This window comes from Podarcis liolepis, assembly GCF_965112155.1.
Source record: "Podarcis liolepis genome assembly, chromosome: 9".
In the NCBI taxonomy this organism is placed as follows: domain Eukaryota; kingdom Metazoa; phylum Chordata; class Lepidosauria; order Squamata; family Lacertidae; genus Podarcis; species Podarcis liolepis.
In genome coordinates this window covers 29,375,067-29,663,424 of record NC_139564.1, presented here as the reverse complement: position 1 = coordinate 29,663,424, position 288,358 = coordinate 29,375,067, and the positions used below count along the sequence as shown (strand labels likewise).

At 41.5% G+C, this 288,358-nt stretch overlaps 4 protein-coding genes and 3 long non-coding RNA genes across 14 annotated transcripts in view; 2 read left to right on the top strand and 5 right to left on the bottom strand.

The window, feature by feature from the left end:
* Positions 1-65,179, bottom strand: part of LOC310686565 — a 148,376-nt gene extending 83,197 nt beyond the window's left edge. Inside the window, exons 1-2 of the long non-coding RNA XR_014515991.1 lie at positions 64,906-65,179; positions 15,610-15,687 (exon numbers count right to left, since the gene is read on the bottom strand). This is a non-coding gene — a long non-coding RNA (uncharacterized lncRNA). The remainder of the gene's footprint in view (positions 1-15,609; positions 15,688-64,905) is intronic.
* On the top strand, positions 49,382-57,144 carry LOC310686561. Of its 2 annotated transcripts, none has more exons than XR_014515986.1 (5): positions 49,382-49,526; positions 49,609-49,699; positions 52,265-52,401; positions 54,772-54,902; positions 56,659-57,144. It is a non-coding gene; the product is annotated as an uncharacterized lncRNA (long non-coding RNA). The 2 variants fall into 2 exon arrangements; XR_014515987.1 differs by lacking the exon at positions 56,659-57,144 and adding an exon at positions 56,212-56,374.
* Positions 65,180-72,815: 7,636 nt separating the features above from the next.
* Positions 72,816-80,787, bottom strand: SPRY1 (sprouty RTK signaling antagonist 1). Of its 6 annotated transcripts, XM_083460351.1 has the most exons (3): positions 80,579-80,787; positions 79,224-80,022; positions 72,816-75,117 (listed from the first exon to the last, which is right to left on the bottom strand). In XM_083460351.1, the coding sequence occupies exon 3, from the start codon at positions 75,060-75,062 to the stop codon at positions 74,100-74,102; it is 963 nt and encodes a 320-aa protein (XP_083316477.1). In that variant the 5' UTR covers positions 75,063-75,117; positions 79,224-80,022; positions 80,579-80,787; the 3' UTR covers positions 72,816-74,099. The 6 variants fall into 6 exon arrangements, with proteins under 6 accessions (XP_083316477.1, XP_083316478.1, XP_083316481.1 ...); XM_083460352.1 differs by lacking the exon at positions 79,224-80,022 and having other exon boundaries at positions 80,579-80,753; XM_083460355.1 differs by lacking the exons at positions 79,224-80,022; positions 80,579-80,787 and adding an exon at positions 77,815-77,833.
* Positions 80,788-87,602: 6,815 nt separating this feature from the next.
* Positions 87,603-237,171, bottom strand: AFG2A (AFG2 AAA ATPase homolog A). 2 transcript variants are annotated; one of them, XM_083460333.1, is made up of 16 exons: positions 236,630-237,171; positions 235,446-235,570; positions 233,868-234,025; positions 232,608-232,666; positions 231,097-231,738; positions 229,405-229,534; positions 229,046-229,102; positions 226,998-227,121; positions 226,352-226,607; positions 214,788-214,942; positions 212,827-213,036; positions 209,630-209,683; positions 208,567-208,646; positions 196,025-196,151; positions 118,331-118,495; positions 87,603-90,278 (listed from the first exon to the last, which is right to left on the bottom strand). In XM_083460333.1, the coding sequence occupies exons 1-16, from the start codon at positions 236,985-236,987 to the stop codon at positions 90,102-90,104; spliced, it is 2,877 nt and encodes a 958-aa protein (XP_083316459.1). In that variant the 5' UTR covers positions 236,988-237,171; the 3' UTR covers positions 87,603-90,101. The 2 variants fall into 2 exon arrangements, with proteins under 2 accessions (XP_083316459.1, XP_083316460.1); XM_083460334.1 differs by having other exon boundaries at positions 235,446-235,567.
* On the bottom strand, positions 137,916-139,572 carry LOC310686571. The gene is made up of 2 exons (XR_014515998.1): positions 139,277-139,572; positions 137,916-138,307 (listed from the first exon to the last, which is right to left on the bottom strand). It is a non-coding gene; the product is annotated as an uncharacterized lncRNA (long non-coding RNA).
* A 1,043-nt stretch (positions 237,172-238,214) lies between the features above and the next one.
* NUDT6 (nudix hydrolase 6) lies at positions 238,215-250,040 on the top strand (the record flags this gene model as incomplete). Its single annotated transcript, XM_083460357.1, has 5 exons — positions 238,215-238,467; positions 239,119-239,322; positions 241,363-241,418; positions 246,959-247,013; positions 249,644-250,040. The coding sequence occupies 5 exons, from the start codon at positions 238,215-238,217 to the stop codon at positions 250,033-250,035; spliced, it is 960 nt and encodes a 319-aa protein (XP_083316483.1). The 3' UTR covers positions 250,036-250,040.
* A 452-nt stretch (positions 250,041-250,492) lies between these two features.
* On the bottom strand, positions 250,493-271,012 carry FGF2 (fibroblast growth factor 2; the record flags this gene model as incomplete). The annotated part of the gene is made up of 3 exons (XM_083460404.1): positions 270,796-271,012; positions 253,654-253,757; positions 250,493-250,678 (listed from the first exon to the last, which is right to left on the bottom strand). Exons 1-3 carry the CDS (start codon positions 270,980-270,982, stop codon positions 250,493-250,495), a joined length of 477 nt encoding a protein of 158 aa, XP_083316530.1. The 5' UTR covers positions 270,983-271,012.
* Between the last annotated feature and the right edge of the window lie 17,346 nt (positions 271,013-288,358).

The window sequence follows — 288,358 nt, the reverse complement described above, 5'->3', positions numbered from 1 at the left end:
GAAGAGGGTGACTAATGAATAACCTGAACATAGGCAGTTGGCCAAGCCATACAGGCTAGGTATCAATAGTCTATAAAACAGGTGGTTTAGGGGCATAGCTCAGAAGCTCGTGTACAAACTCATGGCCAGAAGCTCATGCAACCTGTAACTACCTAGGGGTCACTTCACCACTTCTTGAAGGCTTCCTATTGGCAGATCGAAGTGCTTGCTTGGTAATGTATATAATGCTTGCCGTTTAGAATAAAATCTTTAATCTTCTCACTCACTTGTGTTTGTATTGCTTCTGAATCTCATTAAAAGAACCACCTTGCGTTTGGCAAGACAAACACCGCCATGAACAGGAACAGGGTGAATAAGACAAGATGGTTGCTTACAAACAGTGGTTCATCTCTAGGACTTGAAACCAAACCTCAAACCACTTGAAACAAACCCAAGTCTCTATCACCCATCATGTCTGGGATAGAGATGAAGGGAGTGACTGGTGGCAGCAGTATGGGTTGGCAAAATCAGGCTGCCCAGTCATGGGCCCTTCTGAGCCCCAGAGCCCTCAGGAAGTACCCAAGCACCCTGATCCCTGGTACCAGGCAGGCTCAATCATCAACAATGTGGAGCAGAAAAACCTGTATTGTTATATTTTTCCACAGAACCTTTCCATTTTCAAATAAAAAAAGTTTCATAATAGTAATTGGTAACACAATATCAGCAAAGCTCAACAGTTTCAAAGTTGCAGTTTCACTTTTTTTCCAGATAACTATGCTTAGAAACTTTCTATCCATATATTTTAGTTTTTAGACTTAAGGTTTTTGTTTGCGGTATTTTGTGATGTTTTTATCCTTCTGTACTGCTTTTATGCTGTGTTGTTTTCATGGTTTTAATTTTTGAACTAAACTAAACTGATTTATTTAGTTTTCTAAGTGGTTAGGCCACTCAGAAAACTTTTGTAATTCGGTGGCATGTAGATGTCAAAAATAAATAAATTCTGTGGAGGTTAAAATAAATAAATGAGAACATAATAGACATGTAATTTAGGGGGAAATGAAGAAATCTTTCTGACTTTAAGCACTGGACAGAAATAATGGTATTTTAATTATTTTCTGTGTTAGCTGAAAGAGGATCATATACAGTGGGTAAAGAAATTTTCATGTTCTAGTTTAAACCTACAATTAAAAGCCAATCATTGATCACCTCCCATAAGTTTTTCTTAAAATATAACAAAGACAAAGTAAATTTATTTTCATGAGTTGCCCCCTAATGCTACTATCCAATTCCATCCGCACTGCAACATTGGAATTTTTCAGCTAATCTGTACTGCAAAGCTAATCATATTCAATTTCCTTGCCGTGAAAACTGAAAAATAATATTTCAGGATGGAAAAAACATTTGGAGTTGGCAGTGAGGAGTCAAGCAGCTTTGGAATTACTTTCTCTCTAAAACCCGATCTTAAGTACTACACCATATACTGTAGTTGCATAGCTCCAGCAGGTGGAGGGATGATGGTTCCCAGAGAGACAGAGCTCAGGAATGTGGAAAACAAGCCCAGAGCAACAAAATAAAGAAGGGGGGGAGACCTTGAATAGATGAGTAATTGATGAACATATAAGTCATGCTCAATTAACAAAGTGCGTTGGATACAGACCGTGTAGCCTCATCTTACTGCTTGTGATTACAAAGCTCAACATCTGGCTGTCGATTTTGCAGCAGATGTTTAGAAGACAACCAAGTATGTACACTTGTGAGTGTTCAGAACTGGCTGGAGAGAAATTGTTAGCCACTCTTCCACACTTTGGGTCCATCCATTAAGCACTGCCATTGAACCACGGAAGCTCTTGCACGAACCACACGAAAAAGAAAAAAACGTGCTCAGCAACCATGGCTGACAGGCAGGCTGTGAGCTTTGCCAACGATCCATTTATATATATTAAACTCATATGGTTTTACCATGGCCTGAAGAAATCAGTGGATTTTAATACATTCACCCACGATGAAGCTTGGTGAAAAGCTAGCCTCTAGACTTTTTTTAAAAAGGGGGGGGGAGGGGAAAAGGAAAGGTGGGACAAGCTAGGTTTAAATGTGACACTGGTCACAGCAAAGCATCTATTCTTTTGAGAAGTTCACATGACCACTCTCTTGCTTAATGTGTGCTTACTGCTAATGTTAGCGAGCAGAGCTATCTGTCACCCATGCGCTCTCATTCCTGGTTAATACTGTGTATATTAGCCAAGCAATGCATTGCATATACTGTATCCAAATGAGATGGCGGCTGCATGGACTGCTTTACACGTGTTTACTTTTTGCCCAGTGCTTTTTTTTTCCTGGGGGTACTCTAGAAGAAAAGTGCTGGTTTTGCCTATTTTGAACATCACTTCTAAACTGAGCCTGTAAGCCTGGATTTCAAGTGAGATGGCAATCTGCTTTGGTATCAGAACAAGGGTCATGGTTTGGCCGAACACTTTGGTTTGCCTGCTTGAAAACGAAAGCTCTGTTTTATTCACTATCCATATCTTGCTGTCAGTTGCTTGTGACAGCTTTTTTTCCCCCAATGAAGTATAGACTTGTACACTAAGAATTGGACTGAGACCACAAAGGTTGTTAAATCCAGATGATCATGGCTTCCAGCCATTACAAATACGAGATGCATTTCAATCTGTGGCCTGCAGGCAAAAGGGATCTGTATCACATTATCAACCCCCTCGAGCCATCCAGTCCCCTCGCTTGGCTCCATCTTGTTGAAACTCCCTACCCTGTGGCATTCATGCAGCTGCTGCTGCGTTCTTGTTTTCAAGCCGAAATGAATTTTTGCTTCTTTTCTAATTACTCGTAAAGCTTTGTTGTCAGCTGATATTCCTTTACATTTTATTGGTGAGACATGATGATACAATATTAATGCCAAGTGACAGAATGATAGACTCTCGCAAAGGCCTAGTGGAAACTGACAGATGAACTGGGCATTTCCCGCCCGCCCCTTCTGTTTAGTTTAGAAATACGTTGAGCTAAAAAACAAGGATTATAAATGAACTTGGGGACATTTACATCTGCTTCTAAACTGTGTGTGCAGATTTTTTTAAAAAAGTTCAGACCAAAACCTCAGATTTATTTTTTTCTAAAGTCATAGTCTTATAGGGATCTTTGGATCCATATCTAAATGTTGTGGCTTGGGCAACCTGGCTTGGTTTCAATGGGAAACTAAAGAAACCTGAGAAATCTGTGCAAATCGTTTATTAAATTCCTGGTGGTGCTGTTGAAAGGACAAGGCTATAAATACTAACTCAGGGCAGCATTAAAGACCATCTATCATTTGGGGGTTAAACTATTAAACCACCTTCAAATATGCTGTAGGAGAAAATTAGCAGGCAGAGGCTTGCCTTTCTTGTGTTCCCTAAAACTTTTGTTCTTTCCACCCTCCCTAATCTTTTCCTGCCAGAAGACAGCTTGATTTTGAAGCAAGCCACTTACTATATCTCAGCCCTAAGTGCACCCTGTTATATAGACTTTTGCCTAGCACTGTCTTATTATTAAACCAGGTGCACACAGGCCTGCCAAATGAAAGACAATTGCAAACATCCTAATGGGGGGATGTAAGTAGAACCATTTGTGTAACCTTGACATGGATCCCTTTGCCGCAGCTTTGAAAGCTTGTGCATTGCAGGTATGCAATATGTAGGTATGCAGGCAACCGCAACACATTTGTACAATTTTCTGCTGCTTTCCACCATTCTCTGGACTTTGGAATGTTGCTCTGCCTTTTATTCCAGGCTAAGTTGGTTTTATCCCAGCTATATCTCAGCATCCCCCATATTATTTTAAGCATAGCTGGACACACAGAAAGCGACACAAATAAATGGGCATGTACAAATATACATACAGTGGTACCTCGTTTTATGAACTTAATCCGTTCCGGAAGTCCGTTCTTAAACCAAAACCGTTCTTAAACCGAGGCATGTTTTCCCTAATGAGGCCTCCCGCCACCGGTGCCCTTCCACCATTTGGCTTCCATTCGTAAATGGAGTTAAAGTTCACAAACCAGAACACTACTTTCGGTTCTGCGGAGTTCGTAAACCGAATAGTTCGTAAACAGGACTGTTCATACACCAAGATACCACTGTATAGATTTCTATGTTCTATCTAGATGTTATTATTTAATGTTGTCTCTTTCAGTCCACCTAGCTATCTTTAACATAAAGGGAAAATGAACTCAATGAGAGGAAGGGTGGGATAAAAAGTTTGTGTGGGGTTTTTTTAAAGAGTAATTTTCACTAACCATGAAATAAACTGTTGATATGGCATCCAACAGGTAAAATGTAATGTGTTCAGAAATGGTATTCAGGGACCTTTTTTGCTACCCCACTGTGTGTGTGCTATATATTCCCTTCCACATATTTTTGGATCTAACATGTATATCCATACGTCTTCCCTTGCATCTTTCTATGCAAGTTGATGGGAATTGTACTCCAAAACTTCTGGTGGGCACCACACTGATGTAGACTGCTGAAAAGTGTATAATTTTGACTGTGCTGTAGGTTTATGATTGTGATGGTGCTCCCAAGCCTTTCACCACCAACAGCCCAAGAAATCCCACCACACCTTTTACTGGCTGCAAGTCTCAGCCCTCGCTCACAGTGTCAAATGCCCAGCTGATATGACCTTATTATACCCATGTCCATGGGTATATAGAACTTTACTGTGTATCAGCAAATTACACATATATCTTGATGGATGGAAATCCGTTTAAGATATATGTGTACAGATGGAAATTAGAATACCAAGTTTCCCTTGTGCCACAGGATCTCAAGGTGGCATAAACATGTTTCTTCTACCCATTTCTTCCTCACAACAACCATGAAAGGTAGGCTATACTGAGAGATAGCAATTGACTGAAGTGAAAACTTCATAGCTGAAGACTGACCTCCCAGGTCCTGGTCTAACCGTTACACCACAACACTGGCTCTCATTTTACATTTTACTTGTTAGATGTTGCAACAAATATCTAAAACACTAGTTGAAGCACACACAAAACGACCCAGCATTTTGGTTTACGCTACCCAGGCCTTAAAAATAGTACTTGCATTTTCTTCACCTATCACTTAATGAGTAACTAAAATGTTAAGTTTTCCTTGACTTCACCTCATTCATCTAAATCTTCCAGCCGGTCATTTACAGTCTGCCAAAGGGCTGGCACCTCATATGTTGTCACTTAATGATGGCATACTACACTGGACTTTCTAGAAAGTACTAATTCAGCACCAAAACACCTATAAACGAAACCAAGCAGACAGCTTGCTGGAGCTGACATCAAAATGCTCATGACAGGAGAAACAGGAAAAAAATGACAACTGAAACATCTTGCAGAACCCAGAAAGAAAATCGAATGAAGCACAGAGGAAAGAAAGTGGGCCAGGATGTTTGGAACATCAGATAAACAGTAACTGACAGGTCATTTTAAATCAAGAGAAAGGGGGAGGAGGACTGGGGCACTAAAGTGGAAATAGGCAATTATCTTTCTGGGTGAACTAGACGGTTCAAAGTGAGTCACTGCAAGTTGAAGGGAATGCAAACAACAGCATGGCGAGAAGGTGAAGAAACCTGAGGCTGCTCTTGAAGAGCTAGGAGTGAATCCATATTACTGAAGCAGAAATAAAAATGTGTTTAAAATATATGGACGGGTAGGGAAACAACAGCATTGGGGGTGCACAGAACAGCCAAGTGCATCCTGGAAGTTTTGCTTCACATTAGGTTTCATGGTGTATTTCGCATTCTGAACATAGACTACTTTCACACCACGCACATTCAAAGCACTATGATACCACTTTAAATAGTCATGGCTTCCCCCAGAGAATCCTGGGAGCAGTTTCTTAAGTATGCTAAGACCCTTGTTCCCCTCACAGAACCCTCACACCCTTGTAACAACTTTTCTAGTTTTCTGAAAGACTAATATGAAATTCCTGAATGAGGCCCCTCTAAAATTACTAAGAGGAAAGCCATACACACAATTAAAGTATTTATTTGTGGCACTCTTCTCTTTTCCCAAATAATTCAAGGTGGTGTATATGGTTCTCTCTCTCGTGTAAACACCATTTTATCCTTGCAATAACACTGTGAGATAGGTTAGCCTACTAAATAGTAACTGGCCTGTGGACACTCAATAAGTTCTATAGCGAAGTTGATGTTTTGTGAACCTAGTCCTTGTCTGATACTCTTAAGCACTAACCCAAACAAATACATGTTAATATGCAAATACATGCAAACTCTGGTTTTTGTCTAACACCCTAACATGCACCATTATCCCTAGTTTAGCCAAAATGTTATTGTTATTATTTTGCAGTGGTTGATTCTTGTACTTCACTCAAGCCTAGCACCGATCTGTTTCATATGTTCTCAGTCAATGCCACGAATAGATACTGGTGACAAAGATTTAGCTTTGTTTGGACAGCTTTTGTGCAAGTGCAAACATTCAGAGCATGAAATCTAATGAGATTGGCAGGCCTTGCAAAATTAAAGGCAGATGGCAGGGCTTCAAACAATCACAGTGCAAATCCTTCGCCATGTACCATGATACATAAGACATGTCTCCACCTTCCGCTGCTGTCACTTCAATTGCAGGAAGTGGGAGGAGGGGACATGAGGTCATTTGTGCCTTGTAACACAGGGATTTTCTGCAAAACAGGAATTAAGCAGGAAGACCCCGTGCCAATTTTGTTGTGGGGGGTGGGGGTTCAAGTAGCTCTTGACTGTAGCTCAAGATTTTCCGTTGATGTGTTCCTGCTACAGGGCCTAAAGTATGTTGAAACTGGGTCCTTCCGGACAGATGGCAACAATATGATTGCACCAGCCAGCTATCACATTTGGTTGCCATCTGGTTCCACCAGCTCGTGTATTCCCTCAAGCAGAAATAGATCAACCCAAAGCCATAGCCAATCCATCATGAGAAACACCTGTACATAAGTATGCTTCCACCGCTTAAATAAAGTTAAAATCTGAAAGCATTTTAGGCTTAATTCAGGATTAGGCCCCAACAGACTTCCTAATGGGCCAGGCAGGGACTGCTGTGTTATCATATTAGCTGTATATTATGAACCTAAGTTGATGATGATGATGATGATGATGATTACACATATGGGAAGGAGAAATTCCCTTCCTACTTATTTCAAAGACAGGGATTTTTTTCCCAGTGGAACTCATTGGAACTCAGTTCCAGCACCTCTCAGGTAGGCACCACTTCCATTTTAAGAAAACAAGGGAGTCATTCATGGTGAGTTCTGGCACCTCTTTTTCTAGCAAAATAGTCCTTAGTAGGAGTGCAAACTTTTCATGGGTGCTGACATAAATTTTCACAAGCACTATTGCACCATTTCACAGATACCACATAGTGAGCAGGTCTAGGGACTGAGGGTCACAATTTGCATTTAAAGATGGCCCTGGATTTCTGTGTGATCATACTTCCATTGTATTTTCTTCCCTATGTCCTCTTGAAAAAGGCCAGGTAATTACTACCAGCGGATTGTCATAGTTCTCAGAAAGATCAGATATAATGGTATCCAAGGCTACCTAATATTTACACACAGCCATGTCTGTTGAGAAACATGATTTAGCAAGAGTGCATCTGCTTCAGCACCCATGATCTAGATAACATACATTCAGCGAAGGTCTCTTGTATAATAGGACTGATTATGTACACCCAGTGGACTTGCATTAAATGTGCTTTACAGCTCAGGAAATGCCATACCTTAGTCCATTATGAGCCTCTCAAAAATTAAATAAGGATTTTCCACCTTTCAAGGCATTTGAGACAATCTGATTATAAATCAAGCAACCTACTGTCATAAATAGGCCTTTGATAGAAATATTTCAGTATGTACAGTGCATACTTTGTTATAACAAGCAATTTACACACTCAGAAAGACTATTATACAAGGGATTAGGATGATAATTAAGTACCTGAGACTATTAAACCTTTCCTTAACACAGTCTAAAGAGCAGGGCACTTTATGTGAAATGTATACCTAGAATATAATGGGGCTCATTGTTGGTAAGTGCCAAGAGATAGCAGTTTTAATTCACCGATATAATCTTACAGCAGCAAACTCTGTTATGAGAGAAGATGTGTACATGAAATTAGAGGGATTTGAAGAACAAAAAGTATTAGTTTAATGAAAGACACTAATTAAAACAAACCATCCTAACAAGCTGAAGGCACTTTTATACCCTCAGCCTTAAAAGCAGAGAGTGTACTTTGCTTTAGGTAGAAAGAACTGAGGGGGCAAGTCAGCACTCATTAGTGCATACCTTCCAACATTTCTCTGATGAAAATAGGGACGTCCCATTCCATAATGATAATTTTACATAATATCCCACCCATCTTACTGGGTTGCCCCAGCCACTCTGGGCATCTTCCAACATACTGTACAGTGGTACCTCGGGTTAAGAACTTAATTCATTCCGGAGGTCCATTCTTAACCTGAAACTGTTCTTAACCTGAAGCACCACTTTAACTAATGGGGCCTCCCGCTGCTGCCGCTGCACCACCACCGTGCGATTTCTGTTCTCATCCTGAAGCAAAGTTCTTAAGCCGAGGTAATATTTCTGGGTTAGCGGAGTCTGTAACCTGAAGCATATGTAACCCGAGGTACCACTGTATATAAAAATGTAATTAAACATTTAAGAAAACCTTCCCTATACAGGATTGCCTTCAGATTGCCCTCCTCCAACATTTCTCTAATGAAAACAGGGATGGTCCTAAGGAAAAGTGGGACATTCTGGGATCAAATCAGAAACCAGGATGGCTTCTCTAAATCAGGGACATCCCTGGGAAATAGGGACACTTGGAGAGTCTGTCAGTGACTTTCTGAACAATATGTAGGCCTATTAAATTCAGAACTAAAGCTGCAGAAGCTTTCCACCAGGTTGGTGAAGAAATAACTGTAGCAGAGGCAACATTGCAAAGGTTTGTAGCAAACAAGTATTTGGTTTAACAGAAAAACAAAGACATATACTGTCTAGAAGCAATGGCTCCTGGCAAGTCTGCAAGTTAGTGACACAAATGGTGATACCATCAGGCCGGGACTTTGGGATCGATGTCCAATACAATGAGCAGGAAGGCCCCCAACGCAGCAAAGCAGACTTAACACATCGAGGTACAATCTAAAGACAGGGATATCCCATAAGACCATTAAGTCCCAAGTCAAAGGGTGTTTTTGAATTACTTAGCTGCAGCCACTGACCTCAAGTAAGAGTCTAGACTACAGGCAGGAGTCAAATGGAGAAATAGCTTCAACCTCATCAGCCATGTGGATAGTTCTAGACATGGTTAACATTGTTATCCAAACATTCATCCAGTCAATTCAGTAGATGAGTATTGCAATGAAGACAGAGATCTGTACATCGGTGTAGACAAAGTACACCGAAAGCTACTTTCATTCATCAATCTCTCTTGTGGGATCAGGGCAACAGAGTTGGAGGAAGGAAGGAAGCCTTGATGTTTGACTAATCTTTTTTAATAGGGTTCACTTCCTTACCATATTTAAATTTAAATATAGGGGGCAGTTCATGTCTCTCTTTGTCACCATGTCAAAGCAAAACTGCATTCTTTTATGATCTGGTGTATGTCTCTACTCTGTTCCCTTTTATCCTGAATATCGTGTGACATTAGGGTTGCCACCACTTAGTCATCATTCTTCTGGGCTGTTCTTTTTCAGGAGCTTTGTGAATAACTCATTTTAAACTTGCTTTGTATATTTGTTGGCTTCTTTTACCAAAATTCATGTACCGTTTCATAGCAGTAAAACTTATAAGCAGTTTACAATAAATACGAAAATTGTCAATAAGAAACAGTTAACAATTTAAAACGTAAAAAAACCATTAAAATTAACAGTAAAACATACCAAAACCCATCAAGATATACATGTAGTTCATGTAGACGTTGATGTTCTTTGATGAGGTCATGGTCTTTGGCTAGTACATCAAAAGTTTATGATGATGTTTTTCATTCTTTTTATTAAGGCAGAATTTTGCACAAACAGACCTCAGTCTACCTTCAGTTTTAGAAATATGTGCTTAACAAGGGAGAGGAAGGATTTGAGAGGAAGAATAAAGCCCCAGTAAGTATGCTTTCAAACATGGGAACATTAATAGTGCATTGTTTTGAACAAATATAATGTGCAGTGTTGATACTTTATATGTCTGAACTGAAAACAGATATTGTGGTTTAGGATAGTAAGGGTCTGGAGCAGCTACGTAATCTGTTTTCCAATTCTACAATAATTAACTGAAATAATTGAAATAATGATACTATATATGCATAGTGACATCATGGCCACAATAAGCCACTTGGCATCCTCAATGTTTTTATCCGTTCATATGGGGAGCAGCTGGACTGTCCATAAGTTGTCCAATGACAAAGTAGCATGCAATCCTGGGTCACCTGAGAGCACCAGTTCCCCTTGGTTTCGCTCACATACCTTCGACTTGTCTCTCAGGTATACATCTTGTCTGTAACAACTAACTGTCAGGAGTTGGCAAGCCAGAACAAGGTCTGTTTGCAGGACCAGTCACCACCCTCTATTGATAGTGAAAGGTAAGTATCCTGGCCTTCAGCTAAGGTGCTGTTGGATGTGGGGAAAAGTTAAGTCCTCTGTATCCCAATGTATCAGGACAACCCCTTTCACTTAGTGGCAGCCTTCAGTTTTTTCAAGACCTTCCAATTAACACTGAAAATCCAGAGTCAGATGTCTTTCTATTTATAAAATCACAAATAATTGCCTTCCCCTTTTGTTCACTTAGAAATCTCCCTTCAAGCACCACCCCGGTTTTTATTTTCCTCTATAGGTGTGCAGTTCCACTTCCTTCAAATTGTTAAGAGGGTTCCTGCTGGTCTCTACTCTGCCCAGAATACTCTCTTCCTCCTCTCATGTTGAGAATGAGAGAAGAGAACCCTGGACTGAGGAAAATAGCATTTTTTTCACTGCAAGCAAGTTAGTGTGTACACATTCTGAATCCCTCCCTTGTCAGCTTCTAATGCTCCCCCATCCCACTCCCCAAAATACTGAAGCTGATTGTGGTATCATAGCTCCCTTTCCTCTGAGGTAAATTCAGCAACTCATTCTGCAGTTTGCTTTATCAATAAAAACCCAAATTTCTGGGTGAGCTCTGGCCTTATGGTCATGGAGTCAGAAGTGACTTCAAGGATCATCTAGTCCAACCCCCCACAATGCAAGAATCCTTTGGCCCAATGTGGGAGTCAAACTCACAACCCTGAGAGTCTCATGCTGTACCAACTGAGCTCCCCCAGTCGTGATGGACTAAGCATTTTAAAGGTAAGGTTTGGTGATTTCTTCTTCTGTTTTGAATCCATTCTTTTTTCAGGGCTGGTTCTAATTTCTCTTTCAGGGCTTGGGGTCCCTTCCAACTCTACAATTCTGTGATTGGGTGAAAGGGTGTCAATCTATCAGCTCCACCCAGAACATAAGCCAGGAAGTACATGGTGGAGTTTGTACCCAAGCTAGGAAAATCCACTTCTAACTAGTGGATCCACAGAAGTGAGATTATCACAAGTGTGTGGAGATGTGTGGTTAGTGACGATGGAAAAGCAGGAGGTACACCCTTGTGCAAATTAATTGAAACAAAGCATGTTTTCTGTCTTACTTGTAATCCTGTACTCAAAACAAACACGAAAAGCCAATTGATCATTATGGTGTCGGAAGCCTTCAGCCAATAGAAGGAATTATGCGCTCGCCACAATATATTGAGGTTCTACGAAAGAGAATTATTCCAGAGCTGGAAAAGAGCTATCCTGACAGTACTGTGATATTGCAGCAGGACCTAGCCACCTGTCACACCTCAAAAGTGGTGAAGAAATTCATGACAAAGGAGCAAAGACAGGTACTTGATTGGCCAGGGAATTCCCCGGATGTAAATCCCATTGAGAATTTGTGGGCCACAGTGGTACCTCAGATTTCATACGCTTCAGGTTACATACGCTTCAGGTTACAGAATCCGCTAACCCAGAAATAGTGCTTCAGTTTAAGAACTTTGCTTCAGGATAAGAACAGAAATCATGCTCTGGTGGCGCGGCAGCAGCAGGAGGCCCCATTAGCTAAAGTGGTGCTTCAGGTTAAGAACAGTTTCAGCTTAAGAACGGACCTCCGGAACGAATTAAGTACTTAACCCGAGGTACCACTGTATACGCAAAAGTCACCTCCTTGCTATGGAAAAGCTCATTCAGGCGCTGATTCATGTGTGGTACAGGGATCCAAAATCAACAGTGACTGTTAGAAACTAGTAGACTCTACGCCAAACTGCGTCCAGTGCTGCTTAAAAATAGCGGAGGTCATATCTGTTACTAATGTACGTATATGTGAGTTTTGAACAATAAACTACATTGTTTGTTTCAATTAATTTGCACAAGGGTGCACAATGGCAGAGACTTCCACTACAATACCATGAATGGCAAAGACAGCTCCTGCTCGCATATGATTCCTGCAGCTTGCTGCTGAGGAGGAAGGCAGAATCCCTGGGTGTATTGCATTAGGATTTTAACATAATACAAAAATGTGCTCTGGACCATTCATTTGCCTGAGGAAATAAGCATAGGGAAACAGAAAACTACCACAAGTCTTGTAGAGTTTTCACAGAGCTCAAATCATATCACATACCAGTTTCTGCTAAATGTTCACATCAAGGCCTCAGCCACATGTACAATCTATGGTTTTTTGTTCCACCCTCAAAAATACCAGATACCCACACCTGACATATGAACATAATTCTAGTTTTTGAGATCCAAGATATACTGGGGGATGGAAGGGGAAGAAGTCTATGCCAAAGAAGTGTGGGTTTGATGCGACTCCAAAGGGTTTGCACCAAATATTGAGAAGGAAAGCAAGCTAATTTTACAGAGATTTTCAGCTCTGTGGAAGCAAGAGGAAGCCTGTTGTTGAAGAAAGCCCAGAATACAGCTGCAGGAGGATCACTTTTATGGGATGATAAACAGAGGAAAGTTTTTTGCCTCTTGTCCTTGGGGACTTCTGCTTTCAGTATGCATTTCAAGAGCAATACTGTTACTGTTCCAAACTGAATTGCAAGACAGCATTTCTAGTCATGTGGAAGATTTGAAGATGTTTTGAAAGCATTGGCCTCTCTTTTTTAAAAAAAAAAACAAACAACTGCTTTTATGAGGAAGACCACAATTTTGCATTTTGTGCACATGTGTGCATGTGAGTGCATGTGCTGTAATTTAAAGGAAGTCTCACTTTCAGAGAAAAACCACGAGTGGTGTGAATAATATGGTTATGGCTTCCTCCCGTTTGGCAGGGCAACAGGAGTTCAGCAGAAGCCAGCCGCTGTGGTTTGACTCTCTCCCTGATAATGACAGACCTTCCCTCCACCTCAGGAAAACGCAACACTCTAAAAACAAGGAGGAAGAAAAGGAGAGCCATTTCCTTGCCAACACCGGTAGCCGGGAGGCCTGGAATGATGCCATAAGATACCCTGCTATTTATTGCCCATTTCCACACCATAGGAAGCAAGGGAAATGCTTGCCAAAAATAAGAAAAGAAACCCTCCCTGATTCCTGTTTGACTTAACATTTGACAGGACAAAGTCAAGGATAATTCTAGCTCTCTCTGTTTGGAAGTTTCATGCTTTCCTTTCCATTGCTCCTTAGAAGCAAATGGGATTTTAGGGTATCAGTGCTTTCAAATGAGAAGGTGATCAGTTTGTATTTGGATTTTACTCGCATTCCTTTTGTATTTTGCTCACATCTTTCTCTTGCAAAAATATGTAAAGCACTACATCCGTATTAACTATTAACTATGATCTCAATTACTTCTGCATGCAACTCCATGCAGTTGCACAGCTTCTGTGACTATATAGAGTCTCCCAGGTTCCTACAAGAAACCACTTGCACTGTTCATTGTACATGGCTGATGGCCAACTACAACAAATTTGGGTGGAATCTCTGCCACAATAAAAGGTCTATTTAATGAACACAATTTTATCCCCTCTCTCTACAGTTCCACCCTGGATAAGTTAGAGCAGGGGTCCCCAAACTTTTTGACTCTGGAAGCGCACTGGGAAATCTAAGAAACAGTTATGAGCACCACAAAACACCCATTTCACAAAAGAAAAAACTGGTGATGCTCACAAGCCCCCACCAAACAACAGGCAGAATAACTACAATAAAAAAACCCAAATAAAGCACACACAAAATATCAGGCAACCCCAACACTACCACCAAGCACTATCATGAGGTTGATTGTAGTCTCACTAACAGCCATATTCTGATTGCATCCTGACACATTACATTCTGACACTATCACTTAGTAGTAGCTTCATTTGGCTTTTAGGTAAGGTCAAAGATAAAGGACCCCTGGATGGTTAAGTCCAGTCAAAGGCAACTATGCGGTTGTGGCGTACATCTTGCTTTCAGGCAGACGGAGCAGATGTTTGTCCACAGACAGCTTTCCGGGTCATGTGGCCAGCATGACTAAACCGCTTCTGGCACAATGAAACACCGTGATGGAAACCAGAGCACACGGAAAAGCTGTTTACCTTCCTGCTGCGGTGGTACCTATTTATCTACTTGCACTGGCATGCTTTTGAACCGCTAGGTTGGCAGGAGCTGGGACCGAACAACAGGAGCTCACCCCGTCGCTGGGATTTGAATTGTTGACCTTCTGATTGGCAAGCCCAAGAGGCTCAGTGGCATAGTGTGGGTTGCCAGTGCCCGAGGCCACGTAAAAGGAGAAGGGAGGAAAATGGACGAAGTATGCATGAGTACTCAATGCTTAACAGCACCCATGTCACCTAGGAGATCACAGCTGCAGAGATAAGAAAAGAAAAGTTTTTCCATTGTCTGAAGAGGTCACTTCCAGAGCTCAGTGACGGAAATGCACAGCTGTATTGAGGCAGCACTGGGTGCTGAAATTTTGCATCCCTAATAATTTTGTGCCTGGGGCAACCGCTCCTGTGGCCCCCTCCCATGCTACGGCACTGCCAAATGCTGAGAATGTAGATTGAGTGGCTATATTAAGCATACACAGAAGAGGTTATTTCTTCATAAATCCACCTACTCACCACCACTGTCTCATGCACACTGCAGTATTCAACTCCTTTGTGGCACTCCCAGTCAATCCGCTTTGTGTAAGCTGATGATGTGGAACTCATGGGAAAGGAATTGTGACCTGGCTAGATGCTTGGGCACATAACCACTGTACCATACGCCATCAGAAGTATCTTTGTTCTGAACAGGCCCTTAGTTGCAATGGAGCTACGTTCTTTTTATTTAGAAGCTTGAGTGGAACCAATGCAGAGGAGCTATCTAGCTCGCTTACTTGCCTTCCGCAAAGTCTAATTTCCTCTATAAACTAGCTAGATTATTCCCAGTCATGTGTGTTTGTGTGTGTGTGTGTGTGTGTGTGTGTGTGTGTTACGATAAGCAATGACACTAATCAATCAAGCTGATGATTATTCCTTGCCTGACTATGCAGAAGCAAATGCCATTTATTCACCATAATTCAAGAAGGTAAAAGACTGGACTGATATGCTTATTTGAAAGGCATGTATGGGATCTTGGGCTCCTTGGGAGGGAAGGTGGGATATAAATCAAATAAATAAGCATACCTTGAAAGCAGCTTCTCGTCCTTTTTTCTGTCTTTCTCTGGTGCATGGCTGGCACTGTGCAAGAAGATGTACAGCTGCCTAGAAAATACCAAAAGAGATGGAGATTGCTGTGGGGCTGGGGAAAGCCATGGTTATAGGATCATTTATTTATTTTTGTCCTTGAGCTGTAAGAAGTGCTTTATATTCCCATGGAGTGCTGTTAGAAAATTCCCTGGACCCGGGAAAACAGAAAACCATTGTGAACACATGTACCTTCTCTTTGAAATTGCTAGGGTTGCAAGCTGCTCTGGTTCTCCAGATGGATATAGCACTGTGCATTTTTACAGTGTTTGAACTTGCCCCGCTTAGAATTCAATTTCCTCTTCTGATAGGCACGCAGGTAAATATTGCCAATGGCTCTAATGTATATTTGTCCATCTTGAACACCATACAGAAATATTGTTGCTGTGTGCAATTGACACAAAGAACTGTGTATATAATATATAATAATCACCTGGCATCCTCTATCAAACTTTTTAGGAGCCATCAAATTTAATTTCCCCTTCGCACAATAAAACAGCAAGAGGAAACTTTAATAGAATGCATTATGTAACAGGTTCTATAAAAACAGCAGACCCGGCCCAGCAATGGAGCACTTCCTTCCGGAGACCCAATAACTTGTGCTGAAAGGATACTTGCTGGCTACCATGGCAACTGCAAGAGATGACACTAAGGGGAAAACAGCAACAAAGGGATCTCTTTTTTGTCCTCAGGAAAACAAGGTCTGGCTTCAGACTTGTGATACAGTGTGAATGCAGAGAAAGAGAGAGAAAATCAGTTAGCAATTCCACTCAGGTTCCAGTGACATTGCAAAGCTTCAGTGTTTGCTGTGCAGTCTTGCTCTTTAGCTTTGTGCACAGGATGGGGGGGGGGCATTTAGCAAATGTGTTTTTGAAATTGATGTGAATTTCAGTGCCTGTCTGCATGCAAAATCTCCTTCCAATCCCGCTTTCCCACAAAACATTTTTACTTCCTTTGTCACATTTAACTGTAAAAGGCTCCTTTGTCTTTCTGAGTCTGTCATGCTCTGCATTTCATTGCCCAGGAGACAGCTGTTTTCAAGGCCTTTCTAAAGTGGGGGAGGGGGTTGTAAACAACTCCAAGGCCTAGACAGGGGCACACAAACATTACCAGGCTCATCATCCTCATCCGCCACAGAGGGAAACAGCCAGAGCCTTCTCAATACACTTTAGGGAAACCAAAGATTTAAAAGAATCACAGAACTCGAAGCAGAGAAGAGTCAAAGGACAACAGAACTCTCTCATTGATTTTAGAAGCAGAGTTGGCCATATATTGACATTCTCTCTTCCTTTTTTTTTTTTTTTTTTTTTTTTTTGTAGAGTCATTAATACACTTTGGCTCGTTATTGTCCAATAATGGCTGCTTCTTATGATCAAGGATAACAAAATTAGATACACAGCTTTCAAAACAACAACAAGAACAACTAGCTTTCTAAAATTGCAATCTGTCAGGATCAGACAGCTCCCCAAATTTTCTTCTTTTTCTGGGCACAAGAGAAATAGACAAGATGTTTTTGAATCATGGAATAGTAGAGTTGGAAAGGACCACGAGGGTCAACTAGTCCAACGCCTTGCAATGAAGGAATCTTTTGCCCAACGTGGGGCTCAAACAACCCTGAGATTAAGAGGCACATTCTCATTGTCATGAATGGCTCCGTGCCAAAATATTCCACCTGGAAAACAATCCGCTTCCTTTATTATATCATTTGCATTACTACAGGTTATCAGTGCTGACATGGAAATTTTCATATTGGAGAAAATGAAGTATTGGCATTTCTTATGGCTCCATGCTTTACATCAATGGCCTTTGCAAACAAAACATATTGTTTTTATGAAATTTGCTGATGATACAAAGCTGAGATGCTGTATCATCAATATGGACGAAGATCTGGAAGGTTTTTTAACTGGATGGCATTATGGACTAATGGAACTGGAGCGAAATGTAGTACTGATGTCAATTTAAGAACTAGCAATGAGAACTGTTGATATGGAAAGGCTCAACAACTGAACCACAGAAGATGAAAGAGTCCTGGAAGTCTCTGGAATACTTTATAGATATTCAAAAGATGGAATAAGAGGAGAATCACATGTGACTTCCACTTCCCAGATATCCAGTTTTATCTTAGGAAAAAGTGCATTTTACCCATTGAGATACATATGTTCTCTTCTTGCATTGAAATAATGCATATGGCTCTAATGCAACTATGGATGGGGGTGGTGATGATGACTATGTTCTGCCTTCATAGTTGGAGGCAAGGATGCTTCTGAATACCAGTTCCTAGAGGCTTCAGGAGGAGAGAATGGTCTTGTGCTCAGGCTCTGCCTGCAAGTTTCCCACAAGGATCTGTTTAGCTACTGTGTGAACAGGATGCTGGGTTATAGAAGGGCTGCCGGCCTGATCCAGCAGGCTCTTCTTATGTTCTTAGCATTCTAGTAAGAAGAAATGTCCAATCACTAGGGAAGTCATCAGCTTCAACATCCTCCCCCAAAACATTTGGGAGGACAGACAACTTTATTCAGAGAACCTCCACATATCTGTTTTATGAAGGGGCCAAAACAGACACGATGGCAAATGTTCAATTCATAATTGCTTGGGTTTGTTTGGTTTTTAAAAATAAAATAAAAAAGCTGGTTTGGGACCAAGACAGGAAGAACTTAATGTTTCCCCACCACCACAGTCCTAATCCACATCAAAGGGCCCCCACAGCTGCTATTTGCATCCTGAGAAAAGCTCCCATTGGCACACTTGCTTCTTTTCCATTGACATGCTCATTTTAAAGTTTTTTTATGAAGAGGATTCTTGGAAGGATATCTTTTAATGGTTTTATGTGTTTCCCCGTTGATGTATGTTGAGTGAATCTCTGGCTGCATTCAGATAGCACTTGATTCCGTTTCCCCAACATTTCCTTACTTGATGCTTTCTGTGTTTTATGTGCTCTTTTATCGGGCATAAAAGTTACTTCTGGCCATGGCCTGTGGTCCAGTCCTTTTGGAGGAACCTTCAAATTTCTGAACATCTCAGAAATTGGCACCATCGTCAGAGCTGTGATTCAACCCAGTTCTGCCCCATGCCTTTTAACTGGTTTAAAGGGAATAATCCATCTATTTTTCTGAAACCTCTTGTAACGCTCTTGCTGCCTGATTGGTGGCTGATCAAGGACTATCACCCCTGGCAGTTTAGAAAGCTCTTCACAAAGCCCTTCTGAAAAACTCAGTCAGTACCTCAAAGTTCTTTGGGGAGATGCAGAGCTGGAAGACGTTCACGCTGTTTGGTGGACTTTTATCATTTATTTGAATAAACAGCTTGAAAGGAACTTTATCTTTCCTAGATATGATTTTTTTTCTGGAAATATTTGTGACCCTGAACCCCTTCTTTCTGTTTCAAAGTCTTGGTATAATGACCCACCCTTCAATCTTTCTTTAAGGGACCCTTTATTCTGTTGTAACGGCCTTATGTTGTAACTTTTACCTGTACCAGTGAATTAATTCATGGTTGGTTGGTTTTGTTGTTGTTATACTATAAACATTAATAATATATCATTTTAAGACCACAGCTGCTCAGCTGGGGAAATAGTATTTTCCAAGGAATTGTTAATTTCATTTCATTCTTCTAAAACATTTCTCTTTCTAAGTCAGGAAATTGCAAAACCAAACATTCCCTCCATTCTGGAAGATGCCTCCTGATGCGTCCTTCCCCTTCACCCACAATCAAAAGAGCTGCAACTCTGGAACAGTATTGTAAAATTGCACTTTAATTAAAAGGAAAGGTAAAATCTCTTAAAAGTTCATAGTTTATTTTGGGATTAGATGCTCACTATCAAGTTGTGGCACATACTAAACTCTGCTAACACAGAGCTGGGGAAAGTATATAAAACAAAGGATTTGAGAACTCTCTCTTCCTTTGAAAGAAAAAACCTTCCAAGCTTCAAAACTCTTCCTGAGGCCTCTGCATTTGACATGTAGCAATAGATCGCTGCTCTGAATCCTGTATGTCTGAGCCAATGTCATAAATACAGTATATGCTTCCTCCTTGCAAGTGAAAGAATGAAATCTAATCCATTGCAAATGACTTCACAGGGATATGAGGAGAAGTGTCATTTCAAACAAAAAGTCAGGCCTGTTGCATATTACATTGGTTCTGAGCACACTGCAGTTTGTCTTTTACCTGCTCATAGCTTTTTCATGGACAGCATTGGTGCAGGGCCAAATGCTTTAGCCAGTTGTCTGGTATCTATCCAGAATAGCTTCACTGAAAGCTAATCAATTCACAGTGGTTTAAGAGGCAGCACAATCTTGCCCATAGACTGCTGATCATTTCAACTCCCAGAACAAATTTGTAAAGGATAGGAAACACATTAGCAGTGCAAAGTAAATAACTAGGGTACAATTCCAGCACAAATAATTACGTTGCCTTCTTACAGCATGTGCACAGCTTGAAGTGAATGCAGTATTTTCTTTATATGTCCATTAAGAGCAAAAAGTTGCTGTGATTGCATTTCAGTTGGCGATGAAGTCATTCCTGTGCAAGGTCTACCTGTTGTGAGGGCAGCTTGGGAAGCCAAGAGTTCCTATGCTGAGGAGAGGAAATCCTTTGGCCATTCAAAGAAGAGGCTTACCAACATCTCTTGAGTAACATCTACTTTTGCTGCAATTTAGGGTCCTCGCTTTCGCATGAGGGAAACAATTTGCAAGTACAGTATATTACACTCTCTTTCATTCTTATAGTGGCATTATGAAATTAGCCATTACTCATATCAAAGTTGGGATGCGGGTGGCACTGTGGGTTAAACCACAGAGCCTAGGGCTTGCCAATCAGAAGGTCGGCGGTTCGAATCCCTGCAACGGGGTGAGCTCCCATTGCTCGGTCCCTGCTCCTGCCAACCTAGCAGTTCGAAAGCACGTACAAGTGCAAGTAGATAAATAGGTACCACTCTGGTGGGAAGGTAAACGGTGTTTCCGTGCACTGCTCTGGTTTGCCAGAAGCGGCTTAGTCATTCTGGTCACATGACCCGGAAGCTGTACGCCGGCTCCCTCGGCTTTGTTACATGCTGAGTTACAGTATGTCATGAGAACTAGGGTTTGTGCCAAAGGATGAATGAAAAAGTAGGTTTTCCGGGGATTTTTCTGGTTTGAATCCACTGGAACACACCAGCTGCCTATGATTTATTACTATATGGAAACTCACTTAACAACTTGCTAAAATACAAAAACAGAATAAAACTATTAAGGATAGCTGGGCAGGGTTGACCTAACATCCTCCTCCATCACAGCCCACTGCAATATATTTTACATATATCCAGCATGACTTTTGGTCAGGCCCAGTAGCTCTCCTTTTAAAAACTGACCACTACTCCTTCATAGTCTCACTTTGTATTTTTATCAACCCCATAGACAGAACACAATTTCTGTTAACCACACAACATCTTAGGGCCCCATGGGAACATACTGTTCCAAAGTATACTTAACTGAAATCAATGGACGTAAACCAGCATAGAAGTCACTTGATATTGAAATCAGCCTCCGCTCATTCAGTATTTTAAAATAAAAAGATGTGAGATGAGCTGCATTTTGATGAGTCAGCCATATAATTAAGAGATTTTGAGGCGGACTTAATAGATCCTGCTACTAATTGCAATAACTCAGCTCAATACCATTGGGTAGTTGAGTTTTACAAAATACTGCTAGTCCAGCAAACTGTTTTGCTGACTGCGCTGCAGGCTTCATTAACTGAACTGCAAAGCCTTTGATAAGAAACATGTACTCTGCTAATCACGCAGTACAGCCTTGTTCCCTGACCTCTAAAAGGAAATTGTTGCTTTTGTGAATATGTGGCACACGCACACACACACACAATTCACACTGTCAAGATACTGTACAAAATAAGCCTTCATAAATTTAAAAGTCAATGCATAAGACCTACGGTGCAATCATTTAGTTCCCTTCATTACTTGCCATGCAAACTTCTATTTTCTAGATGCAAAAACTGAAGGGAACTAAAATCAGTGCAAAAGAAGAAGAATGCACAGCAATTTTAAGCAAGTTTACTCAGACATAAATTCCACTGAGCTCAGATGGTTACAGCTATAATCCTATACCCACCCACTTATCCTTACTTCAGAGAAGTTATGTATAAGATTGCACTGTAATTTTTTTCAGACTTTGGTTGCAAGGTACTGTGTATACTACCATACAGGCAACCTCATTTGGCCCCCAATCCTGAAGTTCGCCTACTCCTGACACAGGACATGGGGCTGGGAAGAAAGAAATGGAAGCCTAAACCCATAGATCCTCAGTCAGTGGTTCTTTAGTAAAGGTAAGGATACCCCTGACCATTAGGTCCAGTCACGGATGACTCTGGGGTTGTGCGCTCATCTCACTCTATAGGCTGAGGGAGCGAGTGTTTGTCCGCAGGCAGCTTCTGGGTCATGTGGCCAGCATGACTAAGTCACTTCTGGCGAACCAGAGCAGCACACGGAAACGCCGTTTACCTTCCCGCCGGAGCGGTACCTATTTATCTGCTTGCTCGAACTGCTAGGTGGGCAGGAGCTGGGATCGAAAAACGGGAGCTCACCCTGTTGTGGGGATTCGAACCGCCGACCTTCCGATCGGCAAGCCCTAGGCTATGTGGTTTAGAAAACAGCACTACCCGCATCCCAGTTCTTTAGTAGCACCCAGTTATTTTTATCTATTTATTTCATTTGTATCCCAACCTTTATCACTAAAAAAATGATCCCAGAGTGGTTACATACATAAAATATAACAAAGTGATAGCAAACAAACTTATTTATATCCTGCCTTTCCTCCACAGAACTTAAGGTGGCATACATGGTTTTCCCTCTCATTTTCTCCCTGTTTTATTCTCTCAGCAACCCTGTGAGGTAAATTAGGCAAAGAGACAGTGACTGGCCCATAGTCACTCAATGAGCTTCATAGCTGAGTGGGAATTTGTACCCTGGTCTCCTAGGTACTAGTCCAGCACACTAACCACTACACCATACGGTCTCTCAAACAAGTAGAATATTAGGCAGTCTAAAATTCATAAATATCACAGCCTCACTATCTGCATACAAATATGAGTGGTCTATCTGATTTTATCACAATTGTAAGTTTCTCAGGAAATAATATGCATATGCATCTGACAGCCCCTCCAAACTACCAGCAATAAAAACGTTGCCAATTTACTCTAATTAAAGCTATGCTGTGTCATATGTGCTTAAATGGTCGATCTGTCTTGAGGTAATTATACCTCTGTGTAGCCTTCTGTCAGAATTAAACTCAGATGGAAGACTCAGGGAACAGTCCACATTTGTTAACAATTAGACACAATCACATCTTTCCCCCCCATATTCAGATAGAGCAAAAGATGTTTGGGTAGAGATGCTGATGAATTTGTAGAAGAGGAAACCAGATGGCACAACCACAACCACTCATCAATATGACTTTTTTTCTATTTAGTGGTGCAGCGGCGTAATTTTAGACTCTAGACTTAATGGGCCTAGGACGGCCCCCATTTAGACAGCCATGTGTATTGCTTCAGTTGCGAAGCCCACAACATTTCTCTTCTCCATCCCCCACTGACAATCCATGTTTTACAACTGCTTCTACATTCCTGAGACGTCAAGCTTACAGGTCAAGCTTCTTCGTCTTTTTTACTTTTTACTACAACTCCAAGACTTACCGACTGGAAACAGGTACAAAAGCCATACACTTAAATAAAAGAATCCTGTGTTTTCCAGAAACTAGTTTTCTGAACCCAGGAATTTGTCCTGACTATTTTCAGGACTGAGAGGTTTATTGGGTTTTCTGCTTCAGGAACTCAAGCGGTAACAAACTTGATGGACCAATTCCATTCAAAAGACCCACCTGATTAAATTAATTACCTGAGTAGTCAGAACTGTCAAGGGTCCCTGAAGCCTTAGCCAGCATGGCCAATGGTCAAGGCTGATGGGAGTTGTTCCCAACTTAATAAGCTCCAGATCCATGTTCCTTAACAGGTGACCTTTTCAGTTTCTATGGCCAGCCCATTTTGCCCATTCTAATGTCATAGCCTTGTGTGAGCCTTACTAAATCTGGCAGGTGGCTGTTCGTGCTTTAGTCACAGCAGCCGTAAATAATTATTCCTTCCAGCACTGAATGCACACACATAGCATAGAAAGGCAAGATTATAGCTGACACTGGCTTATGTTAAAATTGATGGCTTCTGTCGTAAAGGAGCTGCCCAACCATTTCATTCTTTTTGTACTAATTTAGGAGGTCATTGCTGAGAAGATATTACCTGCAACTTTGTCATTGGAAGGCATAGAAGGCAATGCATATCATCTGGTTTAAAGACTCTTGCAGATGACCCTTGAGGCTCTGCAAGTCTGTTTATTCAGAGCCAGATCTCATCCTTGCCCTGATCCATTTTGGAGTTATCATATAAACTGAACAACATTTCACTTTCCCACACCGCTGATACTCCACAATTCTATTGCATTATATGGCTGTTGGATTGGCCTTTTGGAACATTATAGTCCAGCAAAGTACTTAAATTCAGAGTTTGGTACACAGAGCTTGCTAGAGCTGTTGTTGGCATCCGTATGTCTCAAGAGATGATGGAGTGCACCTGTGGGGTTGAAGTCAAACCGCTATGTTAGCAGCACCAAAGTGACCTTCCCAAGGTGCAAGCCTGGGCAGTGTGTATGGAGGCCCTGGGATGCCTGGAATGCAAATCCCTCTCAGCGCCTTGCTGATGTGGTCCAAAGGAAAGCAGAGCAATACATTTGGCACCAGCTTGGCTCCAGGAGTTGCCAAAAGGAGGCTTTCAAGGCACCACCCAACTATCTTAGGGTAAATCTAGCATGTAGGAGATGATCGTGGTGGTTTTATTTTCTTTTTGACAAAGTGAACTCATTGTTTGAAGGCAGCTCTTTAAGGCAAATCTGCATTCATGGCAACCAACTGATGTATTGCTTTAGTTTGATTCATTCATTTCATTAAATTATCCTGAGTTACCTGCAATAACTACGAGCAGGAGAGAGAAGTATATTTCAGCAGAAAAAATCTACAAGTCTGGTAAATGTTATCAGGCCTTTTGTTTTGTCTCTCAAAGCATTCTCAACTTTGCTTTTCACGCCACATGAATGTTTTCAGTCTGCTCAACAACTATATTACTGGTCGTTCCAGTCAGTTGTTTTCCTACAAAACTGTGCTTCAGTCTTGGTTAATGTTTGCCCAGAAATATGTAATTGCGGACTTCCTCCTCATAAACCGTTCCAGAGTGCAGGCTGCCATCCTCCCATGCTATTATTATCTTTGTGCCTCCCGGCTAATGTAGGGTGTGCTTTCGCACCTAGATGAAAGATAACCCTTTCATTCCCACATCCCCGAGCCTGTAGGATTACTTCCTACCTACTGCAGCTGCATCTAAACCTGCTGAATTGCAAAGATTAGAAGTGCATTTATCATACCCTAGAATGAACATGATTCAGTGCTAGCATTACCCACATAAACAGGTGGCTAAATAGCTCAGTTGTGTGGTTCTGTTCTCCCTCTTTGAATTATTTATGACTGGACTTGAGCCCTTCTGCAAGAAGTTGTTGCAACATTTGGCATCGTTCTGGAGGCCAGACTTACCACCACCATTTCCACCTTCCAGTACTGGTGCTAATATTGCCATTGGTGCTGCTTTGCCTCTTCTATTGACCCAGTGTTTACATTAGCAGCCATGCCGCACAAGGCATTTGCATTACGCTGTAGCAGTCTTCACTAACCTGGTACTCTCCAGTTCTTATGGACTTGAATTCTCATCAGTTCAAGCCAGCATGCCAAAGGGCACCAGGTTGGCAAAAGAAGCTATAGAGCAGTGTTTTCCAAAGACTCTCCTCCCTGAAAGAGAAGGGAGTGGTTGTGGGCGGGAGCCCGAACACCGCTCCTAGCAGGGGGCGTTGCCCCCTGCCTCCAGCTCACCTGGCTGGCACTCACGCCCCCCCCCCCCCGTGGCCGCCCAACCAGGTGCCATGGGGGGGGCGTGTCCAGCAGCCTTTATGCTGCAGTGCCAGCCTCTCCCCGGCCTCATTTCTATTTGTCGTCCTGAGCGAGTCACACACAAGGCATTTGCATTACGCTGTAGCAGTCTTCACTAACCTGGTACTCTCCAGTTCTTATGGACTTGAATTCTCATCAGTTCAATCCAGCATGCCAAAGGGCACCAGGTTGGCAAAAGAAGCTATAGAGCAGTGTTTTCCAACCTTGGGTTCCCAGAGGTTGTTGGGCTATAACTCTGATCACCCTTAACCATGGAGAGACTTCAAAGTTGAAGAACGCTACTATAGAAGACCAAGGTCCTTTCCTGCCTTTTATCTCACAGAGATTATGAGTGTTATGAATCCATATTACAGCAAAAACTTGAAATTGTTTCTGACAGGAAGATTTTCTTGTGGAACAGGGCAAAGTCAATGCTGCTGTAACACAAGCTGATAAATAGGTTCAATTGGCTTTGGGAAGGAACCCAAATATTTTATCTGTAGTAAGGGATCTACTAAGTTTTTAAGTGCATCAAGAACAAGAATTACATAAAAGGTCCAACAAAAGAGTTTAGTAATTATAATATGAAAAGATTGCAGTGACGCCTTCCACCTTTAAACATACCTCCAATGTTTTGACCAGCAAGCTGTTTCATCCCTTTAAAAAATGTCAGTTTAAAGACGTTGAAATGGGTGTAGAAAAATCATATTAAAGGATTAAGCATCAAATGCTGGTGTGTTGATGTGCAGAAGAAATTCTTCACAGAGGAAATCATTGACTTTGCATTCCTAAGAGGATATTTTCCCATATAATAAAGTGTTCAGTTGTCAACAGCAGTTCTAAGTTTCATACGACTCTTGACCAAAGTCACAATTCAAAGAGAATGTCTCCTGAGCAAGGATTTGTGCAAGGGACGCTCCCTACCCCTTCGCAATGAAGTGGGAAGACTTTGCAGGAAACACTTTCTCATTGGCTATGCTCTCACACAGATCATGAGGCAAAAGTAAGCTCACTTAATAATACACTAGACGAACATAGATACCCGTTCTTGTAACACATGGGCTGTGTCCATATAATTATACAGGAAATTGTTTTTGAATAGCAAATGAGATCATGTCATCAATGGTGATGCAGGTAGTCATCAGTCTACTGCCTTTCTTTAATGTGCATAGTTATTAGAATTTGAAAAACATTGACTTTGAAGTTTTTTCCACACCTTAGAACAAGATGGCTTATCTGCTCAGTAGCAAAAAATTTCACATCAAGCGCTGTCAATAAGGCACTAAGGTCTGACTGAGGTGATACAATACACCCGTGTTGGGGCATACAATTTATAATACAGTGGAACCTCAGTTCCCGAACGCCTCTGTTGTCGTATGTTTTGGCTTCTGAACACACAAAAATGGGAAGTAACTTTGATTTTCAGAAACAGAACGTGCTACGGGGCTTCTGTTTTGAGTTTCCCTATTAAGGCTTCCGCTTTCAGTTTTCAGACCTTTCAGAAGTCAAACAGTCTTCGGGAATGGATTACGTTCGAAAACCAAGGTTCCACTGTATAAGCGTTTCATAATATTTTTAAAACATATGAGCGAACTATGCTGAACAGGCAAACCTGAGCAGTGAAGGCTCCCAAAGTTCAGAAAACGGAAACATGACCCTTATTGGCAGGTTTAAATGCCAAGATCCCATCTCATAATCAATGCCTGGGTGGCAGTTGGTTGAAAAGGAGGCAGTTGGCGAGATGGGCCAAGAAGTTGCAACAACAGCAAAACAACAGTTCTGTGAGAATCCTTGTAAATAACCGTAAATAAATTTCCATTGTTAATGTTTTAGTAGCCTCCCTTTGCTATGTGGATAGGTAGAGGAATCCAGGAGCAATCTTCTTGTTGTGCGAGACAATTCCTATTTAAGCTGGAGGCAGCACTCTCAAGCCATATGAGGTAATTTTCCTTTCCTAACTAGTCCAGTCTTGCTCAGGTTCTACCAACCTGTGTTTATGGGCTTTTCTGAAGCAAAACCATCAAAGACTCCGTCATGTGGGTCCTCGGGCTGGACTGGCACCATGAGAGAGGTGAGATAAGTGCTAACAATCTACCCCTTAATTCAAACCACAGCTTTCTTCTCTTATTAATTCCACTTCATGTCCTCCCCAACCTTCCCTCACTGGACTGGTTACTTGCTAGAGGGACCATATCTTATTGGCTGAGCATATGCTCTGTGTGCAGAAGGTCCCTGATTCATTCCTTGACATCTCCAGTTAAAGGGATCCGGTGTGAAAGATTTCTGACTGGAAAAGCACTGCCAGTCAGAGTCAATACTGGGTTAAGTGAACAAAGTGTCTGACCTGATAAAAGACAACTTCCTTTGTCCCAGTATGATCCACTCGTAAATCCACAGCAGAGCATTACACATTACAGTTTTGGCCTCAGTGTTCCACCTGCAAAATGGGAACAGCAGTGGCATTGTGAGGGGAAATGAGATACAGGTTCTAAAACCCTTGGAAGTTTTTGGGGTTTTTTAAAGCACTTTAGGAGAGGTGGAGAACCCATAACCCTATATGCGGTACATGGTTAGCTCTGGGTTTTTCTGCTCCCCTGCTACCAGCACACATCAGCTGTTTAGCAGCGAGAAGCTAAGAGGGGGAAAGGTTTTGATATTGTGAAAAGGGTGCAGCTGTAGCTCCTTTCTCTGCAAGAATATCAAAGCAGAGGAGAAAACACTTAAGCAGAGATGTATTAGATTTGTATTTCTTCAAAAAGTGTTGATGTTTTCCCATTGCATGCATGCAGCACTTTGGCGTTGCAATTGCATTTTGAAGTTTGAAGCTCTGAAGAACTGCAAGGTGGGGCTTGAGCACAGCTCTGCATTCATGGTATTTGTGTTCTTCTACAGGGATTACCAAATTCTTTTGCACAGTCAGGACTTCACAGTCTATGAAGAAAATGTGTTAAACTTGAGTGGGGTCACGAACGATTGAATATATGCCTTTGTTTCCATGAGAAACAGCTTTCTTTGCATGTAGATGTGATTGTGTTTGTGTGTCTGGTGTGTCCCACCCACTTTTGGATCTGATCCCACCCACTACAGGAATTTGTCCTCAATACTTTTGCACTTGAGTAATGCATCCCTTGTCCTGAAAAGTTCCTCAACCCTGCACTATAGGAATGATTACTACTGTTGCCACTTATTATCAACAAACTTATTATCAATCAATGCCAACATCTGCCTAAAAGTACTCTACACAATTGCAAGTGCTTTCATCACTCTGTAGCATTTCTGTTTAATTATCATGAAAATCCAGGCAAAATTAAGAAACTCCAATTAAGTTTTAAAAGCTGAATTCTCACACTGAGGTCAGCAGATTTCCTTTGACTAGAAGATTATGACATTTCCCCCCCTTTTGTTTATGTCCTGTTAGATCTCATGGAACAAAACAAGCTCAGCCTTCTTGATTGGAGTGGAGTTGGTTCATTACAGCATGGCATAATAACAACAACAACAACAACAACAACAACAACAACAGCCCGCCCATCTGGCTGGGTTTTCCCAGACACTCTGGGCGGCTCCCAGCAGAGGACTAAAAACAGAATAAAACTTCAAACATTAAAAACTTCCCTAAACAGGGCTGCCTTCATATGTCTTCTAAAAGTCAGATAGTGGTTTTGATACCACAGGAGGTTGTGGTTTAGACAGCTTGTACAGTCAGCCTCTGCAGGATGATTCACTCACTAGATGAAATACAGTGGTACCTCAGGTTACATACGCTTCAGGTTACAGACTCCACTAACCCAGAAATAGTGCTTCAGGTTAAGAACTTTGCTTCAGGATGAGAACAGAAATTGTGCTCTGGCGGCGCGGCAGCAGCAGGAGGCCCCATTAACTAAAGTGGTGCTTCAGGTTAAGAACAGTTTCAGGTTAAGAACGGACCTCCGAAACGAATTAAGTACTTAACCTGAGGTACCACTGTATTCAACAGGTTGTGGGCTTCTTTCTCAAATTCTTCAGACCCTATTGGCCAGTTCCTAAATTGGTGGTCTCACAACAGATGCAGTGTTTTAATGTCCAGTCTGAGCAATAAACCTCTTCTTTCAACACCAGCATGAAAAATATTGGCAAATGCATTTCAAAAAGAGAGTCTGATGCTTCTTGATTAAGTTACGTAGCTGAATGTGAGGTAGCATGGCTGTGTCTTTGACACTTTTTGTTCCCAACTTGGTCTCCATCAATGTGATTTTGGTGCACATGAAATTGGCATGGTACATACACAACAATGATGGCACAATGAACTATTAATATGCCAAAGGTGGGGGAGACAGATGGTGGTGGCTGGTAGCAGTAGGGGTAGTTGAGAGGTGAAGACAACACCACAAGGATGAAAGTGGGGTGCAGACAGTGCCAGCATGATATCCAGAGGAAATTGGGGCGCAGGAGATGCAGGTGCATTTACATGGAAGTTTATTCTGTTTCCCCAATATTTCCCAAGCTATTAATTTCTGTATTATATTTGAGCATTCTAACAACGTAACAATCACTTCTGGAAAGTCAGCAGAACATAGTGGAAGTTTAGCAGTCATTTCTGTGTTAATTGGTTCCCAAAATAATACGTTTGCAATGTCATTAACCCAGAAAATCGCAAGAGTAAAATGACAAAATTCGGGGCCGTATACCAGCAAGCTGTTCCTTCCTGCAGTTCTTATGACTGATTCATGGGTGAACAGAACCACACATGCGCAGAAAGAGTGAGGGAGTAGTGACATTGTCCAATGACATTCATTGTTGGGCCATACCACACTCACTGGTATAAATGAAATTTAGCGTGGCATGCCAGTATATTGCTCAAAAAGCAACAGTTCCATGACATAATGAAGTCTGCAGTGTGAAAGGAACAGAACTGCTAGCATTATAATCTGGAAAGCTAATGCAATACCCCACACCTGAATGCAGCAACAGACGCACCCAAACACAGCCCCTTAAAATCCCCCACTTTTATTTTGGTATCTATCACAATGCTCATCCTAGTTCACAGCCAAGCCCTACAATAATTTGCATAAAGAACCCAAACCCAAACCTCATTAATGAGGTAATAGTACCATAAGAAAAAACATGTTCAGGATAAATTATTGTTATGAGTTTGGCAGGGAGGACATAGGCTGTATGTGAGATCCTTCTAACCCCTGGATCTGGAAAGTGTTAAAATATAAGCCAGAGTAGTTTCCTATGTAGAGGTGATAGCCTGGGTGATGGGCCATTACGGGAAACAAAGGTAAGGGGCTCTGTGTGAGAAGAAAAGCCGCATGCTGGAGACAGAGTCAGAGAAACAGTTGAGAACAATGTTTGATTGCTGTTCGAATCCAAGGCTGCAGCTATGGGAGAAATAAGACCTAGGGCAGAAGTCTTGTTAGAATAAAAGTATAAACTCATACCAAAAAGCAGCCACCTCCACCTAAGGATCATGTTGTATATTGTGTAAATAAATCATATATCATAAAGACACCACCCTGAGTAAGAGCCTAGAACCCCTGGAACCTCTCACTCCTCAGAGATTGGGGTGACACGCAACATTATAAATACAGCATTGCTAGTGAAGTATTGCAGCATCTATAGAACGTTATACACCTAATGTCCCAACCAGTAAATCAATAAAATTGTTTGCTGGTTGCATAAGAACAGTCACACATTGTTTGCACAGGGAAATAATCAACATGAATTGCATCCAAGTATGAGACTTACAAAGGCACAAGACAGGATGTGAAGGGAGAGCCTGGGGCAGGGCAGAAGGGAAAAAAGAAAACATCAATGGCTCTGAGGTAACACCAGTTTTCCAACTCGCAAAGTCCCTCAGCAGCCTTCATTCACATCTTGAGAAATGACAGAAATCAGGAAACATGACTTTGGGTCGAATGCTTTTGTCCTGGTCTATCAAAAACAAAAACAAAAAACCAGAATAATACCAGAAAATTACTGGAAACTGCACATTGAACTTTGCCACTGGCAAGGATCCCAGTCAAACAGAAATGTTAAAGTTCTTTTCCTACATGGGGCCTCCTGTATTGGGGTGTCCCTACAGACCTATAGGTGGTTGCAACAGGTTGGAGTAGGGGCCTTTTGCCAGAAAAACAAGCCCTGACCAGTATTATTTCCTATTGCCTATCTTGTTTATTAAAGACCTATTTTAATTTATTTTTTGTCATGGCATGCCTGGCTTTGTTGAAATATGCTGAAGTCCCGTGGAAGGTGGGGGTGGGACCCTCCATAATTACCATGTTTACCCTTGTTTACTTCCAAGAATTTTGTTAAGTATTTAACTACTTTGAAAGAGGAGTACGTCTCCCTGGCATACACATGCCTAAATAAATAAATAAAGATTAACTCTCCATCTGCAGAACAGCATAAAGCGTGTAAACAAGAATTAGAAGTGGCCAGTTCCATTGCTAAGTGAAAGGTCTGGTTTCAAAGAATAGCTTGTGAATTCTGACACTGTTTCTACCATAGACAAGAGAAAAAGTTTGTCACCCAAACTTTAAAATGTGTTTTCTTAAAAAATAGCAATCAGAAACAAAGCATGCAGGAGAAGTAACGTAATATTATTAGTCTGTTCTAGAGTGTTCAATGACTGAGTGCAGAATGGCAGTGGAGATTTTGCACTTCCAGGTGAGAAATGATCAAAAGGCTGGCCCCTTTACAAGTCTGTTGTGTTTCTGTCTAAGAAAACACAATTTGCACACAAGCAAATAAACCGTTTCATTATAAAACTAAAGGATCGATGTGAACCAGATAAACTCCAAGTTAGACTGCTGAGGAAACAAACTTGCAGCTAAGTCTCAACACAGGTTAACCTCCTAGACCAAATCAGTAAATCACTCTGGATCCACATCTTCCATGGTGGGAGTGGGAGAGGAAAGATTTACTTGATACAATTTTAAGGACAAGTAGCTCATGCCATACAGTCTGCCACCTTTCACTGTTAGGACAATTAGGAAAATACAGTACAGTACTCAAAACTATAATCTGAAAACAAGCAAAGCAATACACTATTACCAGTTTTTATTACTCTTTTAAAATGCAAGCAATTCAGGGAAAATATACACTGCATGATCTTCCGATATACTTTTTGGCAACGTTAGTTCTGCAGCAATGCTACTCTATGTCTATTTAAAAGCAGATCCCATTGAGTTCAGTGGGGTTTCCTTCCAGTAAAGTGGAAAGGATTGCAGTCTAAGAGAGAGCTGAATTTCCCAAGTAGGAAAGCGGGGGACCTGGAGAGAGAAAATAAAACAAAGACCTAAAAGAACATAGGACTATATGTGTGAATGTTTTCACACTATTTATCTACCCTCAAAGCATGGCTGTAACCTTATCCATTTTGCTCCTGCTACATTCCAGCATCTACCATGATCAATACCACATTTTATTGGAATATAAGTTTTTTCCCCACTCACAATTTCCACATTTGTAAGCAATATCATTTGTCAAGCTTATGGCTGCTTCAAAGACAGTTTCAGCAAAAGTTCTAAAGATGGATCGCATTTGTAGTATACTAGCATTGCAAGAGGCAGGTAAAAGCAACATAATTACTAACAGCAATTATTTTAAAGATTTTTCTACAAAAACTGTGCTTGAACAATCTTTGTGTTTTTGTAGGGAAGCAATAAATACAATTTTGGCAAACATCAGGAAGAGTTTTGGGTTGCCAATATACTTTTAAATGCATTCTGGGGATCTATCCTTCCTTCCATTTGTGATGGACTATTTTCAGTTTGTTAGATGGAGAGATAGTTCAAAGGCATCGACCCTGTGCCTGTTTTTGAAATATCTTTCTGCTTTTGAAATATTGGGGATCACTTATCCAACGACAAGTGAGATTTAAAGCAATGTATTCCATTCTAAATTGAGACAGTCCTATCACAAGGCTATTCTCTCTCTTTCTCCCCTCCCACCCCCCTCACAACCCAATAACAGGAAATCAGTGCTGTTACCCTATGGGAGGAAATTCAGCTGAGACCTAACAGAAGCAACATTCAGGGTTGGCTTTTATCCACTTTGCACGCTACTGGCAAGCCTAAGATTAGATAATGAAAGTGCCAAAAGATTAGCTTCATAAGGAAAGGAGAAGCATTTGCAGTTCTTCTTCCTAATGGGCATGCACTCTACAACTTCACATGTGGTGCCTGGCACAATTGCCCATGCAGGGGGGCAGCTGGGTACACATGCCCTGGGCCTCAGAGGCCTAAGCTGGCCTGGAGGTTTTAACAGGAAGTGGCTGCTTTTTGGAATGAGGTTCATACCTGTATTGTAACAAGACTTCTGCCCGGGGCCTCAGACAAGCTCTGCATGAGCTTGATTGCTGTTCCTCTCTCTGAGCAGTTGGATTACGGCTAGCACCTTTTACAAATTCGTGTAATAAAACTTAAAGGGGAATGGGAAATGGTTTAGCTTCCAAAGGTCGGAGAGTAAAAATGCAAACCACTATTAGTAGCAGTATTCTTGTTATTATTTTTATGCGTGTAATGGGTGTTCGCTAAACATAAGAAATCAAACTGGACTGGACTAGACTGGTATCATTGGTAAGCAGTTTTCACAGACAGGGACCCACCTTCAAGCAGGCAGCCTTACAGAAGGGCCATAGCTCAGTGGTAGAATATTTACTTTGCATGCAGAAGGTTCCAGGTACAATCTCCAGAATCTCCAGGTAGGACTGGGAAAAATTCCGTCCTGAAACCCTGGACAGCTGCTGCCTGTCAGTGTAGACAGTGTTGAGCTAGATGGCCATAGGTCTGACTTTATATAAGGCAGCTTCCTATACTCTTAGGCAAGGGTGGCGCTGTGGGTTAAACCACAGAGCCTAGGACTTTCTGATCAGAAGGTTGGTGGTTCGAATCCCCGCCACGGGGTGAGCTCCCGTTGCTCGGTCCCTGCTCCTGCCAGCCTAGTAGTTCGAAAGCATGTCCAGCGGGAAGGTAAACGGCGTTTCCGTGCGCTGCTCTGGTTCACCAGAAGCGGCTTAGTCATGCTGGCCACATGACTCGGAAGCTGTCTGTGGACAAAAGCCGGTTCCCATGGCCAATAAAGCGAGATGAGCGCCGCAACCCCAGCGTCGGTCACGACTGGACCTAATGGTCAGGGGTCCCTTTACCTTTACCTATACTCATAGTCACAGTAAGCAATATCCTCACTGTTCTTCCACCATATTTTATGTGCAATTGCTTCTAATGCATTTATTCATCGAGAACTGCAAAATTGATATGAAATACAGCGGTACCTTGGGTTAAGTACTTAATTCGTTCCGGAGGTCCGTACTTAACCTGAAACTGTTCTTGACCTGAAGCACCACTTTAGCTGATGGGGCCTCCTGCTGCTGCCGCGCTGCCGGAGCACGATTTCTGTTCTCATCCTGAAGCAAAGTTCTTAACCCGAGGTAATATTTCTGGGTTAGCGGAGTCTGTAACCTGAAGCGTATGTAACCCAAGGTACCACTGTATACTATCTCCTCCATTATGCGCATATAAGGGGATTTTTTGAAAGACCTTTCCCTTTACGGCATTGGTTATTCTGCCTTCTGCCAATATAATTTAGAAGATTTGGCAGATTGAGATTCTGTAGCCCATCTTAACTTTCCATTCCCGATTATCAAAGTGACCCCAAACACATGCAAAATGAGCATTTGGTCAGCATACCTTTTATTTTTTGCCAAAAAGCAATGGAAAATATAAGCATCTCTCTCACTTATCTTCCTAATTTCCTGAGTATGATATATATTTCCCCACATTGAGTCACATGACCGGGCAACCAGGGAATCTCAGTTTCAGGGGCCTGCTCTAGCCTGTCAAAAGAATCAAATTACAAGGAATGTTGATGTACTTCTACACTAAGGAGAAATGGAGGGAAGAATGAATAGGTTTTGTAAGACTTTCGTAGAGAGCACTTGCCCCAAACGTTGAAAAGAAGCCTTGCTGGCTCTTGTACCACCAGAAACAGAACTAAAATGTTTGATCCATTTTATATGCATGGATCCAAATATATTTTACTTAGGAAGTGCATATCTCATATTTTATTTAGATTGAAAAAACCTACAGCACATGTAGCTAATTTTCTGCATTAACAGGCTGATATCCTGAAAGACTAATCCAGTATTTAAAGCAATGTCAGAACAGGAAAGGGTAGAAATAAAAAAAGAATTAATCATAAAGACATAATACATGTTAAGAAATGTCTCTTGCTGGGAAATACAAAAAAATTCAAGGAATGAAAGGCTGCTAGCCAAATGAGGCATGTTGGAGCATCCTGTCATTAACCCATCTTACATATAACAGCTTCAATATACACGTTTTCCTGAATTGCAGAATACTATTTATTTAGCTGCTATCATCTCAGTTTAATATATACTGGTAAGTATGGAACATCAATCTTTCAAATAGGTCAAACAATATTATAATGAACTAGGCACAGTTAATAGGCAAGTTCTAGTGAAAGTAGGGACGCGGGTGGCACTGTGGTCTAAACAACTGAGCCTCTTGGGCTTGCTGATCGGAAGGTTGGCGGTTTGAATCCCTGCGACAGGGTGAGCTCCCATTGCTCTGTCCCAGCTCCTGCCAACCTAGCAGTTTGAAAGCACACCAGTGCAAGTAGATAAACAGGTACCACTGCAGCAGGAAGGTAAATGGCATTTCCATGTGCTCTGGTTTCCATTACAGTGTTCCATTGTGCCAAAAGCAGTTTAGTCATGCTGGCCACATGACCCGGAAAGCTGTGTGTGGACAAACGGTGGCTCCCTTGGCCTGAAAGCAAGATGAGTGCCGTAAACCCAGTCACCTTTGACTAGACTTAACAGTCCAGGGGTCCTGTACCTTTACCTCTAGTGAAAGTACAATTTCAGAGAGTACCAGCGATCTGTACTAAGGCAATTGCAGGTTATTGTGTCCTGTCTTAATATATACTGTATTTTTCACTCCATAGGGCACACTGGACCATAGGGTGCACCTAGTTTTTTTTTGGGGGGGAAGAGGGGGAATTCCCCTCCCCCCCCAGCCCCAAAGAAGCCAAGACAGCCAGCAGGATCCATCCCGCTGGCTGTCTTGGCTTCCTCTTTAGCCACGCACAACCTCTCCAGCCGGTAGAGGCTGCACGCGGCTTTGGCAGAAGCCAAGACAGCGAGGGGGATGGATCCCGCTCGCTGTCTTGGCTTTGTTTTTAGCCACGGAGCTGGGGCGGAATGCCCACCTGGATGATGTGGTGCCCACCACACATAAAGAAACAGTGGTACATCAGCTCCTTAAAAAGCCCACCATGGATCCAATGGTGTGTATTAACTACTGACTAATACCCATTTTAGTGGGGGAGATGGGGGTGGCAGAGTCTGTGGTCCATGAGCTTCATTTAGATGATCCGCAACATGTGTATAAAGAACATTTAGATATTGAATTCTATGGAATTCAAACTGTAATACAATAATAAATAAATAAAGCAATAAAATACAATTAAAAGTCATACAGCATCTACCACAGTGCATTGCAATGGCTGCAACAAGCTGAAAAATCGTAAAAAGGTCCATCAAGACAATCAGCAATTTTCAAGTGGTCTATAGGAGCAGGAGGTTTTGGAAACACTGGCACGGGTCTTTCTGGTGCCATCTTAACAGAAGAGAAGGCAAACAGCAGCAATCTACCCTGCAGCCAGGCAACAGGTGATTGGGTTTGATTTTGCTTTGCTTTTCAGATTTTCCCAGCACTGGCAAAACAGGAAGCCACTCTAAAAAATGGGAGGGGTGGATTCTGGTTGAGGGAAACATCATGTGAATGATGCCCAGAAATTCTTGACTCGAAATTCATAGTAAAGCCCAGTGTGAACAAGCCCCTATTTTATATTCTGCTGATCCATGACCTACGGTAGTAAGGGGAAGGCTGGAGGGAGATTTGAATTAGGAATGTGCCAGGTTGCACCACACACTCTTAGCAACTATGCCAAACCATGCAGATAGCAATAGTCAGTATAGCTTTAAAATCAAATACAGCATGAAAAAGTCCCATATCAATATCATAGATGGAGGGGGAGGCGGGAGCCTTGCTACTTCATAAATAGGGTCTTTTGTCTTTAGGATGGAAATGTTAGAGACCCATTTCTAAAGCACAGTTCTATGCACACTTGTTAGCAATTGACGTGTTCCCAACTAGCAATTTGCAATCAATTGTTGCTTAATGGTGATGGAACAAAAAGAGAGGGGGGGGAGAATTTGAAAAGTGTGTATATATTTTCTTGCTCTCCTATACCCAAATACCTTGAGTTTTTCCATGCCAATGGCATTTGGCAATTATAATCACACAGTAAAATACCTAAGGTTAATGAGTAACCTCAAAAGGAAGTTACTTCACATAATGACAGCAATTTCTCTGAACTAAATGTTAATAATAAGGCCTGTAATACGGTAAGAAGGAAATGGTGGCAACTGGTAAATGGAACCCCGTTGCCTAGTAACAAGTCCTTAAGGTATGAGCTTTTCCCCTTCTTTCTTTATCTCTCTCTCTCTCTCTCTCTTTCTTTAAAAGCAGCAAGCAAAACATTTCCAGCCTGAGCTGATTGTGGAAGGTACACATTTTATAACTCCGGCAAAGTTCTCCTAAGCAGGAAAACAGTAGGAATGGCCTTCGTTTTATTAACAACCAGCCCCAGACACTAAAAAATAAATTTAGTCAACAGTACAGTTTAAAGGCCCGCCTCAGCGTGTGATAATCAGTTTTAAAAAGACATGGTAGGAGACAAAGAAAAATAATAATTAGATAGCAAAAGTCATTTGAAGCCACTCTTTATGCAGCACTTTTGTGTTAAAAGCATTAAATAACCAAGCAAAGATGCAAAGGGCTGGATCGCACCCTTTTCAGAGAGACAACCAAAGGGTTGTGCAACCACCTGCACGTCAGTAAAATTTCAGGAGGCTGTCTCACTCGAGTCAGACAAACAATGCCCTCCAGCCACAAGAAGCATGCACTAAACAAGAAGCCACACTGTCCCCAAAATGAGTGCTTTTTAACCCTGCCAGCTGCTTAGTAGTGGCAAAGTGTTTGGGGTTTCAGGTGATACTGGGTGCTTCCAGATGTGTGGGATCTGTGCTCCTGAATCATTCCATTATTTTGCAGCGTCTCCATGATGTCATTGGCATCAAGACACCAGCCCATTCCACCACTTCCCTCTGCCCATTTCTGGGGGAAGTGGGGGAGGGGTGAATCTGAGAAATAAAAAATCAAAAACAAAAACCACCTGCTGGCAATAACCCATTCACAGTATGTTACCAATCAATTCACAGGTTTAGCTCTGTCTGGAAGCGACCTAGTCTGAAACCTCATACTAAGGCTTCACATTTTAGGGTTTGTTTTTTCCTTCTATCACGTCCTTCTACATTGCCCTAAGTTAGAAGATCTGGCATTCATGGAAAGACAATGGGTTGCCCGTGCAGAAGTCCAGCTCTTGGGAAATGGGCCAATGTGTTTCAGTGCCTGGTATCAGGGTGATGGGAGAAAGGTTAGACTAATTGTTGTTGTGGTTTAGTCGTTTAGTCGTGTCCGACTCTTCGTGACCCCATGGACCAGAGCATGCCAGGCACTCCTGTCTTCCACTGCCTCCCGCAGTTTGGTCAGACTCATGTTTGTGGCTTCGAGAACACTGTCCAACCATCTTGTCCTCTGCCATCCCCTTCTCCTAGTGCCCTCCATCTTTCCCAATATCAGGGTCTTTTCCAGGGAGTCTTCTCTTCTCATGAGGTGTCCAAAGTATTGGAGTCTCAGCTTCAGGATCTGTCCTTCCAGTGAGCACTCTGGGCTGATTTCCTTAAGAATGGATAGGTTTGATCTTCTTGAATGCATATATTGCTTGTTTATACCCTAAAAATACAAGCCAGTCAATTCATACTGCAGAAAGGGCTACAAGGGTGTCACATGACAGCAACTGTCCATTCATGCCTCTTTCTCCAACTGACCCTTAGAAAGGGGCAAGCAAGACAGAATGCAGATAGCCATCTACTGTACCAAACATCTGCTACTCAGAGCTATACTGCCTCTGAGCATATGGCTACTGATTGACCTAACTGGCATAAGCATAGGCCAAGCACTGAGCTACATTTTGAAAAGTCACATTATGGTATCCTTCCTAGGCAGTATCAGTTAAAACCAAAAGTGGGGGAGGGAAAACTTTTTTTTAACACCTCCCCTGTAAAAACAAAAATTCCCTGCATGTAGAAAACCAGCACACCAGGAAGAGGACTGTATGAAGTAAGCCTTAGTGAGAGGTGGCGGTAAGCCCAATGAAGACAGTAGGTAGGACTTACTTCTGAGTAGATGTACATAGGTTTGCAGTGTTAGCATATGTGGAGTCTGTGCAGAATCTACTGTCAGTCATTTAATTGGATGACCCTGGGTTCTATTTCTTAGAGTGAGCAATTATTCCCATTCACTGTCTCTACACTGTTGTTGTTTTGTTTTGTTTAGTTTTATTTATCATTTGCTTCCCATGAGGCATTCCGACTTACAAAATAAGAAGAAAACTGCTAGATATGTTTTTAAAAAGTTAAAATAACTGCTTATATAAAACATTTTTTAAAATTATATACACACAAACATATATATACACACACAGTTTAAAACAAGAATAGCACATATACATTCAAATCCAATACAGTGATACCTCAGGTTAAGTACTTAATTCATTCCGGAGGTCTGTTCTTAACCTGAAACTGTTCTTAACCTGAAGCACCACTTTAGCTAATGGGGCCTCCTGCTGCTGCCGTGCCGCCAGAGCACGATTTCTGTTCTCATCCTGAAGCAAAGTTCTTATCCCAAGGTACTATTTCTGGGTTAGCGGAGTCTGTAACCTGAGGCGTATGTAACCCGAGGTACCACTGTACAGATAGATATCTCCAATTAGAAGGCTTCTTGAAGGAGGAACCTCTTTAGCAGGCATCCCCTCCCCAAATAAAAACAATAGAGAAGGTGCCTGTCTGATTTATTACTGCAGAGGGTTTCAAAGGTAGGGGTTGTCACACTAAAGACTCAATTCTGACATCTTGTGGAACGGACCTCTTGATGGGATGGTACCTGCTCCGGCCGAACACAGCGATTGGTTGGCATGGTATGTACAGTGATGTTACTTTTTTAAGTGTCTGTTTATATCTTTCGAACATCATTCCCTTTAATTAACCTGTTTCTAAATTCCATTGACTCCACATCTTCGGCATTCTTTTTCTTCTTACTAAAACAAGATGTTCAAATCCCTTTATCATTTTAGTTTTCCAGCTCTTTGATAATCTCTGGAAAACAAGCTAGTACAGTATGCACTACAAAACGCAATTTTCTAAAAGTTGGTGGTGTCTTTTTATCTAATGGCATTATGATACTTGCCCCCCCCTCCATTTTAACCTTCAATCCCTTCCTAATTATTTCTGACAGTGAATTTGATTCTTGTTTCCCCCCACCCCAACTGCTGAAGTGCCCCAAGCTGTGATTTTCAGTAAGCTGCCACTATCATAAGCTGTGCAGTGTTATGTCTACAGGAAGAATGTGTAGTTCTCACATGTCTGTGTTTACAGGAAGTGGTTCAGTGTATAAGGGTTAAAAATATCACAAGAATACAACATTCTCATTGCTCTGGAATGAAAAGCAATAGATAACTTCCTGGATAAAAGTACATGAGAGTCAAGAAAAGCAGTGCAGATTTCACTCGATCAACTTCCAATTTGGGGATTATTTTCCACCTTGAGGGAACCCAATGGTTTGGGCAGGGGTTCCTAAAATGTGGTCCATGGACCACCAGCAATCCACAAGCTACATACTGGTGTTCCAAGTAATGCGTCTGTGGATTTGTGGTTGAAGACAAGAGATGGCACATCCATTGCATTAAGTATCCATATTGATATTTAATAGTCTTGCTAGAAGAAGAAGAAGAAGAAGAAGAAGAAGAAGAAGAAGAAGAAGAAGAAGAAGAGTAGTAGTAGTAGTAGTAGTAGTAGTAGTTTGGATTTGATATCCCGCTTTTCACTCCCTTTAAGGAGTCTCAAAGCAGCTAACATTCTCCTTTCCCTTCCTCCCCCACAACAAACACTCTGTGAGGTGAGTGGGGCTGAGAGACTTCAAAGAAGTGTGACTAGCCCAAGGTCACCCAGCAGCTGCATGTGGAGGAGCGGAGACGCAAACCCGGTTCCCCAGATTATGAGACTACCGCTCTTAAGCACTACACCACACTGGCTATTGTTTCTTTTATTTCTTATATTGCCTCATGTTGTATTGCAATCTAAATAATATGGAATTCATCTTGTAATACAAGAAAATACAATGTATGAAAAAATAAAAGGAGAACTAAAAAGGCAATGTAGCACAGGACAGCGCATTTGCTACAACGGGCTGAAAAATCATTAAGTGGTCTGCCAACACCCTCAGCAATTTTCAGGTGGTCTGTGTTCTGGATAAAGTTTGGGAACAACTGGTCTGGGGAATCAGAGTTTTGGGATAATCCACTCTCAGCATTAAGGCTCATTGGGTGACCATGGACCAGTGACTCCCTCCCAGCCCAAGTCATCTTATATGGCTCTTGAGAGGATAATGCGGTAGGAAGAGAAAAATCCCAACCCAGCCCTGAGTAACTGGAGGTGGTTGAGGAATAAATGAAACCAAGTGTTCTTAACTTTCTGCTCAGCCTGTGATGTGCAAGAGGCTGCATCATGTCATAATAGCACACCAAGGTAGCTTCACTGAGGGCCTCAGTTCCCATTCCTGTGAGTGACATCATGTTAGCTGCAGAACTTGGGAGCCGCAGAATCTAGAGAAGGTATGAACGTAAATACAGCTTACATGAAAAACTTCCAATTTAAACGTCTTAAGTAAGTACAGGTGTTTTGTGGTTGCTACTTGCTGATCTGGCAGCAGTTGTTAGTCATTTGATCAGAAGGCCCATCTGCAAAGATCTAAAAGATAAAAGCTTTGATTGTCTGGCCTTTATATTTGTCTGGCTCCTCTTCACTCATTCTTGCGAACTGACAAAGCTTCCAAGAGGCAAGAGAAACCTACCCAAGCCGTGCTGCTTAACAGATGTGCAAAAACTGAGCTGCCGCAATATGTAGCTGATAGTTTGATTAACTGTTCCTGGTGGAAATCACAGACTTCATACTCCTTACAGTTACAGGGTATAATTTCAAGAGGGGTTGTGTTTTTTTAAAGTTTGTCACAAGCTTTTCTCTGCGTGATACTTGAGTTAGCTTACAAACAAACTAACACACTCCCCCTAGACATCTTCCTGGCTGGGTGGAATATTCTTCTCCATATCTGGGGTGTGTTAAGGATCTGGATGTGCGCAATGCCAGCTGTTGTCAGAGAAGGTGTGGGTGGTCCTAGGACATCCAGGATCTGTACTGATCTCATCCCAACAGAAGGAGGAAAGTGTCTGAGGGGATTTGAACAGGTTTGCACTGCACATACTGTAGGATTCATTTTCTGAAAAAGTTAGGGACTCAAGAATCATGAGTCTAGATTAGAAGAAGCATACAGCCAATGGTGGAGAAAGGAACACATGGTAGTTCTAAGAATCCATATGTCGGCACAGGTTCAAAAACCATGACCATCCTTGGAGTCCAGAAGGAAACCAAGTTAATAAGCTGCATACAATATGGTGCTATCTAGAACAGGTATGTCTAACATTGCACCACAAAACAATGAATGACAAGTTGCTTTTGCAAACAGAGGAAGATGTGGCATTCACTCCTATTTCCCAGACAGCTGAGTGGATCAAGAAGTTAGTTCTCCCAATGGAAAGGTGTATAAATTTATATCCCCAAGGGTGTTGGGACCTGCGGTTTCATGAACATGTTAAAAAGTCAAATATGTGGGTGATACAAATGTGGTTAAAAGAAAAAGGAGCTGCAGCAGAACTCCAAAAGGATCTTTCTGAACTGAGTGAATGGGGGATAAAATGGGAAACTGCAAGTCAAAGTATGCAAGTGTAAAGTGATGTGCATTGTAGCAATCAATCAATCAATCAATCAATCAAGTATATACGCTCATGAGATTTGAACAGACAGTGACTGACCAAGCAGACACCTCAGGGTCCTATTGGAGAGACAAATGAAGATGTCAACCCATTGTGTAGCAGCTATGAAGATGGCAAATGCCATAGGAGGGATCGCTAGGAAAGGGGGTTGACAATTAAATTCCCAATATCATAATGCTCTTATGCAAATCTGTTGTGCGACTTCACTTCAGAGACTGTGTACAGTTCTGGGTGCCTCAGCTCAGAAAGGATTTTGTAGAGTTGGAAAAGGTTCAGAAAAGGGCAACCGGAATGATCAAGGGGTTGGACAACACCCCTATGAGGAAAGGTTACAACCACTTTGACTCTTGGAGATTTGGAAAATATTATGCAGCTTAGTAATGTAAATAAACAAACCAACTAATGTTTGGGGATTTTCAGATGGGGGGGAGAGATGAAAAAGGGGAGACATACATGATAGAGGATGTGTAAAATTATGTTGTGGAGAAAGAAGGTAAAGGAAAGTCCCACTTCCTCTCTCATAATACCAGAACCCAGAACCATCAATGGAAGTTGAATGTTGGGAGTTTCAGGGTAGACAAAGGGTAGACTCAGCACATAGTCAAGTTATGGAATTAACTCCTACTAGATGTAGTGATAGCCTTATATTCTACGAATTTGACTAGTCTTCTTTTAAGGCCATCCAAATAGATGGTTGTCAATGGCCACTAGACACAACAACTTTGCTCTTGGAGGGAACATGACTCTGGATACCAGTTCCTGGGAACTGCCAAGTAAGGAAATCACTAGAGGGCTTGCCATGGGCATCTGGTTGGCGACCGTGAGAAAAGGATGCTGCACTTAGGTTCAGTCCATGGGCAGTGAAGTTGCCTGCCTTCATGTGGATTGCAGAAAGAAGATACTGACCATCCTTGGTGGCACTGTCCAATAATAAAGTACTTTTATATAAAAACAGATATTCGGACCACCTCTAATGTTCTCAAAATGTACAATTTGATCCTATGACAACTCTACTGGGATACTTACAGTGGTGGCTGGTCCCATTGGGAGCGGTGGAGTGCCAGGCATGGAGGCCAACAGTAGGTGGCGCCGGAGGCAGAACTGACTAATTCTACTTTTGCCCCCATCCTCATCTCTGTCAAGTTCCACAGTGGCAGCAATGTGAGAAATGCCACCCCTCCCTTGGACTGAAAGTAAGAAGGTAGGCCAGTGGTGGAGTGAGTTTGGTGGGGCAGTGCCCCATTTGCCCTAGTGGACCATTCTTCACAGGATACTTCTCGGAATCAAATGAACCCTAATAGCAAAGAGCTAACGGGGAACTTGTAAACAGCAGCATGGGTGCTGATAGCACAAAAAGGTGGGATTGTGCTCCCTCAACGTTGAAAGAGTGGTTGGTAAAGTTTTGGATTTTTTAAAGAAATGGCCAAACTCATGAAATTTGTGTGGAGAATTTCAGGAATAACTGGCTCTCATTTCCTAATTCATAAAAACTAGATACAATCTGGTTATTGACAAATGCATAGGGTATTTCTCTGTGGTAAATAAAAACCACCAGGATAACGGCAGGCTTTTTATTTAACTTTATTTAAGTGGTTTTCTTGTTATAAAAAATGAGTATCTATGTTTATATAAACACTGTATACTATATACATTGTATTTATTCATTATTCAAAGTTTTATTACTCTGCTACTGCCCAATATTTATGGAATTTGTTTTCAAATACTTTTTTTATTAAAAAAAATACACTATTCTTCAGATTATTTTGCCTTTTAAATAGTATACTCTTTTAATCACCACCTCTCTTTTGAGTATTGGTGGAAAGTTAATGTTTGACTAGACTAGGCTTGGGCTCTATTTTCTCTCTGCATTGCTAACAATTCTTTTGAGTGACATCGAGTCTAAGCATAGTCATGGTTAAATGCATTCAACAACAGCTGGGAAAATGGGTCACTTGTTGACAGCTGACTAACCCCATTTCAGAGTGAAAGCACAGGATGTGTTCCAATGGCTCGACATCCGAAGGGATTTTTTCCCCTTTCTTTCTTAAATAACTTACAATGCTTTCTCTAGGGAATGACAAATTTCTCATTTCCAGCCGAAAGAGCCACTTCTAGGAAATTCTCATCGGGCTTCAAGAACCAGCGGCCCTGTCTATTTTCACACACACAAATGCACAAATACTCTTTTTTTAAAAAGAGCCCACAATCATTTTGATAAAGTATACTTGAATAAGAGTCCCTTGTAAGCTGAATCGACACCATTTCTAAATCAGCCCTCAAAAAGACTCAGCAGAAAGCATTGGGAAGCTATCCCTTCCCCTCCACCCTACGTTAAGCATGCAACATCCTTAGTCAGTGACAGAAACAAAAGTGTTTATTGCACACCAATAAAACATACCCAGGCATAGAAACATGCATAGAAAGTGGGTGGAGAGGACCATTTCCTTCTTAGTCTTTGCCCAATAATTGGGGGTCTAGGTACCCATTTCCTTCCTGGGGGCCTCCTGTGGTCACAGGCAGAAATTTAGCAGGTAACACTATTCTGAAAACCGCAACTTAATGCCAGGCAAAGCTCCACCAACTTGTTGTGTGTGCAGGTTTGCCAGGTTAAAGCACACACTGCAGATTTATGCCCAGCGGGTAGGGGGTGAGGAGCGGGGGCAGAATGTGGTCCAGTCCAGAAATAAAACTTCTCGCATATCAAGTTGGCCAGTGAATTGTCTTCCCATCTCTCAGACAAAGACATGGGTAAGGAAAGAATTCAAGGAGAAGGCTACCTTAAATGGTTGAAAGAAGACAAAATACCCCCCTTCCTCATTTAAGACAAAAACAAAGGGTTTTTTGCACCATCTGTCCATGTCTGTGCTCCCTCTTGCTCCACACTGAGAGGATTTGTGAGGGATTGAAGTGCACCTTATAGACTAAAAAAATCATTGGCGGCTGCTTAAGCCCTGTTGCCCAGACAATGGCAAGGCCCGAGAATCCCCTTCCTCCTTCGTCCCTGCCTTCCTTCCTGTTGAGTGTTCTGCCTGACTAAACAAACTAAATGTGCCTAACTCCCCTCTTGCAGCAAGTGGACTTGACCGGAGCTAAAACCAACAAAGACGGATTCTGATGGGAGCTGCCCAAGCGCTGGGCACAGAGTCAACAAGCAGGTCTCATTGAAATGCTAATGAGGCCATGTACTCCACAGCACCTCCAGTGTCCTTAACTTTTCAACCCCCCCACCCCAGCCAACAGCAAGCGATTTACAAGCTGCTCTAATGACTCACTAGACTAAGCCCAGTGGCCTAGACTCAACAGCTGAAAGGGTTTGCAGGGTTATCGCATTCAGCAGGATTTCACAGCAAATCCTCCTCATCTGCCGTTATTTTGTTGTTGTTGTTTATTGATATACTGCTATATAATAAAAAAAATATACCAAAGCAGGTTACAAAAGGCTCTATTTGCAATCGCTTACTGCTCTCGCAAAGTGCCTAGATTTACTGAAAGGGTAAAAAAGTTAAAGGTAAAGGACCCCTGACAGTTAAGTCCAGTCACGGACAACTCTGGGGTTGCGGTGCTCATCTCGCTTTACTGGCTGAGGGAGCCGATGTTTGTCCGCAGACAGTTTTTCCGGGTCATGTGGCCAGTATGACTAAACCGCTTCTGGCGAAACCAGAGCAGCACAAGGAAACGCCGTTTACCTTCCCGCCAGAGTGGTACCTATTTCTCTACTTGCACTTTGACATGTTTTTGAACTGCTAGGTATCTTTTTGCAAACTGCTTCATGGGTGGGTCTTTTTTTAAAAAAGCAATCAAGGGGTGTATACATTTTATGAAATAAATAAATATGTTTAAAATTGTGCTTCGGAAAAAGAAGGCATTCAGGGACATTATAGAGGGATTCAGCATATGCATGCAGCCAAATGCCCAGAAGTACGGATGTGTTGATTTCTTCTTTAAGGCAGTGGTGATACACTGGGCTACGGACTTTGGATATAATATCCAACTTTCATCCTGGGAAAAGTTATGGAAAGAGGAAATAAAATTTACTGCATGCTGTTCGTTGGAAGAAAATTATATGAAAATGATGCATTGCTGGTATCTAACACCGAGTAAAATTGCTAAAATGTACTAAACAAGTTCTAAACCATGTTGGAAATGTAAAGAGAAAGAGGGTACTTTTTACCATATGTGGTAAACATGTAAATTGGTAAAGGCTTTCTGGGAAATGATATATAATGAGTTAAAAAAAAATGTTTAAGAATACATTTGTTAAAAAAACAGAAGCCTTTTTACTAGGCTACTAGCCCAGAGATGGCAGGAAGGAGAAATACCAACAAAAGAATGGCAGATGAAACTGATGGACTATGTGGAAATGGCGAAACTGACAAGGAAGTTCGGAAACCAGGAAGATCAAGTATTTTCTAAAGACAGGAATACATACGTAATTTACTTAAAAGACCACTATAAATAGTTAAAATCTTTGGCAGGGATGTAAAGACACTTGTAATGTGGAATTGATTTAATCATAATTATGGTTATATAATAGCTAGATAAGGGTAACAGATGCAGTAAATTTAATCTTAAAGATGGAACCCTTGGAGGGATGGAAGGAGGTGTAAGAGTTTGAAAGCACTCTGTATTTTAATGTTTGAAATCACTATGTTTTATATGTATAAAAATTTTTCAAAAACTTAATAAAAAAATTATAAAAAAGAAGAAGTGTGGATGTGGTTCAGTTGTGGATGCCCAATCATTGTATCTTAAGAAAGTTTTGAACCAAGAAGGTGCTGAATTCAAGGCAGTTCAGTCCAGAAGGTACACACTTTGACTTAAAACAGCTATTCAAAAGTTGGTTTCTCATCCTGTCATGATGGGTTTGTTTTATTTTTTGCGCTTAGACATGTGACTGCACTCTGTAGCATCAAAGACCTCATGCATCATTCTGTTTCTACCTCTTCCCCTCCTAAAGCTTGATCTTACTAGCTTTGGCATAGTTAGGTTTTTGCTACTGCTCTCAGGGAGGCTGCAAAAGACTTGGTTTGTTTTCAGGCAATAAATGGAAGCAGAATTTTTGCCCCACTCCTGCTATAGGACAACTGTGTTTGTTTTTAGCTATTGTAAATAAAGGTTTTTTAAAAATATTGTTTGTATGTGTGTGCTTTTAATAAAGGGAGAGAGGGAAGGAAAGATTTCTTATCTGTCTGGGTAAAAAGCATGGGGCTCATAGTAAGAATAGAGGTGGTAAAAAAAAAGTACAAAACTGGATCCTATCCAACAGGACATAAACCCAGAAGAATTGCTTGGTCTTGTGATATAAATAGATGTTATATAACAATTGTTATCTTCTCCAAAGGTTTACAGTCATACTCAGCAGCACTGCTCCAAAGTCTGAATGTAATGAGTTGTTGCTCTCACTTTCAGTGCAGGCTCAGTTGGGCGGCAATTCAATGCTCAAAGAGCCCCATGCTTCATGGAGTACCAATCTTTGTAAAATTGTACCTTGGAAGCCGAACAGAAGCCATTCCAAAAGTCTGTTCGACTCCCAAAACATTCAGAAACCAGAGCAGCGTCTGATTGGCTGCAGCTTCCTGCAGCCAATCAGAAACCGCAGAAGCCCCATTGGACATTTGGGTTCTAAAGAACGTTCACAAACAGGATCAATCGCTTCCGAGTTTGCGGTGTTCGGGAGCCAAAATGTCCAAGTACCAAGGCGTTCAGGATCCAAGGTACAACTGTATTCCTCAAGGAAAGATGTCAAATGGCTTTACCATTTGAACTTGGAGGTTGTTGCCGTTTCACAGCTATACAAGATTTAAGATAGCTATCATATGACTTTGCAGCACAATGGTATACTTTTATTTATCATGCATTTGATGACTCGTAAGTATAACATGTTGGATACAACCCTTTGTTGTCATTTTCTTCTAAGAGACTCTCAGGACTACTCCTCTCAAAACAGTTACCCTTCCGAAAAGAGAGAGAGAAATTCCAGCGTACTCACAATAAGGAACAGATCGCAGGTATCAGAATAAAGACTGGAAGCTTCATGAAACATTTTAAACAAAGGGGAGATGAGAAAGAGAGAGAAAGTCACACTTTCCCATGTAAATTACTTCACAACACTTTTAAACTACTGCCCTCCCCACATCCAAAACTAAACCCCCAGGCATTTGAAGGAAATGCCAGGGTCTCATTTGAAGGAAGGAGATGCAACAAATCCCCTGTGGGGGAAAACATGTGTTCTTTCATCACAGGGGGATAAAATCACATCTCCCGGAGATGTCCATCTTTCACTTCCTGTGAAACCCAGAAGCAAGGGTCACTTGCATTTCAACTCTTCCCTCTTTGTTTGAGCATCCAAAGAGGCCCTAAGCTTCTTCCAGAAGTGGAATTTACCCATAAATGTTACTGTACAATAGCTTTTACCTGACCCAAAACCCTTTAGATAGGTCAGGCTGTAAATCTCGTTAGCATAAGCAAAAGCAGGAAACGAAGCTTCTAGCTGGAGCAATCCAGGAGGAAAAACAGCTCTGCCTCCGGATGTTTTATGGTGTGGCCTCTTATACCTTAACACTCCACTATTAGCATATTGCTGCAATCACCAATGGCACTTTCCCCTTTAACTTCCCCTTGAATTGCCATCGAAGCTCATCAAATGCTTCCAATAAAAGGAAGCTAGCCTTTGCTTTTACTACAGTGCTCGGCAATGCAGATAAATTCTGGGGCTCAGACACATTGTCTCTGCTGGCCCCACTATCAAGAAGGGAAGAAAAGTCAGCTGAGCAACCCAGTGTGATTTTTATAGAAAGTGTACTCTATTGGTGGAAATACAATAAGGTTATCTGTTTGGGGGATTTGTTTTAAATGAATATAATATGAAATCTAGTAATATGTTGGGGGGAATTGGGGGAAAAGATCATATTTGCCAAGCAAACCAACTTATATCAAATATCTTGCGCTGAAGGGAATTCTACCAAGTCCATCCTAACAAGAATCCCAGCATGGGAAGATCAGCCATGCTTCAACTGGAGATAGATATATAGATGATATAGATAAAGATATGTACCAATTAGCAACTGCGCCTTTTGTTCTGGCATGATGAAACTGATCTCCCTGATATTCTTGCCTTGTGTGTCTTGTCTTTTAGACTGCAGGGACATCTTATATTTATTTATGAACAGGGCCTAGTTAATGCAGGCATCCTAGAAATAATTAACAACTATCACCATGGTGTTTTGCTTTTGTTTCTGTCAATCATATACAAGCAGAAGTGTTGAAAAGGGCCCCACCACTGCCACCTGAAACTCAGTGTATCTTTGGGCCAGATGAAGAAGGGGGTCAGAGCTACTGGTATAGTCCCCATGTTTAGGGAGGATGTGCATCCTGTTTTACGAAGGATACTGCTCTGTTTGAAGGGCTGGCAGAGGGCCATCCTCTTTCTCAACCTCTTTTTCAGGTGTGGGAAACCTTCTCCAGATGTTATTGAACTACAACTCCCATCATCTCTGACCATTACCCATGTAGCTGATGTAGCTGATGGGAATTATAGTTCAGCAACTTCTGGGGGGCCAATGTTTCCCTGTTCCTGTTTTATTTGAAGGATGGTTTAGTAGAACTCCAGTTTAAATATTTTTTAAAAGAAGGGGGCCTTGAAGTTGCCCATACCTGGACCTGGACAGCAGGCTGAGAAAGTACCCATGGTCACTTTCCCACTGCGATGAGATGTATTTAGAAAGAAATCATGCAGCCCACACTTCCTCCCAAAGAGCCCATGGTGGAAAATATGTCAATGCTAAAACAATGTAATTAAAACTTCTAAAACCAGTTAAAACCAACCTCCTAAAAGGAATCACTTATTCTCAAAACTAAAGATTTCACGGTTACCAAGGATAGACCTTTCGGCCATCAAATCCCTGGGTAAACAGGAAAGTTTTTTTCTTAATTTCCCTAAATATTAAGAATGAAGCAGAATGATGGGAGGGCATTCCACAAATGGGGAACCACCACTGATAAGGCCCTGTTACGGGTCAGTCACTACCAACTGGGCAACCCCCAATGGCAGCACCAGGAGGCTGGAGAGAGGCAATTGGCTGGGAGAGGAAGAGTGGGGAGAGGTACTGGCTAGCACTCAACCCCCTGCCCTCTTGAAGAAGCTACCATCTCTAAGCTCATGTTTCTGGGAAGCATTTACCTCAGGATTAGGTTCCGCTGAGGTTGTAAGCCAAGCATAGGCAAACTCGGGCCTCCAGATGTTTTGGGACTACAACTCCCATCATCCCTAGCTAACAAGACCAGTGGTCAGGGATGATGGGAGTTGTAGTCCCAAAACATCTGGAGGGCCAAGTTTGCCTGTGCCTATTGTAGGTCATCTGCCTGAGTGGCTGCAGCTGTTCAGGATACTCCCCGAGCCAGTGCACCTTCCACTGGTGCTGGGGAAAGGAGAGTATAAGGCCAGCCTGATGGGGATAGTGGGGGGTGAGGTATGAGGGCTAGGATTAAGATTATTAAAATGCCTTTTACTGGAAATGGTTTCGTGCGTGGCATGGTGTCCTTTCTCGGGGGGGGGCTGCTGTGTTTTCCTTTAGGCCGTTTCCAGGGTGAGAGACTGAATGTGGTCCAAGTGAAAAGTGGTTTCATGTACCTTGAGTGAGAGTCCACCCCACCATGGAAAAATGCCCTTCTTGGGTGAGAGGCAGGAAGGAGTGTTTAGTCTGTGTCCCAGGTGAGAGCATTTGTTCTGGCTCAGTATTGTCTAGTGTAACTCTTCAGCATTTCACTGAAAGGATGCCTACACTTTGCCAGTGTGCTACATGCAACCCCACAGAGAGGGATTTCCCACAGGGCCAAGCTGACACCCTGCTATGGAAGCGAGGGAGGGCGAGGTGTTTTCTTAAAGGCTGCGTAATCCCCGCAATAATACAAAACACACTGCCCTGCTCTCAAGCAGCTCCCATACATTCCAGTCAGATTGCACCCGCAGTTAATTATAAACATGCAAGATGAGGGAAGCCCTGCTCTTTAACTCAGCTTTCTCATAAACACACCACTGTTTCTTAAAGGCTTTTTAATAAAATGAAAATTTAAAAATCAAATGCACTCAATGATTATTATTATTATGATTATTCTTGAGTACTTGGACATGGGTGTTTTTCTTGAATCTCCTGCGGAGGAAGATGAGGCACAGCAGTGGCAGCAGGTGCAGTTTGATTCACAACCGAGCTGACCTTCTGTAGGAGCATGGCAGGAATTTCAAATAGGATTAGCCACCCCAGACAAGAAAAAGGTCACAGGACATTTCCACTGGAAATTCTCATGCAAATAGGCCTTTTGATACGCATGACGTTTTTTTTCCACACACATCTAATAGCTATGCATACAGAAAAAAGGAAATACTGAAACATGATGGCTAATGTATGTTAATCTTGTGAAGGTGTTGACTTCCCAGAAAAAAAGTCAGGCTGCCAAAGGATAAGGGCATCACAGACCCTGCCTAGAAGAGAGTCCTAGCAATATTAGGACCTTGCAGAGCTGTGCAAAGGAGCAGGGCTTGTGTATTTTGATTTTGATTTGTGTTAAGGTTTAAATTATGGGGAGAGGGGGAATCCTTTTGCCTTAGTTTGAGCACTGTTGGAGGTCATGTACTTGCTTTAAGACCTCAAACATTGCAGCAGTTACTCGGTGGTAAGGGAAAGCACTCAAAACATGCTCAGAGGCAGTATCCTCTTTACTATTGTGTTGAAAGTAGAATCCTGGGCGATCCTTCTATCTTCATCTCCAATAAGAACATGAGCCTTATTGGATAAGGCAAATCAAGTCCAGCATCCTGTTCTCACAGTGGCCAGTGAGATCCATATGGAAAGACCACAAGCAGGATCTGAGTATAATAGCACCCTCTCTGCCTGTGATTCACAGCAACTGTTATTCAGAGGCTTCCAAAGGTGGAGACAAAGCAGAGCCATCATGGCTACTGGCCGTGTTTTCTAATGGGCAATGTTTCTGAGGAGAGCAACTGTGGCATTCTGAAGGCAAGGCAGTTGAGCTTCTTCTCTATCCAGTGACTGAATGGTGCCAAACCAAGCTAGAAGCAGGCCACTCCCAACAAAATGTCACTGGAATCTATTCTTTTAGATTAAGTTATGAGGTTGTATTGGAGTTGTGTTTGAGCGAGAGCACAATTACAGACACTTAATGTAAGTTTGAGGTAACTTGCCACAGCACGTACATGAGGGCTTGGTAAACTGAAGGCCTCAACTCCTCTTTGGGGGAATGGGGTGAAACTGGTAGTAGTCCATTCTTTATAAACGTTCATCCTTTGCACCCCATTTGCTGTCTAGAACCCAAGCTATGCTGCCATCATTTCAACTGTGTCTCCTTGGGATGAAGTAGATTGAGTTTACCATGTTCTTGGGTTTAGGAGAGGACACCTACCAGAGGACACATTTCCTCTGAGAAATGCTGTGGGTTGGATCCCAGCTCCTCCCACTATCTATCCAAGGAAGGTCAGTAGCAAGTATGGAATTGGGCATGAGAAAAATGGTAGATACACCAAACATGTTTAGATAAACTACGTTTCTGAATCCCATCCACCCAGAAAAGTTCATGGCTGAACCTGGAGCTCCCTGAAGAGAGTGCCATATTCTTAGAAGGGTGAACCAATGAGTTTCAGTCTTTCAGATAAAGGCCTCACTCTCCCTCATCACAGATGGATGTGTGCCTGAATGAATTAGTAATAGTGTGAAAGGAAGGTCTTTTTGCCACTTTGCCCTGGTACAAATTAAGCCACGACAGGGATGGTGTTCTATTAAACAAAGACTTTTAAAAAGAAGTTAGGACTACTGTTAAAATTATGTCAGTTTGGAGTATGTTAGAAATTATTTTAAAAGCTATCATTGAAAATTACTGTTTTTCAATTCAAATGCCAGTTAAAAGTAGCTCACATGATATAGTTTGGGAGAAGATCTCGGGTATGGAAAGATGAAATAGCATTGACTTAAACGGCATTGGCTTCTTTGCTCTGGCTACATCAAGGGAGATATTGGGGAGGGGGGAGACGCCAGTTGTCCAGTGTTAATTTGAGGACTTTATTTTTTAGGATGGAAGGAAGCCCTTCTCAACATGAATGAAAACATTAGCACAGGAAAATTTCAGCAGGGCAACTCCCTCTGAGAAAAGTCAGCCTTGGAAAGAAATGTGTACCATTTGAATTCACAAAACACTTGAAAGGTAATGATTCTTAAATTAAAATGGCAAATTATGTAGCGGGACAAAAAGCTTTTTCCACCCTGATGGGTCTTAACAAGAGCAATAAACCATGTCTAACTGCACCAATATATAGCTACCATCAGCATATTGCTAAGCTACTGCACTTCTGGCTAAATCGGTTTCCTCTTAATTTGCCCTCATTGCTGAAACAGAGGGGGGAAATGCAACACAGTTTTTACAAAGCCTACAAATATCAAAGGGTGAAAAGAGCTGAGGGATGCAAAAGGGCGGGAGCTTATCCCTTATGTACACATTTACTTATTTCACTGGGACATTCCCTATATTTCAAAATAAGGAAAAGAGCAAGCATTGCAGTAAAAGTTTGCTGCTTAGAGTACTATGTATCTCAGCCGCTCTGCTTACTTTGTTTCCATACAAGGGTGTTTTTGGCAAAATAGAAACTTGCAAGAGATTTCCAAAATCCACAGTTGGGCAATATACTGTATTAGGATTAACCAGAATGCAACAATATCATGGCAAGCTTTTGTGTTTTCCAGAATTTATCATCAGGTAAGATATGGCACAGGGCAATGCAGTGGGGTTCATTTTCTTAATTTGACAAGGAACAATACATTTGTTTACAGAGTTTAGTCTTATGTGACAGCTGAATTTCCCAACTTGGTGCTATTTAATGACACCTCCTGAGTTCACCAAATTACCAAGGATAATGGTTCAGTCTGGACCAGTCATTATTTTTTTATTTAAGTAAGCAGATTGCCTCTTTAAAGCCAGCTAATGCTATTTAAGCAGATGGTAATCTGCTTCCAGTTTGTAGAACATTTATTGAAGTGCAGTGGCACCCCTTTTGGGGGCTTGTTTGTTTGGCATAAACTAGACACGATCATTTGATTTAAAATCTGTTTTATAATGAGGCATCTGCTTTCACTTTATAAACATTAAGTCTTTGCTACAGGGACCGCAATAGACCAGGATGAGCCTTCCCCATCCTAGTAGCCTTCCAGATGTTTTGCACTACAACTCCCATAAGTCTTAGCCAGCATGGCCTGTGACGGAAGCTGAAGTCCAAATATCTACAGGGCACTAGGTTGGGGAATGCTGAACTATACTTATCACTTAAGGCTTGAGAGGACAGTAAAAAGCCTGTAGGCCAGACCTGTGACCCTCCAGATAACGTTGGACTACAACTTCCATCAGTACTAGCTACCATGGCCAGTAGTTAGAGGTGATGGGATTTGTAGTCCAGCAATGGAGGGACACAGATTCTCCATCCATGCTGCAGATGTCGCAGTTTGTATTGATCTGGATGCAGGTATTACTGGTGAGGGGGTTAATGGAAGATAATCCAAAATTGGATGAAGATGAGAAATTAATCAATTGTTATGGAAGGACTGGGGAAATAGAAGAACAGAAGGAGAGAAGCAGATTTCAGAATGAAATAGTCACATTGATATTTATGTGCTTGAAGTACTTGTATTCCTGTTCCTGCATTCTGCCTGGCCCTACCAGTCCCATGGCAGACCAGCCACCAACTTTACCATTAGTCCATGAAGACACCTCTGCACTCTCTTTTTACTTTACGAATTTGTCTTTTTCAAGCAAACCCAAAAGGGAGAGGAGAAGAGAAAAAGGGTTCAACTAAGCCAGATCTTTCCAAAGCACACTTACTTGGAATTTAGATCCACTGAAATTAATGAGACTTGCTTACGAGTAAATATGCAAACTGATTCTAAGTACGTTCTCTTCATTTTCCTTGCAGATTTTTTTTTATTAGAACTCCTAACTCTTCAGAAAGGTGGAAAAGGCAATCTACTAGGAGGTCGTCGTATATCTCCAAGCATGTGATTTTACTTTGCGATGTACCATTCTTTAACTCGCACGCATGATTTATCGTGGCCCACAAAAGCTGCTCTGCAATATTCCAGCATCTCTCTCCACCCCTTCCCATCCCACATGGAGCCTTAGCTGAACTAAAATTTTGCAAACCTTTACATTGTTCTTCCTGACACCGGATCAGCAAAGACAAAAAGCAACTGCCAGCTCAAAAGCAACCCGGTGATAGAGCCTGGTGCTATCTAATCAAGGGCAAAAGGTCACTTCCGAACAACTGGGCAATAAAAGATTATTTCCAGCCACAAAACAGAAAGACTCCATGGTGGATGCTTGAAAGAGGAGGGGTGGAAGGAGGGCAAAAGGGCTCCCGTCTGTGGGAGGAAGTGCATTGAATAAAGCCAGCAGACAGGAACCATCTGGCTCTGAGCGTGGTCTGTTCTTAAGAAGACAGAGAAAGCCCCCTCAGAGGGGCCAGTGACTCCATGCAATGATTCAAACTTTTGTTGTAATTTAAAAGCTGCTTTCCCAGGCACCAAGAAATTGAAAAAGACAACTTTCCCAACACAGGGTCTGAGGGACACGTCTTATCGCATGCTGACTGCAAGGCACATCCCTCATTTTATATGCAGCTCTTATTAAAAAGGTTGGATCCTGAGAAGTCAGTAAATTGGAATTCCTGACTGTTAAGAATCGGATAAGCATGAACACACATTATATTTTAAATTCAGGAATGGTCTCTTTGCCTTTCTCGCTAAAATACCCTTCCTGGTTGGGTGGCCTCACCAGATGAAAGCAAGGAAACAAAAGGAAAGATTAGCTAACTAGTTGCCTACAAAACAGCAGAATGGCAAGTATTTCCACACAAATAGCACTGAAAGTTCAGTAGAGACATACATAGTCACTTTACCTTGCTAAACAGTCTGGAAGTTCTAATCAGTTCAGACAGACAAATATTCATTCTTGAGGGCCCAAATATTCACAAGACCAAAAATCAAAACCTTCACACCATGATGGATGACTGTTCCCCCTACCTATTCCTACATGCACAGTTTTGGAAAGGGGATGGAAAGTCACTTAACCATTCTTTACATTAACAGTCACCATTGGATAGCAACAGAGGAAAGTTCAACTCAGAAGCTCAGTTGATACACATTCATTTCAACATAGGAACAGCTTCAATGCAAGTCATGGCAAGCCTGGAGATTGGTTGTGGCCTAAACAAGAGTTACCTGCTGTCAGCAGGTGGATATTTTCTATATCTTTCTGTTGTGAAGTGGTACATCACATGGCAAGATGAGAGGGCTCCAACCTTAAGCACACACTAAATGAGGCCTGAGGGGAACTGGTGACTCTCCTGATTTGTTAGACTCCAGACACCATCATCCCAGACCATTGGTCATTCTGGCTGGTGTGGATTTATTAAACAATATCTGGAGGGACACAGGTTCCCCAACCAGGGCTCCCTCTCTCCGTGTGAACCTACCTCTCATCATCTTCTGAGACCCTTCTTCAGGTGCCTCCTCCACAAGACGTCCAGAGAGTGGCAACATGCAAATGTACCTTTTTTTGCAGTGGCTCAACATTTGTGGAATGCTCTCCCCAGGGAGGGTCATCTGGCACCTTCATTATACACTTTTGGGTGCCAGGCAAAATGGTCCTCTTCAGCTGATTGACATCTGATGCCCTTATAAATGTGTGGTGGTGGAAGGGTTGTTTTTGTTCTTATTTTTATTGTGCACTTTGTGTTTTTATATTGTCATTTTGTGTTGTGAACTGCTCTGAGATCTATGGATGAAGGGCACTATACAAGTTTAAAAATAAATAAATAATAATAATAAACCAAGTCCTACTTCTGAGCAAACACATTTACAAAAAAGCTACAGTAAAAAATAAAATAAAACCTAGTTCCCTATGCACCAAAGGACATAAGCCAGTCACAGGATATCAAAGGGACATGGAAGACTTTCCAAATGTGAAAAGGGGATGCTTTATTCTCTACCAACTTTTGGAAGAGGTGAATCAAAGGAAGGAGTTTTGGTCTCAGTTAGTACCTGTGGACAATGCCAGAAAGGGTATTCTGTCTTCAACTATACTATAATTGTATTGCAATACTTCCCAAAAAGTCCCCTTACACATGGCTACCGATCTATTGATTCCACTGAAAATCATTCTTTTTGAGGTGTTGTGAGGTCCTATGAAAGTTCTGCCTGTGGCAATGGCACATTCACACATCTGATGCTGCAGTCACCAGGCCATGGACCATAGGCGCCGACTCCATGGGGCCTGAGGGGGCCCAAGCCCCCTCAAAAATTTGTTTGGGGGGGCTCTGCCCCCCCAATAATCTTGGGCGCCCCTCCAGCAGAGCGCCACCGCCGCCCCTCCCCCAGCCCAAAATGCACAGGGTCGGGCTGCATGCCTCCTGCCCTCCCTCCCTCCCGAGCAAAAGCTCCACCCAATTTCCTTCGGAGCTGATTAATAGGCGCAGCACGCTCTCCCCTATTCGCTCACGAGGAGGCGGCGCCACTTTATCTGCATATTCATGAGCTTATTTATTATTCATGAGCTTTCCCGGGCCCCCCCCCCCCAATATTTTTTATAAGTCCGCGCCCCTGCCATGGACACAAGGATGCCACAATGCCACATAAATTGTGACCAACCACACTGCCAGAATAAAGTATGAAGCAGCCTAGACTCATCTCACCAGAAGACGTCACCTTTATTCTTGAGAGCGCAGTTTCCATGGAAGAAGAACTTTGGGGCCTAAAACTCTGACAACATCCTTTCCAATTTTCTTTTCCCCCAGCCAAGCCAAAAACAATTTTGTTGTCATCTTATTTTTGACCAGGTTTTTACTGGGTGCTGTTTAAAAATTATAGATTCCCTAGCTTCTAACTCATTTGCTACTTCTTTTCGCCTTTCGGTCCTTGTAAATGGCAACTATTTTCTTATAAAGGGATGTGAGCCCTTGTAAGCTGTGGGACCCAGGCAATTGGCTCAGTGCAGCAGAGCTAAGTTATGAAACAGGAAACTGTGATGTCATGTCTAGTAAAGCATCAAAAAGCACCTTGTTTAAAATAGAAATATCAGATGAGATCATTACTTTTTTTCTTAACATATTCTATTTTTTGGCATAACACCCACCTATCTGAGAGTCATTGTAAAAAGAACACTGTAAAGACTACCCAGAATCCAACCACGGTGTCAAATATTCCTATGAGCATCACTTGTTTTGGCAAATGAGGTTTCATTGGAAAACATGAAAGGAACATCAGTTTTACGTATAAGAAGCATATGCAACTCTCAGGAAGAACAAATGGTCTGAATTAGGATGGGCATTTGAGAGAAATCGAAAATCCTACCATACATTTAGAATTTTATTCAACTCGTATGTGGCCAATTTTATCATTGCCATATTTGAGGGTGGCGTGGGAAGAGAGACTAGCAGGCTTGACACTGATGGACCATGATTCTGATCTAGTCAAAGTGAAGCAGAATTGATTTCAACAGGAAAGAGTCTAGCAAGTGCTTGACTTTCCCAATGCAATCAGCAGACCTTAAATATTGATTTCATTGGAAAAGTAAAACATTCTGGTTTACACCATGCATTGGATAACTGAAAGTTCTGTCCCTGGCAACCCTGAAATTGTTAGCTTGAGAGTAGATTGCTTTTAGGAGTTTTAAACTGCTAAAAGGTTGTTTTAGTCAGTTATCTTTGGAAATGTATTTTGAATGTGCAGGTTAAAAATTGAATACATAAATAAAATATGGAAAGCTATGGGGTGGATCATGGTCCATCTGTATTGGTCATGTGATAATCCCTCTCCCTTCAACTCTAACAAAGTGTGTCAGCTGGTTGATGAACTGATGTCAGGAAGAACTCAACAGAGCACTGGATACCCAAATTATCCTGATTGGGGCCACAACTCTGCCTCACAAATTCTTCCAACATAGTCCTCAGTGAAAATGTATTCCCTAGTCAAGTGGTCTAAGGGAAACATTACAAGGCAGGCTTTTTAAAAAGAGACTTGAAGTTTAGCTCCAACACCAACAGTCTTTGGAAGTTTGGTCTACACAGTTTGAATCTTGGAATCAAGTAGCTATGTGTGGGCACGTCACTTGCTAAAATATTGGTTTACTCTTTAATGCTATGGCTGAATTCAGCACACAGTTCTCCATTATCCTATGGCTCAGACTATGATAATCATCAATACTTTGTTTACTAAAGAATGATTAAGATAATTTGGAGAAGAAACCTATTTCATAAATTTGAGAATATTATTCTCTCTCTCTAATGGATTCCATGTAACATTTTTAAGATGTAAAATATTATCTCCCGCTTTTCTGCTAAAGCAACATTTGAAGTTTTATTTGGTTAGAGTATTTTAGGAACTTTGGTTTGGATGCCCAAGTAAAAGAAGAAGTAAGGACTTCTATAGATTTGTTGGGTAGTATCACTTTAGGTTGCTTGCCTACTGACAGGTTATATGAAGAAAAAAGATCACCATAGACCAGATAAAATGTAGGCAACTAGGTTTTCACTTACCAGCACTGCACCATAGATTGCCTAATGGGAAATCAGGTACACATGCCAAACAACACCACCTGGAAACTCTCTCTCTCTCTCATAGAAGGCTCAGGGGAGAAGTTTGCTTTCCCTGCTGAAACTGGAGGATTTATTGCTGTCACGCAGGTGCAGAAGGTCACAGTTGTGTCCTAAGAAGGAATAGGCTTCTGGGTGAAAGGACATTTACAGCTGCATATTTGGCACCAACCGGGTCCCATTTTCCCCACACCAGAAAGCAGCTCGTTTCCAAGAAATGCAGATGGTTTTTGAAGAACCAGTGCAGTCCAGTTCACAAAGTTATGGCTGATTCATACATGCATGTACATTACTGTGTTTTTTTTGGGGGGGGGTCACTTTTACTCCTGCAGAAATGACAGCTGGCATGTGCTGATGCAATCAGAAAGTACTGTGTTTGAGGTGATGTGCAAGTGCTGAGCGGGCCCATACACAGGTCAGAACTTGATGCTGCAGTCATTCAATGATGAAGATACATGCTAGTGGATCCCAAGACCTGGATCTGGTTGACATGGTGCCACTTTTGCTGTGGACTCAATATGTAGCTTTGAACAACTCACCACCTGTTGTGACATGGGGTGTTGACATGGGGTGCTAATAGTAATTTATGATGTTTCTTTGAGGAACACAGTGAAGATTCGAAAACACTTTCTAAATACCTGTCTACAAGAAATGAGTGAAAAGCTATTTCCATAGTACATAATTTCAACACCAGTTCACAGTGCTGTAAAAGTTCATCTACTAAACATAAAAAATATTCTCATAAGTGATAGGATTGTAAAGCATGTAACATGGTTCGTCTTCAGTAGACACAATAGCCAAAGGAACATAATGCTTAGTATCAGTCAACAGATTCTAAAAAACCACATAAATCCTATCCACATTTTGTTTGAAATAAACAATACCCCACATCTCTTCCATCCCACTGTCATTATACGAATGCTAGACACCATCATCGTGTCTAGAAGTCAACTTCCTTCATTTCAGAATACAAAGGTTTCCCAACCCCTAACAAAAAATACAACAAACCAAAACGTCATTTAAAACACTAATTGAACAAAACCCTACCCTTACACGCATGATTTTCTCCCTGAGAAGGTAAAGCAAGAGAAGAAATAAATCACATCTGACAGAAGTTAGTTATGCCACTTAGCACATGATAGGAAGGCACTCATAACCTGGTGATGTGAGCGTGGAAAAGATAGAGAATAGATGGACAGCAAAACCTACAGACCAGGGCCAGTGTTACAACCCAGAGCTTTTTGCCTTGATTTGGGTTCCCTTCCTTCAAGTTAATTTAAGAGAAAAGCTACTAAGGCTGCAAGCCGAACTCCACTTACGCTGGGAGTGAGCCTCATTGAATTCAACTTTGAGTAGACATGGTTCGGATTGTGCAATTAGGAGTATTCACTTCATTCTTTGCTACCTCTTTAAACTGAATAGCGTGCTCAAGTTTAAAACTAAGATTTACATCGACCTTTGTTGTGAAGCTGACACCACAGCTCTTGTCTCGTGAAGGTGCAATAAAATTGCACGGAAAAGATAGGAGGATATTGAAAGAAAACATGATGGTGAGGAAAACATAGCAAAAGGAAAAAGGTGTTTAGCTTCAGGTTGCTGAGGTTGTTGATGCTGCAATGCAGGCCAAATTTTGTTTGTACTGCGCATGTCACAAATGGACAAACTTCTTCAAGCAGCACGTAGTTAAACCATGGAACTCACTCCCACGGGAGGAAGTGATGGCCAAGGGGATTGGACAAATTCTTGGGGGACAGGGCTACTAGCCATGATGGCTATACTCTGCCTCCACAGCTGCTCTTGTGCTCTAATCCTGCTTCCTGGTTTACCACCAGCATCTGTCTTGGCCACTGTGGGAACAGGCTGGTGGAATAGATGAGGCATTAGCCTGCTCCAGCAGATTCTTCGTATGTTCTTATGACACTATAAAGGTAAAGGGACCCCTGACCGTTAGGTCCGTCGCAGACGACTCTGGGGTTGCAGCACTCATCTCGCTTTACTGGCCAAGGGAGCGAGCGTTTGTCCACAGACAGCTTCCGGGTCATGTGGCCAGCATGACTAAGCAGCTTCTGGCGAACCAGAGCAGTGCATGGAAACGCCGTTTACCTTCCCGCCGGAGCAGTACCTATTTATCTACTTGAACTTTGATGTGCTTTCAAACTGCTAGGTTGGCAGGAGATGGGACCAAGTAACAGGAGCTCACACCATAGCGGGGATTCAAACCGCGACCATCTGATCGGCAAGCCCTAGGCTCTGTGGTTTAGACCACAGTGCCACCCGCATCCCTTGTCTATAAATTTTGGGTTTTATTCATCTAAGTGACTCATTGCGTAACCTTGGGTCAGCCACCATGCCTAGCTCACCTCACAGGGCAGTTGTGTGGATAGAATTGTGAGAGGGAGAGGAGAACCATGCCATTTTATATCTTTCAGCTCCATGGAAGAACAACAGGATGCAGAAAATAAACCACTTAAATACCCAGGACCAGAGGCTTTACCATTCAGTTCAACTTCAACAGAGGCAGCTGTGCAGGAACTCTTACACTCCAGTAGCATAGATGGAAGCCTGGTGTGCTGCAAATCTGTAGAGCCACAGAGGGCTAGAGATTGCTATCAACTCTTTAAAGCAGGGTCAGTGCTCAAGGGAGCAGGATTCTGGCAACCCTACCATTTGACAATCTCTTTGCTCCTTTTTTCAGAGGGTTACGAAGGACCACAACTGGTGGATTTCAGAGTGTGAGGCTTCCCCACCCTAACCATTTGACCACTGATCAGAAATACATTTTTTCATTAAGTTTTCAGTATAATACCCAGTTATCTATGCAATGCTTAACAGTATCCAGCAACTATAAATAAAGTATATGTAAAAACCCCTATTAATGAATATACAGAATAGTAAATACTTTCTTCCCATACCTGATCAGCAAACAATTAAAAATGGGGAGTGGAATAGCAGAGCACCCCCCAAAAAAGATATCAGATCAATGAACAAAGTTGCACTGCGTATCACTTTCTCTAATAGTGAATGCAGGTGATGAAAGCTGACTGAAATGCAGACCATACAGGGCTAAGGAGAAACAAAAGACAGATATTCACATGCTTGGAGAACCTCCCCTCCTCCAATGGGGATTCAGCATACCAATGAGAAACAGAAAATTAGAATTTAGCATTTTGGAGGAGTGTATGACTGGCAGACATTCTGAATAGGAACACTTCTGTTGAGTAAACACATACTGCAACACCTTGTTGCAGGCCCCAATTGTTTAAGTATAAATTAGCATGTTTCAAGAGGATGAACTTTTAAAAAGCAAACAAAAAAGCCTGATCGATCTCTTGCAGTTGTGTTGCGTTTTCCAACAAACTGCTTCACTCTCGCTTTTGCATTTGGGGTGTGTAAAATTCTATCCAACCTATGCTCCAGCCAGATCCGAGAGCGACATTTACTAATGCAAAGACAGTGACAGCAGGAACTTGCTGCAGCTTTTGAACTGGCATATAGAAGAGTCTTTCAAGCTTTTATCAGCTCTAAAAAAAAGGAGGGGGAGAAGGGAAGCAAACATTATCTATTGTTAATTACCTGTAAAGTAGGGCTTTAGCCACTTCCCCTGTTCCTAAGAGCTCTGAAGTGAAACCTGAAAGAAGCCACCCATTGTTTTCTATTGTGCAAGCGCCAGAAGCAAATAGGGCTCAGATTGCAGCTCTGAAAAGCAACAGGAAATTGGCGCACAGCTAATCTGCCCTGAACTATTCATAGTAACAAAAGGCTACATTCCTGCTAAAACATTCCCCATTAGAAATCCAAGGCAGATCTTGGAAGAACGACCGCAGAATAAATTTGTGGAAATAAAAGGTTTTTAATTAAAAGACTGGGATCCGGGCATAAGTTGCTGACCATGAAAGTAACATGTATTATGTATTCCTCCCCTCCCCTCCAGCAGGGCTAGTCTGTTGCAGCAAAAATAACAAAGGAGTCCCGTGGCAACTTAAAGACTAACACATTTATTTATATGGCATAAGCTTTTGTGGACTAAAGCCCAGGTTGTCAGACACTGGTCGTTAACAATTGTCAAAGTCTTCTAAGATGCCAAAGAAGGCTTTGATGCATTATGCATGCCTCATCCTCTTACAACCCCCTCCCTAAAAGCCAAATGTTCAGGAGCATTGTTATCTTGCAGGAGATTCTGAAGGCCAGACGAGCTGTGGCTCTCATAACTCCACCTTTTGGAGCCATCTAATAGGGCCAAGTACAACCAATACAGAGAACAATTAGCGTATTGTTCAGTTATTCAATAATGAAACATATAGGTACAGTCTAGGTAGAGTCTTCCTTTCAGAAGCACCTAAGACGAGCCTGCCGCATTAGGCCTACGCCTCATATAGTCTAGCATCCTGTTCTCACAGTGGCCAACTCCATTTCCCACATGACGATCTGGCTGTTTTGCTCTCTCTCTGCAAAAGGGACGGGGAGCTTGTGGGTATCTGGATGTTGCTGAACTACAACTCCCATCATCTCTGACCACTGGCCATGCAGCCTGAGGGGGGCTGGGATTCCAGCAACACCTGAAGGAAGGGTCCATAGGATCCCCATCTCTTCTCTACAAGTGGAGGACGTAAGGTGAAGCCCAGTCTTCTATTTGCACAAAGGGAAACATTGGTCATAAAACACTCCGCTCTATGGGGATGATCAGGAACTTACCTCTCAAAAACTTTCAATGACAAGATGTATTTGCAATTGCAGGGCCAGTACATTGCTTAATTATCTAACTTGGACTGCAATCATAAGCACATTTACTTGGGACATTTCCCATTTAACACAATGGAATTTTTGAGTTAGGCATGAATAGGATCAAGCTGCTAGCACTTCTAGCAATGCTTAATTGCAGCTGGCTAAACTATGTAGCCCAGGTAACTTTGAATCAATGCAGAATGTTTTATTACTTTCTGCAGCACTCCAGCACCTTAACTTTCATCAGGTTCTACTTCTACACGTGAATGAGCAAAGCTTCGTGTGTCTCCATTTAATGTTCCTCTAATTTAGTGTGTCTTTGTTTTAGAAGGCTGGGTGTGTGTGTGGGTGGGTGGGTGTGTGGGTGTGTGTGTATTTTCAGTGTTTTGCTAACTATACTTCTTGTTGGATTCATAACTTCATTACCAGACTCTTAAGGTTAAAGCAAAATGCATATATTTTACTATTTTAATGTGAATAAATGTGGCTCTAGAAGTCAAATGAACTGGCATTTATAAATCCTTTAGTTCATGTGAGCAAGCAATGTTCTGTTCATGGATAGCCATTTTTACCATTAACTTAGAACGCAGCATCTCATCCCAAGACGTGTCCTCTCAGAGAGTAGATTTATAAGAGAAAAGTATTCATTTGTGGAAATACATAATGTGGATCATTCTGTCACTATGACAAGATGTGGAAAATTAACTGGCAAAAATGAAGTATCTGATGGGAGAGCCTCTGTAAGCTTCACCTCTTCTCTTTGGGAGATAACTGGTGTCCCCATCTTCAGAACTGTAGCATTTTGGCTCGTTAATAATTGTTCAAATGTTCACCACAGATACTTTAGCTGGGCAATCTTGAATAAGAACTCATCACATCTTGTCAGAGATCTCTAAAGGGATTTTCAAGCCATTTCTGTCAGGCCTCTATACACATTTCTTCAATTCCGCATTAATACCATTGTTATTTAAAAAAAAAACCCCACAGCAATTAGCCATACAATTTAAACCAATGCACTGTTGCATGAAATATATTAAGAAATCAAAAGAAAATACTTTTTATAAAAGGAAAAGGAAGAACCTAACAGCTCGGTTGCCTTTCATTCAGTGATCTCCACAGCTGGAAGGCAGCACCTATAAATCACAGCCAATAAGTTGATTCCTTGCATTATCTTCACTCACTGAGCCTCAGGATGAATTCACACATCAGTTCTGAGAAAGTGATTTAGATGGATCTATGCAGAGTCAAGTACCTCCTGCAGCCTTCCTGTTATTGCTTCACCAGATACCCAGAGCGCAGCTCACCTCAAACCAATTATGCCACTGTGTTGCAAACTCTGTTAATACGCTCAGACCACATTCTCAACATGCTAACTTGGGTGTGTGAAAAAGCCTACAGTAAAAAGGAAATATATCTGTTCCATGTGGCTATTTCAAATGCCAGTTAATTAAAAAGTTGGCTAGGGCAGTTGTTCATTTCAGGAGAACTATTTTGCAAATCAGAACATTAATCTGTCAACCATATAAAGAGATTTCATTCCCATATCCGGCACCTGTCCTAGCAAGCTCATCTTCCAGCTCTGTCTTTTCTTCAGACAGACAAATTTAAAGCATTTAAAGCAGCAATGTGGAGAACCTGTAATCAGGGACGATGGGTCCAGCAACTTTTGGAGAGCCTCAAGTTACCAACCTCTGATTGGTACAGCTAGTAAAACCATCAACTGACAATAAATAAATAAAATCCTAAATTATTTGCCTTTTGATAGACCTGAAAACCAGTTTGCAACCACCTTTTTAAAAAAACCAACATTATAATAATACCAGTTTTGGTTCAAACTAAAAAGATCCAATCCACTAATTTAAATAGATGAAAGAATTCCCAATATTGTCAAAATATGAAAACTCACTAGCTTGGTTATTATCCACATTACCGGCATTTCATTTAACTTAGACCCATTGCAAAGTGTTGAAACAAGCTTGGCAAAAATATCTCTTGCATGGGCTTTCTAAATAACATGCAAGTGATCAACAGTTATCAAGTTTTGATACTTACTGTTAACATGTGTTCAAGCCAAAGTGGGTTTCAGCAACCCACCACCTCTGTATGGTTGCTGGAAAACCCAAGGAAGTAGCAGGTGCTCATGCTAGCCTTGTTATCACTTGCTTGGAGGCTACAGACACCCTTTTCCTACAGGTGCCATGAATCAGCCTCTCAAAATTGGCTTCTCTCACCCACCTGAATCTATTTACTGATTTTACTTGCAAAGAATGTCTGTAACCACCAACACTAAGGGAAAAAAATATTGTGGCAGTGAAAGGCATAAATCAACAAATACATTCAAAATTTAATCTAACCACTGTGTTGTAGGGCTAGAAATCAGGTTTAAGTCCAATTCACATGACAGAAGAATTTCTTTCATAGCCATCTTTTAATTTAGCTGAAAAATGCATAGAAGGCTGTATACATAACATTCCCATTCATGGGAACCTACACCATCTAACCAGATATTGTGCTGTTGGCACTGGGAAAGGACTTTGAATACCTCGATCACGTAACACCTTGTTTGTACTCTTCTTTCTTCTCACAAAATGTACTCATGGAGTCTGGTTCAAATTTACATTTACACACAGGAATCTTGACTTCTACAAAATCAGACCATTTATCCATCCAATTCAGTATTTTCTGCACTACAAGTACCATTCTTGTAGCATCAGAATCTCTGTCATTCAAAAACAAAACTCGATCCAAGACGTAGTTACACAGTGTCTCATTACCTACACTGTCAGAATACTTCAGTCTCAATTTTGTACCTAGTGGCAACATCCTTTGAATTATTTCCTTAATGAGACTTTGAGGCGAAGCCATATGATTAGTCCAACTGCCTGACATTTTAGTATTGACCAGCAGTGCTGTAAATAAACCCAATGGGCAACAGGAACGAGCTTGCTATCGTTCCTCAAATGTTCATATCGTTATCTTGGGAAGTACTGAAAAAGGTTTCAAGTGAGTCTGAGGCTGGGGTAGCCAGGGTGACTGCCAGATGCTGTTGAATCACACACTGCTACATTTGATCTCAGGTATTAGCATTCTCGGTAGCCATCTTAACTATACCACACAGAGCTAAGACACCTGCAGAACTCCCCAATAAATTCCCCAAGTAACCAACAGGGTATTTCATTATCCTCATGAAAATATGTGGGAGCATGCAAGATCTAAACGAATACAGAATCATTAGACAGAAGAGCAGTGTAACTGATCCCCCAGCAGTGTGGCTTAGACTAAACATACTGCAATGTTCAAAGTATTATATTGTGCATACGAAGAGCTGGTTGAAAATTATATATAGCAACTACAGTGTTTGCACGTTATGTATAACACATAACAGTATCCCATTTGGGAGAAGTGCTAGTTCCCTGCCTGTGACAAAACAGTCATGTGCAACTTCAGCCATGTGCTGATTTCACCATTCAGCATGCATTAACATGTGCCAGCTTCTAAAGGTAAAGGTACCCCTGCCCGTCAGGGCCAGTCGTGTCCGACTCTAGGGTTGCGCGCTCATCTCGCTCAAGAGGCCGGGAGCCAGCGCTGTCCGAAGACACTTCCGGGTCACGTGGCCAGCGTGACAAAGCTGCATCTGGCGAGCCAGCACCAGCGCCGCACATGGAAACGCCGTTTACCTTCCCGCTAGAAAGCGGTCCCTATTTATCTACTTGCACTTGGGGGTGCTTTCGAACTGCTAGGTGGGCAGGAGCTGGGACCGGACGACGGGAGCGCACCCCGCCGCGGGGATTCGAACCGCCGACCTTTCGATCAGCAAGTCCTAGGCTCTGTGGTTTACCCACAGCGCCACCCGCGTCCCTCTGCCAGCTTCTGGTGCTCCTTAAAAGCAGAGGCTGAAATAAGTGTCTGATTGTAGGCAAAGATCCATGCTACTTAGGCTTCTCTAGTTGCTTTTCCTGCTGCTTCCCATGTTCAATTGTTGTGAATAGCTCTAAGAATAGATCTAGTAAAACAGCTACAAACAAACATGCCACTTTTTGAAAAAACCAAAACCAAACCAGGATCGATCACTGAATGCTAGGAATAAATTACCGATTTTTTCTTGGGTTGGTGGTTTGCTTGTTTTCAATAGTCTCTACAGTATTAGTTGTGCAGGAAATAAAAGGCAAACAGTCCATTGACCAAGTTACATAATCTGTAAATAATTGTGGCTCCAGTGTTCACATATGAATGAAGGTTCTGTTTTAGACTAGCCTGTGCCTTTAAAAAGAAATAGAAGAAAGCCTGAAAACTAGCAGGTCCAATCCAAATTATAATCAAATGAATAAAAAAGCAATGCTCTTAAAAACTGGTATATCACATAATTGGCATTGCTCAAAGTTCAATTCACAACTGCAGTCATACCTTGGGTTACAGATGCTTTAGTTTGTGCATTTTTGGGTTGCGCACCATGCCAAACCTAGAAGTACCGGAACGTGTTACTTCCGGGGTTTTGGCGCTTGTGCATGCTCAGAACCGCTCAATCGCGCTTTGCACATGCGCAGAAGCGCCGAATTGCGACCCATGCATGGGTTGCGAATGTGCCTCCCACACGGATCACGTTCACAACCCGAGTGTCCACTGTACTATCCTAAATGCAACTTTTCACATCTATCATAGCACTCTCAAACTACATTTTACAATATTCATCATATGCCCAAAGCACGGCATCTTGTGCATTTTGAACAGATACAAAGACAGGAGCAATAGCAACACAAAAGCAATCTGTATGAAATACTGTACTCCATTTCACAGACGAAACATACTGCGAGTATTGTGAAAACATATTCCCAAATGAGAAGTACTATCACAAGGGGGCACTGAGTGCAACAGTGAAAAATAGATGTGCAAAAAATGGATCATATCAAAAGATACTAAGAAAAAATATTACATCCTCCTCCTTTTCCTTGTGAAAGAGAGATGATTTTATTAAAAGCAATTGGAGAATTGGGAAATGAGATCCTGTTTATTAGCCAAGTACCTTGATAAATTATGAGGATTATGGAGATTGTATTATGTTGCTGTTTTCAGAGATCTCTCCTCTTTCTATTCACCACCAAACAGATGATCAGTGCTAAAAGGAAGAGTAGATTTGGTCTCCCATACAAAAAACAAATGTGCTGTGGTAGCTGACTGTGCTTATGTGGTTTTCAATGTTGGGGGTTTTCTCATCACCACAATCTCTTGTACATGCAGGGTCATATCTGTTTCTGAAACAGAAAACCACACACAAAATCCTGTATCTGCACTTACACCTGCTAAATTAGGATGCTTGTACAAAATGACAAGATGACATCAACCCAAAACTTTTAAGAAAATATCCATACTTTTACTAGATAAACTGCTCTTTTTCCCTTGCAAAAGGTGCAACTTTTAAGGTCAAGTACTGACATTACAGTGAGCCTTCTTACACAAACATTTTTAATAATCCAACAAAGAAAGAACACACTGAATGTGTCACTGTTGCTTCAGTCGCAAGAGCCGGACTCACTTGAATCTTCTACAAGACCAAAGATGGCAATGATCAAGATTTTGGAAACCACTGCTTAGCAACATATGCTTCCTTGAGAAACTTAAAATGAGGAGGGTTGTTTGTATCGATGGGCACTGCAGTTCCCACTAAACCTCAAAAGGTACAATACTACGTCTCAACTCCAGCTGTGGACAACAGATTAGAACAGTGCCAACAGATAGACCAGCAGAGCAAATTCTGTATTAAAATTTATGTGGAACCATCTGGCAGCTAATAATAGCGGTGAACGAACAGGCCCCATTGGGCCACAAGAATTAGGGAAGCCCAGAAGCTCCTTCAACTACTGGACTTTATTAACACAAAGTACTTTTGTTATTCTGATTCTTAATTTTTTATTCAGATGCAAACTTAAAAATAGATGCATTTTCTTCAGCTGATATGCAATTCAATCAACTAACACGTTGCTGCTAAAATGGCATGATTGGCATTTCAGGAAAAGAAAGCACTTAAGCTGCTGATGGTAAATGGAAGTTTCCATAATGCCTTCTGAGGAAGTGAAACAGAAGACTCCAGTTGCCATACCAAAAAATAGTAGAAAAGAGATTCAGCTCCATAGGTCATTTTGAAAGCAAGGGTGGGGAACCTGTGACTCCCCTCCTCCTATCAGTCCCAGCCAATGGTCAAGGATGATGGGAGTTGTAGTCCAACATCATCTGAGGGGCCACTGGTTGCCCACCTGTCTTGTAAATGAGTGGGATGGATACAAATCATTTGCACATTTCATGAAATTAGCAGATGCCAAATTGTGATTGGTTCAGAAGCTGTTCTTATTTTGTAGCACACTTATGGCCTGTAGGTTAAGTCAAACTTTTTTGTGGGGGGTGGGGGGCTGAATCACGATGGTCTTTCACAGACATAGGGCAATTTTTGCGATCCCATTTTCACACTTGGAGCCATGAGGACTACAAACTTTTAAAGACAATGCAAGAATTTGTAAGGAGTCCACAGAAACATCAAATGGGGTCCACATGTTCTCCACCCCAAACAAAATATATGAATGCTGTGAAATATCTCAAGAGTTAAAAACTTTTCTGAATATTTTTTTTTAAGTGATTAAATAAAACTAGAATACTAGCAGTGGTTTCACAGTCATGGAAAAAATGGAAAATAAAAGCAGCAGTACTCTTACTTACTAATACTGCTATTAACAACTTATTGTTATATTAAAAAATAAAGAACCCAAGAGACGTTTTCATTAATTATTATATTTTCTGCATTATAGTTTAACATATGTACTTTCTTCGTGTCATCCTTATTTTCGTTAAGTATTGGTATTTTGTTATATTCAGACAGGAGTACATTTTTGGAACAGTCCTTTGTAATAAATATCATAAAATAATAGAAATTCACATAATAAATATTCTTTACAATAAAAAAGTTTTAACAGACCTTTGTCTTAAAAATAGTCAGAATTCAACTTTGTGTTTTTACATAAAATATACAAAAAGCACCACAATTTGTGGCTAAGGCAATAAAAACAGAGGATTAAAGTTATCGAGCACAGAGTAGAGTTAAATGTCATTAAACCACAGAAATAATAGAAGTGTTAAGAGATCCAAGGATGTTTACACAACTTAAAACTGTATGATACCTGAAGAGTATTACTCAGATGTGCAGAAATCAACAACTTTAGCATCAAAAGAAGAGAAAAAGGGGGGGGGGGAGTGAAAACTTAGGACCTTGTACAAATCTGAAAGCTATAGAAACCAATGAAGAAAGCTGTAGTCATAGAATCATAGAATTGTAGAGTTGGAAGGGACCCCAAGGGTTATCTAGTCCAACCCCTGCAATTCAAGGAATCTAAGCCAGAGCATCACAATATTCTCATAGCATTTCTAGTGAAGATGGTGTGTGTGTTTTTGTGTGTTGGAAATCCAAGCTAGATAAGGCTTTGCAATACGGATCACGAAATTCTAAAAGAACTGTCGAGATGGGAGCAAAAGCCAGGATGGTTGCAATCTATAAAGACAGCAGGACTAGGTTTGCTAAGTTTTAACCCAACTATTTAAAAAATGCTTTCTTTTCTTTAAAGCTTCATAATTCAGTTCTTTCACACACACACAAATACTTTGAAATAATCACTCGGAAGCCACTAAAAATCAGTTAAAAATTGTTATGGAGGACAAACAAAAACAGCATCTTTGGAAAGTTGCTTGCAGAGCAGGCGGCTTCAGAAAAACCCAATTCCCTCATTACTTCTTTCAGGAATGGATTACTCACAAACCTAAAGACGACTTGCCATATTGGGAGATTAGATGCAAGTACATGGGCTACACTTACCCAAAGACCAAGGGGAGAAGGGAAAAATCCCAATTTACCTTTTGCTGAGAGAAGCTATGGTGTGAGAGGAGGATCATTTGTGCATGTAAGTAAGGGGGAAAAGATAAGGGGGAGGGGGGGGCAAAGACAGAAAAGCCAGCCACAACCTGAACGACAGTCTGAGGAACTCAACCTTTCCCCGCGCCCCCATAAATCAGGAGGGCTTGCCTTGACCCCTGGAGGGGCAACTTTCCAGCTTACAATAAACTGTGTTGGAGTTCTTGCACCTGCAACCTGGGCGATTGATCCGGTCGTAACACCCTCTGCACAGTTTCAGGCATCCTTTTGCCGGAGGATAGCAGAGCAGGCAAGGCAAAACCAAGGCCATGGCTCCCATGCACAAGTACCTAGTCCAGCAATGCGACTGGGAACAAGAGCAAGGGTTATCTGCGTAGGAGTCCCCTTCATCATCGTTGGAACAGTGGTAGAAGATCCCTTTGACCAGGCACATGCAGGTGCTGTATTCCACCATGCTCTCCGCAGAGCACAAGCACTGCCGGTTGCAGGCCAGGCAAGAAGGCAAGGCCCTGGGTGCAGTGCACTCCCCACACTTGCACTTCCCGCACTGTTCACAGATAAACTTGTGCTGGGCCAGGTCCTCTTTCAAAGGACTCTTCAGGTCCTCCACGACCAGAGACGATGGCTTGGGCTGCGTCCAGATGGGCCTTTCCAATCTGTGGCCCGGCCCTGGCCTGCACGGGGGCGACCTCAGGAGCAGGCCCTGCTCCGAGGAAGCGCTGCTGTTACTTCCAGAACTGGCTGCGCTGCCGGTGCTGGTTGACCTGCTGAGCACAGGAGCCCTGGCGTTGTGTTGGTGCAGCGCGTGCCCCGGGTGGCTGGGCCGGTGCTCGTAATTATTATTCACATTAATCGGTATGTTTTCATGAGTCCTTTCGTGCTTCTCTTGCCTGGGAGCTGTCCGTGGGGCAGACTTCTTCACCACAGATGGGCCCTCCGTGTATTCGTTGCTGCCCCTGATAGTCTTGATCTGGTCTAGAGACAAGATCGTGGGGGGCTGGAGCTCTCTCTCATAGTCCACCCTTTGCCGGCTGTCCAAAGAAGGCTGCTGAAGGACCACTAATGAACTGCCACTTCCATGCTGACCTTGGGACTCCATCTGTCGTGATCTCTACTTCTGGCATTCACCAGGAACCTGGCATGCATCGGAAATCCTAAAAGAGAGGCAGAGAGAAAAACAAGAGTTGAAAAGGGAGAAGTAAGCTGCTTCTCCTAAAACGAAAACACACACACACAGCAGCAAAAAATAAAATACACCACCCAAACAAATAAAAACATTTTACAGCAAGCCACAAATTGGCCTAACTACCTATTAACAATATCCCAGGGATGGAATTACACTGGCCTCGAGTAAAAGGGCACATAGCAGTTTAAAACAAATACGTATGTGTTATATGAGAGTAGATATTGTAAATAAAGTACACCAAAGATTAACTTACAGTTTAACGAAAGAAACAAAAATCTTTCATGTTTGCATAGCTTTTCTTTCCAAGCATGAAGTTATGAGCGTTATGCATGCACATTTTATTCTTATAGTTATTTCATGCTACATCAAACATAGCTGAAGCTACTTCAGGTACATTCCCCCTTACGTCTAACCACTGACTGCAACATAAAATGTGCTTCAAAGCCACATTACAGAATCACATTCATGCCCCCAAACGGCAGGACCTGTAAGAAGTTCTTGCCCGTTTTCGCTGTCAAAGCCACATTCCAATACGAAGCCCGATTCTAAACTCAAATTCAGCATAGCTGCCTTTTTAACTGCTATTCCATGACGCCTGAAGCATATTAGCAATGGGGAAAGCATGTGAAGAATTTTTTTCTTTTCTGGGAGTAAATATCTCTTTCCCAAAAAAATTTTTAAAAATCAAAACAATCTAGCACGCTCATTAAAGCAAAACACCAGATGTAAACATCCTGTTACACAATAGGCTTCCAAGTATTCTTGGACCATAAGGCAGGGTGTGAAAGGAGGTGGTGGAGGCAGGAAAGGGTTGCAGCAGAAAAGATAAGACAAATAAAGTATGGCATTTAATCAGTTGTTTGGGAAGATTATGTACACCTTCACTTGTAAGTGAAAAGTATGTTATCTGCTGCACAAAATAAGAGGGAGGGGAGGAATAGTTAGGCAGGATTCAAAATGGCGTATATGAGACCAGATAAGACATAAATGTGTTTTTTTGTTTGAACCCTCTTGGATCTCTTGGGACCACTATTGCAAGATGCTACTGAAGTGGTCATCTGTTAATTTCTGGGGAAGCCTCTTTTTTTAAGTGACAATTTGCTGTTCAAAATATTGTTTCAAAAAGAGTGAAACACTTGATTTGAAAAATTTCCCGCACATTCCTCCCCTGAACAAAACAAAGGGTTAATGTAATGTTACATGTAGTTCTATGTAACACACTGGGTATTTTAGCAGCCGTTTTACAGCTCATACCAGCATGAGAGGTCAGCAGGACAAGTCCATTTTAGGCATAATGCAGCAAAGACTGGGTCTCCTGAAGGAGTTCATAACTGCGGAAAATTTGAGCCAGATAGCAGCTCACATGCTTAAGCGCTCCACATAGCAGATGCCTTAGTTTTAAGATACTGCTTCCATTCCTTTATGGAGGTTGATTAAGGTGGGCCTCCAATACAGAACCTTAAATGCCATCAGTTCCAACCCCCTGATCAAAATAATAGTGGTGTTTATAAATAAATGTGGATCTGCCATTCAGTAATTAGACAAAAGGAAGTAAGGAAGCAACCAACATTTGGTTTCCAACAGCAAATGTCATGAAAACTGTACAGCCTCACAGCTGAAGGACCACAACATCTCCCCACCTGTGTTCTTTTCTAAGACATTTTAAAAACACCCCAAAAGAAACCATGCAGTAATTTAAAAGAGGGAAGAAAAAGTTTCTTTAATCAGAACATGTGGGGAGGGGGAAGCAAGGGACTGCTCAGGTTCACCCCACCCCACCTATCACCTGTTCAAGGTGTAGAGAGTGCAAGACAAAGAGCTCTGCTCAACTCAATCACACCTTATCTGCCTCACACAAGTTCTCCTTTTCATAGGCTTTTATAAAGAGCACAAGAGAATTCTTTCTATTGTTGTCCTTTTTTAAGAGTCAGTAGCTTTGAGCCATTCTTTGAACCAGACTGGGGTTCTTGGGATGTTAAAATGTAGGGTGGGAACTGCTACAGAGCTTCTTAGGAGGAGGGTGGGCTAAAATTGTTTGCAAAAGTCACACACAAAAAACCAGCCAGGTATCCTATCAGTATTTCTTCCTAAGCAAATCCCAAAGTGTTCATGGAGCCTTAGTCCAGAACAATCGAGTTTAGGATTGCAGCCTTAATTATTCCAACAAAATAAAAAGGCAGGATGCAGACAGCACAAGCAGCAGTTCAGTACAATCCTATGGCTACAAAGAAATAAATGTTACTGTGTTCCACAGGGCTTACACCCAGGTAAAGTATACACAGGACTGCAGTCTGTGACAGCTATCTATCTATCTATCATCTATCTATCTAATATTCTTAACTCCCCACCCAAAAAAGGCTTCCTTGTAAGACATCAGCCCTGCGTTTCTATCAGCAGCCTTCTAACAGCAGACTTCCCATTTGAAAGGGGGGGGCAGGGAGGAGAGAGAAATGCTGTAAAAACTCAGCACTGAATGGACTCTCAAAGAGAAAACGAGAAAGCACCAGGGCAGCACTGCCCACTCTGCAACCCGATCTCAACGGAGGCGATGAATGCAGAGCTGACAGAGAGGAAGAGGAAAAAGTTATGAATGAAAACAAGGGATTATTCCCCCCCCCACCCACCCATTTGCAGGAGGAGGGGAAATGGCTGAGGTTACCATTACCTCAGGGGGACGGACTTTCCAGTACTTAAAGCTGCACTGCACACTCCTTTCTCTACCTTTCAAGACCAATACGAAAGTTGTGTGTGCTAGTTTGAGCATGCAGGGATTTTTCCCCCTCTCCCCCCTGGTGCTTTCTGAGGAGGCGGAGTGGAAGGACGGGGGAAGCCTTTTTATCTTTGTCTTACCCACCATTTCCTCCTTGCAGCCTCCACGCCTTTCTACTGACCTGCTAAAATCTCACTCAGACTCAAAAGGGGAAATCCCTGCCTTGCCGACTACGTTCAATGAAGCGCACATTCACACCACGAAGCAACAGCGGTAGGGAATCATCTCACGACGCTCCAACCACCAGTTGCAGCTACCACAGACAAACAATATTTTTGAACGCTTGCTGAAAAAACTACAGATAATAATACTAAGGATAGCCGGAATTTCCACCTGCCTCTAGCGCATTAAGAGAGACCATCTCTGCCTTGCAAGTGCGCTAGACCTCAGACCTTTTATATATATATATATATATATATAAAATAAAAATAACTATTTCACACAGGTCCCTGAAAACTCCCACGAACCTGCACTGGCTAAGATACAGCAGAGCTCCTCCAGATACAGGATGTTAAGAGGCACCTAATCCACATTAAACAATTTGAGAACGGGCAAGCAACCCCAGGTGGAATCTAAGCCCTTTGCGCACTAAGCGAAGGTGCAAATGAGTGTTGATCACGTGGGATTCAAAACCAAGCATAAATTCCAACCCATGCCTACACAATCCTCGAGTTAGACAATGCAGCCATAATTCAAGTCAGCCAAGCCACACACTGATCACTTCTTTCGGTGTAAACAAGCCCGCAGATAATGTCAAATAGGTTTCATGTCATTGCAACGAACACCCATGGAAATCAATGGATGTGTCAGCTGCCTCAGTGGGAGAATGCATGTAAAAAACAACAACACGCACACACAGGGTTTCGCACCTTAAGCCAGAGGTTTTGAGGAAGTGCGTTAGCTAGTTCTCCCGCCATAAGCACCTGGCAGCAGAGGTCGGTCCTCCCCCCTCTCCCCTGCTTTGATCCACCCGTGTCCTCGTCCCCTCCGGGCTTTCCGCAGAGTCCGAGCCTATTCCTTGCCCGCAGCAACAAGTTCAGAAATCTCGCCTGCGCGCGTTGCCGTTCAGCAGAAAGCCAGCCGAGCGGCGCCCCCCCCCCCCACAAGCGCCTGGGGAAAGAGGACGTGCGTCGTGTGGGAAACAGCCTTGGCCGCCGCCGCCAACCCCCCACCCCACCCCACCGCGAAGGGAAGAGGAGCCAGCAGGGCACCTGCTAACCCCTCGGGCTCCCCCGGCGCGAAACCAGGCGGCGGCAAGATCCATATTGCGAAGTGGAGGCAGAAGAGGACGGGCGCAAACTTACGTCTTCCAAGGGCCGATCCGCGCGAAAGCACTGCCCTGCTAGGTTAGATCCATAGGGCAGCGGGGCTCCGGCAAGTCTCCACGCGCCCAGGCGCCGCAATCCTCGCTGGTGGCCCCCGAGACCCGCTTCTTCGGCGCCCGCCTTTCCTGCTGCCGAGGCTACGGAGCGGCCGCGACGCCCTCGCGCGCAAGGAAATCCGCCTCGCCGGCCCGCCAAACACCTCTCCAGCCGAAGCACGCACATTCAAGGGGGTGCCCTACACGCGCCCCTCCTCGAGCTGGTCGTCCATGAGCCGAGCAGGCTTTTCTCCCAGGAGCAGCGACAGGCGATCCGGTGCGGGAGGGGGGTGGAGGCTGGAGGGGGGAGAAGAGGCGTCTCCGGCTGCCAGGTAAAAAAGGAGACCGAGCTGCTTTTGCAACGGCTGTCGCTCGCTCTGCAGCAATGCAAAGGCGCGCAGCTTGGAGAGGGTCGCCTGGAAGCAGCGGAGGAGGTGGGAGCGAAGAGTGTTTGCAAAGCGAGCTTGCTGCTGCGGCGGCGGCTGCCCTCCTGCTTTCCTCCAAGTTGGAGCTTTCTTCCCCCTTTTTTTCCTCTCTCTCTCTTTCTTTCTCCCCCTCCCTCTCTCCTTTGGAGGCGCACGATTTCCCCTCCCAAGTAAAGCGCGCGTGCAGGCGAGCGAGTCCAACTGCTTCCTCGACTCCGAGCTCTTTTTCACCACATGGTCCTTCGCCCGCAGCAGCTCCCCTCTCCTCTTAGGCTAGCCGGGGAGAGGGAGAGAGAAGAGAACGTGCAACGGGAACGCCTGGGAGAATAACAATAAAAAATAATTTATTTATTTTTAAACACGATCTGAGCAAGGAGTTAAGAAAAGAAAGCACTGCAGGCACGAGAAGAGTGAATTCCATATGTAAGGGAAAGGGGGAGGGAGGCAATGGATTCTGCAAAAGCTGCCATGTGCTTGCTGGTGCAGACTGGTTGACAGTCTTGCTACACCACCAGCATGGCGGGGCAGGACGGGGGACAGACCCCGCGGATATAATGCAAATCGGGGGTACGCACGCACACACACGATCTTTGCACGAGGAGCAAACGATCCCCTTGCATGGGGCGGGGTGGGGAACTGCGGATTGCCGCGTCTTCTTCGCTCGAGGCTACTCGGAAGGTTCGCGGTGCACAACGCATTTAAGTCGCTGCATCGGACACCAGATCGCAGTGAAATGATACGAGGACGTGTTTTTGAAAGCGCTTTTTAAGCGAGCGGTGGGCTGCCTAGCTCAGCCGATATGCCCAGCAGCACCTGAGCTACTTCCGAAATGCCTCGCGCAAAAAAGGGGGGGAGCCCTCCAGATCACGCTTACCGAACGAACAGGTTCAGAGTCCTTTTGCAAAGCCCAATCGCGGCAGCTGGAGGTAAATCCAAGGACGCAGCCCGTCGCCTGCCGTTGTTGCCGCCGCCTGCTGCTGCTGCTATCCCTTCGCCAACAGCTCTGCGCTTTCGCGTTGCTGTTTCAGAATGAGCCGAACTGCACGGCAGCCTTGCAGCGCCGAGCCCCCACCTCAGCCTCGCGTCACGCCTCCAATGATGTCAATCTGTCACTCAGGAAGCGGACGGGAAAACCTGGGCTGGATTTCTCTCTCTCCCCCCCCCCCCCCGACGTTTATACGTCTTGCTTATTCTTTCCCATTCATTCATGCGTTTACCAGTGTTTGTTTACCAGCCTTCTGCCTTTCTTTTGCATACCGCGAAAAAAGCGACGCAGACGGTCTTCCCCTATGGCGTTAGTCATTCACAGACTGTGGAAGGTTTATGGGTACAAAACGCAAACCCAAGTCCTAAAGTACCTATTAAGATGACTTCACCCCAAACAGGGTTTTTTTGCTCATTCCAATAACCTCTGTGTACTCACGAGTGGGGGGGGGGGCTGTTCACCTTTTCCGTCAACAGAGCATACACGCGTATATTAAGAAATGTACCCCATTGAGTTGAGGCACATTTAAATCCAGGTTACTGGGTATAGGATTGCAGCCTTAATTATTGTGATTATAGAACCAGAACCTGGTCATTCTTTTAAATTAATTTACCTAGAAAGAGCATGCAATTTATTTATTTTATTCATTTAAACACTTTATCTATTCCTTAACTACAACAGTCTCCAAGTGGTTTACAGAGATTGTGCTCTTATAGAACAACCATGTGCATGTTTACTCAGAAGTAAGCTGCACTATATTCCCTAGTAAATGTGCATGCAGACTTATTGACATTTAATCCTAACCTTAAGGTAAAGGATCAAAATTGATACTGCTAATTTAAACAATAAATGTAAGTCCAATTAAATTATGCAAATATAATTTTGACTCATGAATGGTTTGCACGACAGTGCTTATTTTATTTATTAACTGTATTTCATGCCCTGGAATTGTACAGTTGTGTAAAATAGAATTAGATTTAGTCAAATAAAATTTGCTGCTCACAAATGCAGTAAAAAAAAAAAGCTGAGGTAAAAGTAAATTACCTGTCCAGCTTCTGGGTGTATAATGGGAATAAGCACCATCTTGTTCTTCTACCCAGATAGCAAAATGTCTTGGGCCTGTCATAAACAACTAGCAATCCCTCTCAACTTCAATAAGAATCAAGCCCAGCCCTATTAGCTTCCTGTCAAATTTGATTGATATCAACGCAGTTTCAAAAGATATAATTTTGAATCAAGATGGTGCATTCAGTCTTAAGAGGGGTCTAAATGCTTGCAGTTTGGAACAGTTCAGTGAACCATCTTCATTCAAAATGGCATCTGCCGGTATCCAAACACAGATCCAAAGTCGCTGCTCAGTCTTCAGAACTGGCATGCCAAATTGGGTGACAATATCTTCAAAGGTGTCCAAATCAGTTCAGTTTGGAATGGTTCAGTCTGCCAACTTGATTCAAAATGGTGCCCAACAGTATACAGTCATAGACAAAAACCTGCTCCTCCGCATTAGCATAGTTTGGAATGTTTCGGTCCACTATCTTGATTCAATATGGGGTTCAATGGTATCCAAACATAGACAAAATCTGGCTCCTCGATCTTGAGAAATGTCATTCCCAATTGGGTGGTGATATTACAAGAGATATTTGAGTGCATAGAGGACAGACGGACAAGCAACTTTCCAAAATACAGTAATTGTGCTGCTGCTACTACTACTACCAAAGTCAGGGGTCACACTTTCTAGGGCTATAGAAATTTGTGACACGTTTAAGGACTGTAGATTTGACTGTACTTGTATTCGCTGGGAGAATGATGAAAGGTGGCTGCTCTAATTATAGTTGATAAAGGCACCAGAGGAAATCTATCATGACTGATAAATAGCACATCACTTCAAAAACAACCGAGGTAGAAATCTTGCCCATTTTTCCTCAAGCAGAAGCCACTCCCTGGGTGTGGAGTAAATTATCAAAGGAAGTGGGAGAGCTTTGCACTAATTTAAATAGATTGCTTTGTGTATGTTTATATTGTCCATTCGCTAGTGAAGACCTGGGATCTTTCTAATGAGGCTGTCTGGAACAAATCAGTTTACGAACTCTTATAACATGCCCTGCATCTCTTAGAACTGGAATGTCCATTATCCTTTAGCTGGTGTAATATGTCACTGTCAGTTGAGCAAAATCTCAAGGGTACCTCAGTGCTGTGCATCTGTCTGTAGAGAGAATCAGGTTTGCTATTTTGGCACACCCCAAATTTGCCAATCCTTCTGCTACTCTTTACTAATCCAAACAGCCAACAGAAGGTTAGCCCGTTCATTGTAGGTGCCACAATCCACAGAAGTCTCCTTCGTGTGCTTCTGAACTTGGAACAAGTCCTCGTCTGATGGTGATATAATAAATTTATTAATCAGGGATAGAAAACCAAGGCTGTTTTCTGTGGGCAAGTCCAGACAGGTGCTTTTTCTTGCAAACTGGTCACTCAGATCACATTTTTCTGTGTGCATGATTGACACACGGCCCTCCACACACTTTTTCATAGGTATCATTCTGCTGTTTCCCATCCACAACAGTGGGCGGTCCATGACAAAATATTTCCATGCTCTTTTCTAACCCCTCTCTTCAGTTACTCCTCCTCCACCTTCTGCTATATTTTACCATTCGGAGCATGCACACACATGCCCCCCACAGGAAGAGCACTATAGCACACTTTAACAGCCCCTCATTACGTTCATTTCCATTAGAGTTTTTAAAAATTTAAGTATTACTATAGAGGTATTGTGCAAGACTGATATTTTGCTATGCCACAATTCTGATAGCTATCGGTTCCGATAAGGAGATATTTGGGCAGTTATTATCACCATTCTGATTTATGCACTGTGATTAGTCTCCAAGGCAGGCTTCCTCAAACTCGGCCCTCCAGATGTTTTTGAGACTACAGTTCCCATAAGCCCTGACCACTGGTGCTGGTAGCTATGGATCATGGGAGTTGTAGGCCAAAAACATCTGGAGGGCCAAGTTTGAGGAAGCCTGCTCCAAGGTAATTCCCCACACGTGTTGAAACCTTCACAGAACAGCACTGCCGAACTACGTTGATGAAATCCCAACATGTGCTCAATGTGCATCATGTGGAAATGGGCATGCTGCTAGGTTATGCTCAGGTAAAAAGCAAGTGGAAGTTGGGGTGCAGCAATAGGAACCACCCAATGAAACACCACCACACATGTGACAGCCCCCTCCCCTCCAAAACCCCAAAATTGTGCTAATGAGTTTTCACAGCAGCAGTGGATGTGTGGATAGATAATGGATCATTTTTGCTTAGCGGTTTTCCCCAGTAAAAGGAAATCTGGAATAAAAAGCATTTTGATGATGACAACATTCTATGACAGTACAAAACACCTGCACGCATGAAGTCCACAATAAACCTGCATCTGGAAGCACCTGTTGCCACAGCTTCAAGCTTGAAGAATGGTTTGTTTATTTAAATTATTTCTAAACTGCACTTTGTCCAATGGATGGTGTAAAATAAACATAATCCATGATTCATACAAATACAATAAAAACAGTACCCATGGGTGAGCAAATGCTACTTCCCTTTCTATGCTGCTTGTCCCAATCTGCTTAGTTCCTTCTTTCCAGACGACAGTCTCTAGCCCTGACTAATTATGCTTCTACTTCCTGTCCCCTCACCATTCTTGACAGCAAAGCAGTGACATCAGAACTGTCCTAACAGCAGCGCTGACAAAGTCCTCAGCCTCAGCATATGTGTATGATGCTTCAATTGTGCATAAACATGTAGTATAGATTAAAGATTCTGCCCTTTTGATGCCACAGAAAGTGGGACATGATGATGGTTTATTGTTTGTTTTTTTAATAATAATTTTTATTGGTTTTTTAACACATATTTAACACAAACAAAACACAATACAATAACAAACAAACAAACACATAAACATGTAAAATTTCAAAACCTTCTTTTCTTAAACCCTGTTTCTCCGACTTCCCCATACCTTCCCTTTCTGCATCCCTGTTTTCAAACTTCTTCCAGCAAATCCTCACTTCAGAATTTAACTAATTAACCTTTTACTCCTCTTGTCTTTACCAAATCAATACAGCTGTAACCTCTTTATTTCCTAACCTTGGCGTTTTAGCATTCATTTATTTTATAATAGTTCTTAAGATAGACTTTAAATTTCTTCCAGTCTTCCTCCACCGTCTCTTTTCCTTGGTCTCGGATTCTGCCGGTCATCTCAGCCAGTCCCATGTAGTCAATCACCTTCGTCTGCCATTCTTCCAGTGTGGGTAGTTCTTGTGTCGATGATTGTTTATTGTTTGAACACTTGTGGCCAAATCAATGTAGCACCGAATAGGCAATTGCATTTCCTGCTTTTAGGCATAGCCCTCAGGGAACAAGGCCTCAGCATTTTTCATGGGATCTGAAAAAGACAGTTGCCACATACCATATTAACCATATGGCAGGCACAAAGGATTGGTTTAACGCTCATTAATGCTACACACACACACACACTCTGAAGGAGAAAACTTTACTGGATTGCCTAATTCATGTTAGTCAACGCAAATACTTACCAATATTATCCATGGACTGGGATTCACAAATAGCAAATACGGGAATCCAGAACAGTTGACTTGTTCTATGAATGGCATTCTTATCACTAATGAAATTTGAATTTGCAGTTGACTCTTGGAAGGCAGAAAATCTTAGAAGGATTTGGAAGCAAGGGGGAGAACGTTCAAGCTGAGGGCAGAGTCTCATGACTGGTTTTTTCCATTCCTTCCATGTGTATGATGTGCAGGGTGAATGAGTTGCTAATTGCTGTAAATAGGGATTCATTGCCATAAGCACATCTGTCAGTTGATCAACACAAGGGCAATGTGGGAACATGCACATCTGGCGGAAACTACCACTGGTAGTATTTTAGTACCTTATTAACACTCCTTCGTTGAAGCAGTTCCTAGAATGAATATACAGACCTTGACTCATGAAAAGGAGAACTCTTAAATATGAGAAGCAGGTTCGCCCAAAAATACATTATATGATCACGTAGTTATGCACCTAGAAAAAGTTTACAATGCATTTGCATGCACGCACAAAGAAACAGAGTCTCTTTATACACAGAGGCAAGGAACATGCAGAGACGTACAGTTCCTCTCACACTCATACAGAAAGCTCTCCCTCCATCTGACTTTGCTGCAGCTGCCACAGCTATGGATATTGCTGGGCTTCTAATTTTGCATTGCACATGGACGCACAGAGGGGAAGCAATGGAAAACTAGGTGGGTGTAAGAAATCTGACTTTTGTCTCCCTTGCACAGCAAAAGCACCCAAACCAGCCAGGGAAGTCTGTATGCTTTTATCTAACCAAAGAAGAATGCTGATTATGTACTTCATTCACCAGTTTATATTCCTATAACTTCCATCAAAACCTAAATGTTCATGCCATTTATTTACAAAACGTTCAGCTGTAACCTGAAGCTTCAAGTGAGACCACCATGGAAAAACAGACATCTGAAACTGCCTCTTTCCTTTTGCTGAAAAAAGTAACTACCTAGAGGTAAACCTTCCTTGGTTTTTTTAATAGTTGGGAAATAATTTACTGCACCAAGAATTTAGCCTCACAATGGTAATATTGTGGTCAAAGAAGTCAAAAGATCCCAAAGCGTTTTGTAGATTCGAATGCTGAAGGTGGGCTATATAGGATTTTTCTCCTGATGACAATATACCCATAAACACCCTCCATCCCTTCCTTAATCTATCCCTCTCTTCCTTGCTAATTTCTTTCCACTCATGATAATAAGGGGAGGGGGGAATCCTCCTGTTTTAGAGATTTATGCTCATCATAATCAGTGTCTTGCAAAATTGGTGCAAAAATAAAAATCACCCCAGCACTTGTGTTGTCTTCCAATTCTTTCTGGGAAATGAGAAGGCTTAACAAAGCTTTCTGTGGTCAATTGTGTTATCGAGGCACTTGGCACTACCAGCTGATTCTGACCTACTATTAATCTCTCAGGAAAATAAAACACTCCTTTGTAGTTAAAAGTCTAACCAGTTACTACTGTGCATTTTCTCTCAGTAAAAGCAGCTTTCACAAAAAAGATGCACATAGTGAAAGCCTTGAATAGAATCAGACGGTGATAACTAGTTGTTTGAGTGTTGCTCAAAGCAAATCAATCAGTTTAAGCAATATTTCTCTTAAGTGACATAAATGCAACACATATTATCAGATTTGTGCTTCTAAGCTCAGTGATGTCCAGAAAAAGGACATGCTACATGCTTGTGACAGTATCTCCAATACCGAGAATATGTAAAAGTGCATCACTGTTTTGACTGTGGTTTCAAAACTACAATAAGCAAACATCAAAACAAAATGCCATTTTGAAATATTACCTTGGGATTGTGGTTCTTTTATACCAAAGGAACACACAGAAAGATAGTGTAAGAACACAATTGACCAGTCTGGCAAATTCAATTGGGCAAATGCATCAAGACTATTTCAGTCTTTTTAGGGGGTGAAACTAAATTTTTGCAAATTTCTCCAGCGAGCGATCTTAAAAATATGTGTTTGGGAGTGAGGAATTCAAAACTGCTATTATTTTTGAGGACAACATTTAGGCTTATGATCTACCTTTGATTATAAAGCATATAAACTGCTTTCGGAAAATCAAATAATTTTATCTTCTGAAAATTCCAGGTAATGCTAAATAAATAAATACAACAGTGAGTACTTGGCAATAATTTTTAACTATATCTATGCCATTTTACACACATTTTTCTTATGAAGCAAAACTAAATTATATGAATTTGAATTCCCAAGTCATGTTATAAAATTTTAGCACCCCTCATCTTTGGAATTAGAAAGTTGAAAAATCCAACCTACCTACAGGCATTGAAAAGAAAAGAAGAACAGTTTAGCAGTTTCTAAATTAGTATTTAGAAATACTGCCTTTGGGTTTTTCCTTTTACTTCTTTAAAATAAATCCAGCGTTCGATGCTCCATCGTCATATTTGGAACAGTAGCTCAATGTCTTTTAATGGGAGGAAATGCAATTTAGGATGAGGGTGAAGACAGATGAAATGTTTTCAGCATGGTGGAAGTGGTTTGAACACATAATTGCTCCATTTGTTTTCAGGGTAGTGAAATGGGCATTCAAACTACATCCATTTCTGTCTTCACCCTTACGAAGCTCCTAAGGACACCTACATCAGTGCTGGTCTGTCATCTTTGGTCTGATAGGGTCATCTTTGTTTTGCTTAAAGGAAGTATTTTGAGTACTGTCTAAGGTTATATGGTCAAATGTATCCATGCAATCCCCCCCCCCCAGCCACTATTCCAAACTTGGAGAGAATATTGAACTTTCCAAGGTATGTGGTGGAAGTGGCGCTGAAACATTTCAGATGAATAAATTACCTGTTGTGTGGTGGGGGTGGAATTAGATGAACAATTTTGCAACTAAATGTTGTATATACATTGGGAAGATGTCCCTGGGAATGACTTATCAATCCTATGCATGTTTAGTTGGAAGTATATTTCACTGTTTCCAACAGGCTTAACTTCCAGGGTGTGGGTAAGATTATGGCCTCAGCATATGGTGAAAGTGCTGGAAAGGAGACAAAAGGCTGTATTTGTCCTGCGTTTTGTAGGAGCAATGGGATGACTGCCCCCTCTTCTCTCCACCCCTGCCTAAACCCCAAATCCTCCAACTGTCCGGAACTGGTTTTAAGGATGTGCAGAGCACTGTTCAGCCTTCCTTTGATGGAAGTTGCTGATATGGCCCACATAACTCTTAAATAGTTTTGTAGAAAATGGAATTTCAGGGAACTCTTTTTTGCTTTTATTGCACTTTGGTGGGAGGGAAATGATATACAAGTTTTAAGATGGAATGAATGAAGGTAAACTGCAAGATAAAATGTAAAGAACAGCACGCGCGCACACACACAACTCTGATATGAATTCCCATAGATGGAAATGTTATAAAATTATGATTAAAATTTTGGCAGCAGCAACTCAGGTATGATTGTTTTTTTACTTAAGGGCAGGCATGATGCCTCCTGCACTTTCCACCACTGCTCCAACTCAAGCCAGGTACATTTCAGGTTATCAAGTTTCACAACAGGAATTTGGAAGAAAAAGACCTAGCAATCTTTGCCAAATGCAATGTCTCTATTGAGTGACTCACTCTGTTGCCCAGATTTTTCCTAATTTGGGTACAACAGTTGGTACCTGAAATAGACCTGATTAGAATGTAGATACTTAAGGCCCAGGATGAGTAAGAAATCCAAAATAGCCATCGGAGCAGGACCAGCATGTGGGAGAGAATGAAAAAAGAAGAGGAGGGAAGTGTGCCAGCAAACCTGACAAATTAGCGAGTTCTTCTTCGTGTAAAGCCTGCTGGGCCATCTTAAGGAGTGGCAGCAACAAACTAGGAAGTCTCTCTAAGCACGCACGTGCTCTGGCAAGTATGAGTGCATAAACATCTTTCCTGAGCTTCGTGTTCAGGAAGCGCATTGGGCTTCGTGACAAGTTACACCCAGAAACAGTGTTGGCTTATTTGAACACCTCTCATGGAACTAGGGTCCTGGAAAAATCTGACTTCCTCTTCCCTTTTGTTAAGGGTGGGCTGTGGGTAGTGGTCTTGAGAGAGTCAGGAGTAGGAACTGGGAGCCAGGAGAAAAGGGCAGTCAGGTTCTATGGTTAAACCAGAAGGCAGGACCAAAGATCATATCAAGCACCAGGATAATTCCACGTCCCTGGCTTATGCAGCACTATTGCCAAAAAACACTTGTTGTGGTTGGGCCAGGTGGACAAAAGACGAGGAGTCAGTGTGGCATGTCTTGTATCGGGAAGTTTTTAATGTTTGATGTTTAAGTATGCTCTGATGTGTGCTGTGAGCTGCCCAGAGTGGCTGGGGGTATAAATAATAAAATAATAATTATTATAACACCAGGCCACTCTGCAGTGGGACTAAACTAAAGTTCATGCTGCTTCTGAAGCAGGAAGGTGTGGGAATTAAAGGGGGTTTAAAGAGATATGATGAGCACCCTCAGTCTTTGGAGGCCAGCTATGAAGAGTTTAGGGTCCTTAGCCTGGCTACGGAGCATGCTTTTGGATAACCTGCCCAAACGTGTGGGTTCCTGAGCAAGGTTGGGTCAGGTAGGTCTCTTTATTTACTTATCTGTGGGGAGCGGACAGGGAAATTTCTGGGACACAGAAGAAAGGCATGGAGTGCCACATATGGCACCTGAATTCAAGTTCCCCCAAACTCTGCTTTAAATTATTTGTGTTAGTTCTAAAGCAGAGAAGGGGAACCTGTGGCCTCCATACATTATTGGATTACAGCTATTCAGCTTATAAAAGAGCCCATGGAGTCACATTATACAATGTACAATTGTTAAATAAATCAGTTTCTCAAAGTGAATGTAGCCCACTCTGTTGATGATAGCCGTCATAGAACTTCTGCAGAGAATCTGGAATTCGAGGAGTCACAATAGCTAAGGCTTGTTGGAAATGCCGTCCCATAATGCATTTTGCTTGTATATCTTCCTGAAGGGCAAGAAGCGCAGCTTCCCTACAAACCGCAGTTATCTGAAAAAGAAATATATGTATTTAAATAACAAGATTTATTGCTGGAACATTTTATCTGCTGAGGACTGGTGGCAGAGGACAGACGCAGAATGAAACAGAAGGCCACATTCATAATTTTCTTGAGTATCCATGGAAGCCTCTGCAAAAAATTGTTCCAAGCCTGGCAAAATCCACCAACAACACATTTACGTTCTGATGTTTGTTATTGCAGCATACACTGCCCTCTTATATAAATAAAATATGCATATGGCAGATGCTCAATTAAAAATACACCAACTGATGGCAAACAATTCATTAAGCATTCCAGAAACGAGAGAAAGACTATCAAATCATTTGTGGCTGCTTTCTTGTCTCAAACTGTAACTTTAAAAAAAAGGTGGAGGGAAGGGGGAAGGAAAAGCATACAATTCAAAAAGAGAAGCAGGAAGGAAGAAAAAGTGTGGAAAAGAAGACTACTAATATCTTAAAGCCTGAGATGGGTTTTTAAGCTCTCTGGACTTCAGACAGCGGAAACAGCCTCATGTTAATGTCATTCTAAAGACACATTACTGTGGTGAAAAGCGCTTGAGGAATGAACAGGGGGACCACGATTTTCAGTGTAAGAGGGAAAACAGTGATTGATATTGACTGCACCCTTGTGTGTCTAAATGAAAGAGCCAGCTGAAATGCATTTGTCAGCCATTCAGTATATTTTCCTTGTTTGTTCACTTGCTGAAAAGACTTCCACCGCCCATGCAGGACTAATGGCTGCCAAAGTCTTTTAGTAGCTTTTTAGGGGATTTAGCATGTGTTTAGCATGCCTTCAGAGAAGAAGAAGAAAAAGCATGGATTTGGACATCTTTGTCAAGTTACTACAATATTGCTGTTAGTTCTGATCAGTGCTCTGCTGTTCTGCATTTTAATGCTTTAGAGCACAGTGAAGACGTTAAAGCAAAAAAGAAAAAAGGAATCACACACATTGCCATCTCGCAGGTTAAAGTCTATGTATGCAAGTTAACGGAGGGAGCACAGCCACAGGAACCCATGTTTATTAGTTCCTAAACTCAGAAAACACCCCACAAAGCCTGATAATTTCTCAAGTAACACATACAGTACCTTGATATGCTTTCCTTGTTTGCGCACTTGTTTTTTTGACACCAAAAGGCAAACCTTTCACAGAAAGTCTTATTCATGCCATTGCATTTACAACTCAAAATGAACATGAACATCAAAAATCAGAATTGTGTGTGAGCAATATATTCTTCCATTGGTCACATGAACTCAAAGGTCACATGAAGAACACTCACAACCAGCTTTTCTGCTAGTACTTCATGTTTCCAGTGATTACGTCAGGGGTTGTCAACCTGGCCCCTACCGCCCACTAGTGGGCGTTTCAGCATTCTAGGTGGGAGGTAGGGGGTTCTATGGCACCAGCGAAATCCTCCTTCCATTGAGCACTGGTGGGCGGTAAGGAAATTCTACCATCAAGAAAGATGCACTAGTGGGCGGTAGGTATAAAAAGGTTGACTATCCCTGGATTACGTAAACAGTGGTGTAAGAAAAACCAGTAATCAAAACTTGGGAACTCCCAGAAACTGAGAACAAGAGGTACACAGTGTTGCGACACTACATCCAGTCTCAGAGCATCTGTAACAGGATGATGGAGGTCTGCCCAGCAATCTAAGCAGGGGCATTTGAGTAACAATGACCCATACATATCGAGCATCAAAGTATTTGGATTATTTTTGAGAGACTGATCCAGTGTGGCCTGTGATGTACGGCCTTCACTGGAGAAGATGCTAATGAGGATAGGTAATAGATGACTCTTACATGTGAGCAAGATGTTCAAGAGGGATGAAGCCTCAAAATACAGAATGGGAACAAACTATGCCCTTGGAATAGAATGGAATGGAATGGAATGGAAAGGAAATGCAGACAGCAGTGAAGAGCAGAGACATCTGTACTCCTATGCACTCTATCATGCACACTAACCCAAAGTACTGTGGATGACATGCAGCAGCTCATGGCTTAACACATGCAGCTGCCAGTGAGTGGTGGAGGCTCAGCACTGCAGGATGCAGGCAGAACATGCAGGCTCAAGCAAGACTCTTAACCTCTAAAATTCCCAGCCAGGTCATTCATGCAGTTCAGCAAGCCTACTTCCCACAGCTTGTAGCCCTGAGAAAGAGGCAGTTGCGGCCAGCTAGCAGCAGCCATCTCATGTCAGGGTCAGCAGTGAGTGGTGTGTATACATGTGGGTGAGACACAATGTTTGCCTGTCTGTCTCAAGACAGTCACATCCCACATGCCAGCATGCAGGCAGAGAGCAAAGGCGCTGCTTCCTGCATGTTCAATTTCTGAAATGCTTACTATTTGCTCATCTACAGACTGTAGCTTGGATCACTAGTGATCCCTCAGCATGCATTTTCAGCTCTCGATGTTGTGTATTACCTGACTATCTTCGACACAAGCTAAGCCTCATCTGTAAAATGGGCAATTTTTTTCCTGGAATGTCTTCAAAATGCTTACGTCTCCAGTAATATTAAGTGTATGTATACAATGGTTGGTGACAGGAACTTTACACACAGTCATTAAATGTGCTTCTTAGATGAGCATCTTCTGTGAATTTTGCCCATTAAAAATGGGATGCCAACCCTAAGCAGCATATTGAGCCCTGCTGTTGGGCTCTATTCAGGTGCCAGAATGGTTTATTTCAAGAATCAGCAACCCTGTCTATTAGGATTCAGCCATTTTGCAGAAGGGAAAACGCAACAGTGGTGATACTTGCTTTAAATGACAAGATCTAATAATAAGAATATGTTATTAGTGCCTATCATATTCCTGGGCATGTTTTGCAATACCAATCTTTGTGCACGAGTGTATTTTGCAGAAGGGAAAACACAACAGTGGTGATACTTGCTTTAAATGACAAGATCTAATACAGTAATAAGAATATGTTATTAGTGCCTATCATATTCCTGGGCATGTTTTGCAATACCAATCTTTGTGCACACGCACGCACACACACACACACACACACACACACACACACACACACACACACAGAACTAGAATATTTGACACTTGACATTTCAACAGGACTAACATGTCCCAGCAAAAATGCCACATGCACAGGGTGCATCACACAACCATGCAATAGCAGTATAGCCCTAGTTTATATATGTATCAGTGGGAAATTTGTCATTTATTTTAGTGAGGCTTAGAAGACACCCGAGATGTTTTGATCTCAAATTATTTTCTAAAGTTACTAATGAGTAAAAAAGAACACACAGAATAGAGACCAATAGTAATATTTAGAGAGGGGGTTCTAATTGTGTCGATCATTTTCAGCTTCCTAGGTGAAAAATACTCTCAGGTATCAATTATTATACTCCTGAAGCCATGGACTGATAACCTAACAATTCATCTGTCAGGATGAATCAGATGAGATGAATAGCTGATTCAGCTTGCTTGAGTCAGGTCCATTGTGGTTTTAAGCACTAACTTTTTTCCAAAGGGCTGAAAGTCCTTTTCAGCTTCTTTGTATTTGAAGTGCTCCAAAAAAAAACTTTAAAGAATATCGAGAGACGGGGCGGGCAGGGTGGTAGTGGGGAGAAATGAGCTTCTGTGTTTAAAGTCTTAGGTATTTTTTAAGAGTGGCTTGGTTAATGCATCCTCTGCCGGGAACACCTGTGAACTATTGAATTTAATTGGGCTGCAGCTGGTGCAGATTGTATGTGCAGCGACTGGCAGCCCGATAAGCCCGTCTCTTACATTGTGTTGCATTTTCCTTTCCCTTTCATTCAAGCTTGTCATCCCCCCCACCCCCCACCCACCCCCAGATGGTTACAACAGACCGTGTGAGAAAGGGATTAGGGACCTGGAGCAGATTGGCATCCTGTGGTGGTTTGTGAATAGTGCAAATTGTGGAGCTTTCCCGGATGACGACTACCTGCAAGAGTGCGGGCTGGCTTGCCGCACACACACTCCTAAGCACGTCTAAAAGTAGGATTAGAGAGTGGGAACATCAGCTTTCCCACTCAGCATGAAGGACCGTGAAAAGGCTTCAGAATTAGACCTTTCAAACAATGATGAAACCCCAAGGGTCCAATCTGAAAAGGTACCCCCCAACTCAAGTCTTTTCTGTGACTGACTCTTACTAAATCAGTCGTATGCACCTGCTTACATCACAAATAAGCCCTCATCGCAAATAAACCCCAAATCCAACCCTGAATAAAAAAAGTCAACATAAAGGAGAGGAAGTTTAAGGCTGCCATGGTTTCTCTGGACAAGGAATTAGGAGGTCAAAAATCATAATTTGTTACTTAAGATATCTCTCCTACATCCTGCTAAGAAACTCCATATAACTATTGTTTTAAAAAGCCAGCTCTAGCTTCTTCTTTCATCCCCCCCCCCATTCCTGAGTCTTGGAGTCCATTGTCAGCAATATGCCGATGACACACAACTCTGCTTCTCTTTTACATCTGCAGGTGTGGCAAGAGATGCACTGGACCATTGTCTTGCCTCAGCAACTGACCAGATGAGAGTCAATAATACTGAAACTCAAGCCAGATAAGACTGAAGCATTGCTAATCGGTGGTTCCCTAGACTGGATGGATATAAGGTGGTCTGCTCTTGATGGGGTAACACTCCCTCTGAAGGAACAGGTATGAGACATGGGGATTCTTCTGGATTCACTGCTATTGCTTGAGGCTCAGGTGGCCTCAGTGGCACGGAGTGCCTTCCATCCACTTCAGCTGGTGGCCCAGCTGTGGCCCTATATGGACAGCAAACTCTAACTTCTGTTGTCTGTGCTCTGGTAACCTCTAGGTTAGATTACTGCAACACGTTTTGCATGGGGCTGCCTCTGAATATGGTTTGGAAATTTCAGCTGGTGCAGAATTCAGTGGCTAGGTTGCTCAACTGGGCAAGATGCTTTGAGCATGTAACACCAATTCTTCCTCGACTACACTGGCTGCCAATGAATTTGCAGGCCCAATTCAAAGTGCTGGTTATGACCTATAAGGTCTTAAACAGCTGAGCACAGCAACACTCAAGGACCTTCTTGCTCCATATGAACCAACCCAGACCCTGCAATCATAATCCGAGGCCCTTCCTTATGTGTCTCCTCCGTGAGAGGTCAGGAGCGAAAGGGGAGGCCAATGAATAGCCGTATGTCAAAACTGAGTCCTTCTATTTGATCTTACTGAACGTATTAAATTATTAAGCCTAGAGGAAAACACACATATAGGATCTCAGAATTCCATACCAGCTTTGAAGAAATACTGAAATTCTCAACAAAATAGTAGTAATTTATGCCCTAGAGCCACAACTGAAGGCTAAGTGACTTTGGGAAAATATTGTCATATGAACTTAAGTTTACAGCTTTCGCAAATATCACATGTACTTTATAAAAATAAGATCCGTTTTGTGTCTATATGTATGCTTATCAAATATCCACATGATACTTGTTTATCTCTACTGATGCTTATCTAGTTGTCATGTGTTTGCACAGACCCAGTAAATGAGAGACAGATGAACTGTGTTCCCAGAATTAACACATGGACCATGCAATAAACAGAGAAGATTATTTGTGTTAGGCTTTTTATGGGGTTATGCCAAATCCTTGTACACTGCATAAAGGGTCTTTTAGAAAGATCATGCTCATTCTCAACCATTCTGATAAGAATTAACACCCACAGGGTATGTTCTGAATGTAGCTACAAGCCTAGTTTCCTTTTCTTCTGTTTGTGATTTTTCAACTATACATGAAACCTTTCCAAGCAATATATTAAATGTAAATTCCAATTTAACATTTGTAACTACAAGCTCTAAATGCAGCTGCTTTCCAAAACATACTGATTTGATACAGATCCCATCATTCTGGCAAAGGCATGGCAGGACTGCACCTTTAACAAAAGAATTCTGTAACAAAAACAAGTTTGCACATGCTGGGATGGAATATTTTTAAACAACATGCCCTGCCAAGTGCTAGTTTCAGCTGTATTTGTGGAACATAACTGCATACATGCACTTCAGAATGAAACTCAGTTTCATTTCTGGAACCCATCTCCAGAATAATTATTTTTTTGAGAAAACCTCTACAAATTAATCCACACATTCACTTTAATACCCTTGTGTTATCTCTAGTACAGGCACATTTATATACCTGGACATATAAGCTATTGTGTGTACTGTATGTAGGGGGGTATCACTTTCAAGACTTGGCAAATCATAGGGTCATATATCTCAGCACTCAAAGGACCTCATTGGGAAATACTTGTCAGCTGTGGTCAGCACAGTTCAAAAAGATGATGACTGATAGAGTCAAAGGCAAGCTGAAAAGATGACAGACCAGAAGGCAAACCATATTTTGAAACACTGCAGGAACCAAGTATGCTTAAGCCTATGGTCAAGAAGATTACGTGGTGACACTTTAAATAAAAAAGAAAGCAGAAGTTAAAGAATTGAAGTGTCCAGACAACAGAAGAATAGATTTATGTTCTCATAAATTCTTATTCTTAAAATAAGGTCATCAATGCAATAAGTTGCTTAAGGAAGCTATACACTTTCTCAGCCCAAACTTAGAAGTCCTATCACAGATCTCCCACATCTTCTAATTTGGCCATAACTCTTATTTCCATTGATACAATGTGTCAGAAATTAGAGCTAATTTTTAGAGATAACAGTTCCCTAAATACCAGGTTGTACACATACTATATTGATGGTATTCAGATTTTGGTGAAAGTTTGTGGCCAGAATAGGGACAGAGAAGTGTCTCCAATTTCCAACTTGCTGGAGATTTTGGGTGGTTATAGTGCATGTGTCTTTTTCCAAGGAATTCATAAAAGAGTTGCCAGCTGCAGGCAACCATCCAAAACACTTTCTGGAAAGCTGAAGAGCAGGAAGATTTCCATGCTCTAAAATCATCACTGCCAGAATAGATAATGTTCCCTCTAAGAGATGAAAGTGGCTGATTTTCTTCATTGGGTTATGAGCAGAAAAATGTGTTTTGGCCACAAGTTTGTATGCCATGATGAGAAGCACACCCCCCCCCCAAAATGTGGAATAACGAATACAACTCCAACCCCCTACACCATCACTCTAAAGGCAGGAAAGAGATAGCTAAAAGATGGATGGCAACGTCAGTTTTTCTTCAGGGTGTAAATCAGTGGAAATAAATGTTTTCTGCTATTAGGGGACTTAACAATTGTGTGTGTGTTTTCTTTGCACAGATCTTAGCAATTAAAGAATTCTTATAATATAGCTATTAAAAGAATGAAGACGTATGGAGGGAGGGGGCTGAACTACTAGATTGGCATGTGGATTCTGAAAAACTGATGCATCCATGCATGGCTTTGTCAAGAACAAACTCTGTTTATCTTTGTTTTTAAGTCCCCTACCTTGTCCAACATACACAAGTCAGACAGGCATAATACCAGTACATTTCCAAGACCGTATGACGTTTGTGTTATTTTTGTGCTAAAGAGATTTGACAACATCTTTGAAAGGATCAAGGGGATCAAGCTTCAGAGTTTCTGTTGGCTTCCTTCACACAACAGTTCTATATTTACTCAGATAGGAATGTTAAAGATAGGTACATAAAACCAATGGCTTATCCGTATTGTGGATTTTATGAGAAAGGCAGTGCTATGATTCTCCAAATATGAAGTGTAGCCCAGACCATTAGGACTGCCATGATTTTGAGTTCACATGGCCTTCCCTATGAAGCATGAGCTCCATCCTTCTCTTTAAGCTAGATTCTGTACTTGGAAAATGTGTAGTCATCAGACAATTCTTTGCACAGCTGCATTTCTTGTACTGTGGTTGCCTTGTAGCATCCATCTCCCAAGCTAGAACTTGGAAGAAGTAAGGGAGGAATAGGAGGATTGGAGAGAAAGTGAGGGTTCCAGTTCTTTGTGCCTACCCTAATAGCTTAGGTAGGATTAACAGGGAAGGGTTCTGGGTGTTTGCTCTTTTCCCACAACCATTTCCACAACCCTACCTAAAACCATACAGGGAAATGTACAGCTACCCAGGGAGGTAACATAGAGGTAACTCCTTGGAGGTGTAAGGAGATTAATTATTGGATTCCTTCCCCTTAGCTTTACTCACCACGGAAGAAATGTAGAGGAGTTGTCGATGATTATAATAATACTATTATTGCATGGTTATGAATGTGGAGTTTATTGTATTGTCTTTACCTTGATTTTTTTTATTGTGATTTGTAAACCACTTAGATTTCTGATGAAATATGAAGCGGTTAAGTAAGTTAACTAACTTAAGAATAAAAAGAAGAAGTGACAGCAACAGCTATCCGGTTTCATGAAGATGCACTTAAAAATGTCTGGCTTGTAACTAGTATAGGGCTCTTGTGAAAATATCAAAGAAGATAAGCAAATGACACCGAGAAAGACAGAGCAGACAGGGGAGAGAACATGACCAACTGAAGGAAAGTTCAATAGCATTAGCATTTAGAAGCTTTTAAGTGTAAACATAAAGATAACTCAGATTTGCAGTCACCAGATTCAAAGACAGGAATAATTAGAACTTCAAAATGCTAAAATGCTCTGCTAACAAACACGATGCATTGGTATCCATTGCTGGTTTCCTCCAAAGATTTAATGTACTATATAACATTCTGGATTATTTAAAAAAAACCTCCTGAAACTGACATTTTCCCGTTCAGACCATTATAGAGGAAGAAAGCAGGGGGATCTTTCACCCCAAAACATATACAATATTAAAATTTCATTGCCAAACATATATGTGATGTGCTTTCCACAGTTAATTTTTAATTTCCTGACTATACCGCATGTGAAATTTTCAAATACTTTTGGCACTCATTTCATGACATATGTGCACCTTATTGCAGGAAAGCAGAGTCAGCCCAATATGGAAGCCTCCAGACTAACTGAGCAATCCCTGTGACTGTAAATGTTTCAAACTGAGTTTCAGGAAATGGCAAAACGTTACAATCCAAAAAGGATTACAAATGGAGTATAATGGTTGCCACACTCTTCCCAAAATCGGCTCCACAATAAGAGAAGGCAGGTGTTTTAGCCAGCTTACATACAAAACTGATGATTTTCTGTTCGTGTTTATAAAAGCCACAATTCATAACTGACAGAAGGCTGTAAAACTTGGCACCTTCCCTCCTACAAAAGATTTTCCCCATGTATTCAATTTATTTTGCTTTACTTTAAGTCACCCTAATTATGCCAGCATCTTCAGCTGATGATTGTATTAGTCCTGAAACAGTCCCTAAACAAATGAGAGCTTTGACTTCCATTGTTAAAAGTCCTGCTTCCAATTTTTGGAGTAGCAAATTAAATAACTTACAAATGAAATACTGGGCTTAGGACCAAACATTTGAACATTGCCCTGTCCTCTTCAGAGCAAGGAGGAAGTGGCTGCTGAAGAAGGGACAAGCCAAGAGAAATAATGTTTAACCTCAGCCCCATGTGAAAGTGATTTGAGATAATCGAAGGAGTCTGCAAATATGCTAAAAATGGGACCACATACTAACAGAAGAGCTTTACCAGGAAGTGAGAAATGCACTGGACCCTTATCTTCATGAGAGCTATGTGGGGAAAGTGCTATGGCAGGAGTAGCAGTAAAGAAATCTCTTTTTAATTTAAAACTACAAGATCGTGATAACCTGTCAAGTCCTTTTCCTGTGTCAAGGCTTGGTATACAAAGCAACATGGATTTCAATTACAGGAATGAAGGCTGCATTCCTAAGCACACATAAAAGCATAAGAAGAACCTGCTGGATCAGGCCAGTGTACCAGACAGTACAGCATCCTGTTCTCACAGGAGCCAACCAGATGCCTGTGAGAAATTCTCAAGACAGACCCAAGCACAAAAGCACTCTCCCCTCCCATGGTTTCCAGCAACTGGTATTCAGAAGCATTATCCTACTGACTGTGAAGGCAGAGCACAGCCATTGTGGCTAGTAGCCACTGAGAACCTTACCCTGCATGAATCTCTCTAAGCCTCTTTAAAGCCATCCAAGTTGGTGGCCATTGCTGCCTCCTGCGAGAGTCAGTTCCATAGTGGAACTAAGCACATAGCTGTCAACTTACAGATTTGAAAATAAGGGACCAGCAGCCTCGAAAATAAGGGATCAGCAGCCGAAATAAGGGATTTTCAGAGTACAGGTATGTTCAACTTCTGAGCCCCTCCGAGCCAAAGACAGAAAGCCCAGCCAGCAGCCAAACGAAGCCTCAAGCGGTAGTTTCCACAGTGCAGCAACCCGGCAAAGGGGATGCTGCAAGGAAAACCACCGTCACCTCTCCGCTGGGAAGCGCTGAGCAAAGGCGAGTCCCCAGGCAACGCGGCCAACTTGATCGGCACAAGGCATGCAAGCTGCACCCCCCAGTCGTTCTTAACAACGCAGCCAAGCAACACAGTTGGAGACTCCCTCCTCCCTGGCCAGCAGGGAGGGAGGAAGAGGAGCTGCTTCCTTTGAAACCCGGGAAATTTACGGGCTATCATCAATCCGAGACAGCAGTGCGACACGGTGCTGGAATAAGGGAGTTTCCCGCCAAATAAGGGATGGTTGACAGCTATGACTAAGCATTGTATGAAGAAGTGCTTTCTCTTATCTGTCTGGTATCTTTCAACATTCAGCTTCATTGGATTTCCATAAGTCCTACCGCTCTCTATCAATTTTATCCATGCCATTGCAAACTTCTATCATGTCACCTCTTACTCACCTTTTCTCTAAACTAAAACATTCCATATACTGAGAAATACAACCCATTAAGTTGCATAGAACTTGTTTCTGAGGAAACACACACAAGGTTACACGGCAAGCTTATTTTTTTAAAAGTTAGACTAATTTCCATTGTTGAAGAAGTTTTCAAGTTACACAGGATGTTTTTAACATTCACGTTTTAGATGTGAAAGCCACAGAGCCTGATATTCAAATAACACAAGTTCAGCCACCATATATGCCAGAGGGGCCACCCAACTGCCTGCAATGCATGAACCTAAACACGCGGTCCAAGCTGAAACTATACTGGACCCTGCTTAGTTGCAAATGTGCTAGCCGTTTTATTGCTGCACCACCACTTAGTCATCAAAAGCTCAGTTTGGAAATTAAAATTACTGATAAAATCAGATGCTAGAAACAAGTTAGTCTAAGTTTTTTTAAAAAAAAATGTGAATAAATTCAGCAGTTTTAAAAATATGAATTATAAAGCACATGCCAAATTTTCATGACTAGGTAAGACTTGCTTAAACAAAAAAGTTCTCAGCAGGTGCCAAAAGCAGTACAGCAAAGGTGGCTGAATAGTATCAATGGACAGAAAGTTCCACAGAGTAGGTACTGCCACACTGAAGGATCAGTTCCTTGAAAGTGTATAACAAACGTAATATTGTCACTTATAAATACTTGCTATTGTAACCTAATTGGGAATCAGATTCCCTTGTTGATCTATCGCACCAGAGATCTATATACTACCAGTAGTAAAGGACAAAGTGGTGGGGCAGAGGCTTCCCACAATGACCAAACAGATGGTTCTAGGAACACCATAAGTAGCTTTCTGTCTTGCTTTAGCTCTCAGAGCTTGATACAAAGCAGCCCACTGGATCCAAACTTGTAGGTGCCAAATAACACAACAGATGTGGGGATCCTATTCTAGTTCTATGTTTTTGCCACCTTCAATCAAAGAAAAAGACTATCCTTTTGTAATTTAATATTCAAATAATTTAATAGTTAATATTTTTCCATATAGTACAGAGGACAACTTAAAAACCAAACATATATAGTAGCCAAGAAAGAAACCATCTGGGCAGATAACAGACCTGAATTTTAATGTATTTTGGTCTATGATGGTATCAAGCATCCAGGTCTTACGGGGTGATAAACTATCCCCACCCCCGAATGTTTCCACCATAAATTCATTTACACTTATGCCTGTAGATAAGCTGGCCCACTGCTGTTTTAGTATTCAGTTAAGCAGCAAATAATTCAATTTTGCTTGTGGGAAACTATTTCCTAAGTACCTCCTGCTACACACTGTGCTAGCAGTGGTTGTGTAAGAAATTAATTAAAGTGTTCCTGTTGCAAAACGTTCTGGAGGATGAACAAAAGCACAGTGAAATGCAAGTAAACAAAGGAGGGTAAAATATGCTTACCAAATGTTCAATTTTTTGGCTGGGCTATATACTAATTTTTGCATTAAAGGCTTCCATAATTAAAAACAAAACAGCAGCAGCAGGAAGAGGAGGCAGTGCAACCAGCAGGGATAGGCTATCCTCAATTCAAGACCTGGGTCAGGATCCTAAGAGCTACTAGCCTGGGTCCTATCCGCTCAACAGCCAGGGCATCCAGGCTGGGGGTTTTGATTTTTTAATATAAGCATCTAACCATAAGGATGTATCATAAACTAGTTTTAATAATTCCCTCTATTTGGTATGGGCTGCTGCTGTTCCAAGTGGGCAGGATAATCTAGTTTATGGAACAACTTGCACAGTTCTCTGGATGTGTACCCCAGGGAACTTAGCTCCACCAAACAGGCTTCCCATGTGGAACCTAGACTGTGTAGTAATGGAGACATCAAGCTGTTCACGCTTTTAATTAAATTGAACACATTGTTACATTTTCTCAGAATATTTATTTACTCAGAAAAATAATGTACACACACACGGTTCATCTGGAAGCTGTATCATTTTTCTGGTTTCATAAACATAGGATGACAAGTTTGTACTCATTAGTCAAAGTACTGGAGGACTACTGCTTTTGCATCTGGGCATTATGAAATTCTTTGTTTACATGCTGTTGCTTTGTTTATAAGGTGTAGAAAGAGTACTGACTTATATCAGGGCATTGTAACATTTCCTCCATTTCCTCCATTACATTCTGTTAAACATTCTGTTTAACCATCTGGCGTGGCAATGTAAAAGAACAAGGATTCCAGCATCCATTTCTTTACTACAGAATGTATGATCCACTGGCACAGGGGATTCATTTCCAGATAAAGGATTACAGGAAGATTGCTTTCTTACAAACTTATCTAAACACAACATCAACACAATATTTGATGAGTAAAGCTGTTGGCAACACCAGTGCAACATCACAAACCATTGTGATATGGTAGGGCTGCAGGCAGTGCCAATTTTGAAATCCATAGTAAAGTTGGGATTAGTACAGATTTCCAAACCAAAGGTGACATTCATATGCCATTTCATTTGCTACACTCCCTGCATGATGAAATTCTTACGTAACTTCAATCTACTTTAAAGCTCTTTGGGATCAGACAAAAGATCCATCTAGTCTAGCCTCCTGTTCCCCACAGTGGTCCACCAGAAGCTTCTAGGGACATGAAGGCAATCTCACTTTCCCACTGTTGACAACAGCAAGTGGTACTCAGAGAGGCCTTTGATTCTAGAGGTACTAATATTATTTATTTGATTTCTTACTTCCGTTTACCACAAGGTCCCAGGGTGGGTTGCAGCAATTTAAAATACAGTATTAAGATCAGTTTAAAACAAATAGAGTCGAAGCAATAAAATGGGCCCTGAAAATATATGGTAGCATATAGCGATCATGACTTGTAGTCACTGAAAGGCTTATCCTCCATGAATTTGTCTAGTCCTGTTTTAAAGCCATTTAAGCTAGTGGCCGTTACTACTTTTTATGGCATCAGTGTTTGTAAATTTTACACTTTAGTTTTGTATTAAATTTGCATTAATTTTGTATTATACATACATGGACTAGACAAAGCTAAGGACTCAATGGGTAAATTAGAATATGTTGATAAATCTCTCCCACTGCAATCAATGGTATGTATGCCCAGTTTGGGTTGCCTCTTCTCCATAGTCTCTACTGTGCATAGGATAGCAACATAAAGCAAGCTTTGTTGAAAAGCTCCCTACAACCACACCTAGGGAGGAACTACATATCTTGACAAAGTATGTTCCCAAACTTGTTTCCTGAGATAATGCAAATGGAGAAACATTTGTACAGAATAAGTGGTAGATGGGGAGCTTAACTTTATCCAAACACGCCAATTTCCCCCTACAAATGCCATCCAGAAGCCATTATCTCTGGTCTTGAAAACCAGGTGGGGAAATGGGCTTTTTTGAGGGAGTGGGAAGCTGAATGCTAAATTGGTGGGTACAGGAGACTTAAGAGCACACACATGCTGTCAATTTTCCCATTACAAGACAAACAAACCCAGAGTTAGCAACCCCAATCCTTGTCTTGAAATGTGCTGTTCTACCTCTGCTTTATTTACCTACTTTGTGTATGGTAGTCATACCATATGCCATAACATAGCTTTATGCAAACAGTGTATGCAAACTCCACTTTAAGTTGTTTGAACTTCATTGTTTATTTCCTTTTGCCCACTCTAACCCACCAAAACCAGACCATTAAAAAATTGTACATGGTTAATAATATTTCATAACCTTCATATTTTTATCAAACTAATGAAGAAATATATGACTGTGTGAGCCTATGTTGAAGTGGTACTGGTGCCCTCTGATTTTTAAGTGTTAAAGCTTTTAGATGGATATACTATCTTAATACTTAACAGTGATGTGTATTAAGGGTTCACTTGGAATGGGAGGATGTTCTTTCCACTCACTTTATTCCATCATACAGATCTATGAGATCTATGGGAATTTCCCTTCCACTTTCCTGTCTAGGATGTATGCTCCTTTACTTCTTCCGTAAGAGGAATAATGTTTGGAGCAGCCCATTTTGCAACCAACCACTTTTGTTCCAAAACATAGCCACCTGCAGTTCCTTGTTACTGGGTGTTTCATGACCCATGATTAAATTGGGATGATCTGCACAGGAATCTTGGGTGTATTCAGGGAGTGTGTTCCATTTTCACTTCTCATACATTTACATGACCCACCATGTCTGTGTTGCACTTTCCCTGATTTGCCCAATCAATACTATGTGCAAAACAGGATTCAACAAATATACCATTGTGAATACTAGGAATGCTTGCAGTAAGTACAAATCAACACCTGCCATTCTGGTTCAGAGATAAATGTATTTTTAAATGGCATTAGTAGTGCAAAGCATATTTTTGAAAGATTCCTATCAATTGCAATTTGCAAGTCAATTCATCAGATCAAGCATACAACTAGTTTCTCTAAAACATTCCCTTTGCTATTTTGGAATGGCCCTTCTTGAAATCAATGGCACATGTAAGCACTATACCAAGCAGAAGTAGGGTGGAGAAATATAAATTGCAAGAACCAAATGTAAGTTGCATGAACCAAAAATATTTCTTATTCTTTCTTATGCTGTTGCAGCAACATAAACAAAATAGTTCCAGTACATTAGCCTGTCAGAAAACAACATGCTTCTTAAACCATATGGCTATTATGATGATGTTTGTAACATGTAGCCAAATCACACTATTTAACTTGAGCAATTGTCTACATTATACAGACTTCTGGCAACTAAAAATATTGCTCAGGTGTTTTTGAGTCAGTTTACACTGTACTTTAAATAATTGATTACATAGGTATGGTTTATTTTAAAGCATTATTCCTCATCATTTCAGAATCGCATCATCAGGTAAGCACACAAAAAGCTGCCATATAATATACTCTTGGCAAAATAATGCTGCCATTCATACATTTCCGGCTCTTCTACAATCTCACATCTGAAGGTGTACATGGCCAGAATAAATATAAATGCTTCAGTTTTACTCATTCTACTGAAGTATTAAGAATTGAATTTAATGCACCTTAAACCAGGTTATAGCTATGACCATGCAGTTAAACAGATTGAATGAAATATTGAAGAGTTAACAGCCACTTATTAAATACCCAAAATGGGGTTTATTTTTACTGACTTTCATTGATTTTACTGTTGTAGTTGCACTATATATGTGTAAGCCTCTCCTTAAAAAGGTTGCATAAAAGTATTTTAAATAAATAATAGGCATATGTTTTTCTCTGTGTCCACACTTCTTTGGGTTCAAATTGTGAACCTGGGTACTTTTCTCTCACATTTAATGTCGTTATTCATACAGACAATGGGTGAGAAAAGCTCTAACATGATGAGAACAGCTGCCTGCTTTTGCAACAGGAGAGCCTTTTTCTCTCCTCCTCCTGGCACCCCCAAAATCTATCCTGGAAGCTTAGGGTCCCTTCTGTGCAAATTTTTGGGGCATGCAGGGGGCTGGAAGCAGGAGAAGAGAAACCGGAAATCTCATTGTGCATGCAGATTTCCGTTGTGCAAGCAGTCACAATTGGATGTCGCCCAATGTTATTAAATTCTTTTCTGGTTTGTTTTCTTAACAAACAGTGAAGTTATATGGGCAGTCACCTGCTTTAGGAAGTGTGCTTTGTGAGCCCAATGTATGAACTCATTCTGTACTGTACCGCAGAACAGGAGGAGCAGCAGCAGCAAAACAAAGATGAATGACTGCTACCAAACATCAAACTCAGAATGCAAGCCTGTCTGTTATCACAGCTCTAATATTAGTGTGTATATTTGCTTCTGCTGCCAAATGTTATCAGTGTTGTCCTGACATGCAGGGAACAACCTGTTCTACACGGATAATAACTGGGTAGGAAATGGCTCCAGTTTATCTTTGTGACACTCGTAAGGTAATTTTATCCACCGTGGATATCATAATGTAAATGATGATCATTTGAAAACACTTGGGATACTTGGGTTTCTGACAAAACTAAAGCCCTATCTTCAATCAGAAATGAGCAGGAGGATGTGGTGGTAGATCTCAAAATGCCTTGGGTTATCAAAATATTTGAGGTATGAGACATGCACACCTGTTCTGTTTTGTATATAAGTCTCTCAGAGCTGAGGGCTCAGGAATAATATTGAAAAAGACAAAGTGGAGAAGATCTATGGCTTTCAAATTAACTCAGAATTGTCAGTCAATAGTCTGAACTTGATTTTTTAAAAACCAATGCCCAAAACCACGTAAGTAATTGAGTTAAAACTGGGAAATCAATAAAAAATAATTAGCAAAAAAGAAAGGAAGAAAAGGGGGCAGGACATAATGGGCTGTAAAAGGTGGAGCGAGTATATACATGCTCCGCCGATGTGTGTGGAGGTCAGGAATGTAACCTGGTGCAAAATGGCCATTGTCTGTACCACTACTACTTCTTTTAATTACTGGTATTTATTTTATGGGATAAAATGAGTAAAGAAATTAAGGCAATTTTTTCAAGTGCATTACAATTAAGCATATCCTTTCAGACAAGAGGGAAAGCAGTACTGGCTCGAGAAAGGCTTCCGTGTGGAAGCCCTATTGAAATGAATGAAATCTGGCAGAGCTGCTCTTGGTGGATGTTGGCCAATATGCACAACCAGAATGCCTTCACAGTGAATGAATCAGCGATAAAAGCTGTGGTTCCACACACCTCCACCATTTCCTAACACTAAATATCTTCATATCATGACTTTAAAAGCTCTGCAGACATGTTACATTTGGCTACAGCCTCTGTACATGCAGGAACAGCCAAGTCCAGTCAGGAAGTTTCTTAACTTGAAACGCTCAATTAATTACTGCAATATATACAGCAGAGATTTATGGCTTATCAGGGAAGAAGTTCAAAACATAACATCTTTTGTGACAACCAGATCTTCATTTTTTTCAGAAAATAATTATATTCTAGAAAGAGTTTATCTGAATAAGGCAGATGACTGATTTAAAAGGCAGGCCTTAGAGGATGAACAGATTATAAAAGGCAGTATAAAAAATGAAAGCCCACCCCTCTCTCAACCAACCATCCAAACTACCTGGCGTAGTTTATCACATATCAGAGGACCTCAGGGTAGTTTGCATAATTTTCCACATACGCATTTAATCCCCACAACAACCCTGTGAGATAGGTTAGGCTGAGAGGCAGTGACTAGCCCAAGGCCACCCTGTGAGCTTAATGGCTAAGTGAGGATCTGAGACTTGGTCTCTCAAGTCCTAGTTCAGCACTCTATTACACTGCAATGGCTCTTATAATCTCATCCTTTAGAAGAGAGGTTAGTGCACTGCTGTTTCAATGTGTGTATTTGACTGCACTTTACAGCTTGCCTGTCAACAAATAGTGCCAAAGCAAATTACAAAAAACGTCACAATTAAAACAGGTACAATTAACATTATAATAATAAAATAAAACCACAAAACAGCCCATAACTGTATGGCTTGATCACATGGCTTATTGTTTGATCTTGTTGAACTTTTTTGCTTGAACAACATGAAATGATCTGTTTATTTTAATGAAGAGCCATAAATAAATACCTATGTGGCTTTCAGCTGACAGTGTCAACACATCCGTGAAAGGTAGAAGTATGAGAGCCCAGAATATGTAGAAGTTACTATCTTATACAAATATACATGTTTCTTTATATGCAGCACTTGGCCCTTGTGACTGGGAATTTCATTCAAACTAATAATCCATGTTTTATTAAGCAAGCCAATACATATTTTTAGCTTTGACTATACAATGAGGCTGAGACCCCCAAAGTCCCACTGATTTTATTATCCTTGTTTATTATTTGTACATTAGACTACCTCTAATGAGGAAGCCCAAGAGAACCGTTTGGTAATTTGGATGCAAAACAAAGCAACCTGAATTCTGATAAAGGGTGTGTGTGTGTTTGGGGGGGGGGAGTAATGTAAATTGCTTAGAGCACATTACTAGAGCTTCCTTATAAGAATTTTTAAAATTAAGAATATGTATTTTAGCCTATCACTAAAAAGCTTGGGATACCTTCTTTACAACTCCCAACAGAAGGTGCTTGACCAAGTGAATAACATACAAATAATGGTGCCTGTAGTCTATAACACGGAATAGTCCAAGACCAAGCAGTTTCCCAGAAACAATACTAAGTCTTCATTTTTGTGTGGGCTTTTGGTTATTGGTTTTAAAGTCAATATAGCACGTATGTATGCTCTTGCTTGCTATCAAGCATATACTCTGCAAAGCTTGTACTTCCAGCACTATAAAGAGCGGCACGTTTTTCTGATTATTTGGGTTACCTAATCTAGCATAGCCATGACTTATAATCAGGTCCTTGTACCTAAAAAATCCCTGACAGAGACCAACTATTTAAGAATTTATAGCAGACCCTCTTCAAACTACAATACACACCCAGCACTTTGGGAGAGGGGATGGACAGACTGCTTAACTAGGCCAAACTGGTACCCAGGAACAATCTATTGTAGGACCAAATTAGAAGGCAAAATGAGAGACTACTGTTGTCACTTACAATTTCTAGCTGAAGCCACTCAAACATATAATCAATGATCTATCTATAGCACATCCTGAAAAATGATACTTCCCTTTCACAGGCCTTGAGTGGTAGCACCGTACTTGCTTACTGACAGCCCTCAATCTAAAACTGCTGCTCATCACCACCACCACCAACAGGTCACATAACAGAGATATGGACCCAGGGACTATAGGAAAGAGATGTCATATTTGTCTCCCTACTCTGGCATCAGGACCTTAGAATATGCTCCACAGCATCAGGCATTCATTCACCTATCATCTTCAGTGTAATATATGGATGATATTATTATTATTACAGATAGGTAGCCGTGTTGGTCTGCCATAGTCAAAAGAAAAAAATTCCTTCCAGTAGCACCTTAAAGACCAACTAAGTTAGTTCTTGGTATGAGCTTTCATGTGCATGCACACTTCTTCAGATCTGAAGAAGATCAGGTGGCCAAAGTATTGGAGCCTCAGCTTCAGGATCTGTCCTTCCAGTGAGCACTCAGGGCTGATTTCCTTCAGAATAGATAGGTTTGATCTTCTTGCAATCCGTGGGACTCTCAAGAGTCTCCTCCAGCACCATAATTCAAAAGCATCAATATTCTATTACCTTCCACATAAAAATAAATTTGGTTACAGCAAAACCATCTCAATTAGCACACTGCCTTCAAAAGAAAAAATGGATTTCTATTTAACATGTTTGTGTTCTGATTTGAATTGTTTTTACACATCAAATATAGCATGATTAGACACCGAAGCAGATCATTTTAAATCAAGTATCTATAATGATAAGCTGTAAAGACAGATTGTGGGAAAGACCCCTGGTGCTATCAAGCTGGGCTTGATGGAAGCAGCTAGATGGCTGACTAGGGTGTTAGTTCAGCATAAACATCCTATCTAAATTAGCCTTCAGATAGTTACATAACCTTCAGGTAGTTATATAACCTAATGCCAACAAGAGTAAGAATGCAAAGCTCAGGAGTAACAGGATGTCAAGGAAGTGGTAGAGTCCACATAAAATTGCTCCTTTTAAAAAAGGGGAGGATCTTTTTCTAAAAACCTTGAATTTAATAATGAATAATGCATGATTAAAAACTTAATTTAAAACAGTGTAAAATAACTGATGGGAAAGACTTCTCAAAATGAAGTCCCAAGAACGACCATTCCCACCAGACCCATTTTTACACCTTGGCCATGCCCACTTTGACATGAGGACCCTGCAGAGTTGATCATGGGTTAATGTGGCTCTCAGTATGAAAAAGTAGTAGATAGGTAGCCGTGTTGGTCTGCCATAGTCAAAATAAAAAAATTCCTTCCAATAGCACCTTAAAGACCAACTAAGTTAGTTCTTGGTATGAGCTTTCGTGTGCATGCACACTTCTTCAGATACACTGAAACATGAAAGGTCTTCCTCCCAGAGCTTGAGAAAGAGAACTGTCATTGTCCAGGAGAGGTTGTAGATCTCTGATGATGCGTTGTACTGTTTTAACTTGGGAGCTGTATGTGATGACTAGAGGTGTTCTGTTATTTTCTTTTTTGGGTCTGTCTTGCAGCAAGTTCTCTCTGGGTATCAGTCTGGCTCTGTTGATCTGTTGTCTAACTTCATCTGCTGGGTATTTTAGTTCTGAGAAGGTTTGCTGTAGATCTCTTAGGTGAGAGTCTCTGTCTGTAGGGTTGGAACAGATGCGGCTGTAACGTAGTGCCTGGCTGTATACAATGGACTGTTTGGTATGTTTGGGATGGTAGCTGGAGGCCTTTCATTGCCTACAGACAGCCACCCAATCTTAAACAACTCCTAACCCACAATAATACCACAACCAGACTTAACACAGACACTGGCACCAGAGCCTGCAATAAACCCAGATGCCAACTTTGCGGCCACATACACCCGGACAACACCATTACTGGCCCCAACAACATCACACATACCATCTCGGGACTATTTAATTGCTCATCGTCTAACATTGTGTATGCCATCAAATGCCAACAGTGTCCTTCAGCTCTCTATATTGGACAAACAGGCCAAACCTTACGCCAAAGAATAAACGGACATAAATCTGACATCAAGAATCACAAAACAGAGAAACCAGTAGGAGAACACTTCAATCTCCCAGGACATTCTATACAAGATCTCAAAGTAGCTGTTTTACTACAAAGGAATTTCAGAAACAGACTGGAAAGAGAAGCTGCTGAATTACAACTCATTACCAAACTCAAAACAATGGAAAAACCTGGGTTGAACAAAGACATTGGATTCTTATCTCACTATACATGACTATACCATTTCTCACCTTCTCACCCCTTGCCTTTTCCTGTAAGACCTATTACAGTCGTTAAGAGTCGTCAACAGGCTCTCCCAGCTATCTGCCTATCTCCCATTCCCACCACCCTTCTGAGTAACACCCCTCCCCACCTTCTCACTATATAGAAGGATCTGGCAACTTCTGTTTCAGTGTATCCGAAGAAGTGTGCATGCACACGAAAGCTCATACCAAGAACTAACTTAGTTGGTCTTTAAGGTGCTATTGGAAGGAATTTTTTTATTTTGAGTATGAAAAAGGTTAGGCACCCCACCTACCCCACAACATAAAAGTGCTGCATGCAGAATGCACCAGGCATTTCACTATTTGCTACAAGAACTAAGATTATGCTAGTAACTATATCTTGAAGAGAGTAAAACTGCTCCCAAGGAGCATGCAAAATTCTCAAGGCTGACCAGTGTAATTTGATTTGTATTTTTTAAAAAATGAACTTGATAAAATAAATATTAAATCTGCAACTAAAATAACTGATGGGAAAGACTTCTCAAAATGAAGTCCCAAGAACGACCATTCCCACCAGACCCATTTTTACACCTTGGCCATGCCCACTTTGACATGAGTACCCTGCAGAGTTGATCATGGGTTAATGTGGCTCTCAGTATGAAAAAGGTTAGGCACCCCACCTACCCTACAACATAAAAGTGCTGCATGCAGAATGCACCAGGCATTTCACTATTTGCTACAAGAACTAAGATTATGCTAGTAACTATATCTTGAAGAGAGTAAAACTGCTCCCAAGGAGCATGCAAAATTCTCAAGGCTGACCAGTGTAATTTGATTTGTATTTTTTTAAAAATGAACTTGATAAAATAAATATTAAATCTGCAACTTACTTAAAAACAATTAAAAAACCAGCCTGAAAAAACAAACAATAGCAACTTCCGAAAGAGACCATTTCCTTCTAGAATTAAATTCCCAACTGCTTATAAACAGCAACATGTTTTTCCTTTACTGGGAACCACTGCTAAGTCAGAGGACAATAAAGAAGCATGGCCCCAGGGAAGACTGGGACAGGAGGGAGGGGGAAGGGGAAGCACAGCTGGATGATAGATTGCTACTTTCCGACTTTCTTTTGTAGCCTCTACTAAGTGACAGCAGCCCCCGTGGTGCTGGCGACACACTTCCTTCTCCTACATTCTACACAGAAGAGTTTTTGACAACTTTATGTGAACAAATGGAGGATGGTGGGTAAGATGGAGGAGATATAAAATTAGTAAACATTAAGTGAAGACCTGTGAAAATCCACTAATGTGTATTTCCTCCTTTTCAGTATAGTATTCATACCGATTCCATATTCTTAAGCACATGCATATATGTGCACATGCATATATGCACCTGGTGGCTAAGCATATTCTACAATAAGTTTCTTGACCAGGAGGGTAGGGCATCCAGTTTTTTTTAATAGTACGGAGTTCAATCAAACAATCTTGTAGGGAAATCCCTCACCTTCTGGCCTGATTCTGCTAACTCAGAATCTGGACCAGGATACAAGGATGTGGTCTCATTTTGCCAGTTGTGGGCCATTCCCCCTCCAGGGCAAAGAACTCAATTCAGTGTTTCTCTTGTCTTCAGGACTGGGGGCTATCCTCCTTCCTGGATAGCTGACTGCTGCCTCCTTCACCAATGTGCATATATCTGGAAGAGGCTCACAAAATTCCATTATTACTTGACACTAGTGGTGAGGCGGTCAGGGGGCAGGAAAGAAAAGTGGCGAGGCAGTCTCAGTTCTCTGCTGGCATCACACATGCATTCTACAGATACACATCAAGCAAGTTTATCAGCTTCCTATCCATTTCTTTATAGTACAATGACATGTCAGAAATTTGAGCTGTTGAATGAAAGATACATTCAAAAGTGCACCAAGGCCCACAAATTTCTTAATGCTTCATGTGTGAGAGAGGCTGACATAATGGATTATAATAAGTATTGTTATACTACATTTTTCATGTGCTAACTGTGTATGAACAGTCAAGGCTATGTTGCAAATGTAACCGAGAGTGAGACAGTCTGAGGCCAAGTATGTTTACTTAGAAAGTCAATGGGGCTTTTCCCTAAAAAGATTGTAAGCTACTCCTGAACCAGAATGGAAATATGATACAGGGATACTTCTTTGGATGTTTGGGGGTGGGGGTTGTAGTTCCCAAAATAAAAAAATCCCCAGTGCTCAGCAACAGGCATGTTTGCCTATGAATTTTGCAAACAGGTTGTATTTTTCTCCTTGATTTTTATGAAACAAACAACGAAATGTAGTAGAACTCTGTGCAGAGTCATTTCCACTGATAAAACTGTCTACATTTTCTTTACTGAATGTAAGAGGTGGTTTAAATCAGCAGCGTCCTTCCTCGTGACTTACATTTAATCAGATGTGCTTTAAGATTGAGATGAGAGTTGAGCTATGCTATACAGTACAATATGACTTTATGGCAACACAATGATGCTTTCCTGACATCAAATAAGCACATGGTATACAGCATGAGTGAAAGTTGACCAGCATTTTGTTGTGCATGCTGTGTGCCACCCTTGTGAGTTATTGCTCGGCAAGGAAGATAAAATTTACACCAAGTCCTCTAGGTATAAGTGATAGATTTATAGTTTCTACTCACATTTAATGTCTCTTTGGTAAGCATGGTTATATGATATGCCATATAACATGATGCCAGCCTTGGCTCTCACACTATAAACTGTCTGCCATAAAGTTAAGGCTGTCTCACATCTTAATTTTCCATAAACGTATGTACCTCAAAGAGATGCACTATACTAGAAAACAGGATGTTTCAGTTTTTATTGTTCTCAGCAGAATGTTTCACACACATGTTCGACCTTTTCATGAGAGTTGTCTTTATAACTACTTCTGAATTTAAAAAGGAATTTGCTTCAGAATTGGAAGGAGGAGATGATAACTAGGCTCTGGTTTCCAGAAATGTTTAAATGCTAATTTCTTTCATAGAACTTTTATAATTTATTCTATATATTTCCTCCACAGTTTGAAGAGAAAAGATTTAGGACAAAGCAGATCAGTCGTCCTTTTAATTTGAAAAGAAAAATGATGTAATAAACTTCTTTTAAAAGTCAGATTTAGAATAAGGATCAGCATACGTGCTTATTAAAAGAAGGAATCAAGTCTCTATTCTGCCAAGACATGCTTCATCTAAACTCACCCTTTTATTGTAGATAATGTATGATAATTATAATTATATTATCCTTTCCGGATAAGAGAGTTTCCGAATGACAGAATTAGCAACCTGACATCTGTCAGGATTCACATGATTTCATTTTTACTTGCAACAAACAGTTCTTTAGGGCTTCGTGTGCAATTTTAATTACAACACCAGAAAGCAAATTAAGAAAGCCTATGCTGAGCTTTATAGAATAAGCAGTGCCAGTTTTACTGAGACAAATTCTGTGCAATTTAAAGCTGGAAATTACTAAGATGAAGCGATCCCTATGAAACTTACACCACTTTCCCTAAAATATCCATTTTTTAAATACACTGAAAAATCACGAAACCCCTTAGAATGGCATGTGATGCAGTTGTGTATATAAAAAAGAGGAAATCCAAGAATGCACAAAAATATTTGGTTACTCACGACTTCTGGACCCTGAACCTTGTGATTAAGCAAAGAACTACCCAACATAATACTGTATCATTAACACTACTTCTAACCTCATTTGCAAGAATCTTTAGAAATTCTGAAGGCTGAAAGTAAGCTTAAAACTTCTGTTCATTGGCATAAGAACTATTACTTCATTTCAATTGCTGTTTCTGTGGACTGATGAAAGGGCGAGGAATGTAAAAATTAAACACTGTAAGGTGATTTATGCTTTCTACCTTTTCATTAGCTCATCATCTTCTCTAACGCTTGTTCCTTCAGTGGAAAGAAAAGGGGAACATTTGTGCTCAATATCCTGCTGCAGACTTGTTACATCAAATGTTCAACTCAAAGTTGATCAGAATAGGGGGAAAAGGTTTCTCTCCCAAATGAAACTAGAGATTACGGGTAGCAAGGAAACTAATAACAAACACACTATGAGATACAGCTACTCCTCTGTTTGGAGGACTGAGGGTAGAATTGCCTGCCTCTGACTTCCATGGCAAGTTATTTCTTGTAAATAGGCTTTCTTGTCTAAGCTATGCAGCTATTACTTTTAAAAACTACTTTCAAAGCTAGTCAACGAGAAATCTAAACATGAGGCATAACTAAGATTTTCTTTTTCTGGGATAGACGGCAGTCTGCTTTGGATACTATGTTTCCTCACAATCTTTTCAGAAGAAAGCAACCTAAGTACAATATTGGGCGAAGACTGTTTATTTGGGATGTCAGTTATATTGGTATTTTTGAAAAAACCGTTAAGCAAACAAATTAATTTTCAGCAAGTTCATGCTACTTGAATACATCATTCTAAAAAAATAACAACACCACAATCACCTCTTTACTAATTCCATAATATTTGATTATTCTGAAAAACTGCTTTCACTGAGCAAAATTTGGTAACCATTTCAGATAAATATTGACTGATTATCACTGTATACGCTCTTACTTACATGGATGTATCTGTGGAAGAATGGGAGGGGTTGCTGTTTATGACATATATGAAAAATGAAAAACAGTAAGGTGCATTAAAAATAATAGTTCAGCACTACATGGATAGTAAAGTATTTGCACTGCTTAGAACCCCAGTGGGTTGCAATAATTCTGCTTTTTGCTATAAGTGGTTGCCATAAATCAAGTATCATGAAGTTATCAACTAAAGTGATTCCTTTTTGCTGTAAAATGTAAAATGGTAAGGCAGGGAACTAGAGGTATAATGAGATAAAGCTTGTTAATGAAACTAGGCAACTGTCTGAAAAGCTCCTCTAAAAGGCTCTAAGAAATGGCTTTTGTGGTTTTCATATACTGTAAACATACACACACATATAAATATTGTGTTATATATAAATCTAGTGAGACAATTCCTGGGTGTTAGTCACAGATCTATTGGCCTCTGTCACCAACTCTGAACAACAAATGGTAAGGTCAATCAGGACATATATACCATATGCACACACATTAAATATGGATCTACCCACTCACTGTGATCACCAGATAAAGCCCTCTTGGTTGTGCCTTGTCCTGCAAATATTCATATTATGACCACCTGATGACAGGATTTCTTCGTGGTGGCCCCCTTATGGAATGGTCTCTCCTGGATATCTGGCAGGTGCCAATAGTACAGATATTATATTCGCTATTAAAAAATCTTATCTGTTCACTCTGTCCTTCCTGGATCTTTTATATGTTATAGTCATTTTTATTGTTCCTTAGATAAGGCAGATGTAAATCTTTATACTCTAATGATGTTTAATGTGTTTTAGTGGATTATATTATTTTCTATATTATCTTGGTGACACCTGGTTTAAAGATGGATTTTGCATGATTTAAATAAAGAAATATGAAATCAGTCTAATGAGTAGGGATTTAATAATGGTAACTCGTCTGTTACTGCTGCATTGGTCATCTTTTCATTTTGTACATCATTGTAATCCAACAAGACAGCTGTTCTCTCAGAGCACATCTACATATGACTGTCTCACGTTCTCAATTCAGTGGACAACCAGAATTATATAAAGCAGCTCTTGATAATACACATAGCACAAGTAGGGTGCCACAGGGTTCTGTCCTGGGCCTGTTGCTGTTCAACGTCTTTATAAATGACTTGGATGAAGGAATTGAGGGGATGCTCATCAAATTTGCAGATGACACCAAACTGGGAGGGGTAGCTAAGTGTTTTCTTGATTGGGTCAAAATTATTATCCACTTGCACGGCAGAAATTAACACCAAACTCATGTGGAAATCATCATTTGCTATGGTCCTTGATCTTTCAGCGCAAATCACAACACACAATTATTTATGTAATCTGCACACAGGTATCACAGTGCTACACAGAAATGCTTTCACTATAGCTTTTGGTTCTTGTTTTTTAAATGTGTGACGAATTTCTACAGGCGTACCTAGGGTCCCTTGTATCATTGGCAAGGAGCTGTATCGGCGCCGTCACCCCAGAAAAAAATCACTTTATTGCAATAGCCACCTTAGAAATTACTATTTTATGTGATCCAGCTACTCAAAGTGTTTGCAATGCAGACAAGGTGAAGAGGAAGGGCAAAAGAATTTGCATGTCTTTGTGCCACAGTGCATGGAGGTCGGGAAGCTTCTCCCGCATTTGATCTCGCCCTGACAGCGCTGGCACAATACCACACACATACTGTATACATCATACATGCCATAGTCTGATAGGTGGTTTTTGCATGCCATCCCCCCACAGCCAGTTCCACCAACTGCTAGGTATGCTTCTGATATAGATTAGAAAGACGGATCTGACCAGCTGACTGCACGGCCTTGACAGCAATTTGTTCCTCAGTATGTAAAATGCCATTTCACTTATGATGTTATGAGGAGGAACACAAACAAGATGGTAAAACACAATTACAGGAAATCAAATATATAGTAATAATTATTAGGATTTCACATTTTCATATGGCACTGCATTCTTACCTCTGCTCCTGAATACTTCTGTGTTTGGTGGACAAGCTCATCCATGTGGACCTCCTCAGACACAGGCATGGCAGAAAACTGGATTTTAAATATTTCTTTACGAGTAGCTGCATCAGGAAGAGGCACGTATATGATTCTGTCAATTCGACCAGGTCGCATCAAAGCCTAAAGTGATTAAAAAAAAATAATTTATTGGATCAGAAGGAAGCTGACAAAGAAAATGACTTATATAATTATTTTCCTCTGATTAATTGTTACAGCAGCTTTTTGACATAGGAATTAACATTGCAAAAGTTACATAAGATATAATGCGCAAGTGGCCACTGAGTTTCCGAAATGCATAACAGGAAGCTGATTTGCACAGCGGCTTTCTAGTACATATACTGAGAGCAAAACAGACACCTATAATTTGCATTCATCTTTATGTGCCTTTTCTAATATTTGCATCAGGTAAGTAACACAGGAGGAAGTAATAATTGTAACACCTACCACAGGGTTCCTGCTAAAAAATGCAGCCCATGCCACTTTCTCCATAACATATAGGCCCAATTATTTCTTTGATTGTTAAAAATTATCTGAGCCAGTTTTCAGAGGTAAAGAAAAATGTAAACAAACATGAATTTAATTGCATACAGTACAAAACAATAAAGAATAAAATAGTACCATAAAAGGCAGTCAAAATACCAAAGAGACGACCTACTGATCAACTTTAAAACTTGCCTCGGTAAAGAAATGAGTTTTGACATGGTGTCACCACAAGGTACATGTCACCGACCCTACTTAACACTGCAGACTGCTGCTAGCTGGAAGTGCACAAAGCATGATGGATGTTTCCCCACTCCCGTGCAGTGACTTCTTATGAACACCAATCCTCATTGAAGCAAGGCAGCAGTACTAATGAACTCCCAGTGACACAAGAGTTGCTGCGACACTGTTCCTTCCTTGGAAACCCCAGACAGGCGATGCTCAAACAAGGAGGAATTGCAGCACCATCATATCCAGCATGCTTGTGTTCACAGGATACAACCATGTTGCAGTAGCTCTCTTGTTGCTGTAATAAAATGAATAGGGAGCCTTAGGCCATATATTTAAAGTATTCTTATGCCACTCTTAAAACAGTCATGGCTCCCCATGCTGAAAGCTGATAGGAGATCCCTCCCAAAACTGCTATTCCATGCACCATTAACCAACTACAGCTCCTAGGTATTTTTGGGGGTGAAGCCAAGACTCTTCTAAGAGTAGTACAAGTGTGGTTTAAAGGTATGGTTTGAATGTTACCTTAGTTGTCAAAAGAATTGCAGCTTATGGGCCATCATGTATTGGACAATGCACATCAGACAATACACACAATACACATGATATCCTTTTAACTATGTTTAACCTTGTGGAACTGATCCCATGGTGATGGCACAATTGTGGGTGGGTAGAATTTCAGTTATCTGAATCCTTCCTTATTAAACTTTATAAATAATATGAAAAAATACATTTTGATTTGCTGATAAATATTGCCATCTTGTTAAAAAACAAACAAACAACCCCACATCCACAACAGCTTGCATGCAAATTCAGAATTTTAAACACATTTTCAGCTGGATGTGTTTAAGGCACAGCACGTAACCCAAGTTGTTTTTTATGTTGTAGTTTTCCCTTGGGCAGTGTAGTTTGAGTTCCAGTTGACTAGAGATATTGCACGGTTGTCCTGGGCTCTCAGCCAATAAGACTTTTCCCAGCCTGATCATGTCAGTGAAAGTCACGCTGAAAAATAGTAGGAAGAAGCTTTCCTTCCTGCACAGCATTGATCAAGTTAACACCCTTCCTAGTTTCTTTAAAAAGACTTTTGTGAGTACTCTGGGGTGGAAAAAATGTATTGTGCATGCTAAGAGATGTCCTGTTATTTTTAAAACAAAAGCGCACATATTCTCAGCTAAGGAAACTATACAGCAAGTTCAGTGCAGCCGCCCAAAGGATCATCAGAGTGTTTCCTTAAAGTCTCAACAAGCTAGGAGATATAACTGCCAGCTCATTGTTCAGTCAAGTCACATTTATATCAGGATGCTGCCTTGGAATTTTTAACATTTTGGCACGCATCCAGTATCCCTTTAGGTGCACGCAGTAGGCATGCACGCTTTTTAAAAAACATCAGCAGCAATTCAACATGGCTTATGGCAAAGGCTATTACACTCTCCTGCTTCATTCTCTTAAGATTTCTGAATATAATTGTGGGGCAGGGGCAGGTTTGTGTGCACGCATTTTGTTTTGCATAGCATCTAAACTTGAAGGTGTTAAGTTGTGGGAGAACATATCAGACGACACAGCGATTCTTCAAACAGCTCTTGTTTATTCACAGGCCAGAACTGAACTGAACTGAAGGGTTCAGCCAGCCTGCTTATATAGAGCTCCACTAGAATGCAACAGTAACCACTTTCTGTAACTGTCCAATCACTGAACGTCACTTTCAATCCCTTATTTGCATATATGGACCTGAGTGAAAACTATCTACAGTATCCCCCTGCTGGCCCAGGGTGAGAACTTCAGTACATAACAGAAGGATTGGGGGGGAGGGTCACTGAATAGCTTTTATTTTCCTTTTCAGGGGGAAAATTGTTGTCTTTCACCCTCCTCCTTTCCCAGATACTTATAAAAGGATATGGACGGAAGCAGCAGTGCCCGCTGAGTAGAAATCAGGGTGAGCCACAGTAGGTGGAGCCTGATTTAATGAGAGGCAGAGCAAACTAATTCTAGTCTTCTCCCCAAGACTTGTTGAGGTTGGTGAGGCAGTGCCCCCCCAATGGATCAGCCTCTATTGGAAGGGATGGAGCATTCCAATTCCAAATCCAGTACAGTACAGATACTAACTGGAATAAAAAGAAAATCCACTTTGAAGGCTTGTTGAAGGAGTAAAGTCAATAGGCGCTGAAAAGACAAGGGAGATAAATGGCACCCGCCTTAAATCTAATGGGAGGGAGTTCCAAAGACACTGCCACACCCTGATGCTGACATAGTGCAGAACAGACCTCTTGATAGGATAGTATCTCCAGGATTCCCTCTCCTTTAGAAGGCAGCGATCAATTGGGTATATAAGGGATGAGATGATCTTTCAAGTATCTTTTATATTGAGGAGTACAAAATATTTATAAGAAAACATATTTTGGGCCTCCCAACTATGTTCCAGATTTAGAAGCTGGTTTATTTTCTTCCAGAGAACCCAATGGGAATAGCTGAGAACTGAGCCGGCTCCTATTTTCTTGATCCCATTTTTTCATCTGTTTAATTGCTCTGTCTCCTTGCTTAGTAAGAGCCAAACAACACACCATGTTGGGGTTCCACAGTTAATATATTAAACACAATTTTGATATGCTAATTAACAAGTGCTAATTTTGACAAGACGTGATTGGCAGGGGTGTGTGTAGAAGAGAGCTTTTTGCTCCCATCATGATTACTTTACTTCAGTCCCCCGCTTAGCTGCTATTAGGCACAGAGGGGAAGATGCAAGAGCTGTAGCTCAGTTGTAGCACATCTGCCCTGCATGCAGAAGGTTTCAAGTTCAATTCCCAGCATGTCTAGGTGGAGTTGAGAGCATCCCCTTTCTGAGACTCTGGAGAAGCTGCTGCCAGTCATTGTGGGTAAGTATGAGCTCGATCTACCAATGCTCTGACTCTGTATAAGGCAGCTTCCTGTGTTTCTAACCCAGCTATGTCTTTCGCTTCACAGCTGATGGCAGCTCCAGAATGTGTATGTATGTGTGTGATTCACAATCTCTCTCTCTCTCTGTGTGTGTGTGTGTGTGTGTGTGTGTGATTCATATCAGGGCTATGGCATGGGAAGAACTGCCCTTTCCTCATCATATACCCCTGGGGTGGCTTTCACGTTGCAACTCCCAAACAAATAGTTTGTATGATGAGAATGTTAGGAGATTATGACCAATAGAGAGTGTTGGGAACTGACTATTTTAGACAGAGACAGGAATAGAATTATTTTAAAGAATCAGGCTGTACAACATTTCTGTCATGTCAGCCTTGCTCAAGACCTGAAGCATTGTGCAAACTGACAAGAAAAGACTTGATGTGTTTGACAGCAGGTGTTCGGGAAGAATCTGCAGTATCAAGTGGCAGCGCTTTTGTAAGGCACAGTAAACAAAGCAGAAACATTTTACATGGCTATTACCCAAAAGTATTAATAAAAGATTGGCCGGGGGGGGGGGGGAGAGAAACAGGTGGCTTGATGTTCCTAGCAAGATTTGACAACTCAGAAGGAGTGGATATTTATCTGAAATGAGTCCAAGGAAGGACAGATTGATGAGATCAATGTAAACAAGTAAACACTATGGTGGATTTATGTGCATCCAATAGTTAAATGTGATTTGTTAATATTATTGCAAAGCGAGTTATTACAGTGGACCAGAAGAGTAAGGGTCACAAATCATGCACTTAGGAAAGGTCTCCAAGAGTTGGGTTTAAAGAAATAAACAGAGCTGGGGAAGAGACAAGAGAGCTACTTAAAACCCTAATGAAATTTGGCTGCAATCCTATGCACAGCTACCTAGGAGTAAGCCCTGCTGAAAACAGGGCTTATAGATATGTCTAGGATTGTGACGTTATGTTAATGGTGTGCTACTGCTGCTTCTCCTCTCCTGTAGCGTTATTTTGAAGGAGGAATGGTGAAGCACCTCTAACATCAAATAATGGATGAGTGAGGACTTATTATTTACTGATCTGGTATTAAGCAACAGCATGCACAGGCTCCTGAAGCACAGCAGACGAGCAACAACAAACACAGTCACGGGGAAGGGTGAGAGCAAGAAAGAAGGTACAAATATCAAGGCACATATTAGACAGATGACTTCTTCTTTTGCCCTTTCAGTGCCTGTTGAAGACATTCCTCTTTCAAAGAGCTGTTCCAAGTAGAGATTTTTGAAATACTATTCAGTATCTATACTGGATTTGAACTGATTATATATGTGTATGTTGTTGTTGTTTTAAATTGTGTGTTTGTGTGCGTAATTGTTTCAATTGTCTTTACAGACGCAAATGTTTTAACAATTTTTTTTAAAATGCAGTCATTCTATGTATTGTAAATGTGTATTATAAATTGCTTTGGGACAGCTCATGGGAAGAAATTCATAAATCAAATAAATAATAACATTCAAACAGAGGTGGTGGTGATGTCACTGAATCAACATGGCAAACTGGGAGCTTTCCTCCCAGCTCTGCAAAAACCTTTTGAAATGGACTGAAAATGATGACGAAAGCTGCTACAAGATTTAATACTGATTTGTTATAACCCAGAGCACTCAAGGTGCAAAGAAAATAGATATTATCAACTGCTCAATCATTAATTTAGTGCACAAGGCCTGGCAGCCCGAAGTGACTCTAACAACCTGATAATGGCACCAAAAACTACCTAGGTTGTGGAAAGAAGATCTGGTGCTTTTCAAATGTATTTTTCAACAATTTAAGAAGGAAATGTCTGTTGACGCTCAATCCATTAAAAGAAAAGGTAGAAAGCATGAAGGATTTCATTATAAAGATAGCAAAAACCACAAACAACATTCAAACAGCATGTTAATGTTTCCTTTTTGAGCCAGCTTAGGGTAGCCACCCCAACCTTAAGCCCCAGATGTTGTTTGACTACAACTGAAATCACCCTTTGAAGAGTCAATTTAACTAGAATAGGGCAGTTTTAATCATTTTAAGATTTAATCATTTTAACAAAACAGACAGCAGCCATTCTTGGCAATCCACTTGACTTGCTTTGTTTGGCTTCCCTTGTTCTCATTCTCTCTCCCCACAACAAAGGAAGGAGAAAATATGTGAAAACTGACTAAAAACAAGATAAAAACACAACACAACTATATATCAGGAAAAACCCTGAACAGTGCACATATTCTTTCTTTAAATATCTTGATCTGTTTGTGTATTATTTAGTAATTTATACATTTCTGTGAGTATTTTTTGATTATTTTGTAGAACTTCTTTATCTAGTTTTGATATTTTGTTTTCAAATCCTCTATTCTTTATATCTTTCTCGAAAGTCACTTTAAGTTGAAAATATCCCAACCAATTTATTCCCATCTTTTTAAATTCTTCATATTATTTTAATTTGGGATTTTCATTCACTTCTTCCACCAACTCTTTATAAGTTGGCCACAAATGTTTTGCATTGTTTGAAAGTGTGGAGGTTGCCTCTAGTGGGGAGATCCACCACAGAGTTTTTTCTATAATTTTCTCCTTTGTTCTCTCCCATACTTCAAACAAGGCCTTTCTTAGTAAGTGGTTCGTAAATCTTTTGTGTACTTGTATTTCCCCATAAATTAAATAGCCATGCCATCCATAAATTTCATCCCAGCCTTCCAGTTCCAAAACCTCCGTATTTTTAAGTAACATCCACTCTTTCAACCAGCTCCAACATGCAGCTTCATAATATCTTATTAAACCAGGAACTGACATTTTATTATTTTTTATATTTTTCTGGAAGCTGCCCAGAGTGACTGGGGAAACCCAGCCAGATGGGTGGGGTATAAACAAAATAATAATAATAATAATAATAATAATAATAATAATAATAATAATAATACTGTAATAATAATGCCACTAGTGCAACACCCATCCTTTGCCCCATTCATAGCACAGCACAACAGTAAAATAAAATAGACACATTGGATCAGCAGAAGTGTTGAATACTGTTGTGCACTGGTATACTGGTATCCACGTGTGCTATTGCCTGCTCAACACCAATAGCCTGCACAACAATCTCTCCTTCTTACATTAACATAGTTACATTGGACCTCACCCTGAGTACAGGTAACTCACAACTTACATGCATTTAACTTGTGCACGTTCAGCTTTATGTGCTTGGCATAAATAATTAAATAAATGGGTGTAGAAAGGGGATGGGTATCTGGGGGAAAACCACATTGGCACCCACCCACCATTGAACCCAATGTGTTTTGACTATTCGTGATTTTGGCTTTCGACGCAATCCCCAGAATGTAACCCCTGAATAAGCTGAGAATCGCCTGTATAGTAATGATGCAATCCTTTACCCATTTATCTGTGAGCGGGTGGCGCTGTGGGTTAAACCACAGAGCCTAGGACTTGCTGATCAGAAGGTCGGCGGTTCGAATCCCCGCGGCAGGGTGAGCTCCCATTGCTTGGTCCATGCTCCTGCCAACCTAGCAGTTCGAAAGCACGTCAAAGTGCAAGTAGATAAATAGGTACCGCTACGGTGGGAAGGTAAACGGCGTTTTCATGTGCTGCTCTGGTTTGCCAGAAGCGGCTTAGTCATGCTGGCCACATGACCCGGAAGCTGTATGTTGGCTCCTTTGGACAATAAAGTGAGATGAGCGCCGCAACCCCAGAGTCGCCCACGACTGGACCTAATGGTCAGGGGTCCCTTTACCTTTAACTCCATTAAACTCCATTAGATTTACTTCTGAGAACATCTAAACAGGATTTCACTGTAAATTTCACTTCCCAGCCCTTGACTGCAGTTGTTGGCCAGATAACGAATCTATCCCTGACTTCTAGTAGAATTATTTTCAGTAAAGTTAAAATTAGCTGAAAGGGGGCCAGGGGAGGACTCGATTAACAGGTAATACCCTTTAAAAAGTTGTACATTTACATATGAGAGTCTTCTGGCCTCCCAGCAAAGAACCGCTAAGCCTCAGGAATGCTTTTTTTTTTTAAAGCAACTTTTGAGGTGGGGGTTTAAAAGAACCCCTTTAAGAAAAGATAACAATTATATGTAATGAAACCTGGAACCAGACTCTTCTGGCAATTAATCACCCAGGAGCCGTTGCAATCCTGCAGGCTGTTTCTGACAGATTCCGAGTTCTTTACAGGAATCACCAGGGATAAGATGTGCCTGGGCTGGCTTCTGACAGCGACTGCTCATATATAAAGTGCTCAAATTTTAATAATAGGGGGAAAGATACACAGACACGCAATATGCATAAGTGTGTGTGCATGATCATGCACTAAAATTGTTATCCAAACTCCAGAACAACTGTTTAACTCATATTGGGCAAGATTTAATTTTTTAAAAAGAAATCTTTTCTTAGCAAAATACAGCTCTCCATCACTTAACAAAGATACTTCCTGTTTTCAAGCAGTTTGGAAGGCATGACTTCCAACCCAAATACTTAGTTTGGCAAGCTCTTACTGTGTTGATAGATGCTTTTATAACCACTTCATTCCACCTGAAGTTTCAGTACAAAAGCAGAGTCCTTCCACACACCCACTTTCTCCTTCTTGGGGTGGGGCAAGGGGGGAGAAGGAAATTGAAGGAATGTTATCACAGCAGTGCAGTAATAGAGGTTACCTTAACACCAGCAATATGTGGACATGTACCTTCACAAAATGACACATTTGAAGGAGAAAAATGAAATTATTTGCAGGTAAAGAATGAACAGCAGATCCTAGAGCAAATACAAGTATTCAAAGGAGGACTTGTGCGCAGCCAATGACTTTAGGCTTGTAAATTAAGATGAGTTCACTGCATACAAACCAGTCTCCTGCTCAAACACTGCTAGAACACAGGACTGTCTCCTCACAGAAGCAGAAAACGTCTTTAATTAACACTTCTCTTTTCACAAATCCTTTTCTAATAAACACAGACACAATCAGAAACCATCACCCTTCTTTCACTGATCATCTGCATCTCTCTGTTTTGCCCAATCTGAAATCAATGGGTTTGTGCCAGTAAATGAAGATGAGAATAAAAATGTGGTTTTAAAATCCCAGCTATAAACATATGACTAACTCATGTAAATTTAAAAAAACAAAACAGACAGCAGCCATTCTTGGCAATCCACTTGACTTGCTTTGTTTGGCTTCCCTTGTTCTCATTCTCTCTCCCCACAACAAAGGAAGGAGAAAATATGTGATTCCTGCTTTTCTGAAGGAAAACAGAGTAAACTTAGCTGAAGAACACAAGGAAGAGGAGGAAATACCAAGCAGATTACAGGGAAAGGCAGGTGATTTACAAGACGGAATAGCACTACAGGACAGAACCAAAATATGCAGAGAACTGTAAAGGTAAAGGACCCCTGACAGTTAAGTCCAGTTGTGAACGACTCTGGGGTTGCGGCACTCATTTCGCTTTACTGGCTGAGGGAGCCGGCGTTTGTCCGCAGACAGTTCTTCCAGGTCATGTGGCCAGCATGACTAAGCTGCTTCTGGTGAAACCAGAGCAGTGTACAGAGAGCCGTTTACCTTCCCGCCAGAGCGGTACCTATTTATCTACTTGCACTTTGATGTGCTTTCGAACTACTAGGTTGGCAGGAGCTGGGACTGGGAACAACAGGAGCTCACCCCATTGCGGGGATTCGAACTGCTGACCTTCCAATCAGCAAGCCCAAGGCTCAGTGTTTTACACCTGCGTCCCATGCAGAGAACTGTAGAAGGGGGACAAACATTTGGAGTCTCACTACAGTGTGTCGCCCAGGAGAATTAGCCATCACTTGGTTACTGTTTACTCCTTGTACAGATTGGTAAAGTGGCAACCCCAAGTTCCTCTACTCCTGGTCTTCAAAAACAGTACTTTAGTTATGTCCTAACTAGATGCATCCATCAAAAGGGTGAACATTCAGGGTTTGGGCCCTAAAGTGGCTGTGGGAGAAAGGGAGCCCAATAATTTGGCATAGGCTAGGCACAGCCAACGCATACTTGGACTACATATTGCTGTGGTGTTGAACTACAACTTCCCTTATCCTTGATCACGCTACCTGAGGATGATAGGAATTGTAATCCAAAAACATCTGGAGTCAACCATATGTTGCCTATCTCTGCATATACTCTTAAATCAAACTCCTTTTATGTTCAGCGACCAGACTAAATTCCAGAGAGACTTAATTTCCGCAATCCAACACATACATAACACACCACAGGGATTATTATTAAATGTGCTTGTACCTAGGCAGGGTAATCAGGGAACTCCTGTCACATCTCCAAATGACTTGAAGTGGCACGTTTTTACAAGTCAACAGGGCCACTATTTGGGGGTAGCTAAGTCTAAAAAAAGACCCAGTTCTAACACTCATTTTCATTCTGTAACATAATTCTTCTGGGAATGGTACAAACACAGGAGCTACATGTCAACTGCTCCCTTCATCGCTGAATGATTCCAACAATGCTTTGCATGAGAATTGTCAATAAAACTACCTTGTGAATTGACCATAAGGTACACAGGCATGACATCATTTATAACTGGAAAGCCAAACATTGGGATGGGAACTGGCAGCCTTGAGACAAAGCTGTCCCCCAAAGGGGTTGGTCACTTGGACTCACAGTTGTTCAGCACAAAAGTGAAAGTAGAATGTGAAAGTACAGCAACTTTGGTGGAATCCTGTCTACCACTTTTTACCTGCTTGTAAAAGTGGCTCTCTGACAAAACTGGACACTTACAGAAGTCCCAACAAGTGTGTAAAACAGACACAGTTACCAGATTCCTGAAATACTTTTGGACAGGTGAGAATAGAAATGCTTTTAAATAGCGACTTCATCTCTTTCAGAGTATTGTTTGTGAAGGATAAAAACTTTCCAAATGGAAGCCTTTAACTCCAATCCAGACAGTACATTTTTTGTTCATGAGAACATTCTCACTGTCCCTGGGTATGTACTCCCATGGACAAATGTGATGAATAGACACAACAACCAGAGACAAAGTCAGCAAGTTTTTCTAGTTGCCAGGATCAGAGTGGCTACTGCTAATCACTCTGTTCACATACCTGTGCTTGTCTACATTAGTTGGTGTTTTGGGACAATGAGAACTGTTTGCACGGGAAACAGCTGTGAAAGCCCTGAGATTTCTTCCAAGTCTCAAAATTATTTTCAAAGGCTATTTTGCACATGTGTGGAAATATTCCTACTTCAGGAAAAATGTGACTTTAAAATGTAGTTTGTATACATTGACTCCACTGACATTATAAGTTTTACAAATTAAAAGTATTAATAACAAAGGTCATCAAGACCTAAAATAAATGGAAGAGGAAGGAAATCCATGAATTCCCACAGAAACAATTACTACTAGATCAGTGCTACCAAAGTTCTTCCCACAATAGCAATACATCTGCAGAACAGAAACCTCCCCTGATTCTGATATCTGCTCTGGGCACAGCTGTGCGCAATTCTGCATAACAGCTCAAGAATTTCACAATTCAGCTGGTTTCATAATTTTTGCAAGATTTACTATCCCACTTGACAGCCATGGGATTCTCTGCGAGCAGAGAAATTCCCAAGACAAAAACATTGGAACAAACACCCAAATGCTGCTTTTTGTCCTGCTCGCCTTCCTCCCCGCGCATACCAACTCCCTGTGCACAATTCCAGCCTGTCATTGGCCACACAGTACGTCATATTTTATTTCAAAGGTGGAAGTCTTGGTGACATCAATTCAATCATATACTCAGGCCAAGCAGAACTGCTGACACTACAGCTGTGCATAATTATGGGGTTCTGCCTTGCAAATAAATCTGGACTTTGCTTATTGTCCTTACTCTGTTTGGCAAAAGAGAAAAATTAGATCTAAACATGCATCGCACTCTGCTGCATGCCTACACCTTTAGGGTTCCCCTATTTTCAAAATGATTTGAACTGCTTCTAAAGAGATGACAAATTTTTAATTGCATGGTCCAGAAGAAAAGAAAAACAACTTGCTCCATGTGAAGGAGTTGGTTAGCATATGGTAATTATTCACAGCATTCCCCTTACACACATTCGCTCACTAACACCACAACCTTGTTTCATCTGCAGCTGTGGAATTTCTTTTTCTTTTTCTCTTTGCCTAAAGAGAACTCTTCCCTCCACTTCATAAGCCATAAATCTGTTGAAACAGACCACTTGGGAAAAATCTGCATTCCAGACAAAAGGGAAAGAGGTATGATTGGAAAAGGGATTGGTGAGCGTATTTACAGCTCACTCTGTAGGGCTATTAACCAAATCTTTAATGGCAATCACAAAACGTACTATAAAACAAAGTTAACACCACTATTCCAAGTGTATACCTACTATGCAACCGTATATTTTAACCTGCACAAGAAGAGAGGCATGAGAAATCATACACTACACAAAATATAAAGTATGCAACTTACAACCATTAAAATCAATGAGTGTTTTGGAGTAGACTCCAAGCAGGATGTGGCTTGCATCCAAACTGTAATAAAGTCATTGTTATGATACTAGGCACTTTGTAACTTCCATCCACAAAGACCAGAGCACTTCCAAAAGCATCAATTAAACCTCCTCTAAATAGCTGCACTTTTTTATGCAGACGGAGATGTAAGATGGTTTAAAATGTGATCTTAAGCAGCATATAACGGAAGTTCGACTGAAATCAATAGGACATTCAGTGACTTAATGACTATGATCGAGAAAGCATGTTGCATGCTACAGAAAGGCTTCTGTTAATGGCCACTGTTGACAAAGTAATCCAGATTACCGTGTGCTTCTCTGGCCCACAGTGGAAGACAGGAGTGTCTGGCGTGCTCTGGTCCATGGGGTCATGAAGAGTCAGACATGACTAAACAACTAAACAACAACAACAACATTTTAATATCATTTGTCCCATTTTTGTTTTTGCTCTAAATCTGACTGGCAATAAAAATATGCAAAACTTAATTTTAGAAGTTAGGAAGTGGCAGAAAACTAACAAAAAGTACAATATTTAGGTGTTGTTGTTGTTTTTTAAAAAAGAGAGAGTTAGCATAATTCATTTCTGGAATTGTTTCCCAAATTTATAGTTTATTTCGTTAAATTTCAATAAAACAGGTTTAAGAGGTAATAAATACAGCAAAAGCATTTAATCTCTAAGCATGAATTTAAAAAGTACCTGTGGCCCCACATACAGTGGTACCCCGCAAGACGAACGCCTCGCAAGACGGAAAACCCGCTAGACGAAAGGGTTTTCCGTTTTGGAGGCGCTTCGCAAAACGAATTTCCCTATGGGCTTGCTTCGCAAGACGACAGCCCATAGGGAAATCTCAGGGACAGCGGGGAAGCGCAGCGCGTCTTCCCCACTGTCCTCGGACCTCCTCCCGCCGCCGGCTTCGGAACGAAGCTCCGATGCCGGGCGGCGGAGGGGGAAAGCCTCCTCCCGCCGCGCGGCATCGGGACGAAGCCCCAATGCCGGGCGGCGGAGGGGGAACGTCTCCTCCCGATGCCGGGCGGCGGAGGGGGAACGTCTCCCCCCGCCGCGCGGCATCGGGACGAAGCCCCGATGCTGGGCGGCGGAGGGGGAACGTCTCCTCCCGCCGCCCGGCATCGGGATGAAGCCCCGATGCTGGGCGGCGGAGGGGGAACGTCTCCTCCCGCCGCCCGGCATCGGGACGAAGCCCCGATGCCGGGGGGCGGAGGGGGAACGTCTCCCCCCGCCGCGCGGCATCGGGACGAAGCCCCGATGCTGGGCGGCGGAGGGGGAACGTCTCCCCCCGCCGCGCGGCATCGGGACGAAGCCCCGATGCTGGGCGGCGGAGGGGGAACGTCTCCTCCCGCCGCCCGGCATCGGGATGAAGCCCCGATGCCGGGCGGCGGAGGAGGAACGTCTCCTCCCGCCGCGCGGCATCGGGACGAAGCCCCGATGCCGGGGGGCGGAGGGGGAACGTCTCCTCCCGCCGCGGGGCATCGGGACGAAGCTCCGATGCCGGGAGGGGGAGGGGGAGGGGGAGGGGGAAAGCCTTCTCCCGCCGCCCGGCATCGGATGGCTTTCCTGAAGACTTGGGGTGGGAGGAGGGTTTTCCTTCCCACCGCCAACATTCAGAATGCTGTTCTGAATGCTGGCGGTGGGGAGGAAAAACCCTCCTCCCACGCAAGCCCCGGGAACAGAGGGAAAGCGCTGCGCCCCTTCCCCTCTGTTCCCGTACCTGTCCTGAAGGCTTGCGGTGCGGAGAAAAGCCCTTCTCCGCACCGCCAGCCTGGCAAGCGGTTTCCCTAGGAACGCATTAATTGATTTTCAATGCATTCCTATGGGAAACTGTGCTTCGCAAGACGAAAAACCCGCAAGAAGAAAAAACTTGCGGAACGAATTAATTTCGTCTTGCGAGGCACCACTGTACTCTTAATGTGAAGTAACTTAAAAACAAATCCACAGGAATTATTGTCAAACAATGGCATGATTATCAAAGCAAGTAATTTTACATTAATTGCAAGTTGTAGAAGGCAAAACACATGCAATTTATTCTGCCGCTCTTCCAAAATAGTTTTCATTCAGGAATGCCAAATAAATGGACTTAAAACACAGCACGTGACTATACAATTACATAGGCTCTTTATAGGTGCCAAGTATGTTGCATCACACCTATACTGAAATCCCCAAAGGCTCCTGTCTTGAAGGAATTAACTGGTCTGTTAATCTAAAGAAAATCTTTTACATGAATCCAGAGCTGCATTAAAAAAACAAAACAAAACAAAAAACCTCTAGGAGTACAAATCATGGAATTTAAAATCAATATTCTCTTTAATGCTACCTTTTCAATTCAATTCCAAAAGCATATCCAGACATTCAAAATAAAGGCGAGGAATAAATTTCAAATTTTTGACCAAACAAGATGTGATAGCAGAACTGCCAAAATCATGTCAAAAGGGAGAACACAGTTACATAGGAAGTTGTATCACATGAAGTTAGACCACTGGTCCATTAGCACAGAATTTTTTACAGAAAAAACCTCCTGACCTAGTGCACTCCAGATTTTTTGAGCTACTCTCACCAACTGCAGCCTGCATGACTGGATTGTGGGAGCTGTCAAGGATTATGAGAGATGTAGCCCAAAACATCAGGAGGACACCAGTTTAGGAGTCTACACTGCCTGAAAGTAACTTTCTAGGGCTTCATATAAGGAGTCTTTCTTATTTCTATGCTAGGAACTGAAACTGACTACACGTCTTGTACAAACTGCTAAGCAGACCCACCCTACAAAAGCAACTATCCCAAAGATGCAGATGTTGACCTACTATTAACACTTTTCTGAGGGGAACTGATTGCCTCCTCCCTCCTCCCATTTAAATGTGATTCTTGGCTAATAGAGCTTTTATTCTGCAGTGGAACTAATGCCTACACAATCCTCCAAATAAAGTTTAACCTGCCTTCCTGCAACTAGAGCTAAAGAGTGATTAATAAATGCATTCACAGTCAGAAAGTTAAACCCTATCCTAAACAAACAGAAATGGGAAGTTCATGTGGAAGATGAATTGACAGAACAATGCATATCCTTTTCTGTTTCTTTTATAAGCACCTTATTTAGTCCCTCAAGGCAAGCTGCCCAGCCTTTCTTATTGTCTGAACATGTTACCGTGAACACTTCAGTATCTTCCATATATAACACAATGAGAGGTTGTCCTTGGCTAGTCTAACACAATTTTAGAAGCAGAGACTGGGATACAAGCCAAACACTTAAGGCAGAATCCTGAACACATTAAAGCTATTCCCACTGCTGCTTGAAAACAGCAGTTTTAGCTATGAAAAACTTTCAGAAAAATATCTACACACTGTTTCTGCTTCAGACCAGTAAGGCTGAATACCTTCCTGCGCTGGAAATTAAGTGTAGCACAGACCATTCCAAGGGAAACTCTATGGCAAGCATCCAAAGTGAAGGTATAAACATTCTCCCCTAGAGTTTATTGGAGAACAGTGATGGAGAGTAGGCTAATTTGGTCAGTGTAAAATTATTGGGTCATTGGCAAAGGATGGAAATGGGAAGCTGTTTAGGAAGCAGTGCTCAATACAGAAGAACAAAAGTAGTATGGTTTGATGTGGTGTGATCTAAAGGCAAAAACCTTGCGAAAAAGTTTGGGGGGTGGCCCCTCATTTTGTCACCCTAGTAGAATTTGTTCCTTAAGATAACAGAAAAATGACACACACCCCTTAAAACTCCAGTCAACTTAGGCTTCTGAACATTTCCACATCACCTACATCATGTTTGATCAAATTCATCTCATCACCTTCTGCACCAACATTTGTGGGGTTTTTTTGTACTTTTACAACAATAAACACTACAAATCCCATGGTGCAATGTGTCATGAAATACAGAATATCCATGTTCAATAAGCATAATATGTAATATCTTTATTTATACAGTGGTACCTCGGTTTTCAAACGTCTCTGTTGACAAACATTTTGGAATTCGAACACCGTAAACCTGGAAGTAAATGTTTTCATTTTCGATGGCTTCCGGGTTAGCGCCACCGGCAATGGCGGATTTCCTCTGATCTGGAGGAATCCGCTCCGTGAAAATCAGGGTCTGGACCACCACGGCGAGGCAGAGACCCATCAAAAACCACAGGCGGGAGAAGCCCGTGGACCTGGGATTCGGCTGCCACCTTTTGCGCCTCCCCTACTCGCGGGGAAACCCGGTTACGGGGATCCGGAGCGACGTGGGGTGAGCGGCGCAGTGCTTCGAATCGATTGCTCTTTTCACGGAGTGAAGCCACATTGCTGTTGTCGGAGAGAGCTGACTTTTTTTCCTGTGGACAATTGGACTCTAAACAAGTACCCATGAGTAGAATCGGAAAATTGGATTATTAAACTTCGTAATTTGGCACCGGAGCGGGAAGGTCTAAACAGGAAGTCCACCTTCCGCTTTTGTAAATAGTCTGAAGCAAAGACACCGCAAGCTAAAGTTTGGAAAGTTATTTGTAAAGGACTAAATTTCCATTGATTAAAACTACAAAAACCCCCTTGGAAGCAGGAGAAGAGGGAGGAAATTTTAAATTGTTCAAGCCTGCAGGAGAGGGAGTAAAGAAAGATAAATTTCTATCATCTTGAACCTGGGAACGGGCTGTCAAAGATAGACGTTTTGGGAAAGTTCATTGACTGTGAATAATAACGTATGTTGACAGATAGTCAAATAAGAGAAACATATTGACTCCAATGTTTCCTTTGGCACTAAAAAGGAACAAAGACTTGAAAAAAGAAAGCAATTTTGTTGCTGGATCTGCTTGTAAAAGGATGGATACAAATAGAAATTGTTTCCTCTAGAGGGAGCTTTTGAACTGTTGTTGGAGTGGACCTGGGGAACTCTACAGCTGCAGAGATTAAAGATCGTGAGAAACAGGCTTTGACCTTGGATAAGATGTTGACACAGGAAGCCTTAGTGTCTGCTTTGTGCAGGACAAGTGCTTTGTTGGAGCAGCTTCATGCGAAGATGGATTTGATGACTACCGCAATTGATAATTTCGGTCAAACAGTGAACACTGATACAGAACTTGCTCAAGAACTGACCCAGGAATCTGCCCTGACAGGGCAAGCTGGGGTGGAGACAAAGGAGGAGGTTGTTGTTGTACCTCAAGCAATACAAGTTGAGAGAGATGCGGCCCTGCAAGAACATAAGCTGTCGTTTCTGATGACCGAATCTGGAGTGAGTCAGACTTGGAGAGACGGAGTCCAGTCGGGACTGGAGATGGCAAGTTGGTCAGATCCTCCTATGCAGGGGTGCTCTGACTTCTGGGATTTGGATTTGGGCCAGGAGGAGATTGGAGTGGCCGAGGCCCTCAATTTTGGAGGGGCATTGAAGTATGCTTTGGAATATTTTTTGGATTTTGGTGCTAGCCATGGAGGACGGGCTGCCCGGTCGAGAAGGGATAAAGACATTCTTAGGTTGTTCCCCCGAGATCTACTCCTCAGAGACAAAGGAAGGAAATTGAGAACAAGACCAGCAGAAGACAAAGTAAAGTGCAGGTACAATTATGAAGAAGATCTGCAGAAGGGACATGGAAAAGAGTTAAGAGCCTCAGACATAAGATCACCAGGTTGATGGACTAGATGGAAAAGACAGAAAGGACTGACAGAACCCGAGACCAGGACGAAGAGACAGTGGATGAAGATTGGCAGAAAGTTTAAAAAAAAAATTCATTTAGAGAAATATTGCAAAATTAATGACTGTTAGGAAAATCTTGGAATGAAACTACTAGGCTTTAGTAGAAATGTTATAAGGAGTTATGTATAAACAAGTTTTTAAGTTCTAAGGTGTTTTTTTATGGTAAGATAAGGTTAAAATAAATTAAGATAACTAAAGGACAGAATACAGTGAAAGATGGAAAGGATTTGCTGAGATAATTAATAATTTGAAAAGAAAAGAGGGAGGTGTGAGGAGGTCAAGGAAACAAGTTAATGAAGATAAGGATATGGGAATATTGGATTTGTTTTTAAATTTATTTATTTTTTGTTTTTGTTTTTGATTTTGGTGTATTGTATGTTTTGTACTTTTTAGTCTCTTTTTATTGATCTGTATTGTTTAATTTCTTTTTTCTTGTTTTTCTCTTTTCTTTTTTCCCCCTGTAACTTTAAATTCCCAATAAATATCATTTAAAAAAAAGTAAATGTTTTCATTTTCGAACGTGCCTCAGGAGTCAAACATGAAACACGGCTTTCATATTGAGATTTCCATTTTGAGGCTTCTGTTTTGAGTTTTTGGTTTTCTAACGTTTGGGAATAATCTTCCAGGACGGATTACGTTCCACTGTATTACATTTATATCCCACCTTGATCTTCAAGTAGCTCAAGGTGGCATATATGCTTCTCCCTCTACCTATTCAATCCTAACACCTTGTGAGGTTGGGTGAAGAGGCAGTGACTGGCCACCCAGTGAGCATCATAACGGAGTGGGGATTTGAACCCTTATCTCCTAGAGTTCTGATACAAATTTTAACATTCTAGAGAAAGCAAACTTTGTGTTTCCAGTTCTGACAGTGGATGCTTGGTACAGGGAAATTTAACCTGTAAAATTTATTTACACTATTTAAGAGATGCGTTTCAGCAACCCCTGGGTGGCTTTAAAATAGGATTAGACATGTTCATGGAAAATAAGGCTACCTCCACTATTGGAGATTGTCTGCTTCTGAACACCAGTTGCTCTGGATCAGGCTTCCTCAACCCCGGCCCTCCATATGTTTTTGGCCTACAACTCCCAAGATCCCTAGCTAGCAGGACCAGTGGTCAAGGATGATGGGAATTGTAGTCTCAAAACATCTGGAGGGATGAGGTTGAGGAAGCCTGCTCTGGAGCATAAGTGCAGAGAGCGCTGCTGCACTCAGGTTCTGCTTAGGAGCTTCCCAGAGGCATATCGCTGGCCACTGAGAGAACAAGACAATGGGCTAGATAGGCCTTCAGCTTGATCCTATATTATTATAGGAAAAGCAGTAGCAATCAGCAAAGCACAGCCATGCCTCCACCAACTGAGTCACAGCTGCACACTGGGACAGCGAAGGGGAGGGGGTGAGGCATTTTCACCATGACAGCAGGAGCACTGGATTGGCTCTGCCAGCACATTTGCCCCCCTCCATCCCATGCGTTATGTAGCAGTGGCTCAGCCAGGAGGAGGTCAGGTGAGTGGTGCAGCCTCACTGCACTGCCTGATATGGAGGAAAAGCAATACCTCTGCAACTGAATGGTTTCATATAATCTAAGCCAACAAAACAAATAGAAAATACAGAGATACACTACAGATGTACAGTGGTGCCTCGCAAGACAAAATTAATTCGTTGCACGAGTTTTTTCGTCTAGCGAATTTTTCGTCTTGCGAAGCACGAAATCCCATAGGAATGCATTGAAATTCAATTAATGCGTTCCTATGGTCAAAAAAAGGCCAAACAAAGCCAAATTTGGTACAACAAGAGTTTATTAAGTGCTCTTTAAAGTCACACATACTGTAAAGAGCATTTCAAAAACTGAAGGAACAATAAATTAAGTTTCTAAACATGACAGAAAAACATTTAAAAATCAACAAAGTGTACAGTACATTTTCTAAGACTCTGGGGGACAACTCGAAGAAGGTTCCTCTTCCGCTCTTTGCTTCTTGCTGAAGAACCTGTCCATGGTCTGCTGCTTCATCCGCCTTTTCAGCACCTCCCTGAAAGGCAACATGACCCTCGTATCCAAAGTGTTCGCAAGGCCATGTGCCACGTGCTTGTCAGAGTGGTGCCGCTGTGCAAAAGCCTGCACATCCTTCCACTTCAGGCAAATGTCCCTCAGTTCTTTGGAGGACAGCCGTTCCTCAGTTGCTTCCTCCTCTTCCAGCGCGGCCTGCTCCTGCGCAGCCTCTGCTTGCAGTTTGACCAGCTCCTGGGTGGTCAGCTCGTGGTCGTGCTCCTCCACCAGCTCGCTGATGTCCTCCTCTGTGACCTCCAGGCCCATGGTCCTCCCCAAGGCAACAATGTCCTGCACCACTGTTGACTCTGGTGCATCAGAGTCGCTTGGTGCCACACAGTCCAGCCACAGGCTGCGCCAAGCGCAATTCAAATTTCTCTGGCTGATCCCGTTCCAGGCCGTGGTGATCATCTTCAAGCAGGTGATGATGTCGAAGTGGTCCTTCCAGAATTCCCACAGGGTGATGGTGGTGCAATCAGTCACCTCGAAGCATCGCCTGAAAAGCTCCTTGGTGTAGAGTTTTTTGAAATTGGCGATGACCCGCTGATCCATCGGCTGGAGCAGTGGCGTGGTATTAGGTGGCAGGAACATGATGCTGATGAAGCTGAACTCCTCCAACAAGTCCTCCTCAAGGCCTTTAGGATGAGCAGGAGCATTGTCCATCAGAAGCAAAGCCTTCAGCGGCAGGTCGTTGTCCAGCAGGTACTGTTTGACAGCAGGGCCAAAAGCAAGATTGACCCAGTCCACAAACAGCACACGTGTGACCCAAGCCTTACTGTTGGATTGCCACATGACACTCAGCTGCTCCTTGTCGACCTTGTGTTTCTTGAAGGCCCGTGGGTTCTCCGAGTGGTACACCAGCAGGGGCTTGATCTTCAGGTCGCCGTTTGCGTTGGCACAGAAGAGCAGGGTCAGACGGTCCTTCATGGGCTTGTGGCCAGGCAACTTGGCCTCCTCCTGTGTGATGAAAGTCATTTTGGGCATCCTCTTCCAAAACAGCCCGGTCTCGTCGAAGTTGAAGACCTGCTGTGGAACGTAGCCCTCCGTCTTCACAACCTCCAGGAGTTCTGCTGCAAAGTTTTCAGCCGCAGAAACATCAGAACTGGCAGCCTCTCCATGCCTGACCACGCTGTGGATTCCAGATCTTGTCTTGAACCGGTCAAACCAGCCTCTGCTTGCCTTGAAGACTTCTGGCTCGCCTGAGGTTCCTGGCTGTTCCCGGATGAGGTCTGCGTGCAAGGCCTTGGCCTTCTCACAAATGACGGCCTCAGTCACTGTGTCCCCTGCACGCTGCTTCTCTTCTAACCAGATGAGCAGCAACTTCTCCACCTCCTCCAGAACAGCTGGGCGGTTCTTCACGATCCTGGTGACTCCCTTGGCTGCATCAGTCACAAGGACTCTTCTCCCTCATCTTCAGGATGGTCCCGATGATCGATGGATTCCTCCCGTACTCCCTGGCGAGGTCTGTCACACACATTCCACCATCATGGTTCCGGATGATCTCCTTCTTCATTTCCAGCGTAACCTTCTCCTTCTTCCCCTTGCCGGCCTCTGCAGCAGCAGTCTTCTTGGGTCCCATGGCAGCATAGCTCCTACCTTCGCAACCCCCCCCCCAAATAATCAGTGCTTCACATCCAAAAAATTCAAAAGCACCCAGCCACCCACCACACAGAAATTCAAACCCAGAACCAAGTCCTTGAATTCCAAACACCCCAACCCAAAATCCAAAACCCCCCAAAAAAGTTTTAAAAGTTTAACTTACCGAATGGCTGCAAAAGAAGTTTTGGAAAAGCTTCAAAAATCACCAAAGTCTTCAAAAACCTCAAAAAAGGCTACCACACGTGTGCTATGAGTTGCTCCTCGAAGTCAAGTCGCAACTGCACCTCTTCAAGCAATGCACCCTGGGTATTAACGGTTTTACGAAAAAGGAAACAAACTTGCAAGACGTTTTCGTCTTGCGAAGAAATCCCATAGGGAAATTCGTCTTGCGAAGCACCTCAAAAAACGAAAAACCCTTTCGTCTAGCGAGTTTTTCGTCTTGCGAGGCACCACTGTACAAGGAAATGATCATTAGCAGGAAAAATTGCACTCTGGAAGGAAATATTTAAACTGCTATTTCTTAACAGATTTTCCTGACATAGATGGACCCAGAAATAGAGTAGATTTCCCATGCCAGATTTTGGACGGTTGGGGTGAATCGTTGTGATTCTTAAAAGAACACAATGTTCAAGCTTTATAATGGTAGGATGCTTCTTTTACCCTCCACCTTAACTATAGAGGTGCTCCCATTCCTGTATAATTTTAATTTGAATAGCTTAAATCCTTAAGGCACTTATACGATAGCAGAGTTTATAAAGAACTCTAATCCAATGAAATGCATTCAGTTTGACACACAAAACTTTGAGACTTTAGTATTCATTTCCAGGGGGAAACTTAACCCTCATTTGTATTTAACTCTTAACGTGATGTACAGGGGTTAACACAGTTCATTACTTTTCCTGGTAACTTTGGAAGAATGTCAACATCCAGCTACCTTTGCATAAGCATCAAAACCGAAAAAGTTAGCTGGGGGGAAGAGATAGTGGGTGTGGATTAACAATGGTGAGTCATATGAACACCCCAAGCAAAAAAGTGTTGAGCCTTTGATGAGGTATGTGAAGAATGAGCCGCAAAGTAAAACATTTCTCTGTGGCCAGCATCCTAAGAGGTGGAAAGGACATGCACTCATTTTTGCATTATGCTAATGAAAAATAGCACGCAAAACTAAACATCAAGTTCCCTTATAAGCTACAACCCAATGCATGCTTTCTTGACAGAAAGTTCTAGGAACTTCCAGTACTAAGCTTCAGCATTAAAAAAAAAAGTCCATGAGCAAACGTTGTCAAAATTTAGAATATTCTTTAAACCCAGCCTTGGTGTTTCCTCCTCAAACACTGTAAACTTCCAGGAAAAATGTGATGGAAAGATTTTCTACCATAATAAAAATTCAGAATAAGCTTATTTGCCTAAAAGGCGATGGCAAAAACATCACATACAATGACAAAAAGGCACAGAATAAAAATAGTGTCTAATCTTTAAAGAACAAAACCACATTCTACTGAACATGCAAGCATTTGTTGGAATTAAAGCGGAAATCGCTGCTGCATTTTAGCTCCATTAATGCCACCAGAAGAGACAGCAATGAAAGAATAAACCTCTTTGCATGGAGCTTTGCATATGCAACAGAGATTCTGGATCAGGACTATATTCTACCCTGCTTTAATAAAAACTATTTCAAACATGGACGCATGCTTGTCTTGCTCAAAAACATCTAAAGCTTTCAAAATGATGCATGATTGGAGCACTGAACAATCTGGAAGAGATTTTGGGTGAAAATTTGTATACCAGTTGACCCAGGGGTCCACAACCTAAGGCCCATAGGCTAGAAGCGCCCCACAGAGGCCGTTTAACCGGCCCACGAGCCTCCCCCAAACTGAGCTGCCCGCTCGGTGAGTCCCCACCTGCTGCACTAAACCGGCGCAGGGACTCTCTTCCACGGCTCCAGAAATTGCTTCTGTGCATGCCCAGACGCCGAAAATCACTTCTGTGCAGGTGCAATTTTCAGCACTGGGCATGCACAGAAGCGATTTCTGGAGCCGCGGACATGCACAGACGCGATTTCCAGCATTGCACTGCACCGGTCCGGCCCACGGAGGATCTCCATGGGAGTGATCCGGCTTACGCCTGGTAAGCCTTGCCGACCCCTGAATTGACCTCTTGTAAGGAATTACAATTGAGGCTGGGTAAGCTCAAGGCTAACACCAATGCTATCTCCATCATTATTATGTGTACAAACATATATGATTTTATGTAGATGAATTATTATAAGATTAAAAAGCCCCAAACTAATTAAGACCAGAGCATGACTAAAACACACACAAAAAAAGCCATCAAAAGGAATTTCAATACTGTTTGATGCTTCTCTTTTGGCAATGTGCCTCCCCCAATTTCTTAGAGGAAAAACAAATGTTTCTAACTACACAGGCTCAGCAAGGTCAAACCCAGTTGCATGAATAAATGTCAACAAGCTTAAGTTATGCACTGAACATTTCTTCCAAAATCATTTACATTTTTATCTCTGATAATTTACCCATAAAGTGAAGCCAGATTACATGTATCATCTTCCAAGTAATGAGTAATTAGATACACCACATAACAGAAAATTCATACACAAGAGTAAATCCACTGAAATCTTCAGTTACTTATGTCAATTGATTTCAGTGGGCGGGCTCTTGAGTTTGACTAACAGCAGATATCACCCTAGGTCAGGAGTGGGAATCTGCTGGGAGTGGTACTCAAACATCATCTGAAGGGACACAAGTTTCCCATCCCTGTCCTAGGTGTTTTGCTTTGCACGTGAAAAGGGTTTCTGGTCTTCAGCTCAATAGAAATGCAAAGCACTTCTGGTGCATTTCTGCCTCTAATTAAGAGGCTTCTAAAAATTGCTATTAATGGGTAAACATGTATTTTGTGAACTGTAACAATTCTAAAAAAAATTATAGGCAATACTGTATTATGAGACTGAAGAAAGCAATTCATCAGGCTCTACTATGAATCCATTTTCATTATGTAACTTGGACTTGTGAGCATATTTCTCTATGTCTCCTTAGCCAGAACTCTGTAGATTTCTTTCTTTAATTTGCTCTAAATTTTCTTAAGGTATCCAAATAACTGATTTGAGGAAGGGTAGTTCTTTACATAGATTTTCTAGTTTTCTCATTGCTGCATCTCAAAAAACATTAGCCAGCAAAGGCGGTCCATACATGAATCCATACAAAGGTGGGGGGGAAACTTACCTAGATTTTAATTCAAAACATGGCATCATAGACAAACTAATGGATTATTGGACTAACAACGGCTATTAGCTATTATTACACATAGAGCAGAAGTGAGTAAGACATTGGAGTCCAACAACCTCTGGATGTATCATAAGAGCAATTTAGCATGAACCAGCAGGGTTCTTATGCTCACTTGTGGATCAGAGTGGCTGGGGAAACGCAGCCAGATAAATATATTATTATTATTATTATTATTATTATTATTATTATTATTATTATTATTATTATTACCTACTGATGTCCATTCCCATCAGCCAGTATGGCCAATAATCAGGGATGATGGGAGTTGTAGTCTGGGAACATCTGGAGGGCCACAGGTTCCCCAACCATGATTTAGAAGAAATGCAACTCTGAAAACCAAATGCTACAATGTAAACTTCCTGTGAACTCTGTTTGGTTGCTGTTGCTGCACTGCAGCAATTTTGGAATTACCCACCGTGGCAATTCCCATTTACGCCTAGGAACGTGTTTTAGATATGAATTAAGAGGCTTCTCAAAATTGCTATTAATGGGTAAACATGTATTTTGTGAACCTATAACATTTATGTGTACATATATACAGGGACACATGTTCATAGCTTCTGTTTTCCAAGCCTCAACAGGAACTGAACTCCCTCTCCGTCCCCCCGCCCTTTATTTTTTACATAGCAGAAAACCTCACTAACCTCTCCCATCTCTGCATACAAGGGAACATGAATTCTCAGGTGCCTGGAAGCCACAGAAGTTTGGCAAACTATTTGGCTCCATTTTAAATATTATGCTGATTATACAAAGCATAGAGAACAAGTTCTACTTTGTAAATACAATTAACAACTGTTAAATACATGCCATTGACACTCAAATGTCTTATTTTAACAATTTAATCTCTGAGCTGTTTTGGGATTCTCTCTCTCTCTCTCTCTCTTAACCAAATAAGGAAATAAATGATGAATCTGCTGCCTTATCTTCTGCCTGCTCTCAAAACACACATAACAAAGTTCCCAAAAGGAGGTCAAGGCTTTGAGAAGTGGAAGCTCACACATGGGCTCAAAACATGTGTTAAAACATCTGAACAGGTAACTATTTTCTGAAAAGAGAGAGAGAGAGAGAGAGTCAGGTTTTCTTAGTGGATCCCAACTTGGATATTTCGGTCAAAGAGCTCATCACCACGATCCTTCCTGTGGCTCTAAGTTGCTTCATAGTAACCAGGTTCATAGAGAGAAGTCTTCCTTTGACTTTGACAGAGCAAATCTAAAGGCTGAAGTCCATGCTACAGGTAAGATCCAGGAATGCAATTTGTGAGTGACTGGGCATAAGGCAAAGGAAGAAGATGAAAATGGAGCTGGTGTGAGCATTGATAATGTATGTGAAAAGATCTAAGAGCTATGATACATTGCTATCAATAAGCAAAAGGGGTGGATACTGGTAGCAGAGAAAAGAGAATAATAACATCAGCAGTCAACAGATAAAGTCAAGGCAAGACATGAGGCAGCTGCTCATAGCAATACTCTTTTACACAGAAAGAATCACATTCATATGACAGGAACAAAAAAAGGAGTGTACTTATTGCTGCCCTATCCAAAACAGTATCTCCTGAGGCTAAAGAGTGAGGAGACCAAAAAGGCCTTAGGCAGGCAGTCTATTGCACTTGTGGCTCATTCTGAAGGCAAGGTTGAGGGCTAAGCCACAGCACACCAGAATTCAAGATGGGAGGCAATCACATCTCCATGGGGCAGTGCTTGTGGGTCTATCTCCTGGCAAGTGGAAGATAGCTGCTTTAACCAAAAATTATGCTCCTGCTGCCAAGGGATAGTCTTAAAATCATATTTTGGTTTCAGTGTTGTTTCCAAATGAATGCTCACATGAACATCCAAATGACCATTCTCAAATGTGTGACCTTAATAGCACAGTTATGCCCTTGAATGGGGGTCCCCACAAAAACTGCCACTGAGAGCCCCCTGATCAGGCCTAGTATCTTAGCATGGGTGGGGTGTTAGGATACTTTAACCTTTTGTTGTTATAGTCCTAATCTGCATCAAGGGAGGTGGGGGATTTGCATTACAAAAAAGAGGTCCCATTCATTTTAATGAAACCTTTTTTGCAACAAAAATTACCTGCATGGAGGCACCATTGAGGACCACAGAACAGCGAATGGTTTGAGACCCCCAATGCACGCATATTGGGATCCAAATCCAAACCAGAAAGCACACTAGCAATTTGTGTGTATGGCGGAAATCCTGCACTCAAGAACTAAACAATTAAGAAGAAGAAGAAGAATTTATTATTTATACCCCACCCATCTGGCCGAGTTTCCCCAGCCACTCTGGGTGGCTCCCAATCGAGTGTTAAAAATACAGCATTAAGGTACTGTATAGCCCGATCGTGCATTACTTAAAAAAACCCTAAAACTTCCATAATGTTGTACCTATACTCAAAGGTTAACTATAATTTATTTATGGATGACCTATTTTTCTGGTATTTCTTTTTGTTGCCTGACAATGCACCTGCCCAGTTTCACCACTGGAACTAATTCTTACTGAAGAGCTATAGATGAGCCATCTTCAATCTAGTGCAACTCCCATTATACCTGATCATTGGCCCTGTTGGCTGTGGCTGATCGAAGTTGAACCTGAAAAGCACCAGGTTGCTGAAGGCTGCTTCAGATGTATGGAAATCTAGCTCTGGTGGTGGAACTTAACTCAGTGACTTGAAGGAACCTTCTACTTTACTATCAATCCAGTCCATTTTATGAAGTGCAAACCAAAGTTTTATGACAAAGGAACAGCTATGCTACAAAGCACAGCTGTATTATTTCCTGCTGACAAAATATGAACATGGGATCTGGCGTTTATAAAAATTAAACCCCAATTAGCTGCAGGCACTTTACATGAGCCCTAAGCTATCTTCTGGCAATACAGTCAGGTGAAACAGATACTACACCCCCTAGATAAATAGAGCTGAGTGAAGGAGTGAAGTGAAATTGCTGACACTTCCGGGTTTGAAAGGAGACAGCCACTGTGTTCAGCTCCTTTCCAGGTCAGACTGGCTGTCGCCACTAATACTGACAGGAAAAGTGAACAAGATGTAACTTGGGGAATGCTTACAGAGGGAGATAGGGCCAGAAAAAGGGGAAAGACCAATGTATTGGACCTGCAGCACCCACTATTTGTTCCTGTTTTCGATGGAAAAACGAAAGTTCTTATATAAAGCCATTCACTTAGAGTTCAACATTAGCATAGGTTTCAGATAAGGCTGCCAGGTCTTCTGGAATAACTCAGGAGGTAAAGCTTTAGTGTTTAGTGGTGGTGCTTTTTAGAACTGGGGATAAAAACTGACAGTGCCTAAATTTATAAAATTTATATATATATGTGTGTGTGTGTGTGTGTATTATTTTTGAAGAATTCTGAGGTCTCTATTTTATAATGCAGTGCACAATTATTCTTTTACATATGCTTACAAAATACCTTATGGCTTACAATAGCTTCTGAACCATTTAGCGCAGGGGTCAGAAAACTTTTTCAGCAGGGGGCCAGTCCACTGTCCCTCAGACCTTGTGGGGGGCCAGACTATATTTTTTGGGGGGGAGAATGAACGAATTCCTATGCCCCGCAAATAACCCAGAGATGCATTTTAAATAAAAGAACACATTCCGGCCCCCAGGCAGTCAACAGATAAAGTCAAAGCAAGACATCCGGCCCCCAGGCCTTAGTTTGCCTACCCATGGTTTAGCAGGTTTATTGCAATCAAGCAATATATACATTTCATTAAATCAACATCCAGCATAATTTTAATTTTTCTTTTTAAAATTCCCGCCCATGCTACTTTGTATAACATCTAGCATTATAAAGAGTTCTGGAGAACCAGAAATACTGTCACTGTTTTGTGACATTTCGATTGCTGAACTGAGGATTTCAAAATACATTAATGACACTTCTCTTGGTGTGCACACCTAGGTTACTTTCTCCCCCCAGAGAGACACAGCTGAGCACAGAAAAACATTCTGGACAAAGAAGTTAAACTTTGGAATGAGAAAGAAGGTTGGGGATGGGCTCTCTGGGGGAAGAAAGCTTGCCTAAGTTTTGGCTTCCTGCCCTGACATTTCAACCTTTCCCCTTGAGATCCTGAGAATTAAACTCCTCAACTTTTGAGTCAGATCCTATCTGCTGAGGTCATTAAGCTTTTCTATATGCCGCTTGTAGGGAGGACCAGACCTCAGTGATAGAGAATATGATTTGCACACAGAAGGTTCCAAGTTCATCTCCTGATAGGATTGAGAATGACCCCCATCGGAAACCCTGGTGATCTGCTGACTCTCACTGTAGCTAATACTGAGCTAGATGGACAGCTTTCTATGTTATCTTCAGCATTTGCTATGTGTGTCAGATCTATGCCAGGCAATTGCACAGAGAGCTCCTTCCTTCTTGCCAACAGAGAGCTCGCCAGTATGTGTGTGAGCGCGTTGCGCAGGATGGCTGCATGGTTCCCCTCCCTCATGCTGACAAAGAGCTCTCCAGTATGTGTGTGAGTTTGTGTGCATGCGTGGGATAGCTCCCCTTCCCTCGAGGATGTAACAGGGATGCTGCCCTGTGCCTATCAGAGACCGGATCCTAGCCTGCACCCTGCTTGGTCAAAGAGGGATGCAGGCTGAGACTTGGGCAGTGCCAGGGGGCGAATCCGAGGGCTGACCACGGGCTTCCCTGGATCTGCCCCTTGCCCATTTAAGCAGCCCACATCTGGGACAATCCCTCTTCCTTCCCTTGCCTGTTTCCAGTGTGGATCTCTGTAGGTCTCCTGCATTATGACTTGTTGTCATTTAGTCGTGTCCGACTCTTTGTGACCCCATGGACCAGAGCACGCCAGGCACTCCTGTCTTCCACTGCCTCCCGCAGTTTGGTCAAACTCATGCTGGTAGCTTTGAGAACACTATCCAACCATCTCGTCCTCTGTCGTCCCCTTCTCCTTGTGCCCTCCATCTTTCCCAACATCAGGGTCTTTCCAGGGAGTCTTCTCTTCTCATGAGGTGGCCAAAGTACTGGAGCCTCAGCTTCAGGATCTGTCCTTCCAGTGAGCACTCAGGGCTGATTTCCTTCAGAATGAATAGGTTTGATCTTCTTGAAGTCCATGGGACTCTCAAGAGTCTCCTCCAGCACCATAGTTCAAAAGCATCAATTCTTCGGCGATCAGCCTTCTTTATGGTCCAGCTCTCACTTCCATACATCACTACTGGGAAAACCATGGTTTTAACTATACAGACCTTTGTTGGCAAGGTGATGTCTCTGCTTTTTAAGATGCTGTCTAGGTTTGTCATTGACTAGGAAGGTCTTAGACCTTGCCTGGGATCTCATCCTTCCTTGCCTGCCTGTTTCTTGTATCCACGCTGCATCGTGCCGGCAAGAGAGGAACAGGTTTCTCTCCCTGTTACTGCATTTGCTGGGCTTCGTCGTTGCAAGGGAGCTTGGGAAACTGAGTTCCCTTGCATGGTGAGTAGTTCCTTTGCGAGCGCTAAGGATCCTGGGAAACATGAGTTTTTTAGCCATTTGAGGCTTTCTGTGTTTGTGTGAGGAAGTTTTTCTGTTGGTGAAAAAGCTGTTTTTTGAGGCTGGTTTTGTTTGCTGCTTACATAACGTGGTCTTCAGTAATCAAAGAATTCAGGAATTGGATACCAGCACTATTGGGGCCTTTGTTGATTGTTGGTGCATTTTAAAACTGAAGCCACGTGGGGCTAGGAGGAGGGCACTGGTTGGGTTGTTATTTTCCTGTGCCTTCCGGGTTGGCATGCTCTTGCTAAAGTTTCCAGGGCTACTGCTTTAAATAATAAATGAAAATTAATTAAAAGGAATAAATAAATTTTTTTTGAATAATTATTGTGCATTTTAAGTTAACAAAGAGGGTAATTGAGCCATTGGTGCTTCAGCTTCCTTATGTGGGGCAGGTCCCATCCTCCATTGGGGGTGGCATTGTTTTGCAGCAAGGTTTGATTCCGAGGTGGTTTGTGTGCAGCTTTGGCTTGTGTGCAGCTTTGGTTACTGAAATGGTGACGCAGGTGTCACACTAACAATGGATGAAGGCATGTATTTTTTAAGTAATCTTGATAGGTAGGTTAAAGGAGTGGGTAAAGGAGTTTGTGCGGCGTACAGTTTTGTGAGTGCTTTTATGCAACTCTCTCCCAAGAAATCTCTAAAAGTTTCTGTTGTCCCCTGTAAGAAAAGTATTTGGGCAGTGCTCCCCCCAAAAAGGTTACCAAATCTGATCACCCAGGTCAACAACTTTGAGCTGAACCCTCCCAAAATAGAGGTAGATCACTGCCAAATTTTAATTCTGAAAGTAGATCACAGTCTCTTGGGAGTTGGACACCCCCGATCTATGCCATCCAAGGTAGTGGTGAGGATTGGCTGCAAAGAGATAGGATCCCTGAAGCAACCAATAGAAAAGCAATTTGGTTCAGAAGGCTCTAGAGCAGCTTTACCCAAACTGGTGCCTTCTAGATGTTGGAAAACAACTCCCATCAAAACAATTACACATGATAGGATAGGATCACACCACCACATGTGGTGGACCTGCAAAAAAGTGGCCATGTTCCGGGAGTTAGTATTTGGGGAAGTTCATGCCATAACAGGACAAAACAGTGTTAAATCCCTGGAGCTGGTTGTACTCAACTTTTACATGGGTGATAACATGAACCTTCATTTCAAACATATTATGGGTCAGTTATTGATGGCAGTTAAGCTAGTAGCAGCAGGCTATTGAGAATTTCTGGAAGGAGCACCAATTGTCATATAGTACAAGAAAGCATAGCAGTTAGTTTTGGTAGAAAAATTGACTAACAAATAAAAACTTGTGAGGAGTTTGAAATGAAATTGTCCATAGCTACAAACATTTTAATTGGAAACATCAGTTAATAAACTTGTCATCAAGAATGGATTGTGAAGCCTGTACAATTTATTGTACAGAGAGTCTCTCTCATAAGAACCTTGAGACAGCAGAAGCAGGTCAGTTATTACTATGTATCTTCCTGGATTTTAAAAATATTTTTATAGTTTTCTCATGCTACAGATAATCAAAGAACAGTAAAACAAACAAACCGTTCCCTGCCCTCGGCAGGAAATGAGATTATAGATTACCATGAGGCCAGCAACCCTTAGAACGACATAATTCCAGTCATTTATTCAAATGAATACGCAAATTATAAATTAAAATTACACTAGTCAGAAATTTTGCACTGTGAGGGAGGTTCCTTCACATTGTCTTTTGCTGTATGCATAATAAAGATATACCAGTCTATTGTAAATATGTCACTCTCTGCAGATATGGGTCCAAATTTGCAATTTACTTATTTCATTCCTATCCTACCTTTCCTCCAAGGAGCTCCCCCTCCCATTTTATCCTTCCAACAACCATGTAAGGAAATCTAGGCTGAGAGATAGTGCTAGGCCCAAGGTCACCCAGCTAGCTTCATAGCTGAGTCGAGATCTAAGCCTGATTCTCCCTGGTCCTAGTATAAGACTGTGACTACAACCTCCCCCCCCCCCCCCGCCCCCGCTAAGGTCTCATTAGCTGGATTTGAGCAACCACTTTTAATGAATTCATTTTCTCCTTGACTTCCAATGAGATCAGGGACATTGATTTTGTCCCTCCTCCTCATTTTATTCTCACAACAGCTCTGCAAATTAGGATGAAGAACAGTGACTGGTCCAACCCATTCAGTTAACTTCAGGACAGAGTGCTAATTTGTTACCAGTCTACCTTTCTATCCACTATATAATACCCTCCAACATTTCTGCAATGAAAACAGGGACGTCCCATTCCAAAATGATAATTTTACTGTTTATACCCCACACATCTTACTGGGTTGACCCAGCTACTCTGGGCAGCTTCCAACATATATAAAAACATAATAAAAGATTAAACATTAAAGAACTTCCCTATACAGGATTGCCTTCAGACAGCTCTAGGGTTAGATAGCTTCATAATCTCTAACTTTACTCCAGTGGGAAAAATGGACATCCTAAGGAAAAGTGGGACATTCCAGGATCAAATCAGAAAATGGGATGGCTTCTCTAAATCAGGGATGTCCCTGGAAAATAGGGATACTTGGAGGGTCTGCTATATCACACTGACATCATCCCATTTGTAAATTGCATAGGGAATACTGTGACACAACTCACATGACATTAGACACTTGTAATGCTATAGAAATACACATATTTAAAGCAAAAAATTGATGCTGAGATATGAGAAATGGTTAAACCACTTTCATCAACCTCAGATAAGTGCAATTTCCAGTACAACAGGTTCTTTCAAATATGAAGCCAGTTCACAACAATTTTGCACTGTGTAAGAGGAAACTACACTTCGTGGGGTGTAGAATCTGGCTCTTAATCGTATTTATTTAGCATCTTGAGAATTAGGGTCACAAGAAAATGGTGAGCCTTTGCCAGCTTCTGAAATAGACGCTTTAAAAATAATCTCACAAAGTATACAGAACACGGACAACTACTTGATGCTGGCTTTAGTCTGCCATTCTTATATTTCAATAGCCTAGGATCAAAATGCTGTTAGCTTAAGACGCGTTAAAGCTCTAACAAATTCACTTGTTCTCAAAAAGCATGTAAATGCTAAATTAAGGTTTGTGCCTTACCTGACATACCATATAATATTTCTTTGTTTGCTTATATCCCACCTTTTTGCCAGAACTGAGAATCAGAGTGGCTCGCAAAATTAAAACCAACATGTATAAAACATGATTATTTTTTGCTAAAAACATATAAAAGACAATGGTTAAAATGTAACAAAACTTTAAGAGAATTAAAACAATGTAAAAACAAATAATGCAGATAGTAAAAACAGCACAACACTATTAAAAGCCCTTTCCTTAAAAACAGTTCCCAAAAGACTGTTGAGATAAAACAATCTTCGACTGCCAGTGGAAGGACAATAAGGGAGCCAGTTTAGCCTCTCTAGAAAGGGAGATCCAAAGTCTGGGAGAAGGCAGAGCAAGAAAGAGAAAGAGATAGCGTGGTCCTGCATTCATGGACATATATACTCTTCCTCCTCAAAATTACTCTTCAAACTACTTGCTGAGAAAGTCATAGCTCCCTGGAGCTTAGATCATGACATTCACTGTGGACAAGTGCAGGGTTGAAGTGGATGCACCTAGTTAGTGTCTGTACTGAACACACCCACAAATCTGTGTAGTCCTACTGAAAGGCGCATGAATATGAAGAGTGGCAAAGATTCCCACTAAAACCAAATGGAACGCAAAGATGTGTAGACCAAAAGCCAGAATTTAACTGTTGTGTGTCCTGCCTCAAAGATGCCTGGATCTTTCTTCCCCTAATGTTTGTCTACTGTGCCTACCTCAAAGGCCTATCTAGATTGGCCTCTTTCCCACCAGGCCTGCGAGGCAGTTGGTTGCAATTATAGGCATCCCCACACTTAATAGTAACACTATTAAGCCTAGTTGCTAATTGTGAAACCTATGCATGGTCTACTTTAACAGTCTAAGGAAAACATTTTACATCACATCTCTTAATGGCAAGTGATAGCATTTTATATTTATTAGTTTATTATAAAATGAATTAAATGTGACTTTACGATAAAAAGCTACCACTATAATTTACTGATTTCAAAAGTAGTTGTAGAGATTTTTTAAAACCCTAAATATTAACTTTGCTGTGCACACAAGCTTTCTTTCCATCTGACCCAATGAACCTCTACTTGTAACACTATACCAGAATATGCCTCCACTCTGTGTTTCAGTCATATTAAATGCTTTACAGATTTTAATCATCTATTCATTGGCTGCAAAGTAAATATTATATCCCTTTCCTGTAGGCAATCAGATACCAGAGTGATTTAATGGAAAAACATGTTGGTGCTTCATGCAAAAGGTATCTTTGCTGAAAATGGCTTCTTGCTTGAATGAGACTTAGCACACCACTCAATAATACTGCATGGCTTTTGGAAACATCTTTCTGAACCAAATTAATTTAACTGATGTGAAAAGTAATTGTCCAATAGGAAATCAGGATCAATGCTAAGTCAGGAACTTCCTGCCTGTAGCTACAAAGGATTCTACGTTCATTTTTAAAATACTGTGCCAACTGCACAAACATAATACTGTTCCTCCTGCTTTGCTTACTCATTTGCAGGAAGAATTTGAATACTTTTTCCTGAACAGATAATTTAACCAAAGCTCATTGTACTGTGTGTGCACACAAGGATTATAACTTTTTGACTTTTTTTTTTCAAAAACAAAAAAGATTTCCTGTATCATAAAGGGTTGAACTTTTGCTTACTGAAAAGGGGATTAATTCTTCTCAGCTGTGAAAAAAGGTGACTCCCAATTGAAAAGTTGGAATCACTATATGGACCGCTACTACTCATAAGTATTAACACCTTTAAAAGTTTTATGGTACTGTTTAGAACTTTTACAAATGCCTGGAACTTCCTAAAACTGTTCAGAACGTTCTAGGAGAATGCCGATATTGGTCTACATAGAAAAAACACGCAATCAAAGTGATGCGGGAAATTTATGGTGCTTGGAGCAGAAACAAAGACAAACGGCAACCTCAATTTATTCTAAGCCATAAGAAGTGATGTACAATGCACAAAAGATTGTGCAAGTATTAGCAAGCTGTATTTTTCCTGTATTATAACACATGCTATGCATATTACATAATACATTATACGGCTACATATACAAAAATAGATTTATTGATTTTGGGGTGACCTTTTTCAAAAGATTTGGAAATCACATCTCATTCCTTTGTTTTAGGCAAAAAATGAAGCTACTGGAACATAAGGTTGTAAAAAAGTTATAACCCTAGGGCACACGCATATACATGCACTCTCTAACAAAGAAAACAGTTTTGCCCCTTAAATTTCTGCAGAAAGCCATGAGTGATTTGATGCATAATCAGCAATTGTGCTACTTACTGCTATGCTCAACTTGTATATTTGTGAATGAAACGGATATTACTAAAATCTCAATTTCTGTCTCCTTCAAAAGAAAGTAAAAGTTTCAAAAGGAAACAAAAACTAAAGTACCTGAACTTCGCACCTGGAGAAGGTGACAAAACACTCGGCTTGAATAAATTCATACAAGGTAGAATTTAGATCTACTCAGAGTAGACCCATTTAAGTTAATTAACCTAACTTAGTCATGCTCATTAATATCAATGGGTCTACTCTGAATATAACATGGTTGGATGCCACTCAATATGATTTAAATAGCCATTTCAGTAGATTTTTAATACAGTATGGACGTGTAGGGAATGAGGAAAGAGATAGCTGCACCCTGTCGTTGTCTGATTATGTTTGTTCACCTAGAATTTAGGTCCTAGATAACCAATATTCTACCATTTGCGTTCATGGTAACGAATGCAAAATGGCAGGTTTCTGCTATCCATATGTATCAGCTTACTCCCCTCCCCACCCCACTTTTAAACTAAAAAATAGCAGCTGTAACATTTAGTCCAGGTATTTCAACCTTTCAGTAACAGTTCTACTGGCAAAGTATCAAGACAAGAAGTAACCTTCCTAATATTTTATTTTAGGATCACAAGCTTTCTCTCACTCCTTCTTCAGTGATCATTGAAGAATTTTTCTGCATTTCTCCTTTTGGTTACAGACTAGCGGCTCTATTACACTATAGTGAATAGACTACTTTGTTGTATCGTTTTTCTATCCAGATCTGAATCTTTCCTGCGTATGTTTAACAGGCAAAGTAAAGGGTTTGAAGGCTACCTCTAGTCTTCCCTTTCCTCCCCCACTGGCCAGACTTCCTTCCTCTGATTAATAGAGGTGGGCTAATAATACCTTCATTCACATTGATAAAAAGAGATCCTGTGACAGCAGACATTATTCAGATATCCTTACAAATGTAAAAACACACCCAAGTGCCATGCCTTTTGCAGCTAGATTGTCTACATTTTTCACACAATTCCCATAAAATTCTATGCATTATAGTGATAATTATGCAGGATGAATATAAAATAAAGAAATGGAGGAAGTTCTCATTCCCAAATTCTTTCAAGTAACCTCCTCCCTCCCAGGATTAGAATTTACTTTTCTGCTTTAGATAGTCTACTCCTTCTTAGTTAAATATAGAGAATACACAGCTTACACAATGTTTCATCTTCCTGGGAAGCATGCTTCTGTGTCATGAAGCTAGAAATTATTCCAGAAGTGACTTCCTAGATTCAGAGGAGTAAACTTCTCTCACAAAAAGCCTCTAGACAGTACACTGCAGAACCTGGGCTTGACACTACTCCCATGCCCTCAGGTAAGTAATATAATTTATTTTAAAATGAAACGAGTCTTAAAGACCTGATCTCAGTTTCAGAGTTAAAGGCAATGGCCTTTCCACCATGCACGAGTGGAAAGGGCTTATGTGTAGGTGGTTTTCACCTCTGACTGCAACCACATGGCACACAGCGAACCCCACTACACACAGACACCTGTACCAGCCTTTTTGCTGAGCTACTGTTCAGCAGCACAAAAGAGTGCCGTTGGAAAAGGGAGAACTAGAAAAGCACCAGTGCTCACATAGTATCCCTTTGGACCCCAGTCATCACCTACACCCTAGAAGAAAACAATTGTATGGAAAAGCCCTCAATATAACAACAAAAAGCACAGACATCCATTAGATTGCCACAGACAAGGGAACAGAAGGGATGCAGGGCCACTGTAAGAGAACAACAACTTTTGGCTTCTCTTCTTCTTGAACTTTTCCACATTGGCTGGTCATTGGAAGGACCTGTATTAAAATTTGCTTATTTCCTTGCCACCATCCCACACCTGTGTTCCTTTCCCCCAATGTCTTCATAGATCATAAGCCTGGGGGCAGGGACTGTTTTGTTTGTCATGTTAAGGAACATGCTTTGGGAGCCTTCTTTAGCTGAAGATCAGGATAAAAATGGACATAAATAAAAATAATAGTAGCTGTATGCACACTAATATCTACATTGGTAACTCATAACATCAATAAATGTTACTATTTTCTACAATATTCTACTATTTTCTACAATAACATTCTACACATGTTATTATTTTCTACAACTGAATGTAGCAGATATTTTTAAAATAAATTGCTTAAAATAAGACAGGAGTTCTCACCCTACAGTCGCTAAAGAGCAGGTCAACTGAATTTAATTTAGAATTACAGCCTCAGACAGGATCTATTGTTACTTCCAGTTCTGATAAGCACAAATCAGTGATAAGCAAACTAGCAATCTCCTGGCTAAAATTAAGGCTCATTGAGTATTGGAATGTGTGAGGTCCTCCTTTTAACATCCCAATTTACTTGGGGACATTTGAGGATGACATTCTTGTGTCATTTGACCCATATGGGAGGAAACAAGGGGAGGTCATTAGTAGCTACTTGTATTTACAACCCTCTGTAAAAGACAATGAAGACAGGAAGCTTCCCGCTGAGATAAAGGCTCACAATTTCCAGCTAAAAATAAACAAGCAGCAACAGTCTCATCTGCTGGGAACTATAAAGGGAGACTGCAAGTGCCAAACTGACAGTAAAAGAATGCTCTGGTACACCCAGAAGGAACTGGGCCATAAAGAAGTAATCCTACGATCAGGGTTGTCTTGTCATTAATGTTGGGAACTAGAGCAGAATGCACAAGAGAAAAGAGCTAGAGTTGTATCCAATGCTAGCTATATTCAGAGTAGGCATACTGAAATTAATGAACATGACTAATCTCAAAGGGATTATTGTAAGTAAAATTTAGCTAGACACAACCCCTAGTTCACAAAGCAGATTTAAAATGAGATAAAGTGAATATATGCTTTTTCTCACATTCTTACTATACTTGTTGCTAAATCCCTTCTTTCTATTTCTTTCTTTCTTTCTTTCTTTCTTTCTTTCTTTCTTTCTTTCTTTCTTTCTTTTTAAAAACCCAATAAATTATTATTTTTGACCTGGGGCAAGATTTTCAAACATTTATTTTTCCATATGGCCATTAACCCAACTTGGGCAAATGCAACCAAAATGTTATGTCAAGCCTGACATTCAAATGTATGTGCCTTCATTAGTGCTTTGTGATGTCTACATGTTGACTCTGCCTGCTTATATATGCTGTTCTTGGATGCTCTTCCAATATGCCTGGAACTGTCCTTCAATGTGCAGTGCTTCAGTATGTGCCCTTATCACTCTCCCGCTGGCCAGCTGAACGTAAGAGGGGCATAAGAACATGCTGTCCTCTTCAGCAACACTCCTCAGTTGATTTGTTATTGTTCGTCTCCTGACATTGTGGTGTAATATACAATTAGCAGTATCATAATCAAAGGAAAGCACATGTATATATAAATAGAAAATGCATTTCAAAACTGCATATCAAATAGTGTATACAGAATAGCAGCTATATCACCAAATAGGGAATAATTATTATGTTGAGGGGAAGCAACATACAAAATCCTGACCCCCCACCATAAAGCAAGATGTCAGCTTTGTTAACTGATTCTTGTTTCTTATTCAAACTGTCCCTAGATTATAAATGACACAAACTAGCAAAGCAGCTGTTGTAACTAACGCCAGTGCCACAGTTGTCCCTTCATGCTTGCCATTATCTCTATTTGTGGACCAAAACTCAAACATCATCTAGTGCTGTAAGCAATACAGCCTGTCGCTAGAGACTTCTGGCCATTTATACACACTAAATTCAGGGATACAGTGCTGAGGCAGGCATCCTAGGACAGCATCCAAATGATCACATTACTTTCATACCCAAGGGGAAATTTGGGCTTCTGCTTCTTGAACCACAGCTCCCCACACCACAGAGTACATTACTTCTGAAACTGAAATCTTATCCCATTCAAGCCTAGTTTTTCAGATAAATGTTTACAAAAATGCATTTGGCACCTAGTCTGTTTCAAAATACCTGCTATAATTTTTATAAAAGCCATAGTTGAGGCACAATGCTTTCTATTACAAAAAGATTCCCGTGTTTAGATCTTTGCCAAAAGCTGTTTGCCTGTCTTTGTTCCTGAAACTTCCCATAAATTTAAACCATTTAACTCTTTTAAGAACACATACTTTTCCAAATATTTCTAAAGCAGTTTAAAAATAGTAGTTGAAGACACAGGGATCGTGCCCTAAGGTTAGGAAGACATCAGACTTTTGCTTTTCTAGTGAAAACTCACACTTGACTAAATTATGCTGATGTCTCGGGTTGACAGAAGTGGTAGTCCAAAACATCTGGAGGGCACGCAGTTGGTGAAGGCTGGCATAGAGTCACTGATAACATTTGCATGTCACAGTAAACCATAGTTAAGGGCTTACTGTGCATGGGTCAACTGAATCCACCTTACTCCTCACTGCTGCTAACACAGGAGAGAAACAAACCACAATCCCCAGCTTCCATCCCTCTTACACTAATTCATTCATCTTCTCTCCTCCTTTAGCACACCAAGAAAAATAGGTTGGATGCACAGTAAGCTCCTCTACATCCAACCCAAGATTTCTAATATTCATGTCAAAACACATTTTGGTTTCAGGTATGGAGTTCTGTTTGGTTTCTTACACAAGTTGACCTTTTTGCCATACAGCATATATTTCTATCCCCTTTAAGAGAAAAGACTATCTCAAAATTGTCCATAGCAGTTAAATGCCCCAAATCCCAAAACAGGCAGCATTGTCTTGCTATGCATTACCAAGACCGCTCTTTAGAATGGTGCCTGTATTGCACATGACTGTCATGAGATGTGCTGATGCAATCAACCCTCTTTCTAAAGTGGGGTTATAGTAGATTCATTTCAATTTAATGAAACAAATGCCCAAAGGAAACCATTCAGACAAAAAATCATTTAGAAAAAGGTTGTAAAAGAAAGTTATAGGGGGATGGGTTAGTGTCAAGCTTATAATTAACTGCCAGACTGAGCTAGGAAAAAATGGTGAAATATACAGCTTATAAGTTTTCACTAGGGACACAGAGACTTAACTGCAGTCTGAGATAATAACAGATGCCTGTATCATAAATCACAGGGACTTCAGATGATCCTATGCAAAGTCCACCAGAAGAATTAGATAACTGACATCCAGTATAAAATTATGAGCAAGTACTATTTATTACTATGAATTCAGTTTGTATTCCAACTACTCCACTGGAGATTTGGCACAGTGCACTGGCAAAAAGTCCTTAACAATGCTGTATTGCATTTTAATAAATGTCAACAAGCCAAAATTAAGATACAATTTCCAGTATTCCATTGCTTTTAGGAGATGCCAAGTTGGTAGAGCACGAGACTCCTAATCTCAGGGTTTTAGGTTTGAGCCCCAGTTTGGGTGAAAGATTCCTGCGTTGCAGAGGGTTGGACTATATGATCCTTGTAGTCACTTCCAGCTCTAGAATAACACCCAATCTAAAATATTGATATAATTACATTTATGATAAAACACACAAATTGAATTGCTGGATAGGCCAAGATTTATCAAGTATCAAAACGCTTTGCAGCCATTTGTTCCTCAGTCTTTGTAGTGACGTAGCCATACTCTAGTTTCTCCTCATTATGTAGTAATCAGACATATATTCCCTCTGAATACAGGCATTCCATTTTTAGCCATTTAATAACTTCCTATAAGTCTTGGGTGAAAGCCATATGGACCTAGAGTCTTGTTACTTTTTTAATTTCCCAATTATTTCTAAAGTGTCTTTCCTGCCTCTGTATGACAATATACCTGATGTGCTACCAGTTGGAGGGGGGGGGACTGTTTCAAAACAAGTATTCCTCCAACATCTACTGGTTTTAGTGTGTAGCAGTGAGTTATAAACTTCCTTGACATCCTTAAACCTATTTGATCACAATCTGATCTGCTTAAAAATTGTTTCCAGTACCACAACATGTAAAATTCTAAGGAGAGATGTTAGAAAACCTGTTGCAACTAGCTTTGATCCAGTGGTACTGGAATGAATGGAAAAAGCATTTCTGCACAGACAAGACGAAAGATCTGCACTTCCCACCATTTCCACCTCCTCTATCTGAAACACCCACCCCATATCCCATGAGATCCCTAGGGTTTCCCAATTCTTAAGATTCATTTTTTGGGAGCCACAAGGGTTTGCAGCACTGACATGGGGAGAGAGAAGCCGTAGTTACAACTATAAATCCATTACCCCATAGTTCTAATCCTTAGGATCCAAGCCACTGTAAGAAAGAGCAAGGTAGTAATGAAGGAAGAAATACAAGACAATTCAAAACCAACTCCTAGGGGATGGGGAGAAAACAATCTTGCACCTGTTTAAGTCTCTTAAAAATTAAAATCATGAAATCTGGATGAAATGAATAAAAGCACTAAGCTTTAACTATTTTATAGAGCTAAGTGAAATTCAACAGACTCTAATCTGAACAAATCAATAAAAATAATAAAGGTACCCTAGGTGGAAATAGCAAATTAAGATACTGTTCACCTTAGGTATGGTTAATTGGTTTACTATTCTGATATATCATCCAAGTAGTAAGGAGGGGGGAAATAGACTCCATTTTTTAAAGAACATTTTTAGTAAACATTACTATTTTTTTAGCTAGCAGAACTTATTAAAATAGAATTTTGCTGGGGCTTGTTGGAGTTCTAGGTTGTTTTCAAATTGCAAAGATCTTGTCAGTTTAAAGACGAGTCAAGTTCCCACATGAAATATTAATGTTCTCATTTTACATTGGTGGGCAAGTTTTATTCCAACAAGCCGCAACATGCTGCCCAGAGCGCTTTGCTCTGCTGGAGAAATGCTTGGGGTTTTTTTAGATCAAAATTTGAAAGCAAAAGAAAAATGCTCACTGGTGTAGGCTACTGGACAGTAGGAACTAGATTCTTGATATATTTTAAACGATCTGGTAGAGTCATTGTTCAGTGCACTGGGAAAACTTCATTCAGAACACATGGTCCTAGGGAACAACCTATTAAATGGAATAGCACAGTAGCTGTATTGTCAGCTGCTTATTGGACACAGAAGGCAGGACAAGAGGGGGAAAAAATAGTATTATTTCAGTTTTCATTCAACAATATCTCAAATGATTAGGGAGGGAGTTACAATTTAAGAACAGTAAGTCTGTTTATCCCCCAAAATCACATACTCTGAGAAAAGTCATATTAAAATGTATGAGCTAGTGAGCATACAAAAACTGCCTGGCTAACAATAACCAGCAAAAAATTCCAGTAATACAAGCCACACAGTTCCTACACATCAGCGTCTCTTGTATTGAATGGCAAATGGAAAACTACCACACTAAACATCTACAGACTGCTGCAATACTTTGCAATGTGCAAAAGCAGAAAGTCTCAGATGCAGCAAGTCATACACACCAGACACACCAGATACAGAAAACTGTTGAAAATGCAGAACTAACTGAATAAACCCAAATATCTAGGACTGTGCAAGAAACACATACCTGGGCCAGGGCCACTGAGAGCAGGTTCAGGTCCTGGTGGGGGGGAAATCCTAATATCCTAATGACTAATATCCATAAGCACCCACATGACCGTTGCTAAACTTGTATGCACCGTATTCTTCGCTCTATAAGACGCACCAGACTATAAGACGCACCTACAGTGGTGCCTCGCAAGACGAAATTAATTCGTTTCGCGAGTTTTGTCGTCTTGCGAAGCACGGTGTCGGGAAAGTTTTGGAAAAGCTTCAAAAATACCAAAGTCTTTAAAAACCTCAAAAAAGGCTACCACACCGCGTTCTATGAGTTGCTCCTCGAAGTCAAGTCGCAACTGTATTAACGGTGTTAAGAAAAAGGAAACAAACTTGCAAGACGTTTCCGTCTTGCGAAGCAAGCCCATAGGGAAATTCGTCTTGCGAAGCAGCTCAAAAAACAAAAAACCCTTTCGTTGATACAGTATAATACAACACAATGTGTATCACACAATAACTTTGTTGTATTCACGTAGTGTTCACTTATGAGAACATACAAATATGACTGTGCATAGTAAGATGAGACTGCACTGTCATACTGTCAAAGCGCATAAGTGAATGTTCATATAGAGACTGAAATACTAAAAAAAATACTGTACTCCGTTCATGGCACAAGTTCACAAGCAGTTATTCAGAATTATGAGCGCATTGAACATAAAATATATATTTTGTTAAGAATTATATTAAACTATAATTATATTCTGTTCCTAATATACAAGTAGTTCTTTCATTGATTAGAGTTTATATTGGCTGAATACTAACAAAATTCAGTCTACTATTATTATTTTCCTTGAAATTCACCACTTTAACAATGGATATAAAAAAAATATAACTAATGATACTACTGAGACATACAAAACATATGCAATATGTGGTCCCTTTCTGGACCAATGGGCCACAATAATTTGCATCTGCTCCCTGCTCACCAGCCCAAATCTAGGCTTCTTTGTACAACACATCCAGATAAACAGGATAATTCTGAATTAAAATTCAAGACGTAGAGTCATTTATGTCCCAGTGTCAGTTTGTTAATCTGAAGAGGTAATGATCTCAACTAAAATATGAATAGGGTGCAATTATGCATTTTAAATCAAATCTAAAATGAATAGTTAGTCCTACATACATAGGAGTAGAATGTCACCATGTGACATTATACCTTTTTATATGGTTGGTTTCACCTGCTCTGATTGTTTATTGGTATCTCATGTGAGGTTTTCAAATGCCTTTTTTGGTCTTAAAAGACAGGATACCAATATGCATGATACTTTTGCTCATGGAAGCGGGGCCAAATGGCTCCAATTTGAGATCTTTGCTATATACTGTTTATGAACTAATTAGCCTATTGCCTAAACCAAATGTCCCATGAAGTACACATGGAAGACTGCCATTAAATGGCTAATCCTAAAATCCAGCACTGCAGCCAGAAAGAACAGAGCCTGTCTAGGAACTGCCCTAGCACAGAAGTGTCATGAAAACTTGTGCTTTGAATCCAATACAATCTGTCAATCAATACAGCATGCAAATGGCACATATCAGCATCAAGTATGCAACATAATATTATTATTATTATTATTATTATTATTATTATTATTATTATTATTATTATTTATACCCCACCCTCCCCGGCCAAGACTGGGCTCAAGGTGGATAACATCAGGTATAAAAACAATTGATTAAAATACAACTTAAAAACAGGATTAAAGTACAACTTAAAATGTACAACTTCCATTTCAGTGGAAGCCCAGATCAAAAATGTCAAATCTTCACCAAGGCCAACTATCCAGACTGGTCCTACGTGGGCCAGAAAAAAGCCAGGGAAGTCCCCAAATAGGGATTCCATCACAGAAGGAAAAGGAAAGAGGGGGAGGGGATCAGGCTGATTCTAAGCCAAAGGCCAGGCGGAACAACTCTGTCTTACAGGTTCTGCAGAAAGAAATCAGATCCCGCAGGGCCCTGGTCTCATGAGACAGAGAGTTCCACCAGGCCAGTGTTGAAAAGGCCCTGGCCCTGGTTGAGGTTAATCTGACTTCCTTAGGGCCCGGGACCTCTAGAGTGTTGCTATTTATGGACCTTAAGGTCCTCCGGGAGGCATACCAGGAGAGGTGGTCCCATAGGTACGACAGTCCTAAGCCATAAAGGACTTTAAAGGTCAAAACCTTTAAACCTGACCCTGTACTCCACCAGGAGCCAGTGCAGCTGGAAAAGCACCGGGTGAATGCGGTCCCGCAGCAAGGACCCCGTAAGGTGGATGCATTCTACACCCACTGGAGTTTCTGGGACAACGTCAAAGGCAGCCCCACATAGAGCAAGTTACAGTAGTCAAGCCTGGAGGTGACCATCGCATGGATCACTGTGGCCAGATCAGGGTGGGAAAAGTAAGGGACCAACTGTTTGATACGGCGGAGATGGAAAAATGCCGCCTTTGCATTTTTCACAGAGGGAGGCATCGAAGGTTACACCCAAACTCTTGACAGAAGGCACTGGCACAAGTTGAGTCCCCGCAAGAGATGGGAGTTGGCCCCCCAACCCCATGCCGTCCCGACCCAGCCAGAGGACCTCTGTCTTCGAAGGGTTTAACTTCAACCAGCTCCCATGCAGCCATCCAGCCACAGCTTCCAGACATCTGGTCAGTGTGTCTGGGGCTGACTTAGGATATACCTTTGGAGCTACATTAAAGGCTTGAATGAAAAGATGTGGAGCTGTGGTTTTATCAGAACCCTCTCAAAGCACCTGGTTGCAAAGGTGAGAACAGGGAGTCCACAAATTCTCACCATACAAAGTACTATAGTACATCGCACCAATCGGCCCAGTTTAGATAAGCATCCAAGCCAGTTTAGATTATTGGAAACGTTCCATTCCTAGAACTCAATTCCTTCTCCTCCCGTCTTATCCTCCTTCATGAGAAACAGGGGACAGTGAAAGCTTCTGCTTTCACTTTAGAACAAACCAGTGTCACATTGCATCTGAGCTCAGGAAACCATGGGTTTGTTCTCACTAAAGGTAGTGAAAAGTATTAGTTAATTTCAGTTTCACATCTCTCCGATTATACACTTTAGTATACAATTTCCCCTGATATCATGCACATTCATGTTATTTCACTAATAATATATCATTTTTGGTACACACTTTACCTCCTGCATTACTTACGACGAACCTCTACACATTTTTAGGCTCATTATACTTTTTAGTATTATAAAGTCCTATTATATAAGGCCCCTTTTATACTTTTCCAGTGTTTAATTTTAAAATCAAACGTTGAGAGAAATAATTGCAGCCATTACTGTTTACAGCTTTGTTTAGTCTTGCTTATGTCGGGAGATAAACACAACATGTTATACTTCCTGGGAAATATAAGCAACACATGCAAAACAGTACAAATAATCTAAATATAAATCAACATTAGAATCCTCCATTAAAATTATTCCATTACTTAATTAAAATGTCACAAAACACCAGAAAGTGCTGCCAACCAAGAAGTTACAAAATGCTACAAGCATTATTTACGGAAGCAATCGCATGGCACTAGCCCCAAGAGCTTTAGGAAATGAAGTTAAACCAAATACATTCCACAGTGCACTCTTGTTTGTCCCAGCTCACTGAATCTACAAAGTGTCAGCCAGCGCAGGATTAGTGCAGACTCTGTAGTCCACAGAGCAGATACAACTGATGCACACTCAAAAGCCATGGTTTACAAACCAGATGCCACCTCCATGCCCTTCTTTTATCCTTTTCCTGGTTTTTTCTGCGTCTCACAGCACTTCTCCCCAATCACATCAGCACAGCTTCATCAGTGTTATGTTTGTTTTTGATTGTGTACATACTAGGGGACACTGATGGAGGCATCACATAAAAAGGTGTTCACACCTTGACTAGAGACCAAATTAGGAATAATTTAAGGACTCCAATCAGTGTGAAGTTGGTTTGAGAAACAACGCATGAAACAGTAGGGCTAAAAGAAAAAGTACAGGATACACATGCATTTTGGATAACCTAATGTGAATTAAAAACCCAGCATTGGAAATGAAGTGAGTGCACAGTAAATGGAAGTATGAATGCAGCCCATCTCTCTCTCTCTCTCTGGAGAATATTCCCCGCTCTTTGGCAGCTCCTAAAGTTACTTGTTTTGAAAAAAGCCTTGTAATTTTGCTGGAACAGATTTTCATGTGATAGCAGCCTTATTTTAATTTCCAGTTTACAATTTAGTCATAATTTGTATGTGAAAAGTGGTTTTCATTCAAGTAATCACAAGAGTTCTCCAATGAGCAGGGGCACTCCCCCCCCCCGGCTCGCCACCTATGGCTTCTATTGGGTTATACAGGTTCTCGGAGAAAGCTTAACACTCTCTCTGTCAGAATTCTACAACCAAGGGTCACCCAATGAAGCTGAATGGTGGAAGATTCAGGACAGACAAAACAAAGCGCTTATTCACACAGTACATAGCTAAACTACAGAATTTGCCACTACATATAACGATTTAAAAAAACTTGGACAGCTTTAAGAGGAAATTAGAAAAAATCAGAGGACAAGGCTATCAATTGCTTCTAGTAATGATGGTTACCGTATTTTTTGCTCTATAAGACTCACTTTTTCCCTCCTAAAAAGTAAGGGGAAATGTGTGTGCGTCTTATGGAGCGAATGCAGGCTGCGCAGCTATCCCAGAAGCCAGAACAGCAAGAGGGATTGCTGCTTTCACTGCGTAGCGATCCCTCTTGCTGTTCTGGCTTCTGAGATTCAGAATATTTTTTTTCTTGTTTTCCTCCTCCAAAAACTAGGTGCGTCTTGTGGTCTGATGCGTCTTATGGAGCGAAAAATACGGTATATATTGCCTTCAGGTTCAGAGTCAACATGCCTCTGAATACTAGCTGCTGAGTAACAACAGTAGGAGGGACGCGGGTGGCGCTGTGGGTAAAACCTCAGTGCCTAGGACTTGCCGATCGTATGGTCAGCGGTTCGAATCCCCGGGGTGAGCTCCAGTCTTTCGGTCCCAGCTCCTGCCCACCTAGCAGTTCGAAAGCACCCTTAAGTGCAAGTAGATAAATAGGTACTGCTTTATAGCAGGAAGGTAAATGGCGTTTCCGTGTGCTGCGCTGGTGCTGGCTCGCCAGAGCAGCTTCGTCACGCTGGCCACGTGACCCGGAAGTGTCTCTGGACAGCGCTGGCCCCCGGCCTCTTGAGTGAGATGGGCGCGCAACCCCAGAGTCGGACACGACTGGCCCGTACAGGCAGGGGTACCTTTACCTTTACCTTTAACAACAGTAGGAGGAGGGCTGTTGCAGTTTTTGGGCTTCCCATAGGCATCAGAAAATAAGATGCTAAATTAAATACAATCTGATCCCAAAGGCTGCTTTTAGCTTCTTTTTAATAATGTTGATTTTGTTCAGGAAGCCCAAGACTCAACTCACTGCTCATCTATGAAGCTTTCTGGGTTGACAGTGGGCCACTCAGTCACCATTCCTCAGCCTAACAAACCTAAAGAAATAATTCCATCAAAGCTGCCCTTTGAAAGCAACCGGGAGTACAGGTGTACTAAATAATAAAATTATCTCCATTTTAGTTATTCTGCCAATCACATCCATTGCAACAGTATGCAGCAATGTATTTCATTCAGTTCTACCATATGCAATGTTTTAAAGGTCATTATACTTGAAACCCTCAAGCCGCATTTAATCAGCTAAAATGAAAAGACCAGAAGACTGTAGATTATTGCATCTTGCCTTAGTTTCCTCCTTTTCAAACTACATGATGGAGTGTAAAGCAATGCACATCTTGCTCTACTGAAAGAGAAGTGAACTCTGGTTCTCCCAACAGCTGACAAGTTATGTATCCTCTCTCATCACTACCACATTAAGGCTGAAGTTGTCACATCCATCAGGGTCTTTCTGCAACATCTGTCAAAAAGCAAGGCATTTATTAACACTGAACAGGATCGGCTTAGCTGGGCCTTAAGCTAATGGAAGTACTGAATTGTAAACAGGTAGTGCTCTAGGACACAATGTGTCAAAGCAGCAGAATTTAAACAATGATATGTAAAAGAAAATGAAAACCTAATCACCTGGAATTAGACTCTAAACCATTTCAGAGCATCAACCCACCCCTGCCCCCAACAGAAGGAGCAATGCTGAAAATTTATAGCCTGACACAATTGACTGAAGAAGCAATGTTATCCATACCCCCAGATGCTGAATTATTTTAGGGAAATGAAGGGTTTATCACAAACATGTGTTTGTAGACATGAGAGGGTTCACTGGACATTCTGGGTTATGTGCTATAGAAACTGGAATACCGGAACAATATATTGTGCGAGTTTGGAAAGAATTTCCCTATAAGTGGAAGTGGAAGCTAACCAAGGCAGGTAAAAACTTGGGTGGCAGGGGCAGTGGCAAACGAAATGGTAGGGATCTGTACTGGTTATGCTGCTGGATGCAGGTGAAGCAAAGTGAATTTGTATACACCTGATGTATGGAGATGTAGAGATAGGCTTCATACAGGTCCACTGAAGCCAGAAAGATATCATCCTTGCTGACAGATGCTAGGATTGACTTTAGAATTTACAATCAGAAGCGTCACTCCTTCACACCCTGGGTTAGCCATTTGCGGTCTAGTATAGCCCACACATCCCTGTTTTTCTTGGGTACTATAAAAGAATACTGAGTAAACCTTGGGTTGATGCAGTTTATTGGGGTCGAGTTTTATGAAACCTATTTGGATCAGATGCTAGACTGATTAACAAATTGTAGTGTGCTTGGCTGAGTTCTTTGACTAAAGCGAGCTAGTGAATCCGATAGCTGGTACAGTCTTCCACAACATAACCCTTGGATACTGTTTCTAGTAAGCAGTGATCCGAACTGGACCTTTGCCACCCTGTGGTGAACTGGAGAAGGCATCCTTCTGTCATGGTGGGATGGCAGGCTAATGCGCCATCACATATACTGGGATCTCTTTCCTTCTCTGGGGAAGTTGTTGAACGTTAAGGGTTACGGATTGTGAGACTGTTGAGGTTCTGCCAGCCAGCCTGGCCTGTTACTGTATAGTTCTGATCTGTCCCCTGCACTCTACAGTTGACTGGAGGGCTTCTAATAACCAAAGGAATACAGTGGTACCTCTGGTTGCGAATGGGATCCGTTATTTTGAACGTCTGCGCATGCACGAGTGGCGAAACCCGGAAGTAACCCGTTCCGTTACTTCCGGGTCGCCGCAGGACGCAACCTGAAAAGATTTAACCTAAAGCAAATGTAACAAGAGGTATGACTGTATAGTGTTCCGGTCATCTTCTCTCGCTTCTTGTGCAAAGAGGTACGTTTTCTTGTTATCCTTTGTCTCTACTAGGTTTGCTTCTAGAGGCTCTAGAAACACTTCCCCCCCCCCCAATTTTTTTTATTAGTTTTCCACATTTATAACAAATATAACATGTAAAACACACAAAACAAAACGCATTACAATACTAAAAGAAAAAAGAAAAAAACCCACATATTCTTTCTTATATTCATTTTAAATTCCATTATTAAGTGACTTCCACAGCTCTAGAAACACTTTAGTTCTGATTAATGGAACTCTGGCAAGGAGAGCCTGTGGACCAGACTCTTAAACCCCTTCTCCAATAGCACAGCCAGGTGTTCTTGCATGCTATTGTGTTAGGCACCATCATTCTAGCACACTACTGCACAGCACCCAATGATGAGTCTGCTAGGAGTGTTGCTGAGATGATGGTCTTCTACAACTGATCCTTGGTTACCATACACATGTCAGCCTCAGCAGATGCCATGTCTTTTCCAGAGAAAAAGATGTTGGTTGTAGCTGCTCAAATAGCAGCTAAAGAAGCAGGCTATCTGTATGAGAAAGCAGGACAGCAGAGTATATTCATGGCTTCCTGACACTCCAGCTAGGATTTTGAGGCAAGTATACAGGAAGCTCTGCTGAAGCCAGTGTTGCCTATTCCGATTTAATCACTTTATCAAAGACTGCCACAAAGGGGCATAATGGATGGTTTATTGCTCCCTTGTGGGAAAGCTGCTTTTGTACCCTTTGACAGAGGAACTGAATGGCTATCTCCTTTCTTCTGATTATCATGCAGCTCCAGAAAAAAAAGTGGAGATGAGAAAGGTTTATAATACCCCAGTACAAAAATAATAATCTCACCAATTTCTCTTCTAATTGGGGGGGGGGGTACTTTAAGTGCATGCTTTGATGTTATTAATGTATGAAAATGATTTATCAGAGAGGAAGCCAAAAAGTAAAATCAAGTCACCAAGAATACTTGAGGGCAGAATGCAATAGTAAAAAAGAGCCACAGGCAACAAAGGAAGCTATAATAAGAACTTTTCAGATGAATTCTAATTAATAGTTTTCTTTTCTTTTGTGAACTTCAGTGTGGCACCAGAACTACACTTGAATTACAACTTGCTCCCATCTGAAAGTTTTTTGGGGGCTTTCATCCTTGGAAGCTCTATTGCAGACACAAAGCCCATGCAGGATTTCATTTCACTATGAATTAGTGTCTAACATTGAGAACGCCTTTCATCATCGGCTTGTATTGCCTTCAGGTGCCTATAAATTCCTTTCTGTCTTTGTGTAGCACTTGTCTATCAGGATGTGTCATCAGTTTTACTGCAGGCAAGAGACAGACACACCTCTTCCTGAGACACAGACAACACAACAATTACCACAGCCACTTCGCCTTTGCCTTTATCATATCAGTTCATCATCAGCTGCTAGTCACCCAAACTTTCCAGGATCTCTGCTTAAGTGATGCTGCTAACTCAACATGAAGCTACTGAAGAACCTGCAACAGTATCATCTGTCAAAACATAGAATGGATGAAAAATGTAATACAGCTCCAGTGTCAAGTTCCTATAGTAAGCAATTAATATAATCGAAAGCTCACTGCAAGCAGAAGCTCCCCATTGACTCCTAGAAAGGGCAAATGAACAGATATTCCCCACTGCACATCAGGACCTGCCACTGGAGAAGAAAACACTGGAGAAGTAACTGCATTTGTTTGAGTGCTGTATTTAGTCAGATTAAGAAAACCAGTCAGTTTCTACCAACTCTTTAAAAATGTGGTAGTCATAGAACTGCAGAGTTGGAAGGGACCCCAAGGATCATCTAGTCCAACCTCCAGCAATTCAGGAATCTCAGCTAGAACATACGTGGCAGATGAGCATCCAAGCTCTGCTTAAAAACCTCCAAGAAAGGAAAGTCCACCCCCTCTTGTGGGAACTGTCATCATTGGGAATTTCATTTGCACTCCCATGAGTTCCAATGGAGTTCATTAAGGAAAGACTCCCAGCAAATTGCACCCTGTTCAACAGTTTTCAAGCAGCTTTGTGCTTTTAGGAGACCAGTTCAACCACAAAAATCCCTGGCCAGTTTAAGGTTTCCATGAAGCTGTTTCACAGCGTTATTTGAAGCTTCAGTTTAGATTACTGCATCTTGGTACAATTTCACATCAAGCAGAGGCAGGAAGCACAACAAAGGACATCAAATGTATATGTAAGAAAAGCTTAAGGGATGCTCAGTAGAAAAATGCAGTTCCACAGTACTGAGAAAACTTGCTGCTCTAGGCCTTCTAAGTAAGCTGCCAGAGCATTCCAGTTTTTTTTTACCATGCATCTTGACCCAATTACAGCAAGGCAGAGAAAACAGTAAAGTACTCAGGCAATAGAGCCAGCTAGTGAAGAAAATTGGTGCAAGGGGGCAGGTAGGCAATGACTGAAATGTTCGCCTTAGCACTTTAAGCTCCTCAAACCAACAGCTCGGCTGACACCTAGCATGCCCTTTTCACAGCAGCAGTGGAATTTTCCTATAGTGCAACAGGAATAATGCAGCAAGTCCACCTGAGCCACACAAACACCCACACTGAATGCAGTTGGCACTCTAGCAACTGGGTTTTTCCTGCCTTCTCTACTGCATAAATAAACTAACCTACAGCATCAAATGGTTTTCTTTTCTAAACCCATTCAGCCTCCAAGCCGTTAAATCCCACCCAAATGTGTATTTTGCCTTTGCTTTGTTTTGTTTTTTTTCCACCAGAGCTTTGATTCTGTTTCATAGGAAGGAAGTGATGATAAACAAATCAGAGCACAAAGCTCGCTAGCGCTGGCAGGCACTTTCAAAGCTATTGACGGAAAAAAAGCTTATTAAGCACAAGTCGTCTTCCTTTTACAGTCTGCCTCCCTAATCAGGATGCAAGGAAGAACTAACTCAGTAGTTCCTCACAGGGGGGAAAAAATACTATAGGCATGTTTGATTACCAGACACAATATAGTCTGTCACACAGGCTGCTTGCCTGCCACTACCTCTCATTTCTTTTTAAAGAACTGAATGAGTCACACTGAAACAGTGCAGCGGCAATAGCTAAAGGAAGGAGTGCTGCTTCCTTTACATTTCTTTAAAGCTGCATTCAGGCACATTTCTAAACTCAGGATTGTGCTAAATATGGTGAACATATAAACTAAGGAATATGCAGAGAGACTTTGCTTCTATATTCTAAGGAAGAAGGATACACACATGGCAATAAACACAACTTTGTTAAGCAGCCAAAAAAGTAGGAAGATAGGAATTTGCTTTATGCATATTCAGATCATTGGTCCAACTGTCTCAGCACGGTCTACAGTGAATGTCAGAAGCTCTCCAGGGTTTCAGAACTCCACACAATTCAAATGTAGTTACAGCAAGGGTAGCTAGCTGCAGCCCTCAAAATCTGCTTGGACTCTAATTCCCATTACTCATGATCACTGGCTACACTGACTGGCTCAGTCCTACTTATAAAGAACATCACCTTGTGAATAGGAAAAGCCTTTCTTATTCAATGAATAATAACTAATTTTCAGTAACTCTAATATGCCTTCATAGGTCTTTCCAGGTGTAAATTAAATATCAGTAATCATGATAATTCTGGCATGTCACTGGAGGAGAGTAACTCAGATTATTGAGTCACTGCCAGTTGTAATGCACTGATTGGGCACAAGTAGTATATGATCGGCGACACTCTTGTGCCGGTGCACTAGAAGCTCCACCAGCTCTTCTGATGTACAGGACTGGAGAAACTGAATCTCATCATGTAATCTAGATTCTCCATAGGCTACTAATGCAATATGGCGCCCAAGCATAGGCTAGTTTTGCTCAGTGGCTAGTGCAATACCATAGCTATATTGCTGAGGTTGCATTTTTAAAGGTTCAAGTGAAATCATAATAATACACTCAAAGTCTGGTCCTATTTAGAAAGAGAAAAAGCAGGGGGAATGAAACATGAATGAATGCGTATCATGACAATGAACTTGTGTGGTGGTTAAAAGATTACATTTTCAGATAAGGAGGCCATATGAAGAAGTAACTGATGCAAAATTTCCCCTACCAACTGCGTACCCTGAATAGAAATTTCACAGAGAAATTATGAGCAGTATTATAAAACTTCACAACTTGGATTGTGTGAAGTTTTGTGGTTCAGTAGAGAGAATGTAGACTTGGAACCTTGGTGTAAATCTCTGCTCAGTCACAAAATCATTAGCAGCCTTGGGCAAGCTTTACACCAGTAAAAATAAGGATAAAAGTGACCTACTTTTTCAAGATTGTTTTAGGGATTAATATTAAACAGATTATAAAGCCCTTGAAGACTGAAATTCAGTGCATAGTTACTAGCATTAAGACATCAGGCCTCAGTATATTTTGCTGATCACTTAAATGTAGTCTAGAAATCCTGCAGAAAATGTAAAAAGTAAGAGTAATGCTATAAATTGTAGAAAGTAATAATGATAACTACCAGCAGCAATAAAATGATATGACAGTGCCAAAACCTAAAACACTCACAAAAATAAATAAATCTAGCAGTGCCAGGACTGGCACATGTAGGTAATTCCAGCAGAAACAGTCATTTTTCAGAATTTTTTCCTGCAAAGTTTCAGACCTCATGTAGCTCAAAACATGTGTGTGTGGTTATACAGTACATCTTATTATGGAGATAATACAAAACAAGCAGAAATTGATCAGTTTATTACACATTATGATTTTTAATGGTTTTGTTTACTTTTCAAATTACTGTTACACATTATGTTGAGCCACTGAAGACCTTCTTAATCTACTTAGAATCATAGAATCATGGAGTTGGAAGAGACCACAAGGGCCATCGAGTCCAACCCCCTGCCAAGCAGGAAACATTCCTTTTCTCTATTGTCCTTTTCTCTATTTTGAAGCCAGTAACTAAATATGAAGCTCTGAGGACTGTATATTGTCTGGCTTGCATACACAACATTCTACACACGATTTTCAGTGAGCACTTAAATTATCTTGTCATCTTGTCCTTACCCATTTACACAGTTGCAAAGTTTGCCGAGTTTCGTAAACAGATGCTTTAACATACATTGGCGGAAAGAGGGGAATCAATAGTTAATATAAAGAACAACACAGAGGAAGCAGCAGCTTACAATTTTAACTGTGTATTAGAGATGCTCAGAAAAGGCATCTTAGAAGGGATGATGAAGTCTAATTTGAACTTTAACACATTTTAATTATTTTAATAAGGAGGGTGGTTGAAATTACAGGGGGGCAGAGGGTGCCTAGATTTTATGAGGGCCCCATTAGCTGCCATCTTTAAACAGATTATAGGAGGTCCATGATCAGCAGGATTCAGCTTGTGAAGTGTGGAAATTTCATTATGGCACATCCTACTTTCTCCTCAACAATTCAATCTGAATAGGGAACTTAAAAGCAAAAACCAAGTGCATAACCAGATGACCTCTTTGCCATTAAAGCTATGAATCTGAGGCACGCTTACCAGAGAGTAAACTTCTCTATTAAATTTATATTATGCCTTTCTTCCTAACTGCTCAAGGCAACATATATAAATCTCCTTCCTTCTAACTGTATCCTTGCCTCATCTGTGTGGCGTATATTTGGCTGAGAGGCAGGAACTACACAAAGTCACCTGGTGAGTTTCACAGACCAGCTGTAATTTGAACATTTGTGCCAGCCATCAGGCAATGGCTTTTTCCGCCTGCCTTGCCCTACCCTCCAGCCTTAGGGGTCTTTCTTAGATGTAGCTGGGAAGAAAAGTCCAGAGATTTATTTATTTATAATAATTTCATAAATTGCAGATCTTTATCAATTTGATCCCTTTACATGGTTTTGTATGTATAGTGGTACTTTAAAAATAATAGCAAGTCACAATACATATTGATTATAGTTTAGTAATTATTTATTATAATTGTTAAGTGTGAATTTCTTTTTAATTATTCTTCGCTGATATTTAATTTCATTGTGTGATATTCTATTCTATTCTATTCTATTCTATTCTATTCTATTGTAATGGATTATTGACTATTACTTGATGTGTTGTTTATTTTAAAGTTATGTTTTTATTATGACTTTTTCTGTATTGGATCAGATTGTTATAAAGTGTGTGATCTTTGTTGCTTCTTCAGCTTGTAAGCTGCCTTGCTTATAGTAATACAGAAAGGCAGTATACAAAATAAAAGTGAAATTAAAAAATGAAATGAACACGGGTCTCATTAGCCTAAGTTCAACCCTCACTTCACTATGTTGACCCTCATTGAAAAAAGTGGATTTATTTCTCTGTGTGCATGTGTATGCATGCAGCTGTCTGTCTGAAAACAACCTCCTTCCCAAAATCTGAATTTCAATGAGGCTTCTGCAGGCACTGGACATTCATTCATTCATTTTATCTGTATACCACCCTATACCTGCACATGAAAGATGTGGGTATGTGCTGGTGTGCGTGCATTGATGTAATTATGTTGGCTGTGCTTGCGTTCCTTCAGCCAATACAAGGGGTTGTTGGGTCACCCTGCGTAGTGGAAACCTAGAATGAGCTCCTGAGATGCAGCACAAATCTTCCCAAGCACCTCTTGCTTGGTGATTACCTGGAGCAGAGATGGTGAATCTGTGGGAATCCAGATATTGCCAGACTCCCATCAGCAACAGTCCACAGAACCAATGGTTAGGGATGATGGGAGATGTGGTCTAAAAACATCTGCAGGACTGCAAGTTCCCCATCTCTGTTCTAGAGACAGGATGCCTTTAGGAAGGAAGTTTAGCAAAGGAAGTTTCAACCAACCATCGACACTGAAAGGGATTATTATTTTCTGAAAACAAAAGGGTTGGATTGGGATTTGGTGGGCTTCTACTTCTGCATTTCTAATTTAAAAGACGACGATTGCTGAAAAATACTAATTGGTAGGTATCAGATAACAGCTCACAAAAAAATACAAAATGGCATCATCAGCCCTATATAACAGCTACTTTACTTAGAAATTAGCTTGCTGTTGGGAATACATCATGATTTTGGAGTGCCTTTAATACCTTTACCTTTTTGCTACAGAACCTAGTAAAGAACAGACTGTTTATATGCGGGTGGGGGTGGGGGTAACCAATCTGCTCTTAATCACATCTATCATTTAAAAACAGACATGAGAAAGAAGGCTACCCCTTTATAATTATGGACCTTGATAATTACCTGGTGGTTAGCAGCAGATCCATTCTCAATGCATCTTCCTGTGTCTTTCCCTTTATAATGTAATCTAATCTCCTGGCTATGCTTTCATCTGGCACCCAGTACTGCACACTGTTTATAAAACAACAATCTCATCCTGGGTAATGACAGAACAAAGGCAAAGAAAAGCAGCTTTTGTAATAATGCAGCACTTACCACTTCAAAAGTGGCTAAGTTGGTATAATTTAGGTTGCCTTCCCCTCCCCGCCACTTTTTGTTTTAAACAATTATTCCCAATGGGAGACCTGTTCTAAAGTGAGCCCTGTGCTGGACAGGATTTTCAACATAGTGGTACAATATATTAATTACGCTAATTAAGAAGTTCAGGAAAATAAAAAACTAGCATACATAGGAAATACATAATATGTTGCTTTGCTAGCAGTTGTCTAACATTGTATTCAACTGTAATTTTTAAAACCCGTATTCTATATCATTTACTCACTTTCCAAGGTTGCAGGAGCAAAATTAGTGGTTAGAATTCACATAAGCCAAGATATTAATTATGTACAAACTATTATTTTAATTTATAGTCTTTAATTTATAGTCTCTTCCTATTACTCTTTCCACCTTCTATTTCATTCCTCTTGGGCTGAATTTCTTCACATCCCATTGCTACTTTCACTCATTACAGTGTTTTCTAATTTGATAACACACTGCCTGATTAAATATTATGAGCATAAGAAGGTGAGAAAGGCCCTCAGCTAAGACTCCAATTGACGGTTTGCTCCTTGCCTACCTGATCTTTCTCCATTACAGCTTTTCATTATTGAGACAGTAATATACTGGTGCCTGAGTTTGCTTGTTTTGTTCATCCTGCACATCCCTCTTTCCTTTTGTGCTGTGTCTGTTAGATAATAAATCTGTAAGAAGGGGCTGTTTTATTTTTATTCTTTTATATAGAGTCTACAATATTCAAGTAAATGACCAACATCTAGAAACATCAGTCCTACTGAAAATAATGCAAGTACTTTATTGTTCTTGCTTCAGAAGTTCATTTACTTTCCATGGGATTAGGAAAAGATACATTCCCAAGGGGATGATGCTTACGGCTAAAGAGCTATAATAAATATATTGCCTTGATTTTTCTGCTTTACGTGAGTCTTTATTAATATAAGAAGTTAAAATTTAGTTTTTCAAGGGTATTTAAAGTTAACCCGGCCTATGTGAACAAGCTGTAACGATTTCTGACCGCCGTCTCTATTAAAATACATGTGAATGAGTTGTCTGGCCCAAAGCACATGGAAATCTTGTGTGATAATGAAAAACATGTATTTTTGATTATTATTATTAAATATATATATATTAATTTTTTTAATTTGCAGAAAAGATCCATGAACAACAAAACAGTCAGAAAACCTATTCGCTGAACTTCTTAAAAGTATGTGCATATTTCAGACCAAAATTGGGTTTTTTGTTTTGTTTTTTTGTTTTGTTTTTATTCCACAAGAATAATTTACAAGCTCTCCTGTTGAGGTAAATCTATACATGAAATTAGCCCCAGGTTTCAGACCTTGACAAAGACAACTGAGAAGCTTAACAGCAAGTAAAAACACTTTTGTACTATGGTAAGTTATCAAGCCATGGCGTTAGCATCTGTTTTAAAATCACTGCAGCTCATAATTCCCTTAGGCACTCTTGCAGAAAAAGTAAGGCAGTTCATTCCTCCTCCCTTTTCTTTCCCCCTCAGCCGAGTTCCGTGAGGAAGTTGTCATGACACAGAACAGATGTGAAACGTTGACTCAATTAAAACGCACGACTTCCCATGAAATGCTCATCACAGAGAAGACCGTTTACATTGTCTTCTGTCATGAAGATTGGCAGGAGGTTAAAGGAGCCGTGCCACATTCTATCAATCGAGCGCTTAGCACCAAATATTCTCTCTGTTCCTCTAATGCAAAGAGAACACATACACACATTGTTCTGCCACAAGTTCCCCCCTTTAATCCATTTCCGACATCAGAGATGACATCAGAGATGAAAATACTGATTGGTGAAATGCCTTTTGCAGAACAAAAGCAGGTACCAAAGAGAGATAACTGCCTCACGAATATGTAGCTGACAAATTGTATTTGAAATAAATAATGCTCCAAATCAATCAATAAAACTTATTTTCGTTTCTGTGAATTATGCACCAAAAGAAATTTATTGAAGTATTTATAAACTGCCTCCAAACAAAAATGTTCCCAAAGTCATGCACAATACAGGTTTCTAAAAGCAATATGTATAATAGGAAAAAAATGTGAACACACCAAATCCTACAAATGTCAATTTACACAATTTCAGTATGTATTATAACATAATACACACCAAGGAAAATCCACTTAAAAGGGTAAGTTTTCAATTGCAAGCTAAAAGCAATATGGATATGTACTTGTCTAATTTCTATTGGAACGTGATTCCAGAGAGGTGCAGCTACAACACTGAAAGCTTAGGGTTTCCTCTTCTCCATCCCCCACTCACAGCTCTGCTCCAGAGGCTTTCTGAAATCTCTAGAGCAGATTTTGGGGGCACAGGAGCACCATATACTGCTCTATATTTTTAGTTGATATCAAGAGTACCTTTAGAGAGCAAACAGTACTATTAGCAATGTTTCTATGAGGAATGGAGTTGCCAAGCAGGGATATTGGGGCAAGGATATTTCCTGCTATTTGAGACATAAGTCCTAAACCTTTTAAGAAGCAGAATCTCTTACATTACAAAACCATCAAAGTCCAAATTAAACTTGTCCTGGCAAAAATTCTCCTTGTGCAAGTGGGACACCACTTAGTGAAATCCACAAATGAAATTACAATTTTCTCAGGAAAAGGTTCATGAAGGTACCAAAAGTCTGTGCCACATTCATGACTCCAAAATTAATGAACATATAATGATAGTCTGAGCAAGCTTGTTCTCTCCTGCTCTGGAGGGTAGGACGCGAACCAAAGGAGATTCTGACAAAACATTAGGAAAAACTTTCTGACAGTAAGAGCTTTTCAACAAGACACAGAAGATACTTTCATTCCACCCACAACACAAGTATCTCTGTGGAGAGGATACAGTGGTACCTTGGGTTAAGTACTTAATTCGTTCCGGAGGTCCGTTCTTAACCTGAAACTGTTCTTAACCTGAAGCACCACTTTAGCCAATGGGGCCTCCTGCTGCTGCTGCACCGCCGGAGCACGATTTCTGTTCTTATCCTGAAGCAAAGTTCTTAACCTAAAGCACTATTTCTGGGTTAGCGGAGTGTGTAACCTGAAGCGTATGTAACCCGAGGTACCACTGTACTTGAACTGACAACGCACAAATAAATGTATTGCTAGTGTACTGTGCACTGCATATGAAACTTAATAAGAATGTACCACTGGACAAGTTACTGTAGTTATATGTTGTTCTTGTATTTACATGAAAACCAATAAAAATGATTTGGAAAAAGAAACAGTGGAGGTTGTGGACTCTTCTTCCTTGGAGGATTTTAAGCAGAGGCTCTCTGTCTTGGACATTTTAGCTGAGATTCCTGCATTGCAGGGGGCTGGACCCTCGGGATCGTTGCGAACTCTACAGTAAATGTTTTTAATATCTACCCAATACTGAATTGAGCTCAGGAACTTCTATACAAGGTTATCTACACTTGTGTACCACAATAATTTGGTAGGGCTTTTCAAAACACACTGTTTCGGAGTTTTTAATTTTTATTTTTTTAATTTTATTTAGTGAGCCTTACCAACCTTTTGCAACTGCCAGGCTTGAGGGGAAGTTAAGTCCTGAAAACCTCACGTACTTGAGGCTGATGAGGTTTAAAGGCTCTCCTTGGCAGACAGTTAAGGTGTGTGAGCTTCGAAGAGTGAAGCCCAGTTGCACTACTTGGTCAGATGCTTGGAGCCTTGCTTTTCTGTTGTTTATAATCCACACAACACTGCTTTGAGCTCTGGTACTTTTATCCATAATATCATATATTTATGCAATGTTTCATTTTTGGGGAGGAAGGCACTTAATTGTTTTATTATATCGATACAAAATTCAACACACGTTTTTAAAAATATACTCTCATTTAAAAAATACAGTATCTTATTTAGCATGCGCTCTGCCTCACAGAAGCAGACAGCTACCCTAGTGTATCTTTCCTTTCTATCAATGAACAGATGCTTTCCCACAGCAGTGTCCCTGCTTCCTGCAGCAAAGTTATTCTCATTCATTACTTGGGAACTGTATATACATCACTGTGCTCAGTACTTAATTTTGCCAAGCTTCAGCCCAGGCATCTGTTTTCAATGTCGGTCCCGGAACATGTGTGGTAAAAACAGACAAGTGCCTCTACACAGGTGTAGAGTTCACCTGTCTCACTGGGCAACTACCAGAGAGTTTACACACATCAGGGATAATGGCAAAGGACTTTCAGATATAAAGAGGATATTTCCAGACATGACTGGACCAAGCATCTCTTTTCTTGAAATTAAGCATTTGTGTTGGATGAGGACCAGTATGACTACAATGCAAAGAATAAACCAGGGACATCATTTCAGATGGGAGAAAGCCCAAGATATGTCCCACAATTGATGAATGGAAGATATAACAAAGACCAAAGGCTGACCTATGGATACAACCACAGCTAAAATATGAAAAAGCAAAGCATTTTTAGAGCACTTGTCAATTATCAGTTTCATTCTTCATATGATATAGCAATATTGGCAATGCAGGAAAAAGCAACCTTTCAAAAACAAAGGGATTAATGTTTCCCAAGCATTCCCAGTCTACAGGCACAATAAGTATTTTATTAAAAGTATTTGTCAGCTTCCCATTGCAAAGTAGTATCAGAGAGAGGCACATAAAATTAAAAATACAATAAAGAACACACACATCTCATATTAAAACCAGGTATAAATCTAAATGTGTTCATTTATCCTCTCTAGCATGCTAAATTTAACGACCTTGAACTTTATATCACTCTTGAATGATTTGAAGATTTCAGGCACATTTCCTATAAAAATATTTTCCCATATTGCCTTTTACTTGTAAAACAAGTCTTTTCACCTCAACATTTGTCTAGACTAGAGCAAGAAAGGCTAAGACACTTGAGTCCTGGTCTAGATTGGGAAGTGCCTGTTTATAATGAATACATTCCTGTGCTTAACTGATATCTAACTGACCACTAACTGCTAGTTTTGTTCAACGGAAACAAGAAACTATTATTGTAACAGTCAGGAAAGAAAGAAAATGAATAAGGAAACGGAAGTATGCCAAATTTAAAGACATTTCAAATAGTGCAGCTGTAGTGCTCATTGATAATCTGCTCTGCCAGCTGAAAGATGTCCAACCCATATTTTGTTCTCCTCCCCCAGTTCCGCTGCCCTATTGTGCTCAAATGAAGCAGATGATATCTAACATGAAAAAAGTTTTCATCAGCTTTTACAGAGATAGAATTAAATCTATAAAATATTTATAATAAAAGTTCAATATTTCCATAATATAAATCGTTCATTACACATTGCTACAAAGATGCAAATTTCTCTCTGCTAGTATGTTTTCGCAGTGGCATAGAATAGCATGAGAAACTGCAAGTGCTGGACTTCTGTGGTCCCAGATACAAGGCAGGAAGTAAAATAGCTAAGCAAGGTACTGAAAAAGGGGGTACAGAGTTGGGCTAAGGGCTGCAGGTGTTGTGTTGCAGCCAAGGGAGTAGGAATAGTGCATCAAACGATATTCAACAAAGTTTCTAGGCCTTGGAGCAAAGGTGATCAGGCAAATTTAGAGGGGGCACAAATCTCCACCATTAATCATGGGCAGTATGCCATCAATAATCAGAATAAAATTTTCAGAGGAATAACAGGCCAATGAACAGGCCCATAGCTAGAGGCCAAAGTTAGCAAGACATCTAAAAGGTAAAGGTAAAGGACCCCTGACAGTTAAGTCCAGTTGCAAATGACTATGGGGTTGCGGCGCTCATCTCGCTTTACTGGCCGAAGGAGCCGGCGTTTGTCCACAGTTTTTCTGGGTCATGTGGCCAGCATGACTAAGCCGCTTCTGGCAAAACCAGAGCAGCGCACGGAAACGCCATTTACCTTCCCGCCAGAGCAGTACCTATTTATTTACTTGCACTTTGACGTGCTTTTAAACTGCTAAGTTGGCAGGAGCAGGGACCGAGCAACGGGAGCTCACCCCATCGTGGGGATTCGAACCGCCGACCTTCCAATTGGTAAGCTCAAGGCTCAGTGGTTTAGACCACAGCGCCACCCGCGTCCCAGCAAGACATATAGGAACAGTCTAAAGACAAGCCAAAATCCAAGCTGGGTAACAGCTGAGTTAAGGAATCTATATCATAGCTCAGGGCTGGTTCACCAGTTTTGCAATCAAAGGGTCACAGGTTTAACCGCCTGCATGAAACTTTGGAGAGCTACTTCCAGTGTATCTGCCAGGGCTCCTGAAACCTCTCACTTCTTCAAAATTGGAGTGAGCATAACAATATGTTTACCATAAAATACCATGGGTATTTTAGACACATAAAAGTAAACTTGCAGGCACACTTTTATACGAAAACAAAGATTGATTTAAGTAACTAATTAAGTCAATGAATTCCAAGCACATTCCTCATTTATCTTGCAGCCATTTATTGTTAGCCTTCTCCAGCTAACCTCATTCTAGGAAACAGTTACGTTTAGACAGCTCCCATAAATGAAATGTTTATTATCTTTAGAGGAAGTAATTTATACTTTTCTTCCAAAATGACAAAAGAGGCTATGGATAATTTCAATGATTCAATTTACATTTTCCTCAGAATACAATAAAACTAATGCCCATCGAAAGCAAGTAAGTCTCTAAAGCTAAGAATGTTCTTTTAAGACTAAGAATGATGAGCTGGAATAGCTCAGTCAGTAGAGCATCTCCGGATCAAGAGTTCAAGCCCCATGTTGGGCAAAAGATTCCTGCATTCCAGGGGGTGGGACTAGATGACCCTTGTGATCCCTTCCAACTCTACTCTTCTATGTTCTTTGTCTTACCTATATCAAAATAAAATTCTCAACTCACCCGACGCCCGACAGCTAATCTGAAAGGTTTTATCAACACAATTTAGACGTGACTTTTTAGTTTAAAACACAGACCTCAAAAATAGGTTTATAGCCTGCACGTATGCAGAGGCTCTGTCTGATCATATTATATTGGTTACATATGTCAGTTCACAGTGAGGAAGCTGCCAAGCTGGGGATTGTATCTGGTGAATAGCTGAGATTCCCCACTGAGGTTTTATTTGTTCCTTGCTTTTTAAACAGAGAGGATACAAAATTAACATTCAACTAACACTGGCTGTTCAGTGTTGGATACCTGAGGACAGGTTAGATGTTGTGGGCTACAGTTTCCACCACTCGTGACCATGGGCCATTGCTGGCTGGGGCTGATGGGAGTTGGAGTCAACCACAGCTGCAGGGCACCACAGTGGCCGCCCCTATCTTAGGAAGAGGCTCCCTATGGCCATCTAGGTGCTGTGGTTGAATTTCACTTAATAATAGAAATAACCTGTCATGTATCGGTGGTACAGCCAAAGCCAGAGCTATCAGCTAAAAGGGAGAGAAAAATGCAATGTGTTGTAGCTGCTGGGGGCCTAACGAAAAGCTCTACGTTGGATTATTGACATTACCAACATACTTAGTACATGAGACTAGGCCAGTACACAGCACTAGTTATGTTTGTCATACGGAAGAAAAATCTGTTGAAAATAGAACAATTTTTGATAAAGCACAAAGGCCGGTGCAGCAGACTGTACAATCATAGGCATGAAAAGACTTTCAATTTCTACATGAACTTGCCTAAATGTTAAACTTGTCTTTCAAGGACCTTCTTTGAGTTCCTTCACCCAAAGAAAGTGCCTCCATTTGTAACACGCTCTCCCCAGGAAGGCTTGCCTAGCACTAAATCTCATGTCTTTCAAGCTCCAGGAAAATACCATTTTTATCTCACCAGGCTTTTGAACTACACTAGCTTGGTGAAACCAGGGGTGGAAACCTGTAGCCTTCCACTTGGACTCCCAACTCCCAGCCCCAGTCAGCATAGCTAGTGATCAAGGATGATAAGGTTGTAGTCCATCCCCAATACTCAGTTACACCATAATGATTTGCTCTGACATTTTGCTGGGTCAGTATTCTCATTTGTTTTGTATTGTTTTGTTTAGCTTTGTTGTCAAGCAATGATCATAAGTCACCTCAGGAGGTGCCATGATGAAGAGTGGAGAACTGAACAAATAAAATTGACTGATGAATGCATGTGCTGTGCTAAAAAATAAGATTGTTGATGCTGTGTGCATACTTGACTCACTAGCTTGTTTATTCACTCTAATCTAAGAAACAGTGGTCAAAATGATACATCCTCTTTTTCAATGGAAGGGGATAATAATACAGTGGTGCCCTGCAAGACGAATGCCTCGCAAGACAAAAAACCCGCTAGATGAAAGGGTTTTCCATTTTTCGATGTGCTTCGCAAGACGAATTTCCCTATGGGCTTGCTTCGCAAGACGAAAACGTCTTGCGAGTCTTGCGATTTTTTTCGCTTCCCCCCCCCTTTTTCTAAGCCGCTCAGCCGCTAATAGCCTTTTAGCCGCTAAGCCTTTAATAGCCGCTAAACCGCTAATAGCGCTAAGCCGCTTCGCAAGACGAAAAAACCGCTAGACGAAGAGACTTGCGGAACGGATTAATTTCGTCTTGCGAGGCACCACTGTAATGCTGCATTAAAATAGATGCCAAACATTTTTTAAACCCCTTAAGACAATTCATAAGTGTTTAGAACACTTTTTACATTTTTAATGCACATATTCAATTTAAAATACACAGGTATGTTACAAAAATACAGTCAATTCTTTTCAAAATGTGGACAAAAATGACTGATGAACAGTAAACATTTTCTTCCCTCCACCCACTCCATCCACCACTTTCAAACCAGCGTAATAAAAGAAGAGAAAACAAATATACAAATGTCATTTCCAAATCATATTCTTATAAAGTTTCAAGGGTATCATTTATGAAGCACAAAGATTTCCTTCTTTAGCAGTGTTCCAAACATCACTCTATTCGTGTTTAGCTCAAGACGTGAATATACTTGCCTAGAATGTAAGTGAAGTATTTACACAAAGGCAGCTCTTTAGAAACCTTTTATTGTGAACACAAAACAGGAAGTACAGTAATACCTCCAGTAGATGTTAAATAACTCTTAGTGTAAACTGTGCTGTTAGTTTAATATGCATAACGTTAACCCCTTAAGGTATAATGAGATGAAACATGCGCAGTAAATACTTTGACTCATGAGGAAAATCTACAGTATTTCCCACAGTTTTTTCATTTTAAGTAGCGTACATGACCCAGCTAGCAGAATGGAAGTCTGCTGAGCAGAAGGACTAGCAAACAGTTTGAGAGCAAGCTTGAGATGGTGTTGCTTCTGACAGGAGTAATTTCCAGAACAGGAAAAAAAACACAAGAAGCTTCTTTGACTACCGTGGTTAACTTAGAAAGCAGCGTTTGATATCAAGACCTCAGACAGAAAACCACAATATCAGGACCCCAGTGGAATATACCACTATTTGTTTTGCATTTTACAAAAGAGCAAAATAAATATGACAAGGTGAATTTGCATCAATGAATTTTTGTGGTACTTCAACTCTTCAGATATATTACGTAGGTTTCCCACTTTTTTCAAGCATATTCCTGGGGAGAATGCTTGCATAAACCATAAGCTGCTGTCAGTGCCGAGTTTATGTCTTGCAAGCACACAAATCATACAAGTCAAGGCCGATGGGAGTTGGAATCTAAAACATCTGAACATAGGAATGTAGAAAGCTGCCTAGTTCCAAGTCAGACCACTGGTCCACCTGGATCAGTACTGTTTGCACTGACTTGCAGTGAGTGTCCGTGGTACCAGGCAAGAATATCTCCTAGTCCCTTCTAGACATGCCAGGGATTGAACCTGGGACCTTCTGCTTGGAAAGCAGATGCTCTACCACTGAGCTATGGCCCTTCCCCATCTGGAGGGCACCATATTGTTTATATCCTTTGTTTACCGGATCGGGATTATGCCCAAACAGAAATGTCTACCAGGATGTAGCACTGAAGGTCTCCTCTGACCCCATGTACAGCTTTTAAAGCTCCATGTCTCCCACAGACATACCTAAGTCCATTTTATTCTCAAGCAGAAAGAATTGGCAATGGAGCTCCATACTTCTACAGCTCAACCAAGAACTGCTTTAAAATTGCATTACTCTAAAGAGCAAAGCATTCTGTATTCGTAGCTAGATATGAGCCAAATTTCCTCTCCTCCAATGTAAAAGTATATGCATGTATCAGCTTACAAAGCCCAATGTGTTTCGACCCAACAAAGATCCCCATCTGCCTTACCTGACATAGTATCTCTCAGAATTTCTATATGCGCTGTATCTCCTAAACTTCTAAACTCTAGCTGCTTAAACTGAAGCTTGGCTTGACTGCCACCTGCTGATACTTTGAGAACTGCTTCGATGCCCAAAACACCAGAATGGTATGATCTTTCTGTAATTACCATCAGTGGTAACTGAAGCAAAAAAGCCCACATTTTATCACTTAACATTTCACATAGAGTAGAACAAAACTGTTGAATGGGGAAGACCATGTTTAAGTGCCACAGAATTGTATTCTGCTACTTGCTTTCCCCTCAATGAAACATTAACAATAATAATTTCTGTTTCATGTCTTTCCCAGACTCTTTTTTTTAAAAAATCAGGAAAGGGGGTGGCGTGGGGGGGGGGAACAGGCCAAACATCACAGTCTGCCTAAATTCCAGTTTCAGCCATTAGCACAAACATGTCTTAACTAGTATTTCTTTGTAGCTATTTTCTGTTAAAAATAAACTGGTTTAAGCTATATAGGCCCACAGATACTGGCAAAAGACTACTGTACAAATAAATGAAAGCCTGCGGCTTACCTCCTTCGCTGCAGTTATGGGGCCCTCTCACTTAGAAACATGTGCTACAGCATCAATGTTTGCTTTTCATGGTGTTACAACTGTCCTTCAAGATCACTTGGGGTACTAAGACCTTTTTTCACCCCAAGGGTATGATTTGAGATGGAAAAGCATTCGGAAACGAAAAAGTTGCTTGCCAACAAAATGTTTCTGCATAAGTGAAACAGAAAAATTCTTTGAGATGAAATGCAACTAAGCTACATAACGTTGTTTGAAGAAGTTAGCCTTCTGAGAACTAGGCACACTTTGTATCTACACGCTTTTAATAAAAGTTAAATGGCCATTTTTATAAGTGCAGTAACATGTTCCAGGGTGTGTGCTTGCCAATTACGCACACCTCGCGTGTTGACTGATGAACACACACCCTGGCGTGTGTTCTTGCTTACATAGCCCACGTGCTGGCTTGTTAAGTAATGGAATAAGGCTTGCCTCACCAACTGGCTGAAGCTACCTCTTCTTACTCTGTAGACTTCCACAGAACATGTACTGGTGCTGCTGAGCACTTCATCTGAAAAAGGCTCAAGGGACAAATTGCTTCCTTAAACCTTCCTGTGCGTGCCCCGCATCTGGCAAAGGAACAGTCAAAAGCCACTGATAGCTCCTAATGTTTTTGAGCATCAGAGGAACATGGTAAACTATTACTACTTTGCAATGTGAATAAAATGCCTTTTTTGTCACGCTTGGCAACAGGGTTTTATAGCAAGATAAAACTATTAATCTCTACACTATCGTACAGAGGAAGATAATATAATCCACTTAAGACAGAAGTACAGCTGGTTGGGGGACTAACCTGAGATTGGGGAGTCAACCTATCTTGGCTAGGTTTGCCTTAGAGCAACACTTGCCTGCCATGAGCACTCATAGGACCTTGGTTTGGAACCATCCTTAGCTGCTATATGTGTGTCAGCTGACCTCTGCCATGTAAACATTTTTCAGGAGTTGACCTTGGGAGAAAGCAGGTGGTTATCAACTCTCCAGCCTAGACCATTCAACTGCTGAACTACTTAACTGTTCTCATGCGAGCTACAGATTACAGATTAATTTACACTTATACAGAGAGCTCTGTTTGGGTGCCAGACCGTATTATCTTCCAACCCTCTTCTCCAATATCTATTCCAAGCATTTCCCCCATTTGATCACATGAGATGATTTTATTATTCCAACATCTGCTATATCTGTAAAAACAACAAAAAACAGCCCTGTATTCACTAAGTCAGCTTTTTGAAACAAGCATTCAAAGGTTATGTGTCCAAGTAACTTACAATTTTAATATATTACTCTTCTTCACAACACTTTGTTTTCACAAGTATTCTAACCATGTTAGAGGGGTTCCTGGTGACAATTTCTATAGTCTCTCCAGTAGTAGTCTCCCCAGTTGTTATGGTATAGGCTTAGATGGCAATACAAGAACAGGCCTTTTCTGTGGTGGATTCCCAACTGTGGAATGCTGTCCCCAGAGAGGCTCACCTGGTACCATCATTAAATGCCTTTAGGTGCCAGGCAAAAACATTCCTCTTTACACAGGCCTTTTGCTAAATAATCTATGGCCTGTTAAAGCTTGGAGGGCTGTTATTATCATTATTTTATTATGCTGTCTTGTTATTGTGCTTTTAATTATGTTTTTATTATGATGCTCTGTAAAATGTGTTCTCAATGTAGTAGATCTTTTGATAAAGGGAGGTATAGAAATAAATTAACAACCACAACAACAGGCATTTAAGATCCCCCTTAATTCAAAGTAAAGTAAAGAAAGCTTGCACTGAAAAACTGAATCTGTTTCAGGATTTGCCCAGCTAGTGTCTCAGGGAGACCTCCTCTGAGGAAAAGGTGTGAGACCTTGTGCAGACCTCCAGTCCAGCTGAGGACATGGAAGAACCCACAGCAGTCCTAAGGCAGCCTGAGACCTTGATAAATGCATGTTCTCCATTTTCTCCCCTTAAGTAAAAGTATGCAAAGAAGGTCAATGCACAGCTAAACTGAAAGTTTTGCCTTACAGCTGTTTAAAGCATCCAAAGTGCAATAGGGTCCCAAAAACTTCATACAGTACGTGCACCTGCAAATTTCATGAATTATTTCTCGCATATTTGCAAGGAACGCAACTCTTCTGACATATTTCCTCCTCTGCTTTATTCTTCTTGCAGCATATCATAACTTGCTGCTTATCTGCATTATGTTCTATTATTTTTATTTTCAGTCCTTCTTACGAATTATTAGTAAAGGTAAAGGTACCCCTGCCCGTACGGGCCAGTCGTGTCCGACTCTAAGGTTGTGCGCCCATCTCACTTAAGAGGCCGGGGGCCAGCGCTGTCCGCAGACACTTCCGGGTCACGTGGCCAGCGTGACAAGCTGCATCTGGCGAGGCAGCGCAGCACACGGAAACACCTTTTACCTTCCCGCTAATAAGCGGTCCCTATTTATCTACTTGCACCCGGGGGTGCTTTCGAACTTCTAGGTTGGCAGGCGCTGGGACCGAGCAATGGGAGCGCACCCTGCCGTGGGGATTCGAACCGCCGACCTGACGATCGGCAAGTCCTAGACGCTGAGGTTTTACCCACAGCGCCACCCATGTCCCTTACGAATTATTACTGGATTGTTTAATTTATTGTATATTTATCAATATGAGATGTTTCCATTACACTACTGTTTATTCCTGGGTAAATTTTATTATGCTAGTGAATATAAACTTGAAACATGAGCATAAACTTTTGAAGTTGTGAGCCGCCTTGAGAATTGTTTACAGTAAGAAAGGTGGCATATAACTAACTGACGATGATGCCAGCTAATTAGCAAGGGTGGTAGAAGACCTGGTGGGGAACCCAGAGTCTACACAGAAGCACTCACTTTGTTGCTAGTCTCTTCAAAAGGAAGGGTCTCTCAGGAGGAGGAAAAAAGACAGAGCCAATTCAGCCATGAGCCATCAGCAGATGGATAGCAATGGGAGAACTTACGTTGCTGCTGGAATTATACTGGAATAATAGCTCCCTACCTCTGTTCCAACTGTTTAAAGGCTCGAACAGTTTTTTAAAATGCTTGCAAATAAAGGTGAAATTCACCTGTTAGCAAAGGCAACCTTTCTTTGTCATAGAATTCCCTGTATGCACTCACATCCTCATTGAGACTTGAATTCCTATTTCACTGCTGAGTAGCGAGCAGCAGAAGATAAAGCAAAATCCATACAAGTACATTCTGACATCACTATTTTGCCTTTGCACTGCTCCAGATGGAAGAACTTGTTCTCCTAGGAACAGCCTGGTATCTCAAACAGAAATTCATAGTGGAGCAGAGATTGGAAAGCTGTAGCCCACAGATGTTGGGGGACTACAATTCGCATCATCTAACTCCAATCATCCTATGCTGGCTGGGGCTGATGGGAGTTGTTGTCTGTCATCTGGAGTCTTGTGGGTTGCCCACCCTTTTAGCAAAGTCACCAGAATCAGAGAAAAGTAGGACTAAAAGAGGCAGATTTCATCAGGTTCATTGACTCCCACATAACCAGCTCCACCTAATAAAATTCCTTCTTTTGTACAACTATTAATAGTGTAAATGTCTCGTGACACTTTGCATCCAGTCACCTTAGAAGGCTTAGAAGCAACATAAATCAATAGGCCTTTTCAGAAAGCTTTATGTAGACTGCAACAAAATATTTTATACGTAAGCATTTATCTGAAAAGTACATTAATATGTTGCTGTGAGAGGTGCTTTCTGCTCTGTTTTACTCTACAGTGGTACCTCGGGTTACATACGCTTCAGGTTACATACGCTTCAGGTTACATATGCTTCAGGTTACACACTCCACTAACCTAGAAATAGTGCTTCAGGTTAAGAACTTTGCTTCAGAATAAGAACAGAAACCATGCTCCGGTGGCACGGCAGCAGCAGGAGGCCCCATTAGCTAAAGTGGTGCTTCAGGTTAAGAACAGTTTCAGGTTAAGTACGGATCTCCGGAACGAATTAAGTACTTAATCCAAGGTACCACTGTACTTGAATTTAATTTCATATAATCTCACTCACAAATAAATTCATTTATCTGTATATGCTTTTATGGAGAAAAGCAGCCACATTTATCCAAGTCTTTATGGTATGGCTGTGAAAGCTTACAAATGCAGCCCAACAAGTTCTTCTACCACCTTGTTTTGTCTGGCAGATAATAAATCTAAAGTGAAAAAGTCACTGTGCTCTTCAACTGTCACCACAAAGAAGGGGGGAGGGGGGGAGACAACAACTCAACAGCCTCAAGGCTGATTTACCACACTCTCTGTACCTTCGCAGTTGAAGGGTTGGAAGGGGGGGGGGATTACTTCTGCACACCTGGAAATATTTATTTACTATGCTTAAAGAAAGCACCCTGAAAATTCCACTGGAAACAATTCAGACACCTTTATGAATGTCAGCATACAATCAATAAATAAGGAACACCCTACAGGCAAAATTGTTGCTGATGTCAATAACACAGAGTTCAGTGGGGCCATATCACAACCAATAATATTTCTTGTCTCCTAGCACACTCCTTATTTAAATTAAGGAATTGTCTAAAACCTGCCTTAACTCTGCCCTATTATTTAATTAGACTATTCTTAGTCTATCAAGATGCTGGACCTCATTGTTCCTGGAAAGCTTCCAATCCCAGTTCAAAAACAGGTGCTGGTTTTGCTATTTAAGACCTTAACTGTCAAAGACCTGATTACCTCACACACCAGTTTCTAGTATGAACCTGACTCCTCACAAGGTAATTTACAAAGGCCCTGTTCCACGTTCCCCACTCCACCAGCCCTACTGATGGATGGTGACATGAGACATGTCTCCCACAGCATCAAGGTTTTGATATTTGCTCAGTTTTCAGTGCCATGTGAAAATATTTTAATTCAGATGTCATGTCAGAATCAATGAATTTCTGTTGTTTCCACAAGCACACATACCCCGAGTCTAAGTTTAACAGGGTTTCTAAAACATTATAAACTAGTTTTCTGACATTCAAATGAAGCCAGGCTGATTTTTTTTTCTAAAGGAAGCCCATAAACATAAAGGAAACTAATACTAAATAAGAAAAATATGAGAAAAATATTTAGTACTTAAAAACAACAGCAACCCAGTAAGAACCTTGATAGGCAAGATTCTTAGACTTTGTGAAGTGCATAATACTTTTAAACACAACAATGACCTTTGATTCTTCAGAAACAACAACACTGCAATTAGAAATAATGATGTACTGCTCTTTGTGCTGAAAGTTGTAATGCACACAGACACATTATAACAAACTTCCAGCTCTAAAGTCCTTAGATCAATATTCCCAAATACTCAAAAGGGTGAGATGTATTCAAGTATTACCAATAAAAGGAAGCCATCACTTCAGGGAAAAGACAAAGTTCTCAGGCCCTAACTTCACAAGCTTATCACATAGCCTATGACATCACACTAACATCATGAGCCAGGTAAAGTACAGCACTGCAACAATGAGGTGAAGATACTGTGGCAGAAACAATCACCGCTGTCACATGCAGTTAGTGGCGCCATTTTACAACGCTGTTGCACGGCACAGAGGTTTGAAGGCAGAAAGCAGGTGGCAGCCAACAGACAGCTCACACAGATGGGTATCACAATGAAGTACCAATCATAATGGTATACAAATCCAAATTGCACACTCTTAGAACAGTAGTGTGTCACTCCTATTCTCTGTCAAACACTTAGTTTAAGTGTTACACATGTTACTTCAAATTCTCCCAACGTTGCTTTGCTGCCACAAGGATACCTTCTAAAAGTCACTCTCATGACTAAAGGAGTGAAAAGGGAGTGAAATTGTTTATTTCTTCATGGGTCTGCCTGGGAGGTTCATATTAATATGCTTTTGATTCAGGAGTGGCATAGGCATATTCAGTCCATATCTCTGCTGTGAAGCTAATTTCATTGCTATATTCAACTTACAGGACCACTCCCACAACAGAAAATTATAAGAAATAAATTATTCCTCACATCTTATGTAAAGCTGATGATAAAATTGTCCTGCAACCAACTGCATTTACCAATCAGATGCAAGACTGAAAAACCAAATAGAAATACATAAATGAGCATCATACAATAACCACAATTTGTTCCAGACGAAACAAATGCTGAACATGTTTACGGCTTCAGATTACCTGATTTATGACAACTTCAACATGTTGCCAGATAACTTATGTATTGAAATTCTTTCCCTTTCCCTTTACTAGTTCACCCATAAAACTTGAATATTTGAATTTCTTTCATAAGCCTCCAGACGGGTAGAACTTTGATGTTTCTCAAAAGGAAAGACTGCTTTTTCGCTGGAGGCAAAAACTTAAAAACTTGTTACTGATTCTGCCAAATCACTCACTTTTTATTTTTCATCAAAACTAAACTACTTTTAATTAACACTAAACTCCACTAACACAGCTCCACTGTCTTTTGGACATTGGATCAGCACCAGATAAGAGTCTTCCAAGTAAAATCTAACAGGTCTTTTTCAGAGAGAGGTTTTTAATTTCACTTCCCACCTGTGAATGGCCTCTGCAGAGAGAGTGTGAGGTATAGCTTTGATCTTATAGCAGAAGTAGTAAGAGAATTTACAAGAACTTTTTCAAAAAAATTGTGTTGGTAAAAAAAAAAAGATTTAGAAACATTTGTTATGGGTACAGAGTATAAAGAAATTTAAAATACACTCCAAGACAAGAACCATTCACTTATGTGATATTGGAAGTTGCTTCCCTTGCTTCCATCTAGTGGTACAGTTTGTATTGTATGCACACCTTTAATAACCAATATTTTTAAACATGCCAATAATGAAGATTGTTGTTACTATACTGGTTCCAAGAGAAAGAGGAATAAATAGACATGAAAACATAATGGTCCAAGTTGGTGACTTCAATAACTCAGAACACTCCATCATTCAGAAGTGTTACAAATACCAATATTTTTAGCCTGTTTGAATTCAGCCATTTACCACAAAAAAATTAGTAACTCAAATATGAATGAGAAATTAACTAGCAGCAGTTGATAGGCTGATGTAATTAACCCTTGAGGTTTAAATGCATTGTAACGTTTCATTTATCTTTTCACAGAATATCTCTTAGGATTTAAAAGCAAGCCAAATACAACGCATACTGGAATATGTAGACGGGTGGTGCTGTGGTCTAAACCACAGAGCCTAGGGCTTGCCGATCAGAAGGTCGCCGGTTCAAATCCCCGCAACGGGATGAGCTCCTGTTGCTCAGTCCCTGGCTCCTGCCAACCTAGCAGTTCGAAAGCACATCAAAGTGCAAGTAGATAAATAGGTACCGCTCCGGCAGGAAGGTAAACGGCGTTTCCGTGCGCTGTTCTGGTTTGCCAGAAGAGGCTTAGTCATGCTGGCCACATGACCCGGAAGCTGTACACTGGCTCCCTCGGCCAATAAAACGAGATTAGCGCTGCAACCCCAGAGTCGTCTGCAACTGGACCTAACAGTCAGGGGTCCCTTTACCTTTACTGGAATAATAAATTTCATAACATAATAAGAGGCAACAACTTTTCTTTGAACCAACTAGAAGAAGCAACCTTTCTATATTTGATCCAATTGACAGGGCAGCAGAATGAGAATTTTCAACTCCTGGTTCAACAAATTAATACCAAAGCAGACACTAAGGGAGAATTTCCCCAAAATGTAGGTACAGTACACTGTGAGAGAATTTTTTGATAATGCTACTAGCGTGTGCACAGCACCACCCTGATTCTAGAGGAGTCTATTCTGCTATGCAGATGACAGAAAAACCAACATGATGCCCCTAATCTATGAAGCTTGGATGCATGAACACAGTCTGATGTGGATATCCACTGTTTTACATGCAAGTACATATATTTTGCATTTTATTTCAGGATGAATATGGTTTGGTTTTAAATGAAACCAGATCTAAACTCTGGTCATATTTTTCATTCACTATATTTCCCCAGTTTCTGTTCCATGCTGCACTGAAGTTTCTCACTGGTAATGAAACAAAGAGACCATGAATCTAAAGACAATATAGCACACTGACACTACACTCTCTCATTAATCTTCATTTGTCCAATCACATCCTGTCATTCTCATGCAAATAGGGCACTTGAGGATGCAACTGCTGCACACTGCTGGGATGAGCTGTCAGAAACACCAGGGTGCCATCACAAACCACAAACTATCACTTCATTCTCAGCCCTTATGCTCTAGGCATCCCAGCTAATGTGTTTGACACTCAGATCTCACCCAGCAGGAGCTAAAGCAATCCAATTCTTCAGCTACACACACATTACTTCCTGTTGTGAAACAATCACAGAGTTCCCTGGGGTTGTAACAGCTTCTTCTGTTCTAGCCTGCCATTACAAATAGATGCCAGAGGTATTATGGATGATGGAAACCAAGAAAAGGACATTCTTGCTGGTAAATTTCTGTCTCTGTCTTACAGAGAAGGGCACTCAGTTCAGGGAGGGCTAACAAGCCATCATCCTAGATGTCTATGAAGGTTCAAAGTTAGGATATTGGATGCAATTCTAAACAAAAACACATTTGAGAGAACAAAGACACATTGCACAATTTGCTTAAACATTCTCTGAATGACTACCTACAATTTTATCTATCGGAGGAAAGCAACCATGTATCACAGGCTAGGTAACTGACTGGTGTGGGAGAAATTCCCTCCTGCCTATGGAAAGAAAATTTTCCTTTCACCCCACATGGACTGGAGATATATATTTAGTTCTGAGGTTTCAAGATACAGTACTTCCAAGGCTGGCTAACTCTACAAAATGGTCCATTAATCCTGAAAAAAAGGACCCCAAGATCCCAAGCAGACCAACTTGCTCAAAGCTGTTCCGGCTGCAGCAAACATCTCTATCTTACTGCCTTGTGAATGCATAGGGGTCTTAGTGGTCAGTTTGCATATTGCTTTCAAAAAATGCTGAAGCAGCAGCACTGGTGGAGCAAACCATGGTTCCTTCTGAAAACTAGGAGAACAACTGTTTTTGTTGAGCCTTATACAAAAACACTTTTTAAAAAATTCAGTATGTTTGACTACAATTGACTGCAATCTTAAAACATCTCACTTCCAATAAAGTAGTTTTAACAAAAGTAGGGGCAAGTGCCCAAACCTCTTACCTTGTCTATCATATCTGGTCGGTTTGTCGCAGCCAAAACTGTCACATCCTTTAGCTGTTCAATCCCATCCATTTCTGTCAGCAGCTGTGCCAAGACGCGGTCTGCCACATTCCCAGAACTCGAAGAGCTAATGGAAATACAAAACGAAAGCCATAGTAGTGGGTGTTCATTTCTTAAACACTACTTGAGCTTGAGGACCACATTCCCTCATAGGCAACTTTCCAGGGGCTGCATGCCACTGGTGAGAGGGACTAGAGGAAAAACTGGGCAGAGCAATGGTGTGGCTCTTAACCTTTGTCCAGGAGAATAAATTCCAGGCATGCAAAAGTCAAATGTTTCTACAAACGCCACATCCATCCTCCTTTCAAGCAAGTAAAAGGCATTGCCACTGTTCAAGCACACGTTTGGCTAGGCAAAAGCACTCAAGCAAGTGGCCTGGACAGCATCCAAAGGGCCAAATAGAGATGCTTAGAAGTTCTATTTGGTCCCTGGGCCAAAGGTTCTCCATCCCTGTGCTACATTAATCTGATGAATCAGCTTTTCCTTATTTGATACACGATCAAGTCAAGGATAGCCTAGTTCCTTTCCACATTCTGAAAGAGGAAGTTATTGACAGGTCATGAATTTCTTGGTGGTTTATTTTTCAGCAAAATATCAGTGTAATTGACTCCCCCCCCCTTGCCCATTATCACTAATAGCTTGGATGTACTTAAACAGGGCTTACCAACAAGAACACAAACATGAAACTGATTTTTTAAAAACTGAAGCTATTGTTTTGGGACCAGTATCCTTTTCCTGCAACTCCCGCCAACTTGGCTACCAAACACCAACAAAACAAAGTATGTCAGAACTTGGCAAGTGATTTATTGTGGCATTCGCACGGGTTGATTTCGTAAAGATGTATTGGCAACATTAAAACGCTGCTCAGACAGTGTTTTAGTTTCTGCCACCAATGCAGGTCATCCAACACTGTAAGTGAAATGAAGGCCTTTTACAGATTCATTTCTTCCACCTTCCCCATGTAAGACCAAACTGAGCAGTGGCCAGCTAACCCATAAAACCACCTTCTTATTAATTTTGCACAGCTGTTGCTCCAGATGTTAAATACATATGTTGTTTTGAAATCACCAAATGGTTAGGTCTCAAAAAGAAAAGACATTTTTCTCCTGGAAGAGATTTCAGAAGTTAGTCTATTTGTGTTTTGTGTGGGGTTTTTTTTTATTAACTACATGTGAAAAAGTGAGTTCAAAAATGCAGTTGGGTATTTAATTATAACTTCCACATTTATTACTTTAAATATGTAATTGGTACAAAATGGCAGATGCAAAGCTTGTTTTACAAGATTGATCCTGCTGACATATGAGCTTTTTATATTTGCTTTCACAAGAGTCTGTTCCATTTTATGAGCCCTGCACTCAGTAGCATTTACAATTGGGTCTTGTGCAATAATTGTCCTAATTTTGATTTATGGCATAGCTAATGTGGGGTGCACATGGGGCAAAACCAGGGAAGTGAATAGCGCAGCTAAGATACACTCTTGTCTTCTCATATTGACTCTCTCTTATCTACAAGTACAAACTCTGGCAATGACACCTGACAAAATAAAACCTTCTTGAAACATAATCCCAAGCATGCTCACTCAAAAATAAGTCTCATTGAGTTCAATGAGACTTGCTCCCTAATGTGTGTGCAGTCTTAATTCCCACTGGTTTCAGAGGAGACACATGTTTTACTCGCCTACAGAACAGAGAATTAAGTCATCAACTTTAGCTAGATTGCTCTCTTACTTTATTCAGTTGGTGTTATCTACACAGATAACCAACCCCAAGAAATGCCCTGGAAGAGTGCAGTTTGTTCCAAAAGCTCCCTTGAACAACTGCTGCTAAGTGGAGCTGAAAATTTGGAACAGGTGGGAAGTGGGAATGAAGGAAAGATGACAAATACTTAGTCACAGAATTTAGTATCCAGATACTTGCACATGTCAAAACTCCCAACTGGAAATGAATCAAGTAAGGACCAGAAAGGAAAGGAAACAGAAAAAGTAGAATTACTTTCCTTTTGCATATGCTTCCGGAACCTAAAATGCAATGTTTCATGTTTATTTTGATTGCTTTCCAAATAAGCATTTACCCTGTACTCCTTTGCTGTACAAGACCCCTGCCCACACTGATATTAATACAGATTTAAGTCCTCCATGTAGCCCAAAGCTGCCGTGCTTTCCTTTATGCATGGAACTCAGCTGTCAGATTACACACCATATTTAGCATGACTCCTACAAGTAAACAAGCCCTTTTGGCTTAACAGGCTATCCTATAAAAATGCAGACAGACAGACATTTATAGCAGGAGATTTCTCCACCAGCTGCTCCAGAACTGCGTCAGCAGCATGTGTGCTCAGATGTTTGAGCTCTGCATAAACTGTTAATCTGAGGGGTGACATACAAGCATGTATTTTTTCCATTTTCCCATGATTTCCCAACAAGAATTTCATTAAAGCTGTCTCGGTTTTTGACGCAAGCACAACTCAGATACACAAATTATGTTTAACCTTTCAGACCCATTTATAAAACCAGCATCCAGCCAATAAGCGTTTCTTCCCCACCACCGCCAGCTGACCTGTGAACCATGATGTCACCATCCCAGCACTACAGAAATAGTAATCAGGCAAAAACTGATGCAAAACAGTTTCCTGTCAACAAACCCGACTGTATGCCAAACAGAATGCCAATGTTTGTGAGGTGCGCACGTGTGCCTGTTCACCTGTCCAATGACAGCTGTCTGGAGCTTAGGGAATCAGTAGCAATGACAGAAACAAGCTTTTTAAAAAGGTTACTACTGAGGAATGGTCAGGAGCGCAAGACTTAAGAGTGAAATGAGGAACTTCCTACAGTGCCTTTAAGATAAAATACCAACGCCAATTGCTGTCTATCTTGTACAGTGGTACCTCGGGTTAAGTACTTAATTCGTTCTGGAGGTCCGTTCTTAACCTGAAACTGTTCTTAACCTGAGGTACCACTTTAGCTAATGGGGCCTCCCGCTGCCGCTGCGCAACTTCTGTTCTCATCTTGAAGCAAAGTTCTTAACCTGAGGTACTATTTCTGGGTTAGTGGAGTGTGTAACCTGAAGCGTATGTAACCCGAGGTACCACTGTACATTCAACTTTGTGATTTCACAGTGTTTAAAAAGGCAAAGTTGTAAAACTTTCATGACCTATTTCCACCCACAGTTTTGAATAGAGTGATTTCCCATACTCCCACTTTCTATAGAATTCACAATAAAAGCAGGTGTAATAAACTGAGCCAAAATCATTAGATAATTACACTGACACCCATACTTAATGAAACAGCGGTTGCTATCTGGAAAATGCAACAAGCTGACCACCTCTTGGAATTGTTTACAAACAGCAACATTTATACAACAGCATGCTCTTGTAGTCTAGATTAATCTGGAATTATTAACCTGCTTCTGTCACCAGTCACTAAGAAAATTCAAACCATCCATAAGAGTGCACTTCAAGACTGGGGCAATGTGGCCCTCCAGGTCTCTATGTCTGGCCCTCATAATTCTCCCTAAGACACATTCACCCACTAGTTCTGCTTTGCACCTTGAATATTTTTGCTTGGGTGGAATGTACCACTGAATGTTGATAACGCTTCGTTTGTCTAGATGAAGGAGAACAATGCTGTTGGAATGTAGAAACTAACCTACTGTACAGATATAACATTTATGTCCACTGCTCCACCCACTTTTGCCACTGTCCTCATCTACCACTGGCAAGTGGCCTTTGGAAGGTTTCCCAAAGGGCAACGTGGCTTAAAAATGTTCCCTGCCCCTAATTTAAAAGCTCTCCAACAGTTATTACTGTGAGCATAAGGGAGTTGTTCAGGTATGCCAACTTAACAAGTTATACTTAAAAAGTGGGTTGTTACCCCTGGGAGACTGAAGGTTGGATTTAAGGAGGGAAACAGGGCCAACAAAAAATAAGAGTGATCTTTACACAATTCATACATTAAAAGAAAGACACAAAGAACCCCAAGGTGGCCTGACAAGGACCTGTGAGCTTCCATGCTTACAGAACCTAAGTAGTAGTTGAGCCTAGCAAGAGAAGGGAAGGACTAAACTAAGGAATCAGAAGTCAGACATACAGTGGATGCGGGTGGGATCCGTTCTGGAGCCCTGTTCGCATCCTGAGTAAAACATAAGACGCGACAGCGCGTCTGCGCGTGTCACGTTGTGCCACTTCCGCGTGTGACATCATTTTGAGCGTCTGCACATGCGCGAGTGGCAAAACCTGGAAGTAACAAGCTCTGTTACTTCCGGGTCGCCGCAAAGCATAACTTGAAAACGCTCAACCTGAAGCACATTTAACCCAAGGTATGACTGTACTACGTGAGGGTTATCAATTTTATGGCTGCTAAAGCAGTATGAGACACAAAATGTTAACATCTCAACTACTCAGAAGATAAATTTTTAACTATCCATCCCCACAGAATCTGTTTCTCAAGTTATATGTAGAATTTCTTTGAAGATCATCCACAACAGCTGAGAGCATAAACTGAAACCTTAGTAGAGTCAAGGCCCTTCAAACAGAGTACTTAGCAAGGCCTACTAAGAGAGTTTATATACTTCTGATTAAACTGAATTCTTGTAATACCATGGGGGCTACTTAATCTCTGGAAGTTTAATAGATTAAACTGAACCTGAGCATCTTCCACTCTATTTCTAATTGCTCCCTAAGCTACACACAAGCAAGTTTCTGAAACACAGGCGGAGAAGAGTACAGTGGTACCTCGGGTTAAGAACTTAATTCGTTCTGTGGGTCCGTTCTTAAGCTGAAACTGTTCTTAACCTGAGGTACCACTTTAGGTAATGGGGCCTCCCGCTGCCGCTGCGCAACTTCTGTTCTCATCTTTGAAGCAAAGTTCTTAACCCGAGGTACTATTTCTGGGTTAGTAGAGTCTGTAACCTGAAGCGTCTGTAACCCGAGGTACCACTGTATCCAATTTGAACTGTGTGAATGTTCCCTAAGCCCAAGGATATCTGCTTGTGCAGTACACTTTTCCATCCTTCTGTGGGACTCCTAGATCTGTTTTCGGGTTCCCTCTGGGGCAGATTTGGAGGTGGCACAGGGCATGTGCAGGGCGAGAGGGAAGACCCACAGCACAAGCAGAAATGCTTGCGCTTATCAAGGCACATTAGTTGAATGCCACCCATTACGTTACCATCATCAAGTATGTTCCACAAAATACCCCACAGGTGCCCAAAATGCACAGTGTCACAGTTGCAAATAAGATGCTATCTGGGGTAAATGCTGAGAAAATGTAGTAACAAAATACTATAATCTGTAGCACTGATAATATATGACATCCTAGCAGCACAAATGAAACCATGTGGGAAGCTGTGTGGGTTGTGTGCAGAAAAAAATAAAGCACACCTTAATTTTATTACACACACACACACACAGGTCGCATCTGCACTATACATTTAAAGCAGTATCATTCCACTTTAAACCACCATGGCTTCTCACAAAGAATACTGAAAGTTGTCTGGAAAGACCTCTAGTTCCTGCACAGAGTTACAGTTTCCAGAGTGGTTTAGTGGAACTCTGGAAATTGTAGTTCTGTATGGGGAAATAAGGGTCTCCTAATCACCCTTTTTTTAAAAAAACCAACTACAGTTCCCATGGCTCTCTGGGGAAGTCACAACTGTTTGAAGTACAGTGGTACCTTGGGTTACATACGCTTCAGGTTACATACGCTTCAGGTTACATACTCCACTAACCCAGAAATATTACCTCGGGTTAAGAACTTTGCTTCAGAATAAGAACAGAAATCATGCTCCGGTGGCACGGCAGCAGCAGGAGGCCCCATTAGCTAAAGTGGTACTTCAGGTTAAGAACAGTTTCAGGTTAAGTACAGACCTCCGGAACGAATTAAATATTTAACCTGAGGTACCACTGTAGTATGATACTGCTTTAAATGTATTGTGTGGAAGGGGCCACACACAAGTAAAAAATGACTGCAACACTGTTTTATTTCCTTCATTTTACAAATTCCAGCGAAAATGGATCTTGGAAAAAACAGCTTTCCAGAGTATTATTGGGTTTTTGTTGTTGTTGTTGTTGTTGTTTTAAACTACCTTTACCCTTTTAAAACAAGCTTATCCTCTACAGTTTATACCTTCAAAAATCTAGAGAAATAAGAACAGTAGAGAAAAATTTGGCTTGCTCCACTTCTAATACACATTGTACATTGTCCTTGAAAATCATGTGTATTTTATGGTTACCTGAAAATGATTTTTAAAAACCTCAAGCAACTTACTTCCAGAAAAATTATAACTCCAAACACATCTTTTGACTAGTGTTCCTAACTTCTCTAGAAGTTTCTGAGGTAAAACATTCCTAACATACCAAACCCCCTGCCTGCCAACACACTCCCACACTAAAATCACCACAATCACACAGTATGAAGAATGTATTGAGTCTGACATTTCTGTCAGGCTTTCACAGGAGGAAAGCTGTCAGCAAAGCACACCTGCCAGGTCAGACTTTTCAGTCCAGCTACCATGGTTGTAATTAACTGTCACACTGTTTTATTTCCTTCCTCTCACAAGTTCTGGTGAAATATGTTTTTGGCAGGACAAGGCTTTCCAGAGTGCTTGTTTTCAATAAAAGCAACAATCAAGATTACCAATTGCTATTATGGGCATCTGCCAAGACAGTTTCTAAAAACCTATTTTGGCCTTTATTGTAACATAAACTCACACTTTTATGAATGACTATTTCCTCAAGTAAAGACCACAAGACTAATCAACTCTACTCAACAATAAATTCCTGATCTGTATTTAAAGATATAACAACTCACGCTTTACAAGTAATAGTATACATGTTTTCTTCCACATATGTACCAAACACACAGTACATATGAGTAATATGCCATATAGCTAGGTAAGACATACCTATAAATCGCTCCAGAAACTTGGAAGGGGCTCCTCAGTTATCTTCTACTGTATACAAAATGTTTTTATACACAAACTATATTTTGGTGTCATTGTAGCGTGTTGTATGTATTACTGGTTTGGGGGCATGGGGATTTTTTTTTTTACTGTTTTAATTGTGGTTTTATATGCTATTAGTTATGCATTTCAGCAGTATTTTTTTTTTTTACTGTAAGATTTGCATACTCCTAAAACCTACATCCTGTGTACATGTAAGTAACATGCATTTAACTTCATTCACTTTAGGTATCAATAAAGAAAACAAATGCATTAATGAAACAAGTGCATTAATGGTAAAATTTGAGGTTGCTTAAACAGTAGCTTCATTAGGGGTGTTGACATGTTATATTCAATGATAATACAACCTGTCTACGTAACAGTTGAGTTGTACAGTTATTCATATGTGACATTCAAAAGAATGTAGAGTCTGTGTACCAGTGGTTACAGTAACTAAGCTGTACAAATAATAAAATATTTACTGTTTCACAAAAAATGATTGTACATGCATAGGCAGTTTGCACCTGTGTTCAGTATAACATGTAAACAAGCCTTATAGCACGATTCTGCAAAGGGATATAAGCTTTGTATTTATAGTGCAGTGCTTATGCACAGTGAAAAAGATAACCAGTTTTAATATTCCAATATTCAGCTTGCAGCAGCTGTCTTTTAGAAAGAAACTTGACAGCACTTTTCCATTTCCTTTCTTTATTTCCCCCCTTCAGCAGTTCTCCTTCTGTGCATTCCTGGAAGTTAATCAAGCTGAAAACTGTAATCAATCATGCCGACTGTAGAATCAACTGAAGTTTAATCTGGACGTACTACAGACTACAATGTGGACACAAGCTGGATTCCTCTTACAGCAGAATATTATATCAATATTTAAATACAATACCAGGGATTGCTGGTTGGAATTTTAAACAAAATCTAAAATATTTATCCAGTCCTATACCCAGCAAGAACTGGTTTTTTTCTCTCTCTCTGGGTCTAGGGAGTCATCAATGCTTCACTGGGAGAGGGGAAATACCACCTGTCTTGAAGAGGCTGTGGAGTGCCCCTCCTTAAGAAGGCCTCTATGGACCCAGAAATGCTAAATAACTATCACCCAGTGGCTATTATCCGCTTTGGAGGCAAGCTTCATTCATAGTTGGAGGAAACTGAGAATCTGGATCTATTGTAGTGATGGCACTGAAACTAAATTGGCCACCCTGGATATGACATTTGTCAGGAGAGAGAGATGGAGAGTGTGCAACCCTGGTCATTCTTCTTGACCTTTCAGCAGCTTTCTTGACTATGGTATCCTTTTGGAGCGGCTCAGAGTGCTGTATTGCATTCGTTCTGCTCAAACTTCCAGAAAGTAGTTAAGGGAGGCCACTGTTTGACACCACAAGCATTTTCCTGTGGTGTCCCACAGAGTTCTGTCTTGTCACCCATGCTATTTAACACCTCTTTGAAGACACTGGAACTCAAGATATTGGAGTAAAGTGCCACCAATATGCAGATGACAGCCATCTCTTATTTCCATCTCAATCAGGAGAGTTGGCTAAGGTGCTAGACTGTTTGGAGGCAGTGATGGGCTGGATGTGGGCCAACAAACAAGCTGAATTCTGAAAAGGCAGGTGTTTATGCGTTCCACATTATTGAGTCAGAACCTCACTTATCTAGCACTAGGGCTTAGTTGTTTGTTGTCATGCAAGGATGTGCACCTAAACTAAAGTAGAAGCTACTTTTTAATTTGTCCTTTCCACCTGAGTTAAAAGTGCTTCAAGTGAAGAAAAATATATAATTACCTTACTGGATATAGAGTAAGTGTTTCACTGTAGCTGTAACATTTGAATTTAAGTCACAAAATAGACACTTACTACATATTGTTTTCTGGTGCCGATTACTTACAGCTAAACCTGTAGATTTTACCATAGATTTTGGCCTTTGATTATTTTTCTTTCACCGTTCAGTCACTTCATTTTGCATGACCAAAGTACCAGATAAATGTCCATGTGCATTTAAAGTATAATCAAAAGTTGTTCCCTAAATGGCTGCAATTTTGAGAGCACAGTGGTTACCTTCTGTTCACACGCTTCCCCTTCTTGGCCTCAGAAAGCAAACTGGTGCCTTATATAGTTCTCTTCCTTCAATAATGTACAGCAAAGCACTGACTTTTTAAAAAGGAATTTAACAGTAGTGTTCTCTCCAACCCACAATTTTTCATGCCTGAAACTGCTTATAAAAAACAAAAAGGAACAAACATGTCTATTGCCTAAAACTCCCCACAATCCTACATGTATAAACAGCATCCTATTTCCAAAGCACGTAGATATCCCAAGTTCAGCAAACAGACTGTCTGGACTGCATTTACACAGAACCATGTTCATTCATCACCTTCAAGTTTAATTACCAAGCCATTTCCTCTTGGCAAAGTTTACCGGTCAGTGGAATTAGGTTTTACATGGTCAGGATACCAAGGAATTACAAGTACCCATAATTCTCTGCAGCTGCACAATTTGTTAAGAATCTGAAGCTTTGAAAAGGAAAGGATTATTTAGGAACAAACATTCCTTCTCGCATACAGTTGTATCTGGAACATTCATGTGGACATGACCTCAATGCAGACGTCTTTTATGAAATAATGCCAAGAAAAGGCAGCTAACTAAAAGAAACCCAATATTAGTCAGAACCACAGAGAAATAGGAAAGGCATCCATTTCTTCAGGAGTACAGATTGTTCCTTATTGTATATTTGGACTGTGAATTGGCCAGTTTCATTTAATATATGCCAAATTCACCACTACTTTCAGAAGATTTATTAAATACTGTAACAAAGACTGCCAAAGTGGTTCTACGATAGTCAGCAGGAACAACCACAATGTCTCAAAACAAAACCTCTCATTTTATTTGCTCAATTCCACTTCGGAAATCAGTGACACAGCCTTCGCTATTCTTTATTATTAAACTTGGCAAATAACATACAAATCTTCTCATACATTCTTTAGTCCTCCCACCGCCGTAGCAATTTCCTTCACTTTCCACCCTCCCTTAGCTGTGGTTTCACCAAATAAGAGGTAGCTACTATGATGGAGATACAATCAATTCTTATAGAAATCGCAAGTTAGTCCTACCACTACCCACAGCCTCCAACAACTGTTTTAATGTTTTGTATTTTGTGGATATTCAAGGCACTATCCAACTAAACAGTTCCACTACCACAAGCACTTTTGGCTGTACAGTGGAACTTTCCCTTACTGTTCTCTCCCTGTGTGCCCCCACCACCCTAAATCTGTTCCAGGTGCTTGGGATATCTCCCAGAATATATTTGGGGGGCATGCAGATGAGAGGAAGTGCTGTTGTGCAATCAAAGGTGTTTGTGCTAGTAGAAATCGTTCTGCCCAGATGCTGAGGTCCAGAGCCGAGGGCCTTATGGCGGTTCCCTCATTGCGAGAAGCAAAGCTACAGGGAACCAGGCAGAGGGCCTTCTCGGTAGTGGCACCCGCCCTGTGGAACGCCCTCCCATCAGATGTCAAAGAGATAAACAACTACCTGATATTCAGAAGACATCTTAAGGCAGCCCTGTTCAAGGAAGTTTTTAATGTATGACATATTAGTGTATTTTTGGTCTTTGCGGAAGCCGCCCAGAGTGGCTGGGGAAACCCAGCCAGATGGGCGGTGTACAAATAATAAATTGTTGTTGTTGTTGTTGTTGTTGAAATGTTTAGCAGGATACTGCTCTGTTATGCACTATGTTATACACTATGTTGTTTATGTTAGTATACTGAAACCATCCCATGGCCTTAGGACAAAGGGTGGTATACATTAAATTAACAAACAAAACGAGCACTTCAGGGGTGCATGGGGTTACTTTAGGGTCAGGTAACAATCTTCCACAGAAGTGCAAATAAGGGCCAAGCCAGTAGCAGCCTTATGCTGTATGCCTATTTTTTTATTCTGTTTCAATTATACATGAAGTGTATGTAGCTGCTTCTTGATTTACATTTTTCTGCCCTGTATATGTGCAAAGGCAGCTGATACACAAATGCTATTCTGCACACAAAAGCCACCTGCAGTATCTTTCATTCCAATATTTTTACACAAACACTGCCAATTAATAGGGTAAATTATAACCAGAAGTAGTTATCTGTAGGGAAAGGGCACAGGGCGTTTAACGACAGCAATCTGTTCTGTAGAAAAAGCACAGGGGGACTAGGGAGACAATATCAACAGGTGTTTCCTTGAAAACCTCAGTCTGGTTATAGAAGAGGAAATGGATCTCTGGAGCCTGCAAATCGTTAGCATCTCTAATGCATTTGCAAATTCCTACTGTGGAAAATCAGCCTGTAAAAACAGGTCATTTCCAATAAGTGCCTTGTCTGGTTTCCTACACCATTTAATTCCAGATGAATTTTATGAGAACTATGTTACATATTTTACCTCCCATATGGTTCACATTTGACAAAAAAATATTTGTGTCCTGCTCTGCTCTTTTCTATGCTCCAAAGAGCGGATGTCTTCAATGGAACACTGAAGGTCACACCTCCTATCTCCAATGGACAGGCCAAGGCTGTGTTTTCTCCTTCTCCATCTATCTCCAGATAAGATGATGGTTTGGGAAGTGCACCTAGCTAGAATGGGAACATTCTAAATTAAGGCTCCAGTGAACATACTGGACAAAACTGACCATTTTCATTTTTTCCTTATAACAGCCTTTTCATCACATTGCACAGTTTCAAAATCTTTATTAAAAATATGTATTTGACATGTTTATTCCTGTTTGTAATTTCTTTAATAATTAGTTTAGACATGTTTAATAGTGCCCTGGAGAATGGCTAAAAGTTTATATAAGTGTCATAATAAAAATGGGCAGGAAACGAATATAGCAACATATAACGAGACACCACAGTCAGGTTGCATCAAAGGGCAGAAATTACAGCAACTGGCTAGTGTTCTGTTTCGGTTCTATGCTCACGTCAGATCTGACAATTTAGCTCTAAAAGTTTGCTACTGCTAACGCAAGAGACTACTGTTCTGGTAACTCTACATCCCTGTCACACAAGCAAATTACAGCTGGTGATGTACAAAACAGAAAGCTCTTATTATTGTTGGGTGAAATCCAACATTAGTCATATTCAGAGCACATTGACTTAGTAACTTAAGTCCATTGATTTCATTGGGTATACTCTGTGTGACCTAGTTGGAAATCACATCATCATCATCATCATTATTATCAAATGGTTCTGGAAATGCCATTCCTTTACTTTAAACGGGGTATTGAGCATAGCATTCTTCAGATGCTGTGGACTCCTACTTCCATTAGCCACACCAAGCCAGCATGTCCAATGGATGGAAGTGATTGGCATGTTGAAACACTACATCACGAGGCACTATGACAGACAGGCCCTGGGTCTGCCTCCTGGTGACCCAATACTTCTATCCCTAATAAAATGAACCAACCAATTTCCATCTAAATATGCAAGGGAAACAGATACAAAAGTCAACTTCTTGTTCGTGTGAAAGTACAAAGCAGTAACAGATCCAGAACCTTGTACATAATTTTTCTTACCTCCCCCTTTCTACTGCCAGGGCATCTATTTCATCGAAGAACAATATTGAGGGTGAAACAGCTCTGGCTTTCCTAAAGATCTGACGAAACAAAAACAAAACAATTGTCAGATTGTCCAAAGAAGTTGCATAATCACAAATAAAGTTGTTACCCGTGGTTTGCCTCTGATATCCAGGATAGGTTGCAATATAAAGATAAAACCATAATGACACAACCTTGGATCATCTAGAATGTCCAACCGATGGACTGCGCTTTTGTAGACTGTGGAGTTAACCATTTCAAATAGCATTGCTTGCATCCCTCCAATTATTCTCTAAACAGCAGCAAAAAAAATTGTGTAAATATACTTTAACTGAACATATACTAAGCATATCTGGGGATTACTATTTTAAATGTCTTTAACTTTTGAATACTACCAGTTGGCAAAACCTTTTAAGAATTTGCCAAAGGATGTTCCATGCTCACCTGGTAAAAACAAAATAGTTGCCAGCTGCTACAGCATTAACAGGATAATTCCTATCATTTTAAAACTGTCAAACAGAAGCTAAGCCATGGAAATATTTCTCCATTCCATGAATGCAACTCGTTGAACACAAAATATTGAATTCCATTCTACTAGAACAGCACATCAGCAGTATTAGTAAATTAGTATCCTAGTAAAAGAATCTAGAAGCGAAGATTCCCCATCGATCATTGTGCCAAGGATAGTGCTATGAAAGTGGCAAAGGTCTTCAGTGAACCCACAGCAACACCATCCTGCTGCTGGCCCCTGGTAAGTTTGGATAGGAAAAAGAAGGGGGCAGAGATATCAGGCTGAGCTTCCAAGAACACCCTCCACTCTTAGCAAATTCATACCCAAGCTGACTTCATCATATCAACATATGGCAGGAAGCAGTGAAGACTGCTATAATTCAAAGCCTGTGAAAACTAGTTACTGCAAAGCAATGACTGCATGATGCAACAAAAAGACCCTGACTATAATGTGGCAAAACAGACAGTAAGTTGCATTATACATCCCTGTACATGTGCACTTAATATTCCAGTTAAATTAATAACACCTTACCTCTCTGACTGCACGTTCAGATTCTCCAACGTATTTGTTCAGCAATTCAGGGCCCTGCATGAAAAGAGTTACATACCTTTTCCTTATCCCAAACACAGCTTTAAAGAAATCTGTCATATCACATAGAATTCTACCTTGAAGAACTTTTGAATATCTACTTAATCAGAGATAAACCCTATAATACAGGGTCTTCCAAGGAGACCCTGCTGGATGTTCCATGATTAGGAAGGGCGCTGGCTCCTGGGTTGCGTGGTGCCACACACAAGCCCCCTCAATCCTGATGACTAGTGATTGCCACTTGCGTGACCACATGGTGATAGCACCTACCACCTGGAATGCCCCTACCTTCAGTAAATTAATGAGCCAGAGACAGTAATGACCTTCCTTTTTTTTTGAAATCGTTTTTATTTGATTTTACAAATATAAATTTATAAGCATACCAAATACACATCCACATAAAGAGATTACTCTGAATCTCAAGACTCAGAGATTCAGACAGTAATGACCTTCCAATGCCTCCGAAAAATATACATGTTTACCCAAGCTTTCCTGGACTCTTAATTTTTAATTTTTTGTGCATGGCTGCTTTATTGTGAAATGCAGTTGCGTTTAGTTTTTATCAAGTTATCAGGAGACTTCATTAAAATGTTGTTGTATTTTTATTATTTTTATGTAAACCGCTAAGAGGTTAGTGTAACATTTGAAATAAATCCTTGTGATTGTGGAAGTAAAGAATGAAACACCAACTCAGGTCTGCATTTTTGGTGCAGCTCATTGGATAGCTAAAGCTACATGTCCTATTCCTGTTCTCTTGCACTCTGCTTAATAAATGAGTTGGCAGCATGGAGCTCAATATGTGCTAAATTTTTAAGTCTATTACTCAATCAGCACAGATCACAGAGTGACATTTCATACTTCTGCTTACTAAACAATAGCTAAAGGATGATCTGCCAAAAAACTTCATCGGAACACTAACCAGTTTCCTTCTGGGGATTCAGTGATGGTTGCTCATGAAGCAGAGCAGCAAGATTTCCAAGCCTCATTAATCTATTTTAACTGCTGCAGCCAGGAGGAAGGAGAAAAACGGCGGAGGAAATTTTAACTGGAAAATATTTTGACATACTTGACCCAGATGACAAACCAAACTTAAGCACATGTCAAGGGCAGAGAGCCACGGAACGGAATCCGAAGAGGGATACAGGACATTAGAAAATATGCCAAGATGAAGTCAGAACTCTGACAACATTGTATATTTTTGTAATCATTGCTAATCAGGAAAAAAAGAGAAGCTAACACTGAAAGGATCTTATTTAAAACAGAAAATAAGGCACCGAGAACATTTTCTACCAAAAAACCTTCCACCGCAATTGGACACATTTACTAAATACAAATAATGCGTTGGAGTCGCTGACTCTCTTCTGCCTGCATAAATGTTGTTCTTGCTCTTTTGAGGCAATACAAGTTTTGCCAGCTAGTTTCTAAAGTATTCTTAAAATCCAGAGAGTGCTAGATCATTTGGCACTCCTGTACGTTTAGAACATCAGAAAGGCCTAATTATTTAACACTTCTCTTTTATGGATTGATAGCCCGAGGTCAAGCAACACATTACACACAATTTTCATATCTTGTAACTTGTTTTTAAACAAAAGCAGTTTGGCAGTGGGTGTTCTTGTATGGAGAAATAGCAAAGGAGTGCTTTAACCTTCTTCCTGTGTACTGTTTTTCCACTCCAACTCCCTACCTCCCAACCAACTGCCAAGGTTTCCAATTATGTTTACACCCCATATGCACCTGGAATCCTATCACAGGAGGAAAAACAGGGGGAATTCCAGCAGAAAAATAGTAGAGACAGGAAAGGGTTAAGGGTCCTCCCCACTTCTCTGCACAAAAACACTTGCTTCTGTTTATAAAAACTGGCAATTAAGGGGTTGTTACTCAGATTTGCATGTAGCCTAGTATAACCTATGAGTGGAAATTATTAATCCCATCTAAGAACACAAGAGCTCTGCTGGTTCAGACAGAAGTCATATCTAGTCCAGCATCTTGTCCTCATAGTGGACAGCCAGCAGTCTACATGAAGTCACGAGCACAACAGAACTCTGAACCACTCCTGTTCCCCAGCAACTGGGGGGCAGCCATTGATAGCCTCAACCTCCATGAATCTGTATAACCCCCCCCCCCTTTAAAGCCACCCACCCATGTGGGCTGCCATCCCTACATTTTGTGTGTAGCCAATTCTACAGTCTAACTATGTACTGTGTAAAATAGTTAAAGGTAAAGGGACCCCTGACCATTAGGTCCAGTCGTGGCCGACTCTGGGGTTGCGGCGCTCATCTCGCTTTATTGACCAAGGGAGCCGGTGTACAGCTTCCGGGTCATGTGGCCAGCATGACTAAGCCGCTTCTGGCAAACCAGAGCAGCGCACGGAAACGCCATTTACCTTCCCGCCAGAGCGGTACCTATTTATCTACTTACACTTCATGGTTTTGAACTGCTAGGTTGGCAGGAGCAGGGACTGAGCAACGGGAGCTCACCCCGTCACGGGGATTCGAACCACCAACCTTTCAATCGGCAAGCCCTAGGCCCTGTGGTTTAACCCACAGTGCCACCCGCGTCCCTTTTGTGTAAAATAGTTAAAGAGGGACAAAGTCAAGTTTCTGCAGAGGCAACGTTTTAGCTTACTGCTAATTTTAATTATTAGTTTTAAATAGCTGTTTTAAACAGCTTTTACTGATAGCTTTACTGCTTCTGTGAGATGCCTTGAGGTTTTTTCCTTCACAATCAAATGGTATATAAATTTTGTGAAATAAAATAAATTAATAAACAATTGAAAGCTGTTCACACACTGAGTTGTTGTATTCAACTATGTTCTCATCAGAGTAGACCCACGAAACTTAACGGACCTAAATTAGTCATGCCCATTTATTTCAATGGCTCTACTCTGAATAGAAGGAACACTGGATACAAGTAGTGCTTCAAAGTGCATCAGTTAAACAGGAAGGTGCAAGTGACTTGCTTTTTTTTGTCCAAAGTAGGACAAAGGAGGGATGTCATGTGCTTCCAGTGCAGAAACAGCTCCCCCATCTCACTTCAGACAGAGGCCAACACAAAGTTACCAAGAAGCACAGGTGTATCAGCATTTCTTATTCCACACGTATCCTATAATGTCCTGCCTTAAAACTAGAAATGCCATTTACCTTCACTGCCAAGAAATTCAGCCCACTTTCATGGGCCAATGCCTTTGCAATCATGGTTTTTGAGCATCCTGGAGGTCCATAGAGTAGTACTCCCTTTGGTGGCTGAATCCCCATTCGAATGAAAGACTCAGGATGCTTCAGTGGCCATTCCACTGCTTGTTTCAATTTCAGTTTGACATCTTCTAGCCCTCCAATGTCTGACCAGGATACCTGTAAAACAAACAACCCCGTCATGAATCAGCAGGATACTTTTTTGTAGAGTAGAAGAATAGAAGTATTCCACTCACACACAAAAAAATTGTAGCTGTTACAAATACACACATGATTTAAAATCACATTCTACCAGTGCTGCACTAAAAGGCTTCCACTGCATTTACAGAGATGATGGGGAAATATGGCTTGATGCCTTAAAGCTGCTCAAAACTCAAAATTATTTTTGCACTGAGTGGAAAGCAGACATAACTGAGAGAAAGAAGGGAGGTGGTAACTGGTTATTAACAGAGTTCAGGATGGACATGGTTGATCTGAATAACATGAGGTGAACTTTTATAATAACTAGATTCAGGTAGGTAGCCGTGTTGGTCTGACGCAGTCGAAATAAATTAAAAAATTGTGCAGTAGCACCTTAGAGACCAACTAAGTTTGTTCTGGGTATAAGCTTTTGTGTGCATGCACAATTCTTCAGAAGTGTGCATGCACACAAAAGCTTATACCCAGAACAAACTTAGTTGGTCTCTAAGGTGCTACTGCACAATTTTTTAATTTATTTTAAAGTAACTGTACTCATTAGTCATCTCAGTAACTAACAGCCCACCCCTTGGCCTTGCCCACCTTCTCCTCCATACCTTCTTCTAAGTCAAACCAGAAGAGGAGAGCAAAAGAATCAGGTGTTTACTATACAGTGGATGCTCGGGTGGTGAATGTGAACCGTGTGGGAGGCACGTTTGCAACCAGCAGCGTTTGCAACCTGCAGCGCTGCTCATGCGCACGCATGGGTTGCAATTCGGCGCTTCTGTGCATGTGTGACCGCTGAAACCCGGAAGTAACCCGTCCCAGTACTTCCGGGTTTTGGCACGTCCGTAACCCAAAAAAAATGCAACCTGAAGCGCCTGTAACCCAAGGTATGACTGAACAGTACTGAGGCTCGTGAATTAGCAAGGCCTAGTTGAAAAGCACATCAAAGTGCAAGTAGATAAATAGGTACCGCTCCAGCGGGAAGGTAAACGGCCTTTCCGAGCGCTCCTCTCGTTCACCAGAAGTGGCTTAGTCATGCTGGCCACATGACCCGGAAGCTGTACGCCGGCTCCCTCGACCAATAAAGCGAGATGAGCGCTGCAACCCCAGAGTCGGTCACGACTGGACCTAATGGTCAGGGGTCCCTTTACCTTTAGTGTCAGCACACTCAGGCAGCTGCTGCAGGCCCAGCAGGGTCTACCACTAGTGCCTGCCTTTAGAAACAAAACAAACAAACAAACAAACGTCCCGAGGGCTCCAATCAGCACCAGAAATGTGAATCTGGGAGTCACTGCCATTTTCAGTTTCCCACAATATTCTACTTACCAGAGCACTGCTGCCATCGCTATGTCAGCCTGTCATGGAAAACGAATATCAGCATCTGTGAGGAGCCCCATCGAACCTGGAGCCAACCCCAAAATTAACAACCACCCAGGGCAGAAGATTCCTGAGTTAAAATGGCATTGCAGCAGCAGCAATAAATCTCTGCCCTTCATCAGTAGATCAGGATGGTTCACAACGCAAAATTGCAGTATTAAAAACCACAAAACACATCATAAACTCAAGAACAACAACAAACCAATAACACCCCCCTCCCACAACGCATATAAAGGGCATCGGATGTCTCCCTTGAGCTACAATTGTCACCAGACGGTGACTGCTATCAAGTATGTGGCTTTCCTATGTTTGAATAATTATTTCAGAATATTGTACTGGGCAAAACTTACTTTTGGCACATCAACTGCCACTTCCCTCATGGCACTGGGCCTGACGTCGTTCATTGCCTGCAGGAAGTCGCTGCGAGTAACTATCACTGATCCAGAGACATCCTCATCCAAGAGGTTTGCTTTCTCCCCAAGTACTCTCCGTAAAGCATACAAGCCTGCACTTGGCACAGAATACGAAAACACGGCATCAGATTATCGCTCCCCACAAATATATGGCGTGCCACGTATGACATAAAATAGATACACCCAGGGATAAGGAGAATTCATTTGAATCCTCACTTGAAGTAATCAAGCAGGGAAAGAATATGACAAGTTTACTATACAGTGGTGCCTCGCAAGACGAAAAGAATCCGTTCTGTGATTCTCTTCGTCTAGCGGTTTTTTCGTCTTGCGAAGCAAGCCCATTGACGAATTAGCGGATTAGCGCTATTAGCGGCTTATCTGCTGATCGGATCAGCTGATAAGCGGCTTAGCGGCTTAGAAGGGGGGGGGGAAAGCCCCGCAGGAACTCGCAAGGCATTGTCGTCTTGCGAAGCAAGCCCATAGGAGATTCGTTTTGCGAAGCACCTCCAAAACGGAAAACCCTTTCGTCTAGCGGGTTTTCCGTCTTGCGAGGCATTCGTCTTGCGGGGCACCACTGTATCTCAATAATGTAAGATTACATCCATATAAAATAATTGTTCCTCTGTGGGACGAAAACATTAAGGAGATGAATACAGATGAATACTGGCAGAATTTCTTAAAGATCATGTAAGCTAGGCCCTGTAACACACACACACACACACACACAGCCTCACATCAGCCTTTGCTCACAAGCTTACATAGTAAAGGGAGAGCGAGAATATATGAGGGCCAACCTGAGCTCTAATATAATGTTGCCTTCCCCATGTGAAAAAAAGATCAAACTCATTTGCTTTTCCTCAGTGGCAGCTGGTAATATTTGACTTGGTAGGGCGGCAAATTTAAACCTTGCTGTTTTCATCGTAATAGGATTTGCATAGCATTTATTTAGAAAATTGTGCCTTTACCCAGCTGCAAAGTGCCACTGTCACCTCTTTTTAAAAAACAACAACACAAACTTCAATTATTCATTGCACATCTATGGGCAACGGAAGAATTTCCATGTAAGATGGACCAAGTATGATTCTCAGAAAAGATTAGCTCCATACCTCTTATGGAGCCACACCACAAAACGTTAAGTGTCTGAATTCATGTGTTGATTACACCTACACAGGCATTGCAAAAAAAGCTAAAGAAACACAAACCTATAAAATGTGGAGAACACTTGCTTCCAGTTGCATGTGATTTTCCTGCCCTTGATAATCAATATAACTTTTTTATTATCCAAAACATTTACTGCTCTAATTAAAAGAACAAAGTTCACCAAGCAATAGACAAAAAATGATTGCTTCATTTGAAGTAGGGCATATCAGAACATATTTGCAATGCATGCTTTGGTCCTGAAAATGTGAAATAATAATCTCTGCTCACATGCAGAGTCTATCAAACTAGCAAGTAATCATAATCAAGTCTCTTATGTCTGGAAGGGGCTGGAGGGAAGAAGAGAAGCCAAACAGACATTATTAAATGTCGCTCTCAATATGGAACATTCAACAATATGCCATATGAATTGCTAACGGCAAAATACACCAATGACCTTTAGCATCTAGTGTTGTCATGCATTTTCTTCATATAAAGCAATATATTATCTTCAAATTAAGTATACTGTAATGTGGTATAGAATGAATGATTGCTGTTCCTAGGTTCAAGAACACCAACGCTTCCAATTAAAAGAATAAACCAGTTATTTCACTGAGAAGGTTAGCCCGTGCATATCCAAGATCTTTGCTAGAGACAATGTCCCACATTGTAAGAGAATTTAAAAGTTAATCCGTTTGTTTAAAGCAGCAAAATATTTACTTGTAGTTTGATTCACTGATAAAAAATAATGACCTCTTTCGGTCTTCATCAAGTATACCCTCCTTATTTCCAACCCAAAACCTTTCAATAAAATATCATATGCAGAAAAGCAGCATTTAACAACTTGTCCCATTTCCCATTACATGACGTATCTTTAAAAAGGAGTTCCTGTTTTTTATCTGTAGCTACTCCATTAAAAATATCCAGGAAAAACACAGTTCCTATTAAGCACCGTCACTGCAAGGGTCAAGCAAGAACACTGCCTTCCCCTGTTGTCATAGTTTTACAAATCAGCAATAAAGAATTGCAGTCTTAAAACAGAAAAAAGATAAGCAACGTCAGAACTGTCCAAAATAAAGCTTGAATCCATTAAGCCTTCTAATGATTAAGATATGGGTGTGTGCACGCTGTGCTACAGGTCAGCCTTTAATTGAAAGAATATTTTACAATAAAGGAATAATGAAAGACAGATTGAAAGCAAGACCTCAGTTCTTCCTGTTTCCTCTTGTTAGCATCATTTGTTCCTGCCCTCCCCGCTGATCCTTGACCTTAAAAATTGGTTGCATTATGGCCGGGAAAGGATAAAGTCAGTACCTTGCCAGGAAGATAAATATATAGCCCTTTCTTTAAAGGCACGTTAAAAAAGAAAAAAATACATCCAGATTAGGGCTTCTAATTTGTAAGATTGCACAAGCCCTGAGTAATGAACTCAAAACGCACATTTTGTTTAAACTGCAGCCCAGAAAATAGTGAACATCTGGCCAACACAAACGAGGTTTTTCAGATAGGGTTTGTTGAAGCACGTTTTGGATCAGATGCATCCTTTGCCTTCTATTGTAAGTTGGCTTTGAGAACATACTTATGTATCAGATGGCACCTATTTCCAGTGGCTTAGTGAACAATCATGTTCTCTTACCACCAACTAATTATTTGACCTCCCTTGCAACTCTTATTCAAAACAAGTAATCATTCTGAAACAAGAGACTACCTAAACAAAACAAAACAAAAATCTACAGTATTTGCTTTAAGGTTTTTTTCATGTGGTTCATGTAACCTTTGTAAAAGCAAATCACTGCCAGTTGCTGCATTTACCTACATGCTTCTACTTGTGTGACCTGCAACAAAATGTTGCAGTGTGAAATATTCTTCTTGTCCTCCATGACACTCCATTCCACAGTCAACATTCCATAGCTACCAAACACTCTCAGCTCTCACTGGTTGTTTGGTGGGGTTCTCTGCCCCCTTTCCTACACACACACACAAAACACACACACAATTTCTGCAAACTATCAAGTTATTGACACCTCCCTCTTGTGCATGGTGGAGCCATTTTGGTTACATAAGAAACACTCCCAGTCTAAATATCAGAAATAGACAAATGACCTAAAATAATTGCTACCTAGCAACAGTGGAAGGCTTTAAGGATGTAGCATAAGAGAACCTTGTGCCATCACTGCTCCTAAGACAGCACCCAAATTAAAACAGGGCCAGAGGCACCCCATATTGGAAATGTTTTGCCTGCTAAAATATGAGACACCCCCCGTCAGTATTGGCACCCCAACTAGCTCTTGGGAATACACTTATCTGGACATTCCCCTGATCTCCTGTTTTAATTAACTGTTATGTTGTTTTGATGAGATTGTTTATTGTAGATTATTTAGTTGTGGGTGAATGCTTAGTTTTTTATGTTTTGATGAAATTGTCTATTGTGTATTTTAATTATGTGTGACTATATTCTTTATCATCTGTTTTTTACTTATAAACCACTTACAGGATACAAGTAAGGAGCCTATTAATTAATTACCGTATTGGCCAAATGTAAGCCGCACCTGAATATAAGTCACTCCCTTAAAATTCCGCAGGCACTCACACCCGTTCCGTTTTACCGTATGTCTGTTTCAGCAGCAAGATCGTAAAAGCTGATTTTTGTAAGGTCGCGAGTTTAAGCCGCACTTTGACTTTCCACGGTTGGCCTTTGGGGGGGGGGGGAGTGAGGCTTATATTCAGGCCAATATGGTAATCAAGAACAACAACCATCTTTTCTAACCATCCCCCCTTTTTAAACAACGATCCCACAATTTGACTAAAATTGTGGGGGAATAAAATGTGGTGTTTCAGACTGTCATATCAGAATCCCTTATAAGTTATACATTCTAAACTCATGAAGAATCTTCCTGGATCAGATCAAAGGCCCATCCAGTCCGGCCTCCTATTCTTATGGCGGCTGACTAGGAACTATAGGAAGCCCACAACCAAGACCTGAACACAACAGCAAAAACCACATCACGGCATTCACCACCTACAGAATAAGAAAAAGGAAAGTCTACTTTGTCAGGCAGATATTCCTTCCTGGACTGGAACATGCATGGGCCACCAAGTGAGAAGCACAAGATTCAGGAATTTGGAAATGAGGAATGTCTCCTGAATATTAACATAAATAAAACAATTTTCAGGCACCTAACCTTTTATCAACATCAGATGAACCTTCGAAATTGCAAATCTGTAATTCAGATTTAACAGAAGACAGAAAACTGCAGGATTTTCTAGCCTGGCATTTTCTGCTCTAACATTCTATTAATTCAAATTAAAAAAGCCACCTCTATTGGTCTGTCTCCCACCCCCCCCAACTGTATTACCTGGGCTATGAAGGCACCCAAAAGGTTTTAAAGCAAAGATTATGGGACAATGCACACAGTGACTTGCGATCTCGGTCACACGCAGTCTGTAGTCCGCTGGCAGCAGGAGTTCAATATGGGTATGTCTTTGAGTTAACATCTTACATCAAAAACCTAACAGTACCTAATTATCGAAGGCTTTTCACCAAAGCCAGACTGAATGTCTTCCCCTCTGCAGTGCTAGATGGTAGGTTGAGAGGAGTTCCCTACCAGGACAGACTTTGCTCGTGTGCTCAAGACATTGATTTCATAGATCATATTTTGTTACATTGTGCGAAGTATGAGCAGGCCAGGGCTGAACTGATACTACCCTTGCTGGTGCCTTTCCCGAGAAAGTCAGAGGCTCACTATGTCAGGTTCCTACTGGAAGACCGTACAAAAGCTAGAACATTGGCAGTGGCAAAGTTTTTATCAGTAGTTGCAAGAATAAACGAGCCCTATATTCTAAACAAAGTGCTTGATTAACCTGGAGGTAGACGGTATGAACTCTGTATTAATTTGTAATGTTTTGTTGGGTCTCTGGACCGTAATAAAGATTGATGATGAATTCAAATATCTGGATTCAAAATGGCATGCAACATGTCAGATGGCTGTTGCGGTTGCTCAAGAGTAACCAGGCAGGACTCCAAACCTGTGTTTTACAGGTTTTTAATTTGGTGCAAACTATTTACAGTGAAGAGCCCCAAGGCTCATGTCTGGCTCAATCGCTAGCAGAATCCGGGAGTGGTCTTTTTTTGGACCTCCCCCAACAGAAGAGTTTCATTACCCCCAACCTTCTCCTCCCCTTTTTGCGCCTTAGGCTACTGCGTAGGATGGGCGATGGGAAGGGCGTGTTTCCCTTCTGTCCACCTTGCCCAGGAGCGGTGTTAAGGCTCCCACAAGTATTCTCTGGTCCTTGCACCTCTTCCCCACTAGAGGTGGGGCTTTCCTAATCCCCGTAAGAGGAACCGCTTCGCAAGATTTTCGGAGGCTCCCTGTAACACAACTCCCCTTCTATTCCTCGCTTCTGAGCCAATGGCAGTTCCCAGACATAACAACAGCATTTTAAACCACACAAACAAGGGAAGGGTTGTCAAATTTCTTTTCCCTAAACAATATGAAATTATTATTATTATTACAAAGAAATTAAATTTGCATATCTGAAGATCTCAGGGCAGTTCACAGCGGAAAAGAGAGAGAATGCAAAATGTAAAATACGTAAAACCAAACCAAAACCAGAACAATAACCCCCCCTCCCAAAAACACATTTAGAATGTCAATCAGCCCAATACCTGGTTGAAGAGAAACATTTTCACCTGGCACCTAAAGATATGTATCAAAGCAGCCAGGCAAGGCTCCCTGGGGAGTGCATTCCACAAATGGGGAGCCACTGCAGAAAAGGCCATGGTGCCATTCTCCAGACCTCTCATGGAGGAGGCACACAAAATTAGAGTTGTTCCTAGAGAATTGTGTGTATAAAAATGAATTTGGAAATGTTGGCTATATTGACTTGTTCTAGGAATGTCAAAATTACAAACCCACTGAATGAGAAAATGTCATGTGCCACCTCCTGGGTTCCAGGTTCATTTCCTACTTTCTCAGTGAAGGCACTTCAGGCAACGGGGATTAGAGCTATAAGCAAATACTGCCCTATACTGGGGCAGAGGATAGGAAGATGAATGTTAGGCAGTGTGGTTCATTTTATGTATGATCTCTTTAAAGACATGAAACCTAAGTATTCCTTGTCTATATGCCAAGTTTATTAAGTAAAAGCCTGTTGAGAATGTGCGCTTTACTCAGACATTTTAAACACGGGGAAGGGATGTGTGTAATGTTACGAATTAGCTGTGAAAGCAATACAAGATTTATCCTGTTCATACAAGTATAACCCTCAGGTCCTTTGCAACCTATACACTGCAAGTTCACTTGGCTAAACTGCTACATGGAGGCACATGTAATTTACAGTCCTTCATGAACAACCTAGAATTTGCTGAAACATGCCTGTTGGCCTAAACAGATGTTATGGCAAGGCATAGAAGGGGAAAGCAGATTGATTTCAATTCCAAGAGTTTTATTACACAGGAATTCTTTTCCACAACGATGACTGTACACACTTGTTTTATTTGCCAAGGCAGAGTGTCAGGAGAATTATTATTCTCAAACCTAAAACTATTCACAGCTGGAAATAATTGTACTGAGAAGAACCAATTCATTAACAGAACACTAGTTCTAAAAGTTAACCTAAATAAAATATAGATTTAGACTTAGAGAATATATAAAAGTGCAATTTTCTCATTCAGTGGGTTTGTAATTATGATGGAAAGTATTCTTATAAAAGGCCAGCTTTCCCCACAGGCCGATTTTGACAACCTGTCAATCACCTGACATCATAACAACATCAGGTAACTGATAACTGTCAAAAGTCCCCTTCTGCAGCACTTCTGAAATGCCAGACAACCAGCTGGCCACCAGGAGTTTCAGAAGAACTGTACAAAGCTAACTGACAGGGGCAGATATGAAGAGGAAAAAGAAGTTATCAGCCAAGATTCAAGCAAACATGACTCAAAATATATAATTAGATGTGTGTGAGTCTAATTAATACAACATTTGAAAACATATGTGGAACAAATGAATGAAACGGGAAGACAAGAGTTCCACTGTGGAGCTTATATTGACGAGCAAGTATATTTAGCATTGCAGCCCAAGTCTGACTTCTCTTAGTTCCATCACAGTGTCCATTTTAGAAAGGGCTGGGGGGATTGTTTCTGGATGGAAGTAGAAGATCAGCATGTTCCATCTTGTTTTACACATGTTCCCTCAAGCATCAACATCCAGATGTAACTACTTCTACATAAAAGCAATTACTCCAAACCGATGTTCTTAAAAATAACCCACAAGCATATGTTACAGCTTTGGTCAACAAAAGCCATTATGCCTTGCATGTGGACACACAGGCAGTGCTGTATCAGGATGTTACCTCCTAGGAGAGAGAGAAAAGTCGATTGTTCACTTCAATTTCAAGATTTAACAGGTCTTTGCCAGATTGTGAACAAGCTACCAATAATTTGTAGAAGTCATTTCTATGCTTGTGGTTTTATTTGCAAGTTATACAAGCACTCATGTTCCTTGCAGCCAGGATGAAGATTTATAAAACATCATGAAGGACAAAAAAAGCATCTTTTAAGCCCATCCCAAGTAATTGCCTAGAAACAACTTGGCAATTTCTAGCAATACTTACTTTCAGGGGTCTAAAACTTGTTTTGTGCTTGTTTACTTAGAAGTTAAGACCTACAAAGCTCGATGAGACTGCCTAGGATTTTAAACTTGGGTGGATCTACATTCATGGTTTTTAATATTAAGGGAAGATAAGGAATGGTTTTGATAACATATATGGACACATGACACCCTAGTTTTAATGTTCATCATTAAAATGTGACACCAGAGGGCGCTGCAGAGCAACCAGCAGCAGGGAAACAGCATTTTGATGGGGATAAAACAGGATAAAAACGCTTTAATTTACAAGCATGCCCTGTGACGTTTCAGAACGACATACGCACTATCGTTCAATATGTACTATGTTCAATTAATGCTAAACAGGTCAGTGTAGATCCAGCCCTTGATTTCCGTTTTCTTTAGTTAGTGGTGGTAGTAGTAGTAGTAGTAGTAGTAGTACAGTAGTACCTCGGGTTACATACGCTTCAGGTTACACAATCCGCTAACCCAGAAATAGTGCTTCAGGTTAAGAACTTTGCTTCAGGATAAGAACAGAAATCATGCTCCGGTGGCACGGCAGCAGCAGGAGGCCCCATTAGCTAAAGAGGTGCTTCAGGTTAAAAACAGTTTCAGGTTAAGTACGGACCTCCGGAACGAATTAAATACTTAACCTGAGGTACCACTGTAGTAGTAGTAGTAGTAGTTGTTATTAAGGTAACATATATTGTTTAGCAGCAGATAGCACAACTTGTCCCCCTGCCACTTGATTTTGTCCAGCTCTCAACTGATTTTTGAACTCTGGGGAGGTTAAAGGAAGGACAGTTCAGAAGTTCTGTAAGGGGAACAAACATCCACAAATGTGCACACATGGAACATGTGCAGACATGGACTAGCATACAAAGGGAAGTCCCTGGAGAGGGCAGTCAAAGGGAAAAACCAACCCGAACTTTGCAGATGTACCACGGAACAAAAACAATTCTCAGCACGTCATTGTGATGGAGCATCTTCCATACCCAGCTGCAACCTCAGTGTTTAAATCATGCGCAATTCCTTTCAGTATTTGAGTCTGTAACTTTTTAAGAAGTCTGCACAGTGTAGCCAACAATATCTTTTAAGATAAGCGCTAGCATTTTTCAAGCCAGCATTCCCATTCACTGTAAACAAGATGACCCTTCTCAGATCCTGAAAAATAAATTTACATTCATAATCAATCCTGCCTGAAACTTACAGGCAGCCTTAGAAGGATAAATTTATAAGGAATTGCTATATTTGGAAGCCTATGTTGCTAGGCACTTTAAAACATTCAACACTGTTTATTCCACTTATATCCTCATTGCCCAGCTAACATGCCATTTGTTATGCTGTTTTTGAAATACAGCGGAGGTCTCCCTTTGTAGCATGATAAACATTTAGAGAAATAAAACTCTCGTCAGCTTCTACCAGAATGGCCAGTGGTCAGGGATGAAGGGAGTTGTAGCCTAAGAACATCTAGAGGGCACCGTGTTGGGTACCGCTTCCTAAGGAGAGCAGAGACATATTACCACATAGTGGTAGCAACTGTTTAGACAGGAGAAATCAGAGCATTCTGAAAATATTCCAACCCAGTAACTTTTCAGAACAAGCCAAAACAGGAAACAGTGGAAAGCTAGGAAACAATTAATTCCAAGAATATTTTCCCACAATGCATAGTACTGTAAGTTAATACTGTCTCTCCCCCCCCCCATTAAAAAGTGTTGTGGAATACACATCATTTAAAAAGAAGAAGACCCAAGCTTAAGAAAGGAAGCAGCATTCTTTTTAGGTAAGGGTATCATCTCAATCTTTTGGAATACTTGCCTTTCAACAAAAGATTGTACTCAAGGCGTTCAGAGCTCAGAAAAATGCTTTGGAGAAGACAATACTCTATTTATGGTGAGACATGCTTCCCGTAAAGGACCCAGAACACTGAGTTTCCCAGAGGGCAATGGCATAAGGTAGAAGAGGCAGAGGAACGTGAAATGTCTTCTTTGACAGTATGTTACCTTGCAATGCACAAGTTATCTTTCAGTAAAAGATTTTATTTGAGTATGGTTTACTGTAGTCTTGCCTTTTAAAGGAATTCAAGAGGGAAAAATCAGAAATTTCTGTACGAAATCAGAAAAAATGCAATTAAGTGAAAGTGAGATATTCCTGTCCCGAAAGGCCAAGTAAGGGAGCATCAACAAAAATTATACCTGGATACAAAACCACTGCAGTAGTATATATAACAGCTCTTATCAATCTTATGGGTACAAATGGTGAGAAGGATTTTGTATAGAAGGAAGCTCATTTTATTTAAAGGAAAAAAATGTTCGTTTGTTTTTAAACATTATAGTGAGATATATCACTGCCTAGTTATGCAGACAATGATGCTTTGCTCCATAAATTCTATTTTATAAAGCAAATCTGGACAAATCTATCCAATGGCTAAACTGGCTTTTGAAGGAAGAACACCTTCTTGAAGAAAACATTCTACAACAAGCTCTATTAAGAAACTTTACCATCTGTATTTTTTTAAAAAAATGGCAGACGACTTCGTATTTTATAACAGAATACACTAATAGTCTAGGTTTACAAAACAGTGAAGCAAGCTATACATACAATTATTTCAGGTTCTTTATTATTTTAGACTCTTAAATCTAAATATTCTGTTCATAGAGTTGTAAGCAATTTCTTTCAGCTAGTGGATGTGTTTAGATTGGTTGAAACCATTATTCCACCACTAGATGTCACCCTAGTATAACAATTGATGAAGAAAGCTCACAAGAGAAGGGCTCACTTTTTAGTACCAAAGCTTTGCAAATATGCCACTGAAATTATTGAAGTTATTGCCATTTGTAATAAAATACTGTTAACTTTACACAAAATAAGCAGTGGAATCTTATGCACATTCAATCTGAAGTCAGTTCCACTGAGCTCAATGCGACTTACTCCTAATTTTCTGATTCAGTAATCTATAAGCTTACATACTCTTCAAATCAGCATAGTACTGTATTGTCCAAAATAAATATATCCACACCTATTTTTTAATTTGTACCACAGTCTGCTTAATTAGAGGGTTTACACTAGCAGTCTGTTGGACACAAAACACCATGTTTAGAAAAGTCACGTGAATTAAATGTCCCGTAAACAGAATTCAAATGTTAAGAAGGTTGTCAATTGTTGTTGGTTTTTTGATAGATGATCTGCTGTTTAAACAATCAGTTAAATTTAAATACATTTGCATGTCACAAAAAAAAACAGACAACAAATGTCTTTTTTGCAATATTAAGGAAGCATGAGCAAATGCACAACTGAACAAAGTTTAAAAGTTTAAAAGGAAAGGTAATATTTAATGTATAGTATTATTTTTCACTCACTATTACAGTACAGTGGTACCTCAGGTTAAGAACTTAATTTGTTCCAGAGGTCCGTTCTTAACCTGACACTGTTCTTAACCTGAGGTACCACTTTAGCTAATGGGGCCTCCTGCTGCCGCCCTGCCACCGGCGCGCAATTTCTGTTTTCATCCTGAAGCAAAGTTCTTAACCCGAAGTACTATTTCTGGGTTAGCGGAGTCTGTAACCTGAAGCGACTATAACCTGAAGTGTCTGTAACCCAAGGTACCACTGTACAGTAAACACAATCAAAATGACCTCAACAAACTGAATAATGAACAACCGTTCCTTCTTCAGCCTTGCTTATTAAAATTTGTCTTCACTGACAAGAACTACACACTCATTCAGCTAATTATTTGATATAAAAGTGTTTATAGCTCACCTGCTTCTTTGCAGACTGCAGCTAGGTCTGCTCCTACATATCCATGGGTGCTGTCAGCCAACTGAACCAGCTCTGTTGCCGTCAGTGAATGAGGAACCTTGTTCAGAAGCTTATTGAAAATGTCCCGTCGGTCCTGAGCGTTGGGAACCCCAATTTCTATCTCCTTATCAAAGCGGCCAGGTCTGCGTAGGGCTGAATCCAGAGCGTGGGGGCGATTAGTGGCCCCAAGTACTAAGAGTTGCCCTTCATTGCCTTCCTGAATGACCAACACAAAACAAGTTCACTGTAATTCAGGAACAATGCGGTATAATCAAAAGCACTGTGCTTTGGGATTGGAGATTGAGGTTTATCTCTCTACTCAGCCATGAGACTTAGCTTTCAGGCTAAGGCTGAAATTCTATGCATACTATCCTGGAAATATGAAGTGCTTTTCACACTATTTACAGAATACAATTACCTTATAATAATTACAGATGAGGACACATAAGATTTATGAGCCCAGTCCCAGTGAAAAGAGGCTTTATTTTTGTAATATGTAAATTTACCAACTCATCGCCAAAGAATTCCACAGGAAGGTAAGTTGTATGAACACAACCATTTTTTCATGCCCACCCCAGAGCCAGCAACTCCATCGTACTTTACTTACTGATCCAATGCCATCCATCAGTGTCAATAAGGATGCCACAATTCTTTTCTCAACTTCATTCTGTGCCCCTTCTCTTTTTGGGCAGAGCGCATCGATTTCATCAATAAATATAATGGATGGGCGGCTGAAAAGGAAATAATGGAAAGCAACACGTCTCTTGAAACAGGCACATTAGGAAGACACAGCCAGATAGATCTCATCAACTCACTCCCTTTAAAGCACTGAAATGGTCATTGAAATTCTGCATCGGCTAGTTAGAATACCAAATCATGACACGCCTCTAGCCGTATGAAATGTTTCGTAACATTTCATGACCCCCCACAAATGGGGCAAAGAACTGAAGCGAAGCTTATCTCATGGCACAGCCCAAAATATCCTGAAGTATAAAGGGAAAACATGTATACAGTTTCCCCCAAAAGGTGGCTTCTCCCAAATGAAATATGGGAACTGCAGTTCATTTTGAGTCCCAAGTGTTGTTTGGAGAACCCCAATTTGCTTCCCAGAGCCACAACTGCCAGAGTGGTTTAACCATCAGTCCCTCTTCCCAGGGAATTCTGAGAATTGTAGCTCTTTGAGGAGAACTCTCAGCACTCTTAACTACCAACTCTCAGCTCCCACCTCTAAACAATCCAAGCTAAAATGCAACGGGTAAATAATTTGAGACAAGATTATTCAAATGTCAAAGGCTCGGACTTTTCTTATGACCTAATGAGAAGACCTAATAATCAAAATACAGGGCAGAACTCTTACCTGATAATAGGCCAGAATTCTAGCATAGAGTCAAACCACACATGGGACAAAATGATTTGAAGCAAAAGAACCAACAGCTAATAGAATTTAATTCAGTTAATTAAATGAATTAATTTAAAGTACTTTTGACACTTTTGATTAAGTAGTCTATATTTTTTTCCAAACTAATAAATGATTGTAAAATGCCAAGTTTTATTTATCAGCATATGTGTAATAAAAACAAGCCAATAAGTTCCAAATGAATTAGATGAAAAGTCTTTTGTTCAGCTTTGAAGTTCTTAGCCCTTTTATCAGAAGGATTTATCAACATCTATTAGTCATGATGGCTGTACAGAGACGGTATACCTCTAAATTCCATTTTTATAGTACATTTGAGTGTTCAAAGCACTTCACGTATTCTTATAACAGCCCTGGAAGTTGAGTATTATCATCCTTAGACTGAAGGTGGTAGGACTGAAGCCAAGAAAGAGTGGCTTGACTAAAGCTACCAATTAAGTTCCTAGCAAAATTCAAGTGGGTGATTTCTTGGACTGTAGCTCAGTCTCCTAGCCACTATGGTACACCAGCCCTCATAACCCACAATATTAAACAGAGTTATGCAGATGCAATACCCATTTTTTTCATGGGATGACTTCCAAGTAGATACGTACAGGATTGTTGTGTAAACTTCATAAATACAGAGATACCTGCAAATTCAATTCTGGTCTAAAAATAGTCTGAGGCGTTGCTTAACACCTGAACAAAGAGGCTTCAGGTATTTATTTATTTTTAAATCATTTTTATTGATTTTCCAATAAAAACAGCGGCTTCAGGTATTTTTAACTCATCTAGTACACGGTCCTATGCAACAATAGTGGGGAACGTCAGGCCCAGCGTGTGTGGCAAATGTGGCCCTCTGCAACTCTCTATCTGGCCCCTGGGATATGGTCCTTCTTCTGGTCACATTTCCTCTCTCCTTAGGCCATGCCCCTAATCAGCCTTACTTTGAACCCTCCTTGAGTGTTTATGCCTGGCTGGAATGTGTTCTTGAACTCTGATAATGCCTCTTCATTGCCTGGAGAGTGGGGTGTGAGAGTATGCAGAAATTCGCCTAGCGCACAAAGGTAACATTCACAAGCTTTGTTCTGCTTTCACCTCCGGCCCTGGTCACCAGACAAAATTTCACAAGCCTCTAAGAATTCACAGGCTGTAACAGAGACTCTGGGGCTCGAACCAGGAATCTCATGTCCTGGGCTTGGAAGCTAACAAACTGAACCATTTAGAATAAAAAAAAAGTCCCCAAAAGAGCACAAGCATACCGTGAGGAGGCTTCGGCAAATATCTGTCGCAACTTGGCTTCACTTTCACCGTAAAACCTGCAACAAAATCAAAAACCATTTAGCAGCTTATTTTGGTCTGTTTACAAAAACTTGGGCATTTTATTCACGCAGTTCTCCCCATGGGCACATATACTTAAACGCTGTATAAACGGTTTCATATAAACAGATCATCAATCATTCCTTCACTTCTCTTGACGGATGCAGAAGTGACTTATTTTCCAAAAAATACTGCCGCTCTAAAGTGGGTCTTTGTTTTGTTTTAAGCAGGTACAAAACAGCAACTGTAGCTGGAGGGCAGGAAAAAGCAAAGCAAGGATAAATAAATTAGGAAGACTTACTTGCTTATTATTTCTGGGCCGTTAATGGTGGAGACGTGAGCCCCAACCTCATTTGCAATTGCTTTGGCTATCAGGGTCTTCCCTGTTCCTGGAGGACCATAAAGAAGCACCCCTCGAGGAGGTGGGATTCCTTTAACGAGTCAGATAGAAGAGGAAGAGATCACATTTCATGGACTGGCAGAGATTTTAAAATGAATAGTGATAATGATAATGATGCAACTACTCCTGTAGTGACAAATACAAATGATTCTGAAAAATACCATTAACTGTATATGAAGACACTAGCATCTTGCAACTTTTTGCAATGAGATCTCCCACACATGCAATATTTCCAAGTACGTATATCAACGGCACATTTCTATGAACAATTTTAAACAACAGCTGTACATTTGAGCCTTTTGAAAACGATGTCATTAAAAAGCAGGTCTGCCTCAACTTTTAAAAACCCTTTAAGATATCAAATCTGCTATCTTACTCTTTCTGGTACCGTGGACCCTTTTAGTTACATGCCGCTCTGGATACATAACTTTCGGGTTATGAATGTGGCAAACCTGAAAGTGTATACTTCTGAGTTTCGCCACATGCACAGAAGCGCTCAATCGCACCGTTCGCATGCGCAGGAGCGGCGCCTCTGCCTACAGACTTTTCGGATTGCGGTCGGACCCCTGGAACGAACTTAATTTGTATCCGGAGGATCCACTGTATTGGCAACACAGTACTTCTAAAAGCAAGGTTAGGGTGCTATAGCTGAAGTCGAAAAGACAGTTCATAGAATCATAGAATTTGTAGAGTTGGAAGGGACCATGAGGGTCATCTAGTCCAACCCCCTGCAAGGCAGGAATATTTTGCCCAATGTGGGGCTCAAACCCATAACCCTGAGATTAAGAGTCTCCTGCTCTACCAACTGAGCTATCCCAGCTGCTAGGGAGTAAGTGCTACGGCACACAGTGAGACTTAAACAGGAATAAAATTGCTACAACACAGATACAATCCTATGCACACTTACTTGACAGTGATACCCGTTGAACTCAATGAGACAGGCTTCCAAGAGAACAGGGACACAGGATTGCATTGCAAATGTTCTGAAACCTTACAAGCTTCCAACAGAATCCAGCCAAAGTTCATACTGGAGTCCCATGGATTTTCAACGGGCTAGGCACATATTTAATTCTTCTACTGATATTGACAGTGCGGTCCTAACTCTGCCTACTCAGAAGTAAGTTTTATTTACTTCCAGTGCTGGGCACAACCGTAGTACTTACAGCCTACATATCAATGTTACCTTACAACACTGTACAACACAGATTAATTTTTTTTTAAAGATACTAAGTATAGTTTAAAGATAGTGTTAATTACTAAAGCCCACTGAAACACAATAAAAATGTAATAGAAAGTGAACTGTAATCCTGGTTTTACAAAATAAAGATGTTAAAACACATTAATTATTACAACAAAATGCATTGCCATCCACACACACACCACATTCTTAAGCCACTCTGCAAAACCTTGAACAGATTATTCCATTACTTAACATGCCAGAAAAGGTATAACAGAATAGCAAGTAAAATCAGTTATAGGCAGCAGGAAAGATCTATCATCAGGGCAGAAAGAACGCTGCTCTTTGCAGGGGAAAGATATGCAAATATTTAATAACAAGTTGTTAGCAAGACATCTAATTCACATCTATCCTACCATAACTTCTAAACAGGCCAGGCTGCTTCAGGGGAAGTTCAATCATTTCTCTTATGGTTTTTAGCTGGTGATCGAGTCCACCTATAGAACTGTAAGTAACCTTCGGTTCCAGATTACATTCTTCTGTTTCTTTAGTTCGAGATTCAACGAAACATATCCTAGTCCTTGAAGATATGAAGTAAAATGGCTCAGAGCTCAAGGATGCTCCTGTCTGACTAGCCTGCGGTAACCCTTCAGAGGGAATGCAGGCCTCGCCACCTTTTAACTTGGTAGTTCCAGGTACAGGAGTGGAGGCTGCAACATGGTCACCAAATAACTGCATCTCTGTTGAACCAGAAATCTCTTCCTCACACACCATGGTATCTATGGAGGCATTAACGGATAAACTGTGATCCACCTGCTTGCATGGAGTGCTGGTAGATGTTCCTTCTCGACTATCTTCAATGAGCAGTTTATCAAGTTGCACAGATAAGTCAAAATCACTGGTATCAAGTGACAGTTTCTGTTCTAGCATCGAAACGGGACTGTCCTCCATTTCCCGCAGAACCCCGTCTGTTCCTTTCACCTTTGTAACCATCAGGTTGCAAAATCGGCCATAGAAAGTGATTTGCAGGAGGTTTCCTGGTAAAACCACCTTTCCATCTATAAGAAACAAAACAGGAGATCTTAAAAACATCACCATTTTTTCCCAGCAGTTCGTGTTTAAAAGGTACAGTGTAAATAAATGCTTCATTCCAGTTGTGCGACAGAAATTCAGGAGAGACTCCCGCTGGAGGAAAACCTTATTTTCCCTAATTCCACCTTCCCACCAGCATTGCCTTCCACTCTGTTCTATAAGATTCCCGGCCTTCCAGAACAGCTTTTCAGGTGCCACATGAGGAAATTGGTAAAAGCTGCCCCCCTGAACCAAGGATGTATAGTGGACAGAGTTCCTCCCATAGGTAGTCTAGATCAATCACAACGTCTTACCTTTGGTGCAATATGTGTAACTTATTTCTGTATATTAGTTTTGCCTTCTCACAGTGTTATGCATGTGGCTATCAGATGGAATGATGATAATACTGTTTTTTAATTGTATATTCCCTTGCTATTTTTCTTATTCTCAGTAAATAAAAGCTTTTTTTAAAAAAATTGGGAAATGGAAAAATAAAGGAAGGTGGAGGAATATAAAAATAAAGGGATTTGAAATATAGGCAATGGTGTGGCTGAAGTGTGAAGTTTCAAATCCTCTGAATTCTCCCATTCTTTCTACTACCATTAAACTAGAGTCATGTATTAAACTAGAGTCGTGTATTGACTATTTGAAGACTCAATCCTTACCTACAGAACTTTTCACATGCTGGGTGACAATATGGGAGAAGAAAGGAAATGCAGTATTTTCTGTCAGTTTTTACAATTATAAACTTTAGCACAGAATGTATCATTTAGCATTCCAAAGAGAGAGAAAGAAAGAAAGAAAAGGTGATTAGAAGGGCATAATACACCAAGAACCAATAGATTAAAACCCATACCTAGATTTCTTAGGAGACTGGCAGTCAACTCGTCCACATTAAGGCAAGCATCTTCGCTCCTGGAAACGTGTGGGAAAATTACAACATGGCACTATATTACCCACATCAATAATAACCGATGAATAGAAAGGATAGTATAGGATATCTTGTTTTTTAATGTTTGAGGTTTTGTTGTGTTTCATATGTTGTAAGCCGCCCAGAGTGGCTGGGAAAACCCAGCCAGATGGGCGGGATATAAATTAATAATAATAGTAATAATATATGATATTAATAATTGTGAGGGTATTATAGAATAAAGCAAGTGTTATTCAAGAACAACCATGTGTAGCCTAGCATAAGAAACTAACAATATAGTCATACACATGTCTACTCAAAAGAAAGTCTCACTGACTTTACTGTGACTTGCTCCCAGGTCAGTGAGCAGAGGACTGCAGCCTAAGTAAATTTTCTGTTTCCGTTATACAGTATTAAAAAAAGGTAGTTATATTGATCTCTCTTTTGCATAACATGGGAAATGCTGGTTCCAAACATATAATATAGGATGGGTTCAACTTCCTGCGTTCTGACTGTGTGATAGGATTTGGTGCTGTCAGAAATGCAGTACAGTCATACCTCGGGTTAAATATGCTTCAGGTTGAGCGTCTTCAGGTTACACTCCGTGGCAACCCGGAAGTAACGGAACGCGTTACTTCTGGGTTTCACTGTTCACACATGCGCAGACGCTCAAAATGATGTCACGCGCATGCGCGGAAGTGGCGAACCATGACCCACGCATGCGCAGACACGCAGTCGTGTGTTACGTTCTACTCAGGATGCAAACGGGGCTCCGGAACAGATCCTGTTCACATCCAGAGGTACCACTGTACCACCATGAGAGAGATAAAAGGTTGCAGTGGTGACACCAAAATACTGCATTCCAACTCCTGTAACTCCCTTGTGTCGCCCATTAACAAAGTCAGCTTGCACCCTATGCGTGTCAGGTATATGAAATCAATATGCCCAACTCTACAAATCTACCTTCGGGAAATACCTCTTGGAACAGTTCACAACCCTACATTCAACCATAGTTTAAAATAGACAATGGGCTGGATCCAGCTCACATGTCCCACTAGCAGACATTCATAGTGTCATGGGGTTCCCCCACTCCTTCCCCCTGCATGCGCCCCCCAGGCGGTTCTCAAAAGCCGGAGAAACCATAGGGAGGGGCGGGGTGTCTCGGCCATTGGAAGACTGGAGAAAATGCATATATTTTCAACATACCTCAGCTTCAAATGTACGTCCTCTGCCTGCATAACAGCACCAGTCACAGGCTCGACGATGACTGTTTCGCCAAGTCCCACTTTCAGATTTTTTTGTGTAATTCCACTTAAACCAATTTTTCCACCAGGAAAGCCGGCAACAGGCCATGCAGTACAAACCTATCCAAAATATAACACACAGAACCAGCAATTAGCAAATCTTAAACTGCTCCTCTCATCCTCAGGTTTTGGAGGGGGGCAGGGGGGGCAGTGAGCACAGGGGAGGGAGAAACAGGGGCAAAATGTCCCAGGTTCAATCCCCAGTATCTCCAGATAGGACTGGAAATGTCCCATCTGAAACCCTGGAGACCATCCTTAGCTACATGGACCAGTGGTCTCACCCGTTGAAAGGCAACATGGGAAAAGACGAGAAGCATTTGGTATATATTCCAGGTCTCTCTCTCTCTCTGGTTTCATTTGGGCTCTCTTGGACCAGAAGCTGCGAAGATGCAAAAACAGCACTGTGCTGCTTCCCTTTTTTGTGGGTAGGAGATGCAAGGGCCGTGTGATTCCATTCTGGATGCAATGGGAAATTGCAGTTCACCAGAAAGGCCACAACACATCCAAGAAATTGCTTCAGAGACCAAGTTCCATCATCTCTTTCCTTCCTTCCTTCTCCTCCCTGTACCATCACTTTCCACAAGCTCCAGGAAATCATAATCCTGGAGATAATAGCATAGCCTTTATTGCCTCTAGTACAGGAGAGGGCAGGATCTATTGAGAAATCTCTGGCAATTTGCAATAGGCTCCTATTTGTGAGAATCTGGTCGTTTAGTGTGGCAGTACCTCAACTTTGGAACTCCATGCCTATTGAGATCAAGCAGGTGCCTTCAATTTACCCTTTTCAGTGCCTTCTGAAAACATTCTTTAGACTAGCCTACCCACAAAGTTGAGGTCATTTTAATATGTTTTAGTATTTTAGCTTCTGTAGGTTTGAAAGTAGGGCTGCAAACATGTTTATTTTATTGTATTGCCTTATCTTTTTGTAAACTGCTTTGAGGTTTTGTTTTTTTTAATAATGTAGCAATGTATAGATTATATGAAATAAATGAATAACAGCAGTGACTGGACTACTGTAATCTGCTCTTTGTGGGGTTTCCCTTGGAATTGTTCTGGAAGCTGCAGTGGTACAGAATGCTGCAGCGAGGTTTGCTTGTTTGTTTGAATTTATACACTGATTATAAACAACAACAACAACCCTCAAAGTGGTTTACGAAAGTTAAAACAGTAAAATCAAGCTGACTTCGAAGCCCACTTAGCTCAGCCCATGGAAATGAAGTTCAACAACATCTGGAGGGCGAAAAGTTGCCCAGACCTAGAGAACTTCATAAGTTCTGAGGGACTGATCACTTGCTTAAAAGCATCACACCCCAATATCAGAAATTTCTTTCTCAACATAAAGCTTAGAAATCAGCCAAGCCTTCTCCCAGGAAATCCCATGGAAGGGCTCAACACATATTTGCTTCCCACTGATTTAGCATAATCATTTTTCCACCATCACCACCGCACTCCAACAATTCAGCATGAAAAGAATCATCACCTCTTGTTTTCCATTTTTACTGGTGAGCAACACTGGTCGGCCTATGCATATATTTGCCAGTTTCATGTTGTTGAGGGCCAGCTGCACAAGAGATCTTCTGTAACTTTTGGGGACTTTGTCATCTGCTAAAATTAAAGAAGAAACAACGTGTGCTGTGATTTGTCATTTGCTCAAGCAACAATTTCTAGCCATGTAAAATCTATCCCCACCCCCACCCCCAAAGAAAAACATTACTATGAGTAACAGACTGCGTTGTCACAGAAATCATTGTGTCTAATTTTGTATCAAAAGCTGTTTACACTATTGGCCCTCACAATCACCCATAACAGGAGATGAAAGTGCAAAAATGTTTATTTAGGCAAAGAATCAATATCTAAAGCAAGCAACCAGAAAAACTCTAGGACAACATCCTAAATATTTCTGTGCTGGATACATGTTCAGATTTAGCTACAGATGTTTGTTTTAAATAGACCTTGGCTGTGTTTGTATGAACACATGCAGTATAGCCTTGAGATTCTTGGAGGAAAGGACATCAATTTGGGAAAATAAATAAGCAACCTGCCTCTCCCTCACTTGTCTCCACTGAACCACTTTACAGAATTGAGACTTTACAGGTCATAACGAGTAGGAATGTGGATTTTTCCATGCACACACATCTGACACACACCAAAAGGGGGAAGGGAGTGTTTTCAAGATACCAATGAAGAAAGACTCCTGCGTGTTAAACCGACACGTTTGCAATCACCGTATAAACTTGTGTCGGAGGCAACACAAAACTCGAGTTGCTCTTTGAAGTTCCTCTTTGGGAACTATAGAGCGGCATAGGAATTTACAACTCACTCAACTTCAATGATGGAAGTTCTGCATCCCCATTAAAGAAAAGGAGCATCGAGGACAAAACTGCAAGGCAGAGGGAAAGTGTGGCATAGCTGAGAAAGCCTTTAACCTAGACGGGGTGGGCGCCCAGGATTCATTTGCATGGAGCTCAGCGAGGAATCGTGGGCCAGTCCCACTTTCCCAGGGTGGCTGTGAACAGGAGCAGGGAGGGGCATCGAGGATGCAAGCAAACCACGCTTGCTTGGCTAATCGTAGTTGCTTTAAACAAGCTCCACGTGCGGGACTCCGACGCCTCTGAGGAAAAGCGGTTCCAGCTGAGTCGCTTAGCTCAGGGCTGCCAGCCTTACCTTTGCTCAGGAACTCGGCAGCAGCCAGGCTCAGCCTGCCGGGAGCCTCGTTTGCCGCCTGCCCCAAGGCAAGCGGGGAAGCGGCGTCCGGGCGGGGAGGCCGCCCCTTGCTTTTCCTCCTGCAGGAGGAGGACATGGCACCGGGCAGGAGGGGAGCACGCGGGAGGCGGCGCAACGGAGCCGGAGATGCTTCTCTCCCGAGGAAGGCCGGCGCCGCCCAAAGAGGAGCTGTGCTTGCAAGGCGGCCGAGCGGCGCACCGCGCAACCTCCCACTTCCGGACCCGATCGCGAGCCTTGGTCTCCTCCATATGCGGGGTAGGAATGGTGGAAGCACATAGGCGCCAATGGTAAAACCCATACAATAAGGGTCCCTTTCCCCGAGACGCTTTGAAACAAAAATATAAAAAATAAATAAATGTGTGGCTGTTTTTTGTCTTTTTTAAAGGAAGTTAGTGCCAGGGATCTGCACATCTTTTAAGATGCGCAAATGGGAATCTTTTAGGGAACTATTGACTTGAATCCTCTCAGCGCCGCCCCTCGACTCCGCCTCAGAGGAAAGCTACCTTGCATCTCATAGAGTTACAGAAATCCTACACAGCCCAACTACAACAAGAACCCACCCACAGCACAGGACTCAATATGGCTAACCTGACCCAACAATACCCCCCACCCCACGCAAACAAATCTCACTGCCACCGGCGTAGCAACCCTCGCTGACGCCTGGGGCGCCCAAAGTGGTTTGAGCTTTTTTTCTACGAGCGATGACATTGTCCCTCTATCGCGGCAACTCTGACCGCTTTGTCAACCGAGTTCGATGCCATGCCGGAATTGTCATTCGGAACTGCTTTGGGACTAAAGAGACCCGGCTCTTGAGCCACGTCCCCTAAGAAGAAGGTAAGGCTCCCTCGCCGCAGCTGCGACCAACACTTGCGGCCGCCAACTGAATTTGGGTTTTCACTTTAATTTTAAGCGGCGCTGTTGTTTTTAGCCAGCGATCAACGAACTAGAAAGCAAGTCCCGTCAAACTTCACTTTTAAGTCAAACACGCGTAGCGTTAAACTGATAGTGGTCGTGAAGCGCAATTCTGCGCCTAGCTCGGAAGTTCAATAGGGCTTATTGCCAGTTAGGTATGCATATGATTGCACCCTTTTAATGTGTCCACTTAAAATTAAGTCCCATCGGTTTCAAGGTAAGAGGGTGCGGGACTGCCGCTTTAGAGTGGTTTCACCTCCGCTTTCATCGCTTCACTGCTATTCTCACATTACTTTGCCACTGCACGCCTAACCGCAGTTTACATCATCCATCTCTCTCTCTCTCTCTCTCTCTCTCTCTCTCTCTCTCTCTCTCTCTTGTAACAGCAGATGCAATCAAATAAATAACTAAAGTTTAATATCCATCCATCTCTCTCTCTCTCTCTCTCTTAACAGCAGAGACGCGGCGAGGCAAAGCGAACCGCCCCTACTTCGCTTTCCAGGAGGACGCGAGCAAAGCTTTACCCATGACTACCGGAAGTCTACCCCATTAGCCTTTTCCCCGTTTCCTATCTCTGAGGCGTTCGCTTGTTGCTGTCGCCGGAGCTGCCGCCATGTTAGGGGCCGGGTGGACGGCGCGGGGCCGGCGGCTCTTGCCGTTGGCTTGCCGGCTCTTGCAGCCTCGTCCTCCGCGCCGCGTTTGCTCGAGTGGCCGCCTTCGAGGTGACTTCGCCGCCGCCGCCTCTGGCCTGTCCGAGGCCGGGCTGCAGCCGCTGCGGGATAAGTTTGGCGGGCTGAGCGTGCGCCTGTCCCAGCTGCGCTCCCCGGAGAGCCTGGAGCCAGAAACCTTTCGGAGGTGCCTGCAGGGCAAGTCATTTTGCTGAGCCTCTGGGGAGACTGGCGCGTCTTTGCAGGGTCGGCGCTCGAGGAGCTGCCTGGCAGACCAAAGCTCGCTCATTTATTCTCCTTTTTTCCTGGTGGGCGATCAGCTTGTTGGTTGCGCAACACTGTCCAGTCATATATAACGATGATGCAACCTGGATTTGCCGATATAGGATTTAGAATCCCCCCATGCCTTGTTTCATCCGAATCATAGCTTCATATCCTGGCTTCCTGCCCAGTCCGAATGGAATTAATTGAATCCATATTTAGTTTTCTTGCACAACAAAGGAAGGAGAAAAGCAACTGTATCTTGCAGCCAAATTGCCTGTTTTTTTGTATCTCTGTACAAATACAGCCAGTGTGATTAATGCCAGCATTTAGCTTTCAGATACAAGGGATCATTCAAAAGGATCATTCATTTTAGCGGATCAGCAGATCATTCATTTTAACTTGTGCACATATTTCTTTTATCACTGAAGCAACCATAGCTACCCCTTATACGGTATATGGACATTGTATATATAGAGGGCTTGATGAGGCAAGTGACCCTCACTTGTTCCAAGCCTCCAAGAGCTAGCGAGCCCCACCTGGCCAGCATAGACATCAGTATATTCTTCTGTGCTTCTCTCCTCCCAGATTCTATCAGGCAATGGAGAACAGAAGGCTACGTAGCAGTCTGGCTGCATGTTCCTATTCTACAAAGCAGATTTATAGCTGTGGCTGCAGAGCAAGGCTTTGCCTTCCACCATGCAGAATCGGACTCTGCCACACTCACCCTTTGGCTAGCAGAAGGACACAGCAGGTTACCCCATTATGCTACTCATCAAGTAGGAGTTGCAGGTGAGCTTCAGAGAGAGAGAGAAACATTGTGTATTGTTGTCTGTGTTGGTGGCTAATAATAACCAGAGTTGTGGATCCCGCCTCAATTCACAAAATTTTCCAGACCACAAAAAGTTGGTTTAGGATTGTAGCATAGCTAAATCTGTAGAGGGCAGCAAAGACAAAAAATACTTTTTTGATTTGTTTTTAAGGGCATGTTTGAGCATGTTTTTGAGCTTATGGGGAAAACAATAGTCGTACCTTGGAAGTCGAACGGAATCCGTTCCGGAAGTCCGTTCAACTTTTAAAACGTTCAAAAACCTGCAGCCAATCAGAAGCCCATCGGACATTCGGCATCCAATAATAGTTAAAAAACCGGAACAGTCACTGTTCAGGTTGGCGACGTTTGGGAGCCAAAACGTTCAAGAACTAAGCTGTTTGAAAAACCAAGGTACGACTGTACAGTAATTAAAACATGGCTCGCTCACCCAGGTCTCAGTGATACAGACCAGATCAGCCTCCTCATCCACAATCAGATCATGACTGAGGGAGGTCTTAATCAAAGCCAACCTGGCATTCAACAGCAGCAGCCGCCATAGACCTGAGAGGTATCTGAAAGGACAAGCACAATTTCCCAGGTTGGACATGGGGCTGGCACATTGCATAGTCACTGGCTGCCTGTGCTGTGTGCCTGTTATCTGGCCTCCCCACACCCTACCTCTCCTTACTTAGAACCACCACAAATGAACATTTTTTGTATCAGTACCTCACTCCTGCAGGCTATTTCCATCTCCAGGTAACTGTAAGAGCCTGCCTCTGTCAGGTGAAAATATAATGCTGAAAGCACTGTCAGGGTATGCATGCCAATCTCAGTTTCTTAAAGAAACCCTGTTGTCCTCAGCGATTTTTGAAATATAATGGTAGTTAGATTTGCCCTAAACCACTTACATTTCAAACAAACACTACTTCCTGCCTATTTCTGCAGTAACTCAATGCACAGGAAGGTTTTAATAATAACATACTGTATGGTTATTATTTTTCGCACAAACTTTTTTACAACACAAAAGTAAAAAGGACATTATAATTGAAACAAAAGTAAAATGTCCGGTGAGTCATACACTTCACTATGTTGTTAAAAATAGTATTATGCTTTCAATATGCTCTGGTAACCTCTAGGTTAAATTACTGCAATGTGTTATATGTAGGGCTGCCTCTGAAGACTGTTCAGAAACTTCCGCCGGTGCAGAATTCGTTGGCCAGATTGCTCATTCACACTTAGTGTCATAGAAATCTGAGACTCCTTTTGTAACACAAAAGCCAAGCACATTCTTAGCAGGTAACTTCCAAATTAATCTGAGCTTTTGCTTTGCATCCTAAATAAGATTCCACACCAACTAGAACGCTGCCAACCATGTACCAGAAGGGCAAAGTCATATCATTGTATGGCATAGGCTGGAAGACTTATGACTAATTTCCTAAGGAATGTCCTTTCAGAATGTTACATCAGGGTTGCTGTTTCATTTATAAACCATTCCTCCCACACATAAAAGTGTGATTAGTTTATTAAGCGTGCATATGGAAATACTTTTGCTTTGGAGTATATATGCCTTCATAAATGTAATCTCATTGTCCTTCAAAAATGCAGGATTAAAATGGAACAGGCTGGCAGCCCACAGAAGTCAGTGCCTAAACATGCATTCAGAAGCCACTGCCTGTCCATTAAGAGGCTTTAAATTTTGGGTAACGTGGGCAGAGAGACAGAGGGCAAAACTGATGCAGAGTGGAAAGATCAGACACACGCAGGCACATTTTGACAGGGTTGTGGATCATCAGCCTCGTAACTAAGACACATCTGAGCCACTTGTTTCAGATTTGGGGAAGTGATCACTATATTGGTTTCATCATGAGAGATGGCATTTCCAATGGTATCTTTTCTCTAAAGAATCACCCTTAATTTCCACCCTCTCCCCTTAAAGAACATCCAATGCTTTGAATATAACATTCGATCATTGGTTCTTCATTAAAAATCAGAGGATACAGAAAATATTCTTTCTCCAACAGGTGCTGTATTAGATGTCCACACTGGGAAAGTATTGGTCGTACAGGACAGGAATAAAGTAAGTCTTTCACATTATCTAGAAGAAATAATTTGGTGCTGGAGACATACTTCCGCTTGCTGGAAGGTTTTGGCACAAGATCCGTGCATTGCATGGTCTCGTGCATAAGACCTTGCACACCATCTCAAGATGTGTCCGTGCTTAGCACCTGCGCTAAGTCTTCCACTTGCTCTTGCACAGCATTTTGCAGAACAGTGCCACCACCAGAATTTCTGCCTCTGGCCTTTATCAAGATCCAGCCCTTTGACTTGAATGTAGTGAATTGTATTAACAAGCCTGTTTGTCTTTTATATCATGTAATGGTTAAAAGTTAACTTTATTCGCTTCCATCTGTAGTGACAAAATGACAAAGGCCAATACTTTTGAGTGTAGATCATCTCTGTGATCATTGTTTTTGTCAATGATTAGTTGGGATAGCAATGGTCTGAAGTAATACTTTTTCATTAGCTAACTATATTTACAAAGGGTAATTCAGTTCTGGAAGTTCCTAAACAATCTGTACAAAAGCTCACTATGAGTTTTACTGGATTTTGATGCTGGCATTTTGCTTTTGCTTTTCCTTTTAAGTAATTGATGTTATCTTCATAATCTTTTGTTTGAACTTAAGGCTTGAGTGGGTTTTGTTTTTTCAGTTTGTGGAGCCTTCACACACTCTTTATTTGGTGGGTTGAAATTCAGCCATTTGTTAAATTAACAGATAATCAGCAAGTGTACATTGAAAGTGAAGTGTTATGTATTCTCACTCCCCAGTGTCCCATTGACCACCACAGTGGAACACTTCTGAGTAAGAATGCATTGGATCAAGTTGAACATATCTTGTTTGTGCCTTTAAATGTTTCATAGCCATTACGGGATGTTACAGACAGAATTACAGGGAGTAGATGGATTTGGTAGAATCTAGGATGGAAACTGAAGAAAAAATTAAACCATTAAGTTGCGAGGAGCAGCCTAATTTCTCTTGGTATTTTGGGGGAAAAAAGCAAGCTACATTTGAGGTTTTAAAAATAAGCTACTGGGCGTCTGCTGTAATTTGTTTGAAGAGAATTTATTAAAAGTTTTAGCAGAGACAGCAAGGCAGCCAAAACTGGCAGAGTAACTCTACTCTGTACAATTCACTCTGTAAGCAGTAACCCATGTTGAATTGTACATGACTTAAAGCTACAATGCAGGAGTCAATTGCATTGGCATACATGTGTTGAACCTAATTTAGACCTATGGACTTGAATGAGATAATAATAATAATAATAATAATAATAATAATAATAATAATAATAATAATAATTTTATTATACCCCACCCATTTGGCTGGGTTTCCCCAGCCACTCTGGGCAGCTGACAACACATAAAAAATTATAAAGCATCAGTCATTAAAAATTTCCCTAAACAGGGCTGCCTTCAGATGTCTTCTAAATATAAGATAGTTGTTTATTTCTTTGACATCTGATGGGAGGGCGTTCCACAAGGTGGGCACCACGACCGAGAAGGCCCTCTGCCTGGTTCCCTGTAACCTCACTTCTTGCAGTGAGGGAACCGCCAGAAAGCCCTCAGCGCTGGACCTCAGTGTCCGGACTTAATGATGGAGGTGGAGACGCTCCTTCAGGTATACTGACGTCTTATCAGCCTTATGGCCCCTACAAGAAGAAGAAGAAGAAGAGGAGGAGTTTGGATTTGATATCCCGCCTTTCACTCCCTTTAAGGAGTCTCAAAGCGGCTAACATTCTCCTTTCCCTTCCTCCCCCACAACAAACACTCTGAGGTGAGTGGGGCTGAGAGACTTCAAAGAAGTGTGACTGGCCCAAGGTCACCCAGCAGCTGCATGTGGAGGAGCGGAGATACGAACCCGGTTCCCCAGATTACGAGGCTACCGCTCTTAACCACTACACCACACTGGCTCTCAGTACAATATTACTGTATTGGGTTATCTTGGGGCTGAAGGCAATGTAACGTAGTCATTGTAACCCACGCTCAAACATCAAGAGATACCCACCCATCATGAGGTCGTTTGATGACGTACTCACATTAGTCATGCAGAGTCAGTGGATAGCAGTGGCTGAACCACCCCTTTGCTAGGAAAATGGGGCCAAAGAGGAAAAGGATTGGACTGACATTGCAATCACACCATAGCCAAGAGGATTTTCTGCTATGCAACCAGGATAGTTGTAGTTGAAACCAGGTAAAGCCAATAGCCATGATCAGGTGGGGCAAATACTGGGCCCCAGAAGGGCCCATCACATGCTTATATGGCATGGCACTATAAATAAAGGTTCTGGGCCAGACAGCTACATTACCACTGCTTCTCTTGCCCCAAAAGCTTCTGACTGTCGCCCCCAACAAACACATCGGAGGTGGAGCAAAGGAGTGTTGGGCATTGGGTAGATAATAGTGGCTGTGGATGCCTCACCCCATACTTCTCTTTATAGTGCAGGACGAAGGAAGTGCAAGAGCATGATGCTTTCAGCGCTGTCGCCCATTCCCACCTCCCAGTAAGCTTTGAGGGGGCCCTACCCGAGCGAGGGTATCTTGTCTAAGGCTCCATCAAACCGGGTGCCAGCACCAGCCATGATTCAGCAGTGTTAGGCACCCTGGCCCTTTGGGGTTGTCAATCATGGGGTTTAAACCCACTTATCCCCATGTTATACTGTGACCACTGTGGGTTCTTTTTCAAACAGAGGCGTGTTTTGTCTGCGACATCATGATGCATTTATAGCCCCAGCACAGCAATAAATTACGCATCTGAGCTGATAACCAGAATAGACCACTATTCATGGGACTCGCCAGATTATTTAAGCTGCACATATACACTTCGCTGCTTGGCCTCATAGCTGAACCTGCCAAAGCACAAGTGTTAGTTGTGGTCGTGGTGGTTTCTGTAATGTGGAACTGGAAGGCGGCCACTGAATATCCATCACACGATAATTGCCTCCACTCACTACAAATCTAAGGTAGATATGAATCAATAACTTGGTGAATTAAACCTCCATCCTCTTAACAGTTTGAGGATCCAGCTATGTATCTTAAATTCAGTGGAAAGTATAGCTGATGAAAGATACGTTAAGAATGGCATAGAAATAATAAACTGAAATATAAAACTCTTAAGAATTTTATACCATATCTTAAAACCATTGATTACCTATACTAAAAAAATGCTGGGATAGTTAAAAATTCTCAGTCAGCAACCAAATTATATATACCAGGAAGCATTTATTTCTATTGTTTTCTATAAGGTCTTGCTTATTTTCAGTTACCTTCTGATATTCTGGTCGAATAATTGCTTTTTCTTCTTCTTAGCTGTATGATTAGTTTTTAACTCACACTAGCTATACAGCACATTTAATTAATGGAAAGGCAGGCATTATATGCTTCATTTGTAATTCAAAAGTTCAAGGACAAATCCTCCAATGTAGCAAGTAATGTAAAACTGCCTGCGTTTTGACAAATTGCCAGGTTAATGCTTAAGTTTGACACACAAATTGTAAACTGTTAACTGGCTACAGTTATACAGTTTGCAGCACAGGAAAATTCACACATCCCAATTTGGAAAAAATAACACTTTTTTTCTGGGTATCTGGTGGGTGATGGAGAATATAATATTAATAGATTCAAGAAATAACAATTCCTCCAAAAATACGTTTTAAAACACTTTTAAGCAAGGGAGAGCGAGTTTATGAAGAACCATATTGTACTTGTTAAGGATTTGGCTTTCTGCCTTTTAAAAAAAAGTTGCTTGAAATTTGCCAGCAGCTACTTTTAGATTCAGAAACAGTGTGCTTAGAAACTTCACAGCACTTTAGATTCCAGTGGTGTGGCCAAATGTATTGAAAGTTCAAAGTCTATGTATTTGTGTAACGGTGACCTGCACTGTGTTAAGAGCTGCACATGCGATGTCATGGCTGAAGAGCATTAAAATGCAAAACAGTTTCCAGCCATGAAAAGCAAAGTCTAAAGGCCCATGAAACAAAATAGGTTACCCGCCAATTGGTTCTATAGGTAAATTAGTGAAGAACCCATTAATATGCTGTGAAGCAGGGGTGGGGGAGTCTCTCTGCACTCTGCTTTCATACCCTCATCTCAGCCAGTGTGGTGTAGTGGTTAAGAACGGTAGTCTCATAATCTGGTGAACCGGGTTCGCGTCTCCGCTCCTCCACATGCAGCTGCTGGGTGACCTTGGGCTAGTCACACTTCTCTGAAGTCTCTCAGCCTCACTCGCCTCACAGAGTGTTTGTTGTGGGGGAGGAAGGGAAAGGAGAATGTTAGCCAGCCACTTTGAGACTCCTTAAAGGTAGTGATAAAGCGGGATATCAAATCCAAACTCCTCCTCTTCTTCTTTTCTTCTGATGGGACAGGCAATTTTCTGTAGTATGGCCCCTGCTGCATTATGGAAGCCAGAAGGTCACTCTCTCTCGCACACACACTTGCTTATCCCATGGGGATGCATCGCCTAGAGCTGAGGTGGGGACCTCTTTTGAGCACCAGGGTTAATCCCCCCTTGGGCGGCAACCTCATCATCATCATCATCATCATCATTATTATGTACATTCTCATTTTTGTTCATTCGACCTTGGATGCAAAAATGAAAATGTACATACCAGAACAAACTTAGTTGGTCTATAAGGTGCTAGTGGACAATTTTTTATTTTTATTTTTATTTTTTTGACTACAGAAAGTTTTCCTTCTCTTACGGTGCACTGACCAAGTGAGTTGGAAGGATACTACTGCTTTAGGAAACACTCAGTCCCCACCCCCCTCTACATAACCACATATTAATTTGAAGCTGGTCTAACCAAAAGGAGAAAGATAATCAGAAATATGTAATGCGTTACTCCTGGGGTGCAACTCAAAACAATGCATTCAACATACCTGTACTTCTTTGAAACGAATGTCATTAGCAGTAGGTATCACACCATGCTGGTAAAAAACCTTTATCCATTTTGGTCTTTAAAAATTACACAAGCACATGATTCATCAGATGGCACACAAGAAAGAACTTCAGCTTTATTTTTCAGCTTCATAACCAAAAATGATGTGGTACGCATTGGTTATTACAGACACAAAAGAAAAATTCATAGCCAGTGCAGTATAGAACAGTACTACAATCAATCACTGTTTAGAAAATGTACTGGTGTTTGCAAACATTGAAGTAGAGTATACATGATTAAATATTAGATTACATAGGCTCCAGTCCAACAGAGAGTTAGGTGCACTTAAGGTCATAGGCTTAAACTTGCCTAACTCAGCATTGGATTGTGGCTATAGAATATAATTACCTATAGCAGCTTTTAAAAACTGTTAATGAGCAGCAATGTTGCAAGTATAAACCATCTAACAGTCATCAGACAAATCAGTGTATGTTTTATTGCAATGTAATAGACATCTACTATATGCCTATTATATTGCAAAACACGTAGACACCTAATTGTATTTTGGTGATCACATTTGCAAAAACAAAGGAAAGGACCAGTCAAGAGAGGCAGCAATTTATTTCTGGTGTCTTATCGAAGGAAACAGATTAACCATATGGTTGTTTTTATTCCCCTGTTAAGACAAGAAATGCATGGAAATTTCCAGGAGGATTGTCTGAACCCGGTGAAGATATTGGTAAGTACTTGGCTATTTCGGTAATTACATAAGGTTGGTTCTTCCTCACCTCCCAAGTCGTCAGGCCTGCAATTTCTTTGAAACCTGTTGAAGGCAAATGGGAACTTCTGGCTGTAAGTAGGTAAAATGACGAATCCTATAGCACATCAAAATTGTTTGCATCCTTATTCCTAATAAGTAATTTTTCTTAATTTATATACACAAGGCATGGCATGATTTTACATCTAAAAGAATAACTCAGTGAAAACTGTCTTAATTTACTAATCTAGTCATGACATACTTAACTTAGTATTTCGTCACACTGGAAGCATGTTGATTTCAGTGAAACTGCTTTTTTGGTTAAGTGAGCATACTTTGTAGCCTACCAACCTAGGCTACACCCTTACCTGGGAATAAGTTCCACTGAACTCAACAGGACCTATTTCTGAATAGATATGTTAATTTCACAAAATATACTTCATCTGCAAGGTGGAAAACAATGGTATGAATCAACATACTAAAGACAGAATATCAATTTGGTAGCACAGCAAAGCAGTCAGCCAACATTTTGCTAACGCATCGACAATCAGCATGTACTGTGCAACTCACATTTTGCTATATGGCATGGATTATGTGCAGGAGTAACTCCTTTTTAAAATTTACTCCTATTTAAAATTTACTATGTTGTTTCTCAAGGTTCGTGGTGCCTTTGTATCGGATGATGTTCAAGGCAGACTGTTGCAAATTTTGTTAAATGATATGAACGTTATAATGTCATTATTTTAAAATAAATGTGGCTGCCCTGACATTGTAGGCCGAAACATGGTTTGCAAACCTGCTTTTAACCCAGCCAAGCTTCTAAAATGGTTTCATGCTAAATACAGCTAGGAAAAATGTTTGTGCAGAATTAATGCTAACCTTAGATATCTCCAGACTTGAAAGAGAGGGGAAACAGCATACGTAGGAAGGGAAGAGTGTCGTGATCACCAATCTTTTAGAGGGAATTAAGCAGCCCCTGTAAGGCAGGCTAGGGGAATTAATTTAGAATCTTACATTTTAATATCTGCCAACTTCATTGGCCTCAAATGAAGGAAACTCAGAACAGGGAACAACCCACTTCAACATTTGAATGGGAGACATAACTCTAGGGCCATAAATTATCTTATTCCTTGGTTGTCAAATGGAATCTGTTCCGGAAGTCCTTTCGACTTCCGAAAATGTTTGACAACCAAGGTGTGGCTTCTGATTGGCTGCAGGAGCTTCCTGCAGCCAATCGGAAGCTGCTGAAGCCGCATTGGACGTTCAGGTTCCAAAGAACGTTCACAAACCGGAACACCCATGCCCAGGGTTTGTGGCGTTCAGGAGCCAAAATGTTAGAGTCCCAAGGCGTCTGGAATCCAATGTACGATTTTAATGTCAATAATGCCATTGCTAGATCACTCTTAAATCCACAATGAACTCTTGCAATAACAGGCTACTTACTACTTGGAAGGAGTGGCTCTGTCTTCCACATGTGCTAATAATTTTAAGTGCCACTGTATAACCCATTTATTTTAGTTTACTTATGGACATTGATACTGTGTATCACCCATGATTAAAACCACAGAGTGATTAATAATTTCACATAAGACATATACCTAATTTCATAATTCCTAATTATGCATTTGCTGGACTGGGCTTTTTAAAATTATTTTTAGAGCCACAAACACATTTCCAAAATGTAAGTTTTACATATCAGAAATTAAGAAATTTATTAATGCTGCCTATATTCAAGGCCAAGGTTGTGTTTTGAAGCTCTGGGATAGCTCAGTCGATAGGGCATGGGACTCTTAACTCTCAGGGTCGTGGGTTTGAGCCTCATGCTGGGCAAACTATTCCTGCATTGCAGGGGGCTGGACTAGGATGTTCCTGGTGGTCCCTTCCAACTCTACAGTTTTATGATTCAGGTCGTACCTAGGATTAATCATAAATGCGGTAGCTCAGTTTTTAAAAAGCACAGAAAACTTTGACAGCAATTGCTTTGTTTGGTGTAAGGTGGTTTCATATACATTGCATTTCAAATTAAAACACCTGCAATAGTGCTTTTATAGTACAGTGGTGCCCCGCAAGGCGAATGCCTCGCAAGACGAAAAACTCGCTAGACGAAAGGGTTTTGCGGTTTTTGAGCTGCTTCACAAGACGAATTTCCCTATGGGCTTGCTTCGCAAGACGAAAATGTCTTGCGTTTTTTGCAAGTTTGTTTCCTTTTTCTTAACACCGTTAATACAGTTGCGACTTGACTTCGAGGAGCAACTCATAGAACGCGGTGTGGTAGCCTTTTTTGAGGTTTTTGGTGATTTTTGAAGCTTTTCCAAAAATTTTCCAACACCGTGCTTCGCAAGACGAAAAATTCGCTAGACGAAAAAACTCGCGGAACGAATTAATTTCGTCTTGCGAGGCACCACTGTATCTACAACCAAAGTATTTTGTGGAGATGGGTTTTTCTTTGGGGGGGGGATATATTTTTCACTCAGTCTAACAGACGGAGGGGTGGTGCTGTTGAATGCATGTTTACCACAACTGAAAATCTAATGGCAAAGCAAGAGAGAAGATGGAGGAGAGAATTACAGAATGCTTTTAAAAAAGGAACTCTTTCTTTTCCTCCTCCTTAGGGAACACAGCAGTTCGAGAAGTTTTCGAGGAGACTGGCATTAAGTCAGAATTCAAGTCCCTCCTAAGCATACGGCAGCAACACAGACACCCGGGAGCCTTTGGCAAGTCGGATATGTACATCATCTGCCGAATGGAGCCTTCCTCTTTCAAAATCAGTTTATGCCAACAGGAGTGCCTGAGGTGTGAGTGGATGGACCTAGCTGAGCTTGCCAAGACATCAGACACTACTCCAATCACCAGCAGTATTGCTAGATTGCTTCTTTATGGGTATAGGGAAGGGTTTGATAAAATTGATTTAACCATGAGAGAATTTCCATCCGTGTATACAGGCCTTTTCTATAAGCTGTACCACAGAGAGCTGCCAGAGAATTATAGAAACATGACAGGTTAGCAATACATTTAGTGTTGTTGTTTTTTTGGCTTAGGAAAAAAAATCCCTTGTACTAAAATATACGTATATTCTGTTCCAAATTAAATTCCCTTTCCTACCTTCTAAAAGGATAATATATATTATTTCATTTGAAATGCTAATGTTTCTCTAGCTATGCACATTTTTAATCCCCTTTCATCTTGAATGGCCCAAATAATATATATTTTTAACTCTACCCCCAAACCATTAAGTTGGAAACAAGCGTAATATTCAGTTGGTGCATTGGTGTTCGAGCCTGACACATTCACATACACACATATATGGTTCCAGGAATTAAAACAGTTAGAAGGCTTTAAACATACACAGTTCTACAATCAATCTGCAAGTCCTGGCAAATATTTGGTCACATTTTTCTGTCTTGTGGCAAAGCGGAAGCTTACCACTGCTGTAGTATATTTTATAGACTCTGCCACTAAAATCAACTCTTGGCAGACATCGGAAGGAAAAGGATAGCTTTCTGTCCTCGTCCAGTTTTTGGTCCGAGTTTGTACTGCCCAGTTCGTTTCAGTGCGACATACCAATCACTATGTTTACGAGATCGATATGTATTGTAGTTATTAGATTCCAAACGTTCAAAAAAGAAGCATTCATCTGTTATGTATTTCTGAAAATGAAGGAAGAAAACATTATTCATAGTCTGCTACCGTCACGAAATAGTCTAATCAGAAGTATTCACACCCATTTAGCAAAAAGGATAATACGCATATACAATCAGAACACTATTTTACTTTATCTTTGAAGCTCCCATAGGTAACACGCTTCCACACCCACATAAATAAAAACTTCCAAATACTACTTCCAAATTAGAGAGGTAGTTTACAAAAAGATTCAACACAACAGCCTTTTGTAAACTAGCTGTCTAATTTCCCGATCAAAGGTCAACACTGCCTTATGTAATAAGGAATGGAAAATATTTAGTTTTTATACACATTAAGCGTCCACCCTTAATAGAAATAAGGTAAGTGAGTCTGCAGACTTACACACACTTCCTTAGGTGTAAATTCCACTGAAATCAGTGGCTGCATTTACATGGAATCCTAAACCAAAAATCCTAGTTCAGTAAGACAGGATATTTACCGTATTTTTCGCCCCATAAGACGCACTTTTCCCCCTCCAAAAATGAAGGGGAAATGTGCCTGCGTCTTATGGGGCGAATGCAGGCTTTCGCTGAAGCCTGGAGAGCGAGGGGGGTCGGTGCGTACCGACCCCTCTCACTCTCCAGGCTTCAGGAAGCTCTGCGCAACCCTCGGAAGACCGGCTCCGAGGGTTGCGCAGAGCTGCCTGCAATCCCGGGACCAGCACAGCTCTGCCCGGCCACCGGGAGCCGGGGCGAAGGTCCGCCCCGCTCCCGGTGGCCGTGCAGAGCTGCCTGCGGTCCTGGGACCAGCGCAGCTCTGCCCGGCCACCGGGAGCCGGGGGAGAAGCTCCGCCCCGCTCCCGGTGGCCCTGCAGAGCTGCCTGCGGTCCTGGGACCAGCGCAGCTCTGCGCCCCCATCCCGAGCGGGGCGCTAAGTCCCGCCCCGCTCGGGATGGCGGCAGAGAGCTGCCTGCGTCGCGGGACCGCAGGCAGGTCTCTGCCGCCATCCCGAGCGGGGCGCTAAGTCCCGCCCCACTCGGGATGGCGGCAGAGAGCTGCCTGCCGTCGCGGGACCGCAGGCAGGTCTCTGCCGCCATCCCGAGCGGGGCGCTAAGTCCCGCCCCGCTCGGGATGGCGGCAGAGAGCTGCCTGCGTCGCGGGACCGCAGGCAGGTCTCTGCCGCCATCCCGAGCGGGGCGCTAAGTCCCGCCCCGCTCGGGATGGCGGCAGAGAGCTGCCTGCGTCGCGGGACCGCAGGCAGGTCTCTGCTGCCATCCCGAGCGGGGCGCTAAGTCCCGCCCCGCTCGGGATGGCGGCAGAGAGCTGCCTGCCGTCGCGGGACCGCAGGCAGGTCTCTGCCGCCATCCCGAGCGGGGCGCTAAGTCCCGCCCCGCTCGGGATGGTGGCAGAGAGCTGCCTGCCGTCGCGGGACCGCAGGCAGGTCTCAGCCGCCATCCCGAGCGGGGCGCTAAGACCCGCCCCGCTCAGGATGGCGGCACAGAGCTGCCTGCCCTCCCGGGACTGGTGCACTTCTCCCCATCGCCAGCCCCACAAGCTCGGGGGACAGCGGGGAGGCAGAGCATGCCTTCCCACTGTTCCCCGACCTGGTTCTTCCAGCCCCGCACCTGGGGGGGAAATAATTTTTTTTTTCTTTATTTCCCCCCCAAAAAACTAGGTGCGTCTTATGGGCCGGAGCGTCTTATGGGGCGCAAAATACGGTATTTAATTAAATTTTGTTTACTGCCCTTCATCCGTAGATCTTAGGATGGTTCACAGATACGCACTGTGTGCTCTTATAGGAAGCCCTCCTCTAGTTTCTTCACACAAGCAACTAAACAAGCCAGGATTCAGCACTCCATAATATGCAAACCTGAAGCTTCAAAACAGACCAGGATACGAAGCCATGGTTTAAACTGGCTTAATATCCTGGCTTGGTTTGAAGTCGTTAACAGTACTTTCTGGTTTGCATGTAACAGGAAACTATGGTAACAGGAAATCCTGGTTTGTTTTATGAATAGGGCTGTCCGCAAATGCACACGCCTTGTGCATATCCTGGATTAGTATTACATGCAAAGGTAATAGGAAATACTTCTGAGTAGACATGTATACTGTTGTGCTGTCTGTCCCATTTAAATTAATTAGGCACAAACTATAATTTGCCCATTTCAATCAAGGATGTGGGGTGGAAAAAATTTCCAGGGCTTTATTTTTTCCACAGAAAGTGTCAATAAATTCATTAATAATAATGAAGGGATGCAAATACATTATTAGGCAAGCTTTGCAGTTTCAAAGTTTTTAACTTTGTTTACTCAAAACAAGGAAAATAAGCATGCTAAATCAGATTATCCTCAAGGGCACCAGAATTTTTTTGATGCAAACTGAAAAATTTCTAATACAAAAGATCCTGGAAAATGCACATAACTGATTTTGATTTGACTTAAGCACAATTATCTCTGGATTCCGCCAGTGTATTTACTGCCATATTTTTATTTACTGACTTCCATTACTAACCCACTCTAATGGTAATGTAAATGCTAAAATATACTTAAAGAAAATATTGTTTAACCCCGGCCATCCAAGGTAGCCCAAAAATGGAAGTACAGTCAAACTTCGGAACTCGAACGCCTCCGTTCTTGAACGTTTTGGCTTCCGAATGCCAAAAACCCAGAAGTAAGTGCTCCATTTTTTGAACAAAGTCCAACGGATTCTAAGGCGCGCTTTTCATTCCCCCCCCCCATTCACTTTGCAGCCCATTGATCCTCAGTTTTCAAACATTTCAGAAGCCGAATGGTCTTCCGGAACGGATTACGTTCGAAAGTTGAGGTTCCACTGTACCACAGTGAAAGTCCAAGAAAGGTATTAATTAATGCCTACAGGTGGAACTGTGTTCTGCTGTTAACTGCACCAAATTCTGAGAATCTTTAAAAAGCAATAAAGGCATTCCATGGCATCTAGCTCCACCCTAATATGAGAGAGAGAAAGAAAGAATAGCATTTGCTTACCAGTGCTAACAACCGGCCATCTTCATTCATAGAAAGGAAACGGTTTGCACACACACCTTTGATTGACACGACTCCTCTCTCTTCTGCCTGAAGCAGCAATTTGACTGGATAGGAAGAAAGACAATGTCAATGTTCGAATAATTCCCACAAAGTGTGAGCTGTTATCCATGGGTCACTCTGAAGGGCAGCTGCAACGGCTTTGAATAACCCCAACCATGTGACCCAACCTATTGCACTATAGAATTCAGAAATAATAATAATAATAATAATAATAATAATAATAATAATAATAATAATAATATACCCCGCCCATCTGGCTGGGCTTCCCTAGCCACTCTGGGCGGCTTCCAACACAATATTAAAATACTGTAATGCATCAAACATTAAAAGCTTCCTTCACATTTGGAACTTCAAAACTGCAAACTTAGTAACTGTAACACAATTCATAATTTGTACCAAGTGTTGAGCTAACACAAATATGCAGGGCATTTACATTTTACTTCCAAGACAGTTCAAAATGGCACTAGGATTCAATCTCTACAATAAGTACAGGAGAATCACCACTTATGTGGGGGTTCTGTTCCCGGCTGCTGCACACATCACCAGGATGCACGCAAATGGGGGTCCCCCTGTTCCACCCCACCCCATTCTTGCCCTGCCCCCGCTCCATCACCTTTCGGCGTCAAAAACGGCACGCTTGTGCACGGCCATGTGAACCTCGAACACACAGGAGTGGGGAATTGCCTGTAGGTGATTTCAGTCACAGTTTGATATTTTAGTGTGGCGTCACCTACACTCCTTGCCTATTGATACTAGACAGGCAGCTTTCACTGTACATTTTTCAATGCCTGCTAAAAACATTTTTGTTTAGACAAGCCTATCCAAATGCTTAAGAAAGTTGATGTGAGTTCTGATCTGCTTTCAGTCTACTGCTGTTATTTCAACTTTTCAAATGACTTAAATTTTATTGTTAATCCTTCTAAGTGATAATTTTATTACTTTATCTTTTTGTAAACTATGAGGTTTTCTGCAATCAAGCTGTTTGAGAATTTTATGAAACAAATAAACATAATCATACAGCAAACAAAAAGCATTAGATAAATGATTCCTGTCTCTCTGCATTTTCCTCCCAAAGTAGTTTAATGTATTTTTTTCTGTATGCTTTTCAAAACCTGCCAATACTTGATGTAGAAGTTCCTAATCATTTATCCTGGAAAACAAAACTCGGAACTAATCTATTTCATTGCACCAATGTTTAAATTGCTAAGGACACTTAACGGAAGCAAGGAAAGAAATCATCTTACAATTGTATATCGCTTAAAATAAAACAGAAACACTACTCTGAAATATCTTTATAGCCTATTTTCCAATTTTTTCCATGTACTACCAAAGCTTGTTTAGTCATAACAGGCTCTTAAAAGTGATTCATATAAACTGCTTCCAGACCATTATAATAAATTTGATCTTAAGAACTGTACCAAAATTTACTGGACATAAAATATTTGTTGCTGCTACTTAAACTGAATGCGCTCCAGAAATTTGAAATGCAATCTTTGCTACTGACAAAACTGAAGATGCAGTGCACTTTACCAAGGAGTAAACTATAGTTAGGTAAGTGTACCTGCATCTTTTCCCATTACAGTGGGAATGTGATTTTGATTTGGACAATAGTCAATGGACAAGCATGATTTTCTGTTCAGCACTGTGGCCTCCCCAGGCTGTTTCCTCCCCCCCCCCCCCGCCTTAGAAAATGAAATCATCCGTTCTTTGTTATACCCATCCTATGTATAATATATTGTTTGCCCCATGGATACTGGCTTGGGAATTAATTGCACTTTATACCTTATATAAAGTAAGGATGTAATGACGGCACAGATGCATCTTTAATACCAATCTGAAAACCTGTGCCCAATCAGTAAAATTGTGATGGAGGAGGGAATGGGAAAATTTTCTTCTGGATAAGTCCTGACACTTCCTTATATCTATTTAAAGGGGAGGGGTGCACATGTATCAGTTCTAGCATGTGCCTGGACCTAGGGGGGTTTCAGGAGGAAGCAGAGCACATTGCCCTCCCCTGATCTTACCCCAAAACATTCTGCTGCTGTACATCCTTGGGCTCTGAGGGTAGGGAGTAAATGGTGCTCATCCACCCCTCCAGAGATTCACGATGCTCTTAAAAAACCACTTGCCAACAAAGATGTGAAGACACAGTATCAGTACCTTCATGGACAATTAAGATGATATGAACTTAAATGGGCTGGTCATAGATGATAAACTTTGTGTGGATTAAATAACACTGTAACTTGTCTAATGGGAAATGACTTTGGTAAGGTGTGTTGCATCCTCTTCAGCTAAACAACAGCACTATTGAGAGACAACAAACCTCAATATTATGAAACAAGACTTGCAAATTAAAATTCCACTGCATCCTCAGATGAAGTTGCTTGCAGAGATGGTATTAAGTCGTAGAACCAAAAAGCAGGTCTTGAGTTTGGAAACCGAAACCCATTCAATACATAAGATAATATTTTGAAACTCAAGTTTGTATTAACTGTTTAACTCAAAAAAACATTACTTTTGACAATGTGAAAGAATTATAGCTATTTGTTTACTGCCAGCATAAACAGTACCATGCAGTTGCCAATTTTTTCAAAGGAAAAACAAATACATGACCAATTGAAAAAGCAAGCTATTTAAACAGTGGAGAGAAAAAGGTGAAACTCTAACCTCTACCTTTGCTAAGAAGTTAAAACGATGCCCTGTATTCTGCAAACAACATTCTACAGAAGTGTGATGACCAACTTTATTCCGAAGAGTCAGAAGCAATATTTTTACACTTAACTGGGGGAAATATTATATTTGGCCTATATTTTCTTCCTTTCTGCCTTCTTTAAAATTCTCAGAGTCTTATGGCACGAATCCCTTCTGCTCATATACTGACTAGACGTATTATCCAAATGGATATATTGAGTGCCTCAAAGTATGAGATAGCTTTCAACGTGGTTTAAAGTGGAGTGCTTTTAAGTTTTTCCTGGCCAATCTAAAAATGTCCATCAGAGAATAAAACCATACTTTCATACCCACTTCCCAGAGTCTCACTTTTGTAGAGCAAGATGTTATTTCATTCTGTATTTTAAAAAAATAGTATTTTTAACATACAGTCTGAATGCCAAATGGAAGTATAGGCCAGCATTATAATGTATTATAATGAGAATAAATAGAGTGTCAACGAAAGCTACTAATTATCAGGTGAGAGTATAACAAGAGGACTGTTCACACAAAACTAAGGCATGCTTTGTTCAACTTAACTTATTATTATTTATTAAATTTCTATACCACCCTTTACGCAAAGATCACAAACTATTATTAGTTTGAATGTGCAAACCCTGCCTAGCTTACTAACCATAGTTGGTTTCCTCCCACCAAACAATGAAGCCATGAATTTCTTGTTGGTTTACAAACCATGGCTGATACTAAGTGTAACTAGAACTTGGTGTTCTGTTTGAACCCAACAACCTTGCTTAACCATTCTTTGTTTGACCACTCCATTCTATGGGACAAGAGCACAAGGCAAAAGCAGCTGAAAAACAAGCCAAGCTTTGGAGAAACAAGCCACAGCTTGCTTGCTAGTCTGTAAGATGGCACATGGTTTGTCTAACTAATGGTTAAACTAAGTCATCATTGGAGCCAAGTGTTTTGTTGAGCTAGGGCTCTAGCATATATTAGACCAGGCTTCCTCAACCTCGGCCCTCCAGATGTTTTTGGCCTACAACTCCCATGATCCCTGGCTAGCAGGACCAGTGGTCAGGGATGATGGGAATTGTAGTCTCAAAACACCTGGAGGGCCGAGGTTGAGGGAGCCTGTATTAGAACAAAGCAGAACATGTTATATTAATGAGCCAAGGATTAGAATGACTTTGAAGCAGATGTGGCAGGGACATAAGAAGTGGAAGGGGAGAAAAGGGGACATCATAAATATTCTGTGGAAACAGAGAATTGGGTGGTTGAGGTGGATGGGCTGTAGTGGTAAAGCACTTGATTTGCATGCAGACGGTCCCAGGTTCAGTCCCAGTTGGTGTAGACAAGACTAGATGGACCAATGTCCAAATCAGCAGCTTCTTCTGGGTGAATTGCAGAAAAGGCCTCCCACAGTAAGTGCCCCAATGCCCTTAAAGATGGGCATATTGGGCTACTGGTCACCTGGTGACTGAACAGCAATAGATGCTTGGATGCATGTTTTACATTCAAGCTATGAAAGGATCACTCAGAAGGAGGGTGACTATACTATGTACTGTATTTACTTCAGTACATCTTTACTTGAAAGATGAATGCAGTCTCTCTTAAATTAAAGGAAACCCGAAGTTACTTGATTTTACATCAGCTTTCCAAGTTATAAAACCCTTCTTTAAGTCCATGTTTTTCTATATACAAAATAGATGTACAAGGATACAGGTGCAACAGACTTTGTACTTGCATTATACAACAGAATTTATGTGAAAGGCCTCATTTCAGGGGAATGCTAGCAGATAATTTGGGATTAGCTGGCATATCCTGCAAAGGACCAGTGCTGCTTAATATAGAACAAGCTTCTGAATGCAGAATGGGAGCTGTTCAGTTGTGGTTATTTTCTGCTCAATGCCAGCTTTAATTTTTATGCATTACATAATAGTGGGAAACACTTCTTCTGGCTAGTACAAATGACATAATGCATGTAACAAATGCATTTATGCTTTAGTGTAGCTATTTCTTTTAAAAGTATTTACAACTTAGCTGCAACAAGTTGTCCCTCGTGTTATAGAGGCCGTGTTACAGAGGCAACAAGTTAGTTGTCCCCCGTGTTTCAGAGGGCTGACCGGCCTCAACCAGAAGTTGGGTGCTTCGTTTCATGCTGTGGAACATGTTTTCATCAGAGAATCGGAAGTGATCTTTGCTTTTCACACTTTAGGTGACTCTTAAAGATATACAGTACTGTTGTACTGTTTTATTGTTGTTAGCCGCCCTGAGCCCGGCTTCAGCTGGGGAGGGCGTGATATAAATAAAATTTATTATTATTATTAGATACGGTATATATATTTTGCCAACAGGCCTATGTAGTTGTTAAGAAATTTTGTGGAGAAGCTAGTCATTTTAATGGTGGTTTTGTAGTGCTTTTAATAACCTTTCTATGTATAAAAACACACTCTGAATTGTATACTGGTTATTTCTGTAATGGTTCTAACAGCACAATCCAATGAATGTTCAGTTATAAATGAATTCCATTTTGTAGAAAGAGGCTTACTCTTTAGTAAGTGTGTGGAGGACTTCGGCCTTATAGCACAATTCTACACCTATCTACTCAGAAGTAAGTCTCACTGAGTTTAATGGAGCTTATTGCCAGGTAAATGGGTATAACATATGGAATTGGGTGCATACTTTTTCCTGGAAGTAAGCCTTATCAAACACAATGGCACATGAAAACAAACATGCATGGGATTGCTTTGTAAATCTGGTAAAAGCAATCAGTACATATTTTGTTTCCAAAGCACCTGGTTTATGAATAATGTTTAAGGTGGTGGCACTGAAAACACTGTCTCTGGGCTGAGAACCAAAATGCCTGTGACATTTATACTGAGAATGAGTTTCCATACAACTCCTACTTCCAGAGGCGAGGAATTAATGAATTGTCAAAAACACGAACAACTTATACATTGTTTTTAATGGCACTCATATATGCCTACCTAGGAACCCTTTCCTTTTCATTCAGTTTTGCTAGCTCTGTCCTTCAAAACCCAATGCATATTGTGGCACATAAGGGGGACAGGCACCTAAGGTTGCAATGAATTCATTGAGACTTACTTCTGAGTAGACATGCATAAGATTACACAGCGAGATTCAAACCACTACCAGCATCCTTAGCCACAGCTATGCCTCCATGATGGATTTCTCGTTTTGATAAGCATGGTTATTTATTTATTCCAATGTATATCCTGCCCTTCCCCGCCAAAGAAGGCATACAAAATAGTTTCAAAAATATAATTAAAATAAAAGAAAGCATATTTTAAACTTCTAAAAAATAATTTCTTGGTTGCCAGTAACCATATCTTTCAGCCAGCAAATGGTAAACAGGAATGTTTTTAGATTCTTCCTGAATGCTAATAGTAAGGGATACAGCTGCACCTCACAAATGGGAAACTGCCCCCGAGGCCGTATCAGAACATCAGAATCACAGCAATATAAACTGGAGTCCAATATAAACCCAATCCCTGTACAGCTAGTTGTTCATTCTCCCACCCAAACCCCACAGTTAAAATATTTTTATACAAGCCGTTACAAAAGCTTAGTCCTTTTTAAAATAGTTTTAATCCCACGATTAGCATTTAATATTGTCAAGCCTAGCTGTCTCCCTGCCTCCCCATCCCTCATCTTTTTTTTAGTAACTTCTGTAGTAATTTCCCTCCCAAATATTTGATTATCAAATAAGAGATTATTATATGCAACAAATCAAAATCCAGATAATGTGAGAAAGCAAATAAAAAGCGTTTGAATCTTACAAGGAGAGCAAAGAAGGTGAAGAAAAATCATACACACCATCTGAACTTTTACCATCTCTCTAGCGTGCAACTAATTTACATCAACTGACAAAATAATCAGCAAAACACTTCAGTTTACAAGAAGGGAGTTTGTGTACTCACTGAAAAAACCCAGGCTGCACGTCCCTGGATCAATGACTACCATTACTACCATCTCTGCTACGGAAAAGGCAGTTGCAAGCCAAGAGTTCGAGGCCCATCTCCAACATATTTGCAGAGGCCCTCTAAGGAAAACCCTTTCATGAGGCCCCTGCGTGACATACACTGCGGTTAAGTAACTGGGCCAAGTGCATATAAGTTAAATCTTGCTCCTGCACATTCAACTCAAGAGCACAGGAACAATTAATTGGGAGTCTTCTTTGCCTGGTACTAGAAAGCAGCTAAACGTACCTCCAAGAACTAATATACTCAGGGAAGGATGCTAAAAGACGTGAAAGTTGGAACCGAACTCAATGGGACTCACTCCCAAATAGACATGCATAGGATTATACTGGAAAAGACACTTCACACAATATAAACATACACAAATAGGCAAAAGGGCTCGCCAACCATAGTCTGTGTAGTGCTTCCAGATGAAGCTTTTAACGCAACCCAGTCGTTGTTCTCCCGCTATAAGTGGCAGCAGATAACTTTCTACACTTCAGCAGCAACAGCATTTTTAAAATATGCATCCTGCTATGTTCTGTTCATAAGAGACGCAGCTGGCGCTGTGGGTTAAACCAAAGAGCCTAGGACTTGCCGATCAGAAGGTCGGCAGTTCGAATCCACGCGACGGGGTGAGCTCCCGTTGCTTGGTGCTTCCTCCTGCCAACCTAGCAGTTCGAAAGCATGTCAAAGTGCAAGAAGATAAATAGGTTCCACTCCAGCGGGAAGGTAAACTGCGTTTCCGTGCGCTGCTCTGGTTCGCCAGAAGTGGCTTAGTCATGCTGGCCACATGACCCGGAAGCTCCCTCGGCCAGTAAAGCGAGATGAGTGCCGCAACCCCAGAGTTGGCCACGACTAGACCTAATGGTCAGGGGTCCCATTACCTTTTATGTTCTGTTCATACTGGTGGCTGTAATACAGCCACATTGATAAGCAGGGCCGTCTTTAGCATATGCCCCGCCAGGGTGCAAATATCCGCCCAGCGCCCCCAAATTTAGTGCTGCCCACATCTACACCCAAGATATACTTCTCCACGGTTGCAGGCGAGGCCATGGCAGGGGCGTCCTGCTCTTCTGAGTCGTGCTGCTGTTGCCCCTCAAGAACCAGGCGTCCGAGCTCTGCAAAAAACATCCAGGTGCTTTTAAAAGCTCCCCAGGAGGAGGAAGGAGAAGAAGAGGGACGCAGCAGCCACACTGACAGTGGGCAAGAGAGCAACGTCTCTCCCATGCAGGGCGGGACTCCGGGGAGGAGAAAGCAGCCAGGGTGGAGGCGGCAGCAACAGCCGGCTTTGAATGTCAGCTTGATCAAAATTACTTATTATTTCATACCAGGTAAGATAGTTAAGAGCTTATGCAGCTTCAGGGGCGGGCACCTGGCACGCCCCCAGAATTTGGTGCCCAGGTGCCCCGCACCCCTTGCAGCCCCAGGTAAAGACGGTCCTGTGGATAAGTAAGAGACTGGGTGTCAAATCACATCATTTCAACATGTTGGGTTTTTTAAAAAATGTCAATTGCTTCATTTGCGCTAAAGCTTTTTGGGTTGTTTGTTTAAGAACTATTATTATATGACTACTTTAATCATGTTTAAAGCAAAAAAAAAAAAATTCCTTCCAGTAGCACCTTAAAGACCAACTAAGTTAGTTCTTGGTATGAGCTAAGAACCAACTAAGTTAGTTCTTGGTATGAGTTAGTTCTTGGTATAAAATACACAGTATTTTATTTTATTTTTTGACTATGGCAGACCAACACGGCTACCTATCTGTAGCAAAAAAAAAAAGCGCATTTTAGCAGAATTTAAAATATATATATTTAAAATATAAACATCCTGCTAGCATGATGCTTACCAGAAGGGTAATGGTGAATCTAAGATGTGACAATTGGGTTCACTACCTGAAATGTTCCCAGAACAAGTCAGAGCTTTAAAAATGATGGGGGAAAGCAGCACAAAGGCCATCTATACCTGCAGAGGTTGCTTTGCTGTTCCATTCTTTCGATAGAGAATTTTACAAGCTCTCGGAACAATCAGAAGAACAGGGAAATTATAGGAGAAGATTTAATTATGACATATAGATATGTGATTCAGCCTTACATGTTAGGCACACACGCATAAAAAAAGATGGTTGCCATGGAAAGAGGATGTACCACTGGCCTCCAGCACATCTAGCCTCTCATGTTCTTAAAAATACAGTTTACAAATTTACAGTTGCAAAGTTGTAATCTGTCACAAGGCCTAAAAAATGGACACACAGGAACCTGAAATAAATAAGTGATATAGATTCCGGTTCACGAACAGAATATAGCTTTCTGATCTCAGAAAACTTAGGGAAAATCCTAACTTGTAAGTAGCGTAAGTCATTTAGCCTGTCAGCATCTATTTTCCTGTTCAAACATAACACAAATAGGACATTATCAACAGCTTGCCATTGGCTAAAAGGTAAGAGACTGCAGTGAGAGGGGCAGGGAGAGTCTCCAAAGTCATTTACAGGTTCCTAAATCAATACAGGGATGCGGGTGGCACTGTGGTCTAAACTACTGAGCCGCTTGGGCTTGCCAATTGGAAGGTTGGCAGTTTGAATCCCTGCGACGGGGTCCCAGCTCCTGCCAACCTACCAGTTCAAAAGCATGTCAAAGTGCAAGTAGATAAATAGGTACCGCTCCGGCGGGAAGGCGTTTCCGTGCGCTGCTCTGGTTTTGCCAGAAATGGCTTAGTCATGCTGGCCACATGACCCAGAAAAACTGTCTGCAGACAAACGCCGGCTTCCTCGGCCTATAGAGCGAGATGAGCACTTCAACCCGAGTCATTCGTGACTGGATTTAACTGTCAGGGGTCCTTTACCTTTTAAAAAAATAAATACAACACCGAAATATGCCTCCAAAGCAGCAGGAAGTCACCATAAAAGTTGGACCATCAGTATGCTTCCAGCAACCAACTCCTGCCGAGAGGCTATCACATTCTCAACTAGCCACAGCCTCCTAACACGTTTGAAGGGAAATGTTAAGACTATGATTCTGTTATATAATCTGAGAGACTAAAAAGCCAATCTACGTTACCCATCAGATAAATCACAAATCTCTTAATGTTCTTAAAAAGAAAACCCCTGTACTACAAATGCAAGAGACTCCAAATTTGCTCATAGAAGCAGTGGAGAGCGGCTTATAACCCTTTCTCACTGCACAATTTTTATGATCAAGGATCAAACACACCCACACCAGGCTGCTTAATTTCCAATGAAGAAGGGACACAGATAACCCCAGCAGTCCAATGAGAGAAAACAGAGAGGGGTGATTTGGGGGCGGGGGCGGGGGAAGACTTAGTACCCCTTTCCCCCAGATGCCTAATGTGCTCTAAATCACTCCCACTGCCTCACTCATCTTCATAAGGATTCAGTAGTGCCCCAATTCTAATTTGTGGGCTTTGCTTATATCGGGTTGTATCCAGCATACTGCTAAATTAAAGTCACTCAGCGGCATACTTGCTCCACTGGCTTTGCACCAGTGGAATGTTATTGCAAAAGAGAGCGCAGAAGCAGGTTGCTGCTAACTTTGTTGTGTAATAGACTGTGCAAGGTGTTGCATGAGTTTCTGCTAATGCAACTACTGTGTTAGATTCCTCTGTTGTACAACACTAAAACTCATGTGCACAACCGCCAAATCGCACTTCACACATGCACACAAGCACCAAATCGCGCCGCACACCTGCAGATATGGTCTTCAGGTTGTGGGCTTTTCATGTTGCAAACGGGCCTCCAGAACAGATCCCGTTCACAACCAGAGGTACCACTGTACTAAGACACTGAATCTGGTGTAACGGAACTTAGGAAGTGATTCAATGGTCCCTAGGAGGATGTCCCAGAAGCCACATAATTTGGAGGTTATCCTTCTCTACGATCAGAGACAGAGATGACTTGACCACTGCACTTCATTGTAAGGATGCAAGTCACTTTCTCTTTCAAAGCAAGAAATGTGGGACATACATTATCTAAATATATATGTAATAAATAGCAAGTTGAGAAACTCAGAACTGATGCCGTACTTTACATAGGATGCAGCAGTACTATTGTTAATGAACACAGCACAGCACCTTAATGAAAACATAGCTGAAGATGACACCCACAAATCCCTGAGTGAGATAAACAAGGTGATCTATTATTTTTGTCATCAAGCAGTCATGAGATTGCATTGAGCCAAACAGAACTGCTATTCCTTTAAAAAAAGTGTTTTTCATTCTGTGATTGCAAGCTTACTAACCAAAAGTGAGTTCTGATTTCATTTGGTTATTCACATCAAAGTCCACTAAAACAAGGTAGGCTTTATAGAAGGCATAACAATGCTTAAGATTCCCTTAGCAGATGAAGAGCAGGATGCCTTGATTTGTTCTTTTTTTTTTTTTTTTTTTGTCCTTGCAGCAGCAGCAGCAGCACTTAACTTCAACCAGGAACCAAATCTAGGATCCCATGAATAACTGCACTTTTGTTTGGTACACAATCACCTTTTTGCTTCCAAGGGACAGCAGGAGAGCAGGGAGCCTTAGTGGAAAAAGTGATCAGAGGAGAACAGGTTAAGCAGTCTTTCTGCCTCACTATTCATTCTTCCAGTCAAACTGGCAACCTCCCACAATTGCTTTCCTTTAAAAAGAGAAAGAGGCATCTGCTGTGTAACTTCAAGCAAGCAACTAAGGATGACATTTTCCTGGGAATCTTACAAGGACTGGGGGGGGGGGGGAAATGACAAGAATTGTAAAAAGGGTTAATATAAGAACTGGAGAAAAAAATTGAGGTAGAAAGGAGATGGTAGCTGGAGAGAAAGAGTAAATTCTAGCTTCTTCTTCTTTTTACAAAAATGGGGTGGGAATAAATGAAAGAAGGCAAGGTGGACCATGAAAAAGGCAATTTAAAATGAGAGAGGAAAGAAGACGGAGTGAAAATTAGCAAAAGGAAAGGAAATTATTCCAACAGAACATGCTTCAGCACTAAAAATGGTGAGAAAACAGGATGGTTTTTAGTGAGAGAAAGAATAGGAAGTTGAGGGGTGCAGGATGAGAGAGAAAAGGAGGTTTTTTTATTCATCACCTGGTAAGGTTTCTAGCTGCAAATGTTAAGCGTTAGAAAGCCAAAGGTGGAAGAGACATTATGGAAGCCTAAAAGTGGCCAGCGTGGTTCCCTTGAGATATTGTTAGACTATAGCTCCCATCATCCCCAGATGACACAGGCAATGGCTAGGGATGATGGGAGCTGTAGTCCAACAACATCTGGAGGGCACCACATTGGCTAGTCCTGACCTAGATAGCCATGCACTATTCACTTGAGAAAGCAGAGTACAGAATATGAGGAAGAGTACTATTACAGCATAGAAAATAAGAGTGATCGTTAACCTTTAGCCATGGGCCCTAGGCAGAAAAAAAAGGATTGTAAGGAAGGGATAGAATAGGAAGGAAGTGGGACCAAAAGAAATAATGACCCCAGTGTAGGCGCAACCAAATAGCTTGATAATGAAGTCAACAAACCAACCTGGTTAGAGTAGCAGGCTTTTCTCCAGAAAAAAAGCCTCTGAGACAAATGTACGAAGCAGAATTACGGGCTACCTAACTTTTGGTTACCTAACTTTTCCTTAAGAAAAAAGACATCCTTTCCTGAGCAGGTAATCAGCACTGTCAAACCGGACAGCACCAACCATATGTTCAACACTGCATAGGACCCTAATCCATAAACAAGCATCATGTAAATGGCTCCAGTTGCTGAACACAGGAATCAAGCCATGTTTGTGAACGTGAAGCCTCTATGATGTTAAGGTACTATCTTCTATTAATTTTTTTGCATTGTAATTTTCATTTCTGAACTATGTTGCAATTTTAAATGAAAAGTGGTAAATAAATGGCATAAATACATAAATGGGGCACACAAGTCCAAGTCCAGAAAAAAGGCCCATGCAGGACAGTTGAATTCCAAATATGAACTATTGTTGAAAAACCACAATGTTTACTGTCAGCCTCAAATCAAGGTTCATTGACCGTTCCGCATTATTAGTTTTGTTTGGGTTATTTAAAAAGCACTCTCAAATATATTTCATTTAAGTGACATCCACGCTGTTGGTATCTGTCTGTCTTGAGAGACAATGGAGTGCACCTCCGGGGGTGAAGTCAAACTGCTGTGTCAGCAGCACCGAAGCAACTTCCCTGGGGCACGAGACTGGGCTGTGTGTATGGAGGTACTGGGTTGCCCAGATGACAAGACCTCATTCTGGGACTTGCTGATGTGGTCCAAAGGAAAGCAGAGCAATATGCTTGACACCAGGTTGGCTGCAAGGGCTGCCAGAAAGAGGCGCACAAGGCACCATCCAACTGTCTTAGGGACTCCACTCTGGATGTGTGTATGGTTTGCTCCTTAGCCTTTTCTTCTCACAAAGATATCCCTTGCAACGGGGTGAAAAGATTATGAATAAATGATATATTTAACACGCTCAAAAATACAAATACTATCCTTTATCATAAACATGAGCACTGTAAGTTGAGTATTGTGCTTTGTTCTGTAATCCATTTTATGTAACCAGTGTAGGGGGAAATGTAGTGAGGAAATGAAGTTAACACATATGAGGGCATACAATCAGCATGAATGTTTTAGAACTGCTCTGTATTTTAATACTTTTAATGTTTCTTTGTATGGCTGAATATAGATTCAGCTTAAATCAGCTGAATCTTTCCCCAGACTTGTTTCTGATAGCAGAAAAAGAACTTTCCAGAACCACATTTTCTGTTCATGGGAATTAAACTGCAGCAAGTGTAATGTCTGAAGGACTTAACGCCCAGATCTCCTCGGAATCCCAGCCTGAAGCTAGCAAATTCATATATGACTCACAAAGATACATAGATCTTTCCAACCTTAACCTTTTGTCACAGAAGCACCCTACAACTATACTTGTATGAACAAAACTGATATTAGTAGTAAAAGAGCAACACCCAGGAGTATTTGCACATGCAATACAATAAATACAGTATTCACCCACCTGACTACCAACAGCTCCAAATCCACATTAGCTGTTTGTGGCCACAGTGATGCTAATAACTGTTCACCCAGCTTCCATTCTCTAGGAGCTGACAGATGACATACTTGCCACCAAGTCTCAATGCACAAGCAAAAGAAAGACTGCTGCCTAATACTCTGACAGTATCCCCATCTCTTCCCCACTGACCCACTGATCGCTTCCTCCTCTAGGCCCCACCCCCAGGAGTTATGCCCCCAGTCCTAGCCACAAGCAACTCCTGTGACTGGCTGCTCAGAGGCCCCTGTCAATCAGAGCCCAGTTGAGTCAAGAGCCCTTGCCAACATTCCTTTGTTCCGAATCCTGGAACCACCTCCAGAGGCTATGCATTTCAGAGTACATGGTGCTATACTAATCTACTTAATATAAAATTGGATAAATAAATACTCTGCCTTAGATTTAGACTTTCCTTTTGATTGTGTCTACTCACTGTTTCTTCCATGGTCCTAAATAAACTTCAATCGAATTTCTGGGCTATATTGGTTTCTGGACACACTCAGAAGCTGTTTATTTTCCCCACCACTAACATTACTCTGCTTCTGATTTAAAGTGCTTGGGAGGTCTGGACAGGTGACAGGCTGAAGTTAGAATAGAATCATAAAGGTGGAAGGGACCATGAGGGTCATCTAGTCCAACTCTGTGCAGTGCAGGAATCTTATTTGCACATCAGCAAAAAGATCTTGAACTCACAACCCTGAGAATAATTGCCTCATGCTCTACCGACTGAGAGACTTGGAATACAGCTGACCCTCTCCCTACACTCAAATAAACCCCCTTAAGACAACTAAGAATCCTGAACCCCTTATTCAAGAAGACAAATAATCAGGTGGCAGTGAGAAGGGAGAGGTGCAGGATGGGACACCCATTGTTTGTGAGCTGAACCAGAGTGCATGCGGTGTTAGGAAAGGAGTAGTACCTCTAGTGGGGGACACGTGATGCTCCTTCTGTGATAGTTTGTCCACCTTTGGTCCTCACACTCTACTCAGCTCATCTGTGGCTCCAAGAAGCTGTCAACATGCAATGGCAGCCACACTCTGGGAAACGGCTTTGACTAGCTGGCTAAACCAGATGAGGGGAGCCAGTAGGACTCAAACCCTTGCTGAGTTAGGGACTTCCCCTGCATGGAAAGACAGGCTCCGGTGGAACAAGCAGACAAGCCCAACAGCAGGTCCAATGGTCAAGAAAGTGGCTTCTGTACAAGCTGTAGAGAGAAGTGATTCTGATCTAAACCTCCACTGCCTTGTGGGATGTCTTTGGGAGAAGAAGAGGCTATGGAGTAAACCCTACACAAATCAGGAGTGGAGTCCCTAAGATGGTTGGATGGCGCCCTGTACGCCTCCTTCTGGCAGCTCCTGCAGCCAAGCTGGTGCCAAACGTATTGCTCTGCTTTCTTTTGGACCACACCAGTGAGACCAACATGGGGGGGGGGGGCTTGTCACTCCCAGAGGTGCATGCCATTGTCTCTTTAGAGAGATGGATGCAAAGAACACAGGAGCAAGTTTACCAACATTACCTGACACATTCAGAAAGTCTAAAGAATCCATTAAAAGGAGTTACACTAATTCCTAATAAAATGTAAGCAGACTAGCAAGAGAGTTGATGCCGCATTTTACACGCCACAAGTCTTCTTGTGTTACCTACATTGATCCCAAAATAAATCTGTGTTAAATGTGCCATTAAGTCATTTGCAAATATGAGAAAACTGAGGCAGACGGAATCCCCATAACATTAAAAATCACTGTATTCCAATACAACTGGGAATTCTAAAATTACAGGATTCTGTGTTGAAAGCAGATTTTGCACTCAGTGCATTCCAAGACATATGATGTTCCTCAACTAATCTTATTATCATTATGAATGCCAATTCATAATTGGCATTCATAACCCTGAAATTCAAGTGCACCTAATAAATAAAACATTGTATCTGCATGGAACAATGTTATAAGAAAACATATTTTACAATTCACCCAACAAATCAAAGGAGGAAACATTTTAATATTCTACAAACATTAGAATCCAAAAACTAGCTTTCTTCTTTTCTGTTCTTTTTAGGTACAACCTTCTTTCCCCCAGTTTCATGAGTTTGTCACCTCTTTTTACCAGTTTCCTTTATTTCTGAATAAGCTTAACACAAAACCCTCTCATTCTCAAAGCAACAATTGTGCCCATGACCAACAAGCCTCTTTGCAATAATGCTTATGGAATGGAATAAAGTATCAGGAGCCAGGGCGGGAGCGGCAAGTTATACAAGCCTTGGGATGAAAGAGATTCTGTGCTTTGAGGAGCATGTCTGGGATTGTTGGGAATCCTAGGACTGGTGCCCATGATGGGTTGCAGACACTCAGAGGACAGGTAAGGGGCTGCGCTGCAGTCAGTGTGGCTTTGTGCATGGCATGAAAGGCGAAGGGAAAAGATACACAGATGCTACAGGAGTGTGCATAACGCAGTGCCAAAATAAAAATATAGAAGCAGGGGCAAGTGAAAAGATGAGGTGAAATGACACAACATGAAGAACAAAATTGGTTCAAAACTAGGACTGGTTACGTAGGAAGGATCTCAGGTGGTGTCAACAGCTGAAGGTGAAGACAACAGGGAATTCCATCTCTGCTGGATGTAACAGTTTCTGAAAGCAGTGGAAGTAGCAATTATTTCCAGCAATTAGGGGAGAAGTGGGTGATGGATGATGTTAAACAATATTAGTGCTAGGTAAGAGCAGGGAAGCTCCTATGGATGGGGATCATGTATTTGGCTGTGGGAACCATAGCACGTCGGTTGTGTGTGTGTGGAAAGCTGCAAGCAGTGGTAGATATTAATCTGACAACTGGCTTAAATTTTTGGGGAAAAAACCCCACTACCCACCAGCTACAGTTCCCACAGCCAGTTCTCCCTGCATTCCTAAACACAGCTGGGAGCCAGATGAACTGAATTTAATGGGACTTCATCTAGAGATTTGTTATATCTGCTCATCTGCCTTTTGCCCATGGATGGCCTTCGTTTTAAACCAGAGGCGAGGAATCTGTGACCCTCCAGGTGTTGTTGAGACTTGACTTCCAACACCACTGACCACTAGCCATGCTGGCTGGGGCTGAGGGAAGCTGGGAGTCCAAAATCCAGCCTGCCACAGGTCCCCCATCCCTGCTTTTCTGAATTTTAAAAATATTTGTCATAGTTATTGTGGTGTTTTTGTTTGTTTTTTGAACCTTCATAATACCCAAAGATAACCTTAGGAGATATCACCTGCGCGAAACCACAGCCAATGTTCTTTAAATTAATCGACCCTCGGGGAGTTTTAAAACATGGAGGCGCCTCACTCTGGTTTGGGACTGAGGATGAGGCCAGCGGGGCCCCGTCGGTTTGTGAGGGCAGAGACGGCGGGCCCGACGGTCGGTACTTACTGTACGGGTCGCTCTTCTCCCGGACTCCATCCACTCTGCCGTCGGGGTTGATCCTCAGGAAGAAGCCGCCGTTTTTGCAGTAGAGCCGCTTGGGATCCTTAAAGTGTCCGGGCGCGAAGGTGCCGCCGCTGCCTCCGCCGCCGTCGTCGGGCATCGCGGGGAGGGTGGTGATGCCCGCCGCAGCCATCCCCGCCGGGCCCGCCGCTGCCGAAGACGGCTCCCCCCGGGGTGCCCTCCCGCGAGCGCCTCGCCGACGGCCGCGTCCCCCCAGCCTCGCGCCCCGGCAGCCGCTTCTCCCTCGCCCGCTCAGCCTGGCCGCCCGACGGCCACCTCCGCGGGGAGGGCCGGGGCTGACGGAGAGGCGAAGGCGCCCTCTCGCCCGCCTTCCCTCGGGGCTCCCTGCCCAAGTTCTCGCAAGTTCGCCGCCGGAGCTGCGCAACGCCGAGCCTGGCGCCTCCGAGAGACCTTTCGCCGGAGCCAGCCAAGCCTCTCCGGCCCAGCACGCCGGGGAGTCCTCTGGCTGGAAACTTGCTGCTGCCGCCCAGTGCGCGGAGAGAGAGGGAGGCGAGGAGACAGGCGAGGCGCTGTTGCAGCTTCTGGGCTCGCCAATGTGCGGCCCCTCGAGCAGGACTTATTATTTACTTGTTTGTTCCCTCCCCTCTGCCCCTCCTCCGGCCTCCCACCCCTCCGTGTCTCTTTGCTGGGCCGGTTCTCTGCCTGCCGTCCGGTGCGACGGGGGAAGGAGGTGGTCGATTCTGCTGCTGTTGGAAACTGGCCGGGATGGGGAAGGGGGGAGCGCCTTCCCTCCTCCGCATCCCTCCGTGTAACTCTAGCCTGCCCAAAGAGCGCTTGCACAATGCAGCCGCCGCCGCTTCACCCCGGGCCAAGTGCTGCTCGGCTCCCACACAACAGCGCTCTCCTTTTCCCGCAGTTGCAAAGCGGCACAAGTCGCTGCGCACTTCCCAGGATTTGCAGCCGCTGCTCCAAAAAGGCGCGCAACAAGGCAGCGCGGCCGTTGTAGAGGTGGATGCGCCGATGGGACAGTCAGGCGTCCCACCACCACCAAAAAATCCCCCTCCTGCCCTGGATAGCCAGCAACCTCCCTCCCTCCCTCCCCTCCTGTCCACACACGAAAAGCGAAGCAGCAGCAGCATCAGTTCCCTGGATCCACCGTACTAGCAGGAAGCAGGTGCGTGCAAAAAAAGCGCAAATCGCACAGTGGAGTCAAACAAGTGAGCTAATCGCACTCTCCGCGCTAAAGGCAACGCACAAAGATTAAGGTTACCAGATTTTTTTCAATGAATCTGGGGACACTTTTCAACTTCAATGGATTTTGTATGGAGACTGATTAGTAAATTCGGGGACTGTCCCCTGGAAACGGGGACATCTGTTAACCTTAACACAGATTGTTAGCTCATTTTGTGCTCTGAACGGAGTATGAACTACTAGTGTCAAAATGGTAACGCATGGGAAGAAGAGTCTTTCTGAATCTCCCAAGTGATACAGCCCGAAGTGAGTGAGGCCTGCGGATAATTCAAGAAAGGGAAAAGGATGGGCGTGTGTTGGATATGGCGAACGCCTGGCTAGCACTCCCACAGCTATGGCTCTGTGAAAAGCCCATATTTGTACAGTCTGAATGTAATGTTTACAGCATCATAGTCAGAATTAAAGTTCAGAAGTTCTTTTTAACTCTTGTATGAGCATGGAATACCCTTACCAAGGAAGTTTATCTTTCCGACTCCCACTGTAATACTTCAAAGAGTATTTGCCTTGCCTTGCCTTCCATTGTTTAAATAGATTGGAGAGCTGGTGGCTGTCTCTCTAGGTGGAGAACTGAGGACTGGACTGGCATTGCTTACGCTTGAATTTTCTTATTTTGATCACTGTATATTTATAGTCAATTATTGGTTTTTATTGTGCCTATTAACTTTATTGCTCACTGCTTAGAGTGCAGTGGATTGTAAAGCAATTTATAAACGTGACAGATTGTTAGATAGATGTCCTGGCTCCTTCCTTCCCTCCCCCCCCTTCCTTCCTTGCTTCAATTCCTGAGATGAGGAAGTGGGGAAAGCCATAAAGGGGATCCAGCCGAGTCATTCTTTGTCTATTCCAAGTTGATAAACATTCAAGTAACACTGAAACATGCCCGGGCAAGATCTAGCTATCCCACATTCCCTTAGTGGGGAAAGGAATATCACTCAGATAGTTGGAATCATTGGGTTAGAAAGGATCCACTACCTTTACACTACCTAGAATCATAGAATCATAGAGTTGGAAGAGACCACAAGGGCCATCAAGTCCAACCCCCTGCCAAGGAGGAAACACCATCAGAGCACTCCTGACATATGGTTGTCAAGCCTCTGCTTAAAGACCTCCAAAGCAGGAGACTCCACCACACTCCTTGGCAGCAAATTCCACTGTCGAACAGCTCTTACTGTCAGGAAGTTCTTCCTAATGTTTAGGTGGACTCTTCTTTCTTGTAGTTTGGATCCATTGCTCCGTGTCCGCTTCTCTGGAGCAGCAGAAAACAACCTTTCTCCCTCCTCTATGTGACATCCTTTTATATATTTGAACATGGCTATCATATCACCCCTTAACCTCCTCTTCTCCAGGCTAAACATGCCCAGCTCCCTTAGCCGTTCATATCCAAATAACCTATCCAAATTTCACCAGATAATGGTCCAACCATGACAAGGGAGTACATACCAGAACTTCAGATTCTGTTTGGAAATGAACCAGCATATAATGTAGCTATTTATTCCTTGGTGGTCATTTAGCTGGCCTCACCCTAACCTACAGCTAACAACCTAGCAGCAGGATTTTGGACAATATGACATTTTTGAGAGGTCACCTCGTATGCAATATGCTGCTGCAGTGATCTAATTTGAATATTGCAAGACCATAGAAAAGTGGACCAGCTATCTGTTTTTCCCCAAGGCATCAAGTGGTACACCAGTCAGAATTAGTAACCAGGGATTAATGCCACATGGGCACTCAAAGGTATGGGTTCACCCAAAACAGCCCCAAGATGTGAACCTGACCCTTCAGAAGCAATGGAACCCATCTAGATCAGGTTGAACATACCACCTTCTCTGGTTCCATCAAACCACCTCCCAACAATATTTCCTTCTTGTCTAGTTTATATACGAAAGCCAGTTCCCAACATTCTGTTTTATTTTCCTTACATTCTAAAACACACTTCCAACATTCTGTCCAATGTTTCCAAAATCCACTTTCTCTCTAGCCTACCCTCTTCCACCCCTCCAAAACACACCCCAAAGGATTGAACAGGTCTAATGTCACCCCAAGAATATCTTTAAGTTTACTCCTTTATTTTACCCTGCTTTGGAGAGTCATTATCATGCATTCCTATATGGAAAAGCAAAATATTACCTTGTCAGAAAATGTTGCAGTGAGAGTAAAGCCTGCTCACCATTCCTGATACTGAGTGACACCAACAAAATGGTGGGAAAGGAGACCATCCGTGTACATCTGCAGGCCACTCCAGATCTGCAGGGAAATATGTTTCAGGTGTTTAATTCATAGAATCATGGAATCATAGAATTGGAAATTTGGAAGGAACCCTGAGGGTCATGTAGTCCAACCCCCTGGAGTACAGGAATCTAGTTCAACCCCCTGCAATGTCATCCAAACTTGGCTTAAAAGCCTCCAATGAAAGAGAGTCCACCACCTCTTGAGGGAGTCTGTTCCACTGTCTAACAGCTCTTACCATCAGAACGTTCTTCCTGATGTTTAGTCGAAATCTCCTTTGTTGTAACTTTAATGCATTGGTTCAGGTCCTACCCTCTGGAGCAGGAGAATTGAATGGGGTGGGGGGAAAGCTAAAGAACAGAATTGGTTAGGGATGTTGGAGCCGGTGTACAGCTTCCGGGTCATGTGGCCAGCATGACTAAGCCGCTTCTGGCGAACCAGAGCAGCGAACGGAAACGCCGTTTACCTTCCCGCTGGAGGGCTACCTATTTATCTTCTTGCACTTTGATGTGCTTTCGAACTGCTAGGTTGGCAGGAGCAGAGACTGAGCAATGGGAGCTCACCCCGTCGCGGGGATTCGAACCGCTGACCTTCTGATTGGCAAGTCCTAGGCTCTGTGGTTTAACCCACAGCGCCACCCACATCCCAGTTTCCCTGTTTACTAAACACTAAAATAGTGTTATGATTGTTGAAATGTTTTCATGATGGACTGTTTTTAATTTCTATTTTTTCTTACCTTTTATTACTAAAAGGTTCATTATTGGAATATTAACGTATTGCTCAGAATGTGGCTTAGCATTTCATAATGTAGGCAGTGAAAATGAATAAATGAATGAATGTTTCAATATGAATTTCCTGATATGTAAACAGACAGTACTGCTTAATTACTTTATAGATCACTACGCTCTTTAAGGATGAATGCTCATTCATAAATATCAGAGGGTGTCACCTCTGAACCCCACCAGCTCTCTGTAGCTTTGAACCAGCATTGTGCAGGGGTCAGTGTGTTGGACTAGGACTAGCTACTCCCAGGTTCAAATTTCCACTCATCCACGAAGCTCATTGGGTGACCTTGGGCCAGTCACAAACTATTCTCAGCTTCATACAGTGGCGTAGCGTGGGGGGTGCAGGGGGGGCGGCTGCACCGGGCGCAACATCTGGGGGTTAGGGGGCGCAAATCCACGGGTTAGGGGGCGCAAATTACTTGCCTTGCCCCGGGTGCTGACAACCCACGCTACACCACTGGCTTCATATATTTGTTATGATGAAAAGGGGAAGGGAGGAACATGCACACTGCCTGAGAGCCTGGCAAGAAATATGGGGTGTAAATGTATCAAATAAATAAATGCTCAGATCACAAAGAAACACTGGTAGCAGTAGGGCATGGCTTCTTTTCAATTCACAGTATGCTGGTATGCTAGCTATCCTTCACCCTCCTGTAACCAGTTTTATATAGGACATTAAAATACACACCATTTCTCACTCATAATTCTCAAAGCTCACCTCTCAAAGACGGTGAGCTTGCTGGGCAATCACAAGCCCAGGTTTTGTACTGGACAGAAAATGTCCAATCGACTTCCAAAATGCTGTGCCAGTCGAGAATTTGGCGTGTATTCCTATGAAATGGACAAAAGCCAAATATGCAGTCATAGTTGCTTGCAAGAAATTAAGGCTCTTCTGGAACATGGGAAGAGCTTGTATCGCCAGAGAATGTTATGATCCAGAAACAATGGATTCTCCTGTAGATTGGTTCAAACCCAAGACTATATTAAAACTGCATGTTTCTAAAACCAGCAACAGAGGTTCGTACAGAAATGTAACCTGGCTTGAATTTGAACATCCTAATAATAAAATATATTGCCAAACAGCAACAGTATACATGGAAGCCACAATATTCTCTCGTTTTAAAGACCTCTTATTAACCGTCAGTGTTGTGAATTTCATTAAAGTGCCTACTGCTTAAGATGGACATGTAAGGACATATTTCTTGCCCTGGCCTGGTATCCATTAAAGACAAGACAATGTTTTCTTCCTGGAAGTGGCATCTTGTTGTGCAATGTTCAGACCAATGTGTAATGCTTTATATAGTATAGAAAAGTGGTTCCATTGTTTCATATCATGCATATGCTATGATATATGGAGATATACTGTAGCCTAAGTATCCATGAGATAATACTGTATTCGTATCTTTTTATTTATTTATTTACTGGCAGAAAGTAGCCAGTGTTGCTTGGGAATTCTAAGAAACCAAAATATACTAAGATTCATAAATTGATAATGTAAGTTGTTAGCATGAGAGCTGGACCATAAAGAAGGCTGATGGCCAAAGAATTGATGCTTTTGAATTATGGTGCTGGAGGAGACTGTTGAGAGCCCCATGGACTGTAAGAAGATCAAACCTATCCATTCTAAAGGAAATCAGCCCTGAGTGCTCACTGGAAGGACAGATCCTGAAGCTGAGGCTCCAATACTTTGGCCACCTCATGAGAAGAGAAGACTCCCTGGAAAAGACCCTGATGTTGGGAAAGGTTGAGGGCACAAGGAGAAGGGGACGACAGAGGACGAGGTGGTTGGACAGTGTTCTCGAAGCTACCAGCAGGAGTTTGACCAAACTGCGGGAGGCAGTAGAATACAGGAGTGCCTGGCGTGCTCTGGTCCATGGGGTCACGAAGAGTCGGACATGACTGAACAACTAAACAACAACAAAGTATTGTAGAAGCCCATGTAACCCAAGTCAAACTGGAACACACCCAATCGCTGCTGTGGTTGGCACCTGAAAGAAACAAAACAGAGAGGCAAACTGCTTTTTATGTAGAGAAGAAGGAGAAATAAGACAGGAGATACATAGAAGGAATATATTATGTTTCAAGGGGGAAACCCAACTTCAAGTCCGTTTTTAAAAAAACAGAAGAACCTTAGACACTTGGGCTTTCCAAGGGAAACAAGGATGGTACAAGTTTTCATCAACACTTAGGAAAAGACATCTCTATCCTGGCATGACACATGGTATTCTGATGATGTGCCTTTTTTCTTTCTTCAGCGCTGCAAAAATAAGCGGAAAATAAGAAGTTGTCATGGTTAAAAAGTAGAAGCCAGAACAGCATTGCAACCAGGAAAACTGCTGCCAGTTGGTCTACAGGCAAATGGTGCCTCTGGGATGCACATCTCTGGGGTGGGGGGTGGGGGTATCTGAGATCAGGGACAGCAGCAGCTGCCCTGAGGACTCCCAAGGAGAGGGGAGGAGGAGGCTGCGGGAACACACCACAAGGGAAGGTGTTTGAAAAAGGGTGAGAGGCTGCAGGCAAGGAGAGACATAACGGCTCCTGAGCCCCACAGGGGTGCAGCAGAAAAAATGTACAGTGGTACCTCAGGTTAAGAACTTAATTCGTTCTGGAGGTCCGTTCTTAACCTGAAACTGTTCTTAACCTGAGGTACCACTTTAGCTAATGGGGCCTCCCGCTGCCACGCAATTTCTGTTCTCATCCTGAAGCAAAGTTCTTAACCCGGGGTACTATTTTTGGGTTAGCGGAGTCTGTAACCTGAAGCGTCTGTAACCCGAGGTACCACTGTAGTTTGTTAAGGGAGCCATGGACTCAAAAAGGTTGAAAACTTCTGCCCTATGAAGCAGAATTAAATGTATTCTACAAAGAGAGGATTCCCCTCCACTCAAAATATTGTGATAGCTAGGCTTAGACTTGGCGCAAGTCGCACAACAGGACTCAAACTCATAATGATGACTGAGCACATCAGAGTCTGTGGTTGTACTTGGTGACATTTGCGGTATTAACATATGTATACTTGTTTTACATTGTGAGAGCTTTTCATCATGGTGGGGGAGCATGAGCAAGCCCAGGCAGTTATGTGTGTTCTGGTATTTGGCACAACTAATAAAGGAAATTAATTGTGATATATATAAGGAGGTGGTTGGTTGCTTTGAACCAACTTTTTAATATTCAATGCTAGGTATTGCGCTGAGGGAGAGAGAAATGGCAGCTGCTTGATGCTGAGAGCAGCTGCTCGGTTCAGTGTTGCTGTCACTGGAGAAGCCTATGCAGTGGAGAGGGACTGCTGGAAGCTGTAGCACTGCATAATTTGACTGCTGTACATCTAGAAGCACAAACTATGCTGTTGAGTTATTAACTACAGGTAGCACAAACTATGTTTTTGTGTATTAAGTCTGAACCCAGGCAATGAAGCTTTCCCTTTGGAGCTACATTATTGCCTTTGGTTTGCATAAGAAAAAGAATACTGTATGCATAAAATGCTGTATGCACCTAAACCTAAACTGAAAAGAAATGCAAGCTCAAAAGTTTAATGATATGCATATAAAGCACTAGGCAGCAAAGGAGGTTCATGACCAGCAGGCAGGCTTTTTACTGGCCTATACCTACAAAACAAATATGCAGAGCTATAGCTGGCCGATTGCCAGCCTATCAGGAATTGGTTAGAGTGGCTTGTCTGCTGATCAATCAGCTTCATAAACTGACCCACATCTCCACAGTGCAGCAGCCGTTTGAGGTGGAGCAATGTCCCTAGCTGTGGTTTGTCAATGATCTGTGAACTCAGACATAACAACAAACCACAGTTAGCATAAACTGTGGCTTGCAAATCAGCTTCAAGCTGTGGTTTCCAGTCCTGGTTTGTTAGCTCAAAACAAACCAGTGTTTGTTGGCACCATTTAGAATTCAAATATTAAAACAAATCATGTCTGAATCCAGCTATTATGTCTCATAAAGGTGACCAAATACCTGGGAAATTAAATTTGTGAATATGGTTATGAATTTGGAAATGAGGCTTCTCGATTGCTTGCCCCTGCTCTTTTTAAAAGGGCAACCAAAAAGTCTTATTAAATGTGTTCACAATGATAAAGGTGCTTTGTGTTAAGAGCTAAGGCCATTAGGAGGGCATTTGCTCATTTCTGCACATCTTTGTATTCATTTGATAAATTGCTGGAGTCATCTATTGATGATTTTCCATCTAAAGTACATCTCGACAAATTGTCAGACAAACACAGGAATCTTTTAAATTGCCTGGTGACAGAGGAGGAGGTAAAAGACTAAATAAGGGAAAAGCTCTGGTTTCTGATAGGTTTTGGTGGGACTTCAATAAAGCATTTAGGGACTAACTACATTTCTCAACAGGGACGCGAGTGGCTCTGTGGGTTAAACCACAGAGCCTAGGACTTGCTGATCAGAAGGTCGGCGGTTCGAATCCCCGCAACGGGGTGAGCTCCCGTTGCTTGGTCCCTGCTCCTGCCAACCTAGCAGTTCAAAAGCACATCAAAGTGCAAGTAGATAAATAGGTACTGCTCTGGCTGGAAGGTAAACGGCGTTTCCGTGCACTGCTCTGGTTTGCCAGAAGCGGCTTAGTGACCCGGAAGCTGTACGCCGGCTCCCTCGGCCAATAAAGCGAGATGAGCGCCGCAACCCCAGAGTCAGTCACGACTGGACCTAATGGTCAGGGGTCCCTTTAACTTTACATTTCTCAACAATATTCTCAATGGAGACCCCATATTCCAAGGGGAAATACAAAGCCAAATCAGACATTGTGGATAATGAATGTTTGGATGGGAAATGCATGAAGATCAAGGCAGCAAAGAACAAACTGAAATTAAATGAGATTTGACAAGAGTGCTGGCTGACACACCCTTCAGGCTCTGTATCCAGCAGGACTCTTTAAAAATAAGAACTATCTGAGCAAACGAAATACTCTTTCTCTAAAAGCAGTCAGGACAGTCCTGAAATTTTTTAGAAAACTGAATGACTCTTTTGTGTGGTTGCCAAATGTGTTAAGTCTAAAACTTTACTCTAAAAGAAATTGGGTTGGTGAGGAGAGAAAGCCCCCAGTTAAATATTAGCTTTATAGTATATTTTGCTATAGAATGGTGTATAAGGCTGGACATGTTTTGCTGCTAAAGCTAGCTGATTTGCTTCTTTTCTTAACCAATGCTCATGCAAACAGCTCAGTTCTTAAACTGCTCTTTGAGTGGGTATATGTTTTTTTGGGTTTTTTATACTGAGGCTGCATGAGTACTCCTTTTTTATTATATACTCTAGTATTATGCTTGGATTACGGACATACAGAATAATTGAAAGCACACTTCCATGGCCTCATGAACATATGGCTCTTTGCAGCAGGGTTAACACAGAGAAGGCAAATAATAATGTAGAAAGCCCAAGGAGAGGAAAAGCCTGGAACCAAAATGTTTGCAATTAGCATCATTGACTGCACATGCTGGCTACAGTTCAGTCCTTGTGTGAGGGGGTACAACAAAAGGGTCGCAGCTGTTTAATTCAGCCCCAAAGCTAATCGTTTGTGATTTTGCAATACTGGCATCGGCAACACCTCTGTTTGCCCGGCTGCTGTCCCCCAGGGAAACCAGCACTTTACCACTGAATCAAACCAAATGGCAATTGGGTTTTCCATGGATTGCAGTTTGTTCTGATTCAGCAGTAAAGAGCATGTTTTTCCAGGGGAAAGCTATGGGACAAGTGAAAAACCACTCGGACCCTTGCCTAAAAAGCACGAGACAAACAGAAAACCACTTGAACCCATGATTTCTAGGCACGGGGCAAGTGGAAGTATGGAGGAACCCTCAATCTTAATTAAGGCTCAATATTAATTAATTAACCCTCAATACTAATTAATTAGCTCCTCTGGCAGGAAACAACACTCACCTCGAGCTGTCCATTCTGCAGACAGCAGAGCTGAAGGCCAACACACCCTGACCTCAGACATTGGCCAAGAGAACTGGAATCTGCCTCATAACGAATCACTGGTCCATCTAGCTCTGTATTGTCTAAACCAGGCATGTCCAAAGTCTGGCCCAGGGGCCACTTGTGGCCCCCGGGCTGGTTTCAAACAGCCCCCCAGGCAATTTTGAAAAAGCAAACTCTTGTGGCCCCAAGCACCTGCCCACCAAAGCCATTTCCTTTTTGTGGGCTCGCCACGAGCTCTCCCCTCTGTACAGGGGGCGTGGCTAGCCCCCACACCATTAGGGAGTCCCCGGTTGCATCACTCCTTGGGTTGACCAATGTAATAAATACTATAGTACATGTTCAGGATGTTGATGCTGCAGTGATGGTGGTGGGAGAGGGGCGGCCGCTGCCTTGACCCAGATTTATGTATAGGCTAAGTAGGCTGAAGCCTAGGGCCTCTAAATCTAGGTGGCCTCACCAGCCTGCCCTCAACCCAGTGCCACAGTCTCCCCTCTCCAAAAATTGCAAACCCAAGACTTCAAGCGAGGCAGGGCAACTCAAGCCCCTAAATCTAGTGGGCCTCGTCAGCTTGCCCACTCCCCAGTGCCGCAGTCTCCCCTCTCCCAAAATTTAAACACAAGACTTCATGCAAGGACAGGGCAACTCGGGCCCAGCAACTATGAGACTCAGGGCTAGCCATTGGGGCCCAATTTGAGGCACTGGGGCACAACTTGAATTTTTTTTTTTTGTAGGGCCCCAGTTCACAGCCAAATCTGGCCCTTTTTGAAAAGTTGGGACACCACTGCTGTAGAGCTGATAGCCAGGCCTGCTGCAACAAATAGCTGTGCAAGCCTTTGGGAGGCAGAGACATGAGAGGGCAGCAGAGGAGTGAGGGAAAGAAAGAGAGACAGAGGCCAGTGTTTCCCACAGCACCGCTGATCACCATTCAAGGCACCCCAGGGTGCCCACAGCACACTGGTTGAAAACCACAGTCATTGGGGTTCTTTCCACCTGAAGATGGAAGGGGAAGAGGGTGGATTTATCCCTAACTACATGCACATTTAAGAACTTGCACAGTTTCCCTCTTCTTTTTGTCAAAATCATTCATTAGCCATTAACTACTTCTTAGCATAAGTGGGTGTGGAAGTTGGCTCCAAATTTCAACAATTGCAAATGCTGAGGTAGTGGATCCAATGGACAATAATTTGGGGAAATTCCAGCAACACCACCCATTCTGGGACAGAAAAAAAACTATTCTTCTGTTGCTTCAGTAAGACATGACCACAGCAAGACATAAGGTCACACATAGAGTCACACTGATGGATTAATAATCAAGGGATTGGGTTCACCTCTTGTAATGGAAATAGAACAAGGAAACACAGATTAGTGTTGAGTGCTGACTGTTCAGTGTGGATGGGCCCACCCAAGTGGTGTGAATGACTTAATTCTGCTCCCTGGGTTCTTTCACAACCCACATGTAGATAAGAAGCTATCAGGGCTGTGGAACCTTTTCACTGCATGGAACAAAATAATAGGGGGGGGGGGGGAAATGAGGCAATAAAATATTTATTAGTTTGCGAACCAGCATGGTAACGTATCAAACCAAGGCCAGGTAAACAAGGCTCTGGTCTCCGTTTATGTGCAAATTACTGACTCTATTAAATGGGAATAATATTGATCTCTAGCAGACAATGCTTTGGGGAAAAGATCTTGGTGCTGCGACAATAAATGTATTAATATAGGCTCTGTATTTGTTTTGTTTTTATTTATTTATTGCATTTCTATCCCACCTTTTCTCTAAAGAGCTCAAGGTGGCATACAGGATTCTCTTCCTCCCCATTTTATCCTCAAAACAACCCTGTGAGGTAGGTTAGGTTGAGAAACTGTGACTGGCCCAAGGCCACCCAGTAAGCATCATGGCTGAGCAGAGGTTTGAACCCTGGCCTCCCAGGTCCTAGGCCAACGCTCTAACCACTACACCACACTGCTGCATTATGCACACTCCCATTTACACTACATCCATTGCACTCCCACTATTAGTTTGGGAAGCAGTATTCACATGGTGTTAACCACAGTCCATATCTATCCCATACAAGGAACAAGGTTATTTTTTATTTCTTTAAGCTTGAGTGCGTGCTTGGCAGGGCAATTGGGGGTTGCGGTTTGGCTGTGATGGAAGGTTGCAGTTTGGTCGCCCCCCAAAATTTGCCCTACCTTGGAGGTCGTCTTCCCAACGAAAGCTCAACAACTTCAAGGTTGTCGTCCGTCCCCCATGTGATTTCTTAATTTTGGGTTTTAAAAAGCAGCGGTCATATTATACATGGGGGCGTCTTGTACATGGAAAAATACAGTATTTCTTACACCCTTGCAACATCACCATTATTATTATTTCAGGTCAGTTTTGTGTTGAGGCTTGGCTGGACAGTTCAGATAAGTAATATTTGGCAGGATGCAGACCGTACTTGGCCCATGGCCCGCCAATGACATAGGAAAACTGATGCAACATTCCCCTCCAAGAAATAAACAAGCCTTGTCCACAGCCAAGTGTCTTGAACGGCACAATGCAGATCTGAGGGAGCAAAAACTAAACCTTCCCACAAACTGTGAGGTAGATCAATATAATTATCCCCATTAAACAGACCAGAAGTTAAAACTGAGGAACTGTCTGTAAAACTGTAAAACCTGGCATGATCATTTTGTGTTAATTTTAAAGGATGAATGAAGATGAGTCTGGAGGAGCTATGGCAACACAGAAATCTAAACAACATAAAAACCTCTCGACCTGGTTCCCTATAAATGTTTGGGACTACAACTTCCATCGGTTTCAGCCAGGGTTGTTGGGTATTGTAGTCCAAAACATCTAGACAGAACCAGATTGGGAAAGGTGGCTTTAAGGCTATAATACAATAGCTTGTAGTAGTATTTTATGAAATAAACTATTCCTTTTACTTTGCTGTCTGTTTAATTATTGTATCACTTCTAATTCCTGGCAATCAAAGGTCTTGTAACAGGCAACTATCTTTGCAGTTTGGTTCAAAACAAGATAACGTTGAAAACTGAAATACTTAAAGCACTGGGAAGCGTTGATAAATATTCTGGTATGCTATCCTCTCAGCAGGAAATTGATAATCTCCTTATTTAATTAGATTGGTTACCACACCACACCAAAGGTTTGTTCCACTTTGAAAATCAACGTGTCTCTAAAAGTTCAGGAAACAAAGATAAGACATCTCGTCCTACGAAGTTTTAGCTGTTTCTTTCTTGAAAGAGGATGGTTTTAAAAAATGAAACAAAAACAAAAGCACAACTGTATGTCTGGTGCCACTGGAAAGATTTCAGGCAGATAATTAATTACACAACGGACTGTAATTTTGTCCAGGTTTCTTGAGGTCTCTCTGTACCAGTGGTACTTGCTTTGCAACATCTTGGAACATGGCCTAACACTATGTGCTGGGGATGCCTTTATTGGGCCCCAGATTGTGTGGATTCATGGAAACAATTCTGAAGTAAAGTGAAAACAAACCAGAATGTTGTGACATTTTCACTTATGTACTCTCTATTGTGAGGGCAAAACTAGTTACCAAGGAGGAAGATACTTTTTCTCTTCTTCTTGCCATTTGAACACACTGACCATTATTTTATCTTAGCAATCATTGTCAGCTTAGCCAGCTAAAAAAGAAGGAAGTTTTGCTGTGCTGTGTCAAAGGTTAAACCTCAGGCTATCTGTTTCGCTTCTTTTCCTGTGTGTGAAATCCAATTCGAAAAGCTCTGCAATGTGGGCTTAGATGTAGGAGAGACTGTCAGCCCCTCATCCCTGCTCAGGGATAGTCTACTTCCTCTTTTCCTACTGTTTTGATAACAGTAGGAAAAATTAATAAAAATATATATTAGGGGGGGGTTATGTGGAGGGGAGACTATGCCTGCTGGCCACCACCCCCCATGTTGGGCCCTGAACCCCATCCCCATATTAGAAGGCAACTTGCTGTATACTAGGAGTCTACCCTGGCAGGTGGAATCTTGATTGTGCAGCCCCACTCATCCCAAACATGCAGAACTTAGCCATATGGGTGAACGACCCAATAGCATTTTGGTGCTCTCCCTATGTGAATGCTGCCAGATTAAAAAAATAGAAAAATGGACCAAACCAAATACCTTTTCCATTGCATTCACCAGTGGGTTTTGACAATTTTGCTTATGGAACTGTAAGCATGCATCAGGTTTTCTCTGAAATTTCAGGCACTCTCAAATTTTGTTTCGGATTGTCAGCATTCACATGTGAAATGTTGGCATTCACCAAATTTCAGAAAGTCACTGTAACACGTGCTAATAATTATGACTCAACCAGGGACAAGTTATATACCATGAACAGATGACACTCATGGAAATTGTGAACGGAACACACTTTTTCTGAACATATGTTTTCACAATCTTTCAGACCCCATTTCCCTGGAGTGGAAGTGACTGTTCATCATTTAACGAAAGCACAAACATTTTTAAAACAGATGTGGTCAGGTGAAAAGAGATGAGATTTGAAAGCAAAATTTTTTTGGCAGAAGATGGGACACGCAGTCAGAATCCTTCTCTGAGCCCTTGAGCGTATCAGCTGTACTGTTCGGCTTGCTCTACTGCATCAAGAAGTACAGCCATCTCTTTTGATCACATGGACCGAACCCAAATTATTTTTATTCTATTCCCATTTATATCAGACAAGGCCTGCTGGATTGAGCCAAAGGCCCATCCAGTCCAACAATCTGTTCTCATAGTGGCCAGATGCCTATGGAAAGCCCACAACCTTCAGGATAGCAGTGAAACAGAATTTGTGTTATGTTAGTCCAGGAACTATAGTGTTCTGTGGTCCTCTTGTCAACTGCACAGTGATATGAAATCTCCATCCACACACTATCCCACACAACCCACATGAAAGCAAGCTGGCTACGCATGAGAACATCCAGAGGACTTCTTTCCCACATGCTGAACTCGGCCCAGATCCACTCAAGCCACACATTCATTGTGCCAGCTGGATAAGTCATACCCTGGAGCCAGCATGGTACCCTTTAAACGTTGTTGGACTACAATTTCCTACCATCCATCAGTGCCAATGCTCAGGGGTGATGGGAATTTTAGTCCAACAACTTATGGAGGACATCGTGTCATCTAACCTTGCTCCGTGTGAAGAAAATTAATGCTTCCCTAGCCACAGCACATTTTTCCTGGCCAATGTAGTTGAAAAGCTAACAAGTTTTTGCATCATACTAAGGCCGATACTCAGAGGATTTAGTAACGAATAACTGGAAGCAGAAATATTTTGGGCATTATTTTCTGGAAAACACAAAGGACATTTATTTGTGGGGCAGGATTTGAAATCTTCCAAGTTCATTGACATTTAGATGACTTCAGTGGGATTAAAAGGTTTCTTAAAGACTACTTGATGTCCTTGGAGGGAGGGAGAGAGAGAGAGAGAGAGAGAGAGAGAGAGAGAGAGAGAAATCACACACGACACTAGAAACTGCCAGAGTTGGTATGTGCTTAAAAATAGTTACAAGTCATTGGAATTCAGTGAGAAGATGTTGGAGAGAATTACCAGAAAAGACTGTCCCCAAAATGTGTTAGTGGTGCTGTTCAGGGAAAGATGTAAAGAAAATATTAATGAATATTACACAATCGTGTAGAGACAACCAAGCATGGAATTTACTGTTCCTTGATTGGTCAGCAGAGGAGTATGAAGGACATTTATTATTAATTATTATTATTATTATTATTATTATTATTATTATTATTATTATTATTATTATATTTAGGCCTTAATTTACTGCTCATCACCATACCATAGTAGTTACAGGGTGGTGTCCAATAAAATGCAACAATACATAATAAAATCATTAAAACTAATTCATATCAAATACACACATAACTAGTATAGTGTCAGTATCAAGGCAGAACTGACCACCAATTTATGGAATTTAATATGAGATTGTTTTTTCATCATGGAAATCTCAGTAACTGACCAGTTAAATGTTGCATGTATTAGTTCCGACACTGCTTTTATGGTAAAAAACTGAGGTACCAGTACATATATCTTAATAAAAGTCTTGTGGGTGCCAGCACAAACTGGATGCCATGGGCAGGAAGAGAGAGAGAGAGAGAGAGAGAGAGAGAGATGATGGAGTCACCAAAAAAGCACTGAGCTGTAGCAGACTAAGCAAAAGCAAGAAAACAGTTTATATCTCTTTACTCATGCCCTTATTTACTTATTCAATTGGTCCACCATTGGTCTTTTCACTTGCTTCTTTGTTGGCACATCCAGTGCTAGTATTTATTTTCCTTTTAGCATCTTTGAGCTTGAGATGTTTGGTAACGGCATGCCTTAAAAAAACAAAACCCAATTGTCTATTTCCTGTATTTTTGATTTTCAGCTGTCTATAGCTATTTTGCAGATATAACAGCATTATGATTAAAGTCCATTTGAGAGACTGCAGACAAGAGAACTCATGCTCATGCATCCTAAGGAACAAGCTATAGAAAGCCCTCACCTACTGGTTCCCTGTGAGACTGGAAGCTCTGATGGGTACAAGGAATACTGCGATGGAAAGGGTAAACCCATGCAGGTCAATTAGGAGCACAAAGCTGCCCCCTTCATCAAAGCAAGCAAGTAAGCCCTGACAAGCACTAGGGACAGGGCTTTCTCAACCCACGTATGCTATGGAACCCCATCCCAAGGGATGGTACACAAGCTGTCCCAGGCTTTGAAACCCCACAGGTTTGAACAGATTTTCATATAAATGCTTTCTTTGGTTAAGCTGCTGTTTTGTTTATTTTTTACTTCTGTAGCTTTGGGAATGTAAATATCCCTGTTAATGCCAACGCGTGTTGTGGGTGGAGAAATCTCCACTCTCATCACAGTGCGGGCAGAGGTGGATTTAGGACTGCGGTTTGGGCGCACTGGGCGCACAGCTTTGTGTGCACTGCAGGGGACACCACAACTGTAATTGAAATATACTCAGAGTCACAAAGTGATTTCATGCTCTTTATTCAGCTCATAGTGGTGAGGAGGAATGAATGAAAGTCCCCTCACAGTATCTGCTTTATATACATTATTTACACAATAGGCTGCCCATGATTGGCTAATTCCGGAATTCTACTGTAAGCCAATCAGGTTGTGGATTCACTTCTATCTGGAGCAGGATTGGGTGGTTCCTGCCAACCAATCATACTGCTGCATTGTTCTAGGACCAATCAGACTGCTGCATTCTGAATCCTATTGTTCTAGGACCAATCAGACTGCTGCCTTTTGGATCCTATTGTTCTAGGACCAATCAGCCTGCTGCAGTTTGGATCCTATTGAACTCAGTACATAACAGTAATTTAGATTGGAG

Excerpts from the sequence above, each read along its gene's own strand:
- AFG2A (XM_083460333.1), bottom strand. The coding sequence starts at position 236,987 with ATGGGTTTTACCATTGGCGCCTATGTGCTTCCACCATTCCTACCCCGC. Across the intron at positions 229,103-229,404 it reads GGCCCAGAAATAATAAGCAA|GTTTTACGGTGAAAGTGAAG; the intron begins GTAAGTCTTCCT and ends ATTTTGTTGCAG. Across the intron at positions 209,684-212,826 it reads TGAATTTCTTGGCAGTGAAG|GGCCCTGAATTGCTGAACAA; the intron begins GTAAATGGCATT and ends CTTTTCATGCAG.
- SPRY1 (XM_083460351.1), bottom strand. The coding sequence starts at position 75,062 with ATGGAGTCCCAAGGTCAGCATGGAAGTGGCAGTTCATTAGTGGTCCTT.